The sequence below is a fragment of the Eptatretus burgeri genome, chromosome 9 (assembly GCF_056783735.1).
Source record: "Eptatretus burgeri isolate ZD-2024b chromosome 9, Ebu_testis_v1, whole genome shotgun sequence".
Lineage (NCBI taxonomy): Eukaryota > Metazoa > Chordata > Myxini > Myxiniformes > Myxinidae > Eptatretus > Eptatretus burgeri.
In genome coordinates, this window is record NC_140969.1 from 46,484,103 (window position 1) to 46,772,460 (window position 288,358).

The following is a 288,358-nucleotide window of genomic DNA, read 5'->3' on the forward strand; positions in this document are numbered from 1 at the left end:
CCTGCTACAGGTACGATGTAAACCTGTACTCACCTGTTCCATGGTCGGGTTGTCGGCGACTAAACCGTCTCCCCCACCAGGTTTTCTGGTGAGGAGGGTGTTTGGATATGGACACCCAGCAGGATTAAAAACAAAAAAACTGGTGCTCCTGCCTCCCACCTTTCTCGGCTTCACGCTGTCGAAACCAGGGCATTTAAGATCATCGGCATCTCACGCAATGAAGCTGAGTCTTTGGGCCTCTCACTCAATCACCGCAGGTTGGTCGGTGGTCTTTCTGTCTTCTACCGACTCCTCTCCAGCCTTGCCCCCCCTGCTCTCTCTGCGATTTGTCCCCACCACATTTCCACAGGGCGCTCAAGGTCCGCCAACAACCCCCTTCTGGTAAAACTACCAAAATCACGAATCACTGCTCATCTTCACTCTTTCATTCCTCTTTTTTTTCCCGCCTTTGGAATAAACTTCCTCACTCTATTCTTTCCCATTCTTCCCTCCAGGCTTTCAAAACAGCTGTTCACCACCACCTCTTATCTTCCCCCATCCAAATCCTCGATCTTTTCTACCCCCGATAATCCACCCAAGCCCACTTCCTTCATTTCTCCTGCTTTCCTTCCTGAAAGTCCCTGAAATGTCCATCTTCTCTTCGCCATGTTCCCCGTCCCATCCCCATCCCTCTCCCTTCCACAGTTCACCTAATGTGTTTGTTCCCCACTGTTTTGTCCCTTCCACTCCCACCCCTCTTGTCTCATGCCTCCTTGCTGTGAGTTGTGTGTTAGCTCTCATACGAGCCTCGACCAAGGTATACAAAAAAATAAAAAATAAAAAAAAACCTGTCAAAGGGCGGAGGAGCTCCTTGTGAGCCAACGGCCATCCATATCTAGTGTCCAACTGTGTCTGCGGACGTCCTCCTGCAGTTGGGTTACTTTCATTAGGAGGTTGGTGGCAGGATTTGCACTCCGGCCACCGTAAAACCCATCATTCTGCAAAACGCAAAAAAATCTGAAAACCTGCTCCGTGGGAGTACCTCCTGTGCAGCTTCCCTTCGCAGGGCAGCTCACCGGATGACGAGATTGGGGCAAAGCCTTCGGGACCCCCAATCTTTGATGATAGGAGGGAAACCACGGGGTAACATCCCTGGGTCAGATTGCGGGAGAGTGTGTCGGAGTGGTGCTGAGGTGTCGTCCACCAGACGGCGGTCTCCTTGGGTTAACCTGAGGCGGTCCCTTCGGGTGGGTGCCTGGAATGTCCTATCCCTAAGAGAGGATGATCACCTGTCTCTGTTATCATCTGAGCTCAAGCGTTTGGACATCGGGATTGCAGCTCTCTCTGAGGTTCGGAGACCGGATTGCGGAGAGAAAATGGTGGGTGGTTACACCTACTATTGGTCTGGTCGCTCTGATGGTTACCATACCCAAGGAGGTGCTGCAGCTGTGTCCAATAAGCTGACCCCAATGATAATTGAGGTAACACCGGTCAACGAGCGTATTATGAGATTAAGGATTCGTCACTCCTTAGGTGTCATTTCCCTGGTCTCTGTTTATGCTCCGACTGAGGCGCGTGATCTCACCGTGAAGGATGCATTCTACGCCATGCTCGAGTCTGTGGTTGATCAGTGCCCCAGACGAGATACACTTCTAGTCTTGGGGGATTTCAATGCATCGACTGGAACTGATAGGGATGGTTATGAGGTGTGTGTTGGTCCCCATGGGTCAGGAACTATGAACCAGAATAGCACTAAGTTCCTTGACTTTGCAAGAAGTCATGGTCTTAGGGTGGCTCGTTCATGGTTTCAGCGCCCACAAGCTCATTGCTGGACTTGGTATTCCAACGCTGGCGGTGTGGCAAAGGAGATCGACCATGTCCTCATTGACGGTCGTTGGAGGATGATCCAGAACTGCAGGGTCTACCGGAGTGCTCAGTTCCTCAATACTGACCTCAGGCTTGTTGTAGCAACTTTAAAGCTGCACCTTAAATCCTGGAGAATGGTACCATCCCAGCCTCGGCTGGATGTTGCCAAGCTCAGGGATGAGAGAGTAGCTGAGGAGTTTGCGGACAGGCTGAGTGGACACTTGGGGGGGTCTGCGTGCTTTGGGGGGTCCTGAAGAGTTGTGGAGTGCCTTCAAGACCACCTTCCTTGATGTTGCCGGTGGATGTCTTGGAGCTCACCGCAGAGCTGAGCTGTTCAGGGAGCTGAGGCGTAAAACTGTACGTGCACTGAGGGTGGACAAGGAGGCCAATGTGCGAGGAATCTGTGAGGGGGTAGAGCATCACCTGTGGACAGGTGATTCTCGTCCCGCTTGCAGGGGAATTCGCGCATTGCGTTCATCCAAGCCCATCCCTCGGAGCACTGCAGTTCGAGCGGAGAGTGGTAGGCTCTTGACAGAGGAGTCTGAAGTGAAGGCCCGCTGGGCCGGTTACTTTGAGCAGTTGTACCAGGCTGATCCCCCAGCTGTCGAGTTGGACGTCAAGGGTGTTACAATCCCTGTTGCTGACCCTCGAATCAACTGTGGTCCACCTTCGCTTGTGGAAACACGGGCTGCGGTGAACCAGTTGAAACGGGGCAAAGCTCCAGGGATCTGTGGCATCCATGCTGAACTTCTCAAGGCTGGTGGAAATGCTGCACTCGTGATCTATGCATGCAGTTTTGTGCTCTGCCTGGAACACAGGCATCATCCCAACTGACTGGAAGAGGGGCCTTGTTGTCCCTCTCTGGAAAGGGAAGGGTGATCGCCAAGACTGCAACAACTACCGAGGGGTGACGCTGCTCTCAGTGCCGGGTAAGGTCTTTGCTCGGATAATTCTTGATAGGGTTTGCCACCATCTGCTTGAGCACCAGCATCCAGAGCAGTCAGGCTTTACACCAAAGAGGTCAACGATTGACCGTATCCTTGCCCTTCGTGTCCTCACCGAACGCAGACGAGAGTTTCGGCAGGTGCTGCTTGCAGCCTATGTTGATCTCTGTAAAGCGTTCGATTCAGTGAATCGGGATGTCCTCTGGAGGATTCTTGGTCTTCGTGGGGTGCCACCAAAACTGATTGATCTGATGTCTGAACTCTACTCTGGTACTGAGAGTGCTGTGAAGTGTGGTGGTACCATCTCTGACTTATTTCCAGTTGCTACTGGAGTTCGTCAGGGGTGTGTACTGGCCCCCACACTTTTCAGCACTTGTATGGACTGGATTTTAGGGAGGATGTCGGAGAGATCTAGCTGCGGTGCATCGTTTGGGAATGTCAAGATCTCGGACCTTGACTTTGCAGATGATGCAGTCATCTTTGCGGAGACTTTAGATATCCTTTCGGGGGCCCTCGAGGTGCTGAATGAGGAGTCGGAGCCGCTGGGATTATGGGTTTCTTGGGTCAAAACTAAGATCCAGGCTTTCGGTGACATCTTGGATGCTGCTGTCCTGTCTGTGTCTGTTTGTGGTGAGGATGTTTAGGTCGTGGAGAGATTCACTTACCTTGGCAGTGATATTCATGTCTCTGCTGGCTGCGAGTCAGAGGTCAATAGACGTCTGGGTCGGGCCTGGGGAGTCATGGATTCACTGGATCATGGGGTGTGGCACTGCCGGTACCTGTGCGGGAGGACGAAAGTCCGAGTCTTCAGGTCCTTGGTACTTCCATTCTTGCTCTATGGATGCGAGACTTGGACTCTGACCAAGGATCTGAGACGGAGACTTAATTCCTTTGGTACCAGGTCTCTTCGGAGAATCCTTGGCTATCGCTGGTCGGATTTTGTGTCCAACGAGTGGTTGCTGAGAGAAACTCGGATGAGATTTGTTACCTGCATAGTCCGTGAGCGTCAGTTGCGGCTGTATGGACATGTGGCTCGTTTTCCTGACGCTGATCCTGCTCACCAGATTCTCTCAGTGAGGGAGTCTCATGAGTGGAGGAGGCCAGTGGGCCGACCACATGCCTCGTGGTTGCAGCAGGTTGACCATCATCTTAAGGAGATGGGGATGGGCCTGGCATCTGCCTGGGGGATGGCCAGACGGAGGCCCCTGGAGTACCGGCGGAAAGTGGACGCAGCGACGCGCTGTTCTGGCACATGCTCCCATACCTGACCTGATACGAAGACTAAGAATCCTCCAGAGGGCATCCCGATTTACTGAATCTAACCCTTTGCAGAGATCAACAAAGCAGTGAGCAACCCTTGCCAAAACTCTCGTCTGTGTTCGGTAGGGACCTGAAGGGCAAGGATACAGTCAATTGACCTCAGTGTAAAGCCTGACTGCAAGGCAGATGGTGGCGAACTCTACCAATAATTATCCGAGCAAAGACCTTGCCCGGCACTGAGAGTAGTGTCACCCCCCCGCCCCCCCCCCCCCAGGAGTTGTTGCAGTCATGGCGATCACCCTTCCCTTTACAGAGAGGGACAACAAAGCCTCTCTTCCAGTCAGTTGGGATGATGCCTGTGTTCCAGGCAGAGCACAGAACTGCATGCAACGACATGAGTGTAGCATTTCCACCAGCCTTGAGAAGTTCAGCATGGATGCCACAGATCCCAGGAGCTTTACCCCATTTCAAGTAGTTCACCGCAGCTTGTTTACACAAACAAATTTAGCTCACAGTTGATTGAAGGATTAGCAATAGGAATTGTTACACCCCTGACATCCAACTCAACAGTTGATAGATCAGCCTGGTACAGCCACTCAAAATAACCAGTCCAGCGGGCCTTCACTTCGGACTCCTCTGTTGAGCCCTCCACCCTCCGCTCTAACTGCAGTACACCGAGGGACGGGCTTGGAGGAACACAATGCACAAATTCCCCTGTGAGCAGGACGAGAATCACTTGACCACAGGTGATGCTTTTCCCCCCTCAGAGATTCTACCCTTGACTGGTCAATGGTATCCAGTGTTCCTCGAGAGAAAATTCTTCTTTGCCCTCCAGTGAGTTCCAAGGCATCCACCCGCAACATAGTTAGGGAGCTAGCACAGTTTCATTTACACTTTTGGGAACAAAAAGTTTGATGGTCTCATTCTGTCAAGAGTACATGGGGGATGAATAAAACCCATTTCTTAAGCATGGCATTCCCAGCCTTTTGGGGAGGCAGGGTCCCAAACCCCCCCAAAAAAGTGACATTCATTTACACTTTTGAGAACAATGCTGATATTCACACTGATGGCACCCCTCATATCACGAGTTAGAAATATACAACTTAAGAAACTATTTCCAGGGGTTTGCACTTAAGAAGGGCCCCAGTGGGGGTCCAAAAAGGGTCTCAATTACACTTTTGAGAACAAAGCTGAAATTGATACTGAAATATTGTTGCGAATCTGGAAGCCATGAGCACACTCAACATACAGGTCCTCTTGCTCAGTTATATCGATAAGTAAATGTGGATAGATAGCTTCCCGTCCCTTGTCTAATGGGTGATTAAATGTAAATGCACTGCGTAGTTATTTTGATAGGGTTTTTCTTTTATTTTTACATCAACAACATCAACGCCAACAACACCGCATCACCCTCACCTTCACTTTGCTTCCTTCACCTCGCTCTGGCCGACGTCATGGTGGGCGGAGTTCAAGGAGGAGCCGTGCAGCGGCCCTCGACCAATCGGCGTGCAACGAGTGAGGTGACCGTCACCCGGCCAATCAGACTTCCCCGACTGTGTGAGGGGCGGTCCACGTGATGTCACCACGCCCCCGGGCCAATCAAGGAGTTTGCCACCCGTTTTGGCCAGTGGCAGAGACGACGAGCGATTTGCATGCCGAAACCAGCCAGTGAGAGAGGGAGGGTCGCGAGGTGGCGCCCCCCCCCTCTGAAGGGGGGGGGGTATAATTATGGGTGTGATCTGCACGCGGAGAGTTTGGTTCTGGCAGGAAGTGAGCATCTGCGCACAAGGTGGTTCAGTGCGAAAGCGTCTGCGCACGGAGTGGTCGGTGCAACGGAGGGTCTTCTGCCAGCTTTCGCCCTGCCGACTTCCATTCGCCTGGAGCCCAGTCGTGAGGGCGTCTGGATCGTGCTGGGGGTCCAGTTCTTCCCCGAGGACCTGGTCCTTGAAGACCGCATGAGGCGGAAAGGTCAAATAGACTCTCACCTCCAGCTCGACTGTCCTCCGGGCTTGAGGTCCCAATAAAGACCACTTTGGTCCGATTATTTTGGGTGTGTGCGTGTGTGTGTTTGTGGCGCCAATCCATAAGTAATGAATTGTTAAGTGCTTTTTGCTTGTACATACGTGCATTTCTTTTAATCGGTTTAACTCTGCCTTTATCTGCTCCCCTCATTTCCCCATTATAAATAAACCCCGATTGTTAAATGTTTCAGCTCGTTCGTCTCCCTTCCTCCATTGGCTTAGCGTGCTGCGTGTTGGAAAATTAGCCAGGCTGTTGCCTCTGTAACGGGACAATTGGACTGACGGATCTTGGCGATCAACTGCTCGGGTCGCACACGGGTCGAGTACGCTAAGCGGCTCGTTCCGTACAGGTGCCGTCGAGGGTGAATTCCCCTGGTAGTTTGGACCACGTCGGTATTTAGGTAAATTGAAATTGGCAATCGACCCTCCCACATGTGGTCGACCTATTGGCGAACTTCGGTCCGATAAGGGACCCGTTGGCTCCGGAGTTATCCGGGGTGACGACCTATAAATTCCGGGTGATCGGTCAAGCCGACTCTGCTGCTCCATCTAGCGGTCGTGCTCGCAGCCGATACCCGGCCCTGCAACAATATCCCTTCACATTGCTTTGTCACAAAAATGTAACTTAAGAAAGGATAGTCCCTGGCGTTTCGGCTTAAGAAGGGTTCAAACGGACGAAGAAGGGTCATAACTCTTCATAGCCAAGAGAGACAAGGAGTAGACAAGTATGAGCTTGATAATAGAATTTATTGTGAAACATACAGGAGGAAACAGTGAAATAAAGGTAACTAGCATCAATTCTAGGCTTGGGTGCCTTTGCTTTGTCTCACAATTACAGCACTTTCGTTCCAATTTATGTTCAAGTCTCACAAATAATAACTTCAGCAAGGATTTTACTTGTAAGTGCCATATTCGCCTATGCTACATCAAAGTATAATGAGATTACCAACATATCCTCATCCGAGCGTCGCACAATGAAATTGATGCGTCTCACATTGCAAATATACAATACTCTTCATCCATTGATATTGCTATGCTTTTTAACAGATGGGTGCTTATAGGATTGAACAATAGCTGAAGAAGCCGATTTAGTCATATTCATCGTCAGTTTGGTTATCTGCGTCACTGTCATTGTCATCGGTGTCAGAATCAGGGTCAGTAGGCCTAGTGTCGTCGTCGCCGAGATCACTGGGATTTGGAAGAACTCTGTCGGGCATCTGGGGGCCTGTGAACCACACAGTTTGGTAGGAATTGTCCACCAGTTCCCATCCTTGTTGAGGATCTTTGGGGACAGCGTTGTTGCAGGCTGCGTGCCATGTCATTGCAACAAAGTTGCTGCGATGGCTCTTCTGCTGGACGACATTCTCGCATGGTGGGATGCTGCTTGCATCTACACCTTTAAGTCTTGCAAATGGCTGCTTACCCTTCTTCGGTCTGAAAGATTTCTCAAATACCACAAATCTGTGCTTGTTCAGTGGCAATGTCTTTTTTGCACCGTACAATTTCGCAGTGTACTCCTCAAGAACGTTGCAAGTTGCTTAGTCTACTTGCTCTGCTGCCAATGCAGAGAAAGCATCCAGGAAGGAATCATTCTCTTCAACAATTTTCAGAGGACGTTTTTTCCCCTTCCTTATGAAGGATGAGGTGTAGTCGCATCGTGTGAATGCAAGGAAGCCTGGCAGGGCTTTGCATAGGCTGGGTCCAATGTTGCTTGCAATGGCAGACAGGTCAATGTAATGCCCGTTACCCTGCCCAGAGGTGCCGACGTCCATCCATATCTTGGTGTTCACGCAATGGGAATGGTGTAGAAGAATAACTGCTATGTCGGTATCAGTGGCTCTGACAACTATGTCACCTGGTTGTTGGCTACTAGAAACTGCATCAATGGCATGAAGGCATATCCTTGTATCGGCCTCTGGGTGATTGCACTCCAAGCGAGGAACAGGCATTACATCAACCATCCCACTGGCTCCTCTGAACCGCAAACATTGCGTGTCCACCCCAACGTACAACTCCCTGCCATCCAGGCAAGCTGAATGCCACTGCTCAGCCCAATCTTTCATCAGAAAGCGGGGTAATTGCTGTTTGAAAGATGTCGACTTCAGTGCCTTCTCAATATTCCGCGGACAAATCTGTTCTTGTCCTGTGATGTGATAGGCAGAATCTTCTGCACCATGGCGCTCACGCTCGTTACCCTTTATTGAGGGTTCCTCGTCAGTGTCGAAGAGGATGTCTACCCGTTTTGAGGGATGCGAGAGGACTGCATGCAGCAAGTAACGTGATAGTCCACCATACGTCGGAGGTAGATTTGGTGGAAGGCAGTGAAGAAGAAAGTTGCCACCTATTACAGTAGCCTTCACCTTTGTTGGCGAACCATGCACTGCTACCCTGCTCTCAAAGACTGCGAAGAGATCACTCTTGGTTCCATGGGCCATTGTAACCAGGGTGCCATCTGTTCTTCACATTGTTAGAGGAACCGGAGTCACTGCTCCCTTGCTCTCAAGGACTGCGAAGAGATCACTCTTGGTTCCATGGGCCATTGTAACCAGGGTGCCATCTGTTCTACACATTGTTAGAGGAACCGGAGTCAATGGGTATGTGAGGAGGTATTCAAAGTCTACTTGCCTTTTCACAGCTATGATGGCAATCCGTCCAAACAGGTCTCTTGTGCACATAAGTTCTTGTACGATCGGGTTACTTGTTCTCTTGTTTTTTTGCTCCTTGGTCTGCAAAAGTCTTCAGGCGGTTCCGAGTGATAGCTTTCTTGAATCTAGCAGCAGCATCTTCGCACTCTGACATGAAATCATCATGTTTTTCTCTACCTTTTTCTTCCACGCTGAGTAAGGAATCGGTGATCTCATTGCTGGCAGTTTTCCCTGTCTGGATGTTTACAAGGGACTCTGATTCGAGATTGAAGGGATTGGCAAACCCTTCTATGGTCTTCAGCAGGTTGCCCAGGTCCTTATTGTCCCGTGAAATGCGGCTTGGGCTCAGCTCAGTCTGTGTGTCACTGGTTATATTCATTCCAGCCATTTTGAGCATGGCGCTCATGAGTGCTGCTCTGGCACCCTTGGTCGCACTCCACCGCAGACGGGCTGAGAAGTTATTAGTGGCGTCTGTGTACCCCGTCATCCTTGATGCTGCATCAGCATTTACCGTCTGCTCTTGAGTGAGATCTACCGGTTCCCTGCTGAACTGATTGTCCGTTCGACGAATGCTAAACAGACCAGCGACTCGCAACTTCTTCAGGCCTGGGTGTGTTGTAATGTTCATCAAATCAAGCTGATGCTTCGACATCCACCTTGCATAGTTTTGGCAATCGGTCCCGAAGAAAATGTTAGTAGTCTGCGTGAGGGCCCAAGTGTACAGGTCAACATTTGACTCTTGAATGGCTCTATCGATGATGTGGTGGAGGTTCACTCTCTGGATGTACTGCATGTAAAACTTGGCAGTTGGTCCATGCTTGCCATCCAAGGTTGATTGAGTGTAGCGAGAGTATTCGTCGAAGAGCGTGATGAATGACTGTGCAGTGCACAGCTGGTCTCGAGCTTCCTTGTTGTCCAACGTCGATGCTTTGATCAGTGTACTCACTGTGTCCATGTCATGGTATGTGCTGCACAATTGGTGAAAGTGCAGTGTTTCAAAAGCCAGTACCAGCATTGGATGGAGCCTCTTACAGCAGTTGAAGTTTTACATTCTATGATACCATTCAAGGAGCCAGGTGTGAGGACTTCAGCTTCAACTAACATATCTGCCATGCCAGATTCTTTGATGACCTTTCTGATGGCTTTGAAGAGGCACATCTGTAGATGAAAGGCCACGAACATAATAAAATGTTGTCGAATCTGGGGCGTTCTGTGACTTGGATCTTAATGGCCCTGTTATCAACATCAAGGTCATATGTTACTACACCATACGGCTGTCCGCACTCCTGAGCACACTTTTGGGTGATGGACAGTGTTTCTGCAAATACATCATTGTTAGTTGGTGAGCGATCAATATTTGGCATGCACAGAACCACTTGCTTTGGGAGATGGTCCACATAGTTCCAAGCATTGAACCCAGTCCACATAGGAATGCTTTCCATTCCCTGTGCATGCGTTACCATCCACAAGAAATCAAGCTTTCTTGATGGAATAGAAAGGTCTGTACCCCGAAAGTCTTTGCGTAAGAGAAATCGTCCATTCGTGGCTTCTTCCTCTAAGGAGCTAGGGCTCAATCAGGAACATCCAATTTCCTCCTCTTCCCCTTCCCACCCAACGATTGCAAAGGTCTATCTGTTGCTTGATCTTCGGTTACGTCTCCATCTGGGCCTACTCCTTCCTGTGACACTGAGGCTGGAGTGCTCTGAGCCTGATACATACTACCCATCGTATCGTGGAGCGTGTCGGTACCTGACAGTGTGTGTGTGTGTGTGTGTGTGTGTGTGTGTGTGTGTGTGTGTGTGTGTGTGTGTGTGTGTGTGTGTGTGTGTGTGTGTGTGTGTGTGTGTGTGTGTGTGTGTGTGTGTGTGTGTGTGTGTGTGTGTGTGTGTGTGTGTGTGTGTGTGTGTGTGTGCGTGTGTGTGTGCGCGTGTGTGTGCGCGTGTGTGTGTGTGTGTGTGTGTGCGTGTGTGCGTGCGCGTGTGTGTGTGTGTGTGTGTTAATTCGTCGTAGTTGTCAAAAGCAAGTCCACAAGGTATTCCAGGAATTGAACCAGCAGGACAGTTCAGCTTTCGGTCATAGATGGCATAGGCTCGGTCTGTCTCAATTTCCTCAATGACGTGGTAGTTAAGCGAATGCCCCCATCCGATTCAGCATTGTGAGAATCTTCTTGCTTCCAGTCAGTCACTTCAAGGACAAACCCATCAGGATATGCTTTCTCGGTTTTAGGTTACCATTCTTCACTGAAAACAGTACATCCTGACTTCATGAATCAGAGCGGTGCTTGACTGACTGAATATTGGCCAGTATTTGGTCCTCCAAGTAGTGTCTGAAAGAAAGTCTTGACAAGGTCAGGTGGGTCCCCCTCGCCATTGTTGAGAGCTTCCACGGCCATTGGATCGAGGAGGGGCTCTTTCGTCACGGACTTCAATGCCTGTCTGAATTGCAATGCAACTTTAGTAACTTGACCCTCAGGAGATGACTTGATGTCATACACTGCCTTAATGGAAGCATACTCAATGGCTGTGCTGTGGACTATCACACCTTGCTGGCGGAAGTCTGGGGAATGCAATAAAATCTTGTCCGGGAATTTCCTGGTCAGAAGGTCCCACAGGTATTGAGCTTTGCTTACTGAAGGGACCACTTCAAGTTCAGTACAGAGGTCGGTGTATTGTTCATAAATGGATCCAAGGCGTTCAGGTCTCTGTTGGTCAATGATGTTGTCTTTGATGTACGAATAGATAAGATCAATAGGAAACTTGGGATTAACCAGCTCCTCAGCGATGGGGGGGAGGGCAGCCCAAAACTTTTCACCCTATCCGCCCTCCGGATATATGTGACACGACAACTGTGATGAAACTGGGCTTCCTTAGCTATCAGATCAACCCCACTGACTTTTACAAGTAAACATGCTTGCTTGAGAGTATGCACAATCTCTATAATCTTTTGTGCTGCTTGCTTGGTTTGCAATTTTCCTGGGAGCTCTTTTGTTCCATCTGGGCATTTTTTGGCCTTTTTGTCACAAAACAAACATGAATCAGGGAAAATACCAAGAGTTGACACCCTTCTGCTGGACTCTTCACCACTAAAGGGGCTGTCACACCTTGACGATTTAGCGAGCGTATGCCGACGTATGAAAGATTTGTCTAAAACGCTGGCACACGTTGAATACGTTATGGATAAGTTTTGATAACATTGAGAGCACGCTGAAAAACACTGCCATGCGTCGTAGTACGCTGGCTTTCATCGTTGTACTTTGCGGTTGTCCTCAAATTTTCCATGCTTGAAATTTTACGACTTATGTCAGCGTATGACTCACACGTTCCGCTACGCTGGCCATAAGTTGTAGGCACGTTATGCGATCGTTGATACACGTCGACACACGTTACTTGTAAGTTAATCATAAGTCGAAACACGTCGAGGTAATGTTTAGCGTACCCGAAACTTATTTCTAACCTATGAGTAACGTGTTGTAGGCACGTTACGCGATCGTTGGCACACGTCGACACACGTTACTTGTAAGGCATTCATAAGTCGAAACACGTCAATGTAATGGTTAGCGTCAGTGTTCCAGACTCCCTGGTTTTTGGGGGTTTTTTTATTGTTTTTTTTTTCTTCTGTATGACGGTCATGTTGACACTTCGATTTCCAGTGGGTTATGATTTAAATCGTTGAGCGGCAGCCATTTAATTATATTATATTATAACCGCACTAGAAATCGAAGTGTCAACATTACCGTCATACCGAAGAAAAAAGAAAAAAAAAACAAAAAAAAAAACAAAGTCTGGAACACTGACGCTAACCATTACATTGACGTGTTTTGACTTATGAGTAACTTACAAGTAACTTTTGTCGACGTGTGCCAACGATCGCATATCGTGTAAACAACTTATTCCCATCGCATGCGGAACGTGTGAGGCATATGGCAAGTACGTCGTAAAATATTTAACACGTTTAAAAGTCTAAGACGTACTCCACTTACTACGATGTATGATAGCGTACTTTAGCGTGCTCTTAACGTATACCAAACTTACCCATACTGTATTCCACGTGCGCCAGCGTTTTGGATCCATTTTTTTAGAGGTCGGCATACGCTGGCAAGATCGCCAAGGTGTGACTGCGATGTTGACACTTCCATTTCTCCGGCGGTTATGATTTGAATCATTGTGCGGCAGCCTTTTAATAGGCTTCGCCACGTGATCGTCGGCGATACGTGCAGCGCGCTATGCATAAGTTAGACTATCGTTGGGCATAGGTTGTGAACGCCGACAACAGGCTAAGCATTCCTTGGTATAAGTTATCTATAAGACAAGGAAACGTTCTGTGTCCGTTACTAATATGTTATGCATACGACCAACTCGTTATGAATACGTCCGAATCTTTAACAAAAACATCAAAAGTTCAGCGTAAGCCAGTGTTTTACATACATTTTGATATGTTGCCATTGCTGGCTAAAACGTCAAGGTGTGACTGGGCCTTAAGGACGGTAGTCTTAAAGGCACTCCACATCTCTTCAGGATTCCCCAAAGCACTCAATCCCGCCAAATCCACACTCAGCCGGTTCGCAAACTCCTCAGCTGCCCTCTCATCCTTGAGCTTGCCAACATCCAGCCCTTGCTGGGATGGTACCATTCCGCATTTTTTTATGGTTTTAAGCGCAACTTCAGTTGCTACCACAAGCCTGTGGTCTATATTAAGCTACTGAGCACTCCATGGTAGACCCTGCTGTTCTGGATCATCCTCCAGCAACCATCAACGAGCACATGGTCATTATACTTTGCCATACCACCAGTGTTGGAATACTAAGTCCAACGATGAGCCTCTGGGCATTGAAACCATGAACCAGGTGCCCTAAGTCCATGATTTCTTGCAAAGTCGAGGAACTTGGTCTCCATGGGTCTGGAACTGTGAACCAGAAGAGCACTAACACATGTCTCATAACCATCCCAATCAGTTCCAGTCGATGCATTGAAATCCCCCAAGACTAGAAGAGTATCTCACCTGGCGCACTGATCAACCACAGACTCGAGTGTGGCGGAGAATGCGTCCTTCACGGTGAGGTCACTCGCCTCAGTCGGAGCAGATACAGAGACCAGAGAAATAACTCCCAAGAAGTGACGAATCCTTCGTCTCATAATATGCTCGTTGACTGGTGTTACCTCAATTATCATTGGAATCAGCTTCTTGGACACAGCTACAGAAACTCCTTGGGCATGGTAACCATCAGAGTGACCAGACTAATAGTAGGTGTAACCACCCGCCATGATCTCACCACTATCCAGTCTCCGAACCTCAGAGAGTGCTGAAATACCGATGTTCAAACGCTTTAGCTCAGATGAGAAAAGAGGTGAATCATCCTCTCTTCGAGATTGGACATTCCAGGCACCCACCTGAACGGACTGCCTGAGGTTAACTCAAGGAGACCGCCATCTGGTGGACCACACCTCAGCACCACCCCGACACACACTTCCCCAATCTGACCCGGGAAGGTTACCCCATGGTTTTCCTATCATCAAAGAGTGTGTGGTCTCGAAGAATTTGCTCCAATCCCATAATCCCGTGTGCTGCTCTATGGAGGGGGCAGCTGCACAGGAGGTACTCCCACGGAGTGGGTTTTGAATTTTCTTTTAGGTTTTCTTGTATTTCGCGGAGTGAAGGGTTTTACGTTGGACGGAATACAAATCCTGCCACCAACCTCCTAATATAAAGTAACCCAACTGCAGGGCGACGTACGCAGACACAGTTGGGCACTAGATATGGATGGCCGTTGGCTTACAAGGAGCTCCTCCGCCCTTTGACAGGTTTTATTTTTCATCCTGCTGGGTGTCCATATCATGTAACCTCCTCACCAGAAAACCTGGTGGGGGAGCTGGTTTCGTATCCGACAACCCAACCATGAAACAGGTTATTACAGGTTTACATGATACCTGCAACAAGTCACAGATCTGATCTGATCTGGCCTGACCTGACAATAGACCCTCGTTGTGTTTCATTTGCTTAAAATGCACTTTTGTGACAGAATATTTAGAATCTAACAAGTTTTCGTACTGAGATGCATTTTTCCTGCTTATGGAGGAACCAATATCAACAATGTATGGCTGTGTACGGTGAATTTAATTTGTATTTTTAATTGTTTTTTTTTGTGTTCAGGCATCTCATTGAAATGAATAAGTTTTCCATTATTTGTTAATAATGAAATAAAAGATTTTGTGACCATCAAGAGGCACATGTTTGAATTTTAGGAAGCAGATACCTCAATGTCTGGTGAGGGTGCATCGAAGGTACATCACATTTTTGGGCACCATGCTACTGAAAGGGTACAGATGCAGTCGGGAGGGATCCACTTGGATCAACAAATGGTTCGGGGCTAACGGGTCGTGGTTATGAGGAAATGTTAGAACAAGCAACATTGTTTACATTTGAGGAAAGACAATTACATGGGATATGATAAAGGGGATTGACGCGATGAATTAAGTGGATCTTTTTGAGGTGGTAGTGTCAATAAAAATTGGGGGCACAGCTTTTAAAGAGAAATATGATGCATCCCCCTTTCCTGCAAGTGCCTTTTCTCCAACCCATTTCCCCATGTGTTCAAAACCCTTCTCCTTCCACCTCTTCATAAAAGAAAAAAAAAGTCTCTCTCTCTCTCTCTCTCTCTCTCTCTCTCTCTCTCTCTCTCTCTCTCTCTCTCTCTCTCTCTCTCTGTCTCTGTCTCTGTCTCTGTCTCTGTCTCTGTCTCTGTCTCTGTCTCTGTCTCTGTCTCTGTCTCTGTCTCTGTCTCTGTCTCTGTCTCTGTCTCTGTCTCTGTCTCTGTCTCTGTCTGTGTCTGTGTCTGTGTCTCTCTCTCTCTGTCTCTCTCTCTCTGTCTCTCTCTGTCTCTCTCTCTCCTTCCATGTGTAACATGTCAACACAAATGTATAGTGTTGGGAGCGGGACAAGGCATTGCCCAGATGTGAACTTAATTCCTTTGTCTGCTTTATGCCATTCCTCATACTATATATAATATTCATCAATGGGGCTGGTCAGTCCACCTTTAACTATGCACTCATGGTGTCCTTGTCTTTGGCTCTGTCACTGTCATTGCCACACAGTGCAAGTACACACATTACCGTGCACTGGATAGCTGCTCGGAGCAAGCTCACAAGCTGACCTGGCATTCTGCAAAAAAGCGTTTCTTTCGCTGCCACCATTGTGGAGAACGTGCAGTCTCCTTTGATCGTCTACCCAAGAGACACTGCCGGTCAGTACTGTGTTGTGCGATTGTGCTGTTTGGTGCTGTGTCTTGGCAAAAAGGAAAATGTAAACAAATGTTAGGAACTTTCCTCTGACTTCTCAACCAAACCATATTGTTTGTTTGTTTGTTTATCCTCTTCGCATTGTTAAACCAATTAACACATTGGTTTGGAAGGATCAATCAATATTCAGTAGGCATCATTCCAAAGGTGAATGCCACCTTTGTTGCAAAGCTGATGACAGCACTCCCAAGTGTTAGTGATGGCTGTCACAAATTTAGCAGCCATTGCAATTCTGAGCCACTGACACCTGCAAGCAAATTATTTTTATACTGCTGATACAGTGGTGTGTCATTTGGTTTTGTCAAAACAGTGCACTTTGCAATGCTACAACTGCCAATGTTGTGATTGGTTTAATTGACTTGGAGGACACCTTCGTTCTTACTGCTTCAGATTGAAATTTTGAGATTTGCTATGTATTCATATGACGTAGCAGATAGTGGGGGTAACGCCGACCAGGGCACTAGTCTTGGTTCCGAGTCGACCTCCGAGACCCACACGGCAGCTAGACGGGAGCAACTCCATTTAAACCACACTGCAATCATAGGCTCGTTATAAATCACTACGAACATCACTCGAAGCATTGCAAACTCACTTTTCCGTACAGATCGGTCTTTTGATAACCCCCCAGCACATGACAAAGCAACTACCTGCGGCCTGGGGCAACTGGAGGCCAATAAACCTTCTTTATTCGCCCCCACATCACATTGATCATAATACCAACTCCATTGACTGATCTCCGCCAAATCCACTTTCACACGAGACCTGCTGGCATTTATTTCAACAACGTTAAACTGCATCACTAGAGCAAGGAAAAACACATATGCCATGAACAACAACCCACAACCCACATCACGAGTCCGTTCCTTGGTTGTCGACTCGATGTTGTGACACGCGACTCCCTTTAACGCCACGGGCTCCCCGCCACCTGTTGAAGCTGCCTGAACAACACCGACGCGCATTGCCTCACGAACACTGCCGAAACGCGGGAATTCATCGCGAGCGAAGCGCGGGAACTCATCGCAAGAGCTGATACGGCTCTCGCCGCTCCTGAACCGCACATCACTGCCGCCGGCAGCAACGAACGGTCGCTCCCGCTGCTTCGACGCGGCCCCCGCCGCCAGAGCCTCGCCCTCGGTACTCGACGAAGGCCTCGAAGAGAGCACTGGCACATCTGGAGGTACGAACCGGAGATCCAGTCCGAGGTGCGCCAGCCCGTTCCGACCCAAAAGGGTCCGGCTCGCCGGGTCCGGCTCCTGCTCCGGCTCGCCGGCATCGTCATGCCCCGGTTGCAGGCCGATCTCCAGGTCACTGGGGTCCTGCTGCGGTGCCCCTTCGCTCCCGGTGCGACCGTGCTGCGGTGCCCCTTCGCCCCCGGTGCGACCGTGCTGCGGTGCGCGCCCTCGTCCCGCACCGCTAGGCGCGCGAGCACCCTGCGGCACTTGTGCCATCGCGCGGACTCCGGGCTGCGCGACCTGCGGCACTTGTGCGGTCACCGCGTGGACCTCGGGATGAGCCGCCATGCCCCAGCTGGAGCTACTCATTACGTCCTGGCCAGCAATGGCGCGGACATCCGTGAGTGTCTGCTCGACAGATGAAGCAGTCGCGACCGCCGAGTCGAATGTGATGTCGGTCAACCGTAGGATGGCTGCTCGCAGACCAGAAATAAAACGATCTCTGAGCCGTGCCGGACGCTCCTCTGTCGTGAATTTGCACGGCACAGCCGAATGCGATGCGCGGGCAGCACGAGTGGACTCAATTCGACACCCGATCCGTCCCTCGATCACTTCAACCTCCCCTGCCACTGATCTTGTCATCTCCGGATCAATTGGAAGCAGGTTTTGACCCGGGACGGAAGGATCGCTTCGCACACCGCCATCTATGACTGTAACGATGGGCGATGACCCTCGGCCCACACACCGTAGACGACCTCGAGTGCTCAGACCGCTGTCCGAGTGATTGCATTGCAACGCTCGCCCACGACCCGCGCCGCAGACCGTGCGCATGGCCGTGCGTGCCTGGCCCATCGCGATGACCCCCAGACCATCTGCTGTGCCCCGACCATCGAGACCTCGGACATTCTCCAAAGCTTGCGCGACGTCCCACGCCGCGTTCGAGCCGAAACGCGTGTCCTCGACAAAACGAACAGTGAGCGCGGCCGTTGCCCACTCGACGTGGCCGAAGTCGATTCCGACGAAGGCGGGCACGCGTACGTTTGCCGTGCACCGACCCTCTGCCATGCTCGTGCTGGCGAGACCTTTGGCTCCGTAGCTTGGAACCGCACGGGTCATTTGCCGCCCTGCACACGCCGATCCGAAGATTCTCGTCGCCAACTGTAATGCACTGAAATGGAAGATGCTTAGCAGGCAGACACGATGCGGAGGAACAGTCGAGCCGGGCTGTGGTGCACAAGCACGAGCGCGAGCGTACTCTGCCCGTGGCTCTCCTTTATTGCGTATTAGCACACTCACGAGCCGGACGACTCCAGCATTACTACGACGCCTCAGACGGCGCGCACACCTTATATCCCTTGCAGATACGATGACCACCACGACCACTCCGCCCATCATCACGCCCATCATGCATCATCATCATGCCCCTCCCCGTAGGCCCGCAGACTACACCACACCTTATCCTGCAAGAGATGTAGTTGGTGGAAAAATCGCTTCAATCTTACTTCAGATGTTTCATTGCAAACTGTGGAACCACTTCTTTGTGGCTGAAAATTGCTTTACATCTGTGTGGCATGAATACCAAACATCATTTTATCCACAACTGAAAATAAATAGCATACATTCCAGTTCACTTTCACTCATATGTGCCAGAAGCGCCATTGTGATGTTGAGGGTGAGCTATGGACTATTATTGAGTCCCTATTTTAAATGCAGATATATTTGTTGTTATTGATAAAGCATTTTTGTCAGGTCAGGTTCGATCTGTGACCTGCTACAGGTACCATGTAAACCTGTACTAACCTGTTCCATGGTCGGGTTGTCGGCGACACCAGGTTTTCTGGTGAGGGGGTGTTTGGATATGGACACCCAGCAGGATTAAAAACAAAACCTGTCAAAGGGCGGAGGAGCTCCTTGTGAGCCAACGGCCATCCATATCTAGTGCCCAACTGTGTCTGCAGACGTCCTCCTGCAGTTGGGTTACTTTTTATGAGGAGGTTGGTGGCAGGATTTGCACTCCGGCCACCGTAAAACCCTTCATTCCGCAAAATGCAAAAACGCAAAAAAATCTGAAAACCCACTCCGTGGGAGTACCTCCAGTGCAGCTTCCCTTCGCAGGGCAGCTCACCGGATGACGGGATTGGGACAAAGTCTTCGGGACCCCCAATCTTTGATAGGAGGGAAACCACGGGGTAACATCCCTGGGTCAGATTGCGGGAGAGTGTGTCGGAGTGGTGCTGAGGTGTCGTCCACCAGACGGCGGTCTCCTTGGGTTAACCTGAGGCGGTCCCTTCGGGTGGGTGCCTGGAATGTCCTATCCCTAAGAGAGGATGATCACCTGTCTCTGTTATCATCTGAGCTCAAGCGTTTGGACATCGGGATTGCAGCTCTCTCTGAGGTTCGGAGACCGGATTGCGGCGAGATAATGGTGGGTAGTTACACCTACTATTGGTCTGGTCGCTCTGATGGTTACCATACCCAAGGAGTTGCTGTAGCTGTGTCCAATAAGCTGACCCCAATGATAATTGAGGTAACACCGGTCAACGAGCGTATTATGAGATTAAGGATTCGTCACTCCTTAGGTGTCATTTCCCTGGTCTCTGTTTATGCTCCGACTGAGGCGAGTGATCTCACCGTGAAGGATGCATTCTACGCCACGCTCGAGTCTGTGGTTGATCAGTGCCCCAGACGAGATACACTTCTAGTCTTGGGGGATTTCAATGCATCGACTGGAACTGATAGGGATGGTTATGAGGTGTGTGTTGGTCCCCATGGGTCAGGAACTATGAACCAGAATAGCACTAAGTTCCTTGACTTTGCAAGAAGTCATGGACTTAGGGTGGCTGGTTCATGGTTTCAGCGCCCACAAGCTCATCGCTGGACTTGGTATTCCAACGCTGGCGGTGTGGCAAAGGAGATTGACCATGTCCTCATTGACGGTCGTTGGAGGATGATCCAGAACTGCAGGGTCTACCGGAGTGCTCAGTTCCTCAATACTGACCACAGGCTTGTTGTAGCAACTCTAAAGCTGCACCTTAAATCCTGGAGAATGGTACCATCCCAGCCTCGGCTGGATGTTGCCAAGCTCAGGGATGAGAGAGTAGCTGAGGAGTTTGCGAACAGGCTGAGTGGACACTTGGGCGGTCTGGGTGCTTTGGGGGGTCCTGAAGAGTTGTGGAGCGCCTTCAAGACCACCGTCCTTGATGTTGCCTGTGGATGTCTTGGAACTCACCGCAGGGCAAAGAAGAATTTTGTCTCTCAAGGGACACTGGATACCATTGACCAGAGTCGCAGGGCCAGGCTGAATGGCAGAGCTGAGCTGTTCAGGGAGCTGAGGCGTAAAACTGTACGTGCACTGAGGGTGGACAAGGAGGCCTATGTGCGAGGAATCTGTGAGGGGGTAGAGCATCACCTGTGGACAGGTGATTCTCATCCCGCTTACAGGGGAATTCGCGCATTACGTTCATCCAAGCCCATCCCTCGGAGCACTGCAGTTCGAGCAGAGAGTGGTAGGCTCTTGACAGAGGAGTCTGAAGTGAAGGCCCGCTGGGCCGGTTACTTTGAGCGGTTGTACCAGGCTGATCCCCCAGCTGTCGAGTTGGACATCAAGGGTGTTACAATCCCTGTTGCTGACCCACGAATCAACTGTGGTCCACCTTCGCTTGTGGAAACACGGGCTGCGGTGAACCAGTTGAAACGGGGCAAAGCTCCAGGGATTTGTGGCATCCATGCCGAACTTCTCAAGGCTGGTGGAAATGCTGCACTCGTGTCGTTGCATGCATTTTTGTGCTCTGCCTGGAACACAGGCATCATGCCAACTGACTGGAAGAGGGGCCTTGTTGTCCCTCTCTGGAAAGGGAAGGGTGATCGCCAAGACTGCAACAACTACCGAGGGGTGACGCTGCTCTCAGTGCCGGGCAAGGTCTTTGCTCGGATAATTCTTGATAGGGTTCGCCACCATCTGCTTGAACACCAGCGTCCAGAGCAGTCAGGCTTTACACCAAAGAGGTCAACGATTGACCGTATCCTTGCCCTTCGTGTCCTCACCGAACGCAGACGAGAGTTTCGGCAGGAGCTGCTTGCAGCCTATGTTGATCTCTGTAAAGCGTTCGATTCAGTGAATCGGGATGTCCTCTGGAGGATTCTTGGTCTTCGTGGGGTGCCACCAAAACTGATCGATCTGATGTCTGAACTCTACTCTGGTTCTGAGAGTGCTGTGAAGTGTGGTGGTACCACCTCTGACTTATTTCCAGTTGTTACTGGAGTTCGTCAGGGATGTGTACTTGCCCCCACACTTTTCAGCACTTGTATGGACTGGATTTTAGGGAGGATGTCGGAGAGATCAAGTTGCGGTGCATCGTTTGGGAATGTCAAGATCTCGGACCTTGATTTTGCAGACGATGCAGTCATCTTTGCGGAGACTTTAGACATCCTTTTAGGGGCCCTCGAGGTGCTGAATGAGGAGTCGGAGCTGCTGGGATTACGGGTTTCTTGGGTCAAAACTAAGATCCAGGCTTTCGGTGACATCTTGGATGCTGCTGTCCTGTCTGTGTCTGTTTGTGGTGAGGATGTTGAGGTCGTGGAGAGATTCACTTACCTTGGCAGTGATATTCATGTCTCTGCTGGCTGCGAGTCAGAGGTCAATAGACGTCTGGGTCGGGCCTGGGGAGTCATGGATTCACTGGATCATGGGGTGCGGCGCTGCCGGTACCTGTGCGGGAGGACGAAAGTCCGAGTCTTCAGGTCCTTGGTGCTTCCAGTCTTGCTCTATGGGTGCGAGACTTGGACTCTGACCAAGGACCTGAGATGGAGACTTAATTCCTTTGGTACCAGGTGTCTTCGGAGAATCCTTGGCTATCGCTGGTCGGATTTTGTGTCCAACGAGCGGTTGCTGAGAGAGACTCGGATGAGATTTGTTACCTGCATAGTCCGTGAGCGTCAGTTGCGGCTGTATGGACATGTGGCTCGTTTTCCTGATGCTGATCCTGCTCACCAGATTCTCTCAGCGAGGGAGTCTCATGAGTGGAGAAGGCCAGTGGGTGGACCACGTGCCTCATGGTTGCAACAGGTTGACCATCATCTCAAGGAGATGGGGATGGGCCTGTCATCTGCCTGGGGGATGGCCAGACGGAGGCCCCTGGAGTATCGGCGGAAAGTGGACGCAGCGACGCGCTGTTCTGGCACATGCTCCCATACCTGACCTGAAAGCAATTTACAGCATGTTTATTGCCATTACTATAATTATTTTTACTTTCAGATTGATCCATTATGGCTGAGAGATTAACTGTTACTTAAAGAGCCTGAATTTCGGCACAGTATGAGATGTGGCAGTCATATACATATATATATATATATATATATATATATATATATATATATATATATATATATATATGTATATATATATATATATGTATATATGTATATATATATATATATATATATATATATATATGTATGTATATATATATACATATATATATACATATATATATACATATACATATATATATACATATACATATATATATATACATATACATATATATATATACATATACATACATACATACATATATACACCATCTGTGACCATATTAGGCGTGTCTTCTGCAGGGTCAACATCCTCCCAGGCGATTATCGAGTCAGATCAATTTTCATACCCGTTCCTGATACTTTTATGGTTCAATACTCTATAAGATCGTATTGAGATTAAAGTCGTACATTTTGTTTCGATTATGAACTTGTAATATATTTTATTTTTTAATGGATTATTCTTTCAAATCTTCTGCTTTCCTGAAGCTTGAGCATTTAAATGAACTTAATTTTGGCCCGATTCGTGCATTTTGATCCAATGGGCATTAAGCATTAAAATGTATGCTGTGACATTTGCAAAAATATATTATTATTATTCAACTCAAGAAATATATTTTACTTCACACACAGGGGCAATTTTTGGAGAAGTTTGTTGTATCATGCTTCTGCCAAAAAATTTCCACCTTGCACTAAGATGTTTCTTTTACAGAAAATGTGGCGTCTTCAAATGGGAGAGGGATGGCATGCTCAAGGTGAGACGCTTCAGTTTGTCTTTTCTGTTGCCAAATTTTTTACAATTTCCTCGACGACGTCTGGCATCATTATCTTTCATCAACAGCCTCCATTTGTTTTTCTTTCATATAATTATTTGTCGTTCTTTCTCAATTTGCTTCACCTGCAAACATTGGATGAAAGCAACAAGATGTTAAATGAGGTATGCTAACCACCATGGGAAAACAAGGAGAAGCTGATGTTTTGAGCGTTAATGGCACGTTGCTCTTTTGCTCCGATGAAGGGATAACACCCAAAACATCAGCTTCTTGCTTCCCATGGTGGTTAGCATACCTTGATCAATATCCAATTTCATCTATTGTTCTGCTTGTCCGCTGATGCAGATCGACACTAGCTTTCACCAGCGAAATGACTTCTTAATTATTCTTTTGATTCAAACCTGCACCTTGTACATTGAAACTTACTGTGAACACCCATGTGGTGCTTAGGCTCTTTTTCTTTTTTTTTCACTGCCACAGACCATTTCCATTCCAGCGTACCACACGTTTTACCACCTCATTTACCTACAAGTGTGATATTTTGTGATTGTGGTGTGTGTATCTCTGATCCTTGACCGATTTAATCCAAACAAGTACAACACCTGTTGGATTTATTTTCTGTGAGATCGTTTTTGCCATGATTGGGGCTTGTATTTGAGAAAGGTGGGTTGATTCAACTGTGGAGAGGATATGATAACAGTAGGCCATGAGATTTGAACCAATGAGATTTGAACCAATGATGCTTTGCCTAATAGTTTGGCCTTTCACTATAGTGGGGCAACTTAGCTAAATATAGCATAACAATTGTGCATTTTGTGAGGAAAGCACCAAATTTGGTACACCCGTAGCCTATCATATTATGAACAGATTTGGATATTGGGCCATCTCAAATTCAGCCGCTGATGGCTGTGGCAGCCATTTTCCACTGCCATCAAAAATTTTGAGATGGCCCAATATCCAAATCTGTTCATAATATGTTAGGCTACTAGTGTGCCAAATTTAGTGCTTTCCTCACAAAATGCACAATTGTTATGCTAAGTTGCCCACTACTATGGAGGTTTTTCAGTCAAATGAGCAGGTTGCATCGCACTCCATTTTGCCGGGCGATATTGCATTACCAGTTATTATTTCATACGAATGTTGTTAAATGTATCAGTCGAATAAATGCCATCAGTAGTCTGTGACACTATAAAATGGTAAATGCGATGCTTTACAAACTGCTGTTCGTTGTTGAACTTATGTCGGAGTATTACTATCACAGAAACTAGTACCTGTTACTGGTTTTGACTCAACTCTCCCCTACACAACTTTTTTTTTTACAGAACATGTTTCTTTCAAATAAATGTTTTTAGATATTTATTTGGCCAAACGTACTGCCCATGCCAGCAGCATATAAATGCTGCACTTGGCGACATTGGAAAGATTGGGCTACATACCGGGGACCCCACTCTCCTAGGAATGAGAAATACTCACCCAGGCATCTTCCCACACACCATTTTACACACTTTTCCAATCGAGCCAGCCCACAAAGCCAATCTCTATCCACCAAATTAAAGAACCAACCAAATAAACCTCCTTCACCAACACCACCATCTCCAGGTGTGCCCCCACACCACCGCAACACCATGAGTTTATAGCATCTGCGAGCCACCCCTCCCAAGAAGAGACACTTAATGAGTACATCAGGTGGTAGGTCATAATAAAATTTTCCTTCTGTTAAACAGCTCTGTTTCCATTCAATATATAAACCTGCAGGAATATGTAGTCCCAATTAATATAGTTCAAGAAACTTACCGAGTTGATGCTTTCTTGAAGGGTTATGTAACTGACTTTTCTCAGCGATCATTTTCTGGCAAACGAGGGTTTCAAACTTGCCACAATGTACTGCAAATGATATCGTGAAACTGATTATTTATCAATCGGTTTTAATCTCACCTTTTTGTTGTTGATGTTCATGGTGAAAAAAGTTTGCCCACAGGTGTATATGCTTCCAAAGAGAGAAGGGAGTTCCGACGAATTACTTGGAAGCTTGTCAGTTAGAGCCGTTATGGAAATATGTCAGGCTTTGTTCATGATCTACCTTTGCCTCCATATTCTCGTGCATGTCAATGCACTCTAACTACATATCCATCAGAATATTTTCCATGTCGCGTCTGAAAACTTTGGAGAGTTTATATCTGTTTTTCAAATGTGATATTTCCTTCCCAGGAACAAATAGCCATCACAATATTATTTGTTGTTATTAATAGCCACCACAAACACCTATATTATTATAGTCCTTCTGCAGTTTTGACGCTTTTACGATTGCTTGTATCACAACCAATTACAGTATACTATATCATCACATGACCATACCAATAAGCATTTCATTTTTGAATTTTTTTTTATGTCTCCGAGAACGAAGTCGCCGGACTCGTTATGTTTTCGGGTTGTCCGGCCGGCTGTCCTTCCGTTATAAGTTTTTATTTCCACGATAACTTAAGAACAGCTGAGGGAATCGAAGTAAAACTTGGTACAAGTATATATAATGATGTAAGGATAAACTGATTAAATTATGGAGTCAAAAGGTCAGAGGTCCAGTTGGGTAAAAATTCTGTTACTGTGCAAACGTGAACCAGTCGTGAGATTTTGACCAAACTTGGTATAAGTATACATTATGATGTAAAAATGAACTGATTAGATTTCAGCGTCAAAGGTCAGAGGTCATGTCAGGTAAAAATGTGATACTTGAGAACAGCTGAAGTGATTTAAATCAAACTTGGTCCAAGTGGGCATATCGGTCGAGGTCGCGATGTCGAAGAGTGCCATTCCAGTTTAAACATAAAATATGATTCCATCACGGATTATTTGCATTTTATCCCCAGTTTTTCTCCTATTTCAATAATTATTTCAAATACTACACGCGACTACACTTCATGGAGTGTTTTATACCGAGACTGCAGTAGATCATTTCACAGTGATTCCTCTAACAAATTTAAGGGAAATAATGTTAAACAAATTTGTTGGAAACCTTTGAGGGAGTTACTGATTGGGTAGATGAAGGCAGTGTGGTGGATGTTGTTTACCTTGACTTCCAGAAGGCATTTGATAAGGCACCACATCCAAGGCTGTTGGGTAAGGGTAGGGTTTGTGAAGTCATTGATACAGTCATAAACGAAAGAGCAATCAGAGATTGCAGACCCCTGCCAGGACTTGTTTTTGTGGTGTATTTTGTGTGCTGGTGTGTTACTTAATTAATATGTTTCAATACATAATTACACGTAATTAATATGCTCGAATTGTACGTATTAAGTATTATTACAGTTCTTGGAACCATATGCATACAAACATACAGTTGTCCCGAAGTCAGTTATTCCATTAAGTATATATGCAGATAGAACCCCTCCTTGTGTGTAGTGGGAAGACACTGGGGTGTGTTGCAATGTTTTTTTTAGTTAAATTAATAAATTATTATATCCCATCCACAACGACCCACGGTACCCTCTGCCTGCTCGCACCTTCATCTCGCTTGCTACTCTCGCATGGGCTGATAAAGCGCCTGTTCGCCGACTCGCCCAACTGGCCACTCGCTTTCCGAGGCAGAATCTTTGTGTAGTACCTTTTTGGCGAGTCCGTGGTTCCCACATTGCGAGGGTGTGGTTCCCCGGTACTCGAAACCGCGTGGTTAATGAGGTAAATTGATTCCAGACAAAAATACCCTACACCACGCGGTTGAAGTATTGGCGTCCATGGTCGGTTCAGCGACCCGCCGCGTCACGGAATTATCCGTGAGCGACGGCCTACAATTCCGGGAGTGTGGTGGGAGACGACGCAACATCCCCCACCTCGTGGTCATTCTCACCACTGGAGTCCAGCCCGCAACAGTATTTTATGGACGTACTTGTGTTCCAATGGTACATAAATAATAGACATTCCAGGCAAATATTCACATTGCAGTGGTTCTTAATTCATGGACGTATGGACGATGTTCCGGTGGTACGTAAATAAAACACCTGGACGACAACCGACTGCCAAAATCAATTTTCTATTCTGAAATTGACGTTGATAATCTCAAAATAATTTTGAAAAAATGTGAAGTTAGTGAAATTGAAACGCTCTTGTCACCGTCGAAACAATTTGAAAGACGTGTGTGAAAATGGCATTGCGGAAATGATCGACAAGCAAAATTCTCAGTACAGTTTTAATAGAAATCGCCCTTGTAACCATCATCAATAATCGGTGACTTCTTCTGCTTAATCCCCTTCTACTCTTTGTAATTATTTGTTGTAACTTTATGATTGCACGAATTAGACTTATCCTGTCATGGGGTGTTGAATGATGATGATTATGAGGAATTAATAGACCTCCTCACATTTTAATAGTAATTGATAGACATGCTTACATTCCAATTATATGTAATAATTAATAGATGTATTCATGTTCCAATCGTTGGTAATTAATAGAAGTACTCACACTTCAATAGCATGTAGTTAATATACATACTGTTACGAATTCTCGCCCGCCGGCGTGCGAACAGCCGCGTTTAGCCGAATCTCGGCCGTACGCCCACCAGATGGACAATCCAGTCGCGGCTTTCCGGAGCAACACCAAAAACCAGCCATGGGTGTGTTCTTAACCACACCACAACCTTGTCCGCACTCTACCCGCGCTACAGGGTCAATCACCGAACTGTCGATATACCTAATTATTCGCACGGGTAGATTACCGAGAGATTGTACCTCAACGGGGCCGCTGGGACACGAACCGCTTAATGCAGCTCGCTCCGTTTTCGGATATCCGAGCGGGGTGTTATCGCGACTCCCGTTGGACCCGATCGCTTTACCGGCTATTTAAAACCAACTATATTCCGAGAGCAAGATGGCAGTTCAATTGGGGAAAGAGGACACAACAAACGGGGGACATTTGAACAAGCACATTTATTACACACGTATGCAGTCAGGTATTCATTCAAGAAAAGCACGTATTCAAGCATGCATATATGCAATTATACAGCCAACAAAAACAATGCATAGGAACTACGACCGTTTATTCATTATGTACAGTCACTTATCACAGTTCTACTTAACGGACTCGGCGCCACAACTTTCATACAAAGAAAAGCAAGGAAAAACCCCCTCAAAGACAAGGGGGTAGACTGGACCTCTCGGGATCTTTATGACATGGAGCTTTGAGGACCGAAGGAGCTCCAAGAGGCCGCACAGGTTACCTTCACCTCGCTGGGGCGACCCGTGACGTTCCGGCCCCACGGCAGCTTGCGTAACCGCGGCTCGGCCGCGGCCTGGTGATTTGGGCCCCAGCCGGCAACGCCTGAGAGGAACGAGTGGGTCTTTGCTCTTTCTGAGTTGATGCTCTCTTTAAGAACCCGTCCGTCCCTCAGCGATGCTCGGACTGTTCCGAAGCCCGAACACCTCAGACCGTTCGGTGCTGGTTCGCGAGCTCTCTCCGGCTCTCTCCACGTCCTGCACACGAACATGCAGCTCCGCGCGGCACAGCAGGCCCAGCCGCGCTCCCAGCCCGCGTCTCCTCTGCTCTCCTTAGCATCTCCACCAACTTCAGCCTCCAGGCTCCAGGCGCTCCGAACCCCGACAGACGCTCCACAGACTCACCGTGCTTGGCGTTCTGCTTGCCCTTATATAGGGCCCGAGAGATGACATCTGATCTCCGCACTCTCACCTCTGATCTCTGACCCCCCCCCCCCCCGCTGGCTCCGCCCCTCTCGCTCTCTTGATCCGAATTCTGAGGCAAAGCTTGCACAGAGCAGACGTGCGCGAAGACAGCGACTCTGCGCGGCGAGCGGACGTGCGCGAAATTACCGATTTGCGCGGCGAGGAAACCCCTGCGTCTGCATGCAGCGATGCGGACTTGCCGTGGCTGGCGCCAAGATGGTGCCGCTTCGGAAACGAAGGTGAGGCGACGTTGTTCATGTTGATTTATTGGGAGAGATGTGGTTTAGGAGATGGTGGAGAGATGTCGTTGTGAAGGCGGTGTCGAGAGGGTGGTTGGTGGTTGCTGTAGTGGAGAAGGTGGTTGGTGGTGGAGAAGGTGGTTGGTGTTTGGCGTTGCGGAGAAGGTGGTTGGTGGTTGGCGTTGTGGTTGGTCCAAAATAACGATAGTATTAGAAAAATGGCTACCTCAAAGATCACAGCCGGGGTGACATGACTAAATCCCTTTAGACGACGGTGGCGAAATCTATCTGAACACAGACTTATCGGCATAACTGAACTAAGGACCTATATGGTGCTCTGTGAATTTCCACAGCTGTAACAATACTTATGTTCCAATAGTACGTAATTAATCGATGCACTGATGTCCCAATAGGACGTTATTAATCGGCGTAATAACATTCCAATAGTACGTTATTAATAGACGTAATCACGCTCCAATATTACCTAATAGATGTAATAATGCTCCAATATTACGTTATTAATTGACGTAATCACGTTCAATAGTATGTAATTAATGGACATACTTTTATTCTATACAGATAGATACAGACAAACAAACAGACCCAAATGCAACACCCTCTCCTCTGGCGATGGTAACTCGTTCAAAAACCAGGTTAAGGGTAGGAAGCAAAGAATACTCGGCATAGTGGGAAGTTGTAACTTCTGGAGAACCTTTGGGATCATTACTAGAACCGCTGTTGTTTGTAATTTGTGAATGATTTGGATAGCAGGGTAAAGAGTACACTGTCAAATTTCGCAGATGACACCAAGCTTAGAGATGAGGCAGATTGCAAGGAAGGGGGTGATCAGATTTGAGAAAGCTTAGACAATGTCTTTCGTTGGGTACAAAATTGGGAGATGCCATTCAATGTTACGAGATGGGAAGGATTTGACATTGGTTGGAATAATAGAAATGTTGATTTCATAATGCAAGGGGCATTTTTGAGCACATTACTTGCAAGAAAGATTACATGTGGGGTTTAAGTAGTCAGTGCAATTGTAGGCAGCAATGAGAATTTTTTACACTTGGTCTCCATATGAAACGGAAATTCAATTTTATCCTTACTGTTGGTTATTGTAACCATATACACTACTCTCGGTCATGGTATATCATTCATCCACTTCAAGAAGTGCCCAACAAAATGGGGAGCTAAGCTACCGGCTTGTGACATTGGCTGAAAAACTTCTATAGACCTGTAAAGCAGAGCATTATCCTTGTAAACACCTGTGTGCTGTGTCTTTTAAAAATGGTAACTTATGTCACTCGTATACCTTGTGCCGGGCAGGAGAAAAAAGGCCCAAAGATCGGAGGAGAGACGCTACAGCCACGCGGAGAGGAACAACCTCGGTTTCTGAATAGCCTGGCTTCATAACCTCAATACACCACTACTGAACGGTTTATCTGACTTGGATGCTGATATATCGATGTCTTCTTTGTCAAAGATATTTTCCTTCTGTTGTTTGACTGCATAATAAACAATTTTACTCATGATTAATAGGGCTGTTTAAGTTAATGTCGTACTTTGGTACATTACCGAGCTGTCGTCTTTGCATGAACAATGAAAGGGTGTACTTTACTGCTCAATGGTTGTCATTAGAAACAAGAACATGCATGTACACAATGGAGTAGAGGTACAAGACAATTGCATGCATGAAATGTGTAAATTGTTTGGAAATGTTGATGTTCAGTTGGATCATGTTCATGGTAAGAATGGCATTGATAGATTTAGTTAATAGGGTATGGATAAGGCAGCGGTCATGAAGGACTAAATGGCCAAAACCTCATGGTCAGTAAACATTGTGTAATGTGTAACTTACATTGCAAAGTGAATTTTTTTCCTCCACCCCTCCCCCTTCTCCTCTCCACAACAGTGAGGGTCATGTAGGAGTACTGTTGAATTTATATGTAGGGTACGGCAGGGCAACATTCGGGCCCAACCAGTAAGAGAATTAACATACAGGAAAGAACGAGAGAGAGGCATTGGGAAAACATTGAAAGTAGTAAGTTAGAGGATCAGGAAGACTTAATGGGGGTAATAAAGGTCATGTGTCAGAGTTGACATATAGTGAACTGCCTGCTTAAGCCCTGGAGGGAAGTCAGAAAGAACAGCCTCTGGAAGGTGGTTCCATAGACAAAAGTGAGGAATAAAGGAGCTGAGGTGTGCAGCAGCCTGGACTTTGGAAGTTTAACTAGGAAGAGTTGACTGAATAAATGTGTTAATGCTTGGAGTTGTCAGGGAGGTTGAAGGACAGAGCAAAGGCAGCAATATCGGAGAAGAGAATAAAAACAGAGACCACCGACTTCATGGTACTAAGTGATCATCTTCACCCCCATGATGCAGCATTTCTTTCCTGCCAGGAGGGGTGTCTTCCTGGATGGCAATGCCCCCCAATCACACAGCACGTGAGATTGTCTAATGGTTTGATAAGCATAACACTGATGTTATACATATATCATGGCCTTCTCAGTCATAAAATCTGAACCCAACTGAGCATTTATGGGCTATTCTGCAATGTAAACAGACAGTGTTTTCCACCTCCATTAAACAGGTGTGAATTGATTGACTGTCTTGTGGAAGAATGGCACCACATCCTTCCTGCAAAATTCCAGGCACTGGTAGACTCTATGCCATAGCATATACTGGCAACACGTGGTGGCCCACTGCCCGATTAAGTGAGTTTACATTGGTGCTTCCATGTGTTTTTTTTTTATCCACGATCTATCTGTATGTGATACTTGCATGCCAGCCCACATGGGAGACATGGCAGAGCAGTAAGTACTCCATTGAGCTATGAACTAAGAGCTACAGACCCTAAATTTTTGGAATCTCCCATGAAGAGGCCAAAGTAGAAGGTCTGTTGCTCTCACATCGCAGACAGGTCGGTGGTCACTGTCTTTTCCACTGTCTATTTTCCAATATTGATCTCTCTGCTTTCTCAGTCCTCCAACCCTTCCAAACTCGGATGCAAGCGTTCTTCCAGCAATCCCTTCCTGGTTAAATTTCCAAAATTCAAACTGACTGTATACCTCAAGTCTTTCATTCATCCTGCTCCCCTCTATGAAACCACCTTCCAGATGCTGTTCTGCTCATTTCCCTTCAGGGCTTCAAGTAAGCAGGGCACCACCATCTGTCATTCCCAGTTCTCATCCCCAGTTCTTGGTCTGCACCTGGCCATGATCCTTATTACCTCCATTAACCTTTCCGAACTCAATTGGTTTGTGGGTGCCAGCAGTGACCACTATTTTCGTTGTGTCTGTGTGTCTCTGTCTGTCTGTCTGTTTGTGACTCTCTCCAGAGCATAGCTCCGTGACGTTTGATGCGATCTTGATGAAACTTGGACACAAGCTAGACATCATGGTCCATTTGTGTCTTTTTGTATGAGGGGTGTCCCATGCCCCTTGTGGACGGAGCCACGCCCACTTGAACTCTTTACTTATTTTTTTTTTTTCTCGCAATTTCATTTCATAGAAGCTGTGCGTAATGTCCATAAGTACAACATATAAAAAAATCCGATTTGATTTGGTCAATTTTGACGTAGGAGATAGATTTTTACGGTAGGGCTTCCTCAAAAGTTTCCACTAACTCAATTGTACCTATCGTGGCATTGTTCAATATTGCCTGCAAACCATCGGAGTCCAGAGGGTTCAAGTCTGGGCTATGGGGTGCCCAGTCATGAGTGGTACCCAGGGCAACGAGGTGGTTTCTGAAGAGCTGCTGCAGGAAAGTGATGGTGTCACCAGCTGTATGTGGGGTACACCATCCTGCATAAACCAGGTCATGCTAAGCTGGCTTGGGGTGACCTTTTGGCCTAGATCATTATGGAACTTCTGGAGCACGGCCCGGTAGCGCTCAACGTTGATCATCACCATCCCGCTGTTGTCATTCTCAAATCAGTAAGCCTCTAGCATTCCCCATCTAGCATTGAAGGCGCAGAAGCATGTGACCTTCGGCCCTTTCAGGTACCTCTCAGTGATCATCTCAGGTGGTTCTGCCCCCCAGAACATGTGGTTATTGATTGCACCGTTCAAGTGGAAATGGGCTTCATCACTGAACCAGATCAGGTTGATCCATTTTGGGTACCGCTCCATCCTGTCACTGAGCCAATTCCACATATCAAGTCTCCTTCTCATGTAATCTTGACTCAGTTTATGCCTAATTGAGAAGATGTCTGGGAAAAGCTTCAGTTTCTTTGTGAGGCCAGCCTGATATTGGTTAAAAGCCTAGATTTCGGGAATGCTGGCGGTGGGACTTCTTGGGACTGTCCACTGCAGAATCCCGCACGGCGTCAATGTTGGCTTGGCTCTTGGTTACTGATGCTGGCCTGCTACTGTTGCCCTTTCTCTAGTTGTGTACTGTCCCCTTGTGCTCAAAATGCTTCACAATATGTTGAATGGCAATTTGTGAGTCCATCACGTGTTCTGATGTCGTATTCTCGGCAGAACCTCTGGCGTGTGTCTACATACGATTTAGTCTCAAACCACAGAGCCACCACTTTTGTCTTTTGCTTCATTGTCAATGGCATAGTTGAGCTACAAAGCTAGAAATCCCAGGGAACAAATACCACAATAACACCACCAAACCCAGAAAAGGAAAAAAGGTTGAGGTCAAAAACAAAGAAATGGCAGGAAGTCAAAGTTGTATCAATCTTTTTGAAATACCGTGTGGACTGGTAATACTAGCTCCCTCATTGTGTCAATACTCCCTCCCTCCCTCCCGACAGCGGTCGGTGGTGAAACCACTCGCAATATTCCATCTCTACAAGCGAACATCGCAAGTCGTTTCACCACCCTCATGGGGGATGGAGGCAGGGTGTGATATTTTGTGCCCATGACCTGCCCCCTGGGTACCCCAATAATGTTTGCAAACTTTTATGGGGCTATAAGGTTCAGACAAATATACCCACATACAGAGAATTGCCAAATTTTTGTTTGGTGGGTTGGAGATTCACATGATTTGTTGTTGTATATTTGTCATGTCTCCTGTCTTGTGTTCTGTTGTAGTGAATGTAAGGTTATGGTTTTATTCGGGAGAAAGAAATAGGATGTGGGGCTGGCAAGATGGTTTGGAAGTATGCACACATGCATCTGAGCTATCTCGCCTGGGTTTGAATATTTGCCCAGCTATAAACTGTCATCTTGGTGTCTTACAGGCATGGTGTGTGTGCTTTCCCTCCATTGGCCCTTAAACTGGGTTTTCCTTGTTACCAGCATTAGCTGGTGGATGTAAGATCCCACAACCTCCTTGATGAAGAGTCGGTGTTGAGGATAGCTATTGCTGGAACCATGAACCAATTCCAAATTCCTGCCTTGCTTCCCCACTGGGAAGGCAATGGTAAACCATCCAGTGCAATTAATGGCATGATGCTGCTTTCGCAACAGTCTGCCTTCAGGTAGAGTACCTGAATTCGATTTTTTGCATGAAAGTAATGACATCTGAGACGTTCAGATTCCAATTCTAGTCTTTATTAATCCGCAATTCTTAAACCTCTCAAAACCCATGCTAGGAAACCCAGTGGAGGAAAACTTGTGATAAACCAAAGCGAAAGCATATTCACATTTTTTTTTAAGCAGAAATATCCTTGGGCCCTCACCTGGAGGTGGTTGGATATGATCACCAGGGAACCACTGGTAGGTGTGGATGACCTAAAAAAATTGGACGAGGAGGAGGAGGAGAAAGTATATCTCTATTTTGGGGGGAGGAAACTGCACATTTTTTATTTGAAAAAAATTTTGGGGTTTGTTTTTTTGGTTTTATGTTCATGCTGTGAACAAGCTTTGTTTTGTACATCACGGGTAATGAAGGTTGTGGTCAAGTTTCATCGGAATTGTGTGTAGCTTCTGAGAAGAGAGCAATTCCTATTTTAGGGGGAAATGCCCCACAGATCTTCTTCGACCTTTTATTATTTTTTTTAATAATTATTTTTTGAACAAATTTTGGGAGGTCATGGGTGATGAAAGTTGTGGTCAAGTTTCATCGGAATTGTGTGTGTAGTTTCTGTTTCTGAGAAGAAAGCAAATGCCTATTTTTGGGGAAAATGCCACCATGGACTTATTATTATTATTATTATTATTATTATTATTATTATTATTATTATTATTATTACTAGTGCGTGCCTGTAGGTGCGGGCCCGTAGGTGCAGCTTCGTTCCTTCACTCTCGTAAACGATGACTGGATTGAGGCATTATTTCAATTGGATCGGACCAACCGTATCATAAATAGCCATAACTTGGGAAACACCTGCGAAACATACTCAGGTCCCCAGCGTCAATTGTGACGTCATATCAAACGAAGAAGAAGAATTGTGATGCCCCCCTCTCCCCCCCTTTCTCATCCCCTCTCTCCCCCCTAGTCTCACCCCTCCTCTCTCCTCCCTCCTCTCTCGCCCCACTCTCACCCCCTCACACCTCCTCTCCCGCCCTCTCTCTCTCGCCCCTCCTCTCTTAAATTGTGACGCCCCCTCTCTCCCGTCCCTTCTCTCTTGCCCCCCCCCCAAACCTTGGGATTAAATAATAATTTGAACAATTAATTCAAACCTTGGGAAAACACAGCTTTCAAACCTTGGGAAACGGCTGAAACTGATGAAAAACGATATCAAACCTTGAAAAGGCACATTTTTCCCAGCGTCAATTGTCCCCAGCATCAATTGTGATGTCAAAGCTAACGAAGAAGAATTGTGACGTCAATCGTGCAAAAAAAATAAATAAATACACGTTAATTGTGACGCCATTCGTGACGTCATAGCACCGTGTCTTGTCATTGGTTGACAGAAATGGCCGTAACTTGGGAACCGCTTGTCCGATTAATATCAAACCTTGAAAAGGCACATACTAAGGTCCCCAGCGTCGATTGTGACATCATTCGTGACGTCATAGCACCGTGTCTTGTCATTGGTTGACAGATAAATGGCTGTAACTTGGGAACCGCTTGTCCGATTAATATCAAACCTTGAAAAGGCACATACTAAGGTCCCCAGCGTTGATTGTGACGTCATACCAAACGAAGAAGAAGAAGAAGAATTGTGACATCAATCGTGAAAAAATAAATAAATAAATAAATAAACATTAATTGTGACTTTATTCGTAATGTCATAGCACCGTGTCCTGTCATTGGTTGACAGATAATTGGCCGTAACTTGGGAATCGCTCGTCCGATTAATATCAAACCTTGAAAAGGCACATTCGCGGGTCCCCAGAAATATTCCTGGCAAGTTTCAATCATATCGGACCGTCTATCGTGCAAAAAAAATAAATAAATAAATAAACATTAATCGTGATGTCAAAGCACCGTGGCTTGTCATTGGTTGACAGATAAATGGCCGTAACTTGGGAACCGCTCATCCGATTAATATCAAACCTTGAAAAGGCACATCCGCGGGTCCCCAGCAATATTCCTGGCAAGTTTCAATTAGATCGGACTGTCGATCGTGCAAAAATAAATAAATAAATAAACATTAATTGTGACGTCATTCGTGCAAAAATAAATAAATAAATAAATAAACATTAATTGTGACGTCATTCGTGCAAAAATAAATAAATAAACATTAATTGTGACGTCAATCGTGCAAAAATAAATAAATAAATAAACATTAATTGTGACGTCAATCGTGCAAAAATAAATAAATAAACATTAATTGTGACGTCAATCGTGCAAAAATAAATAAATAAACATTACTTGTGACGTCATTTGTGATGTCATAGCACCGTGTCTTGTCATTGGTCAACAGATAAATGGCCGTAACTTGGGAACCGCTCATCCGATTGATATCAAACCTCAAAAAGGCACATCCGCGGGCCCCGGCAATATTCCTGGCAAGTTTCAATCCAATTGGACCAGTGGTTGTCGAGAAACAGCGGTCACAGACACACACACACAGATTGCTGGAATTATAGATAGATTATTATGATTATTATTATTACCCTTGCTGGAGAAGAGGGTATTGCATTTTGGTCCGCTTGTTTGTCTGTTTGTCCGCACAGAACTTGTGTTTTTCTCCGCAACCGCTTGTTGGATTGAGACAGAATTTTCACCATAGGTGTAACTACTCATGTATAATGTTTTAATGATAATTATGACATCATAGGTCACGTGGTGTTGCTGCCATGTTGGAAAAAAGGAAAAACTTTGGACCTCTGCAAAACCGCACCAAGGAAAAAAATTGATACTTGGCACAGAACAAGTACTCATGGGGAATGTGATTTTTTTTTTTTTAATGTCGTCATAGGTGCCTTCGTTGTGACATAATTGCATATGTAGAACACGAAACCTGATCACTATGAAAAATTTTGAGGGTCATCTAGGGATAATATAGTCCGCATTAAAAAAAAAATTGATGACACTTGATTCGGCAGCCATATTGTTTAAAAAAAAAAATCAAAAAAATCATAAAAACCTTCAAAAATCTTCTTCTCTGAAATGGCTGAACAGATTGAGGTGAAACTTCACATGTATGACCACCTATCCATGAGGAGCAAAAGGTTCACACATATGATGTCATAGGACATATGGTTTGGCAGCCATTTTGGATTTACCCAAAAAACGTATAAAAATCTTCTTTTGAACAGCTGGACAGATCATGGGGAAATTTCACACAAATGCTCCCCAAGCCTTGGGGATACCAGGGTATTCACAAACAATTGATGTCACATGGTCTAGCAGCCATATTGGATTGAGTGAAAATCTTACAAAAATACTTTCTCTTCATCCACTTCATCAGTCGATGTGAAACTTCACAATTATGATCTTGTAGCGATGGGGAATATATTGTCACAGACCCTGGGTTCGGGGCTTGCCATGAGGGGAAGCACTTGGGTCTTTCCCGAACGCTTGGTCCTGAGGCTGCCGGGCACATATAACTTCGTGCTAAGCAACCACGAACGCCGATTGGCACGGCCAATCCGGGCAGGGTTATATGAACTTGCGTGATACCTTACCTATGGACAGCCGGATAATTTGGGGTCAGTGCCCTCAGTGCACACACGGATTACTGCCGAGCGTTAACAGTGAGTGTGCGCTGGCTGACAAAGGAAATTATTGGGGTAGAACGTCCCATCTAACCTTACTTGTGCACTGCTTCAGACCAATAAAGGAAAAGACAACGAGACAGATTGAAAATGGCAACAAACAATTATTTATTACAACACACAAACAAGCAATCATGTAAAAGCAAGTATTTACAATTTATTTTACAATATTTACAACACACAAACAATTTAAGCAAGAAAGCAAAAAGGCACATCATAGCAGATTTAACCATAACGAGTATTCTTCTTCAATCTTACTTTAACAAAGGACTTGGCCATCATTCACTCAGGGGCAAAGAATAAAACAAGAAGAACTTGAAAATAAAATCAAAGTAATAAATGGAGAAAAGGAAAGCAAACATGCAGGAGAATGTGGAGGAAAATGGATGGGGAAGATGGGCAGTGGCAATGTGAGGCGATGGGGACACGAAGCCACGTCCCTGAGCTGCCCAGACCCAGTCGGTGAACCCTCTCTGGCGTCCCAGATATACAAGCTCAATGTGTGACTCGCGCTCCTCTGCCTCAGATCTTTCCTCCTCAGACCCCCGTCGATGTGGTGCCGCCATTCACCCTCCTCGTCATTTGTGGCTGACAGGATCGAGAGGGCAGGGTAATGCTCATGGAAGGAGTGTTCTTTTCCCACAGAAGCTCGACACCAACTGCTTGTTAAACTTTCCTTTCTTTTCCCTCACACGTTTTTGTTCCTTCCCTCACTAGCCTTCTCAGTCTGTCAGTCTTCTGCTCAGGCGTGATTGTCCCGTTCAGTTCTCCTTTCTGCTTCCCTCAGACTTTTGCATCTGCCCTCTCTTCTGCTGAAGCCTTTTGCTTCTTCCCTTTCTGCTTTCTGAACCATCTGCTCAGGAGCGCTCTTTATCCCCTGCTCGCACGAGCTTGTGACGAGTACTTCTCTTCGCCTGTCTGCTTCTTCTTCACAGCTTTCTTTCCCTCCTCCCACAAGCCTTTTCTCCCTCCCATTGGTCCACAGCTGATCAGGGCGAGTGCATGACATCACTTGTGGAAATTGCCAAACCATTCTGAGGGACGTTTCAACGAAGCCCCCAAAGCTGAAACGAGAGGCCCCATCCTCCTTCGTACGGAAAACGCCCAGTCGTACTGTTTTGCACTATACCATGCCCGCGACAAGCGCCGTGCTTCGCAGGCCATGCCGAGCACCTCGTGCCACAAACATGCATGTGAAACGTGACATGAGCATGCATGCAAGAGCACCCAATTTTTTACATCCCAGCTCATTCTGAACCCGTTTCTTTTTCCAAGTCAATATTCTAATGGAGAATTGTGTGTTCTTCATCACTTCGTGTGTATTTCAGCTTGTATTAAGCAAAATTACACATTTTACACGAAACCTCATTCATGCAAAAACGTTTTTATTTGCCTAAAATAAGCGTTTTTCACAAATTTGCTTGTTCTGTCACTGTTTAATGACCGTTTTTACAGCCATTTTTCCCTGCTGTGCAGGGGTTGGCTTTTTCTTGAGGCAATGTTTTTATGGCCGGATGCCCTTCCTGACGCCAACCCTGGTTGCCTCTTAACGACACACAGGGATATGGTACACCTATTCTAACCGGGGCATACACCGGGACCAGTACACTGGTACTCATTTCGCCGACCTCGGAAGGATGACAGGCTGAGTCAACCCCCTGGTGTTAATTCAGCAGCCAACGGGGCTTGAACTCAGGACCCTGGGATCCCAAGCCACCACCCTAACCACTAAGCCAACACCAGGCTGTTCTGTCACTGTTTCTTGTTCCAAATCACGATGATAATGTAGAAATGCGTGTTTTTAATCAAATATTGTGTATTTTAGCTTGTACTAAGCAAAATATCACATTTTGCACAATAAACCTTTCATACAAAAACGTTTTTATTTGCCTAAAACAAGCATTGTTTTTTGGGGTTTTTTTTACATATTAGCTTATTCTACTCCCATTTCTTGTTCCAAATCACTATTCTAAATGGGAAAAGCATGTTTTTAATCAAATAGTGTGTATTTTAGCTTGCGCTAAGCAAAATTACACATTTTATACGAAAATCTTATTCATGCAAAAAATGTATTATTTGCCAAAAACAATCGATTTTCACACTTGGCTTGTTTTGACACCGTTTCTTGTTCCAAACCAATATTCTAATTAGGAAACGCATGTTTTTAATCAAAGAGTGTGTATTTTAGCTTGCACTAAGCAAAATTACACATTTTATACAAAAAATCTTATTCATGCAAAAAATGTATTATTTGCCAAAAACAATCGATTTTCACACTTGGCTTCTTTTGACACCGTTTCTTGTTCCAAATCACTATTCTAATTGGGAAACGCATGTTTTTAATCAAATAGTGTGTATTTTAGCTTGCACTAAGCAAAATTACACATTTTATACAAAAAATCTTATTCATGCAAAAAATGTATTATTTGCCAAAAACAATCGATTTTCACACTTGGCTTGTTTTGACACCGTTTATTGTTCCAAACCAATATTCTAATTAGGAAACGCATGTTTTTAATCAAATAGTGTGTATTTTAGCTTGCACTAAGCAAAATTACACATTTTATACAAAAAATCTTATTCATGCAAAAAATGTATTATTTGCCAAAAACAATCGATTTTCACACTTGGCTTGTTTTGACACCGTTTCTTGTTCCAAATCACTATTCTAATTGGGAAACCCATGTTTTTAATCAAATAGTGTGTATTTTAGCTTGCACTAAGCAAAATTACACATTTTATACAAAAAATCTTATTCATGCAAAAAATGTATTATTTGCTAAAAACAATCGATTTTCACACTTGGCTTGTTTTGACACTGTTTATTGTTCCAAACCAATATTCTAATTGGGAAACGCATATTTTTTATCAAATAGTGTGTATTTTACCTTGCACTAAGCAAAATTACACATTTTATACAAAAAATCTTATTCATGCAAAAAATGTATTATTTGCCAAAAGCAATCGATTTTCACACTTGGCTTGTTTTGACACCGTTTCTTGTTCCAAATCACTATTCTAATTGGGAAACGCATGTTTTTAATCAAATAGTGTGTATTTTAGCTTGCACTAAGCAAAATTACACATTTTATACAAAAAATCTTATTCATGCAAAAAATGTATTATTTGCCAAAAACAATCGATTTTCACACTTGGCTTGTTTTGACACCGTTTCTTGTTCCAAACCAATATTCTAATTAGGAAACGCATGTTTTTAATCAAATAGTGTGTATTTTAGCTTGCACTAAGCAAAATTACACATTTTATACAAAAAATCTTATTCATGCAAAAAATGTATTATTTGCCAAAAACAATCGATTTTCACACTTGGCTTGTTTTGACACCGTTTCTTGTTCCAAATCACTATTCTAATTGGGAAACCCATGTTTTTAATCAAATAGTGTGTATTTTAGCTTGCACTAAGCAAAATTACACATTTTATACAAAAAATCTTATTCATGCAAAAAATGTATTATTTGCTAAAAACAATCGATTTTCACACTTGGCTTGTTTTGACACTGTTTATTGTTCCAAACCAATATTCTAATTGGGAAACGCATATTTTTTATCAAATAGTGTGTATTTTACCTTGCACTAAGCAAAATTACACATTTTATACAAAAAATCTTATTCATGCAAAAAATGTATTATTTGCCAAAAGCAATCGATTTTCACACTTGGCTTGTTTTGACACCGTTTCTTGTTCCAAATCACTATTCTAATTGGGAAACGCATGTTTTTAATCAAATAGTGTGTATTTTAGCTTGCACTAAGCAAAATTACACATTTTATACAAAAAATCTTATTCATGCAAAAAATGTATTATTTGCCAAAAACAATCGATTTTCACACTTGGCCTGTTTTGACACCGTTTCTTGTTCCAAATCACTTTTCTAATGTGGAAACTTGTGTTTTTCATGAAATAGTGTGTATTTTAACTTGTACTTAACAAAATGATGAATTTTGCACAATAAAGAGTGGGGGAATTTTCTTGGTTCTGGGACTCCCATTTTCCTCTTTGACTTGAATGTTAACTCGGGGGGACTATTTGACGCTGTCAATGAAAAGGAGTGAAATTTTTTTCTCGCAAACAGCTCCTCCGGCACCAACTTCTCCTTCCCTTTCCCCACCTCTTCCACTCATCCTGCACCAGCTTGTCTACATTAATTTTTTCTGGGACCAAGCTCTTCCATGAGCCTCAACAATGCATCAAAAACATTTTTTAACCCCTCTTCACACCTTCCGAGTGTGGTCACGGAAGGAGACCGTCGACCGAGGCCCAAGAGGAAGAGCAGCCAAGCGGGAGGAGCTCACGCAGCGCTCGGTGTGAGCTCGACGGTCAGACTAACAAAGTGTTCAGGACGCTGGAGTCGAATGCGCCTCGTCTCATGTTGATGTGTGGGAGTGCACGGTCGTACGTCCTGAACCGGCAGATCCTGCTGCTCTGGGCGTTCGCAGGGACTGCTAGACATTTGCGGACACGGTGCAGATGATCTTGTTACTGCTGCCCGTGCTCCGTTTGCATTGGCTGAGCTATCCTTGAGCCAAGGGGACTCCAAGCTTGGATGCGTCTCAGTGGTAGATTTTAAATGTATATTTTTGTTTTTTGTAAAAGTATAGGATGTTACTGTGGTGTCACTTTAATATGTCTTGGGGTCTGTGGGTGGTTGTTCATGTGGAGACAAGGGTGATTGGGGTTGGTACTTGTCATTGCAAGGAACTGTGCACCTCTCATGTCCAAATGGTGCAGAAATGTGTTGATTGCAGTGGTGATGATGTTGAAAAGTAAATATGCACCGTGGTACAATAAAGATCGATATGTTTTTATTTTTATTATATCGTGGTTGCATCATTGCTTGGAGTGTCGCTTTGCCACTGATGCAGTGTGAGTGCTTCAAATGAGGCTGTATTCATTTTGCCTACCTCGGAAGGATGACGGGCTGAGTCAACCAGTCTGGTGTAAAGTAACACAACAACAGGTGCTCAAATTCAAGACCCTAAGATCTTCAGGTAGCCACCTTAACCACTAAGTCAACACCAGGCTTAAGATTGATGTAAGTATCTGATCTGTCTTTGTTTCATTCAAATCTCCTTACCCGTTTTGAAGTGAAAGAGTACAAGGCATTACTTTTCAGCATGACCTCGTACTAAGGAACCTGTAAAGCTGAAAAAACCCTGTCAGCATCAGCACCCAAAGGATTACATCTGATCAAGTTTACAGTGAGTGAGGTCGAGTGGGTAGGGGTGGGGAATTTTTGAAAATTGGCCAAGTGAGGTAGAGAAGGTAAATCCAGCACCACCAACAGCACAAAGCTTCTGCCCTGCCTTGACAACGATGCTCCTCCACTCCCATCTGTCCTCATGACAACGAAGGAATGAGAAAGTAGGGATGACACCACAATCCTTTTTCAAATTGCTATCACCACATATTTTCACATTTTCCCGTCTCAATCCCACAACAAAGAAAATACACAATTACCTCAACCGACACTATACAAATCGACAACTACCTCGAACATAAACATTAAGGATTGTGGTGTTGTGTTGTGTTGTGTTGTCACTCCTACCTCACCCATTCTGTGATTCCATCCCTACATGCTTTTTTATTTTTAGCTCACCTGGACTTTAGTCAAGTGAGCTGATGCAATCGAACAGTGTCCATGGGTGAGTAAGTGAGTCAGTCAGTCTATAAACACGTCACTCATTATCGCTTGTATTGACCCAACGAAGGTGTGCTGACCGCATCAAAATCCGTGCTCATGAATTGGTTTTATGGAGGTGGTGGGGGGGGGGTAGTTTGATCCCCCAAAACAGGTATTTGTTCTCTTCTCCAAAACTACACACATTATTTTGATGAAACTTCACCACAACCTTCAACACCATCATGTACCAAAGTGCATCGACCGCATCAAAATCTGCACTCATTAAAGTGATCCGGAGGGGGTGGGGGTTTGACCCCCCAAGAAGAGGTATTTGTTCTCTTCTCTGAAACTACACACACAATTTGGATTAATCTTGACCACAACCTTCATCACCCGTAATGTACCAAAGCTTGTTCACGGCATTAAAAATTTAGGGTCGAGGGGTGTCTGTGGGGGTTAGTGACTGTTGCACCTGATCCAGGTGAGCCTCATGATGTGCAGTCCTATTTTTATAAATGGAGCAAGTGTATGAATGTATGTATGTATGTATGTGTCATTTACTTCTCCGAGAGGATTTAATGAAGGATACTCAAACTTTCAGAGATTAATGAAAGTACCCTGAAGTTGTGTATGTGGAAGTTTTGTTTGATTCCATGAAGTTTTGGCATTTTCTTAATTTGGGGGTTGGGTGGGTACAATTGTTAGGGTTAGGGTATAACCATAATGTATTATTTATGCACACAAGCAGTACTCTTTTTCACTTTATATTCATAACCTGGGTCCATTAAATTTTTGGGAGCAATCGAGACAGTGGTCTGTAGCCTATACACCGGCCAAATAAAGGAATGTGTCAGAATGTCTTGGAACTCACCGAAGGGTGAAGAAAAATTTTGTCTCTCAAGGGACACTCGATACTATTGACCAGAATCGCAGGCTCAGGCTTAAGGGCAGAGCTGAGCTGTTCAGGGAGTCGAGGGCCCCCAAATGGATATCCAGAGTCTCCGCAAAGATGACTGCATCATCTGCGAAATCAAGGTCAGAGAATCCTTCCGGAGGGCATCCCAATTGACTGAATCGAATGCATTGCAGGGATCAACATTAGCTGCAAGCAGCCCCTGCTGAAACTCTTGCCTGTGTTCGGTGAGGACCCAAAGGGCAAGGATATGGTCAATCGTTGACCTCTTTGGTGTAAAGCCTGACTGCTCTGGCTGTTGGTGCTCAAGCAGATGGTGGCAAACTCTGTCAAGAATTTAGTGAGGAAAGACCTTGCCCGGCACTGAGAGCAGCGTCACCCCATGGTAGTTGTTGCAGTCCTGGCGGTCACCCTTCCCTTTCCAGAGAGGGACAACAAGGCCCCTTCCAGTCAGTTGGGATGATTCCAGGCAGAGCACAGAACTGCATGCAATTACGTGAGTACGGCATGGATGCTGCAGATCCCAAAAGCTTAACCCCATTTCAACTGGTTCACCGCAGCCTGTGTTTCCACAAGCAAAGGTGGATCACAGTTGATTGGAGGGTCGGCAATAGGGATAGTAACACCCCTGACATCCAACTTAACAGCTGGTGGATCAGCCTGTTACAGCCGCTCAAAGTAACCAGCCCGGCGGGCCTTCACTTCCGACTCCTCTGTCAAGAGCCCACCAAGAGCGACGAGCTTAGTGAATACATCTGTTTACTTTCTTAAATCCACATTCCAACTTGTTTGTGTATTATATAAGAAATTCCTTTAGATAATTATGAAATTATCGACAATTCTTCTTATATTCAACTTACTAGCAAAGTTCAACCTGCTTACACTTTTTATATACAGTTAATGTTTCCATACAAAGGAGAAATATAATTATGTTAATCCCAAATGGATATATACTTAAAAAGAATCATATCATATTTGAGTACATTTTATTTCAGGTTTAATATTTCATTTTAATACTAAGTTTTAACTATCATCAATTTATTAGTCAGGTGGTTCCTTGTGTAATTTTGTTGGAAAATATTTGGAGACTAGCAAACCTATTGATTTTTGAGAAGTTTAAAATCTATGTAAATTTAAAAAATGATGTTTCACATTTTTTCAACTTTTGGAAAGGTCGTTTTGGGGTGAAAAACGCTTTTTTTTTTAATTCCAATTTTAAAAAACCTGAAACAATACAAAATAACCAACTGATGATGGATTACTGTTTAATGGCTAACAATGGATTTTACAAGATAATGAAATGTTGCATTTTGACTGTCGGTTGCCATGGAAACAGCATTTTTGGAGTGGAATTGCCATTTTTTAATATATATTTTTTTTAATTATATTTTCCATCGGATTGCCTAAATAATTGTTAAATATAGTGACCATGACTAACTTACACATAAGTATTACGATTTTCAAGTATTGGAACAGTTGGTTGCCATAGAAACGGCCGTCTGTGCAATGAAACAATGGTGTGTCTGTTGTTCAGTATCAGAAGGTTTCGGCACCTTCAGTAGTAAAACGTTTGATTTTAAGTTTTTGTAGTTTGATGTATTGTAAGTGTGATCTTGTAGGGAACATAGGTGACGCCACGTCGCGACACCATGCCATCGCCTCGGGTTACGGTTGCTGGGCGTGGCATGACGTCATGATGTGGCGCACGCGTCCAAGCACGTGCAGCACTATGACGTCATTTTCAGTTTGCTTCGTTTATTCTCGATTTATTCATGACAGTTTACTTCGGAGCTTCGTTTCATCATATTCGGTTTTCAACACCTTTCTTCCTTTTTTTCGGTAAGTTCTGATCGCCTTTGAGGCGTATGTACCTTTTTGTCATTTTATGTTTTTTTGTATGGGGTAGGATTATGGTTTGAATGGCCACGGGGTTGGAGGTTTTAATTTCGTTTCCTGGTAGACTAGGAGTTGGAAGTCATGCAGTCGTCATGTTATAGCTATGTGTTTATCCTTTTTCTATTATTTCGGGTTGATCTTTAAATATGTCCTTATGTGCTGGTTCGTGCTTTCACTTATCCGGAAAGAAAGTCACTATCAATGTAATCAGTCACTGACGTATTTTGTTCCATTAGGTCACCTGCCGTATAATAGGATAGGATTTGGTTAGCTTTGTTTTGGGGGGTTGGAATTACAGAGGGAGTCTATTTGGAGTGTCTATTTAGTTTACTGGCAAGTAGTTAGTGCGTATTGTTGATTTCCCACTCATCTCTGCTTTTATTTTATTCAGGTAATTTTTATGTCTTAGTAGTGGTTTTTATTTTGGATTCTAATAAAGTTCTATCATTGCGACATTTACCCGCATCTTCCGTTTAAATCACATAAGTTTAGGTCAACAAATTAGTCAATGAAAATAAGGATGTTGTTTTTCTCATCTGTTTGCTTTTTATGGTGATGAATGTTGTTTGTGCCCTTGATATGGCCCTCGACATAGGCACAGCCCGAGTTTTATAGGCTGTATCACGTATGATAGATTTGACATTCATGAGCTGACGATTTATTTTTATATTTGCAGGACCAACAACATGATGGATGAAGTACCACTGAGTGGCAAGGATTCATGCCAGATGATAGGATCAACGAACTGGACAAAATGTGTCTTGTGCCAAGATAATTCTTCCCTGAAAGGGTCCTTGGTGTTGCAACCAAAAGTCGAGTCGTTCTGCCGTTTGATAGAGATAATACAGGAGCGAGCCACTTTACAGGATGGTGATTATGTACAGATTCATAAACGACTTGAGGGGATGTCAGCAGAACTGTTGCAAAAGGAGAAGGCTGTCTAGCACCGAACATGCTATTCCAATTTAACTAACAAGGACCAAATTCGTTGTGCCAGGGTTCATTATGATCAGGCACTATCAGGGTCGCATATCGCCAAAGGGCCAGGTCGAAAGCACATGCAGCACTATGACATCACAGTGATGCCCCAAGTATGTCTGGAGTCGTCAAGCTCCTCCACACCATTCACTCGGTCATCCACAGACCCCTATGACAAGGCTTTGTGCTTCTTTTTTTCCAGAGGACTGATGGTCAACCTATTTACCTTGTACTGAGTGACAGTGCGGGCAAATCGCTGAGAGAAGCTGTTGATGTTGCTCAGAACCCTGTTTTTATGACTCGATTGAACACTGCTGTAGCGCCAAGTGATGCACATGCAATTGACGTTATGTACCACAGGTCTTGCTGGACTAAACATGTCTTCCATGTCTTGCGAGATCACGACACCAAAGGAGAGAAGGATAAAGTGTCAATGACACAAGTTGTGAGTTTAATTGAACTGATCAACTTGGTAGATGCCCTAACCAAGCAGCAAACTCAACTCCGTATGGAGGACATCGAGACAACTTATGTTAACCTTCTTGGTGGTAAAGATGCCTTAGAACATCATGTACCCACGTTCAGTAGAAAATGGCTGAAGAATAGAATCTTACAGGCGTTACCCAATGTAAGGTCAGTGCTCCAAAAGAACAGACGGAAATCTTCTATTCTGTATTCACCTGAGACATGCGAGGAAGATATGGTCAATGCTAGCATTACAAATGACGATACAATGGACCATATGGATGCTATATACAAAGCAGCTATGCTTGTTCGCAAAAGTCTGGAGAACTTCACCAAGGACCAACAAGATGAATATATACAAGTTTCTAGCAGTGAACAGGACGTCCCCGGAGAGCTTAAGGCAATGGTACGTTGGATAATGCTTGACCCAGTGGAAGAGATGCAATCAGAAGCATGGACAAATGTTGTGGACAGATCAGTATTAAATGTAAGCCAAACCATCATGTACGGCCTCAAGTTTAGGAGGCAGGCAATGTACAAACCACGGAACGAATCTGCTCTATTCCGTCCGCAACGTCAAAGGGAAAATCCTCATGTTATCGGTACGGCTCTAGCCGTCCACCATGACACAAGGAATAAAAAGATGGTTGACATTCTCCCTGCACCCAAGGCAATTATCGAGATGATAAGGTGCCAGTGCAAGATAGAATGTTCATCACAGAGATGTTCCTGCAGGGCCAAAAACTTAACATGCACTGATCTTTGCACGTGCAGCACTTAGTGTGAGAATGACGAGGACTCAAACATTGAACGGCATGACCACGATACTGATGATGACGATGGCAATGATGAGTGACATTAGAGACAGTGATGCCAATTGGCTACAAACTCATATTTGACATTAAGTACATTTCACTGATCACCATATTCATGCGTTACTTGTTTCAAGATTTGAAAGCAATACATTAAAGAAACGGTAATTTGACAAAATGATAGCCGTTTCCATGGCAACCATTGCTCAAAATACAGATATATGTATTCTATATTAAGAACTGTCCTCGAGTTAACAATTATGCACCATCAGTTGCTTGCTTGCGATTAATTTTGAATTTTCAGAGCTGAAATTAAAAAAAATGGGTTTTTACCACAAAATTACCGATTTGACCACATTATATGCATTGAAAAAAATGTGAAACATGGATTTTCTGTTTTGGTATTGTTTAAGCTTTCCAAAAATGTTGGGGTTAGCTACTCTCCAAAAAATTCCAACGAACGTCAAATTATGGACACAAGGAACCTGACTGTATTTATTTCATCAACTTCAAACCCATGATGATAAAATGTATCTCCAGTAATCTTGAAGGCATTGCACAACTCTTGAAGATTCCCCAAAGCACCAAGTCCCCCTAAATCCCCACTCGGCCTGTTAGTGGGGCAGATTAAGTCATTATCCCACAAGAATCTTTCAGTTGATGGTACAAGCTCCAAATTTGGTATACATGTGCTCCAGGACCCATTCTCTCAGAAAAGTACATTACCCACGTTGAAAAACAAAATGGCCGCCATTTTTCACGATGACCGTCTCATAAAATTGGAAAAAGTGTTTTCAGTGCTAAACGTCTATAAATAGGAACATGCTATTGATCCAAATGTTAAATAGATTGTATTTTGACTGGAGAAATATATCTTGGCACTAATATTCGAAAATGGTTACCAGTTTTCAAGATGGCGGCCATTGCATGACTTAAAATCAGTACTTTTGTAGCTGTCTTACAAAATTATCACAGATATTGCTGGGCAACATCTGTGATCATGTATTGAGGTGATGCGGTCAAGCTCTATTACATTATGTGAATAAGAGTGATGTTAAAGCACAACCAGGGCACACTGGTGACATCACTGCTGTGAGACTCAGCATGTGGTTCAGTGTCGGCTTATAGTGTACTACTTGTAGCTGGAGCTTACTAACCTAAACTGTAGTTTGTAGTATACTTGAGTGTCCCAAATGCTATCTCATAAGCCCCTGTATATATTTCAGCCAGAAGTATAGCTAGTTGTAGTATTACACTATTAGATAGTCGTGCCTGAATTGACAGGATGTGCCAGCGCGGGAGAACCGAGCCAAGGGTAACGGGGCTTCAGTGACCCGGAAGGTGTACAGATCGCACGGGACTTAGATGGCACTGGATGAACGATCGGGCTAGGTGTAGGGCATTTGTATGTATGAACCTAGTTGTATCCCATATCTCAATGTGCTCATGTATTTTGTACGGTTAGGTGGTAAAAGGATAAACCCTCGGCCTTAACCTGTTCAATATGTCCACTAATAATCCGTTGAGTTGTACTCCTAAAACTGACTGGAGGAAGTGTTGCCTCTGTCAGACTGATACAAAAGAAGAGTTGAAGTCTCCCCCAACCCGTTATGAGTGTAGTTCTGATGGTTATTTCATGATAGCAAAAAACCGACCACAATTTCAGGCAATCCACCAGTTACCGATCAGGTTAGACCCATCCAGATTGGATGAAGGAGGTGGTATTGAGGATACACTGAGGCGAAATAGTGCCAAGTACCACCAAAATTGTCGCAAAATGTTTGACAGCTATAAACTTGAGCGTGTCACTAAAAGAGCAGCTGAAATTCAAAATGATCCAGGAGAAGGGCACTCAAAAATGCGAAGAGCTAGCATGGAAGTGCAACGGTGTTTCCGATGCGAAAAGATACAACCAAAGTCAAAGTTGCGACAAGCCATGACCATGCAGCTAAATGAGAGGCTTAATGAATGTGCTCGCAATCTTAATGATCGCAAGCTTTTGGTTGTCTTGAGTGGTGGAGATGTGGTTGCCCTGGAACTGAAATACCACTACTCTTGCTTAACAGCTCTGTATGATAGAGAGAGGGCACACATTGCAGCCAAGAACAAAGAAAAAGTCCAGTCATCCCAAGAAAAGGAAGTCTTCCCTTTGGTGTTCTCTGAACTTCTTACCTATGTCATTGAGACATAGGTAAGTGAGACAAGAAACAGCAGTGATGGGCCTGTTTCGTTTCGACTTGTTAACATGGTGAGTCTTTACAAGGAAATACTTGGACAATTTGGAACAGATATACCTGATGTGAACTCTACCAGACTGAAAGAAAAGCTTTTGGCAGAGATTCCTGCGTTGGAAACCTACAAGGATGGACGTGATGTTTATCTGACATTCAAGAAGGATGTAGGTCCTGTCATGTCAGAAGCATCAACCTACTCTGATGCTATCATTCTCGCCAAAGCTGCCAAGATATTGCGTAGGCACATGCTTGATCACAAATGTAAATATGAGGGCAATCTTCATGAGACTTCAGTATACAATTCATTACCTCCAGCTTTGCTCCAATTTGTCTGCATGATTGAGCATGGAGCAGACATAAAGTCTCAACTGAGGTTTGGAGCAACTACAACTGACCTGGCTATGGCTCAGCTACTTCAATACAACTGCTTTGCCAAATACAAAAAAGGTGCTGCCACACACAGGCATTCCAGAGACAGAGAAACCCCATTTCCGGTCTACATAGGGATGTCTGTTCATGCTAAGACAAGAAAGAGACACCTAGTAGAAATGCTCCATGACCATGGTCTCAGTATTCCATATGATCGAGCACTCGACATATCAGCTCAGCTGGGAGATGCAGCTGTAGCCAGATATGTAGAGGAAGGTGTGGTTTGTCCTCCCAAACTGAGGAAAGGTCTTTTCAGCACATCTGTGATGGATAACATCGACCATAATCCCTCTTCCACAACGGCGACCACATCATTCCATGGAACCAGCATATCCATCTTTCAACATACAACATCAGGAAATCAAGGAGAAGTACGGGAACCAATTCTAATTAAGAATACCAAAGTAAAGAAAGTCCCAGAAATCCCCGACTCGTATACAAATGTCTATCCTGCGTTCTTCACAACAAAGAACCCTTCTCCTCCCAAAGGCAAAGTTACATATGAATCTCTGCCAAGTCTCCCCCTAACCAATGAATACGAGTGGTTGCAGAAGATTAGCCTCACACAAGAAGTACATGACAATGTTAACATCACTTGGTCAGCCCATCATGCAGAGAAAAAGAGAGGTCTTGCATTTGAAGTGAGTATTACAGCACTTCTGCCCCTCCTTCGTGATGAAGCTCACTCAGTTGCCACTGTAAGGCACTCCATGAACAAAGTCAGGGATACTATTGCACACCTCAACCCAGGACAGGTCCCTGTGATAACTGCAGACCAGCCTATTTATGCACTTATCAAACAAGTCCAGTGGCACTGGCCTGACCTGTATGGTGAGGATAAATTTGTTGTCATGTTTGGGGGCCTCCACATAGAGATGGCTGCTTTAAGATCTCTTGGAACCCTACTTCAAAGCAGTGGGTGGACAGGTGCTCTTGTGAAGTCTGGGTTGGCTTCTTCTGGAATGGCAGAGTCCTTTCTTTCTGCCTCAAGTGTCACAAGAACACGCCATATGCACCAAGTTACAGAGTGTTGCCTCTACATACTCCAAAAGGAAGCATATGAGCATCATTGTGTAGAAGAGAATGAATAAGCTCTGGATTTTGATGACTGGTGTGAGAAATGCAGAAAAGAGAGTCCTCAATGTCAATTCTGGGATCCTGTGTTGTCAATGGAATTGATGACGTTCTCGTTGGTCAGGTCTTTCAGGGAGGCCAACTTTGGTTTGTATTGCGAAGCACTGGCTGCTCTAATCCCCTTGTTCTTTGCAAACAACAATGTGAACTATGCCAGATGGCTTCCCATCCATCTTAGAGACATGGTCACTTAGGAACACACTCACCCTGAGGTCTTTAATGAATTTCAACTGGGAAATTTTGTGGTACACAAGACTAACAGGGAGTTTTCTGGCTTGGCCATTGACCAAGCACATGAACAGGCCAATGCAGTAGTGAAAGGTGATGGTGGTGCCATTGGGCTTACTGAGGATCCAGCTGCACTGAGTAGGTGGATGGTGTCTGGACCAGAAGTTAGCGTGCTAATATCACAGTATGAGTTGGCGTCACTGGCCAAAGTGGCAAATGAAGATATCACGCACCATGAGCAAACCAGCCTATCTCAAAAATCCTTCTCTGACAAGGTGCAGAAATTGTTTGGTGAAATGAAGGATCTGGGCAATCCTTTTCAGGAAGAATCAAAAGATCTGCTCACACTGGACTCAAAAACCATCGTGCATCCCAGTACTGCTGAACTTGTAAGGACTCACCTTGAGAAAGGTAAAGTTGCCTTCCAAGAATTTTCCAATGGTCTGGGTGACGGAGCTTCCTTCTATAAGCCCATCAAAAAGAACAAAGCAGACTTCTTTCACCAAGAGGCAGCTGCAACTTCTGGCGACATAAAGCAACAGGTACTCAAAGATGATTGCGGTCTGTTCTCGCAACTCTTTATATCCTGCCAAGCATGAGAGTGTGACCTGCTTGAGTTTTTCCAACATGAAAACCAGTCTTTCCCTGCGGTGCTGAGTGACAATGGGAAACTCCACACTGGACAGAAGTCGCAACTTGCAAAAATTCTGGAGGCTACAGTTACTCCTCCCGACACTAGACCAGGATGTGATGCTGTTATCATTGATGGGTCCTCTCTTGTGTCCATTGCCGCCAAAGACATCAAAGACCTTTGAGGAATATGCTGTCCTAGATGTGGTTCCAAAGGTTCAGATGTACTCATCGAATTTCGCGAGGACAGACATAGTTTTTGATGTTTATTGGACTTCCAGCCTGAAGGCTGAAACAAGATCAAAGAGAGGCAAAGGGGATCGACGCCGAGTGATGGAGAAAACCAAGCTGCCACCTAACTGGAAAAGTTTCCTGAAAGACAACAACAACAAGACAGAGCTCTTTGGGTTCCTTGCTTATAAGATAGTGACCATGTGTCCTGACAATGTCGTTGTTGTGACCAAAGGAGATCAGGCTCTTTCCAAAAGATCCATCAGTCTTGATGGCTTAAGTCCTTGCAACCACGAGGAAGCCGAGTCCAGAATCTTCACTCATGCTCTTCAAGCAGCCAAGCAACAGATGACGCCTGTGTTGATTAAAGCATGTGACACAGATGTTCTCGTTGTTGCAGTCAGTGTTTTTGCTACCTGCCAAGACGCAGGCATGGAAATGCCATGGGTTGAATTTGGCCAGGGTCAGTTCATTAAGTGGTTGCCAATTCATGACATGGTGGCGAATCTTGGCCCAGACAAATCCAGTGGCATGCTGTTCTTTCACGCCTTCACTGGCTGTGATATTCTGTCAGCTTTTCACGGAAAAGGCAAAAAAAACCTGCATTGCAGGCATGGGAGGTTTACCCTCAAGTGACTCCCGTCTTCACGAAGTTAAGTCAGTACCCACCAGTCGTGGAAAATGCAGACTACAACGTCCTTTAGAAGTTTGTCATCACCATGTATGACAAGAACAGCACTATGGACAAAGTTGATGGGGCAAGACTGGACTTGTTCGCTCGGAAGCAAGGTCTTATGATGCCATTCCACCGACAAGCGCAGCTCTCATACAGCATGTCAAACGGTCTGCCTACCAAGCAGGCTGCATATGGGGCCAGGCAACAGTGTGCAAAATGCAAACTGAAAGCCCTGCTAACTGGGGGTGGCAGAAAGATGGTGAGGTCTGGCAAGTCTTTTGGACGACCCTTCCACCCATTGCCCAGAGTTGTCAGCAGTTAACAAAATGTGGCTGCAAGACGGAATGCCGAGGGCGATGTAAATGCTATCGCTTCAGTCTCAAGTGTACACAGTTGTGTGCGTGCAAATGTGAGAACTAAATGATTGACTAATCCACCACGTGAATCAAAAGATAATAATTTCCTGCTGTATATGCTATATTATTCTTCATTTTTTTTCTTTTTGCAAAATGTAGCGCTAAAAGAGCCTGTCATCATTTAATTCCGGCCACATCATCTTAGTTTTCAATAATTACGATTTTGTAAGTGCAGAAATGGATTTTTCGAACTCAAAAACATATATTTCGATGCATAGAACGTTAAAATAGCATTCATTATTCCATCAAAATTTAGCTCAAACACAGATTCAAACCACTTCAAATGGCGGCCATCTTGAAAAATGGCGGCCATTTTGTTTTTCAACGTGGGTAACGTACTTTTCTGAGAGAATAGGTCCTGGAGCACATGTATACCAAATTTGGTGCTTGTACCACCAAGTGAAAGATTATTTCAGTAATCTGCTGCACTATGTTCACAAACTCCTTAGCTACCCTCTCATCCTTGAGCTTGCCGACCTTCAGCCGAGCCTGGGATGGCACCATTCTCCCGGATTTAAGCTGCAACTTCAGAGTTGCTGCAACAAGCCTGTGATCGGTGTTGAAGAACTGAGCACTTTGGTCGACCCTGCAGTTCTGGATCATCCTCCGGTGGCCATCAGTGAACACACGGCCAATCTCGAACCTTCTTCAACCATTTGTGCCCTCAATGAGGCACTGTTGCCAAACGAGAGTCAATGCAAATGGCGGTCACTGACTTTTTTGATGTCAATGCAACTGACTTTTGACTGCACCCCTCGTCGAGCTTCTGGAGATCCGTCGTGCACACGTGTTCACATTCTCATGTCGATTTCATGTTTATCAAACATTAAATATTGATGTGACCAAACAAAGTGATGGGTTTGTTTGCATTTCTCATTTCACATTGGTGTAAATGATACACAGAACTTTTCTCCATTTGTAACCATGGAGTACTGTCATACTCCATATCGAGGAATAAGATGGGAAACAAATGGCTGCCCATTCAAATGTGTGCAAAACGATACGCTTAAAAACGAGGATAGAGTGAAGTTGTAAACAATTAAGAGGCACACCTTGTATTCTTAAACGTTTTCATAACAAACAAGAATGAAAAATACACCGTTGATGCACAAGATCAAGAGATCGCAAAATCGCCAATTTGTTCATCTATCTATAATTCCAGCAGTGTGTGTGTGTCTGTGTCTCTGTGTGTGTGTGACCGCTGTTTCTCGACAACCACTGGTCTGATCTAGTTGAAACTTGCCAGGTATATTGCTGGGGCCCTGTGGATGTGCCTTTTCAAGGTTTGATATTAATCGGACAAGTGCTTCCCAAGTTATGGTCATTTATTTACAAACCAATGACAGGACACGTGCTGCTGCGTAGGCGTGGCCGATGGGGGAAGGGAAGCTCAACCGCGTTCCCCATTACGGGTTACAACGTACGGACTTCCGGATAGTGATGACCGTGTATTCTAATAATTTCTTGATTTCTTATGCGCATTTATAGATAAACACTATGCCCCAAGTTATGATCGTTTTCATATTAGACGGTGCATAAATTTCGGTAACATCAGAGTGAGCTGGTATGCTCCGAACCAGGAAGTTAATTTAAAACATGCGACAACTTACGATCGAAAATAAGCAAGTAGGAGACAAAATTTAAACAGGTGTTTTTTTGGTACCTTTAGATGTTTTTTGTTGCTGTCTTGGTACTTCCCCCCCAGAAAATGGCGTCACACTGCAGAGGGCACGCACGTACGTCCACGTGAGTGTGAAGGAACGGCCTGTGTGGTTGTCGTTTCTGGCTTGCATTGAAGGTTATTGTTTTTAGCAGCGTCTCGTGTAGCGAACGCTGCTCATAGAGAGCTCGGCGTTGTTTTTCTTCTTCTTCTTCTTCTTCTTCTTCTTCTTCTTCTTCTTCTTCTTCTTCTTCTTCTTCTTCTTCTTCTTCTTCTTCTTCTTCTTCTTCTTCTTCTTCTTCTTCTTCTTCTTCTTCTTCTTCTTCTTCTACTTCTTCTTCTACTTCTTCTTCTTCTACTTCTTCTTCTTCTTCTTCTTCTACTTCTTCTTCTACTTCTTCTTCTTCTACTTCTTCTTCTACTTCTACTTCTTCTTCTTCTTCTTAAGACAAAACCTTAATCTCGAGGACTCGGCTCTTGTATATACAAGATCCGGATCTCCTCAAATACTGAGCACATGTACACATCCTCGCATTGAGGGTGCCTTTTGAGAGCGTCTATCATGAACTTTAAATATATTCGGACATTTGCTTTAAAGTTTCGAAAAGTTCACGTTACTATTTAAAGATTATTCCATTTATCGTATTGTCATTTCGTAAATACATTATTTATTTCGGAAATAAACGATATATCGTAAATACGTAAATGCATTATGACGCCTTTCGCTATTGGCTTAATCAAGGCATGTGACGAAATATCGGAAGTTGTTGTTGTTGTTTTAAAAAAAAAAAATTTTTTTTGTTTTTTTTTTGTTTTTTAGCCGACAAAATCTTTAGGACGCTGTTCGTGGACACATTTGTCCTTGTTTTGCACGTCCGGCCACGCGAGTGTGAAGGAACGGCCTGTGTAGTTGTTGTTTCTGACTCGCGGTTTTAAAGTTTTTTTTTTGCACTTTCAGCCACGCACATACGGGCACGTACACGGCTGGTGCCAGTTACATGGCAGCGAATCTCATGGCAAGCAAAGACAGGGAGGTAAACTTGATTTTAATTAACTCTGTGTGTGCAAGTGTGGTTGTCGCGAGAACGCGAGAGCGAAGGAACGGCCTGTGTGGTTGTCGTCTGTGGCTTGCATTGAAAGTTGTTTTATTTTTTGCATGTACGGCCACACACGTGCGGCCACACATGTACGGCCACGCACGTGCGGCCACACATGTACGGCCACGCACGTACGGCCACACATGTACGGCCACACACGTACGGGCATGCACTAGTTGTCAAAATGTTCATAAATGTAATCGTACATCACACAATTATGACTGATGCAATAACAATGATTCCAATTGAAGGAAGAGACATTATCTCTTGAGTAATTGCTCCCATATGAAAATATGTATATTTTTTATTGTATATAAAAATGAATACATCACAAAAGAGCTCCTTCTTCCGTGCTGATGTCACGTTGTCATGACAACACACTCTCGTAGAGTATTGCCACTGTAGCTTTGTGAACATGGCACAATGTTTCGTTTTCCGAAGGAACCAAGCGTGGATTGAACAAGTCAGGTTTATTCTTCGCCTTCCATCTCCTCTCTTTATAAGGAGCGAGGTCCACCAGTCTGGGCTGGATTTCCACAGAGGCCCGGCCTGCGGGAGCAAATCGAGTAAGGGCGGCAAAGACGGTGAATTCTTGAGGTCGGACATACGTCACAGTCACGTGACTTCGCTTGGTAACGCGACCCGCCATGTTGGCAAAGGGGAAAACAAACGCAGCACCGATCGCAGACGCACGTACGTTGTGGTTTTACTTGCACGCAAAGCCGAGTGATTTGTTTTTTTTCCGTCGATGTATTTCAGATAAATTGTTGATACATCTTCTTCTTCTTCTTCTTTCGGCTGCTCCCGTTAGGGGTCGCCACAGCGGATCATCCGTATGATCCGCATAGTGATTTGGCACATGTTTTACACCGGATAACCTTCCTGACACAACCCTGGTCGCCTCTTACGACACAGGGATATGGTGCACCTATTTAACCGGGGTATACACCGGCCCAGTACACTGGTACTCACTTCGCCGACCTCGGAAGGATGACAGGCTGAGTCAACCCCCGGTGTATTAATTCAGTGGCCCAACGGGGCTTGAACTCAGGACCTTTTGGATCCCAAGCCGCTGCCCTAACCACTGCACCAACACCAGGATTAAATTGTTGATACATCGTGTTCACCCAAATGTTTGCAATGTCATATCAACATATAGAACATTTGTGAGGTGATGCATTGGCTGGATATCGAGCCAAAATACAGTTAATTGGCCTTGATTCTTTCCCCTACCAGTACCCCGGTGATTCGTGGATGGACAACCCAAAGGAATGGCCGAACGTGCAATACCCGGACGGATACACGGGTCTAGTGAAGACACCAGGTATGTAATTCAATTTTAAACCAAGTTTTACCTGTGTATTATCAAACATTACTGTACTGGAGTGTTAATATATTATTTCAATTATTTATGAACTCCCGAGCTGACGTGGCGAGTTAGTCATTAGTTTTAATTTACCTGCCTTGTCTGTACTGTGTGACAGTGAGTCATCTGTGCGAGTTGTGGGTCACTCACTGACCCGGCAAGAATGTCAATGAATGATGAAAATATTGCTCACATTCATGTTGTATAAATTCTGTGTTATCCCTGATTTTGATGATGTGTATGACGATGTGTATGACTACGTGTATGAGCGTTGCCGTATGTGAGTGAGCATGTGTGCCTGTGTGTCTCTACGCTTTGTAATGATGTAGCAGTGCGTGGCTATTTCTTGTGGCTGCTGAGTTGAAGCGCTTGAGCTGAGGACAAGACTGCAGTGAACTTCCAGGAAAGGCCGAGACATTGTCATTATACAGCACTAACACATTGTCATTATACAGCACTAACACATTGTCATTATACAGCACTAACACATTGTCGTTATACAGCACTAACACATTGTCGTTATACAGCACTAACACATTGTCATTATACAGCACTAACCTGATACAAAGTGCGCTGAACAAACGTAAGTGTAATCAGACTTCGGCTCCCAAAGCTTCCCCACGGCATCTTGCGTGCCACGATTGATGGCTCTAAGCCACAGAAGTCTCCTCTCTGGTTCAGGAGCCCAACTTGGTATGAGATAAAAGGAGAGTTCTGAATTTTTTGCCTTGTTATGAGTACAACTGAAAATACAGCAACTTTTCGGCATTGTTGCAAATAATAATGTGTAATAAAGGCTACGAAAGAAACAAACTTGTAACAGGAATGAGTCGAGTGCCGTGCGATAGCGCTAGCGCTCCATACACAGGGCGATCCGAGCGAATGAGGTACTTTGATTTCCCCTTCGCAGGCGTTGCTATGTGGACATTGCATTATGGGTCGGCGAAGTTCCCGGATGTCGAACCCCGAGAATCAGCCGTATCTGTGATTTGACAACTTATGAACCATTGCATGTGTTCACACAAAATTGTACTTGCTAAAAAAAACCATTTCCAAGGTGTGGGGGATAAGGCATGGAGTGACTTGTTGCTTTTTCTTGTCATTTTGTTGATATTTGTATAAAGCAAGCATGTGCACATGAGCAACCAATCATTGGAGTCCTTCCAGAGAGCCAATCGACATCGCAGACCCCACAAGGCACTTATCGGGAGCTCGTCATCGCGACGCGTTTGTATCTCACACACCTTTCCTGACAAGCCTCATCTCATCCCGATTCACGAGTCAATCAACGCGTCAATATTGAATGGTGACTTTTGTTCGACATTACCAAAACCATGGTGTGAAGTGGATTTTGTTTGTTTGGTGATGAACCACGACAAAAACGAATGAGTCTACTCTTCTGTTTGCCATTTTGAAGGTGTGGTGACTCGACACCAAGAAACTTTCTTCTTCACCAACTGCTGATGAGATGAGCTGCTGCCATCAGTGCAAAAATCGGACGCACTGACGTCGTTCGCTGATGAGCGCTGTGATGTCAGCAGCTGATTAGCGCCGCACTGTATCCATGGTCCAAGGTGTTGTGAATTCCTCGCAGCAAAAAGAGTGTTTATCATTTTCTGATTCATTATTTTGATTGAGGGTATCGCTTTTCTGTAAAATAAGTACCATCATTTATTACCTCCATCACCGAAGGGGGAGGGAGTTTATGCTTTCACCCGTCTGTCTGTTTGCAGGATATCTCTAGAAGTTGTGGCTAGATTTGGACGAAACGTGGTGGACAGGTCGGGTGTGTGACAAGGACGAATTGATTCGATATTGGTGAAGATCTGGATGTGATAATTTTTAAAATGATGCTTCACTGTAGAGAGACAGACAGACAGACAGACAGACAGACAGACAGACAGACAGACAGACAGACAGACAGACAGACAGACAGACAGACAGACAGACATAGGGCCGGAAACAATAACCAAGAAAGTTATGGACGGATTTAGGTTAAACTTAGTGAACTGGTTGGATGTCTGTCAAGGACAAATTGATTCGATTTTGGTGAAGATCTGGACACAGTTGTTTCTTCATTTATACCTCCATCACCAGAGGTGGATGGAGTTGTTTATACCCCTATCTGTCTGTTTGTGAGCAGGATGTCTCAAAAAGTCCTGGATCGATTCGGACAAAATTTGGTGGACGGGTTTGGTGTGTTACAAGGACTAAATGTTTCCATTCTGGTGAAGATCTGGATCTGAATACGAGAAGTTTTTGAAAAATATTTTTTCAGTGATTCTTCACCAATGAGAGATCGTGCCATTAACTCCAGCATATCGATGAGCAACAAACTCCATCAGGTTTAATAATTTATTAACAGAAAATAAGTATAAGGACAACTACTAATATGATCACATCAAATATATTAACAGATGAAATATATCATCCTCTCATCCTCCGGCTTCATATGATTTCACTGTCTCTCCTTCCACAACAGGACATGTTTGTTTTCAGCTGCTCCACCTGGAAGAGACGTTCAGAGCACACAAGATGTCAGTACATGAAGTCATCAACAATAAATACCGTATTTCATTTTCCCTGTCATCATTTTGATGTTTAAACATCTTATGTCGGGTTTCTATGATTACACTGAACAACAAAATTTTTTTACTGGAGATGTGTAAGTGATTTAGACTAATTTGGGTACGCTGATTTCAAAAATCATAACCGTTTTGCTGTATCACGTCAGGATTTTCAGTAACAGAAATATTCCCATTGCCTAGAAGTCAGGATTTCAATGAAATTTACAAAAATTCATTTATTCATTTATTTCATCATGAATGCTTCAAAATTATAGAAATTACAGAAAAACTCCACTAGAATGTAATTAAAAATGCTTTAGGCATTTGGCTTTGCGTTTGTGCTGCTCTGTGTCAGTTTCACGATGCAGGAACCAGCAGAAATCGCCCATCATGTTCGGGTTGTGCCGCCCTTGGTAACGCGTCTCCATGAGTGAAATCTCTTGGTGGAATCGCTCGCCGTGCTCGTCCGAGACTGCTCCCAAGTTGTCAGGGAAGAAGTTCAGGTGCTGGTGTAGGAAATGGATTTTCAGGGACATCCTGGAACCAAGTTTCCTGAAGGACTCCAGCAGCTGCTGCACTATTTCTTCATAGTTGTCCGCGCTCTCGTTCCCCAATAAGTTGTCCGTCACAGCTTTGAAGCTCCTCCACGCTGCCAGCTCTTTGGGGTTTAGAGTTGTCAGAAAAGTTTCGTCCTTCATAATCTGTCGGATTTGCGGTCCAACAAAGACACCATGTGGAGTGGTGGAAGGAAAACCTTGGCTGGGTTGACAAGGGCGACATGCTTCACGTTGTGTCGACCAGGTACATGCTCTTTTCGCTCTTCCCAATCTTTCTTCGTCCAGTGATTCTTGTCGTCTCTGCTATCCCAGAGACAAAGGAAGCACATGTATTTCGTGTAGCCTGACTGCAGCCCTAACAACAGCGCCACCACTTTCAAGTCTCCGCAGATGTGCCAGTTGAAGTCATTGTACTTGATGGAATCAAGCAGCTGCCGCATAGTCTCATAGGTCTCTGTCATGCCGAACGCGTGAGCCAGTGGGACTGATGGTTTCTCGTTGCCATTGTGGAGCAAAACAGCCTTCAAGCTGTTCTTCCCCGAGTCGATGAAGAGGCGCCAGTCTGCAGGATCGTGATCACACCCAAGTTCTTTCAACAGACCGTTGATGTCACTGCAGAATGTCATCGTGTCTTCCATCTCAAAGAACTCAGCCATGTCTCTGTGACGTGCTCTGAACAAGGATATCTTGGTGTTAGGTTCAAGTAGATTCCACTGCTGCAGCCTTGATCCAAGCAGCTCTGCCTTCGCCTTTGACAGCGAGAGATCTCTTACAAGATCATTTAAGTCTCCCTGGTTCAGAAGGTGTGATTCTTGAGTGTCGGGTTCAAAAGGTTCATCATCACCATCCTCTTCACCACTGCTTACAGCTATGTTCTGATCAGCTGGAGGTGTTGGAACGGGGTTCTCGTCATCATGAGGCACAGGTTTACGAGCAGAGACGCAGTCAGCGTACTTGATGTGACCTTTATTCTTCTTGTTGAAGCCGGCGATGCTTGTGCAGCAGAAATAACAATCATCATGATGATTCTGCGGCTCACGCCATATCATGGGCACCGCAAATGGCATGCTCGCGCGCTTGCCCACCAACCACTGAGTCAAGGTTGTGTGACAGCTTGTGCAGCAGATGTGTGGTGCCCAGCTCTGTTCTTGGTCCCCCACCTTACACCCGAAGTAGTGAAAGTAGGCGGCCTTCATTTTCACTGCTGGAGATATACTTCGCTGTTGATCTTTTTTGGTATACCGACCACAGACATAACAGAAGTTGTCAGGATGATTGGTACAGGAACGCCTACTCATCTTTATCTGAAACAAAGAAATATAACACAAGTTAACAACAATTGTACGAAATAGACATGTTAAAGACATATATAAATTTCATTGAAATCCTGACTTCTAGGCAATGGGAATATTTCTGTTACTGAAAATCCTGACGTGATACAGCAAAACGGTTATGATTTTTGAAATCAGCGTACCCAAATTAGTCTTAATCACTTTACACATCTCCAGTAAAAAAAATTTTTTGAAATTTGTTGTTCAGTGTTATTGCTGGCGTTGAGAGAGTTTTAGCAAAAATTTCAGAAAGAAAATAAGACGGGCATGGATCCAGATATCCAGTCGACTTTTCCTGGGAGTGATCGCCATTTCCCCAATTGACTCATCCAAAAGCCCTTTTCTTTATGATACAATCACAATGGCTTTGTGATACAAGGTGTGTGATTACCTCCCATTCTGAGCCTTTTGTTGTTTCTCACGCACCGTTAATTGTCGTGATCACTCCAGCATACGGGAACAAAGCTAAATTTAATAATGAATCGTCAAACAGGAAATGACATCCAGAGATCCTGTAATACTACATCCTCAAGATCAAGGAGACACTCTTATCCTTCCTAACTGAAGCCGGCCATTCATCCAAGATACGCAAATTTTTGTTTTTTCGTATTGAAGCTTTGTGCAGACAACGACAGTCTGAGAAAGCATCCATTGTAACAAGGTATCAAGAGATTTCCCAGGAGTGATTGCAGGAATATGTAACTTACCGAATTCTCGGATCATTTTAAATGATTCCTCTTTGCCCAGGCTAATCTCTGCTGCTGCAGGAGCACAGTTTTCAAGAGTGGCTCTTCATGCTTTCTTGTGCTGGAAGGAGTCTTTTGCTCTTTTGTGGCTCCACGCCCTGCTGCTTCGAACAACCTTTTGGGCCGTTGTGTTCTGAAACTCTCCTTCTTCACCATTGTCTCACTCTTTATGAGAGGTGGCATTATCCTCTCATTCTCCATCCCAAGATGAGTGCATTTCCCATCATTGTCGTGCACATTTCTCTTCAGGAACTTCACCTGCAAAACACAACCCGAGTCGGCAACACGTCAGTACATCAATAATTTGTTATTTTCCCTTGTGGCTGAAACCGGTACTGAACCCAATGCTAAATTGTGTGAAGTTTTTACTGTTATTGATCATGTTGAGGTGAAACTCTGAGAGCAAAGATGCTGCCTGGGATCTTGACACACTGACGGATGTGCAACACACCTTCCTCGAAAATGCTGTCGTGTCATGGCAATGGTCCAACTGACCTTCTCACAGTGATCAAATCACAATGAGGCAAACAGACCGAGCAATCGTGTTTGCAAAAATAAAGGAGCATAAAACAAGTGTGCTCTGATCACATCGAGTAAACAGATGAAGCAATTCCACTTGTCCAAGGTCTCCATCCCCAAAAAATTGTCTCGTGGTTCTGACGGGTATTTCCCCAACTGGTGGGGTAAAATGAGGGATGAGGGGGGAAAGGGCCATGGAGACCTTTCCTGAAGTGTTACGGTCATGGGGAGCACAACTTCAATGAACGGCATGATCCTTGAACTTCATGAAGACTTTGTTCTGCATCTGGTCGTTGATGTCTGAGAAAATTTTAAAATAAATTTTCTGAATTTGAGGCAAAATCCCCATTTTTCAGTCACTTATTAAGGAACAGATCCAGATGGGGTGCACAACCCCATGACACCTCACTCTTCTGATGCATCGTACCAATTTGGTCGATATCGGTCATGTAGTTGGTGAGGATAATGTTTTGAATATGAGGGATTAGGGGAGGAAAGGTCATGGCCCCCTTTCCAGGGGGAGATGTGTCCATTGTGAGTACAATTTATGGATGGGCATGGTCACGGTGCCACATTGCCTGTTTTGTTTGAAGATGGTTGTTGGTTTCTGAAAAGAAGATTTGGGAATGAAACAACAATATTGGGGGAAAAAACGCACTTTCACCCCTTTTAAATGGGTGTTGCATGGGAAGCACAACCCCATGAGACCTTGCTGTCCTGATGCATTGTCCTAAATTTGTTCCACATTGATCAGGTAGTTTGTGAGATGTTTTAGTCGTGGGAATTGACATACGGATATCGGGTTGGACAGCCCCACACCGGACCCACTCTGAGCTTGTTGTGGAGAAGTTACCTCATAATTTGTTCAGATCGCTCAGAATATTGACCAGCTCCTGACATCGTAAGAATTTTCACCTGCTGAAAAGTGGGACAATCCTGTTTTCCTGCAGGCCTGATCGGGTTCATCAAACCGGTCTCCGAGAGCTCACCCTCGCCCTCGCTTGCATGCAAAGTCTCCTTCAAACATCGATCTAGCTCAACAACACGTGGAGACTGCGTCTGGTGCAGCCTCTTGATGTCTTTGACGTGAAAGTGAATGAAGGAAAAAGAGGGAACAAAGAGGAGACAAATTATATCGCAGGAAAGAACAGGATATATGATTTCCTCCTCCCATGTAGCATCTCATCCTGCTCAACAAGGACACGTTCAATTTGATTCAGATTTAAATTGTCATCAGGAACTAACCTGCTGGACTGCCAGAGTGAGTCCGTCCTGCTCCTCTTTTAGCCACTCTACCGTTCCGCTTATTGCCGCAAGCTTTTCATTGTGCTCCTTTCTGTCCTCAATTGCATTTTGATGTGGAAAATCATTCATGGAATGAACCTGTTCCTGATTTTGTTTCGTCCTCAGGAGCTGTTTCTGTCAAACCACGTGACACACAGGACATGCATGATGAACGAGTGATGTACATATCTGGCACAATACAGGGTAAAGGGAAAGTGTCTTTTCTGATCACTCAGGTCTGACCAGAATGACACAAAATGCTCACCAGCTGGACCACATTGTGCTGCTCCTGGCGATGCTTTCCATGTTGCTCAATGTCCTGCTCCATGAAGAACAGCGCTCTGCTGGTTGGTTGAAGGTCCTTTGTGAGCTTTTCTTTCTGAAGATGAAGCTCCTCAAGCCGCTCAATCTCCTGGGGCATGTCCATTTTACGCCACGGTCCCTGGACCATATCACAATAAATATCAGCTCCTCATTAAACAGAGGGAAACTTTTTAAAGTTAACATTGTTTCCGGTTTGTTCTGTTCACTGGCGAGCTAAAATCAAGGGATTAAAAAACTCTTAAAAACCAAACTTGGAACCTTTGATCGAATTCACAAGTTGTTCAAGAACCCTCCACAAGGGCTTCCCCAAAATGACATCATTACCTTCAGATTTGCACAATTGGTGGTTGTTGGAATTTACCTTCTGCCAGAAACGGTTCTTCTTCGTTCGATCATTCACATTCTCATCCACACTTTCTTCTGTTGTGGGATTGCGATTGACACACAGCAACCCCTTCATGTTGTCTCTTAACCTCTTGAAAAAGGTTCTTCTGTTTGGTGAAGCCGCATGGTTTTCATCAAAGGCTGTTGCTGCTCTTGAAGTTTCCTTCGTTTTCTGAAGTTCTCCAGCAAGCAGGGTGGTTGGGGTGGTTGTCCCTGTTGCACCATCTTCCAACAAAGCTCTCTGATGACAACGTTTCCTCGCCATATTTCCTCGACCTGCAAATCATTTGGAGGAGATGGGTTGAAAGTAAGTGTGAGGTTCATCATTATAGTTGATACTGGAATGCATCTGGGTCTTTGTTGACTGCGGTCATGCCAGGCAAAGTCACCTTCAGTATCCCACCAAGCAATCTGAGTGATTGGTTTTCAATGAAGCATGTGAACACTCACAAACAGGTGTCAACACACTAACCAACGGTTCTCCACACAACATTTCCCTCCAAGACAGAGCAAGAAGGCAGGCTTATGATATAACAATAATTATCAACAATAATGCAGGACAACAACACACACACGCACACCAAAGCTGTGTCAACCTCAACAAGAGATGAACACTAAACATGTACTCCGAAAAACAACCTCCTTCTGCTGTCACCGATCTACATACGACAGAAAACGAGAAAAAGAGCAATCAACGATTGCAGACCCTCACCAGGACTTGTTTTGTGTGGTGTATTTTGTATGGTGTTTGTGTGGTGGTGTGTTACGAAATTGATGAGTCATAATTGAAACTGCCACTTTATAACTGCTGGCAGTGATGACCGGGTACCAAGACGTCCCCCTTCTATGCATCCACGCTTTGATCTGACTCCTGACCTTGACCCGTTACATTTTTTTTTATTATTATTCAATAGAATTCAGAATGCGATTAAAATTAATGCAATTCAAATCAAATGGAAGACCAAATAGATACAGTCCTGCTTTGGAGTCATCAGAAGGAACCCAAACAAGCAAAAAGCAAAGGTGAAGTCATCAGGAGGAACCTGGATGGGATTCACATTTCAGCTGCTACTCCTCTAACCTCAAAGTCAGACACAGCCAAGTGAACCTTCCTGAAAAAAAACAGAAAAAGAACCCAGATCAAAAAATTAAATAATTCTGGCTTCCGGTCCGATGAGACTGAAATTTAAAATCTGTATTCCCCATCACCGCTGGATAACAATTGTGAAGTTTCATGTCATTTGATTTCGTGATTCAAGAGAAATAATTTGTTGAAGATTTTCGCTCAATCCAATATGGCTGCCAGACCATGTGACTTGTCATTTATTTGTGAATACCCTGGTATCCCCAAGGCTTGGTCAACATTTGTGTGAAGTTTTCCCTCGATCTGTGCAACTGTTCTTGAGAAGAACATTGTTGTCTGTTTGAGGGTAAATCCAATATGGCTGCTAAACCATGTGACCTGTGACATCATAAGTGTGAACATTTTGTTACTCATGCATTGGTGGTCATCCTTGGAAAGATTTGCCTTGATCTGCTCTTCCACTTCAGAGAAGATTTTTGATTTTTTTTTTAAACAATAAGGCTGCCGAACCATGTTTCCGATGACGTCATCGATTATTTTTTTTTTCTTATTCCGAGATGACTCTCAACTATTTTTACACTGATCAGATGTGGCATTCTACATATGCAATTATGATGTCATAATCAAGGCACCTATGATGTCATAAAAATCACTCATTCCACAAGTGAGTACTTGCCGTGTGCCAAGTTGTCGTTTTTTTTCTTTTGTGCAGTTTCAGAGAAACAGAGGTCCGTAGTTTTTCCATGTTTCAACATGACTGCCACACCACGTGACTTATGATGTTTTAATTATTAATAAAACATTCTAAATGAGGAGTCGCTCCTGTTGAAAATTTTGTCTCGATCGAACAAGCGGTTGTGAAGAAAAACACTACAGTTCCGCATGGACAAACAAACAAAGAAATAAACACAAACAAACAAACGAAAAATCACTCATCGAGGAGCCTGGTATTGGCTTGGTGGTTCGGGTTGTGGTTTAGGATACAAGAGTCTTGAGTTTGATCCCTGTTGGCTGCTGAATTAACACCAGGGGGTTAACTCAGCCTGTTATCCTTCTGAGGTCGAGGTTATCCTTCCTGTTATCCTATCCACTGCATCAATGGCATGCATATCTGTGACACTATCCAAAAATGCAACCAGCAGACAAAAAAGGCTTTACATGAAGGGAACTCATGGAGTGACACTTGGTGAAACAGAACGTCATTGGGAAACCTGAATATCTCCATCGGGCTGAACAGGGTACCTTTTGTATCCCACTTAAAGGCTGGATATGAATCTGATATGAACTAGAATCTGAAGTTTTAGTCCTTGTTACACACCCAATCGATCCACCATGTTTCATCCGAATCCGTCCATCACTTTTTAATATATCGCACTCACAAACAGACAATGGAGTTCACATTTGGTGCAAGCACAGCCGAGCAAACAAGAGTGTAAATAAGATTCGTACTCACAGATTTACCCAGAACACCGTCGAGATTTTAAATCAAGGTACTGCAGGGACAGAACAGCTGATGAGATTTTAAATGAGGGTACTCCAGATACAGAACACCTGTCGAGATTTTAAATCAAGGTACTCCAGGTTCAGAACACCTGTCAAGCTTTAAAATCAAGGTACTCCAGGTACAGAACACCTGTCGAGCTTGGAAATCAAGGTACTCCAGAGACAGAACACCTCATGAGATTTTCGATGAACGTTCTCCAGGGACCACTCTGGACAATAATGAAGTTCTCTGGAATGAAAGCTGTTCGTTCAGCGTTTGTCTTTATATTAATGAAATGTGATGTCACAGAGGCAACCAATGTGACGTCACAAATAAAGTCACATGTCATAGAGACCACTGCTCACCCCAACCCATCCCAACACCGCCCCCACCTCCCCCCCCCCCCCCCGCTCCCACGCACATTGCTGTTTGTGTATTTTTTCACCTTCATTCCTTCACTCCATTTCTTCACCTCATTCCTTCACCTCATTCCTTCACCTCATTCCTTCACCCCATCATGCCAACATGCAGGTGTAGCTGCAAACTGGTACTTTATGTTTTTCTGGTTTGGGAAACCTCAAGGTTCCATGAGCAGAGGTATACAAATTACTTCCATCATCTTTTTTAAATAAATGAGAAAGAAAGACGTTGCGCGTCACCGGACTGAGTGGGCCGGGCTTGTCACTCATGATTTGAGCCATAAACCTATTGTTGCATTTCTGTTACACCGCAATCTCTAAGGCAATGGCACACAACAGACAGTGATCCCCAGGCAGTTATTTCATGAGTATTCATGAAGTTAGTCCTTCCCTCATGTCTCGTGGGTGAACGGGATGAATTGCGTTGCGTGGGACTCGTACTTAGGTCCAATAAATATGTCTTTCTCTGACTTCCACTCAGCCTTTTCCTTTTCACCATAAAACAAACCAAGCACGCATGCCGTTCAACAAACAATTTTAGTTAGCACGTCAGGTGCGACCCGTGGCTCGGATCGCCTTGCTCGTGACGAACAAGACATCCTTCCTCGGGAGTTTGTGCGCCATTTTCCCATTCAAATCTGCGTGCCAATTTTCAACCGGCATCTCACTTCGCTCCTCACCTCACTCACCGAACCTCACCATCTTAACCACAGACGGCCCCCGCACACGGGAAAAATGCTCCCGCAACCCTTCGTACTTCTGCATCGCAACAACTCGTCACTCTATTTCGAGCACCACGCGGTGCCACCCATTGTTCTCGACCACGCTGCAGACACTATATTTACCACCGCATTTCACCGAGTTTACATCCAGGTTGACCTCATCCAGTCATCGGACCACGGCAAGACTGTAAGCAACTATTACGGGTCACGGGAAGGGCGATCCACGGATTTGGTTTAGATCCCGAGTGTGCGTTGTGGCTCGTGGAGGAGCCCGTGGGTAGCGGAAAAAGTCCACGACCATCCAACATACAAACAACGCTCAACGCGCGTTTGAGGCTGAGGTGCCAGCTCGAGGAGCATGCTCGCCATGTTAAGCGGGGAGTTCCGAACCATGCTGGGGCTGGTGGGCGTCTGAACCGGTTTCTGGTCCCAGAGCCTGGCGGGACATGGATAGGTCCGCTGTGGCCCAATGGAGGAGCGGGATTTGGACCACAGTGCATCACTATCAGGTCCTCATCCCATCCTTCCATCCATTGAGACCATACTCTGTGCAAAGCATTGGTGCTGCCTAAACAGTCTCCTTGGCTATTGGGCACAATCCTGGACAGGTCACCACTCCGACACAGGACACGAGCAAGCTGGTTCACATTTTGACGACCTCAGAAGGATGACAGGCTGTATCAACCCGACCTGGTATTAATTCAACAGCCAAATGGGGTTTGAACTCAGGACCCTCGGATCCCAAGCCCACCACCCCAACCATTAAGCCAACACCAGGCATATCCCATCTTTCGCCCAGGACTGATGAAACGGAGGGCGTGGAGCTGCAAGGAACGCTTCTTCGAGATAGAGCATTGATCGTGTGTGGCTGCCATTCTTCACTGCCTGCTCAAGAATGTGCAAGTGGGACGCCCTGCCTTGCTTTCAACGTGCTGCCACCCCCGTGAAGCCAGACAGTTTCACTGCTGGCTACATACTGCGGACCAGTACGTAGTGCGTGCTGCCACGAGTCCCGGTGAACAAACAAGGAGGAGATAATGCACCATATCAAGAGGTGGGAATACTCAGGCGGAGCGTCCCACGGAGGTACACGTTTACATATACAGATCTTCACACGGTTTGGTTAGGGATCTTCCTTCTCACGCATCTATTCTTATGTCTCACTTTACACTCCTCTATCCCATCCACTGTGGATGCAATCGCCCGGTTGTTCGTGGTGGGATGGAACAAAGAAGGACGAAATACTGATACGCAATCACACTTTCCTCCTGCAAGACACCGCACCCCTCACGTCGCAAATATCGCACCTCCCACTCCCACACCTTAGACGCCAGCATATTTCCCAACTACCTCTCCCTAAGCGTCCTGGGCTGCGTTGCTCAGCCCACCATGCCAGGTATTTTGAGAGTGCTTATCCTCACCTTTTTTCTCTCATTCTTGACTGTCTAATTTTCCGTGTGTGTGTGTGTGTGTGTGTGTGTGTGTGTGTGTGTGTGTGTGTGTGTTGGCGCCTGCCTTAGAATAAGTAAGATTGTCGAAGATAGACAGAATAACCATGCTCTGTGTCCGCTTTTTATAAGTTGTTGTCTTTTGCCACACCTCACTAATTCCTTGCTATCCCTGCTGTACATAAAATAAAACCCCATTCTCTGTGCCACACACCTTTCCTCACTTCTCTATTAAATAAGTGTGTTTGTTGAAATGTTCCCAGCTTGTTTTCATGGTTTCTTTCATTGTCCATCACGGCCTGCACCCTAGTTTAGCCGGGACGTTATTGCCCAACGATCTGTTTTTATAGACAGTTAATGCTTGGCAGTTCCGCTCAGCTGCATCTCATCTGGTAAGGTGATCCAGTGTAAGGGCGTGTGCCATGGTAATGAGATCACGTGAACTTTAGGTAAACTGCATTACACGGATCACCCTAAGTCACGTGGTTGAATTATTGGCGTTCATGTATTATTATTGTGTAGCTTAGCGTCACAAAGAGTTATTGGGCGATTGCGTTAGTTATTGGGTAGCTACGCGACCCGCCGCGTCACAAAGTTGTTTGTGTGCGATGGCCTGTGATTCTGATGAGTCCGGTGAGAACCTGAGGTAGTTCGCCCCTCGTGGTCTTCGTCCCCGAACCGGGGTCCCCAACACTATGAAATACATATAGAAATAAAAGTGAAGAAATGCCACAGCGACCCAGTTTGGATTGCTGCCTCCATGAATGGAGATACTGATGGACAATTAGAAGGTTGCATGTGACTTCACTCCTTGATATTTGCCCAAGGATGCTAAACCCCAGGTTGCCATGTATTGTTGGTATACACTATATGTAAGCAGTAGTGAGCAGGTCGCAAGTGTCGTCAAGGGTGAGGGGATAGCAAGTGTAGAGTGTGTAGTCAGGGGTGAGGGGATAGCGAGTGTAGTGAGGGGTTAGAGAGTGTCGTCAGGAGTGAGGGGCAGCGAGTGTAGTCAGGGGTGAGGGGTAGAGAGTGTAGTCAGGAGTGAGGGGTAGTGAGTGTAGTCAGGGGTGAGGGAGTAGAGAATGTAGTCAGGGGTGAGGTGGTAGATAGTGTAGTGAGGGGTTAGAGAGTGTAGTCAGGAGTGAGGGAGTAGAGAGTGTAGTCAGGGATGAGGGGTAGAGAGTGTAGTCAGGGGTGAGGGGTAGAGAGTGTAGTCAGGGGTGGGGGGGTAGAGAGTGTAGTCAGGGGTGAGGGGTAGAGAGTGTAGTCAGGGGTGAGGGGTGGAGAGTGTAGTCAGGAGTGAGGGGTTAGAGAGTGTCGTCAGGAGTGAGGGGCAGCGAGTGTAGTCAGGGGTGAGGGGTAGAGAGTGTAGTCAGGGGTGAGGGGTAGAGAGTGTAGTCAGGGGTGAGGGGTGGAGAGTGTAGTCAGGGGTGAGGGGGTAGAGAGTGTAGTCAGGGGTGAGGGGGTAGTAAGTGTAGCCAGGGATGAGGGGGTATTGAGTGTAGTGAGGGGTTAGGGAGTTATCAGGGGTGAGGGGTAGTGAGTAGTCAGGGGTGAGGGGCAGAGTGTATAAAATTTTGAGCAGAGTGATTGATGTCAACCAATGACTGGAAGCATGGTGTTGGGAGTAAGGTTTTACATTTCAGAAGCAATGCGAATCATTTCAGGGACAAAGGCTGTGTTTCAAGAATGATGGCCAAATGTTGAATAGAAAGGGAGCAGAAAGGTTTGCAGTGGTTATCATTTCAGGGGTAAATGGATTGATGCTTCCAGGATGAAGGAGACAAGGCTTCATCCACGAGAAAGGAGGTGATTACGAGGGATGTGAAAGGTGTGTGTGTGTGTGTGTGTGTGTGTGTGTGTGTGTGTGTGTGTGTGTGTGTGTGTGTGCGTGCGTGCGTGCGTGCGTGCGTGCGTGCTTGTCTGTGACCGCTGTTTCTGGACAACCACTGGTCCGTTTTAATTGAAACTTGCCAGATATATTGCTGGGGACCTGAGGTTGTGCCTTTTCAAGGTTTGATATTAATCGGACAAGTGCTTCCCAAGTTATGGCCATTTATTTCCCAACCAATGACAAGACACGTTGCTGCGTGGGCGTGGCCGATGGGGGAAGAGAACCTCAGCCGCGTTCCCCATTACGGGTTACAACGTACGGACTTCCGGATCGTGATGACTTCGTGTATTTTAATAATTTCTCGATTTCTTATGCACATTTATAGATAAACACAATGCCCCAATCCAGTTGTCGTTTACCAGAGCGAAGGAACGGCCTGTGTGGTGTTTTGAAAGTTTTTTATTTTTTTTTTTTCACGTACGTTTTTTTTTCTCTTCTCTCTGTGTTTTAACTTGCGACACTGCGAAAAGGCAAACTACATTGGGGCTAATTGAATAATGGCCATAAAAACTAAATTGCGAATAATCGTAACTGCGATATGCGAACTTCCGGACAGTGAGGACTTAACTTCTGGACTTCGTGATAGTGACGTGTGCTGTATTCTTTTTCTCGATTTCTTTCTCGGTTTTCTTAAATACAATGCCCCAATCGAGTTGTCGTTTACGACAGCATTTCCTCAGCGATGTTGTTTATGAAGAGGTGCTCACGAGATAAAAGTGTGTACAATGTACATGGAGACGATTTTTATTATTATTTATTTATTGAAGAAAAATTTTTCCGAAAATAATTTGTCAAAAAAAGTACACAACTTTTTTTGTTTCCAAGTGCCAAAACGGTGTGGCCTTTGGAAGTGCTAACGAATTCAGCTCCACTCAACATGCTTGCCAACGAAATACATCTCAATCTGGTGGTATGCTTTGCAAACTTTTTTTTTTAACTATTTTAAAACTAAAACAATTCGAACATGGAATACCTAATGACACTGTACTTTCAGGTCTCCTACAAATCCTACCCTCTCGCCTCACCGTGGCATAGGAGTGGCAATGGTCAATGGCAGCGAATGTCATGGCAAGCAAAGACAGGGAGGTAAACTTGATTTTAATTTTGATTTTAATTAACTCTGTGTGTGTAAGTGTCACAGCATTTGTTACTTCAATGCAAGCGATAATTCGTGGAATGCATGTGAACATTCCGTACGGGCACGCACCACTTCCGGATAGTGATGACTTACTGTGTTGTAATAATTTCCCGATTTCTTATGCGCATTTATTGATAAACACAATGCCCCAATCCAGTCGTCGTTTGCGAGAGCGAAGGAGCGGCCTGTGTGGTTGTTTCTGGCACACGGTTTGAAAGGTTTTTTTTTTGAGCGAAGGAGCGGCCTGTGTGGTTGTTTCTGGCATGCGGTTTGAAAGGTTTTTTTTGAGCGAAGGAACGGCCTGTGTGGTTGTCGTTTCTGGCACGTGGTTTGAACGTTTTTTTGCACGTACGGGCAGGCGAGAGCGAAGGAATGGCCTGTGTAGTTGTTTCTGGCATGCGGTTTGAAAGTTTTTTTTTTAAGTTTTTTTTAGCATTTATGGCCACGCAAGTATGGCCACACACATATGGGCACGCACGTATGGGCATGCACTAGTTCCAGCGAACTTCAGTATCGTCAAGAGAGCTCCCTAGAGAACGTTTATTTAATAATCGCGTGAGGTGTTGTGTACCTGGAGTACCTTGATTTAAAATCTCGATAGGTGTTGTGTACCTGGAGTACCTTGATTTAAAATCTCGAAAGGTGTTGTGCACCTGGAGTTCCTTGATTTAAAATCTCGACAGGTGGTTTGCACGTTGATTTAAAAGCTCGACAGGTGTTGTGCACCTGGATTACCTTGATTTAAAAGCTCGACAGGTGTTGCGCACCTGGAGTACCTTGATTTAAAAGCTCGACAGTTGTGCACCTGGAGTTCCTTGATTTCAATTCTCGACACATGTTCTGCACCTCGATTTAAAAGCTCGACAGGTGTTGTGCACCTGGAGTTCCTTGATTTGAAAGCTCGACAGGTGTTGCGCACCTGGAGTACCTTGATTTAAAAGCTCGACAGGTGTTGTGCACCTGGAGTTCCTTGATTTAAAAGCTCGACAGTTGTTTTGCACCTGGATTACCTTGATTTAAAAGCTCGACAGGTGTTGCGCACCTGGAGTACCTTGATTTAAAAGCTCGACAGGTGTTGTGCACCTGGAGTACATGGATTTAAAAGCTCGACAGGTGTTGCACACCTGGAGTACCTTGATTTAAAAGCTTGACAGGTGTTGTGCACCTGTAGTTCCTTGATTTAAAATCTCGACAGGTGGTTTGCACCTTGATTTAAAAGCTCGACAGGTGTTGTGCATCTGGATTACCTTGATTTAAAAGGTCGACAGTTGTGCACCTTGAGTTCCTTGATTTAAAATCTCGACAGGTGTTCTGCACCTCGATTTCAAAGCTCGACAGGTGTTGTGCACCTGGAGTACCACGATTTAAAAGCTCGACAGGTGTTGTATACCTGGAGTACCTTGATTTAAAATCTCGTGAGGTGTTGTGCACCTGGAGTACCTTGATTTAAAAGCTCGACAGGTGTTGCACACCTGGAGTACCTTGATTTAAAAGCTTGACAGGTGTTGTGCACCTGTAGTTCCTTGATTTAAAATCTCGACAGGTGGTTTGCACCTTGATTTAAAAGCTCGACAGGTGTTGTGCATCTGGATTACCTTGATTTAAAAGGTCGACAGTTGTGCACCTGGAGTTCCTTGATTTAAAATCTCGACAGGTGTTCTGCACCTCGATTTCAAAGCTCGACAGGTGTTGTGCACCTGGAGTACCACGATTTAAAAGCTCGACAGGTGTTGTGTACCTGGAGTACCTTGATTTAAAATCTCGTGAGGTGTTGTGCACCTGGAGTGCCTTGATTTCAAAGCTCGACAGGTGTTGTGTACCTGGAGTACCTTGATTTAAAATCTCGTGAGGTGTTGTGCACCTGGAGTTCCTTGATTTCAAAGCTCGACAGGTGTTGTGTGCCTGGAGTACCTTGATTTAAAATCTCGACTGTGTTCTGGGCAAATCTGTGAGTACGAATCTAATTTACACTCTTATTTGTTCGCTGTGCACCAAATGTTTATTTGTTCACATTGCACCAAATGTGAACTCCATTGTCTGTTTGTGAGGAAGATATCTTAACCAGAGTTGGTGTCAAAGCTACCCAATGCTCACCTGTTTATACATTTATCGTTTTAAAAAGACTAGTCTAACAATTAATATTTTTTATAAAGCATTGCAGTGAAGTCTGATCCAAATAATTTTAAAGCAATATATCTATTTGTATGTTGTACCGGGCGAAGTGGCGTGCACCTGTAATCTGGCTACTCGGAGGCTTGGGTTGGAGGATCGCTTGAGGATGGGAGCTCTGCGCTGGACTATGAGAGTTTGATGCTATGAGAGGGTGTCGGGCAGCCCGGAATCATGGCGAAACCCAATCCTTATCCCTGTGTCGTAAGAGGCGACCAGGGTTGCGTCAGGAAGGGCATCCGGCATAAAACCTGTGCCAAATCAGTATGCGGATCATAATGGATGAGCCGCTGTGGCGTTCCCTAACGGGAGCAGCCGAAAGACGAACAACAACATATGTATCTGTATATTTTAATCAGTAACAAGAGCGCAAGTGAGCACAATATACGCCCGAACAAGAAGGTATATACGGAATTGTGCTACGACATGGAAAACAGCATCCTGGTTGCCATGGCAACCACTTTAGATGACAAATGTATCTCGCGACACACCGTCTCCACAGTCTGTACCTATGTACCAAATATGAAACGTGAAAGTTGAAAACTTTGGGAGTTAGAGTGCGGACAGGAACGGATGGAAAACGGCATCCTGGTTGCCATGGCAACCACTTTAGATGATGAACGTATGTTGCGACGCACCGTCTCCACAGTCTGTACCTATGTACCAAATATGAAACGTGAAAGTTGAAAACTTTGGGTGTTAGAGTGCGGACGGACAGACAGACAGACAGAGACAGACAGACGACCGGTATCACATAATACGCCTCAGAAATATATATATATATATATATATATATATATATATATATATATATATATATATATATATATATATATATATATATATATATATATATATATATGAGCCTGGTGTTGGCGCAGTGGTTAGGGCAGCGGCTTGGGATCCAAAAGGTTCTGAGTTCAAGCCCCGTTGGGCCACTGAATTAATACACCAGGGGGTTGACTCAGCCTGTCATCCTTCCGAGGTCGGCGAAATGAGTACCAGTGTACTGGGCCGGTGTATACCCCGGTTAAAATAGGTGTACCATATCCCTGTGTCATAAGAGGCGACTAGGGTTGCGTCAGGAAGGGCATCCGGCGTAAACGTGCCAAATCACTATGCGGATCATACGGATGATCCGCTGTGGCGACCCCTAAAGGGAGCAGCCGGAAGAAGAAGAAGAAGAAGAAGAAGATATATATATAAAAATGGGGCGTATAAAAATAGTGTGGTAGATAAAAACATTGGAAAGGAAAAAATAACTTGCACCAAAAACTTTAACATTTTCACGCTCACGCCAGGGGTATCACTCTCGCTCTCTGTTCTTTGAACAGGCGAGCTAAAAAGTGATGGACAAATTCGGACGAAACATGGTGGATTGGTTGGGTGTGGAACAAGGACTAATTCTTTAGACTAGCCGAAGCCCCCCCACAGACGGATTCTGTTCATTCAACCACCCTCACCAGCTCACCCACACTCGAGGGACATGGGCTGGACAGCGCGTGCTTCCCTCCCACCTTCAATTTGCTTACCCCCGCCCAAAAATTTAATTACCCCGGCCCCGCCTCTTCACTCCCCGACCCCCGTCTCTTGATTCCCCGCCCCACTTTCCCCCGGGCCCCCGCCCCCCTGTCCACCCCCTCACACTCAACCCCGCCTAATTCATCCCAGTCCAGGTCACAGGACCGAGAAAAACGTGACGCGACCGCTAGGAGGAGCACAAGATTGGTCCTTCAGTATTAATATATAGATAGATAGATACAATGTTTCTTGTTACATTTTTTTGTGTCAAATTCACATTCTGAGGTAGTCAGCATGTGCAGAAGAGGGTTTTACATTGCAGACGCCATTTTCGAGGAGTGGAATTACACCTCTCAGTGGTGACGGTCTGTTGATGGCAGACGTAATGACGTCACTGAATGACCGATGATGTCATGACGTCCTGACGCCTCTCAGCGGTGACGTCACACGTTGCCATGTAAACAAATGTAAAACGAAAAGTGTTTATTCTGCTTCAGAGTTGAAAATTGATTATTGCCACGATGTGCGATGCACTCTTACAGGTACAAAGTTTCTTTCAGTCCAGGTCACAGTACCGAGAAAAACGTGACGCGACCACTAGGAGGAGCACAAAATTGGCCCTTCAGTATTAATATATAGATTCTGGTTCATATCCAGATTCATATCCAGCCTTGAGGTGGGATACAAAAGGTAACCTGTTCAACCCGATGGAGGTATGCAGGTTTCCCAACGACGTTCCGTTTCACCAAGTGTCACTCCATGAGAGATTTTTTGTTTGTTTGTTTGTCCATACAGAACTGTAGTGTATTTCTCCACAACCGCTTGTCGGATCAATACGACATTTTCAACACAGGAGCGACGACTCATGTGGAATGTTTTACAAATAATTAAAACTTAATATTGTTAAAATATAAAAGTCACGTGGTGTGGCAGCCATGTTGAAAAATGGAAAAAAAAAACTATGGACCTCTGTATCTGAAACTGTACGAAGGGAAAAATTTTAACTTGGCACACGGCAAGTACTGTTCTTGGGGAATGAGTGATTTTTATGACGTCATAATTGCATATGTAGAACGCTACATCTGATCAGAATGAAAATATTTGAGTCATTTCAACATAAAATGGCCCAAAGAAAAAAAATGATTAAGTCATCAATCACGGGGTTCAGCAGCCTTATTGTTGAAAAAAAATGAAAAAAATCTTCTCTGAAGTAGATGAACAGATCAAGTTTGACTTTACAAGTTTAACCATCTTTCCATGAGTCACAAAATGTTCACACCTATGATGCCAAAGGTCACATGGTCTGGTCGCCATATTGGATTTACCCTCAAACCGACAACAATCTTCTTCTCAAGAACAGTTGCACAGATCGAGGGAAAACTTCACACAAATGTTGACCAAGCCTTGGGGATACCAGGGTATTCACAAATAATTTAGTAGTCACATGGTCTGGCAACCATATTGGATTGTGTGAAAATCTTAAACAAATTCTCTTGAACCACTTAATCAATCAATGTGAAACTCGTAATGATGTGGAATAGATTTTAAATTTCAAACTGATCTGATGTAGGGTCTGGTGGACAGAATTATTTAATTTTTTGATCTGGGTTTTTAAAATAAGGAATTACAAGGAAATTTTTGCACAGGAGGAGGCTATTCGGCCCATCATGCCTGCACCACACCAATCCCTGATTTTTAATAAATCCATCAATACCCCTTCCCTTCATGTGCAGCTTTTTGGTTGCTACACTGGTACTCATTTTGCCGACCTCAGAAGGATAGCAGGCTGAATAAACCCCCTGATGTTAATTCAGGAGGAAAACAGGGCTTGAACTCAGGACCCGAGGATCCCAAGCCACTTCTTTTTGGGATTTTTTTTGAATAAGGTTCACTTGGCTATGCCGGGATGGGTTTGAGGGTGGAGGAGTAGTAGCTGAAATGTGAGTCCTATCCAGGTTCCTCCTGATGACTTCACCTTTGCTTTTTTCTTGTTTGGGTTCCTTCTGATGACTCCAATGCACGACTGTACCTATTTGGTCTTCCATTTGAATTAAATTTATTTAAATCCCATTCTCAATTCAATTGAATAATCATGAAAAACGTCATGGGTCAGGGTCATGTGTCCTATCAAAGTGGGGATGCATAAAAGCGGGACGTCTTGGTACCCGGTCTTCACTGCCAGCAGTTATAAATGTCTCTAATTATGTCTCATGAATTACGTAACACACCAATACATAAACGCCACACAAAACTACACAAAACAAGTCCTGGTGAGGGTCTGCAATTGTTGATTGTTCTTTTTCTTGTTTTCTGTCGTATTTAGATCTGTAACAGCAGGAGGTTGTTTTTCAGAGTACATGTTTTGTATTCATCTCTAGTTGAGGTTGACAAAGGGTGGAGGAGCTCCTTGTGAGCCAACGGCCATCCATATCTAGTGCCCAACTGTGTCTGCGGACGTCCTCCTGCAGTTGGGTTACTTCTTATTAGGAGGTTGGTGGCAGGATTTGCACTCCAGCCACCGTAAAACGCTTCATTCCGCAAAATGCAAAAACGCAAAAAAATCTGAAAACCCACTCCGTGGGAGTACCTCCTGTGCAGCCGCAGGGCAGCTCACCGGATGATGGGATTGGGGCAAAGCCTTCGGGACCCCCAATCTTTGATAGGAGGGAAACCACGGGGTAACATCCCTGGGTCAGATTGCGGGAGAGTGTGTCGGAGTGGTGCTGAGGTGTCGTCCACCAGACGGCGGTCTCCTTGGGTTAACCTGAGGCGGTCCCTTCGGGTGGGTGCCTGGAATGTCCTATCCCTAAGAGAGGATGATCACCTGTCTCTGTTATCATCTGAGCTCAAGCGTTTGGACATCGGGATTGCAGCTCTCTCTGAGGTTCTGGAGACCGGATTGCGGCGAGATAATGGTGGGTGGTTACACCTACTATTGGTCTGGTCGCTCTGATGGTTACCATACCCAAGGAGTTGCTGTAGCTGTGTCCAATAAGCTGACCCCAATGATAATTGAGGTAACACCGGTCAACGAGCGTATTATGAGATTAAGGATTCGTCACCCTTAGGTGTCATTTCCCTGGTCTCTATTTATGCTCCGACTGAGGCGAGTGATCTTACCGTGAAGGATGCATTCCTACGCCACACTCGAGTCTGTGGTTGATCAGTGCCCCAGACGAGATACACTTCTAGTCTTGGGGGATTTCAATGCATCGACTGGAACTGATAGGGATGGTTATGAGGTGTGTGTTGGTCCCCATGGGTCAGGAACTATGAACCAGAATAGCACCAAGTTCCTTGACTTTGCAAGAAGTCATGGACTTAGGTGGCTGGTTCATGGTTTCAGCGCCCGCAAGCTCATCGCTGGACTTGGTATTCCAACGCTGGCGGTGTGGCAAAGGAGATTGACCATGTCCTCATTGACGGTCGTTGGAGGATGATCCAGAACTGCAGGGTCTACCGGAGTGCTCAGTTCCTCAATACTGACCACAGGCTTGTTGTAGCAACTCTAAAGCTGCACCTTAAATCCTGGAGAATGGTACCATCCCAGCCTAGGCTGGATGTTGCCAAGCTCAGGGATGAGAGAGTAGCTGAGGAGTTTGCGAACAGGCTGAGTGCACACTTGGGGGTCTGGTTGCTTTGGGGGTCCTGAAGAGTTGTGGAGCACCTTCAAGACCACCGTCCTTGATGTTGCCGGTGGATGCCTTGGAGTTCACCGCAGGGCAAAGAAGAATTTTGTCTCTCAAGGGACACTGGATACCATTGACCAGAGTCGCAGGGCCAGGCTGAATGGCAGAGCTGAGCTGTTCAGGGAGCTGAGGCGTAAAACTGTACGTGCACTGAGGGTGGACAAGGAGGCCTATGTGCGAGGAATCTGTGAGGGGGTAGAGCATCACCTGTGGACAGGTGATTCTCGTCCCGCTTACAGGGGAATTCGCGTGACATGCCCATCCAAGCCCATCCCTCGGAGCACTGCAGTTCGCGCAGAGAGTGGTAGGCTCTGACAGAGGAGTCTGAAGTGAAAGGCCCGCTGGGCCGGTTACTTTGAGCGGTTGTACCAGGCTGATCCCCCAGCTGTCGAGTTGGACGTCAAGGGTGTTACAATCCCTGTTGCTGACCTCGAATCAACTGTGGTCCACCATCGCTGTGGAAACACGGGCTGCGGTGAACCAGTTGAAACGGGGCAAAGCTCCAGGGATCTGTGGCATCCATGCTGAACTTCTCAAGGCTGGTGGAAATGCTGCACTCGTTGCCGTTGCATGCAGTTTTGTGCTCTGCCTGGAACACAGGCATCATCCCAACTGACTGGAAGAGGGGCCTTGTTGTCCCTCTCTGGAAAGGGAAGGGTGATCGCCAAGACTGCAACAACTACCGAGGGGTGACGCTGCTCTCAGTGCCGGGCAAGGTCTTTGCTCGGATAATTCTTGATAGGGTTCGCCACCATCTGCTTGAGCACCAGCGTCCAGAGCAGTCAGGCTTTACACCAAAGAGGTCAACGATTGACCGTATCCTTGCTCTTCGTGTCCTCACTGAACGCAGACGAGAGTTTCGGGAGGGGCTGCTTGCAGCCTATGTTGATCTCTGTAAAGCGTTCGATTCAGTGAATCGGGATGTCCTCTGGAGGATTCTTGGTCTTCGTGGGGTGCCACCGAAACTGATCGATCTGATGTCTGAACTCTACTCTGGTACTGAGAGTGCTGTGAAGTGTGGTGGTACCGCCTCTGACTTATTTCCAGTTGTTACTGGAGTTCGTCAGGGATGTGTGTACTTGCCCCCACACTTTTCAGCACTTGTATGGACTGGATTTTTGGGAGGATGTCGGAGAGATCAAGTTGCGGTGCATCGTTTGGCAATGTCAAGATCTCGGACCTTGATTTTGGCAGATGATGCAGTCATCTTTTGCGGGAGACTTTAGACATCCTCTTGGGGGCCCTCGAGGTGCTGAATGAGGAGTCGGAGCCGTTGGGATTACGGATTTCTTGGGTCAAAACAAAGATCCAGGCTTTCGGTGACATCTTGGATGCTGCTGTCCTGTCTGTGTCTGTTTGTGGTGAGGATGTTGGGGTCGTGGATAGATTCACTTACCTTGGCAGTGATATTCATGTCTCCGCAGGTTGTGAGCCGGAGGTCAATAGACGTCTGGGTCGGGCCTGGGGAGTCATGGATTCACTGGACCATGGGGTGTGGCGCTGCCGGTACCTGTGCGGGAGGACGAAAGTCCGAGTCTTCAGGTCCTTGGTACTTCCAGTCTTGCTCTATGGGTGCGAGACTTGGACTTTGACCAAGGATCTGAGACGGAGACTTAATTCCTTTGGTACCAGGTCTCTTCGGAGAATCCTTGGCTATCGCTGGTCGGATTTTGTGTCCAACGAGCGGTTGCTGAGAGAGACTCGGATGAGATTTGTTACCTGCATAGTCCGTGAGCGTCAGCTGCGGCTGTATGGACATGTGGCTCGTTTTCCTGACGCTGATCCTGCTCACCAGATTCTCTCAGCGAGGGAGTCTCATGAGTGGAGGAGGCCAGTGGGCCGACCACGTGCCTCATGGTTGCAGCAGGTTGACCATCATCTCAAGGAGATGGGGATGGGCCTGGCATCTGCCTGGGGGATGGCCAGACGGAGGCCCCTGGAGTACCGGCGGAAAGTGGACGCAGCGACGCGCTGTTCTGGCACATGCTCCCATACCTGACCTGACCTGAGGTTGATACAGCTTTGGTGTGCGTGTGTGTGTTGTTGTGTCCTGCATTATCGTTGATAATTATTGTTATATCATAAGCCTGTCTTCTTGCTCTGTCTTGGAGGGAAATGTTGTGTGGAGAACCCTTGGTTAGTGTGTTGACACCTGTTTGTGAGTGTTCACATGCTTCATTGAAAACCAATCACTCAGATTGCTTGGTGGGATACTGAAGGTGACTTTGCCTGGCATGACCGCAGTCAACGAAGACCCAGATTCATTCCAGTATCAACTATAATGATGAACCTCACACTTAATTTCAACCCATCTCCTCCAAATGATTTGCAGGTCGAGGAAATATGGCGAGGAAACGTTGTCATCAGAGAACTTTGTTGGAAGATGGTGCAACAGGGACAACCATCCCAACCACCCTGCTTGCTGGAGAACTTCAGAAAACGAAGGAAACTTCAAGAGCAGCAACAGCCTTTGATGAAAACCATGCGGCTTCACCAAACAGAAGAACCTTTTTCAAGAGGTTAAGGGATAACATGAAGAGGTTGCTGTGTGTAAATCGCAATCCCACAACAGAAGAAAGTGTGAGTGATCGAACGAAGAAGAACCGTTTCTGGCAGAAGGTAAATTCCAACAACCACCAATTGTGCAAATCTGAAGGTAATGATGTCATTTTGGGGAAGCCCTTGTGGAGGGTTCTTGAACAACTTGTGAATTTGATCAAAGGTTCCAAGTTTGGTTTTTAAGAGTTTTTTAATCCCTTGATTTTAGCTCGCCATTGAACAGAACAAACCGGAAACAATGTTAACTTTACAAAGTTTCCCTCTGTTCAATGAAGAGCTGATATTTATTGTGATATGGTCCAGGGACCGTGGCGTAAAATGGACATGCCCCAGGAGAGTGAGCGGCTTGAGGAGCTTCATCTGCAGAAAGAAAAGCTCACAAAGGACCTTCAACCAACCAGCAGAGCGCTGTTCGTCATGGAGCAGGACATTGTGCTGCTCCTGGCAATGCTTTCCATGTTGCTCAATGTGGTCCAGCTGGTGAGCATGTTGTGGCATTCTGGTCAGACCTGAGTGATCAGAAAAGACACTTTCCCTTTATCCAGAATTCGGTGCCAGATAAGTACATCACTCGTTGATCATGCATGTCCTGTGTGTCACATGATTTTACAGGAACAGCTTCTGAGGACGAAACAAAACCAGGAACAGGTTCATTCCGTGAATGATTTTCTGCAGCAAAATGCAATTGAGGACAGAAAGGAGCACAATGAAAAGCTTGCGGCAATAAGGGGAACGGTTGAGTGGCTAAAAGAGGAGCAGGACGGACTCACTCTGGCAGTCCAGCAGGTTAGTTCCTGATGACAATTTAAATCTGAATCAAATTGAACATTTCCTTGTGTACGAGCTTGATATTCCTTATGGTACAATGTGGAAAGGAAATAATATAGTCTGTTTGTTTCTGTGATGTACTTTGTCTCCTCTTTATTCCCTCTATTCCCAAAATTCATTTTCAGGTCAAAGACTTCATCAAGCTGAACCATGAGCAGATGTTTCACATTGTCGAGCTTCAACAACATTTGGAGGAGGCTCTGCAGGCAAACAAAGAGGAGGGTGAGGGCGAGGAGGTCTGGGAGAACCTTCTAATAAACCCGATCGAGCCTGCAGGAAAACAGGATTGTGCACCTTTTCAGCAGGTGAATATTGTTTCGATCTTGGGGGCGAGCCAATATTCTGAGTGTGATCTGAATAAATTATTTTGGATGTAGAACTTGGACATATGGAATTTGCTTTGTCCGTCTCCTGGGTGTGATTGAAGCTTGATTGTTTGATGCTCATTTATTTTTGCAAACACCATTACTCCTCGATCATGCATGTCCTGTGTGTCATGGGATTTTCACAGGAACAGCTGCTGAAAAAGAAACTCAATGAGGAAGAGGTTCGTTTCCAGAATGATTGCCTGCAGCAAAATGCAGCTGAGGAGAATGTAAAGCAGCACAATGTAACGTTTGCTGCAATAAATGGAATGGCGGAGTGGCTGAAAGAGGGGCAAGAGCGGGTCACCGTCACCCCAGCAGGTTAGTTCCTGATGACAATTTAAATCTGAATCAGATTGAACGTGTGCTTATTTAGCAGGATGAGATGCTACATGGTACAGGGAAATAAAATATCCTGTTCTTTACTACGATTTTATTTGTCTCCTCTTTGTTCCCTCTCTTCCTTCATTCACTTTCAGGTCAATGACATCAAGAGGCGATACAAAACAGTCTTCATGTGTTGAAGAGCTTGAATGATGTTTGACGGAGGCTTTGCATGCAAGCGAGGGTGAGGGTGAGCTCTCGGAGAACTGTTTGATGAACCCAATCAGGCCTGCAGGAAAACAGGATGGATTGTCCTACTTTTCAGCAGGTGAATATTCTTACAATATTGGGGGCTAGTCAATATTCTGAGCGATCTGAACAAATTATGAGGTTATTTCTCCAAAATAAGCTCAGAATGGGTCTGGTGTGGGGCCGTCCGTCCGTACGTCCATTAACACTTGACAAAAACATCTACTCACCAACTACCTGATCAATATGGACCAAATTTGTTCTGCTGCATCAGAAGAGTGAGGTCTTATCTCTTGAGGTTTTGCACCCCATCTGGATCCAACCCCTAATAAGAGACTGAAAAGGGGGTTTTGCCTCAAATTCAGGATATTTATTTTGAAATCTCCTCAGAAACCGACGGCCAGATACAGACCGACCAAGTATAAGAACCATGCCGTTAACTTAAGTTGTGCTCCCCATGACCATAACACTTCAGGAAGGGGGCTAAGGCCCCTTCCCCCTAATCCCTCATTTCACCCCACCGGTTGGGGAAATAACTGGCAGTCCCCACGAGACAATATTGTTGTGGTTGACGAAATTCGCAAACCACCATTCAGGTCCCTTAGGTGAGATATCTCTGTAAGTATATGTGTAGTTAGGCCCAAACCCGTTGTTTAGAGGGAATAAATGTCATTCATTCGGGCTGCGACCCTTCTAGATAGCCGTTTTTCTTTTACTATCTTTATTTTGGACCAGCCGCCATTACTACCACCACCAACCACGTCTCAACAGCCATCACACAACAACCACCAGCCGCAACGCCGCTTCACAACAACAACAACGCCAACAGCCACGACCTTTACCGTCACATCTCGCTCTCGCAACCATCGCATCACCGTCATCTCGCGCCACTCGTGGGCACCGATGCTGGACTCATGCGGGGCGCGCACCGAGCAGCGTGTGCAGAAACATCACAGCCTTTCCGAAGAAAACGGATCAAAAACGACTCGCGCCCACTTCTGTTCCGTCCTATCGGCGAGCGTGGGGCGATTTGGCCCCGCCTCCATGTGCGTTGGAGTAATATCGCTATATGCAAATTCATGGATCAAAAAGTATTCACGCCCACTTTTCCTCGGTCCAATGGGGAGCCAGCCAGAGGTGAAGGGTCGAAGGTAAAGGGTCGAAGGCGAAGGAGCGAGGCCCCGGGGGCCATAAAGGGCCGCGTTCGCTTGCCAAGGAGTCAGTCAAGAGTCGGTGGAGTTGGGAAGAAGAAGCAGTAGTAGTCAGTCAAAGGCAGTTCGGAGTCGGTGGAGTTGGGAAGAGCCAGTCAGGAGAGGAGTCGGAGAAGGCGGTTGGACGGAGCTGTGGAGAGTTGGAGAGGTGGCGGCGGCGAAGGCGGTCGAGGGGGTGCTCGTGTCAGAGTCGGGGAGCTGCGGAGGGGAGAGGCCGGCAACGCGACAGAGGTCGTGGTGGAGACGCTCGTCGCGGGACCCGAGACAGGGAGATATCCTCCTTCCCCCGAGCATCAACAACCCCCTCCTGTTTCCCCCCGCGCTGAGATAGTGCGAGAAGGGGGCCCCGTTCCCACCCCATACCAGGCAGTCCCAGCGAGGCCCGCGGAGTCGGGGCGCCAGCGCCATTTTGCGGCTCATCACCAGACGGGTAGGCTCGACGTGGTCTCGGCCCCAGGCCGTCTGCCCCCTCATAGTGGAGGGTGGTCCCTTTTTCTTTTGCTTTGAGTATATGTGTTGTCGGCGCCGTCTGTGAAGTAAAACTGTATAAGTGTTGCCGTGTGCTCGGTAGTCGGTTAGCTCTGCATTGTCTTTTGCTTTTACATTTGCTTTTTGTGCATTATTGTGTGTTTCTTCTTCTTCTTTTACATTTGCTTTTGGTGTAATTGTATATGTGTGCTTTCCGTTCATCACGAAATAAATGTGCTTTATGTTGAACTGTTTTCCCGTTTCGCTTCGTCTTTTCCTTTATTGAATCTCCATCTTACTTCACGTAAAGGGTTGGTCGTGGGCTAAAACGCCCGATAATTAATCGAACCGTCGAGGCCGACGATAACACCGCTCGGTTATCCCGATAGTACGGAACGGGTCGCTTAAAGTGGCCCGTGTCCGAAGTCGACCTGCGGCGAGGTGCGATCGCCCGGTCTACCCTCCGTGTGGGTACTTAGGTAGGTCGAATTTGGCGAGCAACCCTATCCCACGCGGGAGCCGATTGGCACGATCGTGGTGAGGCCGAAAGGTCCACCCGTGACTAGTTCCCGGCGTTAGTCCGAGAGGGTCACGACGGGATTGTCCGTCCGGTGGGCGACGTGCCGCGATTCGAGTTACGTGGCCGTTCGCACGCTGGCGGGCGCGAATCCGCAACAATATATTTTCTTGGATGTGGAGCTTGGACAAGTGGAATTGCTTCATCTGTTTGCTCGATGTGATCACAGCACACTTGTTTTATGCTCCTTTATTTTTGCAAACACGATTGCTCAGTCTGTTTGCCTCATTGTGATTTGATCACTGTGAGAAGGTCTTTTGGACCATTGGCATGACAGTACAGCATTCTCTTGGAAGGGGTATTGCACATCCTTCACTGTGCCAAGATCCCAGGTTGCGACAGTCATCTTTGCTCTTAGATTTTCATCTCAATGTGATCGATAACAGTAAAAACTTCACACAATTTGCGGGTTGTTTTGCAGGTGAAGTTCCTGAAGAGAAATGTGCACTACAATGATGGGAAATGCACTCATCTTGGGATGGAGAATGAAAGGATAATGCCACCTCTCATAAAGAGTGAGACAATGGTGAAGAAGGAGAGTTTCAGAACACAACGGCCCAAAAGGTTGTTCGAAGCAGCAGGGCATGGAGCCACAAAAGAGCAAAAGACTCCTTCCAACACACGAAAGCATGAAGAGCCGCTCTTGAAAATTGTGCTCCTGCAGCAGCAGAGATTAGCCTGGGCCAAGAGGAATAATTTAAAATGATATGAGAATATGGTAAGTTACATATTCCTGCAATCACTCCTGGTAAATATCTTGACACCTTGTTTCAATGTATGCTTTCTCTGACTGTAGGTGTCTGTACATAGCTTCAATACAAATGTATATATTTTTTTCACGCATCTTGCATGAATAGCCGGCTTCGGTTATGAAAGATAACAATGGAGCAACAAGTCAAAGAAAAAGTAAAAATCACCAGTTCAAGCATAATCTGGTGGTCCAGCAGGTGAGCATGTGCTGTTGTGGCAGTGTGGTCAGACCTGAATGATCAGAAAAGACACTTTCCCTTTGCCCCGTATTCCACGCCAAACATTAAACCCGAAAATATCGTGGGAGTTAGGTTCCTGAAAAATGCTGCGATAATTAAAACTGCGATCGTGGAAACAAAGGCCACTGGGAAAAGGGGTGTTCGATTCCTTGACTTCAAGAAAATATAGAGGAAGATCAACAGCAGCCAGTAATAAACATATTACAATTGAAATAAACATGTAAAATAAATACAAAAGCATGTTAGTATTTTAAATGAACATGAAAATAAAATAAATACAGGAAAAACCAGAGTTGGTGTCAAAGCCACCCAATGTTCGCCTGTTTATACATTTATTGTTTTTAAAAGACGAGTCTAATAATGAATATTTTTTATAAAGCATTGCAGTGAAGTATAATTATAAAGCAATATATGTATTTGTATATTGTAATCAGTAAAAAAGTGTGGTAGATAAAAACATTAGAAAGGAAAAAACTTTAACGTTGATGTGCTACAAAAAAGTTAAGTTCAAAACAGGTCAAAAATTTTAGAAATTTGAAATTATTTTTTAATTTCAACTTCACCACATCAATAAACCTAAAGTTGTAATTCATCAATAAACCTAACCCTAAAGGAACCTCCATGCCAAATATCAGCATCCTTGTACACATATTAAATGAATGGCAAGCTTCGAAATAACTTGCACCAAAAACTTTAACGTTGATGTGCAACAAAAAGTTAAGTTCAAAACAGGTCAAAAATTCAAAAAAATTGAAATTATTTTTTAATTACAACTTCACTACATCAATAATATATCCCAAAGGATCCTCCATGCCAAATATCAGCATCCTAGTACTCGTATTAATGAATGGCAAGCTTCTAAATAACTTGCACCAAAAACTTTAATGTTGATGTGCTACAAAAAGTTAAGTTCAAAACAGGTCAAAAATTTAAAGCATTTGAAATTATTTTTTAATTTCAACTTCACTACATCAATAATATCCCCTAAAGGAACCTCCATGCCAAATATCAGCATCCTAGTACACGTATTAAATGAATGGCAAGCTTCTAAATAACTTGCACCAAAAACTTTAACAATTTCACACTCACGCTGACGCTCACGCCGGGGGTATCGCTATAGCTCTCTGTTCTTCGAACAGGCGAGCTAAAAACTAGGTCACTCGGTAGAGCGCATACCTCCGCCAGGTAATGCCTGATCCACGAGAACAAATCGGGCCCAATACATTTTTGAAATATGCTATATATCATTTTTCGTCCTATCTCTCAATGATGAAGAATCACTTTGAAAATTAAATAAATCTCGTATCCAGATTCGGATTCGGATCTTCACCAAAATTTAATCATTTCGTCCTTATCACACACATGTCCACAAGTTTCATCCGAATCTATCCACGACTTTTTGAGATATCGTGCTATATAATCGGTTTAGCCCTGTCTCTCAATGGAGAAGAATCACTGAAAAAATTATCAGATCCATATGCTGATTTGGATCTTCACCAAAATTTAATCAGTTCGTCCTTGTCACACACCCAACGTGTCCACCAAGTTTTGGCCGAATCAGAGCACAACTTTTTGAGATATACTGCACACACAAACAGACAGAGAGGGGTGAAAACATCACCTGCTTCACCTTCGGTGGTGGAGGTGATAAAAACACAAGTTTTATCCTTTTAATTTATTCCAAAACAGCGAGGTGGGTGAGGGTAAACATATTGGTATTGTATTGTGCCAGAAATGGAAAACACAAGACTTAGCTCTGAGATGATGATGATGATGCTGCTATGGGGGAGGTGTGTAGGTTATAAAGATGTGGTTGCAGAACTTTCCATGGCTGTTGGATCATCAGGAGCATGACAGGCCATTGCTGCATTGCCACACAGAATAAGGTTAAAACGATCCTTAACCACCTTGATTCAGAGCAGATCTTTCCTGCTTGGAGAGGAAGGTATGAGACTGCATCCTCTTCCGAAATAATCCCATTTCTTCGGCGTTAAAAAACTGCTCCGGTGTAAATCCGTTTACCTCTTAGTTCCATGACCCATGGTTGAACTGAAGCCTTCGGTCCCGGGTGCTTCGTGGAAACATTGGTAAATCTGCAATGATTTCTCCTGCATCACCTTGTCCACTCAGAGTAAATCCACAATGGTGCATTTTTTTCTGTTTGGTCCTCAATCCAAACATGAAGCGCTTTTTCCATCCTTTCAATATGAAGATCCATCCATTAGGACCATACTCTGTGCAGAGCGTTTGTGCTGCCGAAAAAGTCTCCTGCGCTATTGGGCACAATCCTGGACGGGTCGCCACTCGACGCAGGATACTCAAATGGATCAATCATCCCAGCAAGCTGATACTCATTTTGCCAACATCGCAACGATGAAGGGCTGAGTCAACCCCACCTGGTATTAATTCAACAGCCAAGCAGGATTTGAACTCAGGACCCTATGACCACAAGACCACCACCCTAACCTTGAAGCCAACACTCGGCATATATGAGTATCAAGGGACTGGAAAGAGCCTTTTGTGCTTTGCTGGCAGGAACCCTTACACGGATATTTGACTCACGTTTACACACAGTTGATTCATTGATCCCGTAATGGCGGCCCACAGATGCCACACTTTCACTTCTTGCCAATGTATCTAACAACTCAATTTATTCGCACAATGTCATCGTCTGGAGGGCACCAAGATCGTCCGTCGCGGGTTTAGACCCTGGTGTTGTTGTTGGTCGACCCGTGCCTCACTTGTTGGCGGCACTGCTCACACCCACACGTGCACCACACGCTCGCTTGCCGAAGCACTGGGAAGGGCGAATTGTGTCATCTAAATCCGTCCATAGCTTTTTGAGATGTCGTTTCTGGCCCTATCTCTCTCTCTCAACAGTGAAGAATCGCTTTTAAAACTCTCAGATCCAGATCTTCACCAAAATCGAATCAATTCATCCTTGACACAGACCCGACCTGTCCACCATGTTTCGTCCAAATCTAGCCACAACATTTTGAGATTTCCTGCTAACAGACAGATGGGTGAAAACATAAACTCCGTCCCCCTTTGGTGATGGAGGTAATAAATGATGGTACTTATTTTACAGAAAAGCTATCCCCCCAATCAAAATAATGAATCAGAAAATGATAAACTCTTTTTGTCACGAGGCATTCACAACACCTTGGACCATGGATACTGTTATGATGATGATATACTAGGTGGTCATATTTGAGCCATAATTGAATAATCAATAGTCAATAGTTGTATATTAATCAGCTGTCAGGATTCAAACCTTGCTTTAAAATGTTGCTTTAAATGTATCATGCTGTTTTCACTATGTCTTTGATAACCCTTTATGGCTCTGCAGCTGCACAACAGCATGTCCTTGGGAAAACTGTGTATGCTGATATCCCACACATTCCTGTTCTTAGTCATCACCAGAGTTTCGCCTTTGCTATCAGCAGGTGCCAGTGTAGGGGTGTAGGAGTCTTAGAATGTTATTAGTTTGCAAGATGAACTGTTGGGTTGCGAATCTGAGGATTGACTGATTCAACTTCCATGAGGGCCCCTAGGGAGGGGGGAAAGAAGCCCACTGCCGCATTTATTTCTTTATTTCTTTATCCCTTAGCACACACTTATAGTCCACACCCAGTTCTGCTTTTGTGTGATTATATATACAACTGTTTTGAAGTAAGAATCTCAATGTGGTATGGGGGCACCTGACTGAAGGGCCTTTGGGCTGCATTCCGCATGCGTAGTGCCATCTTCTGAAATAAATCGTATCATTTGAGAACCCTCATTCGACTCTGTCATCACTCGGCCGGGTGAAGAGTCATAACAGATACAGTGCGGCGCTAATCAGCTGCTGACATCACAGCGCTCATCAGCGAACGACGTCAGTGCGTCCAATTTTTTTCACTGACATCAGCAGCTCATCTCACCAGCAGTTGGTGAAGAAGAAAGTTTCTTGGTGTCGAGTCACCACACCTTCAAAATGGCAAACAGAAGAGTAGACTCATTCGTTTTTGTCATGGTTCATCACCAAACAAACAAAATCCACTTCACACCATGGTTTTGGTAATGTCGAACAAATGTCACCATTAAATATTGACGTGTTGATTGACTCATGAATAGGGATGAGATGAGGCTTGTAAGGAAAAGTGCGCAAGATACAAATGTGTCACCATGACGAGCTCCCGATAAGTGCTTTGTAGGGTCTGCGATGTCTATTGGCTCTGTGGAAGGACTCCACTGATTGGCTACTGGTGTCCACATCCTTGCTTTATACAAATATCAGCAAAATGACAAGAAAAAGCAACAAGTCACTCATGCCTTATCCACCACACCTTGGAAATGCTTTTTTAGCAAGTATAATTTTGTGTGAACACATGCAATGGTTCATAAGTTATCAAATCACAGATACAGCTAATTCACCACCTTTTCCCCCCTTACTTGACCTGCTGTCCTAGGCCGGGTCCTCGTTGGCCTATGCGGAAATCCAGCCCAGACTGGTGGACCTCACTCCTCATAAGCAGAAGAGATGGAAGAGAATAAACCTGATTTGTTCAATCCACCATTGCTTCATGCTTGGTTTCTTCGGAAAACGAAACATTGTACCATCTTCACAAAGCTACTGTGGCAATATACTACGAGAGTACAAAGCCAGGCCGTGTTTTATCATGCCAACGTGATATCAGCACTGAAGAGTAACCTCTTTTGTGATCAGCTAAAGCAGAAGCAAAAGCAACACTTCTCGGTATGAAATAAATGAGAGAAGGAGAGAAGCAGGGCTTTGTCACAAAGAACGAGTCTCAACCAAGTTGCTGGAGGCAAGAAAGAGATGTCAACACGAAAGCATTCAATGCCCTGACGTGCTACGTTGAAGAAACGATCATAGCAAACAGAGTGGTGCACCTACTAACTGACATTAACAATCACCAACAAGCTCTTGTGCATGAGATAGGGGAGAGAACTTGAGAGATGCTGCACAATATGCACAAAAACTGGAGGTAAAACCTACAAAACAGTTTGGAGACAGGATTAGAATTGAGAAAGGGAAGACAAAAAGGGGAAACATCATATACAGTGCTATGCTGACAGAAGAGTGGAAAAGTTTTCTTCAGGCCTGAAATACTTCTTTTTTTGTTGTAGAAGAGGTGGATGACTATGAAGACGCCGAGGAAAGTGACAGCAACGACGAGGTTCAGCCAGATAATGCAATGATAAATAAACAGACAATATTTCAACGAATTGATCTGTATAAAATCAAACTTTATTCAGAAAATACTTATTACAAAATAAAGTGAATGAATGTATAATTAAGTATTAATTAATCCATATTGGCTGCAACAATATCATAATATAATGGGTGTAAGCCTGGAACTTCTAACACTTTTCTCCGAACATATTCTGTTCATACTTCCGAAATCTTCACATTATGTGTTCCATGTATTTACGCAAGTGATAGCGGATTCAAAAAAATCGAATATAGATAGAATTTTCAAAGAGGGAATCAATGACGTCACAATCAGCAGCGTTCGGCGGCAAACCGATGGTCGGGTCCCAGACGACGTGCTTTACTTAACTAAGTCCATAAGTTCAGGACGTTTGTTCAACTCAGCATTTACGACTTTTAACTTGCCATATTGTTAATGCGTTGATGGAGGTAATATAGAAACAATGAATATGTCAAATTGTTCATGTTACTCATCCGGCACGATGTGTTCGGGCCAACAATCTAAAGCAACCGATCTCAAACGCTACCATTGGCACCCAGACACGCCACCAATATGAACCGAGCTGTTGAATGCGGCGCAAAACATCCAAAGAAACTACCGTAACCGAGTCTTGTGATCCGTCCTGTCCCCCATACCCATCGTAGACGGGTATCTGCTAGCAGCTAGTAGAACTAATTGTTGAAATTAATGATGCCCTTGGAAATTTGAGCAGTTTATTATTTTTGTAATCTACCATCACACATTTGTTTTGACGTTTAGTCCATGTAGCTTTTGGGGTAAATGAACCCCACGGCGGAGAGGTCTTGATTACCTTGCCAGCTGGAAAGTACTTTGTACTTTGTGAGAGGTCTGACCAAACGTTCCCCCCTTGAAATTAGGTCAGTTTTTCCTTTTTGTAATGGACTGTCAAAGTTTGTTTTGACAAAGTTTGATCCATGTATTAGATGGGGTAAATGCAACCCCCTGAAGGGGGCTTTTCAAGGGGGTCGGGGGTCCAGATCCACCAGCTGACAAACTTTTTATGAATGACTTAGGTGGCCTAAGACGGGCACGTACTAGTTATGTACAAATAACAAAACTTGAGCCTGGCTCAGATCAATAAAGGAGTCAGGGTTTTTGAAAACTAATTTTTTTTGCCATGACAACAAATGTCATAACAATACAGGCTGTTCAGTCCTTTATTAATATGCAGCATCTGGCTTCTGGTTGCATCACTTTTCAGATTTGGGCTGGTAGGATAACTTATAATAATCTTTACTTTTTTAGGTTCCTGCTTGGTCTTCCGTTTCATTATGTTTGTACCATATCTTGATGCTGTGTGGACTGTGCTTCCCTGCTGACAGACTCCTGGTGGGTTGTATATGGTACTGCGTTTGAGCCTGAGGGAGTAACTGCTGAAATCTATCTGCCCAGGTTCTTCTCGACTGTGGTGAATGGAAGGTCGTGACGTGTGACCACGTGATGCCCGGCTCGAGCACAGAAGAGATAAAGCTGAGGTTCGGCTCGGCCGCGGGGTTTTGTCCCTGGGGCATTGCCGTTGTATGTCGCAGGCTCACTTGGTGCTCATTGAATGGTGAGAACACTGATTGATATATAATACTGATTTATTTTGCGGTGATTAGTTGCGCGTGTGTACCTTACTGCTTGTACTCCATGCTGCGTTTGTATTTCCTGGTGTGCCCATAGAAGCGGCTTCAATCAAATGGAATAAAGCCTAAACTCTGAAGGTTCTTCTCTCGTCTTCATTTCAATTTATTCCATTTGGTTTTCTCGGCTCTCTCAACCAACGATGGACAAGATCTACAAACCAGAGAGGTTCGACGCAGACCCAAACGCGACTGACGCAGAAATGAAATGGTCGCATTGGTTCTGTTCCTTCTCACACTATCTGACCATCATCGAAGAGGGAGCTGACAAATTTGCCGCCCTCGTGAATCATGTCTCGCCCAGCGTGTACAGGCTCTTCTCGGAGTGCGACACTTACGAAGCAGCGATCGACGTGCTGCAGGCGCTCTACCTGAAGCGCAAGAACGAGGTATACATACGACATCTTCTCAACACACGCAGGCAAGCTGCCGGGGAGACAATCGATCAGTTCCTGCAAGCTCTGAATCAGCTGGGAAAAGACTGCAGCTTCCGGGCCGTAAGCGCCGAGGAACACCGAAAGGAAGCCACACGGAAGGCATTCATCCAAGGACTCAGATCAGCCCACATACGGCAACGCTTACTAGAGAAAGCGCAACCCACTCTTGACAAAGTAGTCGATCAGGCTCGAGCGATGGATACGGCACAGCAGCAATCTGAGTCATTTGGGACACCGATGCTGCTAATGAACGCTGCTACGATGGGAACTCAAGGAACCCCACTGGCACAGACACAGCCAGACACAGGGGATGGAGAAACACCCGAGGAGCCGGATACACAGGCCACGTCAAACTCCTCAGCTGCTACTCCGGTTGGTAAATGCTTCTTTTGTGGGTACAAAAGGCACCTCCGCCAAAAATGCCCCGCCAGAGATGCCACATGCATGAATTGCGACAAGAAAGGGCATTATGCCAGGGTATGTAAATCTACTCTAAGGAGAAATAAACCCACTTCTGCGGCTCTCTACTCGCAAAATAAATTAACTGCAGCCTCCCCGGGGAATCTATCCAAGGCTATCATCAACGTACGAATTAACGGGCATATGGCTGAGGCACTGATTGATACCGGTAGCTCTGAAAGTTTCGTCAACAGCTCGCTAGTGAAGGGCAGGAAATGGATAATCCACCCGACAGACAATACGGTATGCATGGCCGCCACCTCACTACAGTCCCGCGTACGAGGGTACTGCAAAGTCGAATTGGACGTAAAAGGGTACACGCATCGGGATGTAAGGGTACTGGTGCTTCGTGATTTGTGCGCAGACGTAATTCTGGGTCATAATGTCCTCAAGCAGCACACGAGCGTCGAAATACCCTTTGGAGGAAGCAAACCTCATCTAATTTTAAATGCTTTGACCACCGCCGAGGTAACGTCCCCCCAGCTGTTCGCTAACTTGTCGCCGGTCTGCAAACCGATAGCGATCAAATCGTGGCGATATACCACTGCTGACATGAATTTCATCACTTCCGAAACCAAGCGATTACTGGAAGAAGGAATTATAGAACCGAGCGATTCGCCATGGCACGCACAGGTGTTAGTAACCAGCAGTCAGAACCATAAGAAACGAATGGTTGTCGATTATTCCCAAACGGTCAATCGCTTTACCCAACTCGATGCCTACCCCCTACCGCGCATAGACGAGATGGTCGAACGCGTGGCCAATTATAAGGTATTCAGTACCATCGACTTGCGAAGCGCCTATCACCAAATTCCCATCCGAGAGGAAGACAAACCTTACACCGCATTCCAGGCAGTTAGGCGCCTCTACCAATTCAGGAGAATACCTTTCGGTGTCACGAATGGGGTAGCTTGCTTCCAACGGGTTATGGACGACATCATCTCAGATGACAACCTCAAAGACACTTTTGTTTACGTGGACAATGTCACAGTGTGCGGTAGGGATCAGGGGGAACATGATATGAATCTGGACAGATTCTTGAGCATTGCTAGAAAATATAATCTGACTCTCAACTACGAGAAATGCGTATTCTCGGCAAGGTCAATTGACCTTCTCGGCTACACGATAGCCGACGGCACGATTAAGCCTGATCCTGAACGATTGCGCCCACTTCGTGAGCTACCCCCACCTCAGGACCTGCAGACGATGCGCCGGGTGATCGGCATGTTTGCTTACTATGCGAGATGGATTTCGCAATACTCCGAGAAAATACATCCCCTAGTGCATTGCAAAAACTTTCCACCAGATGCCGCTGTTGTGACAGCTTTCCACAACCTCAAAGACGATATCAGTAATTCCGTGGTTTTATCGATCGATAGCTCGGTGCCCTTTGTGGTGGAGACCGACGCTTCAGATCACGCGATAGCTGCTACGCTTAATCAGTCTGGGAGACCCGTCGCGTTCTTCTCGAGAACTCTCTCTGGAAGCGAGCAGAGACACTCAGCGATAGAGAAGGAAGCGTACGCCATCGTCGAAGCGCTGCGCAAATGGAGACATTATTTACTGGGAAACCACTTCACGCTCGTTACGGACCAACGATCCGTGGCATTCATGTTTGATGGGAAAAATAACGGGAAAATTAAGAATGAAAAAATTATGAGATGGCGGATAGACCTAGCCTGCTACAGTTACGACATTGTTTACCGGCCCGGGAGGGAAAACCCTGCTGCAGACACCTTCTCGCGGGTCTACTGCTCGGCCGCTATCGGTCGGGCTTTGCAAGACCTCCATGTGTCTCTGTGCCACCCCGGGGTAACCAGAATGGCACATTTCGTACGCAGACAGAACCTGCCCTATTCTATTGAAGATATTAAACAAATGAATGCTTCATGCCCTGTTTGTGCTGAACTGAAACCCAGATTCTATGGTTCGGCTTCTGGCAGATTGATCAAGGCCACTTCTCCCTTCGAGAGACTAAACATTGACTTCAAAGGGCCCCTGCCGACCGAGACAGACAACAGATACATATTCACTGTTGTTGATGAGTATTCAAGGTTCCCTTTCGCGTTTCCGTGCTCGGATATGACCTCGGGCACTGTCGTGAAATGTCTGTCTGACCTCTTCGCTATGTTTGGGAAACCTTCGTACATACATTCAGACAGAGGGCCGTGTTTCATGTCGGCCGGGCTAAAACAGTTCCTATTAGAGCACGGCATAGCAACTAGTCGAACGACGGGTTACAACCCACAGGGTAATGGTCAGGTGGAACGATATAATGGAGTTATTTGGAAAGCCGTAACTCTGGCGTTGAAATCAAGAGGACTGGGGCCCGAGCGGTGGGAGGTTACCCTTCTCGACGCTCTGAATTCCATACGCTCTCTGCTCTGCACGTCCACCAATGCGACTCCTCACGAACGAATGTTTACTCACCAACGACGTTATGTTGACGGCCAATCGGTGCCCGACTGGCTAACCCATCCCGGAACAGTGTTCATGAAACGCCCGGTACGACAAAGCAAGTATGAACCCATGGTGGAAGAGGTCGAACTCATCGATACTAATCCAGAATACGCTCATGTCAGGCTCCCGGATGGCAGGGAGACCACTGTGTCGGTTCGTCATTTGGCTCCCTCAGGCACTCCCCCCGCCAGCACACCACCATCTGGCACACCTCCCTCTGACATTCCCTCCCCAGGTGTTTCCCCCCCAGGGACTCCACCCGAGAAGGGTGACGGTGGAGCTACCGCGTTCCACCCGGGGGCGATCGGGGAGTCATCTCCGGCTCGAGTCGAGGTTCACCAAAAGGATCGGAAGCCTCCCTCAAGTGAAACCACCATCTACTCCCGGAGAGGCCGGCGAATAATACCCCCTCGCCGACTCAATCTGTAAAGGGGATTATCGGCATCCTCGATGCTCATGCCCCTATATGCCCGTTACATAATATATCGATGCTCATTACCATGCTCCTACAACTCCAAATAATCCTCACTGCTTGGCATGTATGCTTCTGTAGATTAGATAGTTCGCATTGCTTGAAATGTATACTCCTGTAGCGCTGAAGTAATCCTGGTGCGTTAGCTGGGCCTCTAGTTACGTTTTAAAGACGGGGAGAATGTGGTGAATGGAAGGTCGTGACGTGTGACCACGTGATGCCCGGCTCGAGCACAGAAGAGATAAAGCTGAGGTTCGGCTCGGCCAAGGGGTTTTGTCCCTGGGGCATTGCCGTTGTATGTCGCCGGCTCACTTGGTGCTCATTGAATGGTGAGAACACTGATTGATATATAATACTGATTTATTTTGCGGTGATTAGTTGCGCGTGTGTACCTTACTGCTTGTACTCCATGCTGCGTTTGTATTTCCTGGTGTGCCCGTAGAAGCGGCTTCAATCAAATGGAATAAAGCCTAAACTCTGAAGGTTCTTCTCTCGTCTTCATTTCATCGACATCTTTATTCTTTGTTCTTTTCACATTTCTTTCCACCTTTTTCACAATTCTCTTTATTCATACTAATCCTTGCTTTTTATTCTCTTTCATCTCTTTTCCTCTCTTTCATTATCTACCTCTCCAAGGAGAAGTGAATTCTTACAGAAATTTTTCTGGAAGGTTCACTTGGCTGTGCTTGGATAGGTTTGAGGATAATGGTGTTGCAGCTGAAACCCAAATCCTATCCGGGGTCCTCCTGATGACATCTTTCCTCTACTTGTTTGGGTTCCTTCTTGGTCTTCTGTTTCATTAGGAGGTATGCACACTTACCTCTGACCTGTTTATCCTGGGTTAGAATCACAACCAATTGATAAACTGCCATCCTGGTGTGTCATAGGCATGAAAAGTCTTCACACTGCAACATGTGCCATTGCTTTGACGGACATCAAACTAGGCATCCCATATGTCAGCATGTTGGTGAACAAGGTTGGCAGGATGACCTTGAGGTATGCACACTCTCCTCTAAGCTGTCCTCTAAGCTGTCTAGCCTGAGTTTGATTCTTAGCAAGCTGTAAAATTGTCATCCAGGAATCAATGTGTGCATTGTCCCTCAGACAGACTTGACATTAAACTGGGCATCCAATCTTTCGGCATCAGTTGGACGTTATATATCCCATGTTCCTTCACGAAGAGTACGAGCTATTCCTGGCCAAATTCCAATTCCCTGTTCCAAACTACATGCGGCAGCGCACCATGTGCTGCATATGAAAGAAGAAGTGTGCTGATGCTGCCAAATTCAGTTTATAACTTCGCTAATTAGTCGTGATACGTGAGACCATAATCTACAGAAACACAACTTTTATTTTCCTGTATGCCTTGTTGAATGAATGTGTGATATCAGACCATCAGAACTGGTCTTGTATTGTTTTTATTCACAAAAATAACAATTCAAGCAATAAAAAAAAAACTTAACATTCCACATTTACAAAACTTTAAAAAATAACATTTTAACAGCTCAGTTGGTAGCACATTTGGTAACTCGCTGTATAGTCTGGGTTTATCACTTAATACCACCCTTATGATGTAGTGCTATCACAATGCATAAAGGAAGTGTGCTGCAAACCTCGTCCGAAGGACCAAGATCACGTCAACCCTGATGCAAGAATAACTGGGTGGCAATTTAAATTACCACCAGCATTGAACCCATCACTCTGCTGACAGTAGTTGAATCAACACCAGAAAATTATATATATTTCAAAATAAAGTGAATGTACGTATAATTAAGTATTAATTAATCCATATTGGCTGCAACATTGTCATAATATTGTTAAGGATTTGGCGGTGTCGGGATTTGCACCCTACTCTCGACAGCCAAATGTTGAATATTCGGTGTCACTTAACAGCACCGCCGTCTCTGGGGTTATAACACCGGCTGGCTCGGCACAGGCCTCGGGTCGCAATACCAACGTACACCTGGGCCTTGCCAGCTGGGGAAATAGACCCCGGTTACAGATTGGTTTTGTCAGAGACCGGGGGAAGTCTGCCAGTCCGTAACCATTTTGGTTTTAAATACCAATCGAGCGAATTGTTCCTCAGCATGGCACAAATAAACTCAAAGTGGCAACTTTCATACGAATGAGCCAGATTTATTGGGGACACATCGGGGAACACAACACAAGCAAAGCATTCATGACAATGTTATAATCAATCTATAACCCGCTCTTAACTAGGGAGCTTCAGATTACGGGTTTCGAAGGGAACCCTAGCGAGATAAACCTTAGACAACACGCAGACAAGACACAGACAACATGCAGACAAGAAACAGAGTACTTGGTGATGCCTCATGGACGAGAGGAAAAGTGTCGAAGGCACGAATGTGGATTGTGACAAGCCGATGTCAACGGATTCGAGCACGCCGCGTGGCAAGATGGCGGCGTAGTCCTTTCTTTGTCACCCCGCTCACGCACCAGCCTCGGCACGTTCAGCCGCCGTAAGGTCAACGGCACAAGAACGAAAGATCCACGGTGTGCTCCAGCTGGCTTTTCACAAGGTCCAGTATACAAGTCCAGGCCTTGGCCTGTTCACCAGACAAGGCCAAATCGAGGTGTTGGGCTCCGCAGGCTGGGTCCATGGCCGAGGAAGAACAGCCGGCCAAAACCACTCTCCACAAAGACGATCACCCGACTCGACGCTCAGGCAGTTCCTCTTACTGCCAATCGCCTGACTCGACGCTCAGGCAGTTCCTCTTACTGCCAATCACCTGACTCGATGCTCAGGCAGTTCCTCTTACTGCCAATCACCAGACTCGACGCTCAGACAGTTCCTCTTACTGCCAATCGCCCGACTCGACGCTCAGGCAGTTCCTCTTACTGCCAATCACCCGACTCGACGCTCAGACAGTTCCTCTTACTGCCAATCGCCCAACTCGACGCTCAGACAGTTCCTCTTACTGCCAATCGCCCGACTTGACGCTCAGGCAGTTCCTCTTAATGCCAATCACCCGACTCGACGCTCAGACAGTTCCTCTTACTGCCAATCGCCCAACTCGACGCGCAGACAGTTCCTCTTACTGCTAATTGCCCGACTCGACGCTCAGGCAGTTCCTCTTACTGCCAATCGCCTGACTCGACGCTCAGGCAGTTCCTCTTACTGCCAATCACCCGACTCGACGCTCAGGCAGTTCCTCTTACTGCCAATCGCCTGACTCGACGCTCAGGCAGTTCCTCTTACTGCCAATCACCCGACTCGACGCTCAGGCAGTTCCTCTTACTGCCAATCACCCGACTCGACGCTCAGACAGTTCCTCTTACTGCCAATCGCCCAACTCGACGCTCAGACAGTTCCTCTTACTGCCAATCGCCCGACTCGACGCTCAGGCAGTTCCTCTTACTGCCAATGGCCAGACTCGACGCTCAGGCAGTTCCTCTTACTGCCAATGGCCAGACTCGACGCTCAGGCAGTTCCTCTTACTGCCAATTGCCCGACTCGACGCTCAGGCAGTTCCTCTTACTGCCAATCACCCGACTCGACGCTCAGGCAGTTCCTCCTACGGCCAATCGCCCGACTCGACGCTCAGGCAGTTCCTCTTACTGCCAATCGCCCGACTCGACGCTCAGGCAGTTCCTCCTACGGCCAATCGCCCGACTCGACGCTCAGGCAGTTCCTCTTACTGCAGATCGCAGACAGACCTCATGCAGTCCCTTATACAGCCGATCTTGTCGCTCGCTCTTCTCACGAAACCGATAGACTCTCAGAGTGCTGGGTGGGGACTCGTTCGGAGAGGGGAAGGAAAAAGAAGAAGAACCACCTCTCGACACACCACCACTGGGTGAACAATGAACAGCCTGCTACACCTCCCGACACACATGTAACTTCCAATTACTGAACAACCTGGCGAAACATGCATTTAATGGGGGATCTGGGCTAATCTTATATTTAATAACACACTAAGGGCCATTTCCACAACAATATAATGGGTGTAAGCCTGGAACTTCTGAAACACTTTTCTCCGAACATATTCTGTTCATACTTCCGAAATCTTCACATAATGTGTTCCATGTAATATATATATATATATATATATATATATATATATATATATATATATATATATATATATATATATATATATATATATATATATATATATATATATATATATATATATATATATATATATATATATATATATATATATATATATATATATATATATATATATATATATATATATATATAACCGGGCGTAGTGGCGTGCGCCTGTAATCCAGCAACTCGGAGGCTTGGGTTGAAGGATCGCTTGAGGACGGGAGCTCTGCACTGGGCCGTGCTATGAGAGGGTGTAGGGCAGCCTGGAATCATGGTGAAACCCAATCCTTATCCCTGTGTCGTAAGAGGTGACCAGGGTTGCGTCAGGAAGGGCATCCGGCGTAAAACCTATGCCAAATCAGTATGCGGATCATAACGGATGATCCGCTGTGGCGACCCCTAACGGGAGCAGCCGAAAGACGAACAACAACATGTGTGTGTATATATATATATATATATATATATATATATATATATATATATATATATATATATATATATATATATATATATATATATATATATATATATATATACATACATACATATATACACACACATATCTATATATATACAAATTTCCAGTTTTTCCTTCCTGAGAGTTTGCTTCTATATCCATATTGTCCACCCCCATGCGTCCTCCCATACCCCTCATCCGTTATTTGTCCAGGTCTCCATTTCATTCTTCAACCCTGCTGTTAGTGTTCTCTCTTTCTCTCTTTCTCTCTTTCTCTCTTTCTCTCTTTCTCTCTTTCTCTCTTTCTCTCTTTCTCTCTTTCTCTCTTTCTCTCTTTCTCTCTTTCTCTCTTTCTCTCTTTCTCTCTTTCTCTCTTTCTCTCTTTCTCTCTTTCTCTCTCTCTCTCTCTCTCTCTCTCTCTCTCTCGTTTATTTTGTTCTGATGTGTCTTGACCTGTTCTGTGTTCTGTCTTTCAGAAGCTTCAATTCAAAGAAACAATCAATGTGATGCAGTATAACCATTCTAACTTTAACTCTAAATCGTGAACAATCTCTCAAGTAATGCTATTCAAACCTTTGGCAAAACTGAAAAATGTGGGAACCAGTCTAAACCGAATGGGTATGTCCCAGAAAAGCATAAAGGATATATTTATTTAACTAAGTCTTAAACTGCTGCTGGTACACACAGATATGAGAACCTGTGCGAGCCTCAGGAAAGTGTGTGTGGAAGTGGCATCTGAGCAGCGAGTATCTTCTCTGTGTCAGAAAGTCTCCAATAATCTGGGGTGAAAAAATAAAAATAAAAAAAATACAGCAAATGCAAGATATTACAAAACAACGTTATTGTACAAGACTCCAATTTTATGACAATATTTTAATAGATAAGTGATAAAAACACATGTTGGCTTGGAAGGGAAGTTAATTAACATGAACAAAAAAAAACCTGTGTAACATCTGGGTTCCACTCATTTATTAGTTTAAACATATGAATGTAGTGAAAGTTTTTTTTTATCACCACATGGTTTGGGTAAAAAAAAATTAAACAAATAAAATGAATCCATAATTAGATATTTTGACAGTAATACAGTTAGTTTATTGACAGTCAATATTTGCAAAAAAAAAATTGCAGAAATATTTGGTTTTTCCTGCTAACAACCCAGCATTAATATTAGTAATACACACACTTTGCCAAAAATATATCCAACTGATATATATTTACAGGGAGAGAAAACAATGGAATGGCATACAGTGCCTATCCACTTTCAAAATTTTCACCTTTTGTTACCTTCTCGCCTGGAAGTAAATTGCATTAAATCAGACTTTTTCCATCTTTATTTATACATCGTAACCCACAACTTCCAAACGAAAAAATTCGATAAACTTCAGAAAATTAATTTAAAATACAAAACTAGAATATATTGGTTGGATAAGTGTCCACCCCCCGCCCTCCCCCCCCCCCCCCCGAGTTAATACTTGGTGGAAGCACCTTTGACAACAATTACAGCTGTGAGTCTGTTGGGATAGGTCGCCACCAACTTTACACAACTAGATTGGGCAATATTTTCCATTCTTCTGTACAAAACTGTTCAAGCTCAGTGAAGTTGCATGGGAAGCGTTGATGGACAACAATCTTCAAGTCATGCCACAGATTTTTCGATTGGATTTAGGTCGGGGCTCTGACTGGGCCACTCAAGGACATTTATCCTTTTGTTCCTGAGCCACTCTAGTGTATCTGGCTGTGTGCTTTATGCCGTCGTCATGCTGAAAGGTGAACTTCCGTCCCAATTTCAGCTTTCTTGCAGAGGGCAGCAGGTTTTCCTCGAGGAATTTTCTGTATTTTGCTCTTTGCATTTTCTTTTCTATCCTAAAAAGTGCCCCGATCCCTGCTGATGAGAAACATCTCTATAACATGATGTTGCCCCCATCATGCTTCGCAGTACGGATGGTGTTCTTTGGGTGATGAGCTGTGTTTGTGCCAAATGTAACATTTTGCATTTAGGGCAAAAATTTCCATCTTGGCTTCATCAGACCACAAAAATTTTTGCCACATGGCTTCAGAATCTCTGGAGTGGTTTTTTGCATACCTCAAACAAGATTCAAGGTGGGCTTTTTTGAGTAATGGCTTCCTTCTTGCCACCCTCCCAAACAGGTCAGACTTGCGGAGTACTTGGGATATTGTTGTCACATGCACACAGTGACACGTCTTTACCATAAAGGCATGTAGCTCTTTCAACGTTGCCTTTGGCCTCTTGGGAGCCTCACCAATCAGTCTCCTCCTTACTTGGTGATCTACATAGGGTGTTGGTGGTACCATATGCCTTCCACTTAATGATTGTCTTGACTGTGCTCCAAGGGATATTCAAGGCCTTTGAAATATTTTTATACCCATCCCCTGATCTGTGCCTTTCTACATCTTTATCCCGGAGGTCTTTTGAAAGCTCATTTGTATTCATGGTTGAGTCTCTGCTGTGAAATGCACTACCCAGCAGAGGAAGCCTCCAGGAACAGCTGATGACCACCTTCCACCTTCGGTGGCAGAGGTTATGTTTTCACCCCTGTGTGACTGTTTGTGTGCAGGATATCTCAAAACAACATTAGTTGTGCCAAAAAGCAGAGAAAGATTATGACATTGTGCAAAAAACTTTTGTTAGATAGGTTGGCAAGAGGTCAAAGTGCGGCATCTGTGGGACGCCATTACGGGATCAATGAATCGACTGTGCGGTAAACGTGAGTCAAATGCTGTAATACAGGAGAAACCATTGCAGATTTACTCATCTGAGCTGTTTTGTAATAAATTTAAAAGGTAAAAGTCTTGCATTTTTAGTTATTTCATAACTGCATATATTTTATTTACATGTTTATTTCAACATTAACATGTGCTCTCTCTCATATATATATATATATATATATATATATATATATATATATATATATATATATATATATATATATATATATATATATATATATATATATATATATATATACATACATATACATATACATACATACATATATATATATATATATATATATATACATACACATATACATACATATATATATATATATATATATATATATATATATATATATATATATATATATATATATATATATATATATATATATATATATATATATATTGTTGTGGTTGACCAAATTCGCAAACCACCATTCAGGTCCCTTAGGTGAGATATCTCGGTAAGTATATGTGTAGTTAGGCCCAAACCCGTTGTCTCGAGGGAATAAATGTCATTCATGCGTGCTGCGACTCTTCAGGATAGCCGTTTTTCTTTTACTATCTTTATTTTGGACCAACCGCCATTATTACCACCACCAACCACGTCTCAACAGCCATCACAACAACAACCACCAACCACAACGCCGCTTCACCACAACCGCCACGACCTTTACCGTCACAACTCGCCACCATCGCATCACCGTCATCTCGCGCCACTCGTGGGCACCGATGCTGGACTCGTGTAGAGCGCGCACCGAGCAGCGTGTTCAAAAGCATCGCGGACTTTCCGCAGAAAAACGGATCAAAAACGACTCACGCCCACTTTTGTTCCGTCCAATCGGTGAGCGAGGGGCGATTTGGCCCCGCCTCCAGGGCGTTGGAGGGCGGTCGCTATATGCAAATTCATGGATCAAAAAGCATTCACGCCCACTTTTCCTCGGGCCAATGGGGAGCCAGCAAGAGAGGTGAAAGGTCGGAGGCAGAGGGTCAAAGATGAAGGAGCGAGGCCACGGGGGATATAAGGGACTGCGTTCGTCAGAAGAGTTCAGTTCGCAGGAGGAAGAGTTGAGTTGGAAGCGGAGGAAGAGTTGAGTTGAAGCGTCAGTTCAGTGCAGTTGGGAGTTCGCGGAGTCGGAGTGAAGAGGACGGAGCTGTGGAGAGGTGGCGGCGGCGAAGGCGGACGAGGGGGTGCTCGCGTCGGATTCGGGGAACTGTGGAGAGAAAGGCCGGCGGCGCGACCGAGGTCGTGGTGGAGACGCTCGTCGCGGGACCCGCGATTTTGTGAAATCCTCCTTTCCCCGAGCATCAGCAACCTCCTCCTGTTTCCCCCCGCGCTGAGATAGTGCGACAAAAGGGGGCCCTCTTCCCACCCCCTACCAGACACTGTCCGCGAGGCCCGCGGAGTTGAGGCACCACCGCCGCTCCGCGTCTCATCATCAGACGGGTAGGCCCGACACGGTCTCGGCCCCAGGCCCGCCTACCCCCTCATCCTGGAGGGTGGTTCTCTTTTCTTTTGCTTTGGGAATATGTGTTGTCGGCGCCGTCTGTGAAGTAAAATTGTATAAGTGTTGCCGTGTGCTCGCGTAGTCGGTATTAGATCTGCATTGTCGCATTTGCTTTTTGTCTTCTTTTCCATGTGCTTTTGGTGGAATTGTATATGTGTGCTTCCCGTGTGCCGCGAAATAAATGTGCTTATTGTTGAACTGTTTTCCCGCTTCGCTTCGTCATTTCTTTCATTGAATCCTCATCTTGCTTCACGTAAAGGGTTGGTCGTGGGTTAAGACTCTGGCTAAATTCACGGGAATCGGTCCAGGGGTGAGAGGAGCGACCCCCGATTCCCTCCAAATTACGAGCGAGCTAAATTAACCCTTTAAGAGAAGCAAGATGGCGTCTCAAGGCGAGCGGGAGCCGGGGGTATTAGAAATGGATGTAGAATGTGTAGGATCCATGGCTCAGGATGAAATCCCCGTGCAGGAAATGTCAATAGTACAGGAAAACGAACTCGCCCAACTGAACCCAGAGCCCGAAATGGGTGCGGCAGCGGCCACGGTGTATGACACCTCCCCTCCCCCTCTCCACCAAAACCCTTCCCCAACCCCTGCCGAAACGGCTCACTCAAGCGCACCCGACATGGCCCAGCTATGCGCCATGCTGGCGGCAATGACAAACGAAATGAAAGGAATGAACGAAAAGATGGATACAAATACAAATGAAATGAAAGGCATGAACGAAAAGATGGATGCGAATACACAGCAAATGAACGGAATGGAAGCAAACATGAAGGAAGAAATGAAAGAGCTACGGGGTGAGACGCAGAACATGGGCCGATGCCTGCAGGCGGGCATGAAGGCCGTGACCAGGGAGCTGGGAATGGCGACTCCACTTGTGGGAGCAAACGAGCTGGAAGGGGGTGCAACGGCTGACAGGCCCGCGGTGGAGGCGGGTAAAAAAATAATTCGGGGGGCGTATTGGGCGAGGGTCGTGACTGTGACCGAAAGGGAAAAATTAAATGGGGAGACCAAAACGTGCGAGACGAGACACGAGGTGACGACAACGGAAATAATAGTAGACACAAGGGAGGTAAAGGGTGAAGAGGTGACTGAGTTGGCAGAGACACGGGAGACAGAAAAAATAGAGGAAAGACTACACGATGAAGACGGGGTGAGTGACGCACACACACACACGGAGGTAGTGGAGGACAATGGGGGTGAGCTGGTGGACTGGGTGGAGGCCCGGTGCGAGCAGCGGGATAGCCTCCTCCAGGAACGAGGGGAGGGAGTCTGCCCCCTTGAGGTGAGTCACGACCAGGTGAGTTCGGTCGTGCTTTGCGAGGTTGAGGGGAGGAGTGCTGCGAACAGGTGCTTGGAGAGCTTGGGGGGTATAGAGGCCCCGGAGACCCTTGTGGGGACACGAATCCACAGTGTGGTTGTCCCTGTGTGTGTGGTGCAAGGGGTGAGTGCGTCCCCGTGTGTGGAAGCGACCCCGTGTGTGAGTGGTGTGGTGGCGATGGTGCCGGAGTACGTGCTTCCCAGCACGCGGAGTGTGGATGAGGCACCGCGGGTGAGTGCCCCCGCGTGTGTGGGTGAGGCACCGTGTCTGAGTGAGGCCGTGTGTGTGGATGAAACGGCCAGTGTGGATGAGGCACCGCGGGTGAGTGCCCCCGCGTGTGTGAGTGGTGTGGTTTGTGTAAGGGAAATGCCACGTGTGAGTGGTATGGTTTATGCAAGTGAGACCGTGTGTGTGAGAGAGCGGTATGTAAGGGAGATGTCGGTGGGCATGCGGGAGCACGCAGCCGCGTCTCCCGGTGTGAATGTAATGGAATGGAGTGTGAGCGTCGTAACACGCAGGTGTGCGTGTGTCGAATGGCGACGACGGCGACATGTGAGGAAAGAAAGCCGGGTAGCGGCTCTAGTTGTTTCGGGGACCGTGCCGGGTTCACCCAGCCGCGAGCACGAGGTCCGTGCTGTGCAACGCACGAGACCACCACGTGCTCGCTTGCGAGAGTGAAGTCCCGGTCCGGAAACGCACGTGGTGGATTTGCCGATCCCGCGGACGGACAAAGTTTAGGCAGGATTACGGATTTGAACCAGACGGGTTCTCCACGCGATCGTGTGTGTTAAGCTCCAACGGGCAAAGCACATGTGTTCGCGTGGGGAACCCCTCGAGACGTGGGGCTTGTGTTTTTTTTTATGCGCACGGTGACGCCATGGCTGCACGTGGGGTTGGAATCCGGCAGGAGGGGTATCCCTGCCGGATGGTACCGTCCAAGGAGGGACGAGGTACAAGTGCAGCTGCATGACGTCACGGGCAGGTGCAAAGTGCGCGAGCTCTGAGTTGCCGCGCTGGTGATGCGCATGTAAAAAAAAAAAAAAAAAAAAGCAAGCCTCACTTTCGGGTGCACAGGATTCCTGGGCAAGGGGTGGAAGATCCCCTTGACCAGGGGCACAGGATGGAAACTAGTTAGGGGGAACGGTTAGCTTAGTTAGACCGACTTCATGGGGCAGGGGTAAGTCCTCATGGAGTCCGTGGAATGGATTAGTTAGAGGGATTGTAGCGAGATTTAGGTTGGGGAATTGATTAATGGGATTATTTGGAGACAGTGACAGACTTGTGGATGTGTAGAGGGGACGTAGTTTAGCTACGTAGGTTAAAAGGAACGTGCTGTAGTTTAAGGGACGACGTGGGAGCACGAGTTAGTTAGGGGAGGTAGTTAGGAGGATGGCAGAGTTCAGCGGTGTGTGTGTTGAAGAGTTGGTGAGTTGTGAGGCATGTGCTTGGTGAGTGAGTGAGGCCAGCGGATCTGTGTGTGTGGAGTGAATGGGGAATGCATGGTGCGATGAGTGATTGGGGGGAGGAGTGACTCCCGCCCAAGGGACCCCGGGGTCAGTGTAGACTGAGTTAGGGGGTTAGTCAAATTGAAAAATGGAGGTCGTTTTGTTGTTGGTGGGAGTGTAGGCTCGAAACCCATTTGGAGGGGTGCAGGAGCCCTGTTGACGGGCTTGGGAGCGTGGCTGCGAAAGGTGAGTATCGCTGAGTGGGTACCCCGGGCACCAGGCTAGTCGGCCGTGGTAGGCCAAGGGCCCATGGGGGGCCGGGATAGCGTAGTGGGCACGGGTGCGTCTGCTTGGTGCGGAGGCCCGGGGCGCCATTAGCCGCGTGGGCAGTGTTGTGCGCAAGGGTGACCCTCGGAAAGGGGCCTGGGAAGCCAGCCTGCCACGTGTGCGTTTCAGGGGAGGTGCCATGGGGGGCACTCCCCGGTGTTAGGGAGCTGGTAGGCTCGGAGGCAGTGTAGTGCCCGGGGGTGCCATAGCGGGAGAATCGGCAGAGGGTCGTGCCTGCCAAAGGGAGCCACGTGTCCCAGCCATGAGACCGTGTGAGGGCACGGAGATAAAATTGGGGGGCGAGACCCGAAATTGTGAGGACACCAACACAGGCGACGGGAATCTGGGTTTATAGAACCAATAGTTTAAGCGAGAGGCGCTTGTTGAAAGCCCCGGGGTAGTTTAACAGTTAAATGGATAGGGCAGAATAGGAAGTGTACGCCTCCGCACCATCCATCCCCTCGCTGTCGTTGTGGGCCGCTGGACCCACTTTGGTTATAGATCGCTGAACTCTTGGGAGGCCATTCTGAGGCTTGAGTTGGGCCTCGACACAGGACGTTAGCTCTCCCTTATTCCCCTCCGGGAAGGGAACGTAGGGGTTGGGAGTAGGCGAGGTGACAGGATAGGTGAGCCGAACAAGGACGATAAAGGGGGTTAGGGGACGATTTATAGTGGGGAAGTAAAAATAAAAACAAGTAAAAATAAGTTGGGGCTAAATTGGGGTTTGACAAATTAAGGGAGTGGGTATGTACAGTGACAGGCAAAGGCGATAGGTTGGGAGGGAGACAGGTAGGTAGGTCCGAGCCCACCTTCCAAGTGGCCAGCACCACCGCACTCCCTCCACCAACCTCCACTGAACGGCAAAGGCTGGCCAGCTTCATCTGCTGGCTGTGTTACTGCAAGGCCTGTGCCGGCCCACTTCATCTGCCGGCTGGCTGTTTTTCTTCAAGGCCTGTGCCGGCCCACTTCATCGGCAGCTGTTGTGTTGCTGCAAGGCCTGTGCCGGCCGGATCATCTGCAGCTGTGGTACTTCAAGGCCTGTGCCGGCCAGTTCATCTGCCGGCTGTGTTTGCCTGCAACGGCCTTCTTCGGCGGGCTGTGTTTGCCTGCTACCTTTGCCATGCCATGCCCACTGCCCCTGTTCACCAGCCCCGTTGAATTTTTGCTTTGCCCCCCCCCCCCCTGTTCATTGCCATGTGCGCCAGGATCAAGGCAACAGTTTGCAAGCTGCAAGAACTGCCCTGTTGGCAGCTACAACACGGGCCTGCAGTGGCGGCCCGTGCACCGTGTTTGTGTCCATCCATCCATTCGTTGTGTTCATTGCGTGTGCCACTTGAGCTGGCACGGAGACTGCGTTGTGCAGCCCATGCACCGTTGTGGTTCACTGCGTTCAGTTCAAACCATTCATCCATCCATTCGTTGTGTTTATTGCGTGTGCCACTTGAGCTGGCACGGAGACAACGGTTGTGCAGCCCATGCACCGTTGTGGTTCACTGCGTTCAGTTCAAAAGGGAAGGCCTTGGACTGCGTGTGAGCAGCCAGCCACGTTCCCTGTCACCTGCATTGTTTTGAGCCAGAGACTGCATGCGAGCAGCCTGGCTCCCTGCTAACTGCTTTTCTTTTGCAGAGTTCATTGATCCTGGGCCATGGTTTAGTGTAAAATTTGTAAGTTAAGGTTAAGATGTACTGTAAATATGAGTGCGCCCCCGGCATGTCTGTCCTAGCGCCGGCAATTTTATTTTAGTCGTCCGTGTGAGTGAGTTTGTTTAGGTAGTTACGCAGCCCTCAGGTTATTTATTTTGGGGACACGAATACCATGAATGTCGCACTCAGGGATCCGTAGGTAAAATGTACTAGGGGAAAACTACACATGATGGCATACGAAAATTTGACGACTCGGGACGAGTCTGTAAAAAGGGGAGGGGGTAGTGTTGTGGTTGACCAAATTCGCAAACCACCATTCAGGTCCCTTAGGTGAGATATCTCGGTAAGTATATGTGTAGTTAGGCCCAAACCCGTTGTCTAGAGGGAATAAATGTCATTCATGCGTGCTGCGACTCTTCAGGATAGCCGTTTTTCTTTTACTATCTTTATTTTGGACCAACCGCCATTATTACCACCACCAACCATGTCTCAACAGCCATCACAACAACAACCACCAACCACAACGCCGCTTCACCACAACCGCCACGACCTTTACCGTCACAACTCGCCACCATCGCATCACCGTCATCTCGCGCCACTCGTGGGCACCGATGCTGGACTCGTGTAGAGCGCGCACCGAGCAGCGTGTTCAAAAGCATCGCGGACTTTCCGCAGAAAAACGGATCAAAAACGACTCACGCCCACTTTTGTTCCGTCCAATCGGTGAGCGAGGGGCGATTTGGCCCCGCCTCCAGGGCGTTGGAGGGCGGTCGCTATATGCAAATTCATGGATCAAAAAGCATTCACGCCCACTTTTCCTCGGGCCAATGGGGAGCCAGCAAGAGAGGTGAAAGGTCGGAGGCAGAGGGTCAAAGATGAAGGAGCGAGGCCACGGGGGATATAAGGGACTGCGTTCGTCAGAAGAGTTCAGTTCGCAGGAGGAAGAGTTGAGTTGGAAGCGGAGGAAGAGTTGAGTTGAAGCGTCAGTTCAGTGCAGTTGGGAGTTCGCGGAGTCGGAGTGAAGAGGACGGAGCTGTGGAGAGGCGGCGGCGGCGGCGAAGGCGGACGAGGGGGTGCTCGCGTCGGATTCGGGGAACTGCGGAGAGAAAGGCCGGCGGCGCGACCGAGGTCGTGGTGGAGACGCTCGTCGCGGGACCCGCGATTTTGTGAAATCCTCCTTTCCCCGAGCATCAGCAACCCCCTCCTGTTTCCCCCCGCGCTGAGATAGTGCGACAAAAGGGGGCCCCCTTCCCACCCCCTACCAGACACTGTCCGCGAGGCCCGCGGAGTTAAGGCACCACCGCCGCTCCGCGTCTCATCATCAGACGGGTAGGCCCGACACGGTCTCGGCCCCAGGCCCGCCTACCACCTCATCCTGGAGGGTGGTTCTCTTTTCTTTTGCTTTGGGAATATGTGTTGTCGGCGCCGTCTGTGAAGTAAAATTGTATAAGTGTTGCCGTGTGCTCGCGTAGTCGGTATTAGATCTGCATTGTCGCATTTGCTTTTTGTCTTCTTCTTTTCCATGTGCTTTTGGTGGAATTGTATACGTGTGCTTCCCGTGTGCCACGAAATAAATGTGCTTATTGTTGAACTGTTTTCCCGCTTCGCTTCGTCATTTCTTTCATTGAATCCTCATCTTGCTTCACGTAAAGGGTTGGTCGTGGGTTAAGATGCCCGATAATTAATCGAACCGTCGAGGTCGACGAATAACACCGCTCGGTTATCCCGATAGTACGGAACGGGTCGCTTAAGTGGCCCGTGTCCGAAGTCGACCTGCGGCGAGGTGCGATCGCCCGGTCTACCCTCCGTGTGGGTACTTAGGTAGGTCGAATTTGGCGAGCAACCCTATCCCACGCGAGGGCCGATTGGCTCGATCGCGGTGAGACCGAAAGGTCCACCCGTGACTGGTTCCCGGCGTTAGTCCGAGAGGGTCACGACTGGATTGTCCGTCCGGTGGGCGACGTGCCGCGATTCGAGTTACGTGGCCGTCCGCACGCGAATCCGTTACAATATATATTGTTGCGAATTCGCGCCCGCCGGCGTGCGAACGGCCACGTAACTCGAATCGCGGCACGTCGCCCGCCGGACGGACAATTCTGTCGTGACCCTCTCGGACCAACGCCGGGAGCTAGTCACGGGTGGGCCTTTCGGCCTCACCACGATCGAGCCAATCGGCCCCCCGCGTGGGATAGGGTTGTTCGCCAAACTCGACCTACCTAAGTACCCACGCGGAGGGTAGACCGGGCGATCGCACCTCGCCACAGGTCGACTCCGGACACGGGCCATTTAAGCGACCCGTTCCGTACTATCGGGATAACCGAGCGGTGTTATCGTCGGCCTCGACGGTTCCGATTAATTATCGGGCGTGTTAAGCCCTCTACCAACCCTTTACGTGAAGCAAGATGGAGATTCAATTAAAGAAAAGACGAAGCGAAACGGGAAAACAGTTCAACATGATGCACATTTATTCCGCGGCACACGGAAAGCACACATATACAACTACAACAATTATGCACCTAAAGCAATTGCAACAAATGAAACACAACAATGCAGATCTACAACCGACTACGCGTGCACACAGCAACACTTACACAGTTTTACTTTACAGACGGCGCCAACAACACATTTACTCAAAAGCAAAAGAAAAGGGCCACCCTCAAAGACAAGGGGGCAGACGGGGCCTGTGGGCCAATATTTGCGCGGGACCTGAAAGAGCGGTCAGGTCTGCGAGACCGGGTGGATCCTACCCGTGTCTTTGTGATGAGCCGCAAATGTGGCGGCGCGGCGGTGCCCCGACTTCGTGCTCCTTCGCGGGTTTTGTTGGCACTGCTTGGAGTGGGGTGGGAACGGGGCCCCCTTTTCGCACTATCTCAGCGCAGGGGGAAAAAGGGGGGGGGGGAATTGTTGATGCTCTGGGGAAAGAGGATAGCTGGCTTGCTTGGGTCCTGCGACGAGCGATTCCACCGCGAGCTCGTCGCCGACCGCAGTCTTCCTTGCCTCGGACCCGAGCTACTCGGTCTCTTCCCCCATTCTCAGCCGACTGCAGCAAACCACCTGTACGCCCTCGCCTCCCGACTCCACTCCACGCTCCAACCCGACTCTGCCCCAAAACTCTCTTCGCCCTTCCAAGGCCGACTCCCCGCTCCAACCGACTCGACCGCGCTCCAAGCTCCAGGCTTCCTCTCTCTGCAGCTCCCCGACAGACTCCGAACCCTGACAGACTGCGAACCCCGACAGACTGCGAACCCCGACAGACTGCGAACCCCGACAGACTGCGAACCCCGACAGACTGCGAACCCCGACAGACTGCGAACCCCGACAGACTGCGAACCCCGACAGACTGCGAACCCCGACAGACTGCGAACCCCGACAGACTGCGAACCCCGACAGACTGCGAACCCCGACAGACTGCGAACCCCGACAGACTGCGAACCCCGACAGACTGCGAACCCCGACAGACTGCGAACCCCGACAGACTGCGAACCCCGACAGACTGCGAACCCCGACAGACTGCGAACCCCGACAGACTGCGAACCCCGACAGACTGCGAACCCCGACAGACTGCGAACCCCGACAGACTGCGAACCCCGACAGACTGCGAACCCCGACAGACTGCGAACCCCGACAGACTGCGAACCCCGACAGACTGCGAACCCCGACAGACTGCGAACCCCGACAGACTGCGAACCCCGACAGACTGCGAACCCCGACAGACTGCGAACCCCGACAGACTGCGAACCCCGACAGACTGCGAACCCCGACAGACTCCGAACCCCGACAGACTCCGAACCCCGACAGACTCCGAACCCCGACAGACTCCGAACCCCGACAGACTCCGAACCCCGACAGACTCCGAACCCCGACAGACTCCGAACCCCGACAGACTCCGAACCCCGACAGACTCCGAACCCCGACAGACTCCGAACCCCGACAGACTCCGAACCCCGACAGACTCCGAACCCCGACAGACTCCGAACCCCGACAGACTCCGAACCCCGACAGACTCCGAACCCCGACAGACTCCGAACCCCGACAGACTCCGAACCCCGACAGACTCCGAACCCCGACAGACTGCTCAAATTCGCCCTGCGCTCGGCGCTTTGTAGGCCGGCAGGAGAACCCATATGCAAATTTCTGGATCAGAACGAGCTCGGGGGTGGAGCCACGCTCGCCCATTGGACGGAGGAAAAGGGGCGTGAGTCTCCCCTGATCCGAGAATTTGCATATCTCGATTCTACACCGACGCGCCTGGAGCCGGGGCCAAACCGCCCCACGCTTGCTGATTGGACGGATCAGAAGTGGGCGTGTAGCATTCCTGATCCGAATTCTCCTCGGAAAGGCCACATTTTGCACTCGCGGTTCGGCGCGCACCTTGTACGAGCCCAGGACAGCCCGATGCTCGGTGTTCACAGGTGGTGCGGGAATTGCGGTAGAAGGAGGAGAGGTGAAGGTGGTGGAGGTTTTAAGGTGGTGGTTTATGGCCATGGTGCCGTTTGGAATGGCGGTGATGCAATGTTTGCGGGAGCGAGTTGTGAAGGTAAAGATCGTGGCTGTTGGCGTTGTTGTTGTTGTGAAGCGGCGTTTGTGGTTGGTGGTTGTTGTGTGATGGCGGTTGAGACGTGGTTGGTTCAAAATAAAGATAGAACAGAAAAACGACTATCTCAAAGCGTCGCAGCCCGAATGAATCACATTTATTCCCTCTAAACAACGGGTTTGGGGCTACTACACATGTACTTACAGAGATATCTCAGCTACGGGACCTGAATGGTGGTTTGCAAATTTCCTCAACTATATATATATATATATATATATATATATATATATATATATATATATATATATATATATATATATATATATATATATATATATATATATATATATATATATATATATATATATATATATATATATTGTTACGAATTGGCGCCCGCCGGCGTGCGATCGGCCGCTTTCCACTAATAGCAACCGCGTCGCCCACCGGACGGACAATTCAGTCGTGACTTTCCGGAGCTAACACCGGAAAACAGTCACGGGTGGGTTTCCAATCCCCACCACGGCCGAGCCAATTGTCTCCCCGTGCAAGATAGGGTCACTCGCCGAATTCGATATACCTAAGTACCTGTGCGGGCAGCCGACCGGGCGACCGTACCTCGACGCAGGTCGGCTTGGGACACGAACCGCTTAAGCGGTCCTTTCCGTTCTGCAGTGATAACCGAGCGGGTATTATCGCCCGACCTCGCCGGATCCGATTCTATTGAACGGGTGTTTAAAACCCAACTATTTATTCCACGATGCAAGATGGCATTTCCAATATGGTGAAAGGAGGACGTGACGAATGGGGTACATTTGAACAAAGCACATTTATTTTACACATTCAGGTATGTACAGCCAACACGTATACAGGCAAACAAAAGCAGGCAAACAAAAGCAAGGGAAAGCGCTACGACCGAATATGGTTATTATTAATGTAGTCACGTAACAGTTTTTACTTGTCAGGACACGGCGCCACAAGATTCACTCAAAAGGAAGGAAAGCGCCACTCTCATAGACGAGAGTGGCAGACAGGGTCCGTGGACCTTAATGTGCATGAGCCTTGGTTGACCGAATGGGCTCGCGAGACCGATGCGGCTTACCCGCACCCTCGTGGTGCGACGATGGGCAGGTCGCGACGTCTGCTCCCCACGGCCATTCGGACAGTCGCGCCTGATTACGGCCTTGCGACGATGGGCAGGTCGTGACGTCTGTTTCCCACGGCCATTCGGACAGTCGCGCCTGATTGCGGCCTTGCGACGATGGGCAGGTTGTGACGTCTGTTTCCCACGGCCACTAGAACAGGTCAGGTCAGGTATGGGAGCATGTGCCAGAACAGCACGTCGCTGCGTCCACTTTCCGCCGGTACTCCAGGGGCCTCCGTCTGGCCATCCCCCAGGCAGATGCCAGGCCCATCCCCATCTCCTTGAGATGATGGTCAACCTGTTGCAACCATGAGGCACGTGGTCGACCCACTGGCCTCCTCCACTCATGAGACTCCCTCGCTGAGAGAATCTGGTGAGCAGGATCAGAGTCAGGAAAACGAGCCACATGTCCATACAGCCGCAACTGACGCTCACGGACTATGCAGGTAACAAATCTCATCCGAGTCTCTCTCAGCAACCGCTCGTTGGACACAAAATCCGACCAGCGATAGCCAAGGATTCTCCGAAGAGACCTGGTACCAAAGGAATTAAGTCTCCGTCTCAGATCCTTGGTCAGAGTCCAAGTCTCGCACCCATAGAGCAAGACTGGAAGTACCAAGGACCTGAAGACTCGGACTTTATAATTGCTGTATAATTATTTCGTCCTGTATAACATTATAAGGACTTTCGTCCTCCCGCACAGGTACCGGCAGCGCCACACCCCATGATCCAGTGAATCCATGACTCCCCAGGCCCGACCCAGACGTCTATTGACCTCTGACTCGCAGCCAGCAGAGACATGAATATCACTGCCAAGGTAAGTGAATCTCTCCACGACTTCAACATCCTCACCACAAACAGACACAGACAGGACAGCAGCATCCAAGATGTCACCGAAAGCCTGGATCTTAGTTTTGACCCAAGAAACCCGTAATCCCAACGGCTCTGACTCCTCATTCAGCACCTCGAGGGCCCCCAAGAGGATGTCTAAAGTCTCCGCAAAGATGACTGCATCATCTGCAAAGTCAAGGTCCGAGATCTTGACATTCCCAAATGACGCACCGCAACTTGATCTCTCAGACATCCTCCCTAGAATCCAGTCCATACAAGTGCTGAAAAGTGTGGGGGCAAGTACACATCCCTGACGAACTCCAGTAACAACTGGAAATAAGTCAGAGATGGTACCACCACACTTCACAGCACTCTCAGTACCAGAGTAGAGTTCAGACATCAGATCGATCAGTTTTGGTGGCACCCCACGAAGACCAAGAATCCTCCAGAGGACATCCCGATTCACTGAATCGAACGCTTTACAGAGATCAACATAGGCTGCAAGCAGCCCCTGCCGAAACTCTCGTCTGCGTTCGGTGAGGACACGAAGTGCAAGGATACGGTCAATCGTTGACCTCTTTGGTGTAAAGCCTGACTGCTCTGGACGCTGGTGCTCAAGCAGATGGTGGCGAACCCTATCGAGAATTATCCGAGCAAAGACCTTGCCCGGCACTGAGAGCAGCGTCACCCCTCGGTAGTTGTTGCAGTCTTGGCGATCACCCTTCCCTTTCCAGAGAGGGACAACAAGGCCTCTCTTCCAGTCAGTTGGGATGATGCCTGTGTTCCAGGCAGAGCACAAAACTGCATGCAACGACACGAGTGCAGCATTTCCACCAGCCTTGAGAAGTTCGGCATGGATGCCACAGATCCCTGGAGCTTTGCCCCGTTTCAACTGGTTCACCGCAGCCCGTGTTTCCACAAGCGTACGTGGACCACAGTTGATTCGAGGGTCAGCAACAGGGATTGTAACACCCTTGACGTCCAACTCGACAGTTGGGGGATCAGCCTGGTACAACCGCTCAAAGTAACCGGCCCAGCGGGCCTTCACTTCAGACTCCTCTGTCAAGAGCCTACCACTCTCTGCTCGAACTGTAGTGCTCCGAGGGATGGGCTTGGATGAACGTAATGCGCGAATTCCCCTGTAAGCGGGACGAGAATCACCTGTCCACAGGTGATGCAATACCCCCTCACAGATTCCTCGCACATAGGCCTCCTTGTCCACCCTCAGTGCACGTACAGTTTTACGCCTCAGCTCCCTGAACAGCTCAGCTCTGCCATTCAGCCTGGCCCTGCGACTCTGGTCAATGGTATCCAGTGTCCCTTGAGAGGCAAAATTCTTCTTTGCCCTGCGGTGAGCTCCAAGGCATCCACCAGCAACATCAAGGACGGTGGTCTTGAAGGCGCTCCACAACTCTTCAGGACCCCCCAAAGTACCCAGACCCCCCAAGTGTCCACTCAGCCTGATCGCAAACTCCTCAGCTACTCTTTCATCCCTGAGCTTGGCAACATCCAGCCCCGGCTGGGATGGTACCATTCTCCAGGATTTAAGGTGCAGCTTTAGAGTTGCTACAACAAGCCTGTGGTCAGTATTGAGGAACTGAGCACTCCGGTAGACCCTGCAGTTCTGGATCATCCTCCAACGACCGTCAATGAGGACATGGTCAATCTCCTTTGCCACACCGCCAGCGTTGGAATACCAAGTCCAGCGATGAGCTTGTGGGCGCTGAAACCATGAACCAGCCACCCTAAGTCCATGACTTCTTGCAAAGTCAAGGAACTTAGTGCCATTCTGGTTCATAGTTCCTGACCCATGGGGACCAACACACACCTCATAACCGTCCCTATCAGTTCCAGTCGATGCATTGAAATCCCCCAAGACTAGAAGTGTATCTCGTCTGGGGCACTGATCAACCACAGACTCGAGTGTGGCGTAGAATGCATCCTTCACGGTGAGATCACTCGCCTCAGTCGGAGCATAAACAGAGACCAGGGAAATGACACCTAAGGAGTGACAAATCCTTAATCTCATAATACGCTCGTTGACCGGTGTTACCTCAATTATCATTGGGGTCAGCTTATTGGACACAGCTACAGCAACTCCTTGGGTATGGTAACCATCAGAGCGACCAGACCAATAGTAGGTGTAACCACCCACCATTATCTCGCCGCAATCCGGTCTCCGAACCTCAGAGAGAGCTGCAATCCCGATGTCCAAACGCTTGAGCTCAGATGATAACAGAGACAGGTGATCATCCTCTCTTAAGGATAGGACATTCCAGGCACCCACCCGAAGGGACCGCCTCAGGTTAACCCAAGGAGACCGCCGTCTGGTGGACGACACCTCAGCACCACTCCGACACACTCTCCCGCAATCCGACCCAGGGATGTTACCCCGTGGTTTCCCTCCTATCAAAGATTGGGGGTTCCGAAGGCTTTGCCCCAATCCCGTCATCCGGTGAGCTGCCCTGCGAAGGGAAGCTGCACAGGAGGTACTCCCACGGAGTGGGTTTTCAGATTTTTTTGCGTTTTTGCGTTTTGCGGAATGAAGGGTTTTACGGTGGCCGGAGTGCAAATCCTGCCACCAACCTCCTAATAAGAAGTGACCCAACTGCAGGAGGACGTCCGCAGACACAGTTGGGCACTAGATATGGATGGCCGTTGGCTCACAAGGAGCTCCTCCGCCCTTTGAGGTATGTATATACATATATATATATATATATATATATATATATATATATATATATAGACACACACACACACACACACACACACACACACACACACACACACACACACACACACACACACACACACACACACACACACACACACACACACACACACACACACACACACACACACACACACACACATAGCCTGGTGTTGGCGCAGTGGTTAGGGCAGCGGCTTGGGATCCAAAAGGTCCTGATTTCAAGCCCCGTTGGGCCACTGAATAGACCAGGGGGTTGACTCAGCCTGTCATCCTTCTGAGGTCGGCGAAATGAGTACCAGTGTACTGGGCCGGTGTATACCCCAGTTAAAATAGGTGTACCATATCCCTGTGTCATAAGAGGTGACCAGGGTTGCGTCAGGAAAGGCATCCGGCGTAAAACATGTGCCAAATCACAATGCGGATCATACGGATGATCCGCTGTGGCGACCCCGAAAGGGAGCAGCCGAAAGAAGAAGAAGAAGATATATATATACATACATACATACACATATATACATATATATATATATATAAAAAAAAAAAATATATATATATATATACACATATATATACATATATATATATATACATATATATATATATATATATATATATATATATATATATATATATATATATATATATATATATATATATATATATATAGTAGAGTAAATTTGTGGTTTGACCCCAAAAAAATTGATACAAAAGGTTTTTCAGCGGTTTTGGGTAGGTTTTGACCTCCAAAATAACATACTAAAAATCGACTCAAATCCACCTACCGGAAAGGGCCTATTTTCAAGATGGCGTCCAAAATGGCCGCCGTGGGCTTAATTTTCCATAGAATGTGCAATAGCTGGCCTACATTTGTGATTTTTGTGTCAATTTCTATGTTTTGGAGGTCAACAAATCCAATGAAACCATTTTCAAAGCTGATCAGTGATGGGAAAAACCTTAAATCCAAGATGGCGTCCAAAATGGCCCCCAAAATGGCCACCATGGGCATAAAATTGCTACTAAATTGTCAATAAATACCGTGCATGTGTGATATATGTGTCGATTTCTATGTGTTGGCGGTCAACAAATCACCTTATATCATTTTCAGAGTTGACTGGTGATGGTAAGGCCTTAAATCCAAGATGGCGTCCAAAATGCCCCCCCCCCCCCCCAAATGGCCACCATGGGCATGTACTTGTTTTAAAACAGGCAATAAATGGACTACATTTGTAGTGTTTGTGTTTATTCCTATGTTTTGGAGGTCATGCCCAATCCTTCAAATAGTGTCTACCTGAAAAGTTGTGCCGTGTGTAATGATCAGAATTAATTGACCATCTTGTGCAAAACATAAATAAAAATATGCTTTGGTAATTTAGAAAGTAATAAATTAATCGGCTCTCACAATGATCACCATTTCCTCCAGAACGTACTTTCAATTAAAATGCCTTCAAGTTAGGGTAAATCGAAAACATCAACGAAAGTTCGTTCATTGAAGTAGCATTTACCATAGATAAAATATGCTTCCTCTTCGTCCTCTGATACTGTCTTGTTGAAAGGATTTTCGCAGGTATCAAGTTGACAGGGTCCGCAGACGCTGTGGCATGGCAGACCGTATCCCCTACAGCTACAGCGACTTGTTCTACAACCAGTTGTGCAGTTGCATCGGATCATCTTCAACAACTTTTCTGGAGCAGCGTCCTTGTCTGACATGACTGGAACTAGTTTATTGTCCTCCAGTTTCCAACCCCAGTCTGTTGCCTTCAAGTTTCTGTTCCTCCCCATCCAGACCATAATCTGATGGTATTCTCTCAGAGAGTGAAACCTTGTTGAAGACGCTGTTGGTGGCAGACGTTCTGGGGTGACAAACGACTTAGCTGAAGCCAGTTTCTTCACAAAGACATTATATCGCAACTTGGCGAGGGAATCACAGGGATGTCCTCCAAATAATGCTTTCATGGCATTGTTGCCGTTTTCCACGACCATGTCTCTTGTTTGGTTGGGGACAAGGAAGGTGTTTGCACAAGTCTTGATTGCTGAATCCCCCTTTGCCAGTTTCTGAAATGCTGACTTTTTTCCAATTCCAAATACTCAAGATGTCGAGTCACACCCAGTGAAGGCATGAAGGAAGAGAAGATGTGGGCATAGCTCTTCACCCAATGATACTTTCAGCTGGTTGATATTGTGCACCTTCCAGTTCCTGGATGAATTGTCAGAACGAAAATACAGTTCTTTGCTGTCGACGCTAGCGTAATGCAATAATAGCACCAACAGATCTGTATCTTCTCCAATCGGGGTAGTTGATTGTTGGTATGACGATGTCACTGCTGCTTTTACTATGTCTACATCGGCATCCCCTGCTGCATGAATTACGTTCAAGCCAATTTTCTTCATTTCCTCACTGATGAGGTTGATGAGCTGTTGCTTGTTGGAGCTCCTGGACAGGAACTCATCCTTTTTGCCAGAGAATTCTGTTCCAGGTGTGAAGCTTACTTCGGGATGAACAATATGGCCACGGCGCTTGTGTGTATTGTCCTTAATAGATGGTCCATCATCATAACCATCAAAAACGACTGTTGCTTTTCCATAGTGACGAATAGTGAAGTCAGCATACGACTTGGCTATCACATTGAAACTGTCCCCAGCTGTCCATGACAAATGATGCAGCAAGGAGCCACCATCAAGAACATAGTGCTCAGTTTGGGGAACAGAGTCAGACACGGTATCATTTGACACTTTGGCAGAATGGTCTCTGATAGCTTGAACTAATTGAGGTTTGTCAGCCTTTCTGAAAATACCTATACCCTCAAACAGGGCAGGGGGAAATGGGCTCAGCTCATAGCCCATGACATCTTCCAACGAAATGTCTCCTGTTTTTGACACAACAAGAAATCTTTGAAAGAGTAGAGCAGGGTCAATTGCTCTGTCTGGACCAAGTTTGACTGAAGATACATCTTCAACTTTGAAAATGATTTCAATCGATTTGTTGACCTCCGAAACATAGAAATTGACACAAAAATCGCAAATATAGGCCAACTAGTGCCCATTCTATGGCAATTTAAGCCCACGGCGGCCATTTTGGATGCCATCTTGAAAATAGGCCCTTTCCGGTCGGTGGATTTGAGTAGATTTTTAGTATGTTATTTTGGAGGTCAAACCCTACCCAAAACCGTTAAAAAACCTTTTGTATCAATTTTTTTGGGGTAAGGCTATTTTTTGTTGTCGATTTACCCAACTAATATATATACATACATACATACATACATACATACATACATACATTCATACATATTTTTTTACATGTTTATTTCAATTGCAATATGTTTTTTTTAGCTGCCACCCAATTTCCTCTATATTTTCTCGAAGCCCAGGAACTGAACCTCCTTTTCCCATTGTCCCATGATTTTCACTATCGCAGCATTTTCCAGGAACCTAACCCCCACGATATTTGAGAGTTTACTGTACATACACAATGTAGTATTAGAGCGGATACACAAAAACAAAATTAATATCTTGTACAGTGCAATCTTGTTGGTATTGTGCCATTTGTTCAATTATATTATACAGCATGTAACCTTGTTTTCATACTCCCATTCCGTTTATCAATGTACGACTTTAGAATGTTGTTCCAAATATCCACAGCTCATCCAAGGTGTTTGGTTGCCATTTGATTTTATCAGTATCCATATAACCCAATTAAAACATCAATGATGTTCCTGTCAGGATTTTGTGCAGGCCAAGGCATCTTTGTAAGTGTTATATCAGCCAGTCCCAAGTTGCTTTGTTGTGTGCGATACTGTGCAAAGTTAATTTTTTATTTATTTAAATTAACCGAAGTCTGGAAGGCACTTAGATCCATACTGGCAGACATCAAATGGAGAATCTTAAAACGATTTTGGGACAGCGACAAATATGTCAAAATGCTACTCCTTTTCCATCCTCAGCCCCAACCCATTGAAGTGAAGAATGAGTGCTGTACTACTCTGTTCAACACCTTCAACCATTCTTATCTGGAATGAAGATTCCTCCGATTAGTTGACCTGAGTACATGCACAGATCTTGACATCAGGTTTTCTCAATGCATGCTCTTGTCTTAGAACACAATGCATCAAAGGTCACCGAGCATGGACAATTTCATTCTTCCCTTCCTTGCCGGTTGAAGTTTTGAAATCTTAATTGACATTTTCACACAAAGCAAAAGCACCAACACAACTTAGACCGACTATATACCCCACAATGAATAAAGCAATTCACAAATAGTCAATAATATAAAGACACTGAAACCAACTATGCCATTGTGATCTATCTTTTGATGAGCGTTCCAGTCTTAAATCAAGCTAAGGTCCAAATCTTTTCACCCGGAGTTTATCTTCACAACACGGTCCTAAGAATGGTTTCACAGGTTCCACAGTATTCATCTTATCTACTCGAAGAAATCAGTTGTGCCAATTGGAGTTTCCAAGGTAATGACCGCAGCACAATGGCAGTTGATCCAATGACCCAGATCCCACTAAAAACTGTGGCTTCACATTCCACATGCAATTTTAAGGAAAATGCTAAACTCATCATCTTGCATATCCCTGAAAAACAGAATCGCTTGCTGATGGTGTGGGAATCAATTTTTGTTTCATATTCAGTAAACTGTGGGGTATCATCATTGGCCGAAGACAAGGTAGTGCCACTGATGCAATGTACGGCCAGGCTCGTGGGGACGGGTTCCTCCTATAAGACATGTGGTACGACCACTATGTCTCAAAAGGGGTCCCCCCTTGACACGGGTCCCATTCCCCTCCCCAAGAACATCTCCATGGTACTTGCGACTCACTATGTGCGATATGGCCCTCTCAGGGGAGTCTGGGGGGGGGGGGTCGACGATGGGCATTCTGTCAGCAATCTCAGCCTCAAAACCTGGGTTGGCCGAGCTGTACGTGGTCAACTGCTGGGTCTATGCATGCTCAACTAGACGCCGCCGGTTCGGCAATCTCAGTGAACACCATGCCCCGCACTCTTCCGGGCAGATGGTCTTGCCCACCATGCCAGTTGTGCAGATCCGATGGACTGGATCCGGGCGCTGGGTCGGCATCTGTCGCAGGGGATCACAAGTGAACCAATATTGGGATGGTCCATGATCCCAAACTGCCACGAACGTTCATTTCGGTGGTCTGGAGCTCAAGTCAACCGCATCTGTGCCGTGGCTGTCAATGCCTGACGTGTGGTGGAGTGCGTCAGAGGGAAGGACAACGGGACAGGGCAGTTAAACCCTGGCAGGGGAGGTGTCGAGCCAAAATTCCTGCCCTAACCTGCAAGTTAGGGCAGGAATTTTTAATTTGTTCATGGCGCCGGTAAGAGCTCACTTACCCTTCGCGAAGGACACCATGGGATCTTTAACTTCCACAAACTAATGCCGGCAGATGGGATTCCCGTTTAACGTCCACCCAAGGGACAACACACACTGATGGATCACCCTCCCTGTGAAACACCGGGATGACAGTTTATAGCTGGGTCGGGATTCAAAACCAGGCGAGACAGCTTTGCGGTGAGTGTGCGTACCTTCACGCCATCCTGTCAACCCTGCAGGAATTGATGTTGCCCTGTCTTTGCAATCAAGCTATGTGGGGTGTCTGGGGGTTGTCAAGCTGTATAGGGGTGTTTTCCCCACCATTTCACTTCTTTCACCCTTGCATTGTATGCTCATGTGTTTATAATTCCATCATTTACATGCCACACGACTGACCTCTTCAAGTGTGTTGAACAGCACAAGATGTGTGGGAGGGGAGGATCTTTGAAACTCCCGTTCAAGCCAGCTTTTGGGGTCAACATAAAACTCTGCTGCCTCGTCTCGATGATCCTTCATGTGCAACAGTGGTGGTGGGCACTCAAGGAAGCGCATATGCAGAGAACAGTGGATATGGCTGTGAAAGGAAAGCATCTCTTGTGGATTGTACACAAAACAGTTTTGCCATATTACATTCACAAAGTTGCTGGTGGTGCAATTTACAGACCGTAATACTGTTTCATACAAACAAACAAAAAATGCACCAAATCAAAATGGTGGGGGGAGGGAGGGGGGCAACAAAAGTTTCATGATTCCAAAACAAGATGTCTCAATGTGACGTTAGACAAGACGGCAAAGGCAGCATGGTGTTGTCAGCACTGTGAAGCAGAAGCGCTGGAAATGAGAGTTGGAATGACTGACTGAAAATGAGATGACAGTTGGGGGCACCATTACAATCCTGAGAGTAAGAGGGGGAGAGGGTCCATGGAGTAACACCACAAAGGATCAACAGCCCCTACTTGGCTCCGTCATATTTTCATCTCTTTCCCAAAACTCAAGGAACACCTTTGTGGAAAACATTTTTCTTCAGACGATGATGCCAAGGCTGTTGCAAAACACTGGTCAAGTCAGCAGGATGCACAGTTCTATCGTGACAGCATCACAAAAGTACTCGTACATTGTCAGAAATGTGTGGACCGCAGTTGTGATCATGTTGAGATATAAATATGCAACTTGTAAGAATAAAGATTGATGTTAGTATCTGACTTTCATTCAAATATTTTTTACCCGTATTGGAGAAAAGGAATAGGAGGCATTACTTTTCAACATGACTCGTATATACAAACAAATGTAATATTGTTGTGGGCCGGGGGGTTGGTGGGGATAAACGACCACCAGGTGGAGCAGTGGAGTCGTCTCCCACCGAACACCTGGGATTTAGGTCTTCACTCTCAGATAAGTCCGAAGGTCACGGGTCCCTTAGCGGACCGTGGTCACCAATACTTTGACGGCGTGGGGTAGGGTCCACTTGTCTAATTCCAATTTACCTAAGTACTCATGCCGTCCAACTACCGGGGAAACCACACCTCGGGGAAACCTCGGCCGACCTTGTCAGAATTGAGTCGCTATCACAGACTCGGATCCGGCGTAACCGAGCGGGAATTACCAAAGCCGCGCCAGACCAAATGAACAATTTATGGCATGAACGGCCTAACTATTACTCAATACGCACCTTGCTCGGCCAATGAAGGAAAGCACAGAAAAACGAGCTGGTACATTTAACAGGGGTTTATTTATAACAATAATCGGGGAGAGGGACACAGAGCAGAGTTATCACGAATAAAAGGCAGGCAATGTACAATGAGCAAAAGCACTTAACAATCCTAATTACAGGACGGCGTGACATGCACGCGCACGCACACACACACACACACACACACACACACACACACACACACACACACACACACACACACACACACACACACACACACACACACACTGGACCTTGTGGGTCTATTTTCGGTAGAGCCGGGCACCTCCCCGCCTCGTGCGGTTTCACCGGACCCGCACTTGTGGAGCTCGGAGTCCGGGAACGGGGATGCCAGCTCGAGCGCTCCAACGCAAAACGCCACAGTGGGACTCGAACCCATGACCCAGACCAAGCCGCACTAGCCACCAAGACCGCAATCGCCACGATCCTGCAGAACGCACTCGCCACGATCCCGCAGAACGCACTCTTCACGATCCTCCCTTCTCTGCCCAACACTGGTCCAGACAACCACTCTGCCATCGCCACGATCACCCCAGTCTGCCCAAAAACTGCTCCTCACAACCATTCTACTCCTCTTTTGGTGGGAGGGGCCTCTTCCCCTCGCCACTCGCCTCCTGATTGGCCGGGGGGTTGTCGGACAACTCGTGGCCGCCGTTGATTGGACGAGCTCACGGTGGGCGGAGGGAACCTCACCCCTGTACGTGACATGATGTATGTGGGCGATGGCGTTGTTGTTGTAGTTGGTGATGTGGAGGATGTAAAAAAAAACTAACTGGAAAATAACTCGTAGCGCACACGAAATTCCCATTTGACAGAAGGAAGGATTCTAACTATTAGCACATACTTATCGAAATAACTGAACTACGGGAACTGCTGACTGTCTGTGTGCACAAGGTTTCCAAATCCGTAACAATATGAGGCATATGGATATAATATGGACTGGATGTCTCAGAAGAAACTTGTGTTCTTAAATCATTCATATAAACTTCAGCCTTTGCTTTCAGGGAATTTGCAGCACAGGTTCTTCATTTAAAACAAAAGAGTCATAACAATGACCAGCATTGTAGTAATTAAGGGTGAACTTGTAAATGAAAAAAATGACAAACTTGTGGGGGAAGAGATGACATCCATTTAAAAAACATTTTTCTAAGATGTGCACAAAAATAAAATAAAATTAGCACTTGCAACATCCCGAGTTTTAGCATCAGGTTTTCTCATATCAGAATGCTCGAAAGTGCATGATATTAGCCCTCAGTATGTTCTGTTTTAACAAGGAAGAGGGCAGCATGAAGTGTAAAAGGGATGATAATTTAATTTGACCCAGACCAACCTGTAAAAAGGAGTAGCGTGGCAAGGAGTCAAGAACAGCACACTAGAAGCTGAAGGGCTGGTTCCAAGAGGACAAAGACCCCGTATGGTTGACATGACGTCCAAGACTCCTCGTTGGTGGATGAGGCCAGTATATACTGCGAGGGCCGCATTGCCAATAAGCAACAGAATGCTCAGGCTCCGTGGAAAGAAACGGAGGGCACCACCTATAACATAACTTCCAGATCAACAAATGTCATTGCAATAATTAATACTTGCTAATACTTGTTATAACTATAACACAACTGCTGTATAATTATAATCCCCAGCAGGAGTACTTACCACAGGCAATCATGCAAAATGGTAGGATAGGAAACAGGAAGCGGAACTCCTTGTGACTCACACAGCTATTGAAAAATGTAAATGAAAGCAAAATTAATTCATGAAAAATCATCAATGATATGTCCAGTCATTAGAAGCAGAGACGAGAATGGCACTCGGCAGAACGCATACCTCTGCCAGGCTAAACAGTTTATGTTTTGTTTCCCACTGATTGGCCAGATCTGCATCCGGGCCTGAGCCAAAATCTAATCGGCTTGTTCTCATCACCTAACCAACTCATCCACCAAGTTTTGTCATAATCTGTCCACAACTTTTTGAGAAATCATGCAATACATTTTTGGCTCTATATCTCAATGGTGAAGAAACACTTAATTTTCGTATCCGGATCCAGATCATCACCAAAATCTAATCGATTCACCCTCGTCACTCACCCAGCCTGTCCACAAAGGTTTGTCCAAATCCATCAATAACTTTTTGAGATACCCTGCTGACAGACAGGGGTGAAAACATAACTTCCATCCAACTTCGTTGGCAGAGGTAATTTTAAAATTCTCACATCTGTTTCTGGATCTTCACCAAAATCTAATCAATTCGTCCTTGTCACGTACCAAATCTGTCCACAAAATTTCGTCCGAATACATCCATAACATTTTGAGATATCCTGCTCACAGACAAAAAAACTAGGGTGAAAACATTTAACCTCTATCAACCTTCATTGGCAGAGGTAATAACTTCCTTCGTTGAAACCAAAAAAAAAAAAAGAGTGACTGGCACTACATTAACAAATGAATGTGAAGGCTTCCCGTGCCTTTTGGGTCCATCACCTCAGAAGGAAAGTGAGATAGAGGGAAATAAGTTCCAGAAGCTTGTGGTAGAAAACTGGAAAATGGAGGCAGTTGAAGGGAATTGAAAGAGGGGTGGTTGTAAGGATATGTCGAGGAGAGGAGTAAACGTGTAAAGGTGAGAGGTACCTGTAAGCAAGGATGGTGATGCAAACTGGAGTACAAAGCAATCGCTTCGGAGATGCAGGTAGAAGACACAGTCCAAACAGAAATGCTGGCAGAAAAGGACCAAGTACAGCGGGCATGCCCTGGCTCAGGTACCAGTGCGACGGGTGTGTGCCATAGAAGGAGCCCAGGTCTTGTCCGACGTTGAAGCCCAGAAATGAAAGCTGAACGACAACCCACTGCCCAACATATGTTGACAGGAGCCAGGTTTTGATGTTCAGTAAATATGATGTCTTGCCAGTTTCGGAATAAGGAATATAATGCAGTGAAAGTCGCTCCCTTTCAAACTATTTTGCATTTACATACTTTACTCATGGGATTTCTTCAACAAGAAGTAAAAAAAATTATATGCAAATCAAAATTAGAACAACAATGTTGCATCATTTATCAACAAGCTAAAGCCAATTCCTCAAATTATTAAAAGTCATGCATTACACACCTGACCATAAAACATGCGGTCAACAAGCAGGGAGGCCAAAAACCCAGGCAATCTATGGCAGATAAAAAAAAAAAACAACAGTCATCAAACATCAAATTTTGACTGTTTTTTATATATATACACACACACACACACACACACACACACACACACACACACACACACACACACACACACACACACACACACACACACACACACACACACACACACACGAACAGGTTATGTTCCTGAACTTTGGAAACTGACTGTGCATGTTCGTCTTCCCATTTTTATATGGTCCTTGTAGACACATAGTTTCTGGAGATTTGAATATAATTAGTGCAGAAATAGTGAAATTAGGGAGCTAAATACAGGGAACCAGTCACTCAACCTTGGAGCAGCATGAGGTCTTCAATTGTAGATTCTGTCTCTAATTTTGCTTACAAAATGTGCACCAACTTTAAGTTATCTGTAAGCAGATTTAATACATGGTTTAATAGTGTTGTGGAAGTCCTGGATAATAGGATTAAGTTTTTTAGTAGTCAGGGCTTGCTTTCAATGGGTCGGTCTAAACCAGTGTTGAACAAGCCAAGTGTTCGTAAAGACATTCGGGATCTCCATGATAGCTACACAATTGCTCCAGCGGATAAAGCTGCTCATAATTTTGTTGTGGTTTGTAGAAAGTTTTATGTCGAGGTTTTTTGAAGAGAGTTAGGCATTGATACGGTTATTTTCACTAGTATAGGAAATAGCACATATGTTCCTTGTCATAAGTCACTCCAAGATATTATATCTGAGCATCGGGAAGTTTTAGTTAATAATTTCGGTATTAAATGTAAAGAGATAAATCTTTGTATTCCTCAACTTTTCTGGATCCCTAAGCTTCATAAGAACCCGTACAAGTATAGGTTTATAGCGGGTATAGGTGTTCCACCAAACAGTTATCGGCTATCGTTAACTCAGGCTTACAAGTTGTTAGGGAACAGTTCAGGAAATATTGTTCAGCAATTGAGAAGAATTCTGGTATTAACACTTTCTGCAGCATTAATTCTTCCTTAGAATTCTTGGATAGAATTAGATGCCTCAACATCAAGTCAGTTGAAGTTTTTGATTTTTCAACTTTTTGTACAAATTTAGATTCAGTATGAGTGAGGGATTCACTCTTAAAAGTAATTGAAAGGTTTTTAACTGTTTTAATAAGTTTTTATGTGTCAAGTTTGATAGAATATTCTTTTCTAAAAAGAAATACTCAAGTTTTCATTGTTTTGATAAGCAGCAGTTTTCTGGATGTTGTTAATTTTATTTAATTTAATATTTTTGTGTCTCGGTGTGGGATAATGTTTCAACAGGATCAGGGTTATTCCCATGGGTGGGAATTGCAGTCCCCAACTAGAGGGGAGAGCACTCGGGAGAGTGCAAAACCTCCGCCGCCAATACTGCTGGGTCACTCAAGTGAACCTTATATCTTATTCATTAAATATGATGTCAACAGTGCTGACAGAGTTATAGATCTTTTCTCCAACATTTTTTTTTTTGGGGGGGGGGGGTGGAAATCACTTAAAACATGTAAAAATTCAAAAAAAAAAAAAAAAAAAATCGAAATTTTGTTGAAAAAAAAGTTGCAAAAATTTTTTTTCTTTAACAATTTTTTTTTGGGGGGGGGGGGTTGGAAATCACTTAAAACATGTAGAAATGCAAAAATAAATTCTTTTTGGGGGTTGTAAATCACTTAAAACATGTAGAAATGCAAAAATAAATTCTTTTTTGAGGGGGGTAACGATTTTTTGGGGGGTTGGAAATCACTTAAACATGTAGAAATGCAAAAAAAAAATTCTCTATTTTTTTGGGGGGTAACAATTTTTTTGGGGGTTGGAAATCACTTAAAACGTGTAGAAATGCAAAAAATTCTCTAGCAATTTTTTTGGGGGGGTAACAATTTTTTTGGGGGGGTTGGAAATCACTTAAAACATGTAGAAATACAAAAACAAATTCTTTTTTGGGGGGGTTAAAAAAAATTTTGGGTGGGTTGGAAATCACTTAAAACATGTAGAAATACAAAAAAAAAAATCTTTTTTGGGGGGGGGGTTAAAAAATTTTGGGGGGGGGTTGGAAATCACTTAAAACATGTAGAAATACAAAAAAATTCTTTTTGGGGGGGGGGTTAAAAAAATTTGGGGGGAGGGTTGGAAATCACTTAAAACATGTAGAAATACAAAAAAAAAATTCTTTTTTGGGGAGGGGGGGTTAAAAAAAATTTGGGGGTGGGTGGGTTGGAAATCACTTAAAACATGTAGAAATGCAAAAAAAAAAAAAATTTTCTCTAACAATTTTTTTGGGGAGTTGGGGGGGACCAGTAGCATCAGTAGCAGCATGTGGTATCATTAGCAGTGTCTTGTAGGTCGTGTGCCTGTACGGTGCATCGAGTGCGTATTAGAGCGGAGTTACGGGAATCCGACGCCTACCCTCTCGCTCGAGACAATAAAGCGGAGTTGTGTTACCCTCCGGCTCGTGTCTGCCTGTTCGCACCTCTGCCACGACACTACAGTTTGGCGACGAGGCTGTTTCGGATCGACGCGTGCAGAGTGCCTGTTTTCCACGTCATTGACTTTGAGTCGTTGCCGGGACAATTAGATTGTCGGGTGCACAGAGCGCCGGGAGAATCAGCGCAGCTCGCGAGGTACGAGTTCGATCACCTGGCGAGGAGCCCAGGGAAGCGCATCGCGAGTTTCGCCGCACGAGTGAGGCATCTCGCCGGCGCCTGCAAGTTCACGTCGAGTGAACGGCGGGCTGGGCTCGGAGATCGTTTTATTATCTTGCCAAAACGAAGTTTTTGCAAGATATGTTAGTCAGCTTGTATGTTTTTTTTTTTACTTTTATTTTTTTTGTTTGTCTTATCCCTGTGTCGTAAGAGGCGACCAGGGTTGCTACGCGGTTTTGGTGTGGGACAGCTGGTAATGGAGCCGGCTAATTGCCTGGTTCGAGTTGATGGCGGGGAGCCGGAGCCGGGTCGCTGTTCAGCGTCACCCCCATCCCTGATATCGCCAAGGTCAGACGTGTCTGGCGCTATGGAGCGCAAACCTCCGGTCTCGCCAAGGTCAGCCGCGCTGGCGCCCGCGGGGCTTGCGGGCTCGGGGTGTTTACCTGATTCGGTCCTTTCTGAGGGAGATGTGCCAACTTGTCTACCGGGGGCATTTGATGGTGCCGGGGGAGGTTCGATTGGGGTGTCACCTCGACCGCGCCGGGAGGCGTGTAAGCATGGGCCGCCTGGGGGCGCTTCTACAGTCTACTGCATTTGGAGTGCAACTCACTCGCACCGGCCGATTCACAGCCGACCATCACCCCAGGGTTAGATCAAGTAACGTGGTACTGGGAGGATTTTACTTGGTTGATGTCATTTTGTTCCTCTTTGCTTTTTTTTAATGTCGTAGTATGCTTTGCCAATTATGCTTATCATTATAATTGTCATTTTATAATCATACTTTTAGGAGGGAGGAGTGTATTGTATGGGCGGAGCCCCGAGTCACGGGTGGTGGTGGTCCCGTGGTTGTGGCTTCATATGTCCCGACTCACCCACTAGGGACTTGTAGCACCAGCAGCATCAGTAGCAGCATGTGGTATCATTAGCAGTGTCTTGTAGGTCGTGTGCCTGTACGGTGCATTGAGTGCATATTAAAGTGGAGTTACGGGGCATCCGACGCCTACCCTCTCGCTCGAGACAATAAAGCGGAGTTGTGTTGCCCTCCGGCTCGTGTCTGCCTGTTCGCACCTCTGCCACGACACTACAGTCTTGTACACCTTTCCAGGTGGCAATGTACCAATTAAAATGGGTTACAATGTCTTTTCATCTCAGATACTTAGGTTTGTAAGAATTTGTTCAGTAAAGGATGATTTTGTGGAATGTGCTGAGAAGGTATTTTTTCCCCATCATTTCAAACGGAGGATATTTGGCTGATAAGTTAAAAGGTTTAGGGTTGTTACCATGTATGAGCTCTTACATGAGCTATTTACATTATTTATACTTTAAAAAGAAAATAACTCCAAAGTAAAAAGAAAGTTGGCCTCAACGTTTTGGGAAGCATGCTCGGCCCATCGACGGGAGAAAGTAACTGGAATGAATGAACTCAGCTTTTACAACAACTCCGCACCCACCATTGGGTGATTATTGTGGGGTTCTGATTGGCTAATTATTGTGAGGTGCTGATTGGCTGATTGTTTGATCAGGTCTTGTGAGTGTTTTTCGACTCCATCGTCACCTTTTATTTTAGTTTGGTTTTCATGTTAACAAGTTCCTATTGCATTTGATATAATAATAATGAATTATTTTAGTGAAGTAAATTCTTTAATTAATATTATTGATTAAACATATATATATATATATATATATATATATATATATATATATATATACATATACATATATATATATATATATATATATATATATGTTTACCTCCACCACAGAGTGAAGGATGTTATGTTTTCACCCCTCTCTGTCTGTGTACGTACAGGATATCTCAAAAAGTTGTGTACGGATCCGGATGAAATTTTGTGGGCAGCTTTGGTGTGTGACAAGGACAAACTGATTAGATTTTGGTGAAGATCCAGATCCGGTTCCGGCTACTAGAATTTTTAAAGTGATTCTTCACCATTGAGAGATCGGGCCGAAAATGATATATAGCATGATATCTCAAAAAGTTGCGGACGGATTCAGATGAAACTTGGTGGAAATGTTGGATGTGTGACCACGACTAATTTATTTGGTTTCGGTGAAGATCCGAATCCGAATCTTGATACAAAATTTATTTAATTTTTAAAGTGATTCTTGATAGGGCCAAAAACGATATATAGTATATTTCAGAAATGTATTGGACCCGATATGTTCTCGTGGATCAGGCATTATGTGGCAGAGGTATGCGCCCCACCGAGTGCCCTTTTAGTTATAGATGTATTAAATAAAGGAGGTATTTAGATTAAAATAAATAAATAAAGTAAAATGACATAAATAAATTAATATTATCTATAAAACACATCATAAATAATCATTAAAATAATTTGGTGGGGGTTGCGAGGATACGCAATGCAGCATGTTTAACAAAAAAACAAAAAAACTGGTTATTAATGACACTGAATATTTGAATGACAGTTTGAGTCGATGGTTGGATGGAGGTGCTGTGTAATGGACATGTCGACAAGGTAAAGTGTTTATCGCTTAATTAGATTATCATATAAAGTGGTGTATGATTAAAGTTAGTCATAGGTAAGTAATACTATAAATAAAAGTAATGATTAAATAAGTTTGTATCAGGATATTGCATTGCTGTGTTCACTGGTGTTGAGACACAACTTTGAGGTTGTGGGTAATTTACTGATGTGGACTACTGTAATCTACTAATGATGTCGAGTTGAATCCACTGATTAATTTTGAGTAATCTACTGATATCAACCTGCGACCGGGGTTGTGGATCCGCTGTTTGGAGAGGTTCTAGACTGAAAGGGTCAAAACCTCAATGAAAAACGGTGCCCAACTGATGATCCAGGCAGTAAGGAAATCATTAAATTGCTTGTAAGTTAAGGTTACAACTTCAAATAACATAGCTTTTGTCGAAATTTACCAGTACATAATATATATCTGTGTGTATATGTACATGTACATGTATGCATGTATGTATGTGTGCACATATTGTTACATCTGGCTTCCTTCTTGGGACTCAGGTCAGGTATGGGAGCATGTGCCGGAGCAGCGCGTCACTGCATCCACTTTCCGCTGGTACTCCAGGGGCCTCCATCTGGCTATCCCTCAGGCAGACGCCTGGCCCATCCTCATCTCCTTGAGATGTCATCTTGGGACAATGGTGCAGGAATTGGTCTATATTTTGATTCACAACTAAAAAAATATTCCTGTTGTTTGCTTGGGATCCGAGGGTCCTGAGTTCAAATCCCACTCGGCTGTTGAATTAACACCAGGTGGGGTTGACTCGGCCTGTCGTCCTTCCGAGGTCAGCAAAATGAGTGCCAGCTTGCTGGGAAACTGTGTCGGAGTGACGACCCGTCTAGGATTGTGCCCGATAGCCAAGGAGACTGCTTAGCTTAGACAGCACAAACGCTCTGCACAGAGTATGGTCCCAATGGATGGAACTGAAAAAATGCTTTTTGTTTCTCTTCTGTATTTTCCCCACCATATTATGCGAACTATGCGCACAGTGTGTTGGGAGGATTAATGAGTGTATTTATGTTAATGCTCTAAAGCTAAATTAAACTTAAAGGTCCCATGACACTCAAAACTTTCTGGTTATTTATATATTAACTTGACCTTCCTAGTGAAGAAATCACCCATGTTTCTTTTTTAAAATAAAAAATGGGATAATTAGACCAATATTTCGAACATTTCTCGTGCTTTTCACAACTTGCTATGCCCCGCCCCTTAAAAAAGTTGACTTCAGCGAACCGTGGGTCACGTGACCGTTCACATCATCTCCAGAACGCGACTCGCACAGAGTGGATTGACTAGATGTCGCGCGCCGTATAAAATACGTACAAAAGCATTGTGCACATGTGTTTGCTATCTCACCGATCGTCTTAATTTCTGTGATTGTTTCGTGGAAAAGAAATTCTGCATCTGAGCCGTGTATGCAAAACAATCACAAGGCAATTATTTATCCCTTGACTACGTTGTTGTAGTCGTGTGCAAATCCAATACATGTATGCACAATAAAGGGCTATACCATGTCCACAAAATATAAAATGTGACTGTTGAACCTTTCCATTAAAAAAGAAACTTACAAGGACATACAAGTAAAATACTAAAGATTAATATTGCATCATTTCAAGGCGCAAGGAGATAATTTTAAAATCAAACAATGTGAAAAACCTGCACCACATTTTTCAGCTTATTGAATTGTTCGTTGAAACCAGCCTGCTGGGATAGGTGTCGGGGATTGTATGTACTCTAACAGCAACCAAACATGTCTACTAGTGTTTGGTTAAAACTCTTTAGTTTCAATTGGAAAGAGGGAAAGGATAAATCTTCCCAATGTTTATCTGTGCACTGTCAAGAAACTTGTTTTGACATTGTTACAACACAGCTGGCCTTGTCGACCGTTTGAATGACCTTGCTAATCGGGCAGCTGAGCTACCTGGAATCTGTTGGACTACTGCCCAGAGCTGTTAAGGCCTAAACAACATGTAGGAGGCTACCTTTTAAAATTCCTTAAGGAATCAAGGGTGTTGTTTCTGCACTTTCTGTGCTCTCTTATCAGCAGTACTGACAGGAGAATGCAATAAATTAATGGATGGTAATAAATCCTCTTTGACACACAGTCATTCAAAGGTCGCAGTAAACTGAATATAAGGCAGTGCCGAAAGACAGCTCACCAGAGGATTAGGCTGGGTGGACTATTGTGTTCAAAGCCTGTTGTCTCCATATGCATATGTCTGATGTGAAATAAAACCTTCTCTCCCAAGATCGGTGATGAACAAAGCTTGACCTTAATCGCTGTGGACCTCACCTGGATCTCAACAATTGGCGTAGTCGGCGAGGGGGCAAGCCGGATCGAGGAGGAGCTCGAGAGCCCTGGTGAGACAAAGGAGGAAAGAGCCGGCCAGCTTAAGGAAAAGGTAAGAAAGCTGCCTCCTTTCTCACACTGGGGATACTCGTTGCTCTCTGAGATCTGTCCTTGCCCTTTCAAAACGAACCAGGGGAGAAGGAGGTTTATTTGCACATCGGAAAGGGGTACCCGGGAAGGTAAGGGCCCATTGGAAGGTTGAGGGGAACCCCAGGACACTCCTTTGGGAGACCGTGGGGGAGACCCAAGAATACGCCAGGGCCAGGATCCGAACGGGAGATTGAGAGGAGGGAAAGGTGTGAAAACCCCGTTGGGAGGGTGAGGGAGCGGGAAGTGTGCATTGGGAGTGTGAAGAAACACCCCAGGCGGAGAACACTAACCCGGCCCAAGAAAACTCTAGGAAGGATCAGTGAAATAAGGAAATATGGGAAATAAGACGTCAAAATCAATAGTGGATAAAGATGCCCCACCCCGAATACAGCTGCGGGATTAATGTATGAAAAATATGGACCTAAGTCATGCACTCAATTGGCATTGTGGGAAAGGTGGACAAAAGGGGATCCACACCCATTCCCAAAATGGGGTTCTCTAAGATCAGAAATCATAGATAACCTATCAAGCCGGCTAGAACATCGAATGAATGATAAAGTAAAACCTGAGCCAGACATGCGAGCGTATATGTGGGAGGAGGAAGTCCTACAGGTAAATGAGGTGGCTAGAAAATTAGTGGAACAAAAAGTCGAGAAAATGGGAGCACGAAATAATAAAAACAGGTTCGAGTCCTGTAGAAACGAGGGAACAGGTTGGAATCCTGTACCATAAAGGGGAGGGTTAAAGGCCCGTCCATAAGAGAGAAGGCTAAAGGCGATTGAGTAGAGCGGGACTTTGATCTTGCACATTAAAGAGAGGAAAGAAAGCTATCAGGCGGTATGCAAGAAAGGGGGAATTTGATCCCGTGATAAAAGGAGATAAGACTAAAGCTTTAGGCTGGTGACAAGTTAAGAACATAAGATGGGGAATAACTCTGCAAAGAACATAGAGTTACCCAAAGGAACAACACTTAAAGTTACCGGTGAAAGTGGAAAACACTGGAGAGCGTTTGCAGCGTGGCTAACGGAGTCACAAAGTGAGACAGGACGTAAGCGATTCGATTCAGAGGGAATCTTGAACCAACGGGAAAAGAACACAAAGTTAATGAGCCAGGAGAAGGGCTGTTTGTAGAGTTACCTGTTTGGATGTATTTGTGAATACAATGTGGTGGGGAAGGTTGAGTTTTGTGTTAGACGTAAGTTGAGTGTTCCAACCTGGAACTTGTATGTGTGGAACAACTTGTATGTTTGTATGGAGATAATGATTGGTCGTCATCGTTAATGTGAAGACTTTGGACGAGGTGAATTGCGCACACCAAATCCGGAGGAAGGACGATGATGACTGATTCTGCACGTGTTGTTAATTCAGTGATGGGCAAATGTCATTTTGAGGGTGTGTGTGTGTGTATGTGTGTGTGTGTGTGTGTGTGTGTGTGTGTGTGTGTGTGTGTGTGTGTGTGTGTGTGTGTGTGTGTGTGTGTGTGTGTGTGAGTGAACTCGATAGGGAATTGAATAATTAAAACCACTTCAGCAGACAGTTTGGGGATTATGTGTGAGAATTCCCTACAGTACTCGTGCTGTGTGTGGGATGTCAAATGGACCAATGTTCGGGTTTTCTCATGGTCCGATAAACTCTGTATGCTGTTTTGGCTTTGAACACTGTACGTACGTGATAAATGGATGGTCTCCACGGAGCATCATTTTGATTTCAAATTCAAATTCAGTTCTGTTTCCACTTTGTATGTTTCGTAAGGCTGATCGACGTTACGGGTTCGTTTTAACGTCAGTTTCAATTCTGGTTTCATTGTTGGGGTCATTAAGCATGTTTTATACTTGATTTTCGTAAATCTGGGGAAAAAAAAAAAAAAACAACTTATTTTATGGGGTTTTGCGAGTCACGTGACGTGCCGTCGGATTTAACAGGCGCGCCGAAAGCACGAAATCGTCCCATCGAAGGACAGCTTATCGTGAGGGTTTACGAGATGGATTAGCACATGTTACAAAGTTTGGAGACGCCCTTCATAGGATTCTGTAAAAATTCCGATTTAAAACGAACGTATTTGAGATGTCGTCAAATATTTGTTACGCGAGTTTGATCGTAAAAACCAACGCGCTGAGAAGACGTATTGCTCATGTGAGTGCGTGATGACGTAATCACGCATGGGCCCAGCGCGCTTTGTCAAACTTGAAAGTGCAATTAACACCCTGCTGTGAATGTGCCTGCTTGTCGGAGAATGTACGAGAATTTCTCGAGGCGGCTGATTTTGAATATGGTGGACAAACTAGATTTTAAAGAGATAGCTTTGTGGTAAAATTAATTAATAAGGACATTAACGTTGACGTTTCAAAGCATCGCTCGATTTTTTGTTTCGGGGCGAGTGCACGCGCTATCGAAACATGGAAGCGACAATGCTTTGAAACAAGGCTGTAATATATATGTTTGTTCCGGTTGTTGTTGTTGTTGTTGATTGGGCTTCGTGACCAGAGAAAAAAAAAAAAAAAAAAAAAAAAAAGACGCGGAAGAGGCGCAGGACCGAGGGATTTAGGATGGATGGAAAGGGGGATTTTAAATGCTTTGAACAAGGAAGGGATTTTATTTAATGTGGGTTTATCTTTTAGCCGCGTCTCGCGTCGCGAATGCCGGCTCTAAGAGAGCTCCGCGTTGTTCTTCTTATTATTCTTCTTCTGGTGAAGACAAAACCTTTAGGACGTGGCTCTTGGACACATTTGTCCTTGTTTACATGTCAGACATCCAAGAACAAGGACGTTTGGTAGGCTACGCAAGAAGCGGACAGAAAAGCATGTCTGTTGTCTTTATATGAGCCTCTATCTGTCAGGATAAATTCATTGGATTTGGGAAGCATAAGTGGAATTAAAGGGATGTAGAGGAATGGTTGCTTAGCAACGACATCAATCTGGAAGGAATGGAATTGGCTTTGCACTGCACTCACTGTCGACTACGATGAAACAGGGCAGGATTATGAATACGTGGACAAAGCACATAGAGATTACACCGTCAAATGCACTCTGATGAAAACCAACCGATGGATCGGGAAGGAAGGAGCGGCGGTGGAGGTGAAACAAGCCGCCAGAGAGCGCGAACTAATGAAGCACAGAGAAGGACTAACACCGCACATCTAAATGGCAGTTAGTAACAGACAGAGTGCAGGGGAGTTAGGAAGAATGGTGAACAGATTGATATGCGCCCCAGAACCACAAGATGGAGCAACGAACACCAGAACACTTTACAGGCCGTCAGACAAGGAGATGGATGGAAGGTATGCTTGCCTGATCAAAATCTACAGTAGTGTACAGTAAGGTCTCTGGCCTTCACATCCACTCACCACGCACCCAGAGCAACTTCCAGTCCTGCAAGCTCTAGTCATGGTGGGAGCCTCGTACGGAGGTATCATTTAAAAATAATCTTTTTCACAAATACTTGTCATTATGTTGCAGTTGACTGCAGTGTTCAGTGCAGTGGTATGCTGTAAACCTTGTAGTAACGGAGACAGTGACAGAACCTTTGACGACACAACATGCAACTCCTGGTACTGACACTACTCCTTTGTGGGGGGGGAGGGACCTATCACTAGGCAACACACTAACACACTCAAGCCAAAGAAACCGTATACACCTCCGTGGCAAAGGGGGACGTCAGAAAATGCAGAAAAGACAGAAGTGGCTTGGCAGAACAAAACGCAAGACAAAACCCAGCGGGGGCACTTTGCACAAATAGGATTCATATGGGGTCAACACGCATCTCTAATTACCCAAGTTCCATGGGCCCCTAAAGAACCCTTTTGGAGTACAGTTGTGAAATCTTGTGAAAATACAGTAACCTCCCGGAGAAGAACACATTTCACTTATAGATGTTTTCACCTATAAGGCTTGAAGCTCTCACTAGCGATCGAGTGGAACGCAAGGAGGGTTACGCAGGGTGGAGATCTATATTTCATGACTGGGGAGACTGGTTACTGTGCCTGGTAGGGGCAGCAATCCTAATCATCATGGGAATCATTTTTGGAGTATTTCTGATCAAACGTCTCATTTCCATTTGTCTAAAGAAATGCTGTGAAGCCTCACCCTCACCCAGGCCATCATAATAATTAACAGCGAACTCATGGAGGAAGACCCCGAGGACCTCTGTATGGGGCCACAACCAGACCCGACCCCCACCAGCTGAGGAGCCAACAAGGTGTTCTGGCGGAGGGGCGCCCTGGGGAAGACTCTTCCAGGTATTACTGATTACTCAACGAACTTTCAAGTGAAAAGGTAAGCCAAACATGGACTCACGCATCTCACTACACACGAAGATACAGGAAGTTGTAACAAGAAAGAAAGGAAATCTACAAGTAAAATGCTGATGGAGGTTTATGATAGATGTGGCAGTGTTTTGACTAGCATATGCATAATCGTGGAAAATGGACAATACCAGATAGTGAAGGCATGTATGGAAAATACTTGTATGACCCTTATATGTAAATATGCATCTCATGAGACTTTTGTCTTCTAGCGCAAGTTGAGAAAGGAGCTTACACCATGCCTTGAGCGCTCACAGTGCTGCTCACCCATTAATACATTTGCATATTGTAAATATTATTGTTGTAATTAGTGTCAAGTATAATTGCCTAAATAATAATGTTGCTGTTAATATTGTATAGACTTGTAGTGCCTTTAATATTGTGTGGACTTATATTACTGATGGTTTTCAAGGTAATTGCCCAAAAGGCCATTGGAAAGTGTTTTTCAGGATGGACAACAAAGCCCAGTACCCAGCTAGTACAGACGGAGATGGCCCCGGTGAACACCACTGGACTGCTGCCATCCTCAAACCTCCCTGCACTTACACCTACCCCCCCCACTCCAATACTATGTACCCCACCCATGTCACCCCAACCCATGAACAATGAAACATATTGTAACCTTGCAGTAGTCGCCGATCCATTACTTTGGCTTCCTCCGAGTGATGAACAATTGCTTCAACTCACATTGGACGAATGTCTTTCGTTGCTTGCACCAATTGAAGGGCTAGGTAGAAATACCATTTGATTTGCCTTGTTGGTAATTGCTGGCAGGTTGTGCCTTCATTATACTCTGGCTTGTAGTTTATCAAATATTCTTTTGCTTTGTTCATAAAGAACATTACATTTATATACTTTAACACTGCCTTACTTGTTGTTCATGAAGTCCATTAAGCGGCAATATATATATATATATATAATCAAATATTTAATGGAACGTATATTCCTGTATAACTTCATTCTTGTTTAGCCATGAGCAATTCTTGTACGAACAGCTTTTGGGAGTGCTTGGCTTCCTTATATTCTATGTTTAAATGTTGCGATATTTCCCGATTTCCCTTGTTGAAGACTTGGGGTGTTAGTGGACCGGTTGGAAAGTGGGTAGGAACCCCCTTTTGGGCTAGGGGGCGCAGGTGGAACTCCCGATCGTTTTGGACCATCTGGAGCTAAACCTAAGGATGGCCACCCACTGGAGGTTGCTGTCTGCTGACCTGCCGGCCTGCGGATGCTCCTTTTCTTCATTTGTAGTTTCTTTTGCAAATGTTTCAAAGAAACAAGAGGAGGGAAATGTCGGGGATTGTATGTACTCTAACAGCAACCAAACATGTCTACTAGTGTTTGGTTAAAACTCTTTAGTTTCAATTGGAAAGAGGGAAAGGATAAATCTTCCCAATGTTTATCTGTGCACTGTCAAGAAACTTGTTTTGACATTGTTACAACACAGCTGGCCTTGTCGACCGTTTGAATGACCTTGCTAATCGGGCAGCTGAGCTACCTGGAATCTGTTGGACTACTGCCCAGAGCTGTTAAGGCCTAAACAACATGTAGGAGGCTACCTTTTAAAATTCCTTAAGGAATCAAGGGTGTTGTTTCTGCACTTTCTGTGCTCTCTTATCAGCAGTACTGACAGGAGAATGCAATAAATTAATGGATGGTAATAAATCCTCTTTGACACACAGTCATTCAAAGGTCGCAGTAAACTGAATATAAGGCAGTGCCGAAAGACAGCTCACCAGAGGATTAGGCTGGGTGGACTATTGTGTTCAAAGCCTGTTGTCTCCATATGCATATGTCTGATGTGAAATAAAACCTTCTCTCCCAAGATCGGTGATGAACAAAGCTTGACCTTAATCGCTGTGGACCTCACCTGGATCTCAACAATTTAAGAGGCGCAGGACCGAGGGATTTAGGATGGATGGAAAGGGGGATTTTAAATGCTTTGAACAAGGAAGGGATTTTATTTAATGTGGGTTTATCTTTTAGCCGCGTCTCGCGTCGCGAATGCCGGCTCTAAGAGAGCTCCGCGTTGTTCTTCTTATTATTCTTCTTCTGGTGAAGACAAAACCTTTAGGACGTGGCTCTTGGACACATTTGTCCTTGTTTACATGTCAGACATCCAAGAACAAGGACGTTTGGTAGGCTACGCAAGAAGCGGACAGAAAAGCATGTCTGTTGTCTTTATATGAGCCTCTATCTGTCAGGATAAATTCATTGGATTTGGGAAGCATAAGTGGAATTAAAGGGATGTAGAGGAATGGTTGCTTAGCAACGACATCAATCTGGAAGGAATGGAATTGGCTTTGCACTGCACTCACTGTCGACTACGATGAAACAGGGCAGGATTATGAATACGTGGACAAAGCACATAGAGATTACACCGTCAAATGCACTCTGATGACAACCAACCGATGGATCGGGAAGGAAGGAGCGGCGGTGGAGGTGAAACAAGCCGCCAGAGAGCGCGAACTAATGAAGCACAGAGAAGGACTAACACCGCACATCTAAATGGCAGTTAGTAACAGACAGAGTGCAGGGGAGTTAGGAAGAATGGTGAACAGATTGATATGCGCCCCAGAACCACAAGATGGAGCAACGAACACCAGAACACTTTACAGGCCGTCAGACAAGGAGATGGATGGAAGGTATGCTTGCCTGATCAAAATCTACAGTAGTGTACAGTAAGGTCTCTGGCCTTCACATCCACTCACCACGCACCCAGAGCAACTTCCAGTCCTGCAAGCTCTAGTCATGGTGGGAGCCTCGTACGGAGGTATCATTTAAAAATAATCTTTTGCACAAATACTTGTCATTATGTTGCAGTTGACTGCAGTGTTCAGTGCAGTGGTATGCTGTAAACCTTGTAGTAACGGAGACAGTGACAGAACCTTTGACGACACAACATGCAACTCCTGGTACTGACACTACTCCTTTGTGGGGGGGGAGGGACCTATCACTAGGCAACACACTAACACACTCAAGCCAAAGAAACCGTATACACCTCCGTGGCAAAGGGGGACGTCAGAAAATGCAGAAAAGACAGAAGTGGCTTGGCAGAACAAAACGCAAGACAAAACCCAGCGGGGGCACTTTGCACAAATAGGATTCATATGGGGTCAACACGCATCTCTAATTACCCAAGTTCCATGGGCCCCTAAAGAACCCTTTTGGAGTACAGTTGTGAAATCTTGTGAAAATACAGTAACCTCCCGGAGAAGAACACATTTCACTTATAGATGTTTTCACCTATAAGGCTTGAAGCTCTCACTAGCGATCGAGTGGAACGCAAGGAGGGTTACGCAGGGTGGAGATCTATATTTCATGACTGGGGAGACTGGTTACTGTGCCTGGTAGGGGCAGCAATCCTAATCATCATGGGAATCATTTTTGGAGTATTTCTGATCAAACGTCTCATTTCCATTTGTCTAAAGAAATGCTGTGAAGCCTCACCCCTCACCCAGGCCATCATAATAATTAACAGCGAACTCATGGAGGAAGACCCCGAGGACCTCTGTATGGGGCCACAACCAGACCCGACCCCCACCAGCTGAGGAGCCAACAAGGTGTTCTGGCGGAGGGGCGCCCTGGGGAAGACTCTTCCAGGTATTACTGATTACTCAACGAACTTTCAAGTGAAAAGGTAAGCCAAACATGGACTCACGCATCTCACTACACACGAAGATACAGGAAGTTGTAACAAGAAAGAAAGGAAATCTACAAGTAAAATGCTGATGGAGGTTTATGATAGATGTGGCAGTGTTTTGACTAGCATATGCATAATCGTGGAAAATGGACAATACCAGATAGTGAAGGCATGTATGGAAAATACTTGTATGACCCTTATATGTAAATATGCATCTCATGAGACTTTTGTCTTCTAGCGCAAGTTGAGAAAGGAGCTTACACCATGCCTTGAGCGCTCACAGTGCTGCTCACCCATTAATACATTTGCATATTGTAAATATTATTGTTGTAATTAGTGTCAAGTATAATTGCCTAAATAATAATGTTGCTGTTAATATTGTATAGACTTGTAGTGCCTTTAATATTGTGTGGACTTATATTACTGATGGTTTTCAAGGTAATTGCCCAAAAGGCCATTGGAAAGTGTTTTTCAGGATGGACAACAAAGCCCAGTACCCAGCTAGTACAGACGGAGATGGCCCCGGTGAACACCACTGGACTGCTGCCATCCTCAAACCTCCCTGCACTTACACCTACCCCCCCCACTCCAATACTATGTACCCCACCCATGTCACCCCAACCCATGAACAATGAAACATATTGTAACCTTGCAGTAGTCGCCGATCCATTACTTTGGCTTCCTCCGAGTGATGAACAATTGCTTCAACTCACATTGGACGAATGTCTTTCGTTGCTTGCACCAATTGAAGGGCTAGGTAGAAATACCATTTGATTTGCCTTGTTGGTAATTGCTGGCAGGTTGTGCCTTCATTATACTCTGGCTTGTAGTTTATCAAATATTCTTTTGCTTTGTTCATAAAGAACATTACATTTATATACTTTAACACTGCCTTACTTGTTGTTCATGAAGTCCATTAAGCGGCAATATATATATATATATATATAATCAAATATTTAATGGAACGTATATTCCTGTATAACTTCATTCTTGTTTAGCCATGAGCAATTCTTGTACGAACAGCTTTTGGGAGTGCTTGGCTTCCTTATATTCTATGTTTAAATGTTGCGATATTTCCCGATTTCCCTTGTTGAAGACTTGGGGTGTTAGTGGACCGGTTGGAAAGTGGGTAGGAACCCCCTTTTGGGCTAGGGGGCGCAGGTGGAACTCCCGATCGTTTTGGACCATCTGGAGCTAAACCTAAGGATGGCCACCCACTGGAGGTTGCTGTCTGCTGACCTGCCGGCCTGCGGATGCTCCTTTTCTTCATTTGTAGTTTCTTTTGCAAATGTTTCAAAGAAACAAGAGGAGGGAAATGTCGGGGATTGTATGTACTCTAACAGCAACCAAACATGTCTACTAGTGTTTGGTTAAAACTCTTTAGTTTCAATTGGAAAGAGGGAAAGGATAAATCTTCCCAATGTTTATCTGTGCACTGTCAAGAAACTTGTTTTGACATTGTTACAACACAGCTGGCCTTGTCGACCGTTTGAATGACCTTGCTAATCGGGCAGCTGAGCTACCTGGAATCTGTTGGACTACTGCCCAGAGCTGTTAAGGCCTAAACAACATGTAGGAGGCTACCTTTTAAAATTCCTTAAGGAATCAAGGGTGTTGTTTCTGCACTTTCTGTGCTCTCTTATCAGCAGTACTGACAGGAGAATGCAATAAATTAATGGATGGTAATAAATCCTCTTTGACACACAGTCATTCAAAGGTCGCAGTAAACTGAATATAAGGCAGTGCCGAAAGACAGCTCACCAGAGGATTAGGCTGGGTGGACTATTGTGTTCAAAGCCTGTTGTCTCCATATGCATATGTCTGATGTGAAATAAAACCTTCTCTCCCAAGATCGGTGATGAACAAAGCTTGACCTTAATCGCTGTGGACCTCACCTGGATCTCAACATAGGTACGATTCCACGTACATGCAAAGCCAGGTACGGCTGTACTCGACATACATGGGTTTATTCTAGAGTGAAGGTACTGATTCCATTTGCATGCTATTCATTAACATTTAGCCAAAATGCTGTAATAAATGAACAGGGAAAAATATGTTGGCACAACTATGAAAGACAAATGTATCTGTCCTATTACACGGTATCATAGCCTTGGGACTCTTATGCATTGACTTATACATTGTGTGCATGCTAATACAAGTTACTTGTCAACTCTAGAGTCTCGACTAGTCCGATAAATCCGTCGTCCGTCTGATTAGGCCGATAAATCTGACGTGCTGTAGCTTTTATTTATTATTCTCTTTTCTTCATAGCTTTCTACTGGTGCTACATGATGACAGTAGGAATAAAATAAATAAAAATGCAACAGAACGTCAGATTTATCAGACGACTCAAGACAATTGTGTCGCAAGGTGTGTTGTGCACACAAGTTTTCATCGTATCCGGACAGCGAGATTGCTTCGTTTTATGCGTGGAGAGATACGGCCGATGACATGCGCTGGCCTTGATTGTTATTCATTCGCCGTGGTGCAACATGTCCGCTGCACTGTGCTGGTCACGTTACCTCACTGAAATATTTCTGATATCGAGCAGTATGCAAGTAGAATTTACATTATTGAATTACGAATAGGATTTAGTCTAACCAGTTGTTATTGCCAAGTCTTCCTTCGATGTCCTCCCGATCATCATTGCCATTTTTCTCTGCTTGTCCTGCTTCGGGCTCGAACTGGTAAGGCCGTATTTCATTTCCAGCTGCCTGAACTTCACCTCCCGTGACTACGTTATCCGACAATTCTCCATCTGATTCAGACCAAAATCCTTCATTTCTCTCACTCACTGTCGCTACCAGACAAATCAAAGTCCATGTCATCCATTATTCAAAACAAAATGTTTGATTTTTTTAAAGCAGAAATGAACGAAGCGTTTGAGTCGACCAATCGAATATGGATTTGTTTGAGTCGTTGCCGGGGAGTCGACCACCAACCGAGTAATTTGCGTGCAGTCTTTGTTGTTCTGGAGATGACGTCATGTGGGTTACGCCCCTTTCAGTAGATTTCGGCAGAATTTTTAGGGGCGTTCCCGAAGAGGTTTTTTTTTTTTTAATTTTACATTTTACAGAAGGAGTATTGTGAAAAAATATCGTCAGATCTGAAATCACGATGAAAAACTCCTGTAGGACATATATAAATGAAATTTCAGTACTTTTGGGTGTCATGGGACCTTTAATGCTCCACCCTGACAAGATACAGCTTTTAATCTCCACCCATGCTAAAAGGATGGATGTTGACAACTTTGCACCATGCCGAGAGCACAGCTTTTGGCCATTTTTCCTGCGTGATGGACACATGGCCCTGGAACTTTCTTCTCTGCTTGAGACCGTAGGCGGCGAACACAGAACGCAAGACTGATTCATACTGCAGCCATGAAAGCCGATAACGAACTGTCATTCCACTTTACCGGTGCGTACTCTGTGTCTCATCTCCCCCTTGTGGTGTTTTAATGTGCATGGATGGGCTAAACCGCAGATAAGAAGATTCGCCGCCGTTCTTTCTTGTTCGTTTTTTTTTTTTTTTTTCTTCTTCGTTATAATGGTCGATTCATCGGGTGCCAATCCTTTCATATGCTCGATAATTCGCTGCTTATCCTTCACTATGGTCTCGATCATTGAACGATTGAGGTCCAAAGAACTATGACAGCCTCAGGAGTTGGTAAGTTAGGACATCTAACTGCATTTATTTTAATGGGACTTCGTTCGTAAGTACAGGAGTTCACAAGTCGGGGGGGCTCTCTGTGTGTATATATTTTACCTATGGCAAACAACACGGCCTCATGTACCAATATATAAACCCTACTTAGGTTCAGGTCCCTACCCGTAGAGCAGAAAAAGACCAAGACCATCCATCCAGCGCCTTCCAAGCAGCCAAAGATGCCTGCAAATTAACGGGATCCAGGGCAGGATGGCTGTGGGTCTAATAAGAATGGAAAGTACCACCGGAAAACAGTACCTGCAACAGAGATCCACGAGTCATGTGTACGTTCCTGCCCCTGTTAATGTTCTCACAGTTGACCAAATAATGGGGATAATGACCCACCATCCATGTCTGAGTGACCCCTTCCAAGGATAAAGGGGCAGAGCAATACAGAGGAGTGCCCACTCCACACTGTTAGCGAGTGTCCTAGTGGCACAGTACCAGGTAAACCAAGATGAGAGCTGCGCTGCCAGCTGGTAAAACACAAATCGAAGGACAACCAATGCAGCAAGGATTCGATAATAAAACGTTTACTTCTTAAATGCATGATACCATGCTGCCAGCAATTTCACTTACCACCCATGAAGCATCTCTGGGACCAAAGAGATTTCGAGCCGTCTGGTAGACTGACCAATCGGCTGCAGCCGCGAGCGCTGCTTGAAAAACCCTTGGTGCCCAAATCTGTTGGAGACATCATCAAAGTAATGCTTCGAAGTCGAGGATTTTAACTCTCGTGAAAGAACATAAAAAGAGACAAATTTTAAAGCTCATTGGGAAAAATTTCACAATCCATGGATAATCTATTACTAAAACGGTGTGTGCGTGTGTGTGTGTGTGTGTGTGTGTGTGTGTGTGTGTGTGTGTGTGTGTGTGTGTGTGTGTGTGTGTGTGTGTGTGTGTGTGTGTGTGTGTGTGTGTGTGTGTGTGTGTGTGTGTGTGTGAGACCAGGATATCTCAAAAAGTTTGGGATGGCTTTGGTGGACATGTTGTGTGTGTGTGTCACAATGCCGAATCTTTTCAATTTTGCTGAAGATCAGGATACAGGTCCTATAATTTCTGAGTGATTCTTCACCATTGAGAGATCGGGCCAAAAACGATATATAGCACGAAATCTCAAAAAACTGTGGACGGATTCGGACGAAATTTGGTGGACAGGTTGGGTGTGTGACAAGGAAGAATCAAATTGATTTTGGTGAAGATCCGGATCTGGATCCAGATACTATAATCGTTTTTAATTTCAAAAGCGATTCTTCCCCATTAAAGCATGAGTCACATTTGCTCTCCGGCTAGGATACGGCGGCCGTACCCCCCCCCCCCAAATTGACAGAAACGTGCGGCGGCAGCAGAGTTTCTGTGGTGGCCTCAGGGTGGCCCTACGCCGTATGGCTATCTTTTACAGGTCGTAGGGGTCTCCGTGGAATTAAAACGCGGAGTTATAACTTTTTTCATTTCTAGGTTGGCCGTAGAAATTCGACAAGCCGTAGCCATGACGTAGATGTGTTCCACGTCGACCGTACGTAGGGCGTACAGTGGGCTTGTGTTATTCGTGCGTTTTCCATAGGCTCTTATCAATGAAAAATGAATTTTGCCAACCCCCAAAAAATTATGGCGGCCGCACTATTTCCACGTTTGCCTTAAGGCCCCCCTGTGGTCGCCTTGCGGGCACCTTGAGGCTACCTTGCGTCTGCCTTGAAAATTCTATGGCCGCCGCAGGGACGCCCTAAGGTCACCGTGCGACATCAAATCAAAGACTGTACGGCACCCCCACGTTTTCGGTCTCCACAATTTATAAATACCCCGTGCGGCTACCCGAAAAATAAAAACATATGTGATTGCTACATTGTGTGACCGTGGAAATACTGCGGCAGCCCTATAATTGCTAGTGGCCGTAGATTTTTTTAGACGCTACGGCCGCCGAGCCAAATGTGACTGAAGCATAAGAGAGAGGGTCAAAAATGATATAAAGGATGATATTTCAAAAAAGTTGTGGACGGTTTATGACAAAACAAGGTGGACAAGTTGATTAAGCGACAAGAACAAGCAGATTAGATCCTGGTTAAGGTCTGCATGTAAATCCAGCCCATCAATGGGATACAAAACGTAAATTGTTCAGCCTGGCGGAGGTATGCACTCCACCGAGTGCTGTTCTCGTTAAATATGGTTTCATGCAAAAGTGAAAGCAACCATTAAAATAATGTTTACATTGATAAACACAATACACAGAATGTTATATGTAATCCAATACAATTTTCAATCATTTTCACTCTTATTTTAAAAGAGGCAAAGTATTCTGGATGTGTGTTACTGCCCATGAAGCATCTCTGGGACCAATGAGATGTCTGGTCGACTGAACAATCTGCTGCAGCCTTCGATATACTATCTTAGGTAGGTCGAACACCACAGAATGAATTTTGATTTCCCTTAAAGATTTTTTTAACATCACTTGTCAAGCCAAGGCACTGTTTTATCACGGAGTCACATCAAGATTCATTTCTGCCGTCTATTCTCCAATATTGCTCCGTCTGATCTCTCATCCTCTGACCCTGCCTACCTACTGTCAGATGTACGCATTAGTCCAGTGATCGCCTCCTGGTTAAACTTCCAAAATCCAGGCTGACTGCCATATCAAATCTTTTATTCCTCATTTCTCACGTCTACGGAACAACCTTCCAGAGGCTGTTCGAGCTCACTCTTCCCTCCAGGACTTCAAGCAAAGACTGCATCACCATATCTTGTCATCCCGAATTCAAAGCAATGAACTTTATTGCCCCCATTATCCTTACTTGCTCGTTTCAGGGTTTCCTCCCCTCCTTCCTCTCCTCTTTTCCTGTTCGTTTATTCCCTTGAGGTTTGTCCCACTCTCAGTTTCTACCTTACTCTTCCATGAGCCTCACTCCGGTATTTAAATACATTTTTTAACCAGGGTCACACATAGATGGCACAAAAGCTTCTGGGTTCAGCCAGGAAAGTAAAGTGGACAGTTAAAAACAAACAAAAGAAAAGTGCAATAGTTTTGGATTACATAATAATTCATGATCAAATTATGAAACAAAGCAAACATCACAAAACCAGCGTGACTGCAGAGTCAAGATGTAGAATGGCGAGGGTATGGTAGAGAGCAGCAATGGCAATCGGGTAGAGCGAGCCACGGATTCCCACGCGCCATTCCCAGCTCAGATGCCCGCTGGTGGCTGCAGGTTAAGGGGCCTGATGCAATCACTGCACTGCACAATCAATGTGTCACGAGGGCTTTCAATTACAGTAGTAATGCAATTTCAACCAAACTATGTCAACAGATGCAATGATGGTTTGCACTGGGCTGTGGGTAACATTTAAACAAGTCACACATATTCTGAAAATTAGACATTCAATTCACAACCGGAGTACAAACGGCCATTACATGCTGTGGAAAATACAGCAATACCCTGATTTACATCATTTCGCAAATATATCATGATCACATAAATACCACGACCCAATTTTCATCACCTCAACTCGCACATGCGTCGCTTTAAAAGCCATAACTTTTATTTGAGCGTTTTCAAAACATACAAGACCGATAGGTAGGGGAGCATGTGCCGGAGCAGAGCGTCGCTGCGTCCACTTTCCACCGGTCCTCCTGCACAGGTACCGACAGCGTCACACAACATGATCCAGTGAATCCATGACTCCCCATGCCTGACCCAGACATCAACAAGGACCCTCTTCCAGTCAGTTGGGACGATGCCTGTGTTCCAGGCAGAGCACAGAACTGCATGCAACGACATGAGTACAGCATTTCCACCAGCCTTGAAAAGTTCAGCATGGATGCCACAGACCCCAGGAGCTTTACCCCATTTCAACTGGTTCACCGCAGCCTGTGTTTCCACTAACAAAGATGGATCACAGTTGATTGGAGTGTCAGCAATAGGGAGAGTAATACCCCTGACATCAAACTCATCAGCTTGTGCATCAGCCTAGAACAGCCACTCAAAGTAAATGGCCCAGCAAGTCTTCACTTCGGAGTCCTCTGTCAAGAACCCACCACCCTCTGCTCCAACTGCAGTACACCGAGGGACGGGCTTGGAGGAACACAATGCCTGAATTCCAGTGTAAGCAGAACGAGAATCACTTGACCACAAGTGATGCTCTACCTCTTCACAGATTCCAAGCATACAAGCCTCCTTGTTCACCCTACGTGCGCATTCAGTTTTACACAACACCGTGAACAGCTCAGCTCTGCCATTCAGCCTGGCCCTGCGACTGGTCAATAGTATCCAGTGTCCCGAGAGACAAAATTCTTCTTTGTCCTCCGGTGAGTTCCAAGACATCCAACGGCAACATCAAGGACGGTGGTCTTGAAGGCACTCCACAACTCTTCAGGATTCCCAAAAGCATCCAGACCCCCCAAATCTCCACTCATCCTGTTCGCAAACTACTCAGCTACCCTCTCATCATTGAGCTTGCCAACATCCAGCCTCGGCTGGGATGGTACCATTCTTCTGGATTTAAGGTGCAACTTCAGAGCTGCTACAACAAGCATGTGGTCAGTATTGAGGAACTGAGCACTCCAGTCGACCCTGCTGTTCTGGATCATCCTCCAGCGACCATCAACGAGCACATGGTCAATCTCCTTTGCCACACCGCCAGCGTTGGAATAGCAAGTCCAGTGATGAGCCTGTGGGCACTGAAACCATGAACCAGTCACCCTGAGCCCATGACTTCTTGCACAGTCAAGGAACTTAGTGCTATTCTGGTTTTCCTGTCTCACCTGGGGCACCGATCAACCAAAGACTCGGGCGTGGCATAGAATTCATCCTTCACGGTGAGATCACTCGCCTCAGTCGGAGCATATTCAGAGATCAGGGAAATGACACCCAAGGAGTGACGAATCCTTCGTCTTATAATACGTTCGTTGACCGGTGTTACCTCATTTATCATTGGTGTCAGCTTATTGGACAGAGCTACAGCAACTCCTTGGGTATGGTAACCATCAGAACGACCAGACCAATAGTCAGTGTAACCACCCACCATGATCTTGCCACAATCCGGTCTCCGAACCTCAGAGAGAGCTGCAATCCCGATGTCCAAACGCTTGAGCTCAGATGATAACAGAGACAGGTGATTATCCTTTCTTAGGGATAGGACATTCCAGGCACCCACCCGAAGGGACCGCCTCAGGTTAACCCAAGGAGAGCACCGTCTGGTAGACGGCACCTCAGCATCACTCTGACACACACACTACCGCAATCTGACCAGGGAAGGTTACCCTGTGGTTTTCCTCCTATCAAAGATTGGGGGTCCCGAAGGCTTTGCCCCAATCCCATCATCCGGTGAGCTGCCCTGCGGAGGGAAGCTGCACAGGCGGTACTCCCACGGAGTGGGTTTTCAGATTTTTTTGTGCGTTTTGCAGAGTGAAGGGTTTTACGGTGGCCGGAGTGCAAATCCTGTCACCAACCTCCTAATAAGAAGTAACCCAACTGCAGGAGGACATCTGCAGACACAATTGGGCACTAGATACGGATGGCCATTGGCTCACAAGAAGCTTGACAGGTTTTTTTTTTAATCCTGCTGGGTGTCTATGTAGACCCACCAGGCAGAATGCTACCAAATTTGGGTTCCAACATTAGGCAAGGGCTCAGAAAAAGCTCCGAGTCCAGCGGTCCTATTTTTATTTCATCCAGTATGAAACAAACTAAATTCTAGATAAAAGGAACGTGTGAAAGTTTACTCAAAATACGAGTACTTCGATAAACTCTTGCACACATTGTCACTACAAACTACAGATGAACGACTCAGCAGTTTCAGGTATAAAACGCTTTTCCACAGAAGGGAAATGTGCTTTCAGGGTCCGTCGTATACATATTACATACACAAATGGCAGAGATTTTTAAATTGTCCTCTTCAATTTCTCCAATCCAACTTTTCTCCGTAACCCATCCAGTGTCCCCCACTTTAACTCCACTCTTGGACGGCGAGGGAAGGATATCCAAAGGCAAGATGATGTGCCACTTCAAGGCTCTGCCAGTACTCGTCCGGCACAAAGCTGCTCTGGACCAGGAAACAGTTGCAGAGCCGAAACAACAACAGCCCAGCAGGTAGAAGGTAGGTCGGGCTCCTCTTCACCGTCTCGTCTTCACCTGTATCGCACAATGTAGATTGTACATGGTTTGAAAGGGAAACGTTATACCTGATACTGATAGCAACATGTAAACTCTATTATCTCACTTTATTCATTCATTCATGGACAGCACGTGGCTGCACTTTTGTATCATTACTCGGAGTACGGATGTCACACTGATGCAGTGCCCCCATGTCGTTTACACAGGAATTTGTAATTTGTTCCCGACCTTCCCACCCACACACTGATGCAGTGCCCCCATGTCGTTTACACAGGAATTTGTAATTTGTTACCGACCTTCCAACCCGCACACTGATGCAGTGCCCCCATGTCGTTTACACAGGAATTTGTAATTTGTTCCCGACCTTCCCACCCACACACTGATGCAGTGCCCCCATGTCGTTTACACAGGATTTGTAATTTGTTACCGACCTTCCAACCCGCACACTGATGCAGTGCCCCCATGTCGTTTACACAGGAATTTGTAATTTGTTCCCGACCTTCCCACCCACACACTGATGCAGTGCCCCCATGTCGTTTACACAGGAATTTGTAATTTGTTACCGACCTTCCAACCCGCACACTGATGCAGTGCCCCCATGTCGTTTACACAGGAATTTGTAATTTGTTCCCGACCTTCCCACCCACACACTGATGCAGTGCCCCCATGTCGTTTACACAGGATTTGTAATTTGTTACCGACCTTCCAACCCGCACACTGATGCAGTGCCCCCATGTCGTTTACACAGGAATTTGTAATTTGTTCCCGACCTTCCCACCCACACACTGATGCAGTGCCCCCATGTCGTTTACACAGGAATTTGTAATTTGTTACCGACCTTCCAACCCGCACACTGATGCAGTGCCCCCATGTCGTTTACACAGGAATTTGTAATTTGTTCCCGACCTTCCCACCCACACAATGATGCAGTGCCCCCATGTCGTTTACACAGGAATTTGTAATTTGTTACCGACCTTCCAACCCGCACACTGATGCAGTGCCCCCATGTCGTTTACACAGGAATTTGTAATTTGTTCCCGACCTTCCCACCCACACACTGATGCAGTGCCCCCATGTCGTTTACACAGGAATTTGTAATTTGTTACCGACCTTCCAACCCGCACACTGATGCAGTGCCCCCATGTCGTTTACACAGGAATTTGTAATTTGTTCCCGACCTTCCCACCCACACACTGATGCAGTGCCCCCATGTCGTTTACACAGGAATTTGTAATTTGTTACCGACCTTCCAACCCGCACACTGATGCAGTGCCCCCATGTCGTTTACACAGGAATTTGTAATGTGTTCCCGACCTTCCCACCTACACACTGATGCAGTGCCCCCATGTCGTTTACACAGGAATTTGTAATGTGTTCCCGACCTTCCCACCCACACACTGATGCAGTGCCCCCATGTCGTTTACACAGGAATTTGTAATTTGTTACCGACCTTCCCACCCGCACACTGATGCAGTGCCCCCATGTCGTTTACACAGGAATTTGTAATGTGTTCCCGACCTTCCCACCCACACACTGATGCAGTGCCCCCATGTCGTTTACACAGGAATTTGTAATGTGTTCCCGACCTTCCCACCCGAAACCGACATTCTTTCCACTGCTCACTCTGCCGCACACACCACGTCACTCAGCAGTTTTGAGCCTCCCTCCCCTCATTGTCCAAATGACAATACTCACCATTGTGGCGTAGACATTCCGACTCGTCGGGTGCATTTCGCCTTCTCGCCATTATTTGGACAATGAACGCCGTGCCGATTTCTTCTTCGGAGCTTCAACGCCTTTCTATTCGCACAGCAATTTAATCTTTTCACTAAATCAAAACTCCCAAAAATATACATATACATATACATATACATATATATATATATATATATATATATATATATATATATATATATATATACATCGAGATGTTGGTGCACATACTTTAGCATAAGTGAAGTCACAAATAAGTGAGGGACAGAACCAGCCGAGCACGTTATTCGTCGTGAGACACCCTCATTAACGGCGCTGATGCAATCATGTCATCCCCCCGTCATTAGCTGTAATATCTACGTTTTCTTTTTTACGAAATAGTATAGGCTGTGTGTGTGTGTGTGTGGGGGGGGTGTTTGTGTACATGACTCTTTCAGAGCATCACCCTATTTTTTTTTTGTTCGAGATGCCAAGACCTTCAAAAAAAGTTTGGGTAACACCTCCAGATCAAGTACATTTTCCCTGTAGGGTCCATCTTGGATTCGCAGTTGGCTTCCAGCAAAGTATAATTGAACCAAAATGCCCGTATTGGGTTGAGATGAAATAAATCATTAATATGGAATAGGCAAAGCCGAGAAGCGAACGTAGAATTCTTCTTACATTCGCTTCTGACTTTACCTATAACTTGTTCACAACTGTGTACTTGCCAACTATACCGTGGTACGTGTAAGCGCCGCACAGCTGATGATTTTGACGCAATTTCCGGTTACTTCGGCCTTGATTCGGGATCAGCGAACAAATAATGTAAATCACGATTAAAAAATATTTTTTGATGATGCGGGAGATATCTTTATTAAAATTAACTTTGGGAAAAAATAAATGAATAAATAAATAAATAAACGATCACTTCTGGTCAAGAATAAAATAAATTAAAAGTTCCAGAAAGAGTTTCAAAATCACTCCCGGTAATGTTAAATACAAAATAAACACTTCTTTTCATGAAAAAAATCACTTTCGGAAGTATAAAATTAACTTTGGGAAAAAAATAATTGAATAAATAAATAAACACTTCCGATCATGATCTCCCGGCATGCATCATTCCCCATGACAAAAACTGGAAACAAAACAAAAACGGAAGCAAAATGGTCATAGCCAACGACACGGATTCACAATTGCCAGGGTATTGTGTTGTTTTGTTGTTTCCTATTCTCTCATGTGCACGCGTTAAGTAGTATTCACAAGATAGAAATAAAACCCAATCGTGTTTATACACCGCACAGCGTTTAACAACAACCGGAAGCAAAAGGTCATAGCTAACGACACAGATTCCAAATAGCCAGGGGGATTGTGTTGTTGTTGTTGTTGTCGTTTCCTATTCTCTCACGTGCACGCGTTAAGTATGAAGCTCACTGCGTTCGCTATAAAATTTGGCCAAAAGTTTCATTATTAGGTTCTCTGAGCAATTCAATTTTCATATTCCACAATGGGACTATGTGTGATGACCACAGAGTTCATTGTAAACCAAAGTCACCCCTTCCCCCAAATGGCCACTTTTACTGCATTTCATCAAATGATGATATCTTCTTCTTCTTCTTTCGGCTGCTCCCGTTAGGGGTCGCCACAGCGGATCATCCATATGATCCGCATAGTGATTTTGGCAGATGTTTTACGCCGGATGCCCTTCCTGACGCAACCCTGGTCGCCTCTTACGACACAGGGATATGGTACACCTATTTTAACCGGGGCATACACCGGCCCAGTATACTGGTACTCATTTCGCCGACCTCGGAAGGATGGCAGGCTGAGTCAACCCCCTGGTGTATTAATTCAGTGGCCCAACTGGGCTTGAACTCAGGACCTTTTGGATCCCAAGCCGCTGCCCTCACCACTGCGCCAACACCAGGCTTATTCATCAAATGATGATATCTCCTCAACTAAATGGCGTGGGAAGTTGATTTTTTTTTGTACTAAATATAGGTTATTGACCCCAAGGAATTCATTGATAAAAATTTTTGTAGTTGATCTACTTGGCATAATTCCAAAATTGCTGCCAAAATATTGAAAAAAACTCATTGTAAACCAAAGTCACCCCTACCCCCAAATGGCTACTTTTATGGTATTTCATCAAATGATATCTACTCAACCAAATGGAATGGGAAGTTGATTTTTGATACTACATGTATATATAGGTTTTTGACCACAAGAAATTCATTGGTTACATTTTTGGAGTTGATCTACTTATTAATAATTCCAAAATTGCTGCCAAAATATTGAAAATTCGGAATGCAGAACAATATTCAAGATGAAACTCTAACTTAATATCCTTCCCACTCCCTCTCGCCTTTCTATTAAAACAAGTCAAAAGCAATATTAATTTAAGAATTTTAATGTTTACACATTGAAATAAGTTCTGGTTTATGCACAACCATTAATACAGTGGTGCACAATCTGCACATACATCAATACTATTAGTTACATACACATTGCTGCCAAATAGCTCAATATGTTCCTGACTTGTTGATATATTTTCTTGAATTATCACTCATTCAGCATTCAAGATAACTTGTTCTAAATGCTACATTACATATGCTACATACCGCAAGTACTAATATTATTACACACACTACATAATTTACTACATACTTACATGTACCTGGATAGTTTTCTAGAAAACTACAATAAACACACTGCATTCTAATACTAGTTACATGTACATTACTACAAACTAGCTCATAAAGTCCAGGTAAAATTGTTCTAATGTGTTGTTGATACATTTTCTTGAATTATCAGTCATCCAACATTCAAGATTTATAACATGTTCTAAGTACTATACTACCTACGCTACATACTGCTAGAACTAATATTGCCACATACACTACATAATACACATAAATCAACTGTAAGAATATAATGCAAAGCTCAAACAGTCATCTCCACATAAAGTTGCAGAATTCCCGAGAATCACATTAAGCAATTGGATTTTTGCAGTGGGATGGTTTTTTTTGCACTGACAGAATCTGCAACATCTGACCCCAGCCATCCTGCAAGAGCAAGTTGACCTAGCACACTTATCACAAGTACAGAATACAGACCAATGGGCAGGAAGGATTTTCCTCAATGTTACAGGTATTAGCTGACCCTGCTCACACTCATAGCCACAATCCTCTGGCTTCAGTGACTCAACAGTTTCAGGATCAGTATGGCTGTCCAAGGTATGCATGATAGTGTAAGCATTAAAGAATCCACGTAGGATATGAGGTAGAAGTCCCTGGCTGTTTGGAGGCAGGTTATGAAGAGAACTACTTTTGTTGAAATGGAACATCTCTGCTCGGAGATCATCGAAATTTGTAACATCACTTCCACTTTTCAGTACCTTCACCAAGTAATGCTCAGCATTGTGAATTAATGATGGAGAGAGGGTTGGTGATCTCACAAAGTGTTTGAGAAACTTTTCTGGCTCTACCTGAAAAGCTGCCTTCTTTGATCCAATTCTACTTGTGATGTCACACCCTGTAAGGCTATGCACAGCTGGTAGTACTGCACAGAGCTGATGACCCACATGCTGGAACAAGGTATGAAGAGGCACATACCGAGTGGTGTCACCCACTCCAGCTCGCACCCACAGCTGCTCAAGGTTGTGCTGCTGGAAGACTGACTGGTATGTGGTAGAGCAGGACAACAATGACATCAGTGTCATTTGAGATGACATCACATACTTTGTGTCCTGCCTTTAGTGAGTCCAAGACATGAAGAGGTATACGGAAGTCAGCTTCTTCGAAAGATGATTGAAGATGGGCCATCACATTTTCTTCACCTTTGTGAGCCATGACACACTGCCAATTATCATCTTCTTTGGTTACCTGGCTAACCACAGTGGGGTATTGACGAGTTTCAGGAGCATTTCCTCGAAGATGACAATAGATGCACTTCTTTAAAAGAAGCTTGTTGATGTTTGAGGGCCAGAAAGTTTCCATCTTTTTGGTAGAAGTGTTCCTGGTTTAATAGAACTGTGCTCAATTGGAAGAGTATCACATCGCCTCATTCTCTCACTGAGGGATCTTCAGAGTACATGTTAAACACATAGTCACAACGTCCATACTGATGGTATACCTCACAAAGGGAAACAAAAACTGAGACAAGGTCCTGGATCTTGGGATTATGCCAATTCGATCAGCTAAAAAAAATACAAAAATGTTACCAATGAATTCCTTGGGGTCAATAACCTATATTTAGTATAAAAAAACAACTTTCCATGGCATTTAATTAAGGAGATATCATCATTTTATGAAATACCGCAAAAGTGGCCATTTGGGGGTCGGGGTGACTGGTTTACAATGAGCTCTGTGGTCATCACACATAGCCCCATTGTGAGAATATGAAAATTGAATTGCACAGAGAACTTAATAATGAAACTTTTGGCTAAATTTTATAGCTCCACTTACAATATTAAGTCATTCAGAGACCATCAAACTTTGAGCTACTTTCAAGTTGAAAGCTATTTTTGACTATAATTACGTAAAATATGTTCCTTTTCTACTGTGAACCAAGTTTTAAGAGAATAAATCATGCTAAAATGTGTTAAGCAATGCATAAGTAATTGAAGTAAATCAAAATTAATAATTTATGGATGCTTAATAATTATTTATTCCATCTAAACCCAATACGGGCATTTTGGTTCAATTATGGCTTGCTGGTAGCCAACTGCGAATCCAAGATGGACCCTACAGAGAAAACGTACTTGATCTGGAGGTGTTACCCAAACTTTTTTTGAAGGTCTTGGCATATAGAATAAAAAAAAAAAATAGGTTCACGCTCTAAAAGAGTCATGTATACAAACACCCCCCCAGAGCCAGGAGTAAAAGGGAAAAGCAACATCTGGAGAACTGAAACTGATGACGTTATTCGTGGTTCTGCCTGTGGTATCAATATTATATGCAGTACATATGGAGGTATGACACGGGTGGGGGGGGAATTTTTACCACTCCATCAAATCAACGTAGCTCACCGATTCCCACGGTATCCGTGGTTTCTGGGCGACCGATTCGGCACATCTATTCATGAAAACAATACTTGAGCAAGTTCTTGTGAGTGCACCTTGTCAACCACCGATTTATTAATGCATCTTTGCTATTACAGTACGATACCTGTAATTCTGTACAACAATAACTCATGTGTGATGAACTCTTGTAATTCTGCGTCAGTACTTGTGAAAGGAGATGGCAACACAGTCAGGCTCAGATCCAATGGGGTTTAATGCAGACCATGAACAACACTCGGTCAAGGTGGAGACGCGACACGCGCATGCGCAAGACTACCCCCGCTACATACATATCATTACAGAACAACAACCTCAAGCCGCATGCGCAAGAGTACCCCCGCCACATACATATCATTACAGAACAACAACCTCAGGCTAGAGGTGTGTGCACTCATTCTGGATGGGTTCAAATCTCAGGCCAACTATAAACTCACTGGTAGTGCTATTTTAGCATTCAAGATGATCAGCGTGTACCGTCCCTCTGATGGATGTTAAACTGAGTTCCCGTCTCCTAACATCAGTTGATGGATGTTAAAGACAGTCGAGATTGCCAGAGCCCTGAACAAATTCCTCGCTTGACTGCCAAAAAAGAAACGGCAAACCACCAAGCAGTAACTCACATGGTATATTGGACATTCATGATGATGAAACTTAGCCACACAATGAGGATTATTCTTCAGTTGGTCTTATGAAGTTGATGGCTTTTTGTGCTTGGTAGGCTAAGATGGCGATGGAACAACTTTTGGAGGCTTCGAAAATCTATGCCAATGAGCACTCTCACCGTCGTTCAGTGCGCTCAACGTGCTCCGTTGCCATATCTTTATCTCAGCATCCAAGTGTCACATTTCCCTCTTCAACCTCCATCAACTTAATTCATTTTCAACAGTTACCATATGGGATACCGTAATTAAATGAGTAGAAGATTAGGATCTGTCAGGATGACCGAGAGGTGTGCACATTCATCTCTCAGCTGTCTAGCCTGAGTTTCAATCCCAACGCAGCTATAAACTGTCATCTCAATGTTTCACAAGGCAGGGTGATTCATCAATGTGTGTGCCGTCCCTCGGATGGACGTTAAATGGGAATCCCATCTGCCGGCATTAGTTGGTGGACGTTAAAGATCCCACGGTGTCTTTTGTGAAGAGTAGGGGAGCTATCGTTGGTACCATGGCCAAATTCCAAATTCCTGAGTCGAACGTCAGACCTGACCAGCCGTTTTGTGAAAGAATCAGGCGAAAACTTTCCCCAGCCAACCCCACAAGAATGTGATAATAATTCTGGCTGTTAAAGAAGAAGAAATTGAGTAAAAGATGATAGATTTACAAGCAGCAACAAAATATGTTACATCTACAATCCATTTTGGTGTGCGTTTTCACATTTTATTGGGACCTTGGGCTAAATGTTAAGGGAGATTTTTTTTTTTAAATGGATAAAAATGACTTTTATTGAACATTTGCAATGCAACCTCAATTTGACATTACAAAATACTCAGCCTGGTTTTCACAAGTACGATAAACCTCAAACCAACATGTGGGTTGAGGATGTATATTTGGCAGCCTGGTGATGAGGAAGAGAAAGATCATCTTCTTTTTAACCCAAGATGCAAATTGAAGCTCACTCCATATGTTTCAGTCACTCCAACAGTCTTTCTAATACTTGGGATCCAGCCCGATCAAGTCATCAAAGGCACATCATTCATTGCTTCATGATAAAATGCGTTGACATTTGTCATGGTTTCTGGCGTAGCTGCCCTGTGGGTTCTGGCTTGATGCTCAACTTGAAGTATGTGTAAGTGGCAATGCCCAGCAGGGTGCACAAGATGCCAAGTGCCTGATTAAGTGATAAGGGATCGTGGAAAAGCAGGTAGCCACCCAGCAATGTCACGCAAAACTTGAAATGTCCAAACATGTTGTAGCTGAAAGATTTTAGTTAGGGAGAAAAAAAAAATTAAGGACAGACATCCCAGGAATGTGACTTTACCATCTGGATTTAATCAAACTGTATAATATCACACTCGCATCAAGAGGTTACCTCATCATATAAATATCACAACTTCCCTCCCTGCACGCCAACTATGTTCTTCATTTTAATAAATACTAGTAAATACAATGCATTGTTTCGCTGTCTCATCCTTAGAGACATTTGGAGATCTGTGGAAGGGAGAGGGATGGAACAAGGAACATGTGGTATGCAAGATGGACACAACAGGGACTTTCATGAAGGAAACCAGAGAATTTGAAGGTGGGTTTGGGGTGGATTAACGGGGGTAACAAAGATTGAGGATTTGGATGGGGGATGATAAGAGGTGGTGGTGAACAGCTATTTCGAAGGCATGGAGGAAAGAATGGGATTGAATAGAGTGAGGGAGTTTATTCCAAAGGCGGGGAAAAAAGAGGAATGAAAGAGTGAAGGTGAGCAGCGATTCATGATTTTGGTAGTTTTACCAGAAGGGGGTTGTTGGCGGACCTTGAGCGCCCTGCGGGAATATGGTGGGGACAAATCGCAGACACAGCAGGGGCGGCGAGACCGGAGAGGAGACGGTAGAAGACAGAAAGACCACCGACCTACCTGTGGTGAGAGAGTGAGAGGCCCAAAGACTCAGCCTCATCGTGGGAGATACCGATGATCGAAATGCCTTGGTTTCTACAGCGTGAAGCCAAGAAAGGTGAGAGGCAGGAGCACCAGCCCAGAGGGGAAAGCAGTACTCCATCAGGCTGCAGACGAAAGCTTTGTATGTGGTCAGGAGCTCAGGTGGCCCAAGGAAGGACTTTGCACAATGGAGGATTCCCAGTGAGCGACTGGCTTTGGAGGCCAAGTTGGAAATGTGGCTTTAACAGGAAAGGTCATAGCAGATAGTGAGACCCAGAAGCTTGAAAGAAAGGACTTCTTCCAGAGGATTGTTGAGAAAGTGGATGGGGGGGGGGTTTCTAAACAGTCCTTTTGGAGAAACATAGTGAGAGTGTGAGATTTGTCCGAATTGAAAGACATGTTCCACGTGTTGGACCAGTTTGTGATTTTTCCCAGATCTGCAGTGAGCGAAGAAGCTGCTGCTTGCTGGTCTGAGGGATGCCAGATGGTATGGCAGAGGGTGGAGTCATCAGCAAAGAGATATAGAGGATTTTCCAGAGAGTTGGAGAGATCATTGATGAAAAGCAGAAAAAGAACAGGGCCAACAATGCTGCCTTGAGGAACTCCAGCCTGGACAGGAAGAGGGGATGAAAGAACTCCATTTAGGGCCACATGTTGGCTGCGACAGGAGAGGAAGTCTGTGAGCCATGAGTGGAGATGGCCTTGGATACCATAGGAAGAGAGTTTGGTGAGCAGGGCAGGGTGTCAGACTGTGTCAAAAGCACGGGATATGTCTCGGGATATGGCTCTGATTTCATGTCTGACATCGAGTACCTCCATCCATTGTTGGGAGAGCAGAAGCAGCATATCCAGGGTTGAGTGACCTTGTCTGAAACCAAATTGATGATCGGAAATCAAGCCATTGGAGAAGAGGAAGGATTTATTGTCTGAAGCGATGATGGATTCCATAACTTTGCTGATGATTGGGAGATGGCTGATTGGTCTGTAGTTGCAGGGATCTGTTTTTGCATCTTTTTTATGCAGGGTAGTGATGTTTGCAGATTTCCAAGCAGATGGCAGATGACCTTGAGCAAATGAGAGGGTGAATAGAACAGAGATAAGGTGAGCAAGAGCAGAGGAGCAGGTGTTTTGGATACATGGGCTGATGCAATCTGGAACGGTTGCAGAATGAGTCGAGGTTTGACACCAAGCTCTCCACCTTGTAAGGAGAAAAGGACACAGAGTCCAGGGACAGTTGGGTAGGACTGGGTAAGGTGGGGACAGAAAGCGATCAGTTTTGGACACAAGATTTCAATGCAAACACCGAGTTTAGGCATTCAACCTTTTCACGTGCGGTATCCCAAACTTAGGCCAAAAGTTTCCCCACAGTCAACCCCATCCCAAGAATGTCAGAATATTTATGACTGTGAAAGAAAGACTGTATAGCAATCCAATTTGATATTAGATGTGTTGTTTTCTGATGATGTTTGGCTAACCCCCGCTCTGGCAGGGAAAATGGCCTTAAAAATGCCTGTTGTTGTTATTGCTCATGATGTTGTTACCTCCACCGAAGGCTATGTTTTCACATGTCTGTGAACAGGATATCTCAAAAAGTTATGGACGGATTCAGACGAAACATGGTGGACAGGTTTGGTGTGTGACAAGGAAGAATTACTCTATTTTGGTGAATATTTTTAAGTGATTCTTCACCATTGAGAGAAAGCCTGGTGTTGGCTTAATGGTTAAGGTGGCTTGCCTGAATTCTTAGAGTCTTGAATTTGAGCTCCTGTCATTCCGTTGAAATAACACCAAGTTGGTTGACTCAGGCTGTCATCCTTCCAAGGTCAATAAAATGAATACCAGCATAATGGTAGCAGGGGCACTGCATCAGCGGCACAACCACACTTCCAGAAATGATGCAACCAGAAGCCACAGGTTGCATATGAAACAACAACGACTGAGAGATTGGGCCAAAAACGATATATAGCATGATATTTTAAAAAGTTGTGGACAAGTCATGACAAAACAAGGTGGATGAATTGGTCAGTTGACAAGAACAAGCAGATTCGATTTTGGTTCAGATCCAGCCCATCAGTGGGTTACAAAACGTAAAGTGGTCAGCCTGGTGGAGGTATGTGCTCTACCGAGTGCCAATCTAGTTTTTTTTGTTAACAAAGTCGAGGCTCATGGAGGAGCGAGAACACAGAACATAACAGAACAACAGAAAGAGGAGGGAAACACACCAACAAAAGGGTTTAGGGACAAAATAGAGGGACACTTGGAGAAATAAAGGGATGTGGGGGAAAATGAGGTAGAGGAGAGGACAAACGTTGTGGACAAGACGATACAGCGAGAAACTCTCAGGAAGGAAAAGCTGGGTGGGCTTGAGATGAGAGGTGAACAGGTGTATTGAAGACCTGGAAGGAAGAATGGGATTGAAGACAATGTGGAAGTTGGTTTAACAGGTGGGGGGAAAAAAAGAGAAATGAATGAGTGGAGGTGAGCAGTAATTCTGGATCTTGGGAGTTTTAATATACTGGGTTAGGCAAATAAAGCATCCCACATTATCTTGCTTCCTGATCCATACGTGTTGGCGTCAGTTATGTTGTCAAACAGTATACAGGTTACCCTGGAATGTCTTCATTTCAAGCTGAATGTTTTACCGATGATTCCTGAAGTTAAAAACACGTGTCCAGGAATTATTAAAATGCAGACTTCCTTTTAAGTCAATGTCTTTGTAAATTAACCGAGAAACCTCTCGCTTGGGACCTAACAACCTCTCCCTACAGTTCTCCTAAGTGCAGCACAATCTCACCACATTATTCATTTTACATTTAAAAAAAAGAAAAAAAAACAACAAGATATTTGTGGTGCTTTGAGCAGTGCTGCTCAGTGCACAGACATTTCATTACTTGATCTTTTGGGGACAAAAAGGGAAAGATGTTTCGCTTTAAAAACTGTGAATATATACGAACATGTTCAAAGGGACGAGTAAGGATACGTGATGGGAGATGTGTTTCCGATGATCCAGTAGATGGAGAGGTTCACAGAAAATGCAACAATACCTGAGAGCAACACCAACACCTGCATGGTGAAAGAAGATCACAACGCATCAATCCAATGTCTCAATTGGATTGTTTGTTTCCACTACATTATGGATAGAAGTTTATTCTTTAATCCTACTGAATATTGTGTTTTGTTAACTTATATTTCAAAATAATACTTTTTTTTTTTTTTGGTTGAGGATGGTGTGGAGATAGCATACTTACCTTTGAGCAGTCCAACTCAAGTTTGATCACCGACACAACTATAAACTTTCATATTAGTACTTCCCAGGCAGGGCATTGTGTCGCAAATTGTGCCGTCCCTCGGAAAGATGTTCAATTGGGAGTCTCATCTGCTAGTATTAGCTGGTCGCCGTGAAAGGTCACACTGTATCTTTCGATGACGAGGAGGTGAGTTAATGCCAGTATCCTGAACAAGGTACAAATTCCTGCCCTCACCAGCTCCATTTGAATCAGAATGTCAAAACTGGCCAGCCGGTTCATGAAAGACTTCAGCCAAAAATTTCCGACTCAGCCACCCCCGCAAGAAAGTGGGCTTGAATTGGGACCGTGAAAGAGGTAATAGTGGAGAGATGTGGGATGATGTGTTTCGAACCTCTCTCCCTCCTCCAAATCCTGGTGGCGTTTAATCAAATCTGTTTCTGGTGTATGTTCCCCCTCCATCCCCTCCCTTACCTCAAATGGCCGCACTGCTGATACCGCACGTGAAAAGGCTGAATGCTTAAACTCGGTGTTTGCATCGAAATCTTGTGTCCAAAACCCATCGCTTTCTCTACCCACCTTACCCAATCGCACCCAACTGTCCCTGGACTCTGTGTCCTTTTCTCCTGACAAGGTGGAGAGCTTGCTTTCAAACCTCGACTCAGATTTTGCAACCGGTCCAGACGGCATCAGCCCACGTGTCCTAAAAACCTGCTCCTCTGCTCTTGCTCACCCTCTCTCTGTTCTATTCACCCTCTCATTTGCTCAAGCTCATCTGCCATCTGCTTGGAAATCAGCAAACATCACTGCCCTGCATAAAAAAGGTGCAAAAACAGATCCGTGCAACAACAGACCAATCAGCTTTCTCCCCATCATCGGCAAGGTTATGGAATCAATCATCGCTTCAGACATTAAATCCTTCCTCTTCTCCAATGGCTTGATTTCCGATCATCAATTTGGTTTCAGACAAGGTCACTCAACCCTGGATATGCTGCTTCTGCTCTGCCAACAATGGATGGAGGTACTCGATGTCAGACATGAAATCAGAGCCATATCCCGAGACATATCCCGTGCTTTTGACACAGTCTGACACCCTGCCCTGCTCACCAAACTCTCTTCCTATGATATCCAAGGCCATCTCCACTCATGGCTCACAGACTTCCTCTCCTGTCGCAGCCAACATGTGGCCCTAAATGGAGTTCTTTCATCCCCTCTTCCTGTCCAGGCTGGAGTTCCTCAAGGTAGCGTTCTGGGCCCTGTTCTTTGTCTGGTTTTCATCAATGATCTCTCCGACTCTCTGGAAAATCCTCTTTATCTCTTTGCTGATGACTCCACCTTCTGCCGTACCACCCTTTTGGTGAAACCACCTAAATCCAGGATCACTGCTCACTCCCAATCATTCGTTCCTCATTTTTCCCACCTGTGGAACAAACGTACACATTCTCTTCAATCTCATTCTTCCCTCAAGGTCTTGAAGACAGCTGTTCACCACCATCTCCGATCATCCCCAATCCAAAACGATGATATTTTCTACCCTCGTTAACCCACCCCAATCCCTACTCCTTCAAAATTTCAAGTTTTTCCCTCCTGTGAGTTTCCCTCAGTATTCATGTTGCGTTTTACTGCCCCCCCCCATTCCTCCCCACACCCATTGTTTGTCCAAGTCTTCCTCTATCATGGCATTCAACTCCACTGATGGTGGTTCTCCCCCACCCCCCCCCAACCCCTTCCGACCCCCTGTTGTCCCTTCTGTCCTGTTGCATCCTGATGTCAGTGTGCTAACTCTTACACAGGCCTCGACTATGTATTACAATAAATAAGTAAATAAAATAAAAAATTAAAAGGTTGTGGGGGAGGGGGGGTCAAAAAAATTCTCCTGAAAAACGTTTCAGAGCTGTAAAAATGGTGCACATTTATTCTAATGTTATTAGAAAGCCAATACACAAATGGGAAAAACAAATGCGTGACACTGGGTGGAAGTTAGAAAGAAAATGGCTACGATCTGTGCTGAGTTTAATCTCTGTGGTAGTCTTTCAGGCTATGCTGATATTCCATAAAAAAGGCAGCTACATCAGAACATCAACACTTATTCCTGATATAAATACCAACATGTTTGCTGGCTGAAAGTTAGAGATTCAGAACTGATAAAAACATCAAGGACCAAACCTTAAGTGTTCAATGCTTAAGGAGTTTGTTGCTCAATAAGCTTACCAGGAGGATAAACCTAACCCGAACAGTGTTCTCAACACGATCAGTTAGATGTTCTAACAACTGGTTAAAGGAACAGACATTTTCAAAAGCCATGTTAATTGTTTAAAAATAGCAAACTCATAGCTGGTGCCTGATCACCATGGTTCAGGCTGTGATATGGGGAGAATGGCTACATTTTGGTGTCCTCGCTGAAGTTGCTCCATAAACATTGTAACGGTATAAAGGATGCCATAATTTGCAATCAGGATAAGGGGAGGGCCAGGAGGATAGCCCAGAAGTATGCACAACCCAACTCTGAGCTGTCCTGCCTTGGTTTGAATATTGGCCCAGCTATAAACTATCATTCTGGTGTATCACATGGAGGGCGAGGCATAAACCGTCTCTCGGATGGACATTAAACTGGGCGTCACGTCCACTGGCATTAGTTGGTGGATGTTAAAGATCCGGTGGTGTCCTTCACGAAGAGTAGGTGAGTCATCGCCAGCACCCTGAACAAATTACAAATTCCTGCCCTGACTTATAGAGGGCATTGCATTAGTGGCACAGCCACACCCTCAGACAATGATACAACTCACAGCCATGTGCTGCACACAAAAGAAGAGGGGTAAGGGGATAGTAATGAGCTTTGAAAGCTTTCCTCTCATGATAAATATATTTGGAAAATAAAAGTCAAAGCACCAATTCTGAACACGAGTTTGACTTTTTTTTGTACTGGTTACCCATGAAAAGTTCAGTTTATTATTTTTCCCCAAAAACTCGAGCCCCACATCCTACTCCCCCACCCCCATTTTCCTTTTTTACTTGTATCAAAATGGCACATTACAATATAACAGTCTAATCTTTGTACGTGTGGACATGTAACCAGTGGATATGGCAACAAAATGAGAATATCTGAAGCATGGGCTCATTTGGTCACATAATTAATATACATGACTTTTAATAAAGTTATAACACTAAAAATAACAAGTTTACCCTCAAGCAATCGTGGAGAAGAAAATATGCTCGTTTTCTCACACAAGATGATATTCCTCCTGTGGCAGCTCGGTTTCAGTTGTATTGCATAGATTTCCACCACGAAAAAAGAAGAATAAAGAAATAAATGTCTCACCAGTGCAGCAGCGGACCACGGTCGAGAGAAACCGCCGACACTCAATGGTGGTTCAAACCAGGGCGCAACGAGCAATAATGCAGCAGTGGACAGTGGTGCCTGATTGTACAACAGCTGCATGGAGTTTACCTGCAGTTCCTTCTGTTTCTCTCCCACCCACTGCACAAAAAAACACCGCCATCGATTACTTGTGACATAAAACAAGCACCTCAGTTACTGCAAAATTATTGGAGTTGCAAGTTGAGGGGCTTGAATCAAAAATTCTGCCCGAAATAAAAGCGGTTAGTAACAGAATCGTCATACAAACCACTTGGTAGAAAGAAGTAATGACAACCCCGAGAGATGCATAGACAATTCCCAACCCATTAAATTTAACATCGTAGAATGAGTTGAGGAAAACTCCCAGGAAGATAGGAATCTGAAAAAGAGGAAAGAAGCTGTAAAACCACAATTTCATTCTTTTTGAATGTGATAACTATAAAGACAGCAAGCTGGAGAGTTCATAGAATACGTTACCCCATGCAGTATTCTTCAGGTATATACTTAAGTTGAAATAAAATAATGATTTTAAAGTGAGTTAAAAAAAAAATTCAGGAAGTTTAGCACGATTGAAGCAGTCTTATAAACAACCTTATTTAACATGTCTAAGTACTGCAAAAGTAGAGGTTATTGGAAGTGACAAGAAGGTGATTTGTGTTCTATAGGGTGTCCCAAAAAATATATACAACTTTTAAAATGCTTCGTTTGATCCTAAAAAAGCAGTAATTTTGTCACTCATGCTTCATTTCTTGTTGCAGAGACCCTGAAGTTTATTTTGATACCAAGCAAGTGCCAAAAAAATGCCAAGACTGACCTTACAACGGACGAAAATTGTTGAACTTTGGCACCAGACGAAAAATGTCATACAGGTGCAACGTCTTTACTCGAGATATTTCGGTATGCACTTGCGCCATGCACCAAACTTTCGGACAATAAAGTGCACCATCGCAAAGTTTACCAATGTGGGAACCATCTGTGACCTTCACAAGGGTCACAGTGGTCGGAAGAGGACAGGTCGTAGTGAAGAAAATGTGGAAATGGTGAGACAGGCGGTCGTTCAGAGTCCAAAAAAATCGATTCGACGACTTTCTGCCGAGACAAACATTCACAAGAGCACCGTTCAGAGGATCCTTCGCCAAGACATTCATGCCTTTCCATACATAATTCAAACGGAAACGGTGCTTACTGATCAACACAAACGCAAACGACTAGACTTTGCAAATTGGTTCTCAGGAAAGTTGGAGGAAGATGCAGACTTCCTCAAAAAAACTTCACATGACGGACGAATGCCATGCTCACTTGTCCGGGGAGGTAAACAAGCAAAACTTTCGGTACTGGGGAACTGAAAATCCTGGTAATGCATCAACTGAACTGGTGCCTCGATCTGTTCTCAAAGTCACCATGTGGGTGGCGGTTGGTTGGTATGGGATAATTGGTCCATACTTCTTTGAAGATGACCAGGGACGCACTTGCACGGTAAACCAGAGGAACTATCGCAAAATGATTCAGGAATTCTATCTGCCTGAGCTACGTACTCAGGCCCGTAGGAGAAACAACCTGATCCAGATGAGAACCCAGTGGTTCCAGCAGGATGGGGCACCGCCCCATACAGCCTGGGAAACAAGGCGTTTTCTCAACCAACATTTTGAGGGCCGCTTTATCTCCCTCTACGAAGACATTGAGTGGCCACCGTATTCCCCTGACCTTACTCCTCCAGACTTATTCTTGTTGGGGTATCTCAAGGACAGGATCTATGGAAACCCGAGGCCTCAGATTCTTGATCAGCTGAAGGAAAACATCCACCGAGAAATCCAGAACATTCCTCAGGAAACGTTTCCCAAAGTGATGGAGAACATGATAACATGTTTGCAGGCAGTGATCGGACAACGTGGAGCCTACATCGAACATGTGGTCTAAAAGAAAACGACAATTCTATACCAAAATTTAAATTTTGGTGGCAATTTTGACATTGATACAATAAACTTCAACCATTCAGCTTTCTCTCCAGCCATATATCTTTTTAAAAAATATATGTTATGACCATCCTCTTTGCAGATGAAAAGTTGTATATTTTTTGGGACACCCTGTATAGTGTTCAAGTATATAATTTAATTTAAATAACATAAAGATTGTAAAAGTCGTATAAAAATATGACTTCTGAAAGTTTACGCAGTGGCTACTAAACCACCTTAATAAACACGTTGCATTAGTTATTTGTTCCAGCTGTTTGTGTCCTTTATGACGTCCTTAAAAACAGTAAATGTCCTGTTTTGAATGATTTTCAATTTTGTTTGACTGTTAGGCAGAGTTTTAAAAATGAATAAATAAAAACACACCCTTGTCTGAAGGAAGCGGTGCAGTTTGGCATTTCCTTCTCGTGATGCCAGGCAGCTAGAGTTCCCCTTGTGTCAATTCAGCGTCTGCATCACTTAAAAAAATTTCCGATTCAAAACTCTCACTCCTCCCTCATATGTGTGGTGATCGGGATGAATTCAGAGACAAAATACTGTTAAATGGCAGGTTTGTTTTCAGATTAATGTTCTGATTCATGTTAAAAATAGAGCATTAAATTTAAATTAAGTTTGTTCCTCGATCATAAACTGAAGTTTGGGGACAGGTGGACGGGCATGAAGCAATTGCTTAACCCGGTTTTTCGTTTCAAGTGTGCGGAGTAATTATGCAAAGTCATATAGGATATGACAACAACTTGAACAAAAACTAAAGCTTTGAGGTAGAACCCTGAAATTTAGCCTGTTATTATGATGTAGAAAACAAAATACGAGGCAAAAGAAGGAACTGGTGGAAAAAAAAAGTAGGGGGTGAACAATAACAAGATATTTTAAAATAGGAAATAAATAGTTGTCATCAGGTTACTGTCCAGAATAAGCAACAATGGGGGACTCTTGCCGTACCAGCGTCAATTTGATTTGCAAGTCAAAGGTCTTCCCAAACATTGCACTCTGTATTATCAAGATGACTGGTGTGGTGAGCGCCTTTGCCAGCTGGTACGTGCCAATGGTATTGGTCTGCAGGGACAGGTTTGTGAAAACAACAAAGCCGCAAAAGCTGAGGGCCAGGAGTGCAAGGCTGCTCAGGGGCAGCCGACGTGGGGCAAAGTATCCGAGATGGCAGCAGATGGCCAGGCCCAGCCAGGTGAACGCAAAGTGGACCAAAGTTAAAGACAAACTTGGGAAACTGTGATGTGCAAACAGCCACTTGTTGAGGAACACCACGGAGATTGAGGAGGCAAAATTCACACACATTGCGGTCAGCACAGCTAGGCGTGAGATAGTCATATCTGGTGAGAGAGATCATGACAGAGAACAAGAGGAAATTAAGCAGGTTTAAATACTGATATAGTAGAAGATTGTGGAAATCAAGATGAACATATACACTCAAATGGAGGACAACATCATGTAATGAATAAGTAAATAAAAAAAGTGTGCAAAAAAAAAAAAAAAACATGTTCGATATAAATTTTAAAAAGATGAGCAGAAATGAAATGAAGAAGTGATTTGGGCCTTATTAAAGATCATTATCGGCGGTTAGCTGCGGAGGAAATATTGTGAAAGGGCGAGTTTGTTTGACGTGGCCGAGCTGGGTGGATAGGTTGAGTCATTTAAATATAGCCAGGGTAAAGATGTCCTCTCGTGTCCCCAGTGTGTGGCCGGAAACCAGGTCAGGGGTCCGAGCCTGTTCAAAGCACGCCTTCCAGCATTGCACTAATCTCAGACCAGCAGAAAAGCATGAGTATCAGCCACTGATGCAGGAAGATGGCCCCACCTCAATGGCCATCAATCAGGACTGTGCCAATGCAGGCACCAGCTGTCATTGGTTGACAGCAGTCACACGATTCCTGGGAATTACCCAAGGACAGGAACTTATGATGGCACAGGTACATTTTATAAAATCGCGCCCATGGCCGCTTTGAGTTAATAGCCAGATCAAACTGTTTTCGAAGGTGCGCTTGCTCGTCTTCTCCACACCCACTCTCCTGCCGCTCTCACCTGCATCCTGAAGCACACTATCTTTTGCCTGGTTCTGCGTGAATATGTGACTGTGTTTTTGGTGTCATAGCCAGGTTTTAGTTTCCTTGTTTGCCAATTTTGTTTTGTGCCTTTCCTCAATCTGAGATTTTGTGCCATCTGTCCTGAAATGAATTAAATTATCTATTTATATTTAAGTCACATGTGTGTCTGTTCCTGCCATCCCTCCCATACACACAATTCGGCTTATTGATCAATGACTCTTGGATGCAAAAATTGGGTAATTCCTCAACTATAAACGACATGTTTTTCGATTCTGTCCGGAAGAGGAGGTCAAGTAATATGCTCAGTGTAGCCTCATCCAAACTTAGCCTTAAACCGGGTATCTGTGGAATTATAATTCCCGGTGCATATAGTTCTTGTCTCTAATTTGTTGCGATTGTGGGTGGTACGTGACAGTTGTGGCCATTAGTCAAGCATACTAGCTCAGCCCAATGAACATTTTTGGTGTAAAATGTTTGTTAGTTGACAATTTTATACTGATAGTATAAAAATGTGTCACTCTAATTATTATGGTTTTGGTATAATATTGTTATGGCTGTGGAAATTCACAATACACCATAAAGGGTCCTCAGGTGAGATATATCGATAAGTTCATGTGTAGTTAGCCCACACCTGTTGTTTAGAGGGAATACGTGTGATTCATCCGGGCTGCGACGCTTTGAGTTAGCCATTTTTCTTTCTCTATTGTTATTTTGGACCATTAAGCCGCCAACAACTCAAACACCACCACCTTTGCCTCTTTCCCTCCACAACTCCATCCCACAAACATCGCTTCACCGCCATTCCCAAACGACGCCCGCCAATCACCAAACCACCACAGCAAACCCCCCACCACCTGCGCCTTTCTCCTTCCACAACCATCGACCACACCACCAGTCAACACCAAACGTCATGCTGTCCAGGGCCCGTTCGGTAATTGATGCCGAACGTGTCGAGCCGCGGGTACGAATGCGTTCCTCTCAGGGAGAAATTCGGATCAGGAAGGCTTCACGCCCCTTTTTCTCCGTCCAATGGGCGAGTGTCGGGTGATATGGCCCCGCCTCCAAGCGCGATGAATGTGGATTCTTTACGGGAGAGAATTCGGATCAAAAGAGGCTCACACCTCTTTTTGCCACACCAATGGCTGAACAGAGGGTGGCGTGGCCCCGCCTCCAATCGCGTTTTGATCCTAAAATCTGCATACAGGCTCCTCCTCCGGTCTATAAAGACACGAGCACAAGGCGACACGCCGGGCGGGTCGAGTGAAGACGGAGGTCGTCGTCGAGATTGGAGAGTTGTAGTGTGGTGTCGTCTCGTCGCTGGTCTCGTCTCGTCGTTGGAATCGACCCACCTTCGCTCTCACAAGCGACCAAGCCAGCCAGCCATTCCCCTCGCTCGACCCTGAGCATCAACAATTCCCCCCCATCCGCGCTGAGATAGTGCCGGTGGCCCCGTTTATTCCCCACCCTAACCATGGTGCCGACCCAACTGTGCTGGCGCGGAGCATGCCGGAGAGGGCTCACCGACCACGCCAGGGGCACGGAGTCGGGGCGCAGCTGCGCAGACATTGCGGCTTGCCCGCCATCGAGTCACGAGGATGCGGGTAAGACCTTGTCGGTTTCGTGGACCTGGCCGCTCCTCCGGGTTCCGCGCACATTTGGTCTACGGACCCCGTCTACCTCCCTGCCTATGGGGAGGTCTTTTCTTTGCTTTTGAATGAATGCTGTGGTGCCGTCCGACAAGTATAATTGTTTAAGTGTTGTAAATAATTATAGTCGGTAGTAGTGCTTTTGCTTTGGTTGCATTTTCCTTTTTGCTTTTCCCGCATTGATTGCATGGCTGTACATACGTGCATGTGTGTGAAATAAAAGTGCTTGCTTGTCAAACTGTTTCCCGTTTCGTTGCGTCCTTTCCTCTGTTTGAAAGTTCCATCTTGCATCACGTAAGGGATTGATAGAAGGGTATTAGACACCCCGTAAATAATTGGAACCGTCGAGGTCGACGATAACTCCGCTCGGTTATCCCTGCAGCACGGAACGAGCCGCTTAAGCGGTTCGTGTCCGAAGTCGACCTGCGGCGAGGTACGATCGCCCGGTCGACCACCCGCGCAGGTACTTTGGTAGGTCGAATTTGGCGAGCAACCCTATCCTGCGCAGGTGGGCAATTGGCACGACCGTGGTGAGGTTAAACCCCCACCCGTGACTAGCTCCCGGCGTTGTTCCGAGAGGGTCACGACAGAATTGTCCGTTCCCATGGGCGACGCGGTCGCAATTCGAGTCACGTGGCCGATCGCACGCCGGGCGGGCGAAATTCGTAACAATATCATGTTTTTGAAAAAATACTCTTCTCTTTAAAAGATCAGCAGTGATTTTTGGAGGTACTTATAATTGATTGCAAAAATAAATTATGAAGTGACTTAAAATACAAATTATTAAGAATAGCAATTATTAAGTTTTACAGAAAAACAAATCAGTCATAAACATTTAATAAAAAAAAATACAAGAAGCACAAGTGAACAAATAAATTTATGTCTGATTAAAAGAATGCATGACTGAAATCCACACAGGGTTTTTTGGTAATTCACTTCACAGGTTCATTTAATTTAATCAGACACAGTGGGATTGAGAAGGTCCAGGTGGAGATTAGTCACGGATTGGAAAGGTAGTAAATTGGTAATGGACTCATGGGCTGAGAGATTGGTCACGGCTGGGAAAGGTGGTTGATGTAATGGACTAAAGAGCCGAGATTGGTCACGGCTGGGAAAGGTGGTTGATGTAATGGACTCATGGGCTGAGAGATTGGTCACGGCTGGGAAAGGTGGTTGATGTAATGGACTCATGGGCTGAGAGATTGGTCACGGCTGGGAAAGGTGGTTGATGTAATGGACTAAAGAGCCGAGATTAGTCACGGCTGGGAAAGGTGGTTGATGTAATGGACTAAAGAGCCGAGATTGGTCACGGCTGGGAAAGGTGGTTGATGTAATGGACTAAAGAGCCGAGATTGGTCACGGCTGGGAAAGGTGATTGATGTAATGGACTAAAGAGCCGAGATTGGTCACGGCTGGGAAAGGTGGTTGATGTAATGGACTCATGGGCTGAGAGATTGGTCACGGCTGGGAAAGGTGGTTGATGTAATGGACTAAAGAGCCGAGATTGGTCACGGCTGGGAAAGGTGGTTGATGTAATGGACTCATGGGCTGAGAGATTGGTCACGGCTGGGAAAGGTGGTTGATGTAATGGACTAAAGAGCCGAGATTGGTCACGGCTGGGAAAGGTGGTTGATGTAATGGACTAAAGAGCCGAGATTGGTCACGGCTGGGAAAGGTGGTTGATGTAATGGACTAAAGAGCCGAGATTGGTCACGGCTGGGAAAGGTGGTTGATGTAATGGACTAAAGAGCCGAGATTGGTCACGGCTGGGAAAGGTGGTTGATGTAATAGACTAATGGGCTGAGAGATTGGTCACGGCTGGGAAAGGTGGTTTAGGTAATGGACTAAAGGGCCGAGATTGGTCACGGGTTGGAAAGGTAGCAAATTGGTGATGGATCCATGGGCCGAGATTGATCACGGATTGGAATGGTGGTTTCGGTAATGGACTAAAGGGCCGAGATTGATCACAGGTTGGAAAGGAAAGGTAGTAAATAGGTAATGGACTCATGGACCAAGATCGGTTAGTAAAGGAAGGTAATTTACGGTAATTGGCTGAAGATTTAGCGCTTTCATGGTCATTCATAATTATACCTCCGAAGAAACATAAAAAAAACAAGGTCGTGAATGAAGCACTCAATGACGATGACGTCATTTCCATGGCAACCATGAAAATAAAATGAGCTTGTAGATTACGTCAGGGACACAAAGTTGTTTTTTTTTTTAATATCGAAAGAACTATGAAGAGAAATTACAAAGTTATATATTGTGAACTAAAAAAAATCAACAAACGCACAACATTCAACCCATCATGCAAAGCCCACGTTAAAAAAGGCAAAGTCAATTTGTTCATGGTATATAAAGAGTAAATGTTATTTTATAAAACGACCGCACACCTTGTCTGTATTCGCCGGTGATCCGTGATCCCTTTTCAAGCGATTCGCCGACAGGAAAACAACAGGCGCCTCGTCATTCGCCATTCAAAGTTCCGCACATTTTACGGATAATTCTCATCGAAAGTCACCGAGCTGTGAAAAATTACACCCGCAACCCGTGATACAGTACGTACAACCCGTGATACAGTACGTACAACCCGTGATACAGTACGTACAACCCGTGATACAGTACGTACAACCCGTGATACAGTACGTACAACCCGTGATACAGTACGTACTGTATTCCATGCACTCACATCATAGTCTGTACTGTCGGCAAATAAGATTAATACGTCAACCGCATTTAAGATACCAATGGTGACGTTTCATATGTCGTTATAAACTCCAAACACACATACCGCTTTGTTTATACGTTAATAGGGTCGAGCAAGCTGGTTAATTGGTTGTTTGATTTTTACCTCAACACGTAAAGGTTTTTCTCCCCTCCCCCTCAATTCTTAACACATATTATATTTCACACAAAACAACATTAAAGTGAATAAATGGAAGGGAAAACATACAACTGGGGGAATACCAGTCGTGCACATAATCAAGGAGATACACCCCAAGTGAGACTGCCATTAGAATGCATTGCCGAGATGCAAATTTCGACTTGATCAATAAATTATTGAAGAGCAAAAATAAAGTAAAACACAAAAATGAAAAGTGAATAAGCTCGAGTTATCATATCCTTTACTCGAGTGGTTGGTGCGGGTGAGATATCAACTTTCCTCTTCCATTTTCCTCCTCGCGGCACCGTCGAGTTGAATTTTCTTGTTTTTCCGCCCTTTTTGTCCCCCGCCCCTCCGATGAGGTCGTTAAAATGACCACCGAAACGGCCGGTCCGTCCGGGTCCGTCCTTCCCTCCATGTCCGGTTCGTCCGTCCTTGTGTTCGCGATATTTCAAAAAACCGTTGAACGTTTTTAACCTTCACATTACACAGATCTATTCCTCATACCAGATACCACCCAACAGGCGGGGGGCCGAGAGCATCAGCTCCTTGTTTGCTTTCAGACAGTGTCGGCTCTGAAATCGTTGTCGCGTTTGAAGATGTAGTATTGTTGTGGGCCGGGGTTTGGTGGCCATAAACGACCACCAGGTGGAGCAGCAGAGTCGTCTCCCACCGAACAACCGGAATTTAGGTCGTGACCCTCGGATAACTCCAATGGTCACGGGTCCCTTAGTGAACCGTGGACGCCAATATTTCGACCGCGTGACGTAGGATTAATTGTCTCGATCTCCAATATACCTAAATAACCACGCAGTCAAGCTACCGGGAAACCACACCCTCGGCTGACTCTGTCCGATCCGAGTCGCAGGTAACGACTCGGATCCAGCATAACCGAGCGGAGTAACCAGAGCCGCACCGGTCCCAATGACAACTTATGGCACCAACAGCCTTACTATTTCTCAAACCCGCACGGTGCTGGGTCAATGAAAGAAAACACGAACAACGAACCGGGACATTTAACACGGGGGTTTATTTTACAAGAGGCAATAATCGGGAAGGGAGACACAGAGCAGAGTTATCACGAATAAAGAAATGTAATGTACAATGAACAAGGCACTTAACAATTCTACTTACAGACGGGGCCCACGGACACACACACACAAACACACACAAACACACACACACACACACACACACACACACACACACACACACACACACACACACACACACACACACACACACACACACACACAAACACACACAAACCCAAAAGAAACTGAACCCCGTGGGTCTTTATTCGGAAGAGCCGGGCCGGGGTACCTTCCCGCCTCGTGCGGTCACACCGACTCCAAACCACCACGGTGGGACTCGAACCCACGACTCCAAGTCCATGGCCCACGAACGAGACCAAGCCACCACGCCCGCAGATGAAGCCAATCGCCACCAAGACTGCAGACAAAACCAATCGCCACCAAGACTGCAGACGCTCTGCAATCGCCACCAAGATTGCAGACAAAACCAATCACCACCAAGACTGCAGACGAAACCAATCGCCACCAAGACTGCAGACGAAACCAATCACCACCAAGACTGCAGACGAAACCAATCACCACCAAGACTGCAGACGCTCTGCAATCGCCACCAAGACTGCAGACAAAGCCAATCACCACCAAGACTGCAGACACTCTGCAATCACCACCAAGACTGCAGACGAAACCAATTGCCACCAAGACTGCAGACGAAACCAATGGCCACCAAGACTGCAGATGAAACCAATCGCCACCAAGACTGCAGACGCTCTGCAATCGCCACCAAGACTGCAGACGCTCTGCAATCGCCACCAAGACTGCAGACGAAGCCAATCACCACCAAGACTGCAGACGCTCTGCAATCACCACCAAGACTGCAGACGAAACCAATTGCCACCAAGACTGCAGACGAAACCAATGGCCACCAAGACTGCAGACGAAACCAATGGCCACCAAGACTGCAGACGAAACCAATGGCCACCAAGACTGCAGACGAAACCAATGGCCACCAAGGCTGCAGACGAAACCAATTGCCACCAAGACTGCAGACGAAACCAATTGCCACCAAGACTGCAGACGAAACCAATGGCCACCAAGACTGCAGACGAAACCAATGGCCACCAAGACTGCAGACGAAACCAATCGCCACCCAGACTGCAGACGAAACCAATCGCCACCAAGACTGCAGACGCAACCAATGGCCATCAAGACTGCAGACGAAACCAATCGCCACCAAGACTGCAGACGCAACCAATGGCCACCAAGACTGCAGACGAAACCAATGGCCACCAAGACTGCAGACGAAACCAATGGCCACCAAGACTGCAGACGCAACCAATGGCCACCAAGACTGCAGACGAAACCAATGGCCACCAAGACTGCAGACGAAACCAATGGCCACCAAGACTGCAGACGAAACCAATGGCCACCAAGGCTGCAGATGAAACCAATGGCCACCAAGGCTGCAGACGAAACCAATCGCCACCAAGGCTGCAGACGAAACCAATCGCCACCAAGGCTGCAGACGAAACCAATGGCCACCAAGGCTGCAGATGAAACCAATGGCCACCAAGACTGCAGACGAAACCAATCGCCATCAAGACTGCAGACGAAACCAATGGCCATCAAGACTGCAGACGCTCAGCAGTCGCCATGATCACTCTCTACTCCCTTGAGGTGGGACCGGTTTCTTTCCTCGCCACTCGCCTCCTGATTGGACGGTTCCATCGCGTGATCCACTGGCCGTTCCTCATTGGACAGGCCCACAGTATGCGGGGCAACTCCCACCTTTCTAAGGCAGAGTCGGATCTGATGCGATGGAGGCTCCACCCACGCCTTCAGCCAAAAACACGTGGGCAATGGCGACCAGGTTGAGTTAGGGACGGTGTCGTTGTTGTTGTTGTTGTTGATGCAATAAACCTGACTATAAAATAACTCGTAGCGCACACACAAAATTCCCATTAGACAGAAGGAGGGATTCTACCTATAAACACATACTTATCGAAATAACTAAGCTACGAGGACTGCTGTCTGTTTGTGTGCAAAAGGCTTCCAGATTCGTAACAGTATGACGTCATGTAAAGGCGCAGCTTTCCGTCCTTTATTCGTATGAAAGTGCTGTAATTGAATGATGTTTTACCCTCAGTAAACGTGTCACCTCCTTAATTAATTATACCTCATAAATATGTTCTAAAATATAGCATTTAAGTTGACCACCGAGCTGTTACCGATTGTTTTGTGTGCAGCACCGTGTACCTGGCTGCAGGTTTGGATCATTGCCATGAAGTCCGTGAATATGAACTCCATCACTCATCTCCATTTCAGGTGGTCAGTCCTGGAAAAAAGAATCATGAAACTGCATGAGTTGACAATAATATTTCAGGATGTAAATAACTTTGTTCAATGGACAACCCCACATATATATATATATATATATATATATATATATATATATATATATATATATATATATATATATATATATATATATATATATATATATATATATATATATACTATCCTCACCTCCAAAAGAAGCCTTCTCTGGAGAGTTACTCGATATGGTGATTCGGTTCACTCTTGAGCAATCCTGCAGGGGAACAATGTATGTCAATTGATGTATTGACAAAATAATCAATTAAACTAAATGAAATAAAACTCCAGGGTACTCTGTCTAATTCAGTAAACTTCCGCACAAGCGTAGCGAGAGCCGGTACACCTTCTGGTATACAATGATTTTCATTTGAATCACCTTTTGGCAAAACACCTTGTAAGCTTCTGCATAGGGTGTGCTGTCCCACAAAGTAAAAAATTGGATAGCACGTCCTGATCAGGAGCAACAATCACTCAACCCCCCCCCACGTCCCCCTCCCATGCAGTATATCCCCTGAGACCCTGATTGTTTTATGCCATGAACAAACTTTGGTACATCACGGGTGATGAAGGTTGTGGCCAAGTTTCATGAAAATCATATGTGTAGTTTCGGAGAAGAGAGCAAACACCTATTTTGGGGGGGGGGGCACAAATCCCCACGCCCTCATGAACCCCCTTGAGTGCAGATTTTGATGCGGTCCATACACCTTCGTTAGACATTATATATGATGCTTGTGGCCAAGCTTCATCAAAATCGTGAGTTTGGTTCAAGCACTAATGACTGAAGTGTTTACGGACTGACTGACCGACTGACTGACTGACTGACTCTCCTCCGGACACTGCTTTGATGGCATCAGGTCAACGGACTAAAGTGCAGGTGAGCTAAAAATGAATAGTCAATCATAATGTATATTATTTAAGAGGCAGCACCAGTAAGAATAAAGGCCAAGTAGAAACTTAAAATTCCTAAATTAAATGTGATTGATGCACATTGATGTGTCGACATCTGATACATATGGACAATCAATACCTATTGCAAGATGATTATTTGGCAAAGCATCACCTTACCTACCTTTCACAGGTGACAGGCCACAGACTGACGATCGCTCTTCGGTCGCTTCGTGAGATTTCTGCTATACTCCAGGAAACGCATCCCGTGGTATCGGACTTCAGATGCAACACAGTCGCTCATCGATTGCAATAGGTATAGCAAGATGCTGTCCTCCTTTTTGTCTGGGACAGCTTTCAACAACTGACCTGAAGAATCACAGCATGATAATGAATAATCATGTCCTATACTTCCTTGGTGAGAGAACAAATGAGGGAGGGACAAAGGGCTTTGTGATGAGGAGCGTGGAGGGATGAAACCTCATCAAGACATACTTGCGGTTTCTGCTTGAGTCAGCGCAGGTCGTCTTCACCCACATCGATGTTTAGTCTCACCCTGAAGGGCATGTGACACTATTGCAATTCCCCTGTCTGTGTGCGTGTCTGTGTGTGTGTCTGTCTGTCTGTGTGTGTGTGTGTGTCCGCATATTTTCACATTAAAAATGCTTTTCTCTGCAACCGCTTGTCCGATGGAGCAAAACTTTAAAACATAGGAAGGACTCCCCATGGAGAATATTTTATTCCTAACTCTGACGTCAAAGGGAACATGGTATGACAGCCATATTTGATTAAAAAAAAAAATAAAAAAAATCTGGACATCATTTTCTCCGAAACCTTTAAACGAAAAAAAATTCGAAACTCGGCGTATGTCATCAACTACCCATAGGGTATATAGGGTGGTAACGATGACGTCATCGGTGAAGTGGTATTCCAGCCATATTTGGTTGTATTGAAATCCTTATCCAAAAACCTGAAACTTCTTAATGTCTGATCGATGACATGATGCGAGTGAATAATTGAATTGATGATGTTCATAACCCATGCCGAGAAACGATGTGACATAATGAGGCACACGTACATGGTACATGGTACATGGTACATGGTACATGGTACATGGATGATGCAGGTATGTGGGCCATGTTGAGTTAACGATGGTATTTTTGTTCAAATGAATGTGCCACGTGAGACTATGTGCTCGATAAGTGCCGTTTTAGTTTATTCTTTCTTCTGACAAATTATGCATGTTCTTGGAAGAATGTAGAACTTTGCTGAGAGTAAAAAAAAAAACTTGCTCGAAGTTTCTTCTTGGTTAAGATGATTGACGCTTGAGGGTGGCTGACCCAGCTGACAGTTCTGAAGCGCTTTCCTTTTCTCGATTGCAACTTTCTGGCTTCCCTGACTCTGTTTTGTATTTTTAAAGGTGAAACGCTGATAACAGGTATCATGATGACACAGTTGGGGTGATTTTTTTTTTGGGGGGGGGGGCACTTTTTCTTTAGACATCCTTGGGATACGTGCCCTTCATGGAGGTAGCCATTGCTGAATAAATAGAGCACTTGTCACAATACTGGCTGATGATTGGCTGGGTTTAAATACCAGTACGCCGTGCGACCAACTCGATGCGTCGGCAAGCAACTCCACTAGAATAAGATAGTTCCAAACATTAACGGAAACTACTTAGCGTTGGACGCAGCTCAAGATGCGAACTTTTTGTATTCACTTCAACATGTTTCTGGAACTTCTTCAAGTATACAGTCGATGAGTAGCATATCCCTCCAATGGGAACGAAACTGAACGAAAGTTCAACTCTGATCAAGGTCTGTATCGGTTTATGGCCGATACACACCACTGAGATCAAGTAGGGGGCGTGGCTAATCCACGTTTGGATTGCGTGGAGGCGTGGCTATGCAAATGTTACAAGGCGTGGAGGCGTGGCTATGCAAAGATAGTCATTGCGTGGAGGCGTGGCTATGCAAATGTCACAAGGCGTGGCTATGCAAAGATAGTCATTGCGTGGAGGCGTGGCCATGCAAATGTCACAAGGCGTGGAGGCGTGGCTATGCAAATGTCACAAGGCGTGGAGGCGTGGCTATGCAAAGATAGTCATTGCGTGGAGGCGTGGCTATGCAAATGTCACAAGGCGTGGCTATGCAAAGATAGTCATTGCGTGGAGGCGTGGCCATGCAAATGTCACAAGGCGTGGAGGCGTGGCTATGCAAATGTCACAAGGCGTGGAGGCGTGGCTATGCAAAGATAGTCATTGCGTGGAGGCGTGGCTATGCAAATGTTCACACGGCATGGGGGCGTGGTTATTTGCTCGGCATGCCATTAAAAGAGGCGTGGCAAAACAGGTGTGCTGATGTTTCATCGTTGTACGTTTAAGTACTCACAGTCGGGCACAGTGACAGGCCCTCGTGATGATAACCGGATCAATTGGGTGTCGATTGAAAATGAAAAAATAAAAAACAACAACATCAACAACAACATCAACATCAACATCAACATCAACATCATCAACATCAACATCAACATCAACATCAACATCAACATCCCGCACAGATTATACAAACACAATTATTGAAAGTTGAGGAATAATATGGCGGTGCTAATTGAAGGGTTGCTTGGCTGTCCAATGTCGCTGTAGGAAATGGTGGTTGTAATAAATTATGCAAATTTGTTCGAGTTGCGATTCAGGAATAGTCGGCGCACGTTGTCGCTTTCGTGGAGATGATGGCGATGGGAAACCTCGGTCGGGCTGTCAGAACACTTCGAGCCGTGGCGGGGCCCGTGGCGGGGCCCGTGTTGGGGCCCGTGGCGGGGCCCGTGTTGGGGCCCGTGGCGGGGCCCGTGGCGGGGCTACAGCTCCGTTTACTTTCTTCCAGCACACAGGCAAGTTAAATAGGGCGAACTCGTGACACCAAGAACCACAGCTCGAACGGCAACACACACACACACACACACACACACACACACACACACACACACACACACACACACACACACACACACACACACACACACACACACACACACACACACGCACAAACACACACACACACACACACACACACGCGCACAAACACACACACACACACACCCACGCGCACAACCGCACACACACACACACACACACGCGCACAAACACACACACACACACACACACGCGCACAAACACACACACACACACACGCGCACAAACACACACACACACACACGCGCACAAACACACACACACACACACGCGCACAAACACACACACACACACACGCGCACAAACACACACACACACACACGCGCACAAACACACACACACACACACGCGCACAAACACACACACACACACGCGCACAAACACACACACACACACACACGCGCACAAACACACACACACACACACAAACGCGCACAAACACACAAACACACAAACACGCACACGCGCACAAACACACAAACACACACACGCGCACAAACACACAAACACACACACGCGCACAAACACACAAACACACAAACACACACGCGCACAAACACACAAACACACAAACACACACACACACACACAAACGCGCACAAAAACACACACACACACACACACACACACACACACACACACACACACACACACACGCGCACAAACACACAAACACACACACACACACGCGCGCACACTCAAACACACGCACACACACACAAACTCACATACACACTCAAACACACACATACACACACTCAAACACTCGTGGTGTGCGTTGGCCCGCGTTTGTACTTTGTCCTGATTTCGTGTGTTGTTCACGGGACGAACGAAGGACGCCATTCACGGCAATAGGAAATCGATGAACGTGGAATTGTAATCATTTGACCGTCGATGTCGAGTTCCACACCCAACACCCTGGATATGTTAACGAGGTGTGCGGTGCGAGAGCAGAACACGCGCACAGCACGCAAGACGCACGAGTGTCGCACGAGCACGTGGGTTTGAGGACTTTGAGACGAACACCGAAACCCCGATGATGGGGTCCGTGTGCGACATGGAATGGCTGGTTTATAATGATCCGTGTAAACCGTTTATGACAGGTTCCACCTGGCTGTTCCCATCGTGTACTGCCCTTTTTATTATTATTATTATTATTATTATTATTATTATTATTATTATTATTATTTTTGCTTGCTGGTTGCATCATTGGTTCGGGGCGTGGCTGTGCCGCTGATGCAGTGCCCCTATGACCAGTGCACTGGTGCTCATTTCGCCAACCTCAGAAGGATGACAGGCTGAGTCAACCCCTGGTGTCAATTCAGCGGGTAAAACGGGACTCGAACTCAGGACCCAAGGATCCGAAGCCACCACCCGAACCACCAAGCCACCACCAGGCTTGATCTTGCTGTGCAAGCTTCCCATTGGTGGTGTGTGGTGTGATCGTACAGGAATTAGAGCATGCTTGTTTGTCGGCTGATGTTATGCTCAGCACTCCAGGTCACCACTCGTCTTGGATATGATTCGTAATCAGATGCTGCGTCTGCATGAGAAGGGTTTGCATTTGGAGACCTGCTGTCTTGTCTGCAGTTATGATGCAATCAGGTATTAAATGGCCCTTATGGAACTAAGTAAATAATCTTTCTTCCCCCCCCCCCCTTCCACTATTATATCTCCAATGTTGTTAACCTTCCCGAACAAATTCAATTTATTATTAGTAATCATGGTCCACCACCATTATTGACCAAAACGCTCGCCTGTTTTGGTTTTTTTTTCTTCCATCCTCACTTTTTTTTACCATTTATTCCCTTGATTTTTCTCTGCAAGTGATTGACACGAAATTTTAAACATTGGAGCGCCTACCCAGGCAGAATTTTTAACACTTACATGATAATTGGATGGAAAATGTTGCCGTCGTTCCAGAGTCTGTTTTTCTGTAGGCGTGGGTTGTAGGGTGTTTCACGTATCAAGAATAAAGCAATTTTCATTTTGAGCGAAACTCCAAACTGTTACAAAGGTTTTCCTGCTCCTCACTCATTGCTCTGGGATAGACGCAAAACTGGAAGACAATTGTCAAAGTAATACTGTTGTGGGGTCGGGTCTCGGTGGCGAGCACGACCGCTAGGGGGAGCAGCAGAGTCGGCTCCACCGAACACACCGGAATTTAGGTCGTGACCCTCGGATAAGTCCGAAGGTACGGGTCCCTTACAGGACCATGAATCGCCATTAATTCGACCGTGTGGAGTCGGGTTAATTGCCAACTTCAATATACCCAAGTACCCACACGGCAAAGCTTACCGGGGAATTCACACCCTCGGCAGGCCTCGAGCGGGATGAGCCGTTACCGTGCTCGAACCGTGTATAACCCGAGCGGATGGTTACCGAGGCCCGTCGGTCCAAATGTACAACTACGGCAACAACGGCCTTCCTAATCCCCAATACACACCGTGGCAAACCAATGGCAGAAATGACAAAGAACGAGCTGGTACATTCAACAAGAGGGGAATTTATTTATAACAATGATCGGGGAGGGGAACACAGAGCAGAGTTATCACGAATAAGCAATGCAAATAATGTACAACAAAAAAGCACCTAACAATTCTACTTATAGACGGGGCCCACGGACACACACACACACACACACACACACACACACACACACACACACACACACACACACACACACACACACACACACACACACACACACACACACACACACACACACACACACGCCAGCGAGCGCGGACAATGCCACGAGCACAGTGTTGTTGTTGTCATTGTTGTTGGTGAAAATCCTATCTATAAAATAACTGCGCAGCGCATGTACACTTCATCACCCATTAAACATAGGACGGGACCCTACCTAGAAACACATACTTACCGATATAACTGATCTATAAGGACTGGCTGTTGTGTGCAGTAAGCTTCCAAATTCGTAACAATACCACGGAGCCATGTAACAGAGCTGGGACGAAGGTTCCCTTGTCCTGACTTACCTGTAGATTGATTCCTTTGTAGGGTGGGGGGGAGGGGGGAGGGTGAGGAGTGAGCTGGCATTGCCACAAAGGGTTCTAAAGCCTTCAGAATGACAACATTGTGGGTAGTCGTGTCATAGCTGACACTGCATTTAGGAGTGGACAGTTCTGTCTTTCACTACTTCTTCTTTCGTATGCAGCACAAGGCTGTGGGGTAGCATCATTGCCTGAGGGTGTGGTTGTGCCGCTGATGCAATGCCCTCTGTAGGTTAGAGCAGAAATTTGTAATTTGTTCATGGTGCCGGCGATAGCTCACCTACTTTTCTTCGAGCAGGACATCGTGGGGTCTTTAATGTCCGCAAAATCTTTAACTGTAACGTCCGTGAGATCTAATGCTGGCAGATGGGATGCCCAGTTTAACGCCCATCCGAGGGACGGGACACACGTTGATGAATTACCCTGCTTGTGAATCACTAGGATGACAGTTTGTCGCTGGGCCAGGATTCACACCGAGGCGAGTATGTGTACCTGCCAGCCCTGTCTTATTTGTTTAACTTATTTTGCATAGAATTGTAAACATTGTGAATGAAACCATCTCAACAGCTTGTTACAAAATTTGCTTTGGTCTCAAATTCAAAATGTTGTGACAGATGTCACCCGGATAAGTCCAGGAGAACGGCGTGTCATTAAGAGACCCCGATCGCCAGTCACCCCAGAACTTCCCTTGGGGATCCTACGTTCAGTCGTGTTACCACACGCAAAAGCCCAAGTGTGAGCGTTACTGCGCTGGTGGTTACGTAACGAACCTTAATCGGTCGACCGAGCGGAACCAACATTGCTTAACTGTGCGTGAGATCTAACTTGGATATAACAAGTTAGCGGTGGCCGCACGCGCACCTCAGCAATCTTGTGCTGCCATCAGAACAGACAAAACTAGAAGGGCACTCGATAGAGCGCATACCTCCGCCACGCAATGCTTGATCCACGAGAACATATCAGGCCCAATACATTTTTTGAAATATCGTTTTGGGCTCTATCTCTCAATGGTGAACAATCATTTTAAAAATGAAATAAATCTAGTAGCCGGATCCAGATCTTCACCAAAATCGAATGGATTCGCCCTTGTCACACACCCAACATGTCCACCAAGTTTCATCCGAATCCGTCCACAAATTTTTGAGAGATCCTGCGCATAGACAAACAGGGGTGAAACAACCTCCTTCCACCTTCGGTGGCAGAGATAATAAGTCGGTGCACAGTTTCTTGAGGAAATAGCTTTTAGTGGCAGTAATCAAAAATGCAAGTATATACAAGGAGAGAGATCTGTCAAGTGACATATATGTGGCACAATTAATCACAGCACGTATATATTTCCAAATTATCCCCTATGCAACATGCCCACCTTCGAAACCTTAACAGTGATTTAGCATTCTACGGTCGGCTGGCATCACGCATCGAATGTGGAAGGAAGAGGATGAGTGATTGGTAAGTATGATGAGAGGAGGACAGATGAACATACTGTAAGAACAGGACGGACCCCTGCACACCTCACACTTTTTGATCTTGGCTCCCACGTCCTGACTGAAACCGGAACTCTCCAAGCTCAACTCCACTTCTGCTACTCGGACAGCCACAGCTCCGGCGTGCCACTTCTGGTACGTCTTTAACGCGTCTCTTGGCGGGACGCCTGGATGCAGTACACGAGACTGAGGGTTCAGCGATGCAGCCTGTGGGCACGTGAAGATGAAGGTACGCAAGGGCAGAAGGTGAAGAAATAAGGAAGATAGCGAAAGGACAAAGACAGAAACAGAAGATTCACGAAAGAACAAAGAGCAGATAGTGAAGCGAAGACAGCGAGTAGCGAAATGAATAGATAAAGCCTGCAGGAAAATGACAAGAATGAACGACCAAAGTGAAAGGAAGGACAGAGAAGGACGACGCAAAGGACCCTCGTGTGCATGTCCGGAATCCCTCTCAAACTCCGAGCCCCTGTCTTTCTCCTGTAAGAGGCTCTCCATTCCACCTTTTAGAGAGCCTCTTCCACGCTTCGCTCATGCCTCACCTACCCTCCACCCCTTGTCCATGGGAGGAGCCACCTTGGGTTTGGGTTTTGGCACAGTATATTGTCTCAGGCGTTCATAAAAGCTGTTTGAAGCGGTTTCGGGAACATCAGTGAGGAGAATGTGCTTGTGCTGCTGGGAGATGCTGCAATTGGCTTGTAGAAGATAATGTAGAATAATAAAAATGACACATATGGGATTTCTCACTACACAATCACAACACAGACCTCTTAACATGGACTTTAGACGGTTAAAGTAAACGGTATACGATGAAAGAACTGACTTCAACTTTGTGGGGATCTCTTTGTGACTGCTCAAAACCTTAACAATATATATTTTGTTAATATTATGAATTGTGTAAATGTTTAGATGAAGAGTGAAGAATTGCTATGCAGTTTGTAACCCTCTGTATTTGGAAGATTGAGTTCAATCGTATTGAGTTTTTGACCCTTACGGTTTGTTATGCCTGTGTACAAGTACAGCAAGCTTGGTTTCCTGCCTTTATCCTCCTGCTCCGCAGCACGAGCTAAAGAAGACGCCGCTGTACGAGTTTCATCTTGAACATGGCGGGAAGATGGTGGATTTTGCAGGCTGGAGTTTACCTGTACTGTACACGGATAGCTTGATCACGTCTCACTTGCACACCCGTAGTAAATGCTCATTGTTTGATGTCTCTCACATGTTGCAGGTAAAAAAATGCTCATGACTAATAAGACAGCCAGAATTGCAAATTTATGCACTAGGGTTGTTAAGTTTTAACTTTAAAATCACTGCAGTTGACATGAATTCTTCCTTTTCTCCAATAAGACAATCAGTTCAGTTTTTGACCGGGTCATGCAACCCTGGACAATCTGCCATCCCACCAATGCATGGATGCCATTGTCAGGGTAGTTTCTCTGGACATATCTCGAGCATTTGACATAATCTGGCACCCCACTGTGATCCCAAACTCTCAGCCTTCCATATCTCAGGCCACACTTGGATCTCAACGCTCCTTGTCGAGGCTGGAGTGCCCCGAGGCAGCGTCTTATCCCCAGTCCTGTTTCACATATTCGTCGATTATTTGTTTCCTTGGGAAACCCTTCTCTTTTTGCTGATGACTCTACGGTCCTCTACTGCAGCATACGTCATCCGTCAGATAGGCATGCTGCAGACATGCATCGAAGCAGGAGCTGGTACAACACATGCGTTGTGTCTTTCAACCCTCACAAATCTCAGACTTACTTTTTCTCCAAAAGAACCATTGGGTGTACCCTCCGATCTATTTACTTAACAATCTTCTTAAATAAGTTGAGTCTCTCTCACTTTTGGGCCTTGCCATCAGCCACAATCTTTAATGCAAATCACAAATCCAAGTTGGCCTCCAAAGCTATCATCCGCCAACTGGGAATTCTCCGTTGTGCCAAGCATTTCCTTGGCAAATCCTAACTTCGAATAACATGCAAGGCCTAAATCCTTCGGTTAATGGAGTACAGATCTCCCTTTCTCGGCTGGTGTTCCGACATCATATTGTTCACATATTCATGCTGTGGAGACCAAGGCCCTCAAAATCATTGCAATCTTCCATGATTAGGCTGAGTTTCTGGGCCTGTTACTTTGGTGTCGCAGAATCTTGGTGACCTCTGTCTTATACTGCCTCTTTACTGGTCCTTCATCTGCTTAGTGCCCCCCCCCTTTTTTCCCTAAGATTTCCCCAATGCACACACATTTTCCTAATAACCGATTTCCAGTGAAACTCGCCAAATCTGCTTGGCTCCATTCATTTGTTGCTCTTTCACACCTGTGCAGCAATGTTCCACAGTCTGTTCAATCTCATGTTACACTCCCCCACCTCCAGGACTTCAAGATGATTGTTTACCTCCTCATCAACTCATCCCCATCCATACACATTATCTTTTCCACCCTCATTAGGCCTCCCCAAATCCACTCCTTCCTTTCCAGGTTGTTCTCTCACCTTTCCCTGCACCCATCTTTCCGATTTTATATATATATATATATATATATATATATATATATATATATATATATATATATATATATATATATATATATATATATATATATATATATATATATATATATATATACGAGATGACCCGTGAACCCGTTGGGTTCCTGTTGTGACAGCGGTTGATGGAAAAAATCATTTCAAGAAAAAAAAAATAGCTCCAGCAAACTATACTGATGAGGTTGTTTGCATTGATCAAATACTCCCGAAGAGGACTTGACTGAATCGGGAATTGATTTTTTTAAACAATTTTTTCGTTGCCCAATTTGAACGAAACTTAATACTGCACACTGCAGGAGAATGGTGAGTAAGGTGGCCCGAAAATTTTTACGCTATCGTGTACCGTTTTGGCTGTATTTCGGGAAAATACATACATACAAGATGAGAGTTTTAGTAATATATAGATAGATATTTAATTTTTTTTGTAGACTGGCGGCCATTTTAGTTGTCATGCCAAGAACTGGCGACTGGCGGTGGCCATTTAGCGGAGTCTATCCAGTTCTTACTTTTGGTTGGAAGCACCTTCTTCTTAAAAAAAAACAAAAAAAAAACATTTATACACACACACGTATGTATGTATGTATATATATATATATATATATATATATATATACTTAGTAGCGTCTTGCTTTGCGAACGCTGCTCTGAGAGAGCTCGGCATGTTCTTCTTCTTCTTCTTCTTGTGAAGACAAAACCTTTATATTAGGACTCGGCTCTTTTATATACAGGATCCGGATCTCCTTAAATACTAGACACCTGTACACATCCTCACATTGACGGTGCCTTTTGAGAGCGTCTATCATGAACTTTTAAAGATATTCGGACATTTGCTTTAAAGTTTTGAAAAGTTCACGTTACTATTTAAAGATTATTCCATTTAATATATTGTAATTTCGTAAATACACTATGACTGTCTCGCTATTGGCTTAATCAAGGCACGTGACGAAATATCGGAAGTTGTTGTTTTTTTTGTTTTGTTTTTTTCGCCGACAAAACCTTTAGGACGCTGCTCTTGGACACATTTGTCCTTGTTTTTTTTGTAGACTGGCGGCCATTTTAGTTGTAAAAAACCTGGTATTGAACTCATCCTCAACCATTTCTCGGGCATGCATTTAGCAATCTTTTAAAAACTTGGCGCACAGATAATGAATGATGGCTTACACATGCACGTCATTTATTTTCGAGACAAGATCGAAGATGGCCAACTAGTTGCCATTTTGTTACTTAAAAGTGTTCAAACATTCAAATTCAAACCATTCTCCATTCAAACCATTTCTCAGACATGCATGGTCCGATTTTGTTCAAACTTGTCAAATGTCACAAATATTCTTGTATGTCACATGACCACTCAAGTCAGTTGCACATGCACACAAATCTTGTGAATACGGGCTAGCCCCTTAACTCCGAACAGCAAAATTACTAAAACCACAGGAGCTATGACATTTTATGTCTTTTTCTGCTTGTTTTCTTTTTGGTTCTGTTCCCTTGCCGTTTCAAGCTTGCTTTTCCTTTCCTTTTCTTTCAGCCTCTTGCTGTGTTTGAGCATGGTTCCAATGTCAACTCCTGTCACCCCCCCCCCCGCCCCTCACCTTCATTCTCACTTCACTCATTCTTCCTTACAGTGTCTCTCTACAATGCTGTTGGTGTGTAGCCCCTCTTTCCACTGTTCTTTTCTGTTTTCTTCAAGCTATTCCAGGAGCCTAGACTTTGTACACAAAAGAGTCATCTGTGCTCATGAAATAATAAACATTTAAAGTCTCTTTTGCTGAGAAAACAATGAAGTTTAGAAATCTATTCACAGCATATTTATTTGATGTATTTGATTTATTTGCTCTATATGTATTTGATTTCCTCAAAATTTATTTGATTTCACGACTTTGAACATTGTATGAAGCATTGAACATCTTGAGGTGAACAGACAGTGTTAATGCGAGCAGCCTCTGTGCCAACCACATACAAAAACAGATTGCGGTGTTGGTGGGGGAGGAGGGGTGCAGTGGTTTTAGATCGTTTTAGATCTTCGGAGTAGAAAAAAACCCATTGAGTGCATTTTTTTTTTTTTAAAGAGAAAAAAAGCTGAAATATTCCGGTTCCGGCTCTTGAGCCAGACTGCCTGTTCCAGTTCTTGAGCCGGACTTGACTTCCGGTTCCGGTTCTTGAACCAGACTGCCTGTTCCAGTTCTTGAGCTGGACTTGACTTCCGGTTCTGGTTCTTGAGCCAGACTGCCTGTTCCAGTTCTTGAGCCGGACTTGACTTCCGGTTCTGGTTCTTGAGCCAGACTGCCTGTTCCAGTTCTTGAGCCGGACTTGACTTCCGGTTCCGGCTCTTGAGCCAGACTGCCTGTTCCAGTTCTTGAGCCGGACTTGACTTCCGGTTCTTGAGCCAGACTGCCTGTTCCAGTTCTTCAGCTGGACTTTACTTCCGGTTCCGGTTCTTGAGCGACGGTGGTGGTTCCTCTTCAGGGTCTCTGCCGACTTTCTCAAAGATAAGTTTGCCGGTCGTTTTTGTCACGTTTTTCCTGTCATTTTGTTATCTCTGTGTTTGCCGTATTCGGTGTTGTGTTAAAACGTGCTAATTGCTGAGTTTTTGTCGTCTTTTCATGTCGGATTTCCTTGAGGCCTACCCTTCTTCCCGTTTGTGTGCACGATCATGTTTATTTGTATTTACCATCAGTTTTTATTTTTTCTCTACTTTTCCGTCGACCCTCCTTCGATCCCTCAACTATACCCTCTGTTTCATGTCTTTAAATATAAAAAATACAACAAAAAAAACTTTTCCCCTCACATTATACCCCACGTAACCATGTGACTTCCTGTACCGACTCTTCTTCCTCCTTATGCCGATGTGTCATCTTCTACTTTTGCTGGCCCACATTCACCATCCACCTTCATGATTTTTTTCTTCAACCTTTCCTTTTCCTAATTTTATGTAATCTTAATCAAAAAAAATAAAAAATAACGCTCTTAAAATGTTTCAACTTCCTCTTTCACACAAGTGTAGTTTTCTGTATTGTATCATAATTCACTACTCTGCTTCTTCAAAAGACTTTTCAATTTGACCTTTCCTTCATCCCGTGTCAAGTCCACCTGTACAACGTTTCTTTTCTCCATTCTCTTAACTCTCCTTTATTGCATCCCTCAAGTAACGTCTTTAATCGCTTCTCTGACTTAAAAAAAATTTTTTATTCCAGTTTGCAATGTATATTTGTGTTCCATCAATCATCCTTTTTTTCCAACTTCAGTGCCAATTCACCCCACCAACTTAAATCTACCTCTACCTAACTCCTCACCTGTTATCCCCTCTCCTTAACCCTCCCATCTTGCCCCTCATCCTACCTCTGCTCTTGGCACCTCTTCACTCTCTTCTGCTTCAATATCGTCGACTCCTCTGTTGGCCCAAAGTCTGTGGTGTTCTAACATCTGTGGGCTCCATTCTAACCTAGCAGATATCCCACTCTCTCAATCAGTACACTCATGACCACAAACATACTCCTTCCTTCCTCTCAGCACACATCCCCCTCTTCCCAACTCCTCAAATCTTGTACTTCACGATAACTCGACCAAGTCTCATTCTTCCTCTATCCCCACTCGTACTGCAGCATAGCAAACCAATTGTTCAAATTTGCATAAAAGCACCAAAATTGGTACACATGTTGAATAATGTATTCCGAACAATTCTAGATGTGGAGCCACCCGAGATTGTGCCTTGGTCAGCTTTGATCTGAAATATCAGACTACGCTGCTGGACTACACCTCTCCCATCGCCCTCCTGCACCTTGGCCATGCCTGCTCTCATCATCTCCCCTCCCTCTCAAAGCAACCATCACACTCTTCCCTCTTAAAGCAACCTTCACGATCTTCCCTCTCAAAGCTTCCCCCTCACCCTTCTCCCTGAACTCTCCCCTCTCACCCTTCTCCCTCCAATCTTCCCCCTCACTCCCCCTTCCCAAATTTTCCCCCACTCACATCCACAAAGGTCCTCCTTCCACCACCTCTTCCATATCATTACTCCACCTCCTCCAATCTTCAACTGCCCTCTGCCCCCTCTCTTATTAATCCCCACTGTATCTCAAACCATCACCACTGAGCCCCTTCTCCTCCTCATCTGGCCCTCTCCCCAAACTATTTTGCAATCCCCCACAATATCAACAACTCTCATTACCTCACCCCTCCCCCCTTGTCCTACCCTCCCCCTCCCCTGCACCCAAAACCTCTTCCTCTCCCTCTTCCTGAACAGTGTGGACCTCAAACATCCAAGGCCTTCACTCAAACCTGACAGATCTTTCCATATAGGTTGCCACTGACAAACCAGACATAATCTGCTTAACAGAGACTTTCCTCCTTTAAGACGTCTCTGACTCCCAAGTATCTCTCCCTGGTTACTCCCTCCTCCGGTATGACAGACCTGATCCTCACCCTGGTGGTGGAGTTGCTCTCTTCATCAAAAACTCTATTCCTCACTCTCCATGCACTGCCCTCACTCCCCCACACCTTCAGGAATACCTCTGGCTACGGCTTCCCCGACACTCCCACCTCATGTTTATATCTGTGTTGTACCATCCACCAAACAGTGATGACTCCATTTACATCTCGCTCTGAAAATATGGACCAACTTCTATCCTCTCATCCCAACTCTCTCTTCCTCATATGTGGTGACTTCAGTTGTCATCATGCCAGTTGGCTAGGTGAGGGTACCTCCCTCACCTGCTATGCCACTTAAGCAAAAGACTTCTGTGACTCATTGGGACTGACACAATCTGTCAACTTCCTGACCCGGATCTTGACCTACGGTACTCCATCTCTTCTGAATCTGATTTTGACCAATTTCCCTGAAAATATCTGCTGTTCTTCCTCTGCTGCAATCAGTTCATCTGACCACATACATGCTTGTCAAAGTAGACATCTCTCTGGCTATTATTACAGGACCACCTCAGCGCCGTCGAGTGGCATTTCACTCAGGCTGACTGGCAGGGTCTTCAAACAGCAATCAAACTTCTAGACTGGTCTCCTCTGACATCAACTTATCCTGGGAAGTCTTTCAAGGAAACTTGCTCTCTCTCATGCACAGATTTATCCCATCACATCTTCAGTTGTCCGACCCTTCCACAAAGCTTGGAACAAGTGTGTGTCTACCTTCAGGAGAGCCAGGAAACAACATCTTTCTCATCTCAAGTCTGAACTCTCAAACCTGTCTCACTCCTCCAAATTCTGGTGGCATCTAGTTAAGTCTGTTTCTGGTGTATGTCCCCCCTCCATTCCCTCCCTTACCTCAAATGGCCGCACTGCTGATACCGTACGTGAAAAGGCTGAATGCTTAAACTCTGTGTTTGCTTCTAAATCTTGTGACTCAAACCCATTGCTTTCTGTACCTACCTTACCCAGTTGGACCCAGCTGTCCCTGGACTCTTGGACTCCGTGTCCTTTTGTTCTGACAAGGTGGAGAGCTTGCTGTCAAACCTCGACTCAGATTCTATAACTTGTCCAGACGGAACCAGCCCATGTGTCCTAAAAACCTGCTCCTCTGCTCTTGCTCACTCTTTCTCTGTTCTATTCACCCTCTCATTTACTCAAGGTCATCTGACATCTGCTTGGGCATCAGCAAACATTACCGCTCTGCATAAAAAGGTGTAAAAAGAGATCCCCACAACGACAGACCAATCAGCCTTCTCCCAATCATCAGCTAGGTTATGGAATCCATCATCGCTTCAGACATTATATCCTTCCTCTTCTCCAATGGCTTGATTTCCGATCATCAATTTGGTTTCAGACCAGGTCACTCTACCCTGGATATGCTGCTTCTGCTTCTCTCCCAACAATGGATGGAGGTACTCAATGCCAGACAGGAAATCAGAGCCATATCCCAAGACATATCGTGTGCTTTTGACACGGTCTGTCACCCTGCCCTGCTCACCAAACTCTCTTCCTATGGTATCCAAGGCCATCTCCACTCATGGCACGCAGACTTCCTCTCCTGTCACGTGTGGCCCAAAATGGAGTTCTCGCACCCTCCCCCCCCCCTTCCTGCCCAGGCTGGAGTTCCTCAATCCAGTGTTCTGGGCCTTGTTCTTTTCATGGTTTTGATCAATGATCTCTCTGACTATCTGAAAAATCCTCTTTATGTCATTGCTGATGACTCCACCCTCTGCCGTACCATCTGTCATCCCCCAGATAAGCAAGCAGCAACCTCTTCACTCTCTGCAGGTCTGAATAAAATCACAAACTCGTCCAACACATGGAACATGTCTTTCAATCCTGACAAATCTCAGACTCTCACTATGTCTTTCTGAAAGGACCATCTGGAAACCCACCCCCAATCTACTTCTCAACAATCCTCTTGAAGAAGTCCTTTCATTTAAGTTTCTGGGTCTCACTGTCTGCCATGATCTTTCCTGGGAAAGCCACATTTCCAAGCTGGCGTCCAAAGCCAGTTGCCGGCTGGGCATTCTCCGTCGTGCAAATTCCTTCCTTGGCACACTTGAGCTCCTGACCACATACAAAGCTTTCGTCTGCAGCCTGATGGAGTACTGGTCTCCCCTCTGGGCTGGTGCTCTTGCCTCACACCTTTCTATGCTTCATGCTGTGGAATCCAAGGCATTTAGGATCATTGGTATCTCCCGCAATTAAGCTGAGACTTTGGGTCTCTCACTCTCTCGCCACAGGCAGGTCGGTGGTCTTTCTGTCTTCCACTGTCTCCTCTCCTGCCTCGCCCCACCCTCCCCCTGCTCTGTCTGAGATGTGCCCCCTGCAGGGTGCTCAAGGTTTGCTGGCAAACCCCTTCTGGTAAAAGTACCAAAATAACAAGCTCCCACACTCTCTTCAACCCCCCTCTTCCCTCCAGGTCTTCAAAACAACTGTTCACCACCATTTCTTATCCTCCCCCATCCAAAACCACAATATTTTCTGCCCCCACTAATCCACCCCAAACCCACCTCCTTCAAATTCCCTGCTTTCCTTTCTGAGAGTCCCTGTAATGTCCATCTTGTTTACCCCGTATACCCCGCCCCATCCCTCTCCCTTCCACACATCTCCTCATGTCTCTGTTCCACACTTTTTTCCTTCCCTCTCCCACCCCTCTTGTCTCCGCTCCATTTGTTGTACATTCTGTGTGTTCGCTCTCATACGAGCCTTGACAGTCTATACAAAAATAAATATCAAATTTAAACGTTAGTTTTGGGTGAGTAAACATTTTCATTAACTGGATGTGAACATTGCCTCAAAAGGAAACCATGATGAGTACAACTGATGGGCAGGGTACAGCCTGAAGTACCCTGTGGGGGTCCTCACCCCCTCTCGTTAAAACTCAAGGTGGGGAACCCAATCGAAGCAAGGGAGGAAATTTTTTCCATTTATGATGACCAATCGTCTGATGCCCCACGTGGAGATCGGTTTCTGAGGTTTGGTACATGGAATGTAGGGACAATGACAGGGAGATCTGGAGAAGTGGTTGAAACATTGGTCAGAAGAAGAGTGGACATATGTTGTGTGCAGGAGACACGGTGGAAGGGAAGTGGTGTGAGAATGGTGAAGGGAAGGCAGGGGCAGAAGTACAAGTTTATGTGGCAAGGGTGCCCGGAAGGCGTGCATGGTGTTGGTGTAATGTTTTCTGAGGAGTTTGTAGACAGTGTAGTGAGTGTGACTAGAGTGAGTGAAAGGTTGATGATGGTGAGAATCGTGATCGGAAATCTCTTGGTGAACGTCATCTCGGGATATGCCCCGCAGGTCGGTCGAAGCGATGAAGAGAAGAACATGTTCTGGTGTGCGATGGAGAAGTTGATGGAAAATGTGAAGGATGAGGAAGTTGTTGTGGTTGGAGGAGACTTGAATGGACATGTGGGAAGGAGTCCAGATGGTTTTGAGGGAGTCCATGGGGGTTATGGATATGGTGTGAGAAATGGAGAAGGTGAAAGGATCTTGGAGTTTGCTGATGGAGCTGATTTGTAATGCTCAATTCCAGAAAGCGGATAATAAGCTTATTACATACACGTCAGGTGGGTTGACGACAACCATTGACTACCTGATGGTGCGTCAGCGAGATAGGGGAAACCTCCGGGACACAAAGGTGATCCCAGAGGAGGAGACTGTTTCGCAGCACCACCTGGTTGTCTGCGATATAAGGGTGAAAGGTGCGCGGAGAATTCGGCGGGTGAAGTACCAACCGAGGATGAAGGTGTGGAGGTTTAAAGAGGCGACAGTGAAGGAAGCATTAAGAGAGAGGCTGAGTATGGTTGAAGATGATGTGGTTGAGCTTGAAAGTGGTTGGATGTCAATGAAAGATAGTCTATTGGGAGCCGTTGGTGAGGTATGTGGATGGACAAAAGGACCACCGAGGCACTCGGAAACATGGCGGTGGGGTGATGAAGTTGGAAAGACGATTGAAGAGAAGAGGAAGAAGTTCAAGGAATGGCAAAAGGCAAAGGATACGGTGGAAGAAGAGGCTGCACATGAAAGTTATAAGGAAGCCAAGAAGGCTGCAAAAAAAGAGGTTGCAAAGGCGCAGGAGGCCCATAGGAAAATGTTTGGAGAACGGTTGGATTCGGAGGAGGGTAAGAGAGCGGTTTTCAGGATTGCAAAGCAGATAGCGAGAGAGAGATTTGATGTGACGGGGGTGAGTTGCTTGAAGGATGAAGTGGGACAAATCGTTGTGGATTCAGATGGAATTAAAGGAATATGGAAGAGATATATGGAAAGGTTGTTGAATGTAGAAAATGAATGGGAAAGCAACATCAAGAGTAACCCGGTTTTAGGACCAGCAGAGAAAATAACTGAGAAGGAAGTTGAGGAAGCTATAAGAGCAATGAAGAGGAGAAAAGCAGGAAGACCGACGGGAGTTGTGGGAGATATGTTGAAGGCAGCGGGAAGTTGGGGTGTGAAGAGAATGACAGAGATCTGTAATCTGGTGGTGAAAGAAGGCCGCATTCCAGTGGATTGGGAACTGAGTACCCTCGTCCCTCTGTACAAGGGGAAAGGTGACCCTCTGGACTGTGGCTCCTATAGAGCAATAAAGTTATTGGAGCATGGAATGAAGGTATTGAAAAGGGTGTTGGAGAAGAGGATAAGGAAGAAGGTAAAGATTGACGAAATGCAGTTTGGATTTATGCCAGGAAGAGGAACGACAGATGCAATTTTTATTGTAAGGCAGTTGCAGGAGAAGTACATGGAGAAGAGGAAGAAGTTGTTTTTGGGGTTTGTTGATCTGGAGAAAGCATTTGATAGGGTTCCACGTGAAGTTATGGCATGGGCATTGAGGAAGTTAGGAGTGGAGGAATGGTTGATCAGAGTAGTGATGGCCATGTACGAGAGAGCACGCACAGCTGTAAGGATGAAGGATGGGAACAGTGGTGAGTTTGAGGTGAGGATAGGAGTGCACCAGGGGTCGGTACTAAGTCCACTTCTATTTGTAGTTGTGATGGAGGTGCTGGCTCGGAGGGTAAAGGAGGGTTTACCGTGGGAGCTGCTGTATGCAGATGATCTGGTGTTGATTGCAGAGAGTATGGATGGACTGAAGGAGAAGATGAACAAGTGGAAGGAATGTATGGAGGCAAAAGGTTTGAAGGTGAATATCGGAAAGACGAAGGTGATGGCAAGTGGTAAAGCATGTGGTGAGGTGGAAAGGACTGGGAAGTGGCCGTGTGGTGTGTGCAGGAAGGGTGTCGGAGTGAACTCCATTCAGTGTACAATGTGTGCTGAATGGGTTCATCGAAAATGTAGTGGGGTGAGAGGGTCATTAACCAGTGTGGCAGCTCCATTCAAGTGTAAGGTGTGCATCGAGGGAGCAGCAGATGAAGGAATTGTTGAGTTGGATCTTGGAGATGGTGTGAAGCTGGAAGGGGTGAAAACATTTTGCTATCTCGGAGACATGCTGAATGGAGAAGGTGGATCAGACTCTTCGATGGTTGCTAGAGTGAGATGTGCATGGAAGAAGTTTCGGGAACTGAGTGGCGTGCTGACGAAGAGGGGAGTGTCGTTGAAGCTGAAGGGAAAGGTGTATGCTACATGTGTGAGGAGTACGATGATTTATGGGAGTGAGACATGGGTACTGAACATGGAGCAGCAACAAAGGCTGGAAAGGGTGGAAATGCGAATGGTTCGGTGGATGTGTGGAGTATCGTTGAGAGAGAGGAAGACAAATGATGACTTGCGGAAGATGATGGGAATAGAGTCTGTGATGGAGGTTGTGAAGAGAAACAGGTTGAGATGGTTGGGTCATGTGTTGAGGAAGGATGAAAGTGACTGGGTGAGAGGAGTGTTGGAAATGAGTGTAGTCGGAAGTAGAGGACGGGGAAGACCGAGAAAAACTTGGCTAAATGTGGTGGAAGAGGAAATGTGGGCAAGGGGATTAAGAAGGGGAGATGCAGAAAACAGGGTAAAGTGGAGAAGATTGTCATGGGGTCCACAAGGCTAACCCCCGCTTTAGCGGGGAAAATGGCCTTTAAGTGTGTGTGTGTGTGTGTGTGTGTGTGTGTGTGTGTGTGTGTGTGTGTGTGTGTGTGTGTGTGTGTGTGTGTGTGTGTGTGTGTGTGTGTGTGTGTGTGTGTGTGTGTGAACTTCTGCACCTCTACCTCCGTACCCTTCATTCTTCCCTTTATGTTTGACAAAGTTTGTTTTGATTAGCTGATAAAAATCAGGTACGAAGCACTTGAGAAAAGTTTTGTTTGAACTTTAAATAACCCTAACCTTTTGTCTTTTGAGAGATGAGCTGGAGTTTTATATTTATGAACGTTCTTTGTGGATGAACTCATTGCTTATGTTGCATTATTTTCTGATGTGTTAAAAAAAAAATTCACAGACCACAATAACAGGTAAAGACCGGGTCAAGTTTGTGGAGAGTTTAACGGTGGCTGACATTGCTGGACTTAAAGACAACCAAGTAAGCTTTGAATCACCAGATGTCTATTTGGATGAAATCACCACATTATTGTTCTTCTTTTCTTTTGGAACCACTATTGTCTGTTCTACTGTCCTGTATTAACAGAATCCTCTTTGTTTTGATTCATGTGCAGGGCACACTTTCTCTGCTGACAAATGACAGCGGTGGAATCATAGATGATCTTATCGTGACGAAAACTTCAGATGGCTCCTTATACATTGTGTCCAATGCAGGCTGTATGCAGAAGGATATGGCTCACATAGAGGTTTGTAAATGGTAGATAAGAAACTGTAATCAGAAATTTTCCACATGTGATCACATTCAAAGGCGGAGGGGTTTGAAGAGAAGGATAAAAAGGGAAATTTACAGAGGGGTGGGGGAGAGTGAGGGGTTGGTGTCTGCTTAATCAACCCTCCACACCCCATTTTGCAATTTTAAAAGAAATGTGAATTCTGGTATTTGGTAAGTTATCACTTTAAAAAAGAAAATTTTGGTGGAGGAGGGAGGGAGGGTGAAAGATGCACATCTGCCACTCTGCTGCAATACAACAAGTCACAAAATGAAATGCCAGACAGTTTATAAAGATTCACATCTGCCATTCTTCATCAAATATGAGAATCAAGTGATGAATATTCCTCAAATTATACAACATCTAGATGTACGTGCACTCACTTTGAAGCTATCCAGTGTTGGTTCATTCCTCACCCAGCTATAAACTGTCATCCCAGTGTTTCACAGGCAGGGTGATTCATCAATGCGCGTGTCATACCTCTGATGGATGTAAGACTGGGCGTCCCATCTTCAGGCATAAGTCGGTTGACGTTAAAGACTCCACGGTGCCTTTCATGAAGAGTAGCTGAACTGTTTGCCAGCTCCATGTCCAAATTCCAAATTCCTGCCCTAACTACTGCTGGGAAGGCAATGGCAAACCACCCAGTATAACCATTGCTCAGGAAGCTCCTTCGACGGCACCGACGCTCTGTAGAGAGTATGGTACATCAGAGAGCGATACTACTACTACTTTGCATCAGCAATGCTTATCAGTGTGTAGATGTATCCCACCACACACATCTCAAATGCTGATTAAACAATACCCAGGCAAATATTCCTAACATACAAGCATTGCATAGTGTCCAGAGACTAGACGAAGATGAAGGAAATATAAATCGACCAAAATCCACCGATCAGGTCGTACTCTACTTTCCACAATGGATTCTTCTCAGTGATTTGTAATCAAAGCTGGCTTGCCGAATCAAATTGACGTTTGTCAGCATAATTTTGAAAATGATGTTCCATGCTGGAGTTTAATCCCATTCTGTGTTTCCAAACCTGATTGTGATTGGAAGGGGACATGTATTGCAAAGCAATTCTCGCTCTTGTTATGCAGTGCTTTGCCAGACAAATGCTCCTCCAGTTGGTTGTGGTCCCTACAACCCCTAATTCGCCCCTTCCTGCGAACAAGTTTTGTTGCAATTGCCCACGTTTTGCTTTCAGACATCAACACCGGTCTGATACAGTCTTTGTAAACTCCAACTTTTACACGCAAAAGTTTGAAAAATAATTGTGCATAACCACTGCCTGAATGACCTAATTGCTCTGTCTGTATTCACAATTGTGTACTAATTATAAATCTGGAAGGTTCATATCTCAAAGATGCTTTCACTGACAAAAGTAACATTTGATAAATCCATCAACCACACTTTAATTAAATTAGTAATGTAATTTATTCCGATACAAACTGCCCACATAGGCCATTTCACTTGGATGAACTTACAATGTTGTCAGAGTGTTTAACGTGCAAAACGTGTATGGTCTTCGAGTAAATATTTATAACTTCCAAGTTCCAATAAATGTACGTCATCAGAATTTGTATTTTAATTTATTTTTCTGTGGAACTGAACATTGTATAATGCAACTGTCAAATCCTGTGTTGTGCCCCAAACGTTATTTAGTCCACATGTTACTGATTGTAGACATATCATTACCATGACAGTATATGTTGAGCACTTAGAAAACAACTAATTACATGTGTTCACAGGTACATTTTCAAATTTATTTTTATATGATATCAAACCATTTATAGTCGAGTTGTTATTGCAGGGAAGTAATGAGTTTTGATACAAGAAGAGTCAAAGGTAACACTTCAGGGTTGGCAAAGAGCTCATTCTGGATGATTGAGACCAACATATTGTATCCTATTTCACTGTTTCCTCAAAGTGAGCTTCGGCATCCTTGTGTTTCTCAGCTTCAACACTGCTGGCTGTCGTCTCTATGTTTGTCTATAAGCGGTAACATGACCTGTCATTGCGGCCCTCGGCAGTAACGAGCTCTCTGCTGAGAAGAGCAAGCACTCTGTCATCAATCTTCACAATGGCTGCATTCCTGATTCTGAAATCTGAGTGTAGCTCCCTGCATTGTGTAAGAATCTCTCTTGTGTTTTGACTTTTCAGATACTTGTTTGCTTTCTAGCAGAAGATACACTGCATCTCGTATACTCTTGACACATGTGTGGATTGCCGATTTCACCTTCTGGAACTCAGTTGTGGTAGTTTCTCAAACTTGCTGTCTATTTTGCAATGATATAGTTCAGGGCTCTTTTCATTCTGAAAATGCTACGACACTTTTGGTGGTATTGCACTGGTGGTATTTCTCCATCAGGCAAACCCTTTTCCAATTTCAGGATCAGAGCATGCATTCTGATTTCCACAGCCTGCAACAAGCCTGTCCGTAATTAAAGCTTTGTGGTGAAACCAGTTTTGTATTGGGACTATCTTCAGAACAATTGAGAAGGCAGCTCATGTGGGCCTTTTGCGGTAAGGTGCTACTGGTTGGGCCTGTGGTGGAGTCTGCGGGCCTATGGGGAAGGGCATGGTGATGTTGCATGGTGGGCGTGGTGATGGGAGGTGGCCGTGGGGGTCGGCAAGGGATATGAGGTGTGCACGCCGTCTGAGGCGTCGTAGTAATGCTGGAGTCGGCCGGCTCGTGAGTGTACCGAGTACGGAATAAAGGGGAGCCGCGGGCACAGTACGCCCTGGCTCGCACTCGTGCAACACAGCCCGGCTCGACTGTTCCTCCGCTTCGTGTCTGCCTGCTAAGCATCTCCCAATCCAGTACAGTACAGTTGGCGAACGAGGATCGGCGGATCGGCGTGTGTAAGGGCGGTTCCAAGCTACGGAGCCAAGTGTCTCACGGAACATGGCGGAAGGTCGCGGCACGGCACACGGACGTGTACCCGTGTTCGGGGGAGATGAGTTCGAGTTGTTTTCTGAACAGTTGGGTTGCTACTTTCGGGCAAATGATGTAGAGGATGAAGAGAAACGCAAGGCGATCTTGCTCGCCTCGCTATCAACGGAGCACTACCGCCTGCTGAGTGATTTGGTGGCTCCAAATAGACCCAGTGATGATGTGCTATCCTTTCAGGACATAGTGACGAAAATGAAGACCCACTTGGCGCCGGAGAAGTCGTTGCATCTCGCGCGGTTCCAGTTTGATCATCTCGCTAAGGGTGGCGAGGAGCGCGTTGCGGACTTCGTGGCGCGAGTGAAGCATTCGGCTGTGCCTTGCAAATTCACGGTAGAGGAGCGTCCAACAAGGCTCAGAGATCGTTTTATTTCTGGTCTGCGAGACGCAAAGATGGTAGCGGCTATCCTGCGATTAACCGACATCACATTCGACTCGGCGGTCGTGACTGCTTCGTCTGTCGAGCAGACGCTCACGGATGTCCGTGCCATTGCTGGCCGGGACGCAATGAGTAGCTCCAGCTGGAGTATGGCGGCTAATCCCGAAGTCAATGCGGTAATCGCACAAGTGCCGCGAGTCACGCAGCCCGGAGTCCGAGCGGTGGCTCAAGTGCCGCAGGTCGCACGCGCGCCTGGCGGTGCGGGACGAGGGGCGCCGCAGCACGATCGCCCCGGGAGCGAAGGCGCACCGCAGCACAGTCGCACCGGGAGCGAGGGGGCACCGCAGCACGGTCGCGCCTGGAGCGAGGCGGCACCGCAGCACAGTCGCACCTGGAGCGAAGGGACTTTCCGCGGCTGCTGGGGTGTGGGGTCCGCACCTGCGACAAATGTGCCCGTATAAGAACACCGTGTGTTTGCATTGTCACAAGGTGGGACATTTGAAGCGTGTGTGTCGGATGGCGGGGGCCTCCGTTGGGGTCTTGGATGACGAGGTGCGAGAGGACCCCAGTGACCTGGAGATCGGCCTGCAACCGGGGCCTGACAATGCCGGCGAGCCAGAGCGGGAGATGCAACCACAGTTGAGTCTGTTTTCCGTTGGTTCGGAGATGATGACGCCTTTTACGGTTGAGGTCGAAGTGAATGGCCAACCTACTGTGTTTTGCGTGGATACCGGGGCTGCAGTGTCGGTCATGGATGAGCGGGCGGCTCGTGGTCTTCGCGGTATTCGCCTGGTCAAGACGGCCTTGTCGTTATACACGTACACCGGTGAGGCGATTGCACCGCTTGCGAGGGCCGACGTCTCAGTGCGCTACCGAGATCGACGCGCCCGGCTCTCGGTGTTCGTTGTACGAGGGGAGGGGCCCCCCCTGTTGGGTCGAGACTGGCTTGCGCACCTCGGACTGGGTCTCCGGTTCGTACCTCCAGATGTGCCAGTACTCTTGAGGCCTTCATCGAGTACCGAGGGCGAGGCTCTGGCGGGCGGCGAGAGCCGTATCAGCTCTCGCGATAAGTTCCCGCGCTGTGGCAAGGTTCGTGAGGCAATGCGCGTCGGTGTGATGCAGGCAGCTTCGACAGGTGACGATGGGCCTGTGGCGTTGGAGGGAGTCGCGAGTCACAACATCGAGTCGACAACCAAGGAGCGGACTCGTGATGCGGGTTGTGGGTTGTTGTTCATGGCATATGTGTTTTTCCTTGCTCTATTGATGCAGTTTAATGTTGTTGAAATAAATGCCAGCAGTTCTCGTGTAAAAGTGGATGTGGCGGAGATCATTAAATGGGAGTTGGATTATGATCAATGTGATGTAGGGGCTTCAGGGGCGGTGGTGGCAAATGAAAAGGTTGAGTTGGCCGTCCACTGTCCCGGCCGCAGGTAATTGCTTTGTCATGTGCTGGGATTTTATCAAAAAAGCGCGCTGTACGGAAAAATGAATTTGCGATGCTTCGAATATTATTCGTAATGATTTATAACGAGCCTATGATTGCAGTGTGGTTTAAGTGGAGTTGCTCCCGTCTAGCGGCCGTGGGGGTCTCGGAGATCGACTCGGAACCAAGTCTGGTGCCCTGGTCGGCGTTACCCCCACCTCTGATTGCGAGCGCAACTCGCTGTGTTCGCTCAAGGCCGTTGGGACGGGCGTTGGCGTCTCGACTGATGGTGGTGCGTGAGTTGTTTTGGCGCATTAAATGCATGCAGCCAGCGGAGCTATTCAGTGCCCCCGGCCAAGGTCTAAGGCTGGCGCCACGGCTTCCAGATAGCGGGCTGCCAGCCTCAGGATGTTTATCTTCGTCGGGTCTGCCTGGGGGGAGGGGGCCGGAGGCGTTTGATGGGGCCGGAGGAGGTTGGCTCGAGAGGTCGTTACGACCTTGGCCAGGGTCATGTCAGCATGGGCCACCTGAGGGGGGGCGTTTTTGCTGCATAATGCTGCTGTGCTTCTCATTTTGCTGCTTCATATCGGTAACGCAGTCAGACCTGACCTTTGCTGCTCCACTCGCTCGCATCGACACATTATATGATGTGGTGTGCTATTATACTTTGCTATTTTCATTTTATTTCCATGATTATTATACGAAGTCCTTTGTGTTCTGCATGCTTCTTATAATGATAATCAGTTAATAATCATAGTTTTAGGGGGGAGGAGTGTGGTGGAGTCTGCGGGCCTATGGGGAAGGGCATGGTGATGTTGCATGGTGGGCGTGGTGATGGGAGGTGGCCGTGGGGGTCGGCAAGGGATATGAGGTGTGCACGCCGTCTGAGGCGTCGTAGTAATGCTGGAGTCGGCCGGCTCGTGAGTGTACCGAGTACGGAATAAAGGGGAGCCGCGGGCACAGTACGCCCTGGCTCGCACTCGTGCAACACAGCCCGGCTCGACTGTTCCTCCGCTTCGTGTCTGCCTGCTAAGCATCTCCCAATCCAGTACAGTACAGGGCCATCCATCATCATTCAGGTTAAATATCTGTACTAGGTACCTGCCAATACAACCAGAACAAGCTGCTGTTGTACATTTTGCTGATATTGTTAACCGTTTAATGCCTAAGAGTACTTTCCAGTTATTTAAGTTGATTTTATCAGCACATGGATTAATTATCTGGGAAATACATTGTATTGGGAGTCCTGTAGTCACATCGGGTCTCCAATTACCCCCAGCTACAAGCAACATTATGCTAAGAGTATGGTACATTTGAAGACCATTGTGGCAGGCAATACACACCCTTGGATCCCATTGTGTTCAGTCCATTCTCACCACCATCTCAATTAATTTGAGTTCACCTTATTTATGCCAATGAAAACTAAGCTAAAAAAATTATATACCATCTATTTCATACATTCAAAGATAAATTGGATAAATAAAGTTACATTCTCAATTAGATTTAATTATTAATTGGATAGATGATTAGATAAACAAAGCATTAAACAAGGAGTTTTTAAAAAATGTGCAAGATAAATTACCTTTTCTTAGCTGTGTGGAGTTGAGAGGCATCCCTTGGGATGAATGGTATCCCAGGCAAAATGCTTCAGTTCGAACTATAGTATGAGAGTTGTACTCTCATATACTATAGTTGGTAACAGGTCCTACTAAAGCAGTCTGCAGAGAATTACTACAGGAAAGGAATGCTATACAGTTAGAACTATTTTTGCCTGGGATGTGGTGCCTTCAAGAGTTGTGAAACAGCGAGTAACAACATGTTATGGCAGAGGTTAGAACTACGATTGTTCTTATATTGACCATACCAATGGATTGGTACCATTTAGATTTTGCAACCTCAGGTGGTACCGGTATCTGGTCTGGCACGTGCACCATTTCTAGGTTTGATTGGTATTGTTTTGCTCCGTGTCTAATTGAATAAATCGAATGCCATTGCTTGGCAATAGCACAAATAATTTTTGCTTGTGTATGGTATTCGTCGATTTTAAATACAATTTTGATGAACGTTTTACCTTTTTCTTGCTCTTTTTCCATTTCATCAGGAACGATTGAAGGTCTTCCAAGGAGCACGTTATGATGCACACATGGAGGTCATGGACCATGCACTGCTGGCTCTGCAGGGTATGAAATGTATTACCAAAGTCAAAAGTTAACATAATATTTGATAACATTTTGTATCACCAAGTATTAAAAATCCCAAGATTCACAATTTCTTAATTATATGGTTTTCTAATCAAAGGATAACATTATGGTAGATGTTGTATACTGTTGTCACTGTTTGTTAAATGTTAATCCTTCGTTGTATAGCATTTGAATCAGCAGCACAATCCAGACCTTGCTTTTGTCAATGAATATACAATATTTTTGAATGAAGGGGTAATGAAACCATATTGAGTACAAATGTTACAATACATTAACAGCATATTATAGCAGTTAACAAAAGCAGAATTTTTGGGGGGATAATGTCCTTGCATGAAGGAATTATCTTTACTCCTATAATCTTGATGCTGTCTCATAGAATGGTGTCGAGGAAGTGCACTTAACTCTGATCCTTGCAAAGAAACTGCTTCGGCAGCACCGATGCTTTGTAACAGAGTATTCCACATCAGAATCGTAATACTCTTGTTAAAAGGAACATGTTTCTCAGAATTTGTGTTGAATTTTCCTGGTGATTTAAAAAAATAGTCATCTCAACAATCTCCATTCAATTCTGAACATCACCTTTGTTTTCCATATCATTTTTGCATATGTGCAAATTTCAGCCCTTGTTATTGATTGTGTTTTCCTGCAGGCCCTGCCATGGCAAAGATACTGCAGCCTGGATTGAATGGAAACCTGTCTGATCTGCCATTCATGTGCAGCATTGTCACATCTGTATTTGGAATCCCAGATTGTCGTGTTACCCGCTGTGGTTATACGGGGGAGGATGGTGTTGAGGTTTGTTATATGTTTGTATGCTTTTTCAGCTGAATGAAATGGTCTGGCGTCGAGTTTAGCACCGTCGTTTTGCAGCATGTTTGCTTGTATGTGTGCAGATATCTGTTGAGCAGACCAATGCTGTGCAGTTGGCAGAGCTACTGTTAAATAACCCGGACGTACACCTAGCTGGACTGGGAGCACGGGACAGCTTACGCCTTGAAGCTGGCCTCTGTCTCTATGGCAATGATATTTCAGAGCACACGACTCCAGTGGAAGCTGGTTTGACTTGGACCATCGGTGAGTTTATTTCTATCGGTGAGAATGTTTCCAAGTTTATTTTTTATCATTGAAACCGAAAGCAACTGTCATAAACTGAGAACAAAATTGTTAAATTTATCCACCGTAAAAATCACAAAGCGCTGACGTATTAGGCTTCACCCTTCGTCGAAGCAAAAGGTCTATAACTGAGAATTACTCGATCTGTTTATTGTCAAATTTTTCATCTCGCATCCAATTGTGTGGGAGGCAATTGTGTCTTGCTCACCTGTTTGCTGTAAAGTCACTTGTGTTTGTGGCTCCATGAATACAACTATAAATGCATGGTAATGTACCACATCAGGTTTTTGACCATTCATGGGTAAAAGCGTGGCTGTGTCCACAGAAAGGACTCAAATTCACCATTTCAGCTGACTATTTGAATTCAAACTCTTCTTGGGTTGTTGGGAAAATAGTACAGGCATTATATGACATGACCTCACAAAAATTGCAACAGAAACTCTTTCAACTGGTTTATTCTCAGAAATATGTCCTGTATAACATATCAAAAGTCCTAAGGAATCAAAGTGGTCAAAACGATTGAAAAGTACTGAAATCGGTGATGGCATTTTTCTCCATTGCCGCCCATGTTAAAATAATGGATTTTTGCATGTCTGCTTGTTTGATGTCCACACAAATGGTTCAGTACTATCCACAATCTACCAGAAACTTTTTTTTCATGAGACATGATATTGGGTGCAGTCCAGTGCATGTTCAAAGTAATCAGTCCAGTGCATGGTCAGAAGAAGTAATCGCCTATGGGCTGGCCTGTCGGTAGATCTCATCATTGAACAAGTGCAAATGAGAAGCATGAAGACCAGTGGTGGCCTCACAAAAGGGCGAGGGATGACAGAACAGCAGTGTGTAACATGGCTCCTCGCCATGCCAGCTTGTGCTGAAGTCAACAATGCCATGCAAGAGCTCACAGGAGTCAATTACAACACTGGTGAGCAAAACTAGGACATGACAAATGCAAGGCAAGCACGTGACCTGAAGGACACGCACACCGTTCTGAACTATCTCCATGAAAGAAACCCCTTTTGCCCTGATCCAAGCTTGCGCAGTGTCTCAACTGGGGTCCATGCACACACGACTGTGAATGTTGACAAGGCAAAGACCATCGGGAACACCATCTTGGCCAGCATGGATGGACACACCACTACTGAGTACACATTCATGAAAAGGGATCAGGCAATCACCTTGAGCATGCAATCATCAGTGCAGGTGGATCCTCAACTACTTTCCCAGTGACTCACAGTTGCTGCAAAAGCATCATGAGATCTGGCGTCAGTATTCAAGTATGAGCTGTGCATTCATCCACCAGCACTGTTTGACACCTCCCTAATGCTTCACCAGCCACAGAAGCCAGTGCCAGCAGATGCCATCTGGGCCCTCCTCACACCTGGCCTTCCAGGGATCACAGGCCAGGTTCAGTACGTGCTGGATGGTGGAGCACTTGTTCAGCACATCCCATGGACACGTGGATCCACGTACAATAACATCTGCAGGTTGTACACCGAGTATGTCACAAAAAAGTATGGGGAGGCAATTGTCATTTTCGATGGTTATGAGGGTATATCCACAAAGGACATGACACACCAGAGATGAGCAGGTAGGAGGACTGGAGCAATCGTGACTTTTGATGAGGGCATGCCTGTTACAATGAAGAAAGACGAGTTCCTCGCAAGCAACACAAACAAGCAACAGTTCATGAACATGCTCAGTGGCCAACTGCAGAAGAACTGTCAGACGAATCATGCTTCAGGTGATGCTGATCTCCTCATAGTGCAGAAAGCAGTGGAGTCTTCAACCACAACAAACACTGTGCTCATCGGTGATGATACAGATCTGCTCATGCTCCTTATCTACCATACCAAGCTCGAGTCACATGACCTCTTCTTCCAACCTGAGCCAAAGAAGAGCACAAACAACCCACGTGTCTTTAAAATCAAGGCTCTCAAGCAGCAACTGGGTCCCAGTGTGTGCACTCACATTCTCTTCATCCACGTGATCCTTGGGTGCGATGCTACATCCCACCTGTATGGCATTGGTAAAGGAGCCACCCTCAAGAAATTCACAACCAGTGATGACTTCCGTGAGCAAGCTACAGTGTTTGACACACCGTCAGCTTCCACAGCAGATGTTGTGGCAGCAGGAGAGAATGCTTTGGTCTGCCCGTAGAATGGTAAGCCTGGGGAGGGACTCAACTCATGACGACACAAGCACTTTTGTGAGAAGGTGGCTACTAGAACTTCTTATGTACAGCCACAGAGCCTACCACCTACCTCTGCAGCAGCAAAGTACCACAGTCTCCGCGTGTACGACCAGTTGCAGCAGTGGAAGGGAACCGTGGATGAAAATAAAGTGATGGGGGACTCATCCCTCTCCAAACTGACTTACCACCAGCTCCCCAGGAACTCCTGCAGGTCATCAGATGCAGCTGCAAGACAGATTGCAGCAGCCTAAGGTGCACATGCAAGAAGCACGACATTGAGTGCTCTGTTGCATGTAGCAACTGCAAAGGATCAGGGTGTGCAAATTCATTTCAGACTGAATGTGATGACGACGATGACGATGATGAAACCAGTGGTTGAGTAACCAGACAACCTAAAATATTATGTTGCCTTGTATAGTATAATATTAGTGTTGTTACTTTAAAATAATGTCTTCAGAAGCACATGACTTTTTATCGTTCCACATTATTAGTTGTGTTGAACATCAGTGCATGCACTATTAAATTATATATGCCAGGCCAGAATGAATGGATTTAAATCATTTAGAGATCTTATCTGAAGGCACAGGTCATCTCAATAATAAAACCAGACCATCTTCCTATGGAAATATGTGTTTAGGATTACATATATAGTTTGAGCATTGCTAAATATCCCATTATAAAGTAGCAAAAAGTGGTACCAGAGTACGGTTAAGAAACATATTGGAAAAAAAAATAAAAAAAATAATTTTTTTTAAAATAATTTTAATTTATATTAAAAAAAAAAAATTCCACCACTTGGATTCATTAGGACTTTTTATATGTTATAGAGGACATATTTATGAGTAATGAACACATCAGATTTTCTGTTGCAATTTGTGTGAGGTTCAGTCCTTATTTGTCATATAATGCCTGGACGAAAACTCATGTGGCTTACATGGGGAAAATTGTGGTTGGACAAATCGCGTTGCAGCAACTGATCGTTTCGTAAAAACTTTCAGTTATTTAACAAAGGTTTATTTCTATTCAACTTCCATCGTAGCCAAAGTAAAGGCCAAATTGAGGCAAGTTTTACAATTGATAACTTTAACAAATAAAATTGCAATAAAAAGAAAGAGCACCAAAGCAGAATAAAAATAACATCAAGAAAACAATTTTGCAATAATTTAGCACTTCACATAACATCAAAGTTCAAATTTTAACAATCACTGCTGAGTGGTGATACGGGTGGTGATAATGACCATTTTGTCTCGTGATTGTTATATTAATAAGGATCTGGTCTAGGGTGGTTACTGATGATAGTCAGTACTGGACACCCAATACGGTTTCCAGCCCTGCGTCCTCATCCTCATTCACTGCCTCGCGTCCGCACGAGTGCACAATGCAAAACTCCACATTCCTGGACAGTATGAAGAGCGTGGTTGGGCAAGAATTGAACTTCGGCCAGATATAGGCATTTAATTTTCTCAGCACTGGACACAATCGTACAACATGGTTACTGCATCTCGGAGCAGCCGAGGCATTCTGTCTGCAATGGTGATCATCTTCCCTGCAGGATGAGCGAAAGCCCAAGAACACCTATCTAGGCGAGTAGGAAAACAAGCAGGAGGGGCAGCTTGCCATGGAACACCTCTTCGCAGAACCGCTTACCAAAGAACCAGGTAAAGAAAGACGTGCTGTCGCTCAATGTGCAGTGGCCTTCACACTACTACTGCTCAGTATACCGCGGCCTTCACTTCACTCCAATTACACCAGGTAGGATTGTCTGCATCTGAATTGCAACCTCCCACTCCTCAAAAAGAAAAACACAGTAACGGTAGTCAGATTGTGAGGATAGCACCGGTTTTTCTGCAGCAGGACATGGCAATCATTCACGTATGGTGAAGGGTGGCAGCAGCTATAGTGTCCCCTTCTGGACCACCAAATGAGGGCATCAATGCCTTATGACTGATATAAGCCTTAACATTGACACTCAACGATTTGGAAACCATGCAGGTATGTCTTCAACCCATTATCTTGTACAATTGCTGGATTTCCTTACGCTGGTACTGACAAACCTGGTTCAATTTCTACTGCTATTTTTCACCGATTTTGCTCAGGCCTTTGACTTGGTGGATCATAAGTCGCGATTAACTGTATACGATGGGAGTGAGACCTTCCTTGATTCAATGGGTGTGCAGCTTATGCACCATGCTCAGCAAGTACGGGACAAGGGACAACTTTATTTAGCTTCAACAGTAACAGGTGATGTCCCACAAGGAACACAACTGGGGCCGCTCTTTTTTTTTGGCTGTCATCAATGATGCCCTTCAATTGTCTGACATCAGAAGATGGAAATATGTGGATGACCTAACATTGGCAAAGTCATGTCAAATAAATTTCCCATGTACCCTCCAGTCATTCCTTATGCAATTTGAACAGTAGTGTACAGATTCCAAGATGCAACTTAACCATGCTAAGTGTCAGGTCATGTGGGTTTCTTTCACTCACCGTCAGCTCCCTCCATCGCTGATCAAACTTGGTAATGCCCGATTATAGTCAGGTCAGCAGGTTAAATTACTGGGTGCTGTAATTAGCAATGACCTCAAGTGGGCTAATCACGTAAACTTTATTACTTCTAAGGTTTCAAGAAAGTTGTACATGCTTCGATTAGTGAAGAAGTTCCATGTTCTGATGCAAGATGTCTACACTGTGATCAGATCTTCTATCAGATCTATATTGGAGTATTGTCCAGTGTGGCATTCCTCTTTGACACAATAGCAGAAAGCCATGATTTAAGTGTTGCAAAACTTTGCACGGAGGATTATCTTTGACACTACTACCTATGAATCCTACCGTCACGCCCTGAGTACCTGCCAGCTGAACTCGCGACAGGAACGGCGTTACCAAGTTTGAAAAACTTTGCATCTTCTCTGCATAATTGATCTCCAGACTGGTTACCTGTAAAACAATCACTATGCAGATAACTGAGTCCTAGTGATAAATTCTGTGAATTTTAACATAGAACTGAGCACCACCACAAAATTGCAATGCCCTATATTATCAGACTGCTGAATGATGACATGAATACCATTTTAGTTTGATTCATATATTTATGATTATTTTGTTGCTTATGTTTTGATGATCACCATGCTTTTGAAAAAAATGGGGGGGGGGGGCATTGTAATCGGCTCCTATCCATCCATCTGTCCGTCACACGATCTCCTAAACAGTTGGGCAGAAATTCACCAAACTAGGTACTTATGATCACCACCTGGAACGAAGGTGCAAGAGTAGTGTCTTTTTTTTTGGTCTCACCCATTAGGTTGAGGTCAAAATATCAAATACTGAAAAAATGCAATTACAGGTGCATTTTTAAATGAAACCTATATATATATATATATATATATATATATATATATATATATATATATATATATATATATATATATATATATATATATATATATATATATATATATGCAATCAACATTGAGGGACGTATTAAATGCAGGGTGTTCCAAAAAGACCTGGACAACTTTGGTTGTTAATATATTGAGTACCACAAATGACACAACAATACCCTTTGTTTTGTATGATACAGAAACTCATTAAGTTTTCTTTATTTTCAGGTCTGATGGTTTAATTTAAAAGAAAATGGTCAGTGGGTGGTGTGGCCTTCTCCATGACCGCTTGGTGGGTCTGTTTTTCTTTGCGAAGGACACAGTGACGTCAATAATTTGCATAAACATGTTGGAAGGATTCACCTTTCCACAGATTGAAGACCTGCAACCCCATATCATTTTTCAACAGGACGGTGCTCCTCCTCATTGGCCCTAGTCGTTTGAGTCGTTCTGAATGAAAAATTTCCAGGTCGCTGGATTGGCCGAGACAGACCAACCACATAGCTCCTACGATCACCAGATATAATCCCCTTTAATTTATATTTATTTTTATTGTCTGTGGAGGTTTGTCAAAGATGTCTTCAACAAGAAGGTGGCAAACCTGCAGGATCTTCATTATTGGATCACAGCTGCTTACAAACATGCTGAGCCGAACGTGGCAAGAACTCGTGTACTGCCTTGATGTCCTGCGCACGAATAACGGAGCTCAGATTGAAGTGTAATGATGATGTGCACAAAACTTCATGAGTTTCTGTATCATACAAACCAAAGGGTATTGTTGTATCATTTGTGGTTCTAAATGCAAGGGTGAGTCAAAGTATCCGCAATGATTTATTAAAAACAGTGTTTTGTTGACTACATTGCTTATTGTACTTGCAGGTATAAGCACAAGCTGTCTGCACCATTGTGAAGCAATTTCAACCTTGAGCAGTCAGTAGTTGTGTCGTCGTAAGAGAGTTAACATGACCGCTCAGCTGTCCGTTTGCACCAAAGAAGAGCAGCGTGCAGTGATGTGATTTTCGTGGGCTGAAGGTGTACCAGGAGCAGAAATCCATCGCAGACTTTCAGCACAATATGGGAACAGTGCTTTACCGCAACAGAATGTGTATGACTGTCGTACCATGTTCGAAAATGGTCACGCAAGTGTCACTGATAATGAACGATCCAGACGTCCATCCACATCCGCAACAGAAGAAAACGTTGAACGAGTCCGTGCCATGATTCTGGATAACCGACGGTCGATTATTGACGAAGTGGCACAACTACTTTTCAGTCATGGTTCTGCACATGAAATTATCAACAACTGACTTAGCTTTCAGAAAGTTACTGCAAGATGTGTTCCAAAACAACTTACAGAAGAGCACAAGCACAACTGTGTGACAATCTGCCAAAGCCTTTTGAACTGCTTTTTTCATGAAGGGAACACTTTTTTTGAGACACATCGTCACTGGAGATGAGATGTGGATCCACCATTACGGGCCACAGAGCAAACACCAGAGTATGGAGTGGAAACATCCACCATTACTCATCAAAACAACATTTAAAAGTCAACTATTGGGTGGAAAAATGATGTTCACACTTTTCTGGGACTCACAAAGTCCAATTTTGGAACACAATCAAGAGAGGGCACAATGGTAAACAGTGCCTGCTCTTCCCTGCAGGGGGAAGGACCAAAATAATTGAAACCAGCTATTCAATGGAAACACCGAGGGCTACTGTCAAAAGGTGTTGCATTGTTGCATGACAATACCCGTACACACACTGCCACCCATACTGTGGAAACCCTCTTGCAATTGAACTCTGAGGTGTTGAGCATCCTCCATGCACTCCTGACCTGGCCCCTTTGGGTTTTTCACCTGTTTGGTCCACTCAAAGACGCTTTAAGAGGCTATCACCTTGCCAGTGACCAACAAGTGAAAGAAGCAGTGCATGTGTGGCTCGCCACTCAGCCAGACGTTCTTTTTTGATGGCATACAGAAGCTTGTGAACCGATGGACTCAGTGTGTTGAAAAGGAGGGGGACAATCTTTAAAAATGATGCTCCTGTACATGCTCAATTGTAGTTATATTATTGAAATAAAAATATATTGCGAATACTTTTTGACTCACCCTCATGTATTAACAACCAAAGTTGTCTGGGGTTTTTTTTGGAACACCCTGTATGTAACAATGTTTTTGGGTTTGAATCCCGGTTCATGTCCCGGGGTGGGGGACTCAGGGTCACAGCGGTCAAAATGGGAAAGAAAAATTTTAACTCAAAATTTGATTTTGGGTCATTCATGATGGAACTTTTTTGTCATTTTTCAAATTTGCTTTTAGTGGGAAGTGTGGAGATATGCAATGGCACGCCATCGACAGCGCTCTAGTTTTCAGTTGTTTTTATCTTGTAAATCATTCACAAAAAACATGTTGAAGAATTTGTTTTGTAGTTAACGTGGATATGTTGTGCATGCGCCCAACTTTCAGGGAAACGAAGACGCCAGGCGGCAGATTTCCCTGGTGCTTCGGTTATCTTGGAGCAAATCGCCAACAAGCCGGCACGTCGACGTCTCGGCTTGGTTTCTTCCGGAGCTCCTGCGAGGCAGCACACAGCCATCTTGAACAAAGAACAAGAACCCATCGGTACAGATGGCATGTTGCAATGCAGTGACACATTTCTGTTTACCTTTATGCATAAAATGGTCATTGGCCTGACCTTCCAATAAATGCATATTTAAGTTTAAAGTAAGAAGCTGAAAGCCTCTATGCACTTAATAATTATATCACACTCGTGCTGTGACCAAATTTAAGCATTTAATTAACTTCCATGTGAATTGTATATTGGGTCTATAGTTACCTAATGTCAATATGAACATCCCGTTTCAGAAATTTCAAAGATTGCTTAGAGATGATTGTCATCTAGGGCAAAAACCTAATTTGTGGAAAACATGAAGTCTGGAGCATCATCATGTATTCTATATTTATACATAAGGAATTTTAATGTTGGAGGTCATTTGGTAATTGAGTGAAAGACCCTTGCCTAAAACCATCTTAACTTTCTCCTCTCCTCCTTAAATCCTCCTCCTCCTCCTCCTCCTGTGGTACCCGTTTCTCTGTGTCCATTTGGCTAAAAACTCTTCTGCATTTATTCCTTCTATAACCTAAGTTATCTTAACCATCTCCATCAGATCCCTCCATAATCGCCTTCTTTCAATGTATAAAGTCCTTTTTCCTTCATCTACTCATAGCATAGTCGAGCTTGCCCTGGAATCTATCTAGTCACTCTGCTGGTACCCACTGTGGCAGCTATATCCTTCCTCAGATGTGGTGACCCAAATTGTGTATGATATTCTAGATGAGGCCTCACTAAATTCTGACACAGTCTCAACACTACCTCTTGATTTATAATTTATCCTCCTACGATTAAAACCTAAAACCCCATTAGCTTTACCTTTAGCTGTCTGCTTACACCTGGTATATATTGTTACACCAAGATCCTTCTCCTGTGTAACATGCCCAGCAGCTTACATTTCCTTGTGTTGAACTGAATCTGCCAATTGTTTTTTCCAATCTATGACTAACTCCATTTTTCTGAATCTGATCACCACCCCCCCCCCCTCCTGCTATCTACATTACCTACAAGGTTTGTCTCTTTCAAACATGGAAAGAACAGACTCTTAACGCCATTGTTCAAATCATTGATGTAAATCTATATTATAAAAGAAAATTTGTATATTTGTTTTTGTTTTCCATATGCTGCAATACCTAGAAAAACGACTGAACCAAATCCAACCAAATTTTGCATGTTGCCTTAGTGTACCCCAAGTATGATTTCTGTCTGGGTAGCATATCTGGATGGGAGGGGGTTCATGGTGGGTGGGGGGGGGAACCCCTAATTCTTTTGATGTTAATGTGTAGCGCCCCCAGTAGTAGCCGGTATTACAAATGATCTTGAACAGTATAAAGAGTTTTTAAATCACTTATCAATATGCATTGTGGTGATGTTGAAATCTGATTAAGATAATTTGACATATTAAAAATGTTTCATTTTAACTGGAGATTCCAACCAAAGCATCCAATACTGAGCTTCATAGAGAAACGAACGTCTTATTTATTTTACTCACACCATATATAAGCAGCAAGGATGGTTGATGAAGGTAATGTTGGGTGACTGTCATTTGCCCAAGGCCATTTTCCATCTTATTGAAAGAGTGAATAGAATAGAATGTTTGAAGTACAACACGTTCTCTTTTTATTAAATCTGTCAGTAAAGTTACGGGTAAAATGCCTCGTTGTGCATAATGGTCCTAGTACTGATCCCTGGAGTACTCCATAACTTGCATCCTCCCAGCATGACCTCTTTTCATTAACAACACCAGTCTGTTTTCTATCACTCAGATAGTTTCCAATCCAGTTGGCCATTCCACAAGAGCTCATCTTACTAGCTATAAACAGCATTCTATGTGGTGCCTTATCAAATGCATTCTGAAGGTATAGATACATGATATCAACTGCACTTCCCTCACCCACCCAATCAGGAGCTGCTCTAGAAAATGTGTTAAGTTTGTTCAACACTATCTCCATTTAGTTGAAAAGTGACTTTTGCAACAAGCTTGAAAGCATGCAGTCAGGGGCAAATTTACAAAAGGCGCTTAGTGAGAGTCTTGCTAATACACAACTAACCTTAAACGGTGAAAAAACATCGTTGTACATGCACAGTTAATCATGCGTCTAAGATAGCAATTTACAAAGAGAGATAAACAGAAGATTAGTTGTGCGTGTCAAAGTTGATGTGATGCCTTTTAAACCTTTATTTTGTTCAGTGTGCCACATAAGAGGTTACCTAACCAATTCATCCAAATGATTCCTCATTGGCCTCGCGTATGTCAATTTTTACCTCCGCTACCAAAGGTGGACGGAGGTTATGTTTCCACCCGTCTGTTGGGTAGTCAATCTAGTCTACCCTTATTATCAGTATTTCCGTCGATATGTTTGTTGGGTAGTCGATGTAGTCGAAAAAAATAATCTCAAATTTTTTTTTTGTCTACCCTTATTATCAGTATTTCCGTCTATGTTTGTCTGTTGGGTAGTCGATCCAGTCGAAATTTTTTTTTTTGAAATTTGTTCTATTCTACCCTTATTATCAGTTTTTCCATCGATATGTTTGTCTGTCTGTCTGTCTTTGGTCCAGTGCTCCGTTAATACAATTTCGATGAAACTTGGTTGGTAGGTTCATACCATGACCGAGTTGTGTGCAATGAGAACCGTTGCTATGGACACCACCGTTGCATAGCAACGAGACTTTGAAATTTTTGAAAAAATCATAAAAAAATTATTTTTCAAAAATCGGGCCACGAGCGACTGTGGGCAGTACATTCAGCCATGTTGTCAAAAATTTCCAGCCGGATCCTATGAAAACTGTCGGAGAAGATAGACTTTGAATGAACCCTGGTCGAAAACAATAAAAAAACGAAGTTCGTTATATCTCAGAGACTGAGTCAGATATACATGAAACTGGTATGATAGGTTCATGGTATGTCCTAGTTATGTGTGAGGAAGAACCGTTGCTATGGACCCCTCCGTTGCCTAGCAACGGCCGAAAAACCTCTGAATGTGGGGGTATTTTAACGAAAAAACAATTTGCAGCATTAACCCTTGAAGCTAGAATCATGTATTTTATTGTGCTTCATCCTCAGGTCATTCCCCCATCGAACGGGCCCATCGTGTCAGGTTCTATTGGGTAGGCGACTACCCATGTCCGCCTACTGGCTTGTCTGTCTGTCTATGTCCCTCTGTTCGGTCCAGTGCTCCGTTAATACAATGGTGATTTTGATGAAACTTGGTTGGTAGGTTCATACCATATCCTAGTTGTGTGCAAATGAGAACCGTTGCTATGGACCCATCCATTGTCTAGCAACAGGACTTTGAAATTTTTGAAAAATCATAAAAAAAATTATTTTTTCGAAAATCAAAAAGTGGGCCACGAGCGACTGTGGGCAGTACATTCAGCCATATTGTCAAAAATTTCCAGCCGGATCCTATGAAAACTGTCGGAGAAGATAGACTTTGAATGAACCCTGGTCGAAAACAATAAAAAAACGAAGTTCGTTATATCTTGGAGACTGAGTCAGATATACATGAAACTGGTATGGTAGGTTCATGGTATGTCCTAGTTATGTGTGAGAGAACCGTTGCTGTGGACGCTTTTGTTGACAAGTAACGGCTGAAAAACGACTAAATTCGACTTGATCGACTACCCATGTCCGCCTACCGGCTTGTTTGTCTGTCTGTCTGTGAACAGGATATCTCAAAATGTAATGCACAGATTTAGACAAAACGTGGTGGACAGGTTGGGTGTGTGACAAGCAAGAATTGATTTGATATTGGGGAAGATCCGAATTCTGATCTGGATCTGAGAATTTTTTTAAATTTTAAAAAGTGATTCTTCACCATTAAGAGATGGGGCCAAAAATGATACATAGCATGGTATTCAAAAAGGTGTTGATTGATTATGACCGCTTGGTTGATGAGTTGGGAAGGTGATGAGAACAAACCGATACGATTTGGGTTCAGGTCCAGATGCAGGTCCGGTCTATCAGTGGGATGCAAAATGCAAAACTCTTCAGTCTGGTGTAGGTATGTGCTCTACCGAGTGCCATTCTAGTTAGTTTGTGTGTTCTAACAACAGCAACATGTCATGAAAGAAAAGGGGGGTAAATGTTTCATGCGAGCAATGAATGGGTTTAATCAAGGTTCATCAAGGAACAATCAAACACAGGAAAAGTGACATGGACGCAAATAAGAAAAAGCAACTCACATGGGAAGATTTTTGAAACAGGATGGTGGCCCATTTCCCAGTGCCAAAAATCATCTGTCAGGGGCCTCTGAGAACTCTGAAGGAGGATAAAGACGAAGGCAAAGGCACTAGTTCGTGAGAAGAAACTCGATATGCAAAAATCAGGAGGTGGGGAAGCTGTGATCGGTGAACTGAGTGAAGAAATTGTTGCAATATTGACAATCACAGCTGGAGACTTGGATCAAGTACACAATGACGTGGATGTTGATGCTGCAATGCCGGACAAATTTGATAATATCATACTTCTCCGGAGGATTGCATCTATCCTTGAAGAGTCCCAATGCACGTCGGTGAGCTGCCTTATTCCTATCCTCTTCTGCCTCCTCTGGAGCGAATTCAAGAGCTCTCCGAACACATCCATATTCACCGTCTCATGTAAGCTACCAATTACAAGCCATGAAATGCTTGCTTCAAGACCTTAAATGCATCCTTAAACATGTCCTCACCGACGTGTAAAAAGTTTATTTGTTATTTAAAGCTTGTGATTAGGTGTATATTATGCATTCGATGATCATCTTGTGTGGATAGGCAATTAACTTTGAAAGGGTGATCATCCCACAACTAAAGATTCCACACATCCAACTCTTAAACACCTTTTGTTAAATTCGGCCTGATGTGTTCAGGCCAAAAAAAATTTCTATTACTCGAATCACAATGAATATACAGCAGACTAATGTGGGATGATAAATTGTAAAATGACCCTCCCCTCCCCCCCACCAAGGGATTCTCACTTGTTATATAAATTTATAAATCTTCGCTCACAATCCTTACCAAGTTTTTATTGATACTTTTTATGTAGAAGTTGAGGCATGCTCAAGAAATTGAGCACTTGATGTTGACTGCCTCATACTTGCTCACAGGTGAGGTTACAAGTGGCTGCCCCTCTCCATGCCTGAAGAAGAATATTGCCATGGGCTATTTGCCAACCGGTTGCGCAAAGGCTGGTACTCCTGTCCTGCTGGAAGTCCGCAAGAAACTCGTGGAGGCCGTGGTCACCAAGATGCCATTTGTACCGAACAACTATTTCACTGGACCCTGAGGAAATGGTCATCAGCTGAGATATTGGCACCACATCAAGGAGTGCCCACAATTTGATGCTGCAGTCCAGATTTCATGCTTGAATTTTCTAGAGTTCAAAAGGAGCAAATGTCTTTTGAGTTAAATGTCGTTTTCTGTCATTTATTTTTGTTTAATGACTTGTTCTTTCTTTTAACTGAGTTTGTGCTGTGTGTGTTTTCGGAGTTGTTAGAGGATGCAATGTATGTAGGTTATTGATCGCATCCAATCAATGTGACTTTAATTTGCCTCGACTGAAGTGCCAACTTCAGACTATTTTATGGAATAATTTGGAAGGCTTCCTGAGTTTACCTCCCAAGCTCCATTGGTGGAATAATCAGCACAATTTCCTTAACACTAAGCTATTCACTTAACACTAAGCCATTCACTTAACACTAAGCCAAGGCTCACTTGCAGAGAATATGAACCAATTTTACATTGTTAAAAATTGTGATTTCTAATTCTTCACGAGTCCTTTCTATCAAATCCTTTTGAAATGCGGTATGTGCTGTGTTTGAGTGAATGTATCTGTTTAATCTGTAGCTTGAGCTCCAAGGACGTGGTCGCACCTGCTTCGGGGGCCCCACCCAGGTGGCAGGTTTCACGCAGATGGGTTCTCAACTGGTTCCGGAGGGTTAAGATTAATTCTAAAGGAAAGGTTGTCCTGCCAAGGCAGTACCAGAATAATTAGTTCGTTTTTGCTGTTTTACCCATGCAAATGTGAATTTAATATTGATCACTCAGGAGTGAACAAAGAACACCAGTGTAATTTGATAGGGTACCATGGAGTAATTTGTTCCTGCAGTAATTTTGTCTCGATAAAAGTACACTTCTTATTGACTGCACTCAGTTTCACTCCATTGTTTTTGTACACGTTTGATTGAGTGCCTTATAACTCATGATGCTGTATTGTATGCTAACCACGATTTCGTAATCGCCACCCTACTTTGCCTGGTGAATTGTACTCAGTATCTGGCGATGAATCCATTCTGGGTCTGATATTTTGCAGTGTAAAGCTACATTGACAAATCTAAACTAACCAAATAAAAGTACTTGAATGAAGAAATATGCATCTTCGTTGTTGTTGTTATTGTTGTTGTTAGCACACGCTGGCGAAGCGAAAGGTGGGGTTAAGCGATCGGTCCTGGACGTACATAGTATGTGTCTGCATTATTTTAAATTCCCTTTTCTCTGGAACTGCTTATCGGATTGACACAGTGTTCACCATAGGAGCGACTACTCATGTAGAATGTTTAAATAATTATGACGTTGTAGGTCATGTGGTGTGGCAGCCATGTTGGAAAAAAGGAGAAACGTTGGACTGCTGTATCTCTGAAACCACACCAAGGAAAAAAAACATTGAAACTTGGCACATGGCAAGTACTTCCCATGGGAAAAAAGTGATTTTTATACGCCCGATATATATATATATATATATATATATATATATATATATATATATATATATATATATATATATATATATATATATATATATATATATATATATATATCGAGGCGTATTATGTGATACCGGTCGTCCGTCCGTCCGTCCGTTCCTGTCCGCACTCTAACTCCCGAAGTTTTCAACTTTCACGTTTCATATTTGGTACATAGGTACAGACTGTCGAGACGGTGTGTCGCGACATACGTTCGTCATCTAAAGTGGTTGCCATGGAAACCAGGATGCTGTTTTCCATGTAGTAGCAATTCTGTATATACCTTCTTGTTCGGGCGTATATTGTGCTCACTTGCACTCTTGTTTAATGATGTCATAATTGCATACGTAGAACGCGACATCCGATCAGTATGAAAATTTGAGGGTCATCTCGGGATAAATTGGTCAACAGAAGAAAATTTATGACGTCAGTCACAGAGTTCGGCGGCCATATTAAAAATAAATAAGTAAACCTTCAAAAATCATATTTAGAGGTATGACCACCTCTCCATGAGGAGAAAAAGGTTCCCCACCTATGACTCATAGGTTACATAGTTCGGCAGCCATATTGGATTTATAGTCTGGGATCCAAGCTCCAAAAAGGGCCTTAAATATGAAGTTACCTGTCATGGAAAGATATACTTTGCAGGCCACTTTTTTTTGCAAGTTCAGACCCTTAGGGAACAAAATCCAGAGGCCTGCTCTGCCCGAGGAATTGCAAAATTGGAAAAAAAAATGCATTTTTTTACCACTACTACCCTCAAATCGAAACTCGCCTCCAGTGAAAAAATTAAAAAATGCAGAATGATAACGTTAGGGTAATTTTAATGGAAATAGTACTAAACTTGGCACATTAATAGAACATAAAATCCTGAAAATTGCCACTATACTTTTGACATAAAATTTCCAAGATGGCTGCCATTTTTTTCCAAGATAGGACAATATGTTTGACCATGGATATCAATCTTCCATTATACATTGAGTATTATTCAAATTGTTTCATTGCTTTGTGTTTGTTATGAAACCATTACATGGTTTACACTATTAGGGAGTGCAATACAATGTACTGGGGCTTGTTTCTAGTGTCAAATCTGTTATCCTCTCAATGTTGACCGGAACGATTTAGCACATATATTAAAAAGGTATTGCGAAGTTTTGAGTTTCTCATATGTCTTTGACCCTCATATAAATAATTTGAAAATATACATAAATATGGCCCTTATCTTCTAAAATACTTATTTTTTTTCTCAATAAAAATACCCAAAGTTAAAAGAAAATTCATAGAATATTTGACATGTCAAATGATTAAATTATTTTATTTTATTTAAAATTCATGTACACATCTAATATCAGGCTGGATATTTAAGATAACATTTTCATTGTCTTGTTTAAATAAAGTAATAAAAATATTACAAAATGCATTTTGAAACAATGAATACTCCCTCTTCCAAATTGGCATACTGGCAGACGACAACATTGAAGCAGATCTCCACAGCAAAAGGTACGTATGTTGTTATAGTATGCATGAAACCGCATTGGAATGTTGCATAATATGTGCAAGTGACCATGTTATCAATTAAACAAAACATACCCATAATAGTAGGGCGGCGAAGGCAGTGGTATGTGCATTTTGTGTTGAAAGCATGAAACTTGGCACACTTACACATTGACCCATACCTTAAAAAATTAGATATAGAACCCACTTGCCATGGACCAATTAGAGGCCTGGTTACATATAAAAGTTTTAGGCGGAATAGCATTTATACATTAAATAATAAGATTAATCAGTTTAATATAAAATACTTCTGCCTAAAATATTGTCAGCTAATTAACTATTCTGAATGTAATATTTAAATAATGCCAAAAACATTAGGATTTTTGGTTACCATGGCAACAGAATTACAAGCATTTTAATAGTCTACTTTCCGTCCTTGTACAAATATAACCCTCCCATTATTTTTCCTAAGATGCATATTAATAACATATGTGAAAATGAAATTTTTGTTTTAGTCCGTTTGATGATGCTACTAATAATTATTTTTTGACATGCAAGTAGCACAGGAAGTACACTTGCTCCGGTGGTAAATAACTAGAAGGTTATCACTGAAGCCACCTTTTAAATGACTGTTTGGTGATCAATCTTCAGAAGAAGGTGAGTAATGCTACATTCATATCGCAGATTATATATTTCTGCACTCATAATGATAAAAAATAATCAAAACATGTAAAGAAACGATATAATGGCAAATGAAACCTATCATCAATTTGGAAATCCCCCCACTCAAACTTTTTACCAATGTGAAATGAGGACGAGAGAAGAACCTTCAGAGTTTAGGCTTTATTCCATTTGATTGAAGCCGCTTCTACGGGCACACCAGGAAATACAAACGCAGTATGGAGTACAAGCAGTAAGGTACACACGCGCAACTAATCACCGCAAAATAAATCAGTATTGTATATCAATCAGTGTTCTCACCATTCAATGAGCACCAAGTGAGCCGGCGACATACAACGGCAATGCCCCAGGGACAAAACCCCGCGACCGAGCCGAACCTCAGCTTTATCTCTTCTGTGCTCGAGCCGGGCATCACGTGGTCACACGTCACGACCTTCCATTCACCACATTCTCCCCGTCTTTAAAATGTAACTAGAGGCCCAGCTAACGCACCAGGATTACTTCAGCGCTACAGGAGTATACATTTCAAGCAACGCGAACTATCTAAACTACAGAAGCATTCATGCCAAGCAGTGAGGATTATTTTGAGTTGTAGGAGCATGGTAATGAGCATCGATATATTATGTAACGAGCATATAGGGGCATGAGCATCGAGGATGCCGATAATCCCCTTTACAGATTGAGCCGGCGAGGGGGTATTATTCGCCGGCCTCTCCGGGAGTAGATGGCGGTTTCACTTGAGGGAGGCTTCTGATCCTTTTGGTGAGCCTCGACTCGAGCCAGAGATGACTCCCCGATCGCCCCCGGGTGGAACGCGGTAGCTCCGCCGTCACCCTTCTCGGGTGGAGTCCCTGGGGGAGAAACACCTGGGGAGGGAATGTCAGAGGGAGGTGTGCCAGATGGTGGTGTACCGGCGGGGGAGTACCTGAGGGAGCCAAATGACGAACCGACACAGTGGTCTCCCTGCCATCCGGGAGCCTGACATGAGCATATTCTGGATTAGTATCTATGAGTTCGACCTCTTCCACCATGGGTTCATACTTGCTTTGTCGTACCGGGCGTTTCATGAACACTGTTCCGGGATGGGTTAGCCAGTCGGGCACCGATTGGCCGTCAACATAATGTCGTTGGTGAGTAAACATTCGTTCGTGAGGAGTCGCATTGGTGGACGTGCAGAGCAGAGAGCGTATGGAATTCAGAGCGTCGAGAAGGGTAACCTCCCACCGCTCGGGCCTCAGTCCTCTTGATTTCAACGCCAGAGTTACGGCTTTCCAAATAACTCCATTATATCGTTCCACCTGACCATTACCCTGTGGGTTGTAACCCGTCGTTCGACTAGTTGCGATGCCGTGCTCTAATAGGAACTGTTTTAGCCCGGCCGACATGAAACACGGCCCTCTGTCTGAATGTATGTACGAAGGTTTCCCAAACATAGCGAAGAGGTCAGACAGACATTTCACGACAGTGCCCGAGGTCATATCCGAGCACGGAAACGCGAAAGGGAACCTTGAATACTCATCAACAACAGTGAATATGTATCTGTTGTCTGTCTCGGTCGGCAGGGGCCCTTTGAAGTCAATGTTTAGTCTCTCGAAGGGAGAAGTGGCCTTGATCAGTCTGCCAGAAGCCGAACCATAGAATCTGGGTTTTAGTTCAGCACAAACAGGGCATGAAGCATTCATTTGTTTAATATCTTCAATAGAATAGGGCAGGTTCTGTCTGCGTACGAAATGTGCCATTCTGGTTACCCCGGGGTGGCACAGAGACACATGGAGGTCTTGCAAAGCCCGACCGATAGCGGCCGAGCAGTAGACCCGCGAGAAGGTGTCTGCAGCAGGGTTTTCCCTCCCGGGCCGGTAAACAATGTCGTAACTGTAGCAGGCTAGGTCTATCCGCCATCTCATAATTTTTTCATTCTTAATTTTCCCGTTATTTTTCCCATCAAACATGAATGCCACGGATCGTTGGTCCGTAACGAGCGTGAAGTGGTTTCCCAGTAAATAATGTCTCCATTTGCGCAGCGCTTCGACGATGGCGTACGCTTCCTTCTCTATCGCTGAGTGTCTCTGCTCGCTTCCAGAGAGAGTTCTCGAGAAGAACGCGACGGGTCTCCCAGACTGGTTAAGCGTAGCAGCTATCGCGTGATCTGAAGCGTCGGTCTCCACCACAAAGGGCACCGAGCTATCGATCGATAAAACCACGGAATTACTGATATCGTCTTTGAGGTTGTGGAAAGCTGTCACAACAGCGGCATCTGGTGGAAAGTTTTTGCAATGCACTAGGGGATGTATTTTCTCGGAGTATTGCGAAATCCATCTCGCATAGTAAGCAAACATGCCGATCACCCGGCGCATCGTCTGCAGGTCCTGAGGTGGTGGTAGCTCACGGAGTGGGCGCAATCATTCAGGATCAGGCTTAATTGTGCCGTCGGCTATCGTGTAGCCGAGAATGTCAATTGACCTTGCCGAGAATACGCATTTCTCGTAGTTGAGAGTCAGATTATATTTTCTAGCAATGCTCAAGAATCTGTCCAGATTCATATCATGTTCCCCCTGATCCCTACCGCACACTGTGACATTGTCCACGTAAACAAAAGTGTCTGAGGTTTTCATCTGAGATGATGTCGTCCATAACCCGTTGGAAGCAAGCTACCCCATTCGTGACACCGAAAGGTATTCTCCTGAATTGGTAGAGGCGCCTACCTGCCTGGAATGCGGTGTAAGGTTTGTCTTCCTCTCGGATGGGAATTTGGTGATAGGCGCTTCGCAAGTCGATGGTGCTGAATATCTTATAATTGGCCACGCGTTCGACCATCTCGTCTATGCGCGGCAGGGGGTAGGCATCGAGTTGGGTAAAGCGATTGACCGTTTGGGAATAATCGACAACCATTCGTTTCTTATGGTTCTGACTGCTGGTTACTAACACCTGTGCGCGCCATGGCGAATCGCTCGGTTCTATAATTCCTTCTTCCAGTAATCGCTTGGTTTCTGAAGTGATGAAATTCATATCAGCAGTGGTATATCGCCGCGATTTGATCGCTATCGGTTTGCAGACCGGCGACAAGTTAGCGAACAGCTGGGGGGACGTTACCTCTGCGGTAGTCAAAGCATTTAAAATTAGACGAGGTTTGCTTCCTCCAAAGGGTATTTCGACGCTCGTGTGCTGCTTGAGGACATTATGACCCAGAATTACGTCTGCGCACAAATCACGAAGCACCAGTACCCTTACATCCCGATGCGTGTACCCTTTTACGTCCAATTCGACTTTGCAGTACCCTTGTACGCGGGACTGTAGTGATGTGGAGGCCATGCATACCGTATTGTCTGTCGGGTGGATTATCCATTTCCTGCCCTTCACTAGCGAGCTGTTGACGAAACTTTCAGAGCTGCCGGTATCAATCAGTGCCTCAGCCATATGCCCGTTAATTCGTACGTTGATGATAGCCTTGGATAGATTCCCCGGGGAGGCTGCAGTTAATTTATTTTGCGAGTAGAGAGCCGCAGAAGTGGGTTTATTTCTCCTTAGAGTAGATTTACATACCCTGGCATAATGCCCTTTCTTGTCGCAATTCATGCATGTGGCATCTCTGGCGGGGCATTTTTGACGGGGGTGCCTTTTGTACCCACAAAAGAAGCATTTACCAACCGGAGTAGCAGCTGAGGAGTTTGACGGGGCCTGTGTATCCGGCTCCTCGGGTGTTTCTCCATCCCCTATGTCTGGCTGTGTCTGTGCCAGTGGGGTTCCTTGAGTTCCCATCGTAGCAGCGTTCATTAGCAGCATCGGTGTCCCAAATGACTCAGATTGCTGCTGTGCCGTATCCATCGCTCGAGCTTGATCGACTACCTTTTCAAGAGTGGGTTGCGCTTTCTCTAGTAAGCGTTGCCGTATGTGGGCTGATCTGAGTCCTTGGATGAATGCCTCCCGTGTCGCTTCCTTTCGGTGTTCCTCGGCGCTTACGGCCCGGAAGCTGCAGTCTTTTCCCAGCTGATTCAGAGCTTGCAGGAACTGATCGATTGTCTCCCTGGCTGCTTGCTTGCGTGTGTTGAGAAGATGTCGTATGTATACCTCGTTCTTGCGCTTCACGTAGAGCGCCTGCAGCACGTCGATCACTGCTTCGTAAGTGTCGCACTCCGAGAAGAGCCTGTATACGCTGGGCGAGACATGATTCACGAGAGCGGCAAATTTGTCAGCTCCCTCTTCGATGATGGTCAGATAGTGTGAGAAGGAACAGAACCAATGCGACCATTTCATTTCTGCGTCAGTCGCGTTTGGGTCTGCGTCGAACCTCTCTGGTTTGTAGATCTTGTCCATTGTTGGTTGAGAGAGCCGAGAAAACCAAATGGAATAAATTGAAATGAAGACGAGAGAAGAACCTTCAGAGTTTAGGCTTTATTCCATTTGATTGAAGCCGCTTCTACGGGCACACCAGGAAATACAAACGCAGTATGGAGTACAAGCAGTAAGGTACACACGCGCAACTAATCACCGCAAAATAAATCAGTATTATATATCAATCAGTGTTCTCACCATTCAATGAGCACCAAGTGAGCCGGCGACATACAACGGCAATGCCCCAGGGACAAAACCACGCGGCCGAGCCGACCCTCAGCTTTATCTCTTCTGTGCTCGAGCCGGGCATCACGTGGTCACACGTCACGACCTTCCATTCACCACACAATGTACTACTTTCTACAAGACATGTTATACATGTTATATATTGTGAACCTGAGATGAACTATGCCCCAAATCCTAATTTATTCAAATACATATCAAGTCAATGAGGTTAATAAAACAAATGGTAAATCTCAACATTCATCTCGTTCTCTAGAATGTCAGGTCACTTAGTGCAAGGGAGCAGTCCTTATTTAGATGTGCATACTTGTTCTTGCTTTAGAAGAAATTGTCTTATTATAAGTGGCTGTACATGTAATGTTTTTGAGATACAAAGATATTCTTGTATTATTCTAGACTGCAACCTATAGTACATATTTGTTTCTTCCACAGATTATCTGGCATGGTGGAGTAGACTGAATAAATCATGGAACCAGAACACACAAGGGAGAAAAGATCCCAATCTGACACAGATTATTCCAGATGTCTAATTTGTCAGCATGTATCAGAAACTGTGCCGCTCCAACAATTAACGCCACTGGGTTATCCAGCACTTCTTAACGCTGTCACTAAACGAATGGATGAAGTAGCTTTTAGATTGGAACGAGACATTATAGATGAGCATAACTTTATGCTACATGAACCAAAAATGCATGCAAAATGTTGTAACAGTTATACAAACCGAAAGACAATTGAACAGAAAATATGAAATGTTAAGACTACTGTGAACAATTGTGACGAATCAAGCTCTAGTTCCAACACAGCACATATGGGAACAAGGTCAAGTTCTGAGCAACCTATCCGATACAAGCACCAGTGTTTCATTTGTTGCAAAGAGCGAGATAAAAAGGGCGAATGGAAGCTCTTGCTCATCATAGATCGAGAAGGGCATAAACCGATTCAACAGAAAGCAAGAAGCCTTCATGATGAAGTCATGGTGAAGAGATTACATATGTTTGATAGTGGAAGCATTGACATAGTTGTAACAGATTTTCGCCATCACCGCTCTTGCATGACAACTTACATGAACAAGAGGATCACTGGCGCAAAACAGCAAGCTGAGAATGATCCATATAATGATGCATTTGAAAAACTGATTTCCAAGATAGAAGCACCCCTATTTCTTGAGAATAAGGTATTCTATATTACAACCCTACAAAATCAGTACAGGACTTATTTGACAGAACATGGCGTGTCAAATGCAATGGCATATAAGTCGTTCTGCTTGAAGAGGCGTTTATTAAATTACTATCAAACTGGAGATATCTGCAAAGTGAGAATCGTTCCACAAAAGGCACATCAAGTCTTATCTGTTCATCAAGTCTGAGTATTGGAGAACTTCTGGCCGAAGTTAACAGACTTAAGCAAGACCTCACCGGAGATGAATATGATGAGGAAAGTGATGAAGAACCTGCAGACACATCCACTGAGATGCGCATGATGTCATTTCATTCTGCAAAGAAAATTAGAATTGATCTTAAAAATCAGGCATAGCATCCGAGGCAACAAATACAATCAGCTCGAGTCAAACTGTGCAGTTGTGAGAGAACATGATGCACCTAATGAAATGATAAACCATGAAACATCACTACTTCCAACTTCAGAAATATCCACAGTTGCTGCTGCAGATCACACAAATCATGGTCTTTACAACTACCTTGTGTGGCTTCTTACAGATGCATCCCTCGAAATAGGACAAGAGGGGAAAGTTCCCCTCGCCATGAAGTAGCATGAACAGGTACTCAGTTTGGCCCAGGATATCAGTGCAGGTGTTGCAGGTCTACCAACTCCAAAACATGTGCGAATTGCACTTCATATCCTCAAGGAAACGAGAAGTAAGGAAACAGTAACTCTCCTTAACAGATTTGGAAACGGTATCAGTTTCCAAGATGCACAATGCTATTTAACAACAATGGCAATGCAGACAGAAGATCAGATTAACCAAGATGGTTTTTTTCATGCCAAGTAATCTTAGGACAGGGCAATTCACACACTGCATATGACAATCTTGACTTTCACGAGTATACAAAGGATGGCAGAACACTGCATGGTACTACACACATAGTATATCAAAGTGTATCTCAAGATGACAAATCCAAAATCTCCTCAGTACCTACAATCCCCTTGGTGAAAAGCCGAAGAACTAGCATAGAGCCACCTCAGCCAACTGAAAGCTTTCTCACATTGAAAGATCGCTAACAGAGTCGGTCTCTTGTGGGGTTGCAAATAAGACCTCTACTGCCTGAGCAACTATGTGAACAACAAAACCAAGTCAGCAAGCTTTGGAACATAATGCAGACTTTCCCCACCCTTCTTCTGGATGAACCTAGACCTGAGATACTACCACCCACCTGGAGTGGATTCCATCACCTCCTAACTCAGCAGGATACGGAAGCCACACTAATTGGATATGGACCATTTATTCCTCAGTCGCCCACCAGTGCAGATCTTCTTCTTCTTCTTTCGGCTGCTCCCATGAGGGGTCGCCACAGCGGATCATCCGTATGATCCGCATAGTGATTTGGCACATGTTTTACGCCGGATGCCCTTCCTGACGCAACCCTGGTCGCCTCTTACGACACAGGGAAATGGTACACCTATTTTAACTGGGGTATACACCGGCCCAGTACACTGGTACTCATTTCGCTGACCTCAGAAGGATGACAGGTTGAGTCAACCCCCTGGTGTATTAATTCAGTGGCCCAACGGGGCTTGAACTCAGGACCTTTTGGATCTCAAGCCGCTGCCCTAACCACTGCGCCAACACCAGGCCCACCAGTGCAGATGTGGTTGAAAAATATGTTGAGTATTGCATGGAGGTCACACAGAAAGTTGGTCAAGAGTTTGCTGTTGTAACGTGTGATCAAGCGATTTATGAGATTGTTCTGGGCTTACAGAAAAAGAAAAGAAGAAAATATGAGAAGCTCATCTTGCGAATGAGTGGTTTCCATATTGCTCAAAATTACTTGGGAGCGATTGGCTGCTTGATGAAAGGTGGTGGAATTGAAGACATCCTGGTAGAAGCAGACATCTGTCTTCGAGGAACTGCAAACAAAATAATGTCTGGAAAAGATTATTATGCAATGCTCAGAGCTCACAGTTTGATAAATGCATCAATGTTTCGCCTGCATTGGGAAGCTTTTGAGAGGTGGCTTGTGAATGAGAACAGGGATTTAGATTGTATGTCAGAGTTGTCAACCACTGTTCTGAATCTGATGGAATCAATCTCACAGGAAAATGCACAAAATGCAATTGAGACATGCAATATGGCAACAGAACAACTCAGGTTAATCTCATCCCTAATGGCAGAGTTTGATGCCTCCGTGTGTCACTCTCCAACTTACCAGTTCTGGCTCATGTACATGGATATGGTGAATATTCTCAAGCGCTACATCCATGCAGAACGTTCAGGTATATGGGATGACCACCTGTCTGAAGTGGAAAAGATGCTCCCATATCTAGTGGCAGCAGGTCATTACAAATATGTGTCCTGCTTGCCTCATTATCTGGCAGCAATGAGAGAGCTTAACACAACTGCTCCTGAAGTAGTTCAGGCTTTCAAGGGTGGACTATTCACTGTACGCCAAACTTCTGGAAAATTTAATGGTGTGTGGTCGGACATGGCATTAGAGCAGACATACAACCGTGATGCCAAGACCCAATTATTCCATGGTATTAGTCAACAGCCTGCAGCGATGGAGAAATATTTCCGAGCTTTGCCCAAACTGACATCTATTTCCGAACAAACCAAAAGAATGGTACACATTGTGCACAATGATGAGAAACATCACGAGGACTCTGACAGCCGAATGCAGAGCGAAATGCATGCCATCAAGAGAGTGTCACGTCTCATTCAGGAAAAGATGATCAACCCATTTGAAAGTAATGAGCAAGACCTACTGAACATATCTACAGGCCAAAAAACTATATCGGTGGATCTGATAAATGCTCGAAAATTGGGAATGGAAGCACTGACAACAACACAAGCTGAAGGCAGAGACAAAGTTCCATCATTGAAGCTGCAGATGTTTGCTTCAAAGACCACAAAAACACAATCTGTAGCGTTGAAATCCAAGATGATGTATCAAGAGGAGAGTGTTGTTGCCAGAAACCTGTACTTTATCCAAGATTTGGATGAAGGAAAAAAGTTAGCTGCATTTACTCACGAATGGACAGCATACCCATCATCTTTGTTCGAACCAGATCCCCACCTTGAACCAGATCCCGCAGTATGGCATGCGAAAAGGAAAAAGATCAGACTATTTGGCAGCCCTAAAGAAGGTTCTGGGGGAGTCATGGCGAGAGACAGACAAACTACCACCTTCTGAATCAAATGAACAATGTTGTCTGGTTGTAGATGCCATGGCAGTTCTCCAACGGTATCAGTGGCTTGACTGTGACTGCTTCAATGACCTAAAAAGGAAGTACCAAGAAAGGATACTCACAATGATGAGTGGTGGATACACTTGTGCAAATTTTGTTGGCGATCGATGTGATGTCAGTCTTGAAAGGAGTCTGAAGGGTGAAGAGAGGGAAAAGAGGGAGAAAACACATCAAAGAAGCAAGGAGTATGATCCTCGTGGTGCACTTATGCTACCTGAGTGGAACATGTTCATTCAGAATCCTCAGAACAAAGCTAATCTTCTGAATTACATTGGAGAATCCTAGTTGAGAAATCATGCACGTATTCCGGCGAATTGTATGATGACCCTTGGAGGGCTATTCCAAGATCCAGGTAAAACGGTTCAGCTGACCACTACTGAGGCAACTCAAGTCGATGAAATTTGTCAGATACACGAAGAAGCTGATACGAGAATGTTTGCTCATATAGCCTATTCTGTCCAGCACATGGGATACAAGAGAATAGTAGTACAAGCAACTGATACGGATGTAGTGATCATGTGCATTTACTACAGCACATGCATTACTGATCTTGAAGAACTGTGGGTCCAAAAGATGGACACCTTCATCCCAACACATGAGATTGCAGCATCATTGGCAAGGGCTTGTAACATGGAAGCCGAACAAATATGTTCTGTTATCCTCAGTGCCTACATCTTGAGTGGCTGTGATACAGTCAGCTATCCATTCCAAAGAGGAAAGAAGCGGGCTTTCAAATGTGCTGCAGACAATCCAGAAAACCTTCTTCCACTCGCTCAGTATGGCAAACCTGGCGAGAACTTTATCCTTGATGTATCGACTGATGTCATTGAAGCAGCTAGATTCTTCTTTCTGGCCCTCTATTCACAATCTGATTTCCTGGGTAATCTGGATGTCCTGCGTGCACACATTTTCACGACCAAAAAATGTGACCTCAGATGCCTGCCTCCTACAAAGGATGCATTTTACCTTCACTTGCTACGAAGTCTTCACCAAATGGCTGTGTGTAAGAGTGCTCACATTTCGAAACCAGTACACCCAATAGCAACTGCATTCGGCAGAGAAATCAGGAATGGCAAACTGGTACCAATAATGATGACAAAGGATCCAAAGCCAAGAGCTGTGCAGGAAAAGTTCTGTAAATGCAAGAAGAGCAACTGTCTTCGGAGCTGCCTGTGCACTCGGGCCAACTCAAAATGTGTTTTTGCTTGCCTTTGCATGGGCGACCCACTGAAATGTGGACATGAAGCAAACCTCTTGATTCCTGATGAGAACTAAATAATGAACTAGTCAGTGGAATATTCATTTTCATTGATGAGTGCAACATGATACATGTCAAATTTTGCAAGACTTTGTAAAAAGATGTAATTTTACTAAGTGTCATCATGTGAAACTATTTGTATTTATTATATTAGAGATGGTCACAACATAAAAGACACAAAAAGAACTCATGTTGTGCATTTATATTGAATCTGTGGTGAGAACAGACATTTAGTCAGAAATTGACAGCCATTTTGCAAAAAACTGGTAGCTATATTGAATTTTTCATTAAATTTAATAGTGTGTTTTCTTGTCCAACTTTCAAAGGTCGAATAGTACATATATCAAGCAAGTAACACAATTCTGAAAATGTTTCTTTACGGACAAAATTATCGTCAGTCATGCAAAATGGCAGCCATCTTCAAAAGATACAGCCACAATACATTGGATTTTTTACGCCAAAAAAAAAAAAAAGAGTAAACCAAGCAATGGTTTCGTAACAAACACAAAACACTTGAATAATTGCAATAATACTCAGAATATAATGAACATAGATATCTATGGGAAAATATGGCATCCATCTTGGAAAATGGTGGCCATCTTGAAAACCTTTAATCAAATGTATAGTGAATACTTTAAAGGATGTTATGTTCTATTAATGTGCCAAGTTTAGTACTATTTTAATTAAAATTACCCAAACTTTATCCTTCTGCATTTTTCAATTTTTCACGAGAGGCGTTTTTTTATTTGAGGGTCGTAGTGGTAAAAAAAAAAAATGCATTTTTTTCAATTTTGCAATTCCTCCGGCAGAGCAGGCCTCTGGATTCTGTTTCCTAAGGGTCTGAACTTGCAAAAAAAAAGTGGCCTGCAAAGTATATCGTTCCGTGACGGGTCATCTCAAATTTTGGTGCCCTGGATCCAAGACTATTTACCATAAAACCTTTAAAAGTCATCTTATCCAGAACTACTAGACAGATCGAGGGGAAACTTCACATATGTTCCCCAAGCGTGGAGGATACCAGGTTGTTCATGAATAATTGATAGGTCACAGGGTTTGGCAGCCATATTAGATTGAAAGGAAATATTTTTAAAATCCTCTCTTGAACTGCTTCATCAATTGATGTGAAACTTCACAATTATGATCTAGTCGTGATGGGGAATACATGTTTTAAATGTCAAACTGATCAGACGTATGTTTAGGCATCCAGAATTGTTTAATTTTTTTGAACTGCATTCTTTTATTTATTTAATTTTTAAATAAGGCTCACTGGGCTGTGCCTGGATGGGTTTGGGAGTAGAGTAGTAGCAGTTGAAACCAATGTTCTATCCAGGTTCCTCCTGATGACTTCATCACTTTTTGCTTGTTTGGGTTCCCTTTGATGACCATTGCCGTTCCTATTTTATTTGGTTGGCCATTTGATTTGAATTTAATTTTTTCAATTACAAATTTACTGTCAGAAGATTTGGCTCACACCAAGTCCTCAAAATGGTGTGGGTTTAAGTACTCTATGAATACCATCTTTGTTTCTGTGATCAGAGGGCACTCCCAAGTGTAGTTCATCTTACTTGAACAACAGTTTGGAAGTCTCCATTGCTGAGGTGAGAGACTGTTATTTTATTTTCGGTGATCTTGAGGCTCATGGAGGAGCTTGTGCACATAATATTGTTAGTTATCAGGCTGGCCCAGTTGCCTGGTCCGAATCCTGTCAGGCCGGTCTAGTTGCTTGTTACCGTACTTCGGTGGAATGTCTGAGCCAGCTAAACGACATGCTGGTACTCCCTCACGCCTGGCACCCAAATGGTGGTTACCATGACAGATGCAGGGTACTTTGTGTGTAGATGCTAATCATCCAAAACCCAATCTGTCCTTTGATGAACGATTAATTGCCAAAGCGGTTTTAGGCACACCACAGAAGAAAGACCAGGCAGAGTGACAAGACAAAAAATACTGTTTCTGCGCTTGACGGAGTACAGCTGGCCCCGAGGGAGGAACGTATGGCACAGCTCGATCGTGCACAAGCAGGCACAGTTCAGAGTCCAGGATGCAGGAGCGTAGGTGAGTCAGAGAGGCCTCAGTTGGGGATGAAGCTCTGACTGCACTTTGCCAGGCCGACTGAACTAATGCGAATGTGTAGCCTCCCACACCAAAGTCCAAGGTCCAACTCCTACCAGGCTCTGGTTGCCCCCACATTTATCCCCTCAGACCATGCTCCCTACGGTCATGCAATTCTGCATCTGCCCTGTGCTGATTGGTGATTTTGGTGACAATCAAGGTGCACCATACCCATAGGCCACGCAAGTTCTACATGGCAGGACGTGCCCTTTACGCCGAATCCATGCCCAGACTTGCGCCCATGGTCTGGTCTCCCCCCACATTGCACATGTAAGACAAATTACAGAAGAATAAAACATTAAAAAGGTTTCAGGGGGAATCTGTTTTTGACACAAATATGCAGGAAGGGAGATTACTGCTTTCTCTAGAAATAACGACACATTTCCTAATATGGTGATTTTACCTCGCGCTTACACTAAACATGTAGGATGGAAATAACTATTTATGCTACACAATGTTAACCCACAGAATGCATTCCCACAACATGCAGGACAAAGACATTGGTAGATAATGTACTTTTACATGAATTGCAAAGACATTGAAAGACAATTGATAAACTTATGGTGTTTGGCATTTGAACCTGGGTTTCCAACATCATGAGTCATCGGTTTAGATGGGAACAATAAAGTACCGACAGAACCTTGCATACCCTCATCTTGGGACTATCTACAAATGGGTTGGAAGCTTACATACCTGTTGTTTCCATTTCCATTCAGGATAAGAGGAATTTAAAAACACTGATTCGAAATTTATTTGAAGAAAAATCGATGATATGATTTAAGGTTTTGAGTTTAGTTTTTAAACTTTTAAATATCAACGTATTGTGCATATTATTATTGTAGCCCATTCAAGACGTTTTGACGACCTCATGTAGTCGTATTATTTTTTATTCTATTGTCGAATTATTGTTCTATACCCATTTCAAAGTGATTTTTTTTTTTAATGGAAGAAAAACTGATTTTGAAAGCATTTGCACAAAAATATAGCAGTTAACACAGGGGAGCGTTCCACTGGTCCTGGACTCTCCTCTCGACTCCAATCAACCTTCAGATAAAATACAAATTGGGACAAGCCAGTTGGTTTCACTGCATCCCTGAAGAACGGTGTGAAAGACACAACACCCTTTGCATTTTCAAGATGGAAGTTTAGAGCCAAGTCTCAGCTGAACCCAAATAGACGTTTATCTCTTGCTAGACATACAGTTCGGAATCCACCTGGCAGGTGTAATCCCCGCCCAGTTCGAGCAAATCACGCCCAAGTTGTTTTGGTGATGGCTGTTGGAGACCTCGAACGGTGTGTGCAGTACTTTCTCTGTGCCATCAATTTCTTGTTCTGGGTGAGTTGAAATACCTCATTCATAAACTTGTGATTGCATTCACTGCCAATGAAGTAATTATATACATTTTTAAAGCAGTGTGCAAATTTTGGACTATTTGAAATGTTTACCTTTTATCAAAGGCATGGTGCTTACGTGTATAATTTACAATACTGGTTGTAGTTGGGCCCTTAGGGAAACAGAATATCTGCCGATTAAAGGTTAGACAGATATGCATGGAGGATGAGCTCATGTCTTCAGGATTCATGCTTATTTTCACTTTGGAACCTTTTTTTTGTATACATCGTCAAGGCTCATGAAAGAGCTAGTATGAGTACACTGAACAGATCAGGATGTAACAGACAAAAACAGGACCCTAAACACGCACGCATGGAGTGGCCAAGAAGGATACAGAAGGAAATTCCAAGGAGTGAAAAGTAGAAAATTGGAAGGAGGAAGGATTTGGGGGAGAAGGGGGGGGTAACAAGGGTAGAAAAGATCATGGTTTTGTATTGTGGACCATCTGAGATGGTGGTGAACAACTGTTTTGAAGACCTGGAGGTAAGAATGAGATTGAAGAGGATGTGGAGGTTGGTTCGAGAGGTGGGGGAAAAAGAGGAACAAATGAGTAGTGGTGAGCAGTGATCCTGGATTTAGGTTGTTTCACCAGAAAGGGGTTGGTGGTGAACTGTGTGATCCTGGCAGACACCTAGGGGGGAAGGTGTATGTATGGATGTATATATGTATGTATGGATGTATATATATATATATATATATATATATATATATATATATATATATATATATATATATATATATATATATATTCGTCTCCCTCATCCCAGTCCACCTCCTCTCTCTGGACTCCCACCCCACCCCTTCCCCATACCTCCTCTTCTCACCACACCTGCTCCCCTTCTCATTCCACCCACTCCAACCTCCCACCCTACCCCTTCCCCTCCCTCCTCCTCCTACTGTACTCCTCTTCCCTTCCCTCGTCCCAACTCCACCCTCCCCCCTCTCTTCCCACAAAGGAATTTTTGCAGGGTGTATATTAAAGTGTAAGTTTTCATAATACATAAACCTCAACCCACCCTCCTCTAGGTGGGTCAAGTTTGCACATTACTTGCTGAAAAATGCATAGTCTGTGCTTTGCAAGAAGACAATAGATGTTTGTATGGTATGCCCTTAAAAGATTCTGGATGGTCTCAAGGGTCTGGATGGATGTGGTTCCACTTGTTAGCGTCAAAGGGGTTTAAAGGGTCTAAACTCTCAAGCATGTCAAAAGGGTCTAAAAGGGTCCAAGTGGTCTAAAGCTCTGAATGGTCAAGGGTCTAAGCTGCCTAATCTGTCTGAAGTGTGTAAGGGGTCTTCAGGGTCTTAGGAGTTAAAAGGGTCTTTAAGGTCATAAAGGATATTTGGGGTATTAAGGGTTATTGGATCTTAGGAGTCTTCAAGATCTTAAAGGGTATTGGAGGTTGTGATGTAACCAAGTTTGAATGTAAAATGTATATTTATGTTCCGCCTGTGATTTGCTTCATCGTTCATGCTCCACCCATGTGTTGTGTCATCTCCGCTGGGAGGGGCATGGGAGTTGTGGCTTTTACTTGTCTGGACCCGCATATGATACAAGGACATGCACCACACATCCGGCAACAACATTACCAGTGTCTTGTCATTCACTATTGGGTCGAGGTGTCAAGCCTTCAATCACGCCAACAGTGATGCCTGCCAGGCAGGACTGTGTAAACTATTTGTCTCTTTGTGACTTAGTTTCAAATAGGATTCCTGTGTTAGATTATAAACCTATGAAATTCAGGACATGGCATACAGCCTTTCAGAACATCTGATGAACAGCTAAACCTCATGGTTCAACATATGGCTGATGGTTCACAATCCAAAGCACTCGTAGAGTATCTTCACCGAGTATACATTTCTAACCCTGATGTTGGTTTCGAGCAGGTCTGGAATCACCTTCAATAAAGATTTGGCAGTGACGAAACAGTTACACAATCATTGCTAAATAAGTTGGAACTTTCATATTAAGGACTCTTCTCATGAGTGCAAAACTTTGCAGAAGTTTAGCGACACCATCGAGTAAATCGAGGCCGTCAAAATGATGGTTCCCTTCCTGAACTTGCAACTTTGGCTATATCTCTGTTCCTCAAAGCAATCATAGCGAAGCTTCCACCTGACCTTGTGGATCGTTGGGGGATGGAGGCCTTCAAGTATAAAGAAACCCATAATGTCACCTTTCCACCATTTTCGAAGCTCCCATCCTTCAATCAACGCAAGGCAAAGATCCAAAATGACCTCAGTCTGATGGTTTCCTCGGGATATGTTGACGGATCATGTCCTTCAGCTACTAAGATGAAAGCTCCACTCATGACGAAGAACAGAATGTCTGCCTTCACCAGTGACACTCATCCAAGGTTCAGAGTCGGCAAGACCAAAGTCACGAGTGAATTGCTGCTACAGATTGTCGAGCAACCGACCACAGCAGTCACGTCGCCTTCTGAAAATCAGCACACTCATCATTGAATGGAAGATCTAGAACAATTCTGCCCCATTCACAGGATCATACATCCTCTTGCACATTGCACAATATTCAAAACAAAAACAATGCAATCTAGACTCATCCTTCTTAACCAATGGAAAATAGGTACCAGATGTGCTCTGTCAACTAACCATTCAGCCAAGGAGTGTCAAGTAAAATTACATTGTTCTCAGTATGACAGCACCCATCATTGCTCAGCACTCCATGATGCCGGTTCTGCTACCCTCATCAGACCGGCAAGGGAGGCAATTTATCAGAAACTCTTTGAACCCTGAAAGAGTACCGGATAGGCTTCAAATACATGGCGAGGAGTGACCCTTGGTAATTAATAGGTGTACAGACACTTGTGGTAGTAGTGGATCCAGAGGAAGGTCTTGTGAAGGTATTAATCGTTGGTAATGCTGAAACCTTTCTGAAAACTAATGCTGTGTTAGATGACAAGTCAAATCGGTCTCTGGGCCACAGCGAACTCTTTGACCACTTCAAGGTGCCAAATATTCGAATCCCTTATGAACTCAAAACCTCCTCTGGAACTATGGCAGCCATTGAAGGTGTGTCAGGAATCTAATTATCAAATCTTTCAATGGAATCATCCACCTGCTGCTTCCGAGATAACCTAATGTAATGCTATTCCTTGTAATTCCTCCGACATTCTAAACACTGGAGGTCGCGACTGATTTTCTGAATTGAACGAGATGCTGTTCAGATGTTTAAGGTCAGAGAATCTTGGAATGGACCACCTAATGTCTCGTGAGCCCAGAATATGGACCTTGGATTGGTGATAATTGGCAATGTATGTCTGCACAGCGTCCATAACCCTGAGCGAGTGGAAGCCTATCGTGCTCATTCTCGTAAATGGAAGACCATCAGTCTGCTCGCCCTGTCCTAATCATATTATAGTCAAGGATGTCATCCCGTCACATCGTTAGGTACCTTCAATTCAGCGCTTTGGGAAATCCTGCAACCACAGAGCCTATGACGATGGGGTCAGCAGTGACTTCCATCAGCGAACAAGGAATGATGATAAGCTGGGTTGCTCCATAAAAGACAACCATTTTCTCATAATCATGGAGGACAGATTCATCAGCAATTAAAATGGCAATTGGATAGCTCCATTACCCTTCAGAGACGATATAAAACTTCCAGACAATTGACCCCTTGCAATCAACTGCTTGATGATGTCTCACGAAATAAGGTACTACTTCGTAGTAGCAGTTCAGAGCTCATTAGCAGTCCCCTCGGGATATTAGTATGCTTCAGACAGGAACTCATCGCTATCATGGCTGACATAGAGCAAATGTTCCATTGTTTCCTTTCTGTCATGAAAGATTTGAATACATGTAAATCAGAAAAGACTTTTATAGTCCACTATACATATATGTACATTTATATATGTATGTATGTATATATATATATATATATATATATATATATATATATATATATATATATATATATATATATATATATATATATATATATATATATATATATATATATATATACACTGATGAGCCAAAATATTATGACCACCTGCCTGATATGCCGTTGGTTCTCCATGTGCCACCAAAACAGCACCGACCTGCCGAAGCATGGACTCGACAAGACTCCTGAAGGTGTCCTGTGGTTTCTGGCACCAAAACATTAGCAGCAGATCATTCAAGTCCTGTAAGTTGTGAGGTGGAGACGCCATGGATCAGACTTGTGGGTCCAGCACATCCCACAGATGCTCAATCGGATTGAGATCTGGAGAATTTGGAGACCAGGGCAACACCGTGAACACTTCCTCATGTTCCTCAAACCATTCCCGAACAATATGTGCAGTGTGGCAGGGCGCATTATCCTGCTGAAAGAGGCCATTGCCATCAGGGAATACCATTGCCATGAAGGGGTGTACCTGGTCTGCAACGATGTTTAGGAAGGAAATCTCAGTTCCTTCCACAAAGCTCAGAACAAGGGTGTGTCTACCCTCAGGAGAGGCAAGAAACAACATCTTTCTAATCTCAATTCCGAACTCTCAAACTTGTCTCCCTCCTCCAAATCCTGGTGGTGTCTAGTTATCCCGCCCCCCGGAGGGAGGGAGCGGGATATTGTAATCGTCCAGTTTGTTTGTCTGTCTGTCTGTTAGCAACTTTATGGCAAAACGGCTTTAGTAAATGCTATCAAATTTAATCCACAGGTGGGCAATGAACCTTGGATGACCCCATTAACTTTTGGGTCCAATTGGATCAAAGGTCAAGGTCAAGGTCACGAAAAGATCAAAATCGTTTTTCGCTCATAACTTCATCAAAAATGGTTTAATTGACTTCAAACAAAGACTAAAATATTCCTTATAATCAACATTCAGGTTAAAGATGTATCAAATTTAAATTTGATCCCCAAAATAACTTTATGCCTTAAATGGGTGGGAATTGTTGTGCCTGGCACCACTTGTCAAGTCTGTTTCTGGTGTATGCTCCCCCTCCATCCCCTTCTTTCTTCAAATGGCCCCACAGCAGCTGACACAGCAAGTGAAAAGGCTGAATGCCTAAATGCCGTGTTTGCTTCTAAATATTGTGTCCCAAACCCATCGCTTTCTGTACCCACCTTACCCAGTCACATCCAGCTGTTCCTGCACTCTGTGTCATTTTCTCTCAACAAGGAAGAGAGCTTGCTGTCAAACCTCAACTCTGATTCTGCAACCGGTCCAGACGACATCAGCCCAAGTATCCTAAAAACCTGCTCTGCTGCTCTTGCTCATCCTCTCTCTGTTCTATTCACCCTCCCATTTGCTCAAGGTCATCTGCCATCTTCTTGGAAATCGGCAAACGTTACTGCCCTGCATAAAAAAGGTGCTAAAACAGATCCTTGCAACTTTAGACCAATCAGCCTTCTCCCAATCATCAGCAAGGTTATGGAATCCTCTTGAACAATCCTTTCATTCAAGATTCTGAGTCTCACTATCTCCCATGATCTTTCCTGGGGAAGCCACATTTCCAAGCTGGCCTCCAAAAGCAGTCGCCAACTGGGTATCCTCCGTCATGCAAAGTCCTTCCTTGGCACACCTGAGCTCCTGACCAAAAACAAAGCTTTCATCCACAGCCTGATGGAGTACTGTTCTCCCCTCTCGGCTGGTGCTCCTGCCTCTCATCTTTCTCGGCTTCACACTATGGGAACCAAGGCATTTAGGATCATTGGTATCTCCCGCGATGAGGCTGAGTCTTTGGGTCTCTCCCTTTCTCACCGCAGGCAGCTCAGTGGTCTTTCTGTCTTCTACCGTCTCCTCTCTTGCCTCTCACCCCCTCCCCCACCCCCTGCTCTGTCTGCTATCTGTCCCCCCCCCATATTTCTTCAGGGCACTCAAGGTCCGCCAGCAACCCCTTCTGATAAAATTACCAAAATCAAGAATCACTACTCACCTTCATTCTTTCATTCCTCTTTTCCCGCCTTTGGAACAAACTCCCACACTCTCTTCAATCCTACTCTTCCCTCCAGGTCTTTCAAACAGCTGTTCACCGCCATCTCTTATCTTCCCTCATCCAAAACCTCGATCTTTTCTATCCCCACTAATCCACCCCAAACCTAGCTCCTTCAAATTTCCTGCTTTTCTCCTGAAAGTCCCTGTCGTGCATGGACCTGAAAGTCCCTGTAGTATCCATCTTGTAAACCTGTGTACCCTGCCCCATCCCTCTCCCTTCCACAGTTCTCTTCATGTCTCTGTTCTCCACTGTTTTTTCCTTCCCTCTCCCACCCCTCTTATCTCCTGCTCCCCTTGCTGTGCGTTTCTGTGTGTTAGCTCTCACACGAGACTTGACAGTGTACACAAAAAAAAATTTTCAATGCTGAATCGCACAGTTACTCTGCTCTCAGGGCATGAGACGGCATAAATATATTTTCCAAATACTGCTAAATAAAAGGATTTTGAAATTGACAATATAACGGCAGCAAGCAACAGTCACAGCAAAGCAAGTAAACCACACCAAGCAAGCCACAGCAAGCGCTTATCTGCCGTTCAGGGTTTCATAATCGTAGTATTGCAGGTTCATTGGATGTCGTACGCAGATATTGACACAAGGAGTAGTGTTCATGCAGAAGCCTTCAGCTGTTTATTCATTCCCACAAAAGCTCCGTGGAAGCTGCAAATAACTCAGAAGAGCTCCCAAAGGCTCCGTGAAAGATCCGAAAAGCTCCGTGAAACTGTAAAGGAATGATTTTGTTTTGTGACAATACTTCAGAAATGCATTACAGTTCCACTATAAATCAAATACAATGAATCAAATACAATGAATCAAATACAATAAATCAAACGAAGAGCAGACAGACTTCAAATGGGGTCGAGTTACATAATGCAAATGGCACTAATGTACGTGATGTGCAATGTGTTGACATGAAAATGTGTACAAAATACATTTCAATCTTTCTTACTACATGACATCTTATAATAATTAGTAACATGGAGAGATATACTGATGACCACTTTAATCCTCCTTAACGAGTAACGCTTGTATGTAGATAAAACGTAGAATGCGCCTGATCACATCAATGGCCTCGTGGCTCGACATGAACCTCACAATGCAGTACAAGCTTTACAACATGATGTAAGCTTCACAGAGTGATGTAAGCAAGCAGTAGCCCTAAGCTTCGCAAAGTGCCAAAGCTTTTTGATTCCCAGCATGCATCTGCATCCGTTCTGAGCCCTGCCTAGAACATTCGCTCCGAGTTCTGCCCAGAACATTAATGGCATTGTAAATCTTTACTAACTGACAAATGTCATGACCGACATTACAGCCAAGAAGGTGATTTGTTTTCTGCACTGTTCAAGTAAATAATTCAATTGAAATGCTTGCTGTTTGTGTCCTTTATAACATCCTTAAAAACAATAAGCTTCCTGTTTGGAATGATTTTCAATTTTGTTTGACTGCTAGACAGGCAGACAGACTAAAAACAAATCCTCTTCGTACATGTGAGATTGAAATGAGATTCCGTACGTTTTTCCAATTTCAGAGCCAAAGTACTGCTAAACTGCTGGTTTGTGTTTTACAGTATTCAAAATGTAAAATTCAATTGATATTAAGTTGTTCCTCGATAAAACACCAACGTGTGTCGGCAGACGACAGACAGACAGAGTGTACCAATTGCCTAACCCAGCTTTTTCCTTCATGTGTGCAAGTTAATTACAGGTTAGTGAGCTTCCTTGCAATATTAGCAAAGTCATGTCATCCATCGTCACAGCTGACACGTCACAGCTCGTGGTCGAGGATGTAGTCCCCCAATGCAATATCTTGGGATACATCACATTACTTATACAGGTTTCTTGTTCAGTAAAAACTCAGCTGGCTTTTTGATGACCTACAGGGGTGTGGACCGGCCAAGGGGTATAACCTGATTGCCCCACCTGATCTGGTTTACATGCGATGCTTGATTGCGGTTGACCGTTATTCCCTCCCCTTGTTAAAGGAAACAGTTTTAAACAAATCTCAGTCCCATTATTCTCATGCACTTTCCACCGAGAAAAATAAAGGCATGATCATCATTTTAACGTATATTCCCTCCACCTCCATCATGCTTTAACTCTCCATCTCTTTATATTAATGATGGTGGTACATCCTGTTTTGCCACTGTCGATGTGACCATTTAATTCTTTCTTACATCGGTTTTAGATAATATGCTTGGCACTGCTGCTGCGGTTGAGAACATCCCAGCGACTGGAGGACAGTATGATGGCTCTAACCTATGGTTCCAGGTCAGATCATTAGTACTTGTTGAATTTTTTTTTAAATAAAACAAAATCATCAGAGTTCATCAAATATAAAATTATAAAATCAAAAAGTATAAGGGAGTTGAAATTCTGCCTATTTCTCAAGCTATTCATTCACCTGCTACACATACACAATTGTCCCATCTACATGCTAGCACCTTAATGTCATCTGCTTATACATTTTTAGTAGCAAGGCCATTTCAGGACCCGTTTTGACATATTTTTCTTTCCTTTATTCTTGGTATACAAGGTCAAGGCTCATAGAACAGTGAGAACACTGAACAGATCAGACCACAACAGAACAAATGGAACAGTATAAAGAGGGGGGAACACCAACAGCAGGGTTGAAGGATAAACTAAACGGAGACTTGGACAAATAAGGGAAGTGGGGATGAGAAAGGAGTATGGGAGGATACATGGGGTGGGCAGGATGGATATAGAAACAGACTCTCAGGAAGGAAAAAGAGGAAATTTGGAAGGAGGTGGGCCTGGGGCTGGGGAAGGTTAACAGGGGTTTAAAAAAAAATCATCATTTTGGATAGGGGATAATCTGAGATTGTGGTGAAAAGCTGTCATGGAGACCTGGAAGGAAGGATGAGATTGAAGAGAATATAAAAGTTGATTCCATAGATGGGGAGGGGGGGGCACAGTAACGGATGAGTGGAGATGAGCAGTTATTCTGGAGTTGGGGATTTTCACCTTCAGAAACCTGGGTTGAGGTGGGGGAGGGGGGGTGACAAAGCATGGAAAAAGCAGAGGGTGTAAGACCAGAAAGGAGGCAGTAGAAGACAGATCACCATCCTGTCCATGATGGGAAAGTGTTCGGCCCATAGACTCAGCTTCAACGTGAGAGATTCCAATGATGTTACAGTAGATGCCTTGCTTTTCATGGTGTCAAGCTGCAGAAAGGTGTGAGCCCAGAGTGGAGAGCAGTATTCTATCATCAAGCTGTGGATGAAGGCCTTGTTGGTGGATAGGAGTTCAGGTATGCCAAGGAAGGACTTCGTACGACGGAGCATAATACCACCTAGATATTCTCTGAATAGTCCAAAGACATGAAAAATCACAAGGTGACAAGTGTGGATGGTATGGGAGAAGAGATAGAACTCCCGAACCCATCTCCGTGAGAGTAGTAGTGATCACATTTGCCATGTGAAGGAGAGAGCATTATTGCGCAGTAAAGTAATGCCCAAATACAGCTTGTCTGGCCATTTTCTGCCTACGGCTTATATTGTTTCATTGCATAAGAACTCGCTGTACGACATACTTTTTTTTTTCATCCAACATTGACATCCATATTTTTGGACAAGGTCCAGGCTAATACAAGACCTAGCTAGCACATATGGATAAGATTTTAATCACAATGGGGGGGGGGGGGGAATAATATGACCGCCATTCCACGGAAGCTATCACACATGGAAAATATTTTAATTAACAGCAGGGGGAAAAAAAATTAGGGACATTAAATACAGAGGGATAAAGGGAAAGAAGACAGATACAGGACTTACGGTGACAGGGAACTATCTTTGGTAAATCCATGCTAACTACCTTTAATTAGTTCGTATTTGTTTAAATGGTTCCTCATCTGGTCCTTAATTAATGTCTCCAACACTTTCCCCACAACTAAGTCAAACGAAGACATTCACTTGATGATTAAATAACTACCTAATTAACCCTTTCATTCACGCCAAAGTCATTTTCCTAACAATATACTGTGTAAATATAAAAGTTTAAGCAAAGTTTACCCCTATTTTAGATGCATCGAGTGCAAGATAAGCATGTTATTTTTCCAATATACGAGTACTGTACATCATTTTTTGATGGGATTAATCTGATTCAAATGTAATAGTTTGGAGTTCATGCTTCATCTGCAACATCTGATGCATAGGCCTTGAGTTAAGGGATCAATGACTGAAAGCAGTACTGGAGTAGGATTGTTCAAACGCAACACATGATATCCCTATGGGCATATTTTGGACTCAGGTGATTGATCTTACCAGTTGTGCAATTATCCTGTATAAAGACACAATTTTTCATCGTATCTTTGTACTCTGAAGCAAATTACACACTACATCGACTATCATCCTGTGTTTATGATACTCACTGCATTTGGACAATAAACGAGTGCTTTAACCATTGAACTTCTGATAAGTCGAATGCTATGACAACACATTCAATAAAACATTTACTGTAATTACTCTGTCGTGAAAAAGTATGGCTCTAACGTCTGTTAAAGCTGAAATTTAGCAACATCAGTTTTTGACTCGTCCTTTAGCACGACATCAGTCGGACGTTTGAACAAGTTATCAATGGCAATACTACAATGAAGAATGTAAATAAAGATCTCGTTATCTACAATTGTGCTATTGTTATATAATATTAGTGAATATTAATTCACAATACATGTTATTATATCCAGAGGTTTAAAGCCCAGCTGATGAATTAAATTATAGGTAAATATTTTCTCTCTTATACCCACAAAAAAGACGTTATTAAGGCTGTCAAATCTCACGTGGTCTCAGGTGTAAGGTTGACATTTTTAATGACATTCAATCACATCAACTTCACAATGAGATGTGTGAGACTGTACAATGTCTTCCAAAACCTTATGCTTTCTGTAGATTGTGAGTGTACATTGCTAAACAATGAAGCCAGTGGTGCTTTGTGTTTCTGCAGCCTTCCTGAGTTGTGGGTGCAGAGGTCAGCTGTGCGGCCTGTTCTAGTTGCTGTAACTGCATTTCTGGCACTGGTTGCGGGTGCAGGCATGTGGGGAGCAGCACGTGGCAGCACCATCATACTTATTCTGGTGCTGTTATAGGGAATTATGGATTGCATGAATGCAGTGTTCCTGGTTTGTAGATCTGATTGTTGTTGCCCTGATTAATCCATAGGTTGCAAAGTGTTGCATAAACACCTCAATAAGAGGTACTCTCTTTCCTTTTCTCTCCACCTGCCCTATCCCCATTCTCCCTTGAATCTCCTCCAACAATGATTCTAATATTCTCCCATTCTCTTAAATTCTAGTACCCCTTTCATTCTTTCCATAATTTTATTTTTTTCTCAAATTTTCCCACCACCCCTTGTGTTCATACGTTGATGGCCCCAATTCCTCATTTGGATTTATCCCGCTGTCCTGTGTGCATTTAACTTGTACATGTAAAGGATCCCATGGGGCATTCTGTAAAAGGTAGCCATTGTTTACCAGTGCCTTGGCCAAATTGATCATACTGGCGGTATACGGGTATAATTTGTACTACATTTAGTCAGTCGGAGTACCTTTAGCGTCAAACTTTGCCAGCTGGTTCGTGAAAGACTTTTGCCAATCTTGCATGCTTTATGAGCTGCCGACTCATAACTTTGGGACACGTGGCCTTGGAAGAAGAAAAGAAGATTTATACTGTGAAAGTGTCAGAATATAGTTTCACTGCTTCAGGTGGTGACTTTAATTACATTGGCTGTATCTCAGATTCAGTAACTGGTTTTGAACCAATGAACAATAATTTTATCTGAGAGAATGCATTACATGTTCCCTGGGTGCTTTCAGCATATGATGGTGCCTATGCTTTCTGCAGTATGGTGTTTCCCTGTTCATCATGCTGTGCACGGAAGTGGCCAGTGGAGCTTGGAACCTGGAAAATACGGTGTGGCGATATTTCTACATTGCAGAGTCATTGTGTCTCAGTACTTTCAGGTTCCATGGTGTTCATGTAACCCTTTATTTATTGTATTTGTTATTTTGCAAAAACATAAACATTAAACACATTATCTTTTTACGATTTGTTACAATAGAAGCACAATAGCAGCACACACAATAGTAGTAAAGCTACCCAGTCAATTTCATGAGCTACCTGTCCCCTCTGGACTTCCATAGTACATTTCAAGTCACAAGTAACCAGATAGAACATTCCCATACATACAGCACTAACATTAACCATTACAATCCATTATTCTCTGCAAGGCCATGGCATCACAATTACCGTCAATTGTGGCCTCAAGTTGTCATTTTAGGTTTTATATAAAATCGGATTGCAAAATTATTGTTCTGGTGACATGCCATTGCAGGCTGTTGCAAAAATGCTTTAGAGGACAGGAGGATGGTGAATCTTTTTGAAAATAATTGTGGAAATGAGACTTGAGGTCCGTTATCCCAGAAAAAAATGTAGGATTCAACGCCAATAAAAACGTACAACTCGATTAAAGGACAACAGACTGTGCAATAACAATTTCAGCGGAATTGTGATCAGGTAATTGTTTCCAAGTCATATATATATATATATATATATATATATATATATATATATATATATATATATATATATATATATATATATATATATATATGTAGAAAAGAAAAAAAAATATATATATATATATATATATATATATATATATATATATATATATATATATATATATATATATATATATTGACTCCTCCAATGCTCTTCTTGCTGAAGAAGCTGCATAAAACAACCAAGAAAGGCTACCCAGGTAAGCCCTTTACTGTTTCAAACCCTTCCCAAAATTCCTCAACAGCTATAAAGACATTCACAAATCGTACACACATGAGAATCCCAATGATACACACCCTCTCAGCTGCCAGACCGGTATCATCGCTTATTGGTGAATCGTCGGCGACAGCGCAGACAGCAATGCATACCAATGAGGCTCCCAAGCATGTACCAAGTGCAAATGTCAAAAGCAGTCAATATATAAATAAGAAAGAAAGACACCCACATCTCTCACCTGTGAATGGAGGGAACAGCCAAGCAGCTCTCACCTAATCTATTAAACCCAGGTGGCTAGGATTATGGAAATAAATAGACTCCTCCTACACTCTTCTAGCCAAAGAAAGCATAAAGCAACCTGGGAAGGGTTTGAAACAGCAAAGGACTTACCTTGGTAGATTTTCTTGGTTGATTTATGGGTTCCAAGGGTGCTTTATGGGAATAAACCTTCGGGAGAGGCTGCGAGACAGTATGCTTGGACGATCACCTCCTCAGACCCTAACTGGCATCAGTGGTGCCACCCACAAGGCACATCCTGGAATACCTTCCCCTAGTGGACCTCTCAGCATACCATCACAGGTGTGCAGAAGGGAACACCACAGTTCACTGGAGGTCTAGAAATCCAAGGGAGGTCTCATCCCTCTGCTTGGAACTTCCCAATTTCCCAGGTGGGCAATTTCCCATGGAGCCAGCAACACTAGCTCACTTACCCCCACCCCATCCAAATTATGCAGCCCGGGACCAGGTGCTGCCAAGGTTGCTTCAAAATAAATTTTAATTTAAAGGCCTCGTCTGTCCAAATGCAGCTGCATACAACGTCATTGCTATCGGGCCTTTCTGCCCCTCCCTGCAGTCACTGCTGGCCTTGAACCTCCCGCTCTTTCAATCCCCCATTGTCAGGAGCGGTCAGCTGCTCATGACTCACAACTTTGACTTTCACACAAAAAACACATTTGAAAACCAATTGGGGCTCAAACTGACACCGAGCCAAATTGGCCTGTTTCTTGATAATATATCTGCCTATTTTAACCTGCTGCCCAGTGGCCACCTGCACACACCCTTCCAGGCAATTTCCCAATAAACATGTCTCTATTTGCATTTTCTCTACATCCCTGGGACCTCTCTCTCTATCCCTGCTAGTACTGACGGAACCCCCATGAAACCAGCCCTAAACTCTGCAAACCCTCTCTTGAGCTCTGGAAGCTTCAACCACAGCTCTGTAAGCCTTTTCCTCTATAACCCTTTGTGTTCTATCTTTGTTTACCTCTCAAAACCAACCTGCCATTTTCCACCTGTGCCCAAAATAGTTCATTGCTTTTAATTTTGTTTCCAGTTGGTTTCTTTCCTTTCCCAATTCATCTTTGTTTTTGCTTATTTCTTCTCCTAATTTGGTTTCTCGAGGATTCATTTGTGCATTATTTTCATTTAATTCCTTTCCATGTTTATTATCAGTTCCATTATGGCTGCTAGTCTGTCGCACCAGCCTCATGGCAGGAATGCTCAGGAGTGGGGAAGGTTCCTACCCTAGGCTAACCTCCAAGCACATGTTCCACACCATCCACTCTCTTGTCTACTATATTGTCTACCTGCATGCACTCAATTTGAAAGTAAAATTCCTTTAAATTTGACAATGCCAATCGTGCTTTTCACACTCAAAATTGATTTCAATAATTGTATTTGACGAAATTAAATTGGTCAGTATCTCATAACCTGACTATCAAATGTCGTCGTGTCAGGATGGGATTCTAACCAAGGTACAATTATGTCACAAGACAAACCTGCAACAAAGAGGCTCCCAAACATGTACTATGCTGATAATCATCATCATATAAATATTGGTACAGGCGTAAGGTCCCACAGACCAGCGCATGCCTACTAGGCAGGAAGGGGCCTATATGTCCCATATCCGCTTGTTAAACTGGAAGCAAAGCGGGGTGAGTGAGCCAATGACAACTGTTGCTTTTAATCGACTTAAAAATGACGACTCTTCTCTGGACATAACTTGGGCTTTTGATACAGTTTGGCATCCCGCTTTGCTCCCCAAACTGCCTGCCGATGGAATCCAAGGCCAACTCGACTCCTGGATTACTGACTTCATCCACTCTCGTAGGCAACTTCTGGTTCTCAATGGAACCCTTTCTTCTCCTCTCGCTGTCAAAACTGGAGTACCCCAAGGCAGTGTTCTAGGCCCCATATTATTCCTAATATTCATAAATGATCTCACTGATTGGAAAATCTACTCTATCTTTTTGCTGATAACTCCATTCTCTGCCATGACATCCCTCATCCCTCATCCCTCCAACAGACAGCCTCCTCCCTCTCCTCAGACCTTGACAAAAATTACAAACTGGTCAAACACTTGGAACATGTCTTTCAATCCTGAGAAATCCCACACACTCGCTCTCTCTCTCTCTCCAAAAGGACCATTCCGCAAATCCTCCCATCTACTTTCTCAACAACCGTCTTAAAGAGGTTCAGTCACTCAACCTCTTGGGTCTCACTCTCAGCCATAATCTCTCTTGGGAAAGTCACATTTCAAAGTTGGCTTCCAAAGCCAGATGCTGATTGGGCATCCTCCATCGTGCAAAGTCCTTCTGAGGCACACCTGAGATCCTATCGACTGACCAGGCTTTCATCTGCAGCTTGATGGAGTACTACTCTCCCCTCTGGGTTGGCTCCCCTGAATCACATCTTGCTCAGCTTTTTACCCTTGCAACAAAGGCTTTCACGATCATTGAAATCTCTTGCGATGAAGCTGAGTCTATGGACCTATCATTTTGCCATCGCCAACAGGTCATTGGTTTCTCTGTCTAGTTTTGCCTCATTTCTGGTCTTGCACCTTCTGCCCTCTCCATGCCCTGTCCCCCCCCCACCCCCCCAAATATCTGCAGTACGTACGCAGTCCACCAACACCCACCTCCCAGTGAAACTGCAAAAATCCAGATCCACTGCTCACCTGGACTCATTTATTCCCCTCTCTTCCCACTTTTCAATCTCATTGTTCTCTCCCAGTATTCAAAATAGCTGTTTACCACCATCTCAAATCATCCCCATTCCAAAACCATGATCTATTCTACACCCGTTAAACCACCCCCACCACTCAAAAACTTTTGCTTATGTTTCCAGCTTGTCCACCCCTTACGTTCACCAGAACCCTCATCGTTACCTGCATCTCTTGTTTGTCTGTTTCTGTCTACCTTCACCCTCTGCCCTGCTATTGGTGTTAATCTTTGGCTTACTGTTCCCTTTGTTATGTTGTGTCCTGGTCTGTTCTGTGTCCTAGCTCTTCTTCAAGGCTAAACCATGTATTAAAAAACAAACAAAAAAAACAACAACATTCTCGGCATGGCTTAGTTTTCCTCTCATTAGGTGGGTTATTTATTTAAATCGTTTCAAATTTGTGCTTTATCCTCATGTATTCTGTGACCACACAGTGGGTATAAAACAGCAGGTTTGTTACACAAGAGAAATAGCCCAGCTGCTTTGCAGCGACTGAACAAGCGGGTGCAAAAAAAAACAAAACACCCTGTGACTTCCATATGCTCAACACACTTGTCTAAAACCTTATCTCATGCATTCAGGGGAACAGACCGGGTAGCAGAGGCAGAGGCAGAGGGAGAGAGATAATGACCTACTGCGGGCCTTGATCCTGTGCATCTGGTCCTGGTACTCTCGCTCCAAGCGATTAGTGGAAAGCTGGTGTCCTGCGTGGATGGATGGGGTTCACAGCTCGGCATGGCGAGTCCTCTGTGTCTGTGTTGAAGGCGTAACTGCGTTTAAGAGAGAGACAGAGACAGAGAGAGAGAGAGACAGAGAGAGAGAGAGAGAGACAGAGAGAGAGAGAGAGAGAGAGAGAGAGACAGAGAGAGAGAGAGACAGAGACAGAGACAGAGACAGAGACAGAGACAGAGACAGAGACAGAGACAGAGACAGAGACAGAGACAGAGACAGAGACAGAGACAGAGAGAGAGAGAGAGAGAGAGAGGCAGGCAGAGAGAGAGAGAGAGAGAGAGAGAGAGAGAGAGAGAGAGAGAGAGAGAGAGAGAGAGAGAGAGAGAGAGAGAGAGAGAGAGAGAGAGAGAGAGAGAGAATGGGTTAACAATGTCCACACCTTGGCTCTCACCATCTTGGGCTCCACCCCCCACCCATGCGAGTTGGCTGAGTTGCGCCAAAGGAAAAACATAGATTGGACAGATTACAGAGGGGAGGAGTGAAGATACGAGCAGTGGGAGGGTAGGCAGAGAGCCAGAGCCTAGACACAACCAAAATGGAGAGAATGGCGAAGTGCTTTTCTATGCGAATCTCACGATGTTTCACATTCCCACAAATACGCCACTCTTGTGCTAAACATTAACTCAGGAAATAACTAGAGGGGGAGCACTCGGTAGAGTGCAAAACCTCCGCCGCCAATACTGCTGGGTCACTTAAGTGAACCTGATATCCGATTGATTGTAGGTCAAAACGGATCAGACTCTACTGAACCACGATTGAATAAACTAAACTAGATCGACACGCATGTAGAAATGCCCCCCAAAAATTCAAAATTTTTTTGAAAAAAAAGGTGCAAAATTTCTGGGTTTTTTTCTCGAACAAATTTATTATTTTTTTGGGTTGGAAATCACTGAAAACATGTAGAAATGCAAAAACAAAAATTCAAATATTTTTAAAAAATGGCCACCATAGCGGCCATATTGGACTTTGAACCAAGTCCAAAATCTAATGGCATGATCCTTGGACCATACCTAATTCCCCCACCAAGTTTTGTCGAAATCCATCCAGGAGGTTTTCCGTAATACTGTTCACAAACAAACAAACAAACAAACAGACAGGGGTGAAAACAGTAACCTCCGTCCATCTTCGATGGCGGAGGTTAACTATGATGATCTAAGCCCATTTATCCTGTAAGCCAGATCAGCAACAATATCAAGACCCAATCATGTCTGTCACCTGTAATTGATATATATATATATATATATATATATATATATATATATATATATATATATATATATATATATATATATATATATATATTGGCCTTTCATATGCAATTAATCCTGAAACACTATTAAACAAAAAAACCCCAATATTGTGAGATAGTGATTTTGCACATTATGGATATGTCAAGATCAGACTGCATTACTGTAGTGAGTAGGGAAAGAATACTGGTTCTGGCTCACTTTTCCCCATGTAAATGAATGGGGGATTTTCAGCCATGAAATTTTTTTTTTTTCCCCTAAAAAAATAAATCCCCTTTTTAGCCCAAGGTATATTTATTTGTCTCCCCTTTTAACCTGGAGCCTGGTGTTGGCTTAGTGGTTAGGGTGGCGGCTTGGGATTCCAGGGTCCTGAGTTCAAGCCCCGTTGGCTGCTGAATTAACACCAGGGGGTTGACTCAGCCTGCCATCCTTCCGAGGTCGGCGAAATGAGTGCCAGTGTACTGGTCCCGGTGTATGCCCCGGTTAGAATAGGTGTACCATATCCCTGTGTGTCGTAAGAGGCGACCAGGGTTGGCGTCAGGAAGGGCATCCGGCCATAAAACATTGCCTCAAGAAAAAGCCAAACCCCTGCACAGCAGGGAAAACGGTCATTTTTTTATTTCCCCTTTTAACCTAGGGGCCCTCTATTCAAATAGCCCATACAACAAGATAAAGATTTGTTAAAGGTGAGTCTAAAGAAATATCTGAAACGTCGAAGCCACGGGGCACTCTTTATCAAATAACCCATACAACAAGATAAAGATTTGTTAAAGGTGATTCTAAAGAAATATCTGAAACATCTAAGCCCCGGGACACTCTTTATCAAATAACCCATACAACAAGATAAAGATTTGTTAAAGGTGATTCGAAAGAAATATCTGAAACGTCTAAGCCTCGGGGCACTCTTTATCAAATAACCAATGCATATTGTTTAGCTCACTCATTGAACCTATAAACATTTGTTCATTCTCAAATTCCTTCAATAGTTTAATTTTCTTTGCACAATAATCCCCATCTAAAATATTGAAAAACAAAACATTTGAATCTTTATATTTTTTAAGATACCCCTTTTGTGCCATTACGAAATGATAAACTTCTCTTAATGATCTCATCTGGCCACCGCCCGAGTTGCAAATCATTTTTGTACATAAACCATGCCATAAAAAAAGTTTTGTTTCAAATGTTTTCAGTTCATGCCGTGAAAATGAGGAAGTGTTTTTTTTTGACACGGCCGTGCTGTGTGAATGAGGAAGTGGTTTTGGACTGTCATGCTGTGAAAAAATAGGAACTATTCTGTGAGACAAGGTCTCGTGTTTATATTTTATCTCAGAACACGAACTGAAAACATTTGAATCAAAACTTTTATGGCGTGGTTTATGTACAAAAATGATTTGCAACTCGGGCGGTGGCCAGATGAGATCATTAAGAGAAGCTTGTCATTTCCTGTGCCCACACCCAATGATTAAGCAATCTCCTCATCGTTGCTTTATAAGTGATTCGCCAGACAAAGTTTCTGCCAGACGGGATTTTCATTTTTACAACTGGGGCATGGACGATCTTTCTTCCGATGAGGACAACAGCCCACTACAGAGTTGGTAAGTTTGTGTATGATTTTCTCTTTGAACGATGAAGCAAATGATTATTAATTAAATCATGATAATTCTGATATATATATTTTTTCCCTGACAGGGCATTGGAAGAAATTGAGTTTACATATCACGACGTAGTTCATGAAATTAATACTCTTATTGAAGAGATCAATGATTTTAGAAGAGAATTGAAAGACATTTACAATGAGTGGCATGAAGTCTTATCACGTCCTCTCATCTCGAAGGAATTAAACCAATGGTGAGACACGTGTGTGTGTGTCTCTCTCTGTCTGTCTTTCTACCTACCTCTCTCTGCTCTTATTGAAGAGGTCAATGATTTATAATGACTGGTCTCTGATCTCGAATGAATTAAACCAATGGTGAGGCACATGTGTGTGTGTGTCTATGTGTGTGTGTGTGTGTGTGTGTGTGTGTGTGTGTGTGTGTGTGTGTGTGTGTGTGTGTGTGTGTGTGTGCGTGTGTGTGTGTGTGTTGCTTTCCCTGTCTGTTTGTATCTCTCTCTGTCTGTCTCTTCATCTATACCCTTGACTTATTATTTTTTTTTTTTCAGCACTATCGCACAACATCAGCTGTTGAAGCAATCTTGTACAACACATGATTTTCTGGAGGTAAATATTTCTGAATTATTATTAATATCACTCGTACAACACATGATTTCCTGGAGGTAAATATTTCTGAATTATTATTAATATCACTCTCTCTTTAGAATGTCACCTTATGTTGGTTGCATCATTAGTTTGGACGTGGTTTTGTCAGTACACTGGAATTCATTTTATTGACCTTGAAAGGATGACAGGCTTCTGGTGTGTTAATTCAGTGGTCAACGAGGCTTACTCATATTACCATGTAATTATCTTTATAAAACCTAATTATTATCCACTTTTTGTTTCAAAACAGAATATGGTGTCTGAGTTTCGAAATCACAAGACATCTGAAGAAGATTGCTGGGAAAGATTATACATTCTCGCAAATGAATATTTAATATTTTCAATATTAATAAATTATATTTGTTTTGTTTACAATTACTTGATTCTGAATTACAAGAAAAGAATAAAAGAGATGTAAAGGGGGGGTAGGTGCGCTCCCCCAATGACCCATCACCCCCTCATCCCATCCCTCCCCTCCCCATGTGTGTGTGTGGGGAAGGGGGGGTGGGATGAGGGAGGTGGTGGGTCAAAGATGGGGGCGCACAGGGGGATGAGGGGGTGGGGCTTGTGTGGGCGGGGCTTCGGTGGGGCTTGTGTGGGTGGGGTGTGTGTGGGAGGGGCTTGTGTGGGCGGGGTGTGTGTGTGGGTGGGGCTTGTGTGGGTGGGGCTTGTGTGGGCGGGGTTTATGTGGGTGGAGCTTGTGTGGGAGGGGTTTATGTGGACAGGGTTAATGTGTGTGGAATTTTTGTGTGGAGCTTGTGTAGGCAGGGCTTATGTGGGAGGGGTTTATGTGGGCAGGGTTTATGTGGGCAGGGGTTTATGTGGGTGGAGCTTGTGTGGGAGGGGTGAATGTGGATGAGGTTTGTGTGGATAAATGGATGGGTGGAGAGATGGGGGATGGGTGGATGAGTGGAGCTTGTGTGGATGGGTGGATAATTTTTTAATTAAATAAACATGTTGTGTGTGGGGAACTAATTAACTAACCATTAATTATGTGAATATGATGAATATGGGTGGAGCTTGTGTGGGGTTTGTGTGTGTGGAGCTTGTGTGGAGTTTTTGTTGCCGAGCTTGTGTGGAGCTTGTGTGGGGTTTGTGTGGGGTTTGTGTGGGCGGGGCTTCGGTGGGAGGGGCGTGTGTGGGCGGAGTCAAAAAGGGGCGGAGTCAAAAAATTTCAATTTATTGGAGCTTGTGAGGGGGTGTGTGGTGGGGTTTGTGTGGGGTTTGTGTGGGCGGGGGCTTGTGTGGGCGGGGCTTGTGTGGGTGGAGTCAAAAAGGGGCGGAGTCAAAAAATTTCAATTCGTCTTTGTCTTTTGTAATTCCTGTGAATAAAATGAACCTAAAATCTCTTCCCCTTCCAAATAATATATCTTATAAGTCCAAGGAACCGTATCTATTACATCAACAATTTTAAAAAGCTCGTTGGTCCATCTTTTCATATAACCTTTTTCAAAATGAGATTTCCACCTATATATTCTTACGATATCACCAACTTTGAACTTAGGTTTTCTGACATTAATCTCTTTTTCATATTTTAATTTTGTAAATGTTTCTGATGGTTTCATATTTGTTGCCGTGTGAATCGTGTCATTATACTTATCCACAATATCCTGAATAAAAGATGACCATTGTTGTGAACCGAGTTGTGTGAATTTTTTATATAGTCTCTCTTTTAAGGTACGATTAAAACGTTCAACAACAACTGCCTTCCCTTCATTAAAGGTACTGTATAATGTAATACTGTTATTTTTTAGAAAATTCATAAATGTCTTGTTATAAAACTCCCTACCCTCATCAGTCCACAATTTTTTAGGTTTTCTCTTACTTTTATTAAATATCTGTTGGAAGGCCAACATAAGAGTATTACCTGTTTTGTTTTTTAATGGTACAACCCACGCATATCTACTCCTCAAATCAATAACGGTTAAAGCATACTTGTACCCCTTATCATTATTGAGTTCAATCAAATCAGCAGACCAGATATAATCTACTTCCTTGGAATAAACTTTCCTTCTCTGAAACTTTGTGAATATTGGTTTATGTAATTCATCAGCTAATTGCTCTTCAGTCTTAATGGCATCATTAGAGCCTATAAGTTTTTGAATTTCCAAGTCCAAGTTTCAATTTAGCACTGATCATCTTCTTCACAATGAACCGATCAACTTTTTCTCTCAAGGTTGGATTTTGTATCAGAGACAAATTATACAACATTTCTCTATCGGCTTCATGCTTTTCTTCCAACGTTGTGGTATTCCCATAATCAATATCGTGTCTCATGCACACTTCATCAACTCTATTGATAGGCCGACTCCAGGATTTAGGATTGTCTGCCTCATCTAATCTTTTATCCAAGTTTGTGCCTGGACCACAGAAAGAATACCCTGGAAGAAGTAATTAGCCTGGTATTCCAGTAGTTGTAAATTTACTTCCTGATAAAAACTTTTGTATATCTCCTCCTAGTTTGTGTTGGGAGATAAATTGATTTTTTTTTGAACCACACACCGAACATATACCTTTTTGTATAACCCTGTTATTTTTACTTTTAATATATGAAATATTTTTAGTATTAGTTTTCTTTTTACATTTGAGACAATAACTCATTTATTTATGAGAAAAATTCCTGCAGAGTGCAAAAACCTTTTTAGTTTCCAACATGCACATTTGAATCTTAATTTTTAAAACATAAAGAATCCTGAGAAATGCCTTCACTCTCTCCCCCATTTATTTAAGAAAAAAAAAAAAATGAAAAACTTGAATTAAAATACATGTCTTCTCGATGTCAATAGTCTTGTCGAAAGTATTGTAAATAGACTTATCAATTCTTTGTTTTCCTCCTCGGTGGGTTGAGTTATTTTCTGTAATACCCCTATTCTTTTTTGAATCTCACTGGTTTCCATATTTTGATATTTATTCATCCACTCTCTTTCCTCCCTCTCCTCCCTCTCTCTCTTCTCTCTTTCCTCCCTCTCTCTCTTCTCCCTTTCATCCCTCTCTCTCTTCTCTCTTTCCTCCTTCTCTTTCTTCTCCCTCTCCTCCTTCTCTCTCTTCTCCTTTTCCTCCTCTTCCCTCTCTTCTTCAACTCCTTCCTCATCCCTTACTATCCTTGAATCGCTTACACCCCATAGAATATTATACATATATTCATCAGGATTTCTTGTTATTCCTGTATCCAAAATAATTTTTTTACAACAGGAAACCAATAAAATTTCTTTTGAATTTCTAAAAGAGCCTTACCTTTTCTTAACTTTATAATTTTTTCATTATTTAACATTCTAATTAAATCTAAAGTTGTCGGTTTATCAACATCAGCATAATGCCAATCTTTTATTGAAAATACCTCATTCTTATGTTGTAGAACATATTTATTAAAATACCGAATACCCTTTTCTTGAAGGTATGCTTGAACACAGAAATGATAATTTTCTTGAAGCCTTCTTGCTGTCATTTATGTATTAGAAATATATGTTAGAATAATATTATGGCATGAAACACCTCCCCATCTTCCCATAGTTAAATCATTTTGTATTTCCTTACTTATTATATATAATCCTGTTTTTTCTGTTTTCATGAGATAAACAAGGGCAAAACCATTATTATATTTACCCTTATTAAATTCTTTTATTTGTTGTTTACTAATCGTAGCCCCACAAAACTCATTCTCGATACCAAGTGGATAATATTCTTCCTTACGAGACTGATTTAATTGTTCCAGGTCTTCGAGGTTAATTTTAAATGACCAATTATACCCTAAATCATTCATATCATACCCCCATTGTTCTATTCTCATACAAACGATACGCCCTTCTTTATAAAAATTTATTTTAATTCGAACTGTGAATTCTGTATGACCTGGAGATAATATCAACACTTCTGTATCTTTGGAATACACAGCCGTTTTATTTAAGTATATATATTGTGATAAATCACTTAATCTCACCAAGTCATTCGCTTCAGTTGGGGTTGGATAATTTTTTAATTTATAAGCATTTTTCATGTTAATATTTTTGGTTATATTATATTTATGTCGTTCAGCCTGTGCCTTTGTGTAATAATTTGATAAATCAATATCCAGTTCTTGAGATACACCAAAGATAGAACCATCTTTACCAACATAAGTCATTTATATTAGATTAAAAATAATATCATAAAATTTTTTATTTTTGTTGAGTTGAAATAACACATATAGGCATAATTGGCCACAACACTTGGAATTTAATTCTTGGACTTGAAATGTTTGATAAACACCATTCTGTAAGAATTTTATGACTTCAACAGGTGGCGGAAGACCAAAACTATCTAAATAATATTTGTCTTGACTATTAAAAATACAAACCCAATGAGAACCGTTCCCATTATTATCTTCTAAGTTCATAATAATATTCTTTGTATGTTTCGGCACATTTGTTAATTCATCTCTCATACAAATAACCACATTATGAATTTTTAATTTCTTACAATATTTGACAAGTTGTAAATTTGATGTTGTATTCTTTCCAAATTCTTTCAACCACTCATCAATGCTCATTTATTTATTAGAAAGATATAATCCATTACCTCTTTTCGTTAATTTTACACCTGCTTGTGCTATAGAAGAAAGCATATCTCCAACTAACAATCTCGCTTTATCAGGCAGACCTTCAAGTTTTTCAGCAAAATCTACAATTACACCACTTCCACTAATTTGTTTCTCCAACTCTTTGTTATGTCTTTCCAATTCTTTTTGAGCCTGGAGCTGAGCCTTCCTTTCGTTGGCAGTTTTCACCGCTGTTGAAATACCACCCGTCAATGCTCCAACCGCACTTAAACCAGCAAATAAAGGAATTAGAAATGGGAGAAATCCTCCACTCGTCTCTCTTATTGAATATTTTTTCAACATTGGTTTTGTCATTTTAATTTTAAGTGAGCCAGTGTCATTCAAGATTTTAACCTGTTCTCTTGTGAGAAAAACATCAATTCTTACTGCTCCTTTTCTCTGAATTGTATTAACGTTAATCGTACAAGGCTTTTGATTTTGAACACAAGATGATAGTTTATGAAGATTGATTTGATTAACATATACCCCAGTTGGTACTTTGCCACTCATTTATTTAACAAAAAATTATGTGAGACTAATCATCACACCATTATCTGTATTAATCTGCAATTCTGTTTCTTCCAAAAGCAAACAATATGTATCAACTTCTTCACTCTCTCCTCTTTCAATGTATAGGGAAGTATCCACTCGATTAGACTTTATAGTTTCCTTTTGAGCGCTCAGGTCAAACGCATAGATTGTATACAAACTTTTAAATGCTGTCATATCCAAAATAGGTTCTTTATTTCCATTACTTTCACACACCTTTTGGTAAGACTTGTATGCTTCAGCAAAATCATTTTTTCCCAATTAATTTCCAATCTATCTCGTGGGTAAAATGTTCCATCTAGAGAAACGCGAAGTTGTTTCACCTTAGCATTATCACTCAATGCATTATTCTTATCAGTCGCAGTATCACCATCTGGCTTTTTAAAAATGATCCACAGATATCGTGGCTTTCCTTCCAGAACACCCAAATTCCACGTGTAAGTAGTTTGATTGAGTTTAACGTGTTGACATCTTCTTTTGAGGTATGATACACTGAGTGGTTTCTTTGAGTTAAGTCTTCGATTCAACATCTCTTCTGTTTTAAGATTAGAAGTATATTCACTGATATACCTACTCATCTCCTCAATTACAAATTTATTCTGTTCACCAAAAGCACTACCAACACCAAAAAGCAATCGATTTTCATTATCATTCCTCTGTAGTTGAAATCTAATTTTAAGACCATACAGAACTTTATCATGATCACAAAATCCAAATATACCTTTAAGAGGAACTGCCACAGTAAAACTATTTTCTGTTTTTGTATCATCATTATACATTCCTTTCCTTTGAGTATATCCAGGGTCTGTGTTTGTTCCCGTTGACATATCAGGAATAAAACCTTCGGCAGATCCCTTTCCCATTCTATCACTGAATGTATAGAGTGTAAATTTTATCATTTCAGATACAGCAGAGACATAATCAACCGCTTCAACTTCTTGTGTTCCAATATACAAACGCACACTATCAAACATTTTCCAGAAGAAATCATTTACAAGTGTAGCGTTTGTGTTATTCCCAGCTTTAGTGAATTTAAATTTACACAACAAGAAACTTTCGGAGAGATTCAAATAGGTTTGTTGATTATTTATTTCAAAACTTTTTGTACCATTCGTATTCCAGTCTGTTCCAGTTATTGCATTTACCTTGAAGTAATCTTCTTTTTTAGTGGAGTTTGAGATAATAATAGTATCATCCAAATCATCGATACTATCAATTGCTTCCATACTTGTATTTATTTAGGAAAAAAAATATGTTAAAACTTTTGAAACCCTGATCCAAGTATTTGAATTATTTTCTGTCGTTCTTGGGGGGACAACTGAGTTTTGCCTTTCTTAATTTCTTTTATTGCTTGTAATTTATGAGATTCCTTCTGAGCATCTTTTATACTCTTTACAGCACCTGCTACATTTCCCACAGCAGAAGCAGTTGAACCAATTAGATCTTTATGTTTAAGAATAGTTGAACCAATACCCATGAGAGTATCAATTATCCCATCTCTAAATTGATGTCCAACACCCCTTTGTCTCTTAGGTTTATAGTATCCTCTACCAAGATACATACCTTCACCCTTGTAGTATGGGGAAAGGAACATCCCATCCCCTGTAATTATTTTATATTTTCCCAACTCATGTTTCCTCACAATAACCATCGTATTTATTTATTGGAAAACTTCACGTAGGTGAATTCTGATGGATATAACTTCTCCATTAAAAGAAATCACACGATTATCTTGGTCGGTTATCCTAAAATTTACTCTGTGTATGGTTTTTCCTGACACAGGTAGATAAACCAAATTTTTGGGTTCCATATTGAACTTATAACCAATTGGGGTTGAGTATGCGCTGAATGAAAATATTGTATTTGTTTTTTTCCCATCATTATAAGCACCATCAATCAAATCACAGTGAATTAACACCGAATTTATTCCTGAGGATATTTGAATGACATTATCACTGTGAAACGTCCCATTAGTTTCAATCTTTTTTGAGGAGAAACCCAATAACTCTCTAAATGAATTATCAATTGTGAAATCAACCTTGTAGTTATTTTTAACTTTAATCGTTGATTTTGAAGTATGTTTTTGAATGTTTATAACAATATTTTTAGTTCATCACCCTGTTCTTTTATAAGACGAGCAATTTCAGAAGATATTTGAGAAATCTCATATGCTCCGGGTGAGACTGTTATCGTTTTGTATCCACTTCCCGGATTATAACTAAACTTGTCATTTTTCTCGGTTATATTAAATAAGGTATTATAAGTTTCCATGGACAATAAAGATGCCTCATATTCTTTTGTTGTGTCAAGTTGTAGTGGGTATGGGAATGAAGATGTGTGGTCGCTTGTTGTGAAATTGAAACTAAGGATTGTGCTTCTCATCTTATTTAATATGAGATAAAATGTCTTTATATTGATATTTATTAATTATTTTCATGTTCATCAACTGGTCTAAAATGGCTGATGCTTCATTAAAACAATTGTTATTTCCAGCCTTCTTACTGCCTAACAACAATAACAGTCTATTAACTAATTGCGATGGGTCATTTGGAAGAAAACTAACACCTGAACCAAGGATACTTAAAGCCTGAATAATGTGTTTCTCCTTCTCATTCTTCCTACTTTTACCAGAAAGAATAACCTTATAATTTAGAGTGTTCAGCAGATCAATATATACTCTATCATCATTATTTTCCATATCCAATGGTTTATCAATATACTTTGATTCATCCCTCACAGTTGAACCTTGTCTTCCATCTTTTGTGAGAAGAAACATTAATCTCGGAGTTAGTTTAACAGGGGGTTGAGCAGAACCCAAGAACCTTAATTCATCATTAAATATCAATACCTTTTCTTGAACAAGATGAAATATTGCTGATTGTTCTGTTGGAATGAGTCCTGCTTTGGTTTTTGAATCCGCTGAATATTCATTGTTTTGAACAGCATTCACAATATAATCAGGAGGTTGATTAATCTCTTCCAGTTGTTGAAATAATTCTTCATCATGATATTCTCATTCTCCAATATGCTCTAATTCTTCCTCCGTCATTTGACTGAAATCTTTTAACATTTGAAGTTTTTAGGAGTATATTCTACTGTGGGAACTGTGGAAACATCTTTCATTTTTTCTTGGGAAGTTTTTAAAAGTGGTTTAAAAAATTTCTCTTGTTTTCTTTCAAATGCTTCTTCGCCCATTAGTTTCTGTCTGCGTTTCTTCTTTATGTCTTCCTGCTGTTTTACAACTTTTGAAACCAACTCTTGATGTTCCCTAAATCTTCTTGCTCTTTCTTTCGCATCCATTTATTTATTGAAAAATATCATTTAATATCTCATCTTGTTTCACAACAATATATTTATATTTTTCAGTCGTGTGTTTCATGTAATCCCCAAATTCCTTTTTACTACATAATGTAGAACAATTGTCTCTCCAAAAATTGTTTATATCTATTGAATTTAACTTGAATAAAATAAAAGTATTAGCATTGTTTCTGATGGAACGACGAGGAAGTTGAAAGTACGATTGACTAAGATAAATACAATTACAAGAAGAATGTCTCCCTCTTGTGTAGTCGCTGTCCATTACCGTTTGGTTTCTCTCATTAACACAATCATCAAAGATAACGAGGTTCTTTTTGGATTTATCCAAATCTTGGGGAGACGGTATATCATCCGTATTATCACTCAGAATACAAGTTATCGGTTTTGATTTCTTTTTACATCTTTGTGTATCACAAAATAGTTGTATTATATCTTCAATGTTAAAATCATTTAGGTTTTTTTGAAGTTTAAATAAACCGATTATATCTTCTTTTTGAAGACCAGCATTAAAACCTTGTGAGAGTAGTTGATACTCTGGTTGAAAACTCGACTTTGTGAAAATTATTAAATTATCATAATCTAAAAAGTTGGGAGTGAGGAGCATCTTTAAAAGTAAGCAGGTTTTTCCACATCCACTTGAACCAACTATGAGGCATCTTAATGAATTTGGGAGATTTTTATGGTTGTCAAATTTTATCTTATTTTCCCAAATGGGTAAAAAATCATTCATTTATATATTTGGAAAACAGGTTATTTAATTTATTATTGGCTTTTTCGAAATTCTATATTTTATCCTAAGTTCAGGTTTAATTTCAAGATAATCCATTATTTTATTTATGCAATATCTTGTGTTGATATTTCCCTGAAAATCACATCCATGAATAATATATAACAACAATCCTTTGAACATTTCTCTAATACGTTCAGTTTCTTCCCTTGTAAGGAAAGGTGTGTTCTCACCCTCGTACTTTACATTCATTTCTCTAATCAATCTTGTAAAGTAATTCATTTTTGGTGTAAATCTAAAAGAATTATTTTCCTTTTTATATTTTTGATTATCATTAATTAGAAGATAATCACAGAATATACATTGTTTATAGGCTTTTGACTCTGTGTTTAATCCCCGTCTTTCACACGCAGGACAATTCTCAAATTTGTCATATGGAGAATCATGGAATTCAAGAGGCTCAAAATCGAGTAAACTATTCATATTTATAAAGTAAAACTTTACTTAAACTGAAATTCATCTTCGATATCATCTTCGATACTTTCAGAATCATCTATACTTTCATAACTATCATTTGAACACAAACTCTCGGTGTCATAACTATCGTTTGAATGCAAACTCTCGGTATCATAATCACTCTCATAATCTTCAAAATCTTCAGTTGAATATTGGCTCATTTAATTAGTAGAAAAAAACATTACCATCGATATCGATATACATTTTTTCATTAACAGATTCAACTGCTACATTTTTTATATTAAATGTAATTTTAAAATGATCCTTAACTACAATTGAACGAAATGTCATTTCACCTGATATATTAACATCCTTTATTTCATCAGGATTAATATCTTTAGGGTTGTTGAAAAAAATACAAATTTCTCCTTGCATATTACAGATGGTCTTATCTTTTCTTTCTAAAGCTTCATCCATAAGGTTTTTATTTTTTGATACCTTTTCTTGTTTCATTGCTTTTTCTGGTTTTGAATATATTGCCAGAAGGAGAGGAGAAACTTTTGTTAGAGATACCTTAATTGATGTTCTTCCAGGTATACTAAAAGCCCTTCCACTGAAGTAAATTGAAGAACTCATCATATCCACCATAATTGTTTTTATCCAATAGTTGTTATATTTATCTTTGTTCAATTTTACATCCTTGACATATTTCTCAGCATCTTTAACAAATGAAGAGATTGATTGAAACTTGTCTTTTGTGTCTTGAAACATTGTATTTATTAAGTGAAAAAGTTGGAGGATAAAATGGTTTTAAGCACAGATTCACCTGTAAAATAAACAAAATTTTCATCAAGAAAATTTTAGTTTAAGCACAGATTCACCTGTAAAATAAACGAAATTTTCATCAAGAAAATTTTAGTTTAAGCACAGATTCACCTGTAAAATAAACGAAATTTTCACCAAGAAAATTTTAGTTTAAGCACAGATTCACCTGTAAAATAAACGAAATTTTCATCAAGAAAATTTTAGTTTAAGCACAGATTCACCTGTAAAATAAACGAAATTTTCATCAAGAAAATTTTAGTTTAAGCAAAGTTTTATTATATAAATATGGTGAATACAACATACTGCGATGTTTGTAATCACGAATATAAACATTATAGAAAACACCTCCGAACCAACAAACACACATTTAATCTATTTCACAAAATATCCCCTCTTGAGTTGGAAAGAAAACATTGTGATACCTGCTCAAAGGATGTTTTGAAGAGTAGTTATAATAGGCATCTTCAATCACAAAAACACAAGAAAAATGAGTTTAAAGTAAAGGGAGACTATTATATTGAAAACACTGATGGGGCATTTAAAGGGCATATAAAAATAAGGATTTTTCAATTTGGAGAACCCGGTCCATCATCAATAGTTGAATCAATTGAAATAGTGAAACCTGATGTTGAAAAATTTATTAAAAAGACATTAAAAGAAATGAAAACTTTAAAGTTTTATATGGGAGTGAAAATGAATATGAAAAGACAAGATGAAGAACAAACTCCTTATATGAGGACAGATCTTCATTTTATAACATCATTTCAAGATTTTTTGAATAGTGGGGTTTATGAAGAACTATCAAGACAAGAGGAGGATGTTGATAATACAGTGGTAGGAAGTGGATTCAATATTAAAAAAATCATCCTTTTAGATATACACATTCTAAAATCAAACCCTCTTAAAGCTTCTTCTTATATTGAATTACCAAAAGAAATAAAACGAAAGAAGGCAGTTGTTAATATTAAGAATAATGATAATAAATGTTTTCTCTGGTCTGTTCTTGCTCACTTACATCCACCAAAATGTAATTCAGAAAGAGTAAAACAATATATGAAATATGAGAATACCTTGGACATTAAAGATTTTAATTTCCCAATGCCACTAACAGATATTCCTAAATTTGAGAAAAAGAATAATCTTTCTATTAATGTATATGGATTAACGGATACAAACAAAGTTCAAATATTAAAAATTTCAAAAAACTATAAAAATGAAGAAACACACATTGATCTTTTATATTTTAGTGTTGGAAAGAATTCACATTACACATACATCAATAATTTATCAAGATTAATCTCTTCTCAGGTATTCAGAACAGCAAACAAAATATATCCTTGTAAGCGATGTCTTAATTCATTTCATGCAAAAGAACGATTAGAACAACATTCAAAATATTGTAGTAATCATAAATCAGCTGTAATTACAATGCCTAAACCTGGTGAAAAGATTTCTTTTGAAGATTATAATAAATCTATCATGCACCCATTTGTGATATACGCTGATTTTGAATGTATCCTTAAAAAGATAAATACTGCTTCTCCTAATCCAAAAGAACCATATACAAATAAATATCAAAAACATATTCCTTGTGGTTTCTGTTATTATATCAAATCATCTGTTGGAGAAAAGTATAATAAACTTGAACAGTATAGTGGAAAAAATGCTTCACAAGAGTTTGTAAAACGATTAGAAAAGGATTGTATAAGACTAAGTAAATTAATGAAAGAAACAAATGAACCGATGAAATTAACCATAGAAGAAAAATTAGAATTTAGAAAGAACAATATCTGTCATATTTGTGAGGAGGAAATTGAGGAGTCTAAAGTTAGGGATCATTGTCATCTTACTGGTAAATATAGAGGCCCCGCTCATTCCTGTTGTAATCTTAATTATAAATTACCTTCTTTTATTCCAGTCTTTCTTCACAACAGCGCCAACTATGATACACATCTATTTATAAATGAACTTTCAAAAACACCAGGGAATATTTCTGCCATAACAAACACAAGTCAAAAGTATATTTCATTTACAAAAATGATATTCACAAAACCTATAACTCGTATAAGGTTTCTTGATTCTTACAAGTTTATGGGAACGCCACTAGCCAACCTCGCATCAAATCTAAGCTCCACGGGCTCTTTTCCAAATCTTAATTCATTCTTTCCAAAAGAGGAAATTCTAACTAAAGAGGAAATTCAGATTAAAGAGAGAATTCAAAGTAAAGAGGAAATTCTAATTAATGAGGAAATGAATGAAGAAATTCTTACTGAAGATGAAATTCTAATTATACAGAAAATTCGAACAAAGAATGAAATTCTAACTAAAGAGGAAATTCTGATTATAGATGAAATTCTGATTAAAGAGGGAATTCTAACTAGAGAGGAAATTGAAACAAGGAATGAAATTCAAAGTAAAGAGAAAATTCTTACAAGTAAGGGAATTTATCCTTATGGTTATATGGATTCATTTATGAGATTTAAAGAAACACAACTTCCTTCAAAAGAAAGTTTCTATAATAACCTTTATGAAGAAGAGATAAGTGATAAGGAATATAAACACGCACAAGAAATTTGGAAAATATTTAAGATAAAGAACCTTGGAGAATATCATGATTTGTATCTAAAAACAGATGTTTTATTGTTAGCTGATGTGTTTGAAGCTTTTAGATCACTCTGTCATAATAAAAATTGTTATGGATTAGATCCTGCCCACTATTTCACAGCTCCTGGTTTAGCTTGGAGTGCAATGTTGAAAATGACAAAACAAGATATAGATTTAGTCAGTGATGTAGATATGCTTTTGATGATTGAGAAGTCTAAGAGAGGTGGAATATCACAAGTATGTTCAAAAAGATATGCTAAAGCAAATAATAAATATCTTCCAAATTATGAGAGTGAAAAAGATAGTAATTATTTGATGTACTTTGATGCTAATAATTTGTATGGATGGGCAATGTCTCAATCTCTGCCTTATGGTAAATTAGAGTGGGTGGAAGAAAAGGATTATGAAAAGGCTTTGATGAATATTGTTATTTCTTCTCAAGAGAAATTGAATGACAAAGAAGAAGGTTATTATTTTGAAGTTGATTTGAAGTACCCGAGTGATCTTCATAATAAGCATAAAGACCTTCCTTTTGCATGTGAGAAAGAAACCCCAAAGAAAGAATGGTTCAGTGATTATCATAAAAGTTTTAATATTAAAGGCAAATCAACAGAAAAGTTATTAACAACATTCTATGATAAAGAGGGATATGTTTTGCATCAAAGGAACTTGAGACAATATTTATCTGCTGGGTTGAGAGTAGCTAAAATTCATAGAGTTTTAAAATTTAAACAAAGTCCTTGGATGAAAAAGTATATTAAATTCAATACAGATATGAGAACAAATACAAAAGTAAAATTTGAAGGGGAATTCTATAAATTGATGAATAATGCTGTCTTTGGAAAGACAATGGAGAATGTTAGAAACAGGCAAAACATTAGATTTGCAACATCTTGGAAAGAAGCTTTTAGATTGATAAATAAACCAAGTTTTGAGAGAGAAGAGGTTTTTTCAGAGAACTTTTCTGCTATTCATATGAAAAAGGAAAGTATTGTCATGGATAAACCAATTTATATTGGAACAGCAGTTCTTGATTTATCAAAGATATTGATGTATGATTATTTATATAATGATTTAAAGAAAGAGTATGGTGAAAATGTTTCATTGTTGTATATGGACACTGATAGTTTTATTCTAGATATAAAAACTGATGATGTTTATAAAGATATGAAGAAAAACATTGGAGTATATGATACAAGTAATTTTAGTAAGAAGAGTGAGTTATTTTCAAAAAAGAATGAAAAGGTTATTGGTAAGTTTAAGGATGAGTTGGGTGGAAAAGTAATGAGTGAGTTTATTGGATTGAGAGCAAAGGCATATGCTTATAAGTATGGTGATCAGATTGATAAAAGGTTAAAGGGAATAAAGAAATATGTAATAAAGAAATCAATAACTTTTAGAAATTATTATAATTGTTTGATGAATAAGAAAGAAGAATATAGGAAAATGAATACAATAAGAAGTTATAAACATAAGATATATAGTGAAGAAGTAAATAAAAAGGCATTAGGGGCCTTTGATGATAAGAGATTTATTTTAGATAATGGAATAGATTGTGTTCCATATGGATATTGTATGATAGAGTGTATAAAATAGATTGTGTTCCATATGGGTATTGTATGATAGAGTGAATAGAATAGATTGTGTTCCATATGGACACAAGTTTTAACGATGGGAAGATGGGTTAGGGTTTTTAAGGGCTACCGCCGCGTTTTTCACAATATATAAATGGTCGAACCAAGTATTAGTCAAACTAAAGAGTGGAGAAAATCTCAGTCTTGGTATATAAATGGAAAACATAATGAATGTGAAAAATATCAAATAAGTCTTGTTGAAAAGATATCTAAAACAAAGGTAAATAAAACAAATATGCGAATCAATTTAAAAACCAATAAGTTAGAGGATGTAAAGAAAATAATAAATATGTTTGAATGGACTGAAAAATTTGATGGTTATCAATTGAACAATGGAAAAATAATTTACTACAATATCAAAATGATATGCAACTCAGGAGGTGGCCAGATGAGATCATTAAGAGAAGTTTATCATTTCGTAATGGCACAAAAGGGGTATCTTAAAAATATAAAGATTCAAATGTTTTGTTTTTCAATATTTTAGATGGGGATTATTGTGCAAAGAAAATTAAACTATTGAAGGAATTTGAGAATGAACAAATGTTTATAGGTTCAATGAGTGAGCTAAACAATATGCATTGGTTATTTGATAAAGAGTGCCCCGAGGCTTAGACGTTTCAGATATTTCTTCCGAATCACCTTTAACAAATCTTTATCTTGTTGTATGGGTTATTTGATAAAGAGTGTCCGGGGCTTAGATGTTTCAGATATTTCTTTAGAATCACCTTTAACAAATCTTTATCTTGTTGTATGGGTTATTTGATAAAGAGTGCCCCGAGGCTTCGACGTTTCAGATATTTCTTTAGACTCACCTTTAACAAATCTTTATCTTGTTGTATGGGCTATTTGAAGAGGGCCCCTAGGTTAAAAGGGGAAATTAAAAAATGACCGTTTTTACAGCCATTTTTCCCTGCTGTGCAGGGGTTTGGCTTTTTCTTGAGGCAATGTTTTATGGCCGGATGCCCTTCCTGACGCCAACCCTGGTCGCCTCTTACGACACACAGGGATATGGTACACCTATTCTAACCGGGGCATACACCGGGACCAGTACACTGGCACTCATTTCGCCGACCTCGGAAGGATGACAGGCTGAGTCAACCCCCTGGTGTTAATTCAGCAGCCAACGGGGCTTGAACTCAGGACCCTGGGATCCCAAGCCGCCACCCTAACCACTAAGCCAACACCAGGCTCCAGGTTAAAAGGGGAGACAAATAAATATACCTTGGGCTAAAAAGGGGATTTATTTTTTTAGGGGAAAAAAAAGAAAAATTTCATGGCTGAAAATCCCCCATTCATTTACATGGGGAAAAGTGAGCCAGAACCAGTATTCTTTCCCTACTGTAGTGGTTACCAGGAAGCAAGTTCCACATCAGCTATTGCTGCATGCATTGTGACCAACAGGAAATGCCTCCCACACATTAACCTGTCATGGTACACAAAACAGTTGTGGGAGCAGCCAGGAACTATTTAAATTAAAAAAGACTTCTGGCCAAACAGTTACAGAGGCTCCACCTATTGAAGGACCCATGAGGGAAGAGTTTCTATTCCAAACTGACGAGGACCAACAAGCTCCATGGAGGAGCTTCTGCTCCACACTGACGAGGGCTAACAAGCTCGAAACACGTTTCCAAGGATGATCCCTCTTTGGGATGGATTGGCATATGAAATTTAGAATTTAATTCTCTTCCTGGTGTTGGCTGCAGTACAATCCTATGGAGATGTAGCTGTACTTAGCTCGTGCCTAATAGGTAGAATCGATGCAACCGTTTAGCTAGCAGAGCCTTAAAAAAATGAATGTGTGTATATATAACAATGTGAACATGAGTGAAAAAGATATAAATAATTTGGATTAACTTTTTTCTCAACACATCTGATACTTGCCTTGTCAGAATGGATTAACAGCTGGAGATATTTTGAGCTTGAGAATAAGCATGAAAAGTTATGTGAAAGAAAGCAAGTTCACCTACATGCTGGCCTGGGACATGATTCAAGAGGAGGTAAGATAATTTGAATGTAATTAAATGTTTTTATTTTGAATAAAAATGTAAGTTATCATAAACTGATCATACAGGGTGTCCACAATTTGTCATCTCAGTAAAATACTCACAGATTTTCTGTTTTTTTCAGACCCATTGCAAATGTGTGATCACAGCAACTCAAGAACGGATGTAGGCTAGTATGCTGTCAGGGATGTGTTTAACCTTGTAACCCCTCAAATGCTCCGGGAAATATCGCATCCAATCGTTCTCTGCCGTGGGAATGATGGCGCACAAACAGATCATCCATTGGATGCATGAGCAATGTAACATTATTTAAGGTACCTGTAATGTAATTATGTAATAGCTATAGTAATAAAAGTGTGTGTGTGTGTGTGTGTGTGTGTGTGTGTCACGATGCTAAAGATAGCCTTACTGTCATGTTGGGGTGGTGGGTGCCTAAGTCTACCTTACCCTCCTGTTACTTTCCAATGTGCAATGTTCTGACGAATTGCTCCCCTCACTGCTAATCCTCCTCAGGGAAAGTCTCGTTTCTTGGACTGTATTTTTCATTGCAAATCATTCATCGGACATAATTCATAACTTTGTATTATATTAACTGTAAACTCTGTGTTGTGTTGAGTTTTGTGCACCAGTCATTTTGGTGTGGATGGGCTTTTCCCCTCTTACATTATAATCGACTAGCAGAGTACCCATCAAATGGGCGATCTTGTTCCAGGCATGCAACACGTTCTTCTGACACATACCTTTATTTGGGTGGTGTGGAAGCAACTGACAGCTGTGTCGGGAAAAATTTTTTAAACCGAAGTTAGGTGCATGAAGCAAAAACATACCTTCTGCTTATAATTCAAAACACCTCACTGCACTGAAAAACGTGTGGACAGGAATACTGCACTGTAAATGGAGACTTGTAATACCCTCCCCCACCTGGAGGTGGCGCTATACGATACACATTTACATAGAGAATTTGCATCCTCCCTCCCTCAACTCCCCCCCCCCCCAAGACCACCAACAAAGGTAAAAACACCCCCATACATGAATTGGGGTTATGTAGCAAGTCTGGATGGAATTGGCCCAGAACTATCGGAGTCACCGCCCGCCAAACAAACACGCACACATCCATGAATTATAGTGAGGATTCGACGACCCGTGAACCCGTTGGGTTCCCGTTGTGATAGCGGTTGATAAAAAAAAAATCTTGCACGTCAATGTGAAAAAAAAACGGAGAAAAGAAAGTCGAAGAAATTATTGTGCGTAATCTTCTGAACAAATTTTATTTATTTTTGAACACGGAAGTATTAGATCAAAATGGACATGTTTATTTAATGCGTAAAAATACATTGTTCTTTGTCTATACTAAATGTTTGAGATTTTAAAATAAATCATTACAAGAAAAAAAAAAAGATAGCTCCAGCGAACTATACCGCTGAGGTTGTTTGCATTGATCAAATAATCCCAAAGAGTACTTGATTGAATCGGGAATTGATTTTATAATTTTTTTTTGTTGCCCGATTTGAACGAAACTTGATACTGCACACCGCAGGAGAATGATGAATAAGGTGGGCCAAAAATTTTTGCACTATCGTGTCCCGTTTTGGCTGTATTTCAGGAACATACATGCATACATCTGTACAAGATGAGTTTTAGTAATATATAGATATTTAGCATGAATGTTGATAAGTGCTTCCCAACTGGAAAGATAACTATGAGCTGTTGTATTGCACCAGAAACTGCTGCAAGGGTTCTAATCGGGAGCGCCTGCCACGCATCTACCCAATTTTGGCATGCATTTCAAAGTTTACAAGGATTTCTGCAGCCGGGAAATAAATTACAGTTAAAACACTTACTTCCATCTTTTAGTTGCAGCATGTTAAAAAGACAGAAGTGCCCACTGCTTAAATCTGCATCAGGTGCAGCACTGCTAAAGACAGTATCAGTCAACCTCCACCGGCATTAAAAGCCATTTATTGGCAAACTGCCAAGGCACTCCTTGGAGAAAGTCCCAGGTGGGATTAGGTAGTTCTCAGGAAATATTCACAATACTCCATTAAAAGTGCTACCTTCAGAAGGACCACATACTGCACGAATGTATGGCAATTCTAATTTCCAATACAGAAGCACTGCTGTGGTGTTCGTAACTTTATGGATTGGATGGAAACAGAGTTGATGGCACCTCCTGATTCTTGTTGCAAAATTTTCTACCGAGGCTGTGGACGGCAAGCTTTGAACTACAATCCTGGTCAAGTGTTCCAGAAGGTATGAGCTCTACAGTGTGCAAATCAATGGCATCATTTCACTTTGACCATTTCTACAAACCTTTTATAGTTTTGCTTCATTATAGCATCCTGTGCTTTAGTTACTCTGGTTTACATTACTATTTATTATTTCAATTTATACTAATTTTCTCATTACTATTATTATTATTTACAGTCAAAGATAAATGTTCATATCTCCTAGGACCGAGGCCCAGCACAGCCAGCTCGTCTTCTTCTCCAATCCTCACAAATCTACCATTCCCCATTCATTTGTTTTTTTTTCCCCCTGGCATCCCCCTTTCACTTATACAACTCACCTTGAACATTCATACCTGTCTGTCATACACTCAATAATTTTCAAACACGATGCATCTTACTCGGTGGAGGCCCCAGTGTGTGCTCTTACCTCTCCATCATATAATTTCACTTCTCCTCCACCTTCTCCAGCTTTCCATCTTGTTCCTGCAGTGACTCGTGCACAAGACACCATATTATTTGTCCATCCTCATTCACTTCACCATTAAATTCTTGCAATTCCTTTAGCAATTCCACACTCATATTTGCTCCAATATCTTCTTTAACACTTCTTTATTCCTCTTTTCACACTCTTTTCTAACACCGGACATGTCTTTTCTTTCCCTCCATCCAGTTTCCATCTTCTTCTGAATTGTGTCCGTCGGTAAGTCAGTGAGTGAGTCTTTAAACACTTCAGTCATTATTGCTTGAACTAAACACACAATTTTGATGAAACTTGGCCACACGCTTCAGATCTGATGCCTAACGAAGGTGTATTAACCACATCAAAATCTGCGCTCATTCACTGGTTAAAATCGGGCTGAAAACGCGAAAAAAAATCCTGCCCAAAACATGACCTGTAACCTGTAGGAATAATAATTTTTTTTTTTTTTTTAAAAAAGAGCTGCAATCAGCATCAAGGGCTCCCATTCAACCAATCACGTGACCAGATTCTGTGCATGAGCAAAATTTCAATATTTTATGGCGTCATTTACCGTTGTGCTCCTGATCCAGATGAGCTTCAGGACCCGTGCTCCTATTTTTATTTCCTCTGCTTAATCTTCGTTCCCCTAACATCACTGGCAAGATGTTCACACTTTGTTTTTATATCCCCCTGGTCTTCCATAACTTGGCCCACTGTCACATATATTTCAGCCATTTGCTTTCCATTTGATTCAATTTTATTTTCAAAATCAATTCCCATCCAATTATCTTTGCTACAGTAAGTACAGTCGTTTCCTATTGTAGATACAGTTACACTTCAGTACAATTTAGAACATTTATTCACATACAAGACACATTTAATATGCACGCATAGGAGGTTCTGAACAGACAAACACATTCCAAAAATCTCAAATACAAATGGAAAATCTTGGTCCTTATATAGTTTTCAGTCTAAGACAGTTTTTTTTATCATCTCTGGCACTGGCGCCAGTTTGTCGGTCTTGACATCCTCCAGGCAAAGCCTATCTTCAGTCTTCCTAGATAGCTCCTGCTTGAATGGTTGCAACACATATTTCAAATCCAGACATGTTAAACCTGTCCAAACACACAAAACGCACAGAATGCTAGAATGACGTCAAACGCCAACTCTAATGATCACTAAAACAAGTTTCCATCATATGTCGTCTGCTTCTCCCAAAACTGGGAAGATATTGTTACAGCCATGGGTACCGAGACACCAGTTTGTTACTCAGGGGGATTAATCCCCATTTGTCCCCGGAAGAG

At 44.1% G+C, this 288,358-nt stretch overlaps 9 protein-coding genes, 3 long non-coding RNA genes and 1 pseudogene across 30 annotated transcripts in view; 8 read left to right on the plus strand and 5 right to left on the minus strand.

Moving 5' to 3' along the window:
- Window positions 1-30,703, plus strand: part of MCM10 (minichromosome maintenance 10 replication initiation factor) — a 150,028-nt gene extending 119,325 nt beyond the window's left edge. For all 4 annotated transcript variants that reach the window (XM_085895050.1, XM_085895049.1, XM_085895051.1 and 1 more), the window contains 3 exons: window positions 15,804-15,952; window positions 23,202-23,244; window positions 30,494-30,703. In XM_085895050.1, the coding sequence (XP_085751176.1) occupies window positions 15,804-15,952; window positions 23,202-23,244; window positions 30,494-30,580 (279 nt within the window). In that variant the 3' untranslated portion in view covers window positions 30,581-30,703. The remainder of the gene's footprint in view (window positions 1-15,803; window positions 15,953-23,201; window positions 23,245-30,493) is intronic.
- Window positions 30,704-38,624: 7,921 nt separating this feature from the next.
- On the plus strand, window positions 38,625-50,875 carry LOC147020058 (uncharacterized; annotated as a pseudogene).
- A 6,586-nt stretch (window positions 50,876-57,461) lies between these two features.
- LOC147020059 (uncharacterized) lies at window positions 57,462-96,655 on the plus strand. Of its 5 annotated transcripts, none has more exons than XM_085895058.1 (12): window positions 57,590-57,607; window positions 58,907-58,994; window positions 74,627-74,711; window positions 74,796-74,887; window positions 84,651-84,937; window positions 85,181-85,357; window positions 85,490-85,663; window positions 85,831-86,010; window positions 86,217-86,391; window positions 86,550-86,722; window positions 89,321-89,617; window positions 96,521-96,655. In XM_085895058.1, exons 4-10 carry the CDS (start codon window positions 74,845-74,847, stop codon window positions 86,555-86,557), a joined length of 1,044 nt encoding a protein of 347 aa, XP_085751184.1. In that variant the 5' UTR covers window positions 57,590-57,607; window positions 58,907-58,994; window positions 74,627-74,711; window positions 74,796-74,844; the 3' UTR covers window positions 86,558-86,722; window positions 89,321-89,617; window positions 96,521-96,655. The 5 variants fall into 5 exon arrangements, with proteins under 5 accessions (XP_085751180.1, XP_085751184.1, XP_085751182.1 ...); XM_085895056.1 differs by lacking the exon at window positions 57,590-57,607 and adding an exon at window positions 58,099-58,363; XM_085895059.1 differs by lacking the exon at window positions 57,590-57,607 and adding an exon at window positions 58,099-58,363 and having other exon boundaries at window positions 74,627-74,887.
- LOC147020060 (uncharacterized) lies at window positions 61,391-89,889 on the minus strand. Of its 2 annotated transcripts, XM_085895060.1 has the most exons (6): window positions 89,817-89,889; window positions 66,726-67,024; window positions 66,306-66,482; window positions 66,002-66,175; window positions 64,199-64,495; window positions 61,391-61,544 (listed from the first exon to the last, which is right to left on the minus strand). In XM_085895060.1, exons 2-5 carry the CDS (start codon window positions 67,011-67,013, stop codon window positions 64,211-64,213), a joined length of 924 nt encoding a protein of 307 aa, XP_085751186.1. In that variant the 5' UTR covers window positions 67,014-67,024; window positions 89,817-89,889; the 3' UTR covers window positions 61,391-61,544; window positions 64,199-64,210. The 2 variants fall into 2 exon arrangements, with proteins under 2 accessions (XP_085751186.1, XP_085751187.1); XM_085895061.1 differs by lacking the exon at window positions 66,002-66,175 and having other exon boundaries at window positions 61,392-61,544; window positions 89,817-89,884.
- An 8,515-nt stretch (window positions 96,656-105,170) lies between the features above and the next one.
- On the minus strand, window positions 105,171-160,782 carry PIGB (phosphatidylinositol glycan anchor biosynthesis class B). Of its 2 annotated transcripts, XM_085895077.1 has the most exons (12): window positions 160,543-160,782; window positions 158,715-158,865; window positions 155,816-155,933; window positions 153,323-153,427; window positions 153,089-153,219; window positions 152,867-153,001; window positions 133,465-133,516; window positions 132,990-133,204; window positions 132,019-132,083; window positions 131,699-131,903; window positions 129,054-129,231; window positions 105,171-105,895 (listed from the first exon to the last, which is right to left on the minus strand). In XM_085895077.1, the coding sequence occupies exons 1-12, from the start codon at window positions 160,592-160,594 to the stop codon at window positions 105,773-105,775; spliced, it is 1,530 nt and encodes a 509-aa protein (XP_085751203.1). In that variant the 5' UTR covers window positions 160,595-160,782; the 3' UTR covers window positions 105,171-105,772. The 2 variants fall into 2 exon arrangements, with proteins under 2 accessions (XP_085751203.1, XP_085751204.1); XM_085895078.1 differs by lacking the exon at window positions 129,054-129,231.
- On the plus strand, window positions 140,380-169,901 carry LOC147020062 (uncharacterized). Of its 2 annotated transcripts, none has more exons than XR_015061634.1 (4): window positions 140,380-150,977; window positions 158,670-158,830; window positions 167,735-167,839; window positions 169,767-169,901. It is a non-coding gene; the product is annotated as an uncharacterized LOC147020062 (long non-coding RNA). The 2 variants fall into 2 exon arrangements; XR_015061635.1 differs by having other exon boundaries at window positions 140,380-150,949.
- SLC35E3 (solute carrier family 35 member E3) lies at window positions 165,795-183,276 on the minus strand. Of its 3 annotated transcripts, XM_085895085.1 has the most exons (7): window positions 183,258-183,276; window positions 182,860-182,991; window positions 177,703-178,088; window positions 175,059-175,169; window positions 174,752-174,910; window positions 171,168-171,250; window positions 165,795-167,513 (listed from the first exon to the last, which is right to left on the minus strand). In XM_085895085.1, exons 3-7 carry the CDS (start codon window positions 178,084-178,086, stop codon window positions 167,327-167,329), a joined length of 924 nt encoding a protein of 307 aa, XP_085751211.1. In that variant the 5' UTR covers window positions 178,087-178,088; window positions 182,860-182,991; window positions 183,258-183,276; the 3' UTR covers window positions 165,795-167,326. The 3 variants fall into 3 exon arrangements, with proteins under 3 accessions (XP_085751211.1, XP_085751210.1, XP_085751212.1); XM_085895084.1 differs by lacking the exon at window positions 183,258-183,276 and having other exon boundaries at window positions 182,860-183,149; XM_085895086.1 differs by lacking the exon at window positions 183,258-183,276 and having other exon boundaries at window positions 182,853-183,149.
- Window positions 183,277-186,637: 3,361 nt separating this feature from the next.
- Window positions 186,638-187,958, minus strand: LOC147020064 (uncharacterized). Its single transcript, XR_015062065.1, has 3 exons — window positions 187,827-187,958; window positions 186,908-186,971; window positions 186,638-186,716 (listed from the first exon to the last, which is right to left on the minus strand). It is a non-coding gene; the product is annotated as an uncharacterized LOC147020064 (long non-coding RNA).
- A 2,278-nt stretch (window positions 187,959-190,236) lies between these two features.
- AMT (aminomethyltransferase) lies at window positions 190,237-231,412 on the plus strand. Of its 2 annotated transcripts, XM_085895081.1 has the most exons (10): window positions 190,237-190,415; window positions 190,476-190,531; window positions 196,172-196,339; window positions 208,446-208,526; window positions 208,660-208,791; window positions 215,670-215,748; window positions 216,419-216,564; window positions 216,663-216,843; window positions 224,922-225,077; window positions 230,151-231,412. In XM_085895081.1, the coding sequence occupies exons 1-10, from the start codon at window positions 190,370-190,372 to the stop codon at window positions 230,327-230,329; spliced, it is 1,224 nt and encodes a 407-aa protein (XP_085751207.1). In that variant the 5' UTR covers window positions 190,237-190,369; the 3' UTR covers window positions 230,330-231,412. The 2 variants fall into 2 exon arrangements, with proteins under 2 accessions (XP_085751207.1, XP_085751205.1); XM_085895079.1 differs by having other exon boundaries at window positions 190,237-190,531.
- Window positions 193,122-215,767, minus strand: LOC147020066 (uncharacterized). Of its 2 annotated transcripts, XM_085895088.1 has the most exons (4): window positions 215,640-215,767; window positions 209,296-209,505; window positions 195,139-195,318; window positions 193,122-194,777 (listed from the first exon to the last, which is right to left on the minus strand). In XM_085895088.1, the coding sequence occupies exons 1-3, from the start codon at window positions 215,659-215,661 to the stop codon at window positions 195,140-195,142; spliced, it is 411 nt and encodes a 136-aa protein (XP_085751214.1). In that variant the 5' UTR covers window positions 215,662-215,767; the 3' UTR covers window positions 193,122-194,777; window position 195,139. The 2 variants fall into 2 exon arrangements, with proteins under 2 accessions (XP_085751214.1, XP_085751213.1); XM_085895087.1 differs by lacking the exon at window positions 193,122-194,777 and having other exon boundaries at window positions 194,851-195,318.
- Window positions 231,413-243,205: 11,793 nt separating the features above from the next.
- Window positions 243,206-244,934, plus strand: LOC147020067 (uncharacterized). The gene has a single exon (XM_085895083.1). It carries the CDS (start codon window positions 243,273-243,275, stop codon window positions 244,227-244,229), a length of 957 nt encoding a protein of 318 aa, XP_085751209.1. The 5' UTR covers window positions 243,206-243,272; the 3' UTR covers window positions 244,230-244,934.
- A 2,518-nt stretch (window positions 244,935-247,452) lies between these two features.
- Window positions 247,453-288,358, plus strand: part of LOC147020068 (tetraspanin-12-like) — a 153,498-nt gene continuing 112,592 nt past the window's right edge. The window contains exons 1-7 of one of the 5 annotated variants that reach the window (XM_085895064.1): window positions 247,454-247,660; window positions 255,836-255,918; window positions 258,610-258,739; window positions 259,506-259,640; window positions 284,253-284,360; window positions 286,476-286,616; window positions 286,818-288,358. The exon at window positions 286,818-288,358 is cut by the window's right edge and continues 567 nt beyond it. In XM_085895064.1, the coding sequence (XP_085751190.1) occupies window positions 247,595-247,660; window positions 255,836-255,918; window positions 258,610-258,739; window positions 259,506-259,640; window positions 284,253-284,360; window positions 286,476-286,616; window positions 286,818-286,937 (783 nt within the window). In that variant the 5' untranslated portion in view covers window positions 247,454-247,594 and the 3' untranslated portion in view covers window positions 286,938-288,358. Of the gene's footprint in view, window positions 247,661-255,835; window positions 255,919-258,609; window positions 258,740-259,505; window positions 259,641-284,252; window positions 284,361-286,475; window positions 286,617-286,817 lie in introns of all 5 variants that reach the window. The other 4 variants (XM_085895065.1, XM_085895066.1, XM_085895062.1 and 1 more) reach the window with 4 other exon arrangements.
- Window positions 265,584-268,095, plus strand: LOC147020069 (uncharacterized). The gene is made up of 3 exons (XR_015061629.1): window positions 265,584-267,268; window positions 267,581-267,638; window positions 267,928-268,095. It is a non-coding gene; the product is annotated as an uncharacterized LOC147020069 (long non-coding RNA).

Excerpts from the sequence above, each read along its gene's own strand:
- LOC147020066 (XM_085895088.1), bottom strand. The coding sequence starts at position 215,661 with ATGGAAAAAGAGCAAGAAAAAG. Across the intron at positions 209,506-215,639 it reads GGAAAAAGAGCAAGAAAAAG|AGCGTCGGTGCCGTCGAAGG; the intron begins GTAAAACGTTCA and ends TACTCTCTACAG. Across the intron at positions 195,319-209,295 it reads CAGTCTTACATCCATCAGAG|GCTGCATCGCTGAACCCTCA; the intron begins GTATGACACGCG and ends ACGTGCCCACAG.
- PIGB (XM_085895077.1), bottom strand. The coding sequence starts at position 160,594 with ATGGCGAGAAGGCGAAATGCACCCGACGAGTCGGAATGTCTACGCCAC. Across the intron at positions 133,205-133,464 it reads ACCGCATGTTTTATGGTCAG|TGGGTTGTCGTTCAGCTTTC; the intron begins GTGTGTAATGCA and ends TATGTTGGGCAG. Across the intron at positions 131,904-132,018 it reads ATTTTGCATGATTGCCTGTG|GTGGTGCCCTCCGTTTCTTT; the intron begins GTAAGTACTCCT and ends GTTATGTTATAG.
- LOC147020059 (XM_085895054.1), top strand. The coding sequence starts at position 57,572 with ATGGCAGCGAATCTCATGGCAAGCAAAGACAGGGAG. Across the intron at positions 84,938-85,180 it reads AGAACCGTTTCTGGCAGAAG|GGACCGTGGCGTAAAATGGA; the intron begins GTAAATTCCAAC and ends GATATGGTCCAG. Across the intron at positions 86,011-86,216 it reads ATTGTGCACCTTTTCAGCAG|GAACAGCTGCTGAAAAAGAA; the intron begins GTGAATATTGTT and ends GGATTTTCACAG.
- SLC35E3 (XM_085895086.1), bottom strand. The coding sequence starts at position 182,943 with ATGGCGAATGACGAGGCGCCTGTTGTTTTCCTGTCGGCGAATCGCTTG. Across the intron at positions 178,089-182,852 it reads GAATACAGACAAGGTGTGCG|ATATGACTATCTCACGCCTA; the intron begins GTCGTTTTATAA and ends CTCTCTCACCAG. Across the intron at positions 167,514-171,167 it reads GGAAACACATCTCCCATCAC|CTACAACATGTTTGGACATT; the intron begins GTATCCTTACTC and ends AAAATCTTTCAG.
- LOC147020067 (XM_085895083.1), top strand. The coding sequence starts at position 243,273 with ATGATGACCCTTGGAGGGCTATTCCAAGATCCAGGTAAAACGGTTCAG.
- AMT (XM_085895079.1), top strand. The coding sequence starts at position 190,370 with ATGATGGCGATGGGAAACCTCGGTCGGGCTGTCAGAACACTTCGAGCC. Across the intron at positions 215,749-216,418 it reads TGCACTGCTGGCTCTGCAGG|GCCCTGCCATGGCAAAGATA; the intron begins GTATGAAATGTA and ends GTTTTCCTGCAG. Across the intron at positions 216,565-216,662 it reads CGGGGGAGGATGGTGTTGAG|ATATCTGTTGAGCAGACCAA; the intron begins GTTTGTTATATG and ends GTATGTGTGCAG.
- LOC147020060 (XM_085895060.1), bottom strand. The coding sequence starts at position 67,013 with ATGGCGAGGAAACGTTGTCATCAGAGAGCTTTGTTGGAAGATGGTGCA. Across the intron at positions 66,176-66,305 it reads AGCACAATGTGGTCCAGCTG|AAACAGCTCCTGAGGACGAA; the intron begins GTGAGCATTTTG and ends GTGGTTTGACAG. Across the intron at positions 64,496-66,001 it reads TCACTCTGGCAGTCCAGCAG|GTGAAGTTCCTGAAGAGAAA; the intron begins GTTAGTTCCTGA and ends TGTGTTTTGCAG.